The sequence below is a fragment of the Oryctolagus cuniculus genome, chromosome 8 (genome assembly GCF_964237555.1).
Source record: "Oryctolagus cuniculus chromosome 8, mOryCun1.1, whole genome shotgun sequence".
Lineage (NCBI taxonomy): Eukaryota > Metazoa > Chordata > Mammalia > Lagomorpha > Leporidae > Oryctolagus > Oryctolagus cuniculus.
In genome coordinates this window covers 11,587,546-11,866,505 of record NC_091439.1, presented here as the reverse complement: position 1 = coordinate 11,866,505, position 278,960 = coordinate 11,587,546, and the positions used below count along the sequence as shown (strand labels likewise).

General features: G+C 46.3%; 3 protein-coding genes across 51 annotated transcripts; 2 read left to right on the top strand and 1 right to left on the bottom strand.

Moving 5' to 3' along the window:
- Window positions 1-79,337: 79,337 nt before the first annotated feature.
- On the bottom strand, window positions 79,338-90,249 carry TIGD4 (tigger transposable element derived 4). Of its 7 annotated transcripts, none has more exons than XM_051819978.2 (4): window positions 90,111-90,249; window positions 85,894-85,955; window positions 83,876-84,121; window positions 79,338-82,421 (listed from the first exon to the last, which is right to left on the bottom strand). In XM_051819978.2, exon 4 carries the CDS (start codon window positions 81,869-81,871, stop codon window positions 80,333-80,335), a length of 1,539 nt encoding a protein of 512 aa, XP_051675938.2. In that variant the 5' UTR covers window positions 81,872-82,421; window positions 83,876-84,121; window positions 85,894-85,955; window positions 90,111-90,249; the 3' UTR covers window positions 79,338-80,332. The 7 variants fall into 7 exon arrangements, with proteins under 7 accessions (XP_051675938.2, XP_051675939.2, XP_069903485.1 ...); XM_051819979.2 differs by having other exon boundaries at window positions 83,876-84,054; XM_070047384.1 differs by lacking the exon at window positions 85,894-85,955 and adding an exon at window positions 85,427-85,478 and having other exon boundaries at window positions 90,111-90,246.
- On the top strand, window positions 89,143-227,232 carry ARFIP1 (ARF interacting protein 1). Of its 42 annotated transcripts, none has more exons than XM_051819983.2 (11): window positions 90,500-90,637; window positions 91,139-91,259; window positions 139,762-139,863; window positions 159,039-159,135; window positions 161,313-161,421; window positions 165,952-166,047; window positions 167,829-167,941; window positions 175,238-175,459; window positions 187,933-188,090; window positions 194,190-194,364; window positions 210,540-212,422. In XM_051819983.2, exons 3-11 carry the CDS (start codon window positions 139,823-139,825, stop codon window positions 210,693-210,695), a joined length of 1,167 nt encoding a protein of 388 aa, XP_051675943.1. In that variant the 5' UTR covers window positions 90,500-90,637; window positions 91,139-91,259; window positions 139,762-139,822; the 3' UTR covers window positions 210,696-212,422. The 42 variants fall into 42 exon arrangements, with proteins under 42 accessions (XP_069903491.1, XP_051675943.1, XP_069903499.1 ...); XM_070047407.1 differs by lacking the exons at window positions 90,500-90,637; window positions 159,039-159,135 and adding exons at window positions 90,638-90,777; window positions 164,451-164,532; XM_051819981.2 differs by lacking the exon at window positions 90,500-90,637 and adding an exon at window positions 90,638-90,777.
- A 1,721-nt stretch (window positions 227,233-228,953) lies between these two features.
- Window positions 228,954-270,672, top strand: FHDC1 (FH2 domain containing 1). Of its 2 annotated transcripts, XM_008267310.4 has the most exons (12): window positions 228,954-229,091; window positions 234,509-235,135; window positions 246,789-246,850; window positions 247,416-247,518; window positions 254,395-254,480; window positions 254,582-254,682; window positions 257,375-257,445; window positions 257,545-257,652; window positions 259,145-259,215; window positions 261,235-261,352; window positions 264,123-264,287; window positions 266,566-270,672. In XM_008267310.4, exons 2-12 carry the CDS (start codon window positions 234,647-234,649, stop codon window positions 268,618-268,620), a joined length of 3,429 nt encoding a protein of 1,142 aa, XP_008265532.2. In that variant the 5' UTR covers window positions 228,954-229,091; window positions 234,509-234,646; the 3' UTR covers window positions 268,621-270,672. The 2 variants fall into 2 exon arrangements, with proteins under 2 accessions (XP_008265532.2, XP_008265534.2); XM_008267312.4 differs by lacking the exons at window positions 228,954-229,091; window positions 234,509-235,135 and adding an exon at window positions 240,632-240,771.
- Window positions 270,673-278,960: the final 8,288 nt, after the last annotated feature.

Here is a 278,960-nt window from a genome sequence, read left to right as displayed (position 1 = left end):
CGCTGGTTCGAGTCGCAGCTGCTCCACTTCCAATCCAGCTCTCTGCTATGTTCTGGGAAAGCAGTAGAAGATGGTCCAAGTCCTTGGGCCCCTGCACCCACGTGGGAGACCCAGAAGAAGCTCCTGGCTCCTGGCTCTGGATCGGCAAAACTCTGGCCATTGTGGCCATTTGGGGAATGAGCCAGTGGATGGTAGACCTCTCTCTCTCTGCCTCCACCTCTCTGTAACTCTTTCAAATAAATAAATAAATAAATCTTAAAAAAAAAAAAAAAAAACAGGCTGCACCGAATCAGATGTGCATGGAGGTCCTACCCCACACAGACAAGGCTGGCACAAGGGGGTTAGCATTTGAGTTCTGTTTGAAGACCCTTCCTTGGTTCAGGTTTAAGACCTAAACAGCACCCAGTGAGGTCTCCTTTTAAGATTTATTTATTTGAAAGAGTTACAGAGAGAGAGAGAGAGAGAGAGAGATCTTCCAACTACTGGTTCACTCCTCTCTTTCAATGGTCACAATGGCTGGGCCTGAGCCAGGCCGAAGCCAGGAGCTTCATCCGAGTCTCCTATGTGGGTGCAGGAGCCCAAGCACTTGGGCCATCTTCCACTGCTTTCCCAGGCCATAGCAAAGAGCTGGATCGGAAATGCAGCAGCTGGGAACTGAACCAGCACCTATATGGGATGCTGGTACTGCAGGTAGCGGTTTAACCTGCTGAACCACAGCGCCAGCTCTGAGTGCAGTTCCCTATTCACGTTTGTGCCAAGAAACGGAGAGAGAGGCCCAGGGTGGAGGCGTCAGACACGACCCCCACTAAACCCTTCCCTGCAGATTGCCAAATCACCGCTTCCTGTCAGCACGACCTCTGCCATCTGCCTGGGCGCCTGGAATTCTTCAACCCTTGACCTAACTATTAATTCTTCTTTAGCGCGCTGCTGCTTTTCAGCGTCATTAGTCACTGTTTATCTCTGTTCTTATCCACAGGAAATGAGTTGATGATTTATGTAATCGCAAGTTTGCTAATGGGCTTATTTATTTAAGCTTTGTTTATGTGTTTATTTGAAAGCCAGAGAGAGAAAGAGAGACAGAAGAGAGATCTTCCCTCTGCTGGTTCACTCTCCGAATGCCTGCCACAGAGCCAGGCCAAACCCAGGAGCCAGGAACTCCATCTGGGTTTCCCACATGGGTGGCAAGAACCCAGGTACCTGCGCCAGCACCTGCTGCTTCCCTAGCTGCATTAACAGGAAACTGGCTTGGAAGCCGAAGAGCCGGGACTCAAACCGGCACTCTGGTATGGAAGGCAGGTGTCCCAACAGTGCAACGATGCCGGCCCCTGCAAATGGAATCGCAGTTTGCATTTTAAGATTTTAAGCTGGCAGTGATGCCAACTCTTCGTCAAACTCTTGATGCTTTTTGCCCTTTAGGTGACAGTACGGAACAGCAAAAGAAAACACGTGTGTTCGACACTGGATGATTGATGTGAGAACAACAGAAAAAGAGCTGGTAATCATGCCCTCGCTGTGACTATGAATAGAGTGCTGGCTCTAAGACGCTGGTGCTGACTTTTGTGGCAATTATTCCCGTGGGAGCACACATCTCGGCAGCTGTGACACACATGCGCAAGTGAGAAGGCCCGGGCCTTGGGCGTTCCCTTCATTTTCCTGTTTACTCCCTATTCAAACCATGGCTGCCTCGCAGGCTGGAGGCACGAGCTGGCCACCTTGGTTTCTTTTTCTTTACTTTTTTTTCTTTTTTTATTTGACAGAGTTAGACAGTGAGAGAGAGAGAGACAGAGAAAAAGGTCTTCCTTCCGTTGGTTCACCCCCCAAATGGCCGCTACGGCCGGTGCACTCCACCGATCCGAAGGAGCCAGGTGCTTCCTCCTGGTCTCCCACGTGGGTGCAGGGCCCAAACACTTGGGCCATCCTCCACTGCCTTCCCAGGCCACAGCAGAGAGCTGGACTGGAAGAGGAGCAACCGGGACTAGAACTTGGTACCCATAAGGGGTTCTGGCACCTCAGGCGGAGGATTAACCAAATGAGCCACAGTGCCGCCCCACCCCCCCACCTTGGTTTCTTTACTTTCCTAATTGCACTAGCGATGGAGTCCTGCAGAGTTTAGAGACCTTTTAAAAAGTTTTTATTTATTTGCAGCTGGCTTTGGGGTGCTGCGGGTTAAGCTGCTACCTGAGAAGCCAGCATCCCATAGGATCCCAGCTGCTCCACTTCTGATCCAGCTCCCTGCTAATGTACCTAGGAAGGTAGCAGAAGATGGTCCAAGTACTTAGACCCTATGCCACCCAGGGGGGAGATGCTGATGAAGTTCCAGGCTCCTGGCTTCAGCCATGGCTGTTGGAGCCATTTGAAGAATGAACCAGAGGATGGAAGATCTCTCTCTCTCTCTCTCTTGTATATGAATAAATAAATAATAATACCTTTTTCAAAAATTTTTATTTATTTTATAGATAGATAGATTTCCAAATCAGCTGGTTCACTCCCCCTAAATGCCCACAACAGCCAGACTTGGGCCTAGCCAAAGCCAGAGTCTCCTATATAGGTAGATATTGAAGCGCTTGAGCCATCCCTGCTGCCTGCTACGGTGCACACAAGCAGGAAGCTGGAATCAGACGTGGAGCCGGGATGTGAAGCCAGGATGTGGGCATCCTAAGCAGTGCCTTTTTCTTTCTTTTTTTTGAAGACTTATTTATTTATTTGAAAGTCAGAGTTACAGAGAGGCAGAGAGAGAGAGAAAGGTCTTCCCTCCAGTGATTCACTCCCCAGGTGGTTGCAACGGCTGGAGCTGAGCCTATCCAAAGCCAAGAGCCAGGAGCTTCTTCCTGGTCTCCCTTGTGGGTGCAGGGGCCCAAATCTTCTACAGCTTTCCCAGACCACAGCAGAGAGCTGGATCACAAGTGGAGCAGCCAGGACTTGAATAAGCACCCATATAGGATGCTGGGACCGCAGGCGACGGCCTTACCAGCTATGCCACAGCACCGGCCCCCTAAGCAGTGTGTTAACCGCTGTGCCAGGGGCCCTCAGCCCCTGTCCTGGGAGGCCTGCCTCATGGTGCTGTCCTCAGCTGAGCTCCATGGCCAGTCACCTCCTCACACCACCCCCAGGGGTGCTCTGCCTAGTTTCGGAGCAGCCAGGTTAGTGCACAAAATACATCGAGTCTGCACAGACCTCCCGCGCAGCCCTGGGAGTTTCTTTTGACCTCTGCATTCGCCAAGACCCTCGGCATGATTAAGCTGATCTTAGGGGGAAGAAAATCACCATCATTGACCAGAAAATGGTAGCGCCTCCGTGAGCTCTCTGCTGCAGCTGAAATCACAGGGAGACCGTGTGGCAATCAGAGGGCTGTTTGCTTCTGTTTGTTCTAATTTTAACAGCCATTAATTTTGGCAAGTGGCCACCAGACCTCAGCTTCATCCTGATAAGCTCATGGCAGGAAGTCAGGGCCTCAGCCGCCACTGTGAGGGCCCCTGGGGACATCCATGTGAATGGCAGGCTGCACGATAAGTCATGGGTGCAGGCTCCCTGCTCCACACTCCCCACTCTGCCCCTAGGCTGCCAGGCAGGGTGGGGTTGACATTGGTGCCCGCCATTGCCACAGGTCTCATAGGGTTGTGACGGGCAGAAGAGACCAGTGCAAGAAATGCAAAGTCCTGGACCCCACTCCAGGTCCATCAAGAATCAGAATCTTCAGAGCCTCAGTCCAGAGCTCTGCACTTGTAATGACACGAAAAGGGATTTTTATGCATGAACAAATTCAGGAACTGCTGTTTGTTCATTTTTAGCTCCTGGGAGGGTTTGTCCCTTTTCTCCAAAAGTAAGCCACAAACAGCACATCATCGTTTCCCTTTTTCTAAAAAAAGATTTATTTATTATTTATTTGAAAGAGTTAGAGAAAGAGAGAGGGAGATCTTCCATCCGCTGGTTAACCCCAGAGATGGCGGCAATGGCCAGAGCTGGGCCAGGCCAAAGCCAGGAGCCAGGAGCTTCCTCTGGATCTCCCACATGGGTGCAGGGACCTGAGGTCTTGGGCCATCTTCTGCTTACCCAGGCCATTAGCAGGGATCTGGATCGGAAGTGGAGCAGCCTGGATTTGAACTGGTGCCCATATGGGATGCCAGCACTGCAGATGGCAGCCATGCTATGCCACAGCGCTGGCCCCGTAGTTTCCCTTTTCGCTTTGTCTACCAGGCAGCCTGGTGCTAATTATAAAGCCAGGTGGCAGCTCGGATTCACCCTCCCAGGTGTCTCCAGCGCTTCTAGGAATATTTCAAAGCTCTCCCCCCTCCCCTTAGGAGGGGCCAGTGCCCTTCCTCCGTAGCCGCCTCCACCCTCAGACTGTGTAGAGAAGATGTGCTTGCTTTTATTCTCAGTACCCGCCCCCCACACTGCCCCAGGCTTACTCATCTGTGGCCTCCCACGCCTGTTAAAAGGGAGCTGCACTTCCTTCCACTGCTGTTTCATTTTTGATCAAATGGTATCTTAATGCCTTTGTATGCCCCTCTCTGCAAGCGGGACATGCATCATTAAAGAAGCACACAGCAGCTGTCCCCAAGTCCACTCCAGACGGAGAAACGCACATTGTGGTCGTGTGCTTTTTCTTTTTGTTTCTCTGTTTCATTTGATTTCCCAGATCCACAGTTGCCAGGGTCCTGGCCAGACAAATCCTCAACACCAAGGGAACTAGAAAATGTAAAAGTGCACAGGTTTCAAGGACTTAGCAAATTGTAAAAGAAGCCAGCAATATGCTTGCAGCAACAACTCCAGTGCCAAGGAACGCAGCGGGTAGTGCCACAAACAGAGCTTGAGACCACACTGTGTGAGGGGACTTCAGAAAGTCTGTGGAAAGTGGGGTTAAAAGTATGAGTTTAGGAACAGGTTTATGGCCTGGCAGGTGGTATGCTTGCATTCTGCGTTGCAGGACCTGGGTTCGAGTCCTAGATCTGCTTCCGATTCCAGCTTCCTGCTAATGCAAACCCTGGGAGGCAACAGTGATAAGTCACGAAGCTGAATCGCTGCCATCCACCTGGGAGCCCTGGAGCGCATTCCTGGCTGCGAGCTCTCCACTCTGGCCTCAGCCCAGCCCCGACTGCTGTGGGCATTTGGGGAGTGAATCGGCGGCCGGGTGTGCTGTCTGATTCTGTCTTTCTCACTTTCTCCCCTGCTTCTCAAAAAAAAAAAAAATTATTTTGGTACATAAACTTTTCTTTTAAAGTTTTTTTTTTGTCTTTATTTATTTAAAAGGCAGAGTGACAGGGGGAGAGGGGACAGAGAGAGATCTTCCATCTGCTGCTTCACTACCCAGACATCTGCAGCAGCTAGGCTGGGCCAGGTTGGAGCCAGGGTCCTGCAACTCCATCCAGGTCTCCCACAAGGCTGTCAAGGCACCAAGCACTTGGGCCATCACTGCTGCTGCCCGGGGTGCACATTAGCAGGAAGCTGGATCAGAAGTGGAGCTGGGACTTGAGTTCAGGCACTCTGGTATGGGATAAAGGAATTGATGACTCAGCTACTGCACCACAATATCTACCCTCAAAACATTTTTTTCATATATGTGAAAGATATGTACCATAAAAATATATGAATTTAGATGATTTTTGTATCAAAATAAACTCAATACTTTTAATTCCATTTTCCACAAATTTACAAGTATTTTTTTAATAAGGTGAGAGAGAATAGTGAAAGGTAACAGGTGATTATTTTTCAATTAAAATAGCATATTTTTATTTTTTTGACAGGCAGAGTGGACAGTGAGAGAGAGACAGAGAGAAAGGTCTTCCTTTTGCTGTTGGTTCACCCTCCAATGGCCGCCACGGCTGGCGCGCTGCGGCCGGCGCACTGCGCTGATCCGAAGGCAGGAGCCAGGTGCTTCTCCTGATCTCCCATGGGGTGCAGGGCCCAAGCACTTGGGCCATCCTCCACTGCCTTCCTGGGCCACAGCAGAGAGCTGGCCTGCAAGAGGGGCAACTGGGACAGAATCCGGCGCCCCGACTGGGACTAGAACCCCGTGTGCCGGCGCTGCAAGGTGGAGGATTAACCTTGTGAGCCGCGGCGCTGGCCAAAATAGCATATTTTTTAAAAAGATTTATTTATTTATTTGAAGTCAGAGTTACACGGAGAGAAAGATCTTCCATCTGCTGGTTCACTCCCCAAGTGGCCACAACAGCCAGGGCTGAGCCAAGATGAAGGCAGGAGTCTGGAGCTCCATCCAGGTCTCCCACGTTGGTGGCACTTGGGCCATTCTCCGATGCTTTCCCAGGCGCATTAACAGGGAGCTGGGTTGGAAGTCGAGCAGCAGGGACTCATGTGGGATGCCGGCATCACAGGTGGCAAGCTAACCTGCTGCACCACGGTGCTGGATCTTAAATAACCTATCTGATTACAAAGAGGATATGTGTTTTTTTTTGGAAAAGTTAAAAATGCGTACAATCAAAACCAAAGTATTCCATTCCTAAATCCTCCCAGATCTTTTTCTATACATTTTAACCCCAGAATTACTCCTGCGTTCATTTCTAGTACTAGCAGCTGAGAGGACAATGCTGCCCACGGTCTGTAGGCACAACACCCACAAGTCACAAAGCCAGCGATGGGCACAGGGCGCTTACTCTGTTCCGTTCTGAATCCCAATCCAGGAGCTGCAGTGTTTTCTACACTGTCTCAGGTGTGTCACTAAAATGCAGGTCTCTCCTCAGGCCCTGAAAACACAAAAAGCTAGGGTTTAACCCTTCCTGTTTGCCTTTGTATTTTAGCTGGAGCCTCCTTTCCTGCGCTGAGCGGTGCCATTTGCTGGTGCGGATGGGTTTAGGTTCACGCATAAACAGAGTTTGCCGCCTGCTGCCCCACCCTGTACACTCAGGACGCTCTCAGCGACAATGCGGTGCACTGCTGCCAGGGAGGACACATGTGGTGAGATGCGGTGGTCCTCGGGCTTGAGAACCCGAAGTCTGAGGTCCCAGTCTTTGCTCTTGTACTCACTGGATTCCGGTGGTCCCGCTGGCCTCGTGTGTAAGTCAGGGGAGCTGACTAGCAGGTGTCTACAAGCCCCAGCACTCACTGTCCTTCGGGGGCAGGCTCAGCTACAGATTTCCACCTGCTGCACACACCCAGTCTGGTTCTTTTAAAAATTGTTGCATTTTATTTATTTGAAAAGTGCATGCATACACACACAGAGAGAGAGAGACAGATTCTATCTGTTGGTTCACTCCCCAAATACCTGCCATGATTGGAGCTGGGCCAGGGCCAAAGCTTGGAGCAAGAAACACAATCCAGGTCTCCCACGTGGGTGGCAGAGACCCAAATACTTGAGCCATCACCTGTTGCCTCTCAGGGACTGCGTTCGCAGGAGCCAGGGGTGGAAGTGAAACCCAGGCACTCTATATGGGATGCAGATGTAGTGACCAGCAGATACTCACCACCCCAGCCACATTGTTGAGCTTTTCCTGCATCGCCGAGGCCCGGAAAAGAACTCTAGTCCTGGCTGGACTGGAATATAGGAAAGCGGCTTGCAGAATTGCCCGAGAGCTCGGTGTTGCTGAGTTGCAAGGGGGCAGCCATAAGCACGATGGGACAGAGAAGCATGACGGTTGCAGAACGGGGCCGGGAATAGGAAAGAGCAGGCAAGCACCCCGAAAAGAAGCCTGGAGTGGGTCCCTCACTGCTTGGGAAGCAGCAGGTGTAAAGCATGGTCATCTGGAGCCAGGCGCCACTCAAGCGTACAGTGATGCTCATTTCATCACCGCCGCACCAACACGCTAAGCTCTGCTGTAGCACCCGACATTCGGCAACAGCCCCACTACAGGGCAAGAGGTCACCTGCTTATGTAAGTGGGCTTCAGAAGGCTTGTGGAAAACAGAATCAGAAGGCAAGTTTAGGGGCTGAGGCTGTGGCGTGGTGGGTAAAGCCACCACCTGCAGTGCCAGCGTCCCATATGGGTGCTGGTTCAAGACCCAGCTGCTCCACTTCTGATCCAGCTCTCTGCTGTGGTCTGGGGAAGCTGTAGAAGATGGCCCAAGTCCATGGGCCCCTGCACCCACAGGGGGAGAACAGGAAGAAGCTCCTGGCTCCTGGCTTCAGAATGGCTCAGCTATGGCCATTGTGGCCATTTGGGTAATGAACCAGCAGATGGAAGACCTTTCTCTCTGTCTCTCTGCCTCTCCCTCTCTCTGTGTGTAACTCTGACTTTCAAATAAATAAATCTTTTTCTAAAAAATCAAAAAAAATGAAATTACAAGATTAAAAGTGATGTGCAAAACAATGGAAATGCTGAACATCCAAAAAGTCTTCAAAAAGTTGAGGACATGATGAAAAAACTATGCGTGGATGGCAGGTTTCTCTTGCGCAAAATAAGCATCATGTAATTCCAATTTCCGTGAACATTTGGAAGTACACTTGTATCTCTGGCGAGGGAGATTGAACGATGGAGTGGATACATTTCAGGGAGAAGGAGGTCAAATAAACATGACATGTTTCCCCTAATACACTTCTGTACCATTAAAAAAAAAAACCATATATTACCTTCATGTTATTGAAAAAACCAAGATGTGTGACCCAAAGGAGGAAGCTGATAATTATAGAATCACTTCCAGGCCTGCAGGTGGGTTGGTGATCCCAGGGGGGACTATCCATCAGAATCAGAAATTGGATGTCAAAAGTGAGATTGGCTAGCAGACAAAGATGGAAGGGATGAATTAGAACGAAGAAATGTTACTTAGGAAATGACCATTCTGTGGACGGAATCCATCCAGAGAAGCTACTAACTCCGTACTCCACACATCTTTATACAATGTTGTCAGAGGAGGGGGAAAGGCGCTTCATTCAATGTGGAATCAAAGCGAGCCTTGGAGAGGGTGGTAAGCCTTGCACTTAACATGCCCACATGCCATAGTGGAGTACCTGGGTGCAGGCACCCTCCAGCTCGGGCTCTTGACTCCTGCTTCCTGCTAAGGTGCACCCTTAGCGCTGATGACTGGAGTCGTTGAGACCCTGCCACCCTTGTGGGAGACCTGTGTTGAGTTCCAGGCTCCTAGCTTTGGCCTGGCTCAGGCATGACCACTGCAGGTGTATGGGGGTGACCAGCGGCTGGGAGCTCTTGTTTGTCAGTCTCCTTCTCTGTGGCTGGTGGCTCTGGGTCATTCTGCCACCCGCCCACAGGAGCTGCCCACCACGTCCTGAGATCTGCAGGGGCTTGGCTTGCTCAAGGAAGGATGATCTCGCGGGGCTGGGGGTGGGCTCGTGCCAGAGCTCTCACGATCTGCACCTCGGGGTGGGGAATTCAGCCTCCGGGATGTCCATGAGATTTGATTTTCTTCTTCCTGATGTTAGAGATGGTTTCTTTGACCCTGCTTCCTCCTGGGTTCTCCCTCTTCTTGCCTTTCTGTTTGTCTTTGCGTCCCCTCTTTCTCCTCGCTGCTCCTCTTCCTGCCCTAAAAACGCAGAACTTCTCGCCTTGGTCTCTCGCCTTGGTCAGTTTTTGTCCCAGCATAGAGACCTCAGTGAGTCGAACAGGGAACGGGCTGGGCAAACACAGCTAAAAAAGGACAGAAACAGAGAGAGAGAGAGAGAGAGAGAGAAGGAGGGAGGGAGAGAAGGAGGGAGGGTTTAGAGAGAGACATGGCGGCAGTGAGGTTGCAATGGCAGCTGGAGTGGAGAGAGGAACGGAAGTGGGTTCTATTGGCAGGGAGGCTCTCTGGACCTGTTTAAGGGCAAGAATGCCATGACCTGACCTGTGTCTAGGGCCTGCAGCTCATGAAGAACACTTCCCCGTACATAACCTTTGCTCCTCCCGCCCGTAGTGTCAGATGGATTGGATTTCACGGCGCTTGACGTCGGTGGGTCGCCACCGAGGTCCCAGCGCTTCGCTGCAATTAGGATGACGCCACTCCCGGAGCCACTGGACGCAGATGAAAATAGCATCTTGCACAGGCTGCCCTTCTGTGGGGCTATTTCAGTCCTCGGTAAGTGAAGTCATGGCACAAATCCTCACATGAGGAGCCCTCAGCTGACACGGACTCAAATAGCTTTATTGCCACAATTGTACGTTCAAGGGAGCCAAGACAGGCTGCGCTGTCACATGTGCCAGCCCTGAAATGGAGATCGGCACCCCGAAAGGGAAAGCGCTTCATCTCCCTGGCACCCTGCTGGGGACTACACCCCATGCATGACTGCCTTTCCCTTTCAATGACTTACTATTTATATTTTAATGCAGCAGCTTAATATTTTTCAGGGTAACACATTCTCACTGTAGAAGAATTAGAACGTGCAAATCTCTACAGGGCAGAAAATAAGTATCGCCACGACGCCACCCTGATGGCTGTGGGACCTTCCAGAAGGTCCTGGAAAATGTGTGTTAGGGAAAAAATCATGCATGGATTTCAAGTTTATTATTTTTTTTTTTTGCACCAAATGAAATTTCCCTTTTAACATGGAATTCCATAGACTTTTTGAAGTACCTTCATCCTCCTTTTCAAAGTTATGACTATTTGCTAAATCAGCCTTTTACACAGGTGAGTCCGCTGCCTTCCCGTGCTAGGATCCCTGGCCAGGTCCAGGGGAGATGCACAGGGGATCTCACTGTGCTGAGGCCACCACTGGCGGCACCCAGGCTGTGCAGTGACTGATGGCGTCATGGGGGCCTGTCCTCCAGCAGGGGGACCGCAAACTCCTCTGCCTCACCCTCTGAAGTCGCAGCCCTTGGCAGTTGGAAGGGGAAGGAGAACAGAACTCACAAGCCTGGAGACAGAAGAGGAGAGGGGACGGGACGTCTGGGTAGGGAGAGGGGGAGCTGAGGGGAGACTGGGCACGCCCATGCGCCCTCCCCCTGCACTGTGAAGCCCCTTTCAAATGTGCTTCTGGTCCCACCATCCCCAGTCCCTAGCAGAACCCTGGCACAAAGATGGGTCTCAGTGTTAACGGGACTGAAATGTCTCGTTGGTTCTCTCAGAGCACCTCATATTCAAGATATCAGAACTCCAGGTAAAATGTCATGACTCCCGATTGGTTTTTAAAGATTTAGTTATTTATTTGAGAGGTAGAGTTACAGAGAGAGGGAGAGTGGGAGAGAGAGAAGTGTTCCATCTGCCGGTTCACTTCCCAGATGGTCGCAACAGCCAGGGCTGGATTAGGTTGAAGCCAGGGACTTCCTTTGAGTCTCCCACATGGGTGCAGGGGCCCAAGGCCTTGGGCCATCTTCCACTGCTTTCCCAGGACATTAACATGGAACTGGATCAGAAGTGGAGCAGCCAGGACTTGAACCAGCACCTCTATGAGATGCCGGTGCCACAGGCAGTGGCTTAATCCGCTGTGCCACTTGATTCTTTTTTTTTTTTTTTTTTTAAGATTTATTGTATTTATTTGAAAGACAGAGTTACAGAGAGAGGCAGAGACAGAGAGAGAGGTCTTCCCTCCGCTGGTTCACTCCCCAGATGGCTGCAACGGCTGGAGCTGCGCTGATCCAAAGCCAGGAGCCAGGAGCTTCTTCCAGGTCTCCCATATGGGCGCAGGGGTCCAAGCACTTGGGCCATCCATCCTCCACTGCTTTCCCAGGTCATAGCAGAGAGCTGGATTGGAAGAGGAGCAGCTGGGACTAGAACCGACGCCCATATGGGATGCCAGCGCTGTAGGCCAGGGCTTTAACCTGCTGTGCCACAGCACCAGCCGCATGATTCTTGATCTTATGAAATTTATGATGAGCTGCAGCCACAGACATCTGCAGACCAATACGAAAGTGGTCACTCTAAGAAAGCTAAAATCACAGCAGTCATTTAGAATGTGTCTTGGCTTCAAGGGACTGAAGACCTGACTTAAAATGCTGTATCTCGGCCGGCGCCGTGGCTCAATAGGCTAATCCTCCACCTTGCGGCGCCGGCACACCGGGTTCTAGTCCCGGTCGGGGCGCCGGATTCTGTCCCGGTGGCCCCTCTTCCAGGCCAGCTCTCTGCTGTGGCCAGGGAGTGCAGTGGAGGATGGCCCAGGTGCTTGGGCCCTGCACCCCATGGGAGACCAGGAAAAGCACCTGGATCCTGGCTCCTGCCATCGGATCAGCGCGGTGCGCCGGCTGCAGCGGCGGCCATTGGAGGGTGAACCAACGGCAAAGGAAGACCTTTCTCTCTCTGTCTCTCTCTCACTGTCCACTCTGCCTGTCAAAAAAAAAAAAAAATGCTGTATCTCAGCTCTCTGCTGTGGCCTGGGAAAGCAGCAGAAGATGGCCCAAGTCTTTGGGCCCCTGCACCCGCGTGGGAGACCAGGAAGAAGCTCCTGGCTCCTGGCTTCAGATCGGCACAGCTCTGGCCATTGTGGCCATTTGGGGAGTGAACCAGTGAACCAGACCTTTCTCTCTGTCTCTTCCTCTACCTGTCTATAACTCTACTTTCAAATAAATAAATAAAGTCTTTTAAAAAAAATTGCTGGATTGGCCGGCACTGTGGCTCACTAGGCTAATCCTCCACCTTGCGGCGCCCGGCACACGGGGTTCTAGTCCCGGTCGGGGCGCCGGATTCTGTCCCAGTTGCCCCTCTTCCAGGCCAGCTCTCTGCTGTGGCCAGGGAAGGCAGTGGAGGATGGCCCAAGTCCCTGGGCCCTGCATCCCATGGGAGACCAGGAGAAGCACCTGGCTCCTGCCATCGGATCAGCGTGGTGCGCCGGGCGCAGCGCGCCAGCCGCGGCGGCCATTGGAGGGTGAACCAACGGCAAAGGAAGACCTTTCTCTCTGTCCCTCTCTCTCTCACTGTCCACTTTGCCTGTCAAAAAAAAAAAATTGCTGGATCAACAAAGAGAGGCTCACGTGACCCAACGGCTGAGAAGAGGCAGGTGCAGGGCTGAGCAGCGTCACCAGGGCCCTGGGTCCCATCCATCTCTCCGTTCCGCTGGCCTCCAGACATGCTGCTTTGGCCATGAGGCTGTTCCCTCGCCGACGCCAGATGGCGGGTTCTCCTCCAAGGATCGCCCTCCGGCAGTGCCTGAGTCTGGAAAAGAGAACACTCCCAAGCCCTGTGACTAGAGACCGGCCCAGATACCACTCGCTAGCTCCCCTTCGCGTTTCTTTGTCCCTTCGTCTATAACTTTTCTAGTCATGTTTTACAAGTTTATTTTGAAGGCAGGAAGACAAAGAGAGAGGGAGATGTCTCATCCACTGGTTCATTCCCCAAATGCCTGTAGCAGCAGCCAGGGCTGGGCCAGACAGAAGTCAGGAGCTGGGAACTCCATCCACATCTCCCATGGGGGTGGCAGAGACCCGAGGACTTGAGCCATCATATGCCATCACTGATGAGGAAAAAATTAGAGTCAAAGGTAGCATGAAAAATCTAGGTAACATAGGGATTAAGAAAAACAATGTCAATCTAACAGAGTTTACTGGGAAGAAGAAGGTAGAAGCTGCGGGAAAGAGAGCTGTAACTGCAACATTCAACCCAGGAGACTCAAATACCGAAAGCAGATGATAAAATGACTAAGAGCAGCAGTTGTCAAAGGAGGGCTCCTTGGCCAGCGGGATCAGAATAACTTGGAAACTGGCCAGACGTGCAAATGTTGGGCCCCATCCCAGGGCCACTGAATCAGAAACCTTGGGGGAGGGCCAGCAACCTCCTGGTGATTCTGATGTAGCCAAGGTTCAAGAATCCCAAAGGAAAGTCAACATTTACAAACAGTAAACCTTGTAAAACTGGAAAAAAAAAAAAAAAAGATCAAGGGGCAAAAAAGGGCAAAATAAAACTTAGCAACTGGACCAGTTGCAGGGGTCACAGCCTTGTGCTGGGCGAGCAGGGGGCTCGGAGCCCCTTTACAACCATGCAGCTCCCCCAGCCCCTTCCAGAATGACTGTGCATTCTCACCCCCCACCCCCGACCTTTTTAGGACCACCCAGAGAGCATTCAATAAGGGTGTACACCAGACCCTGCCCTCAGGCAGAACCCCCAAGGGAGGGTGTGACCTGGCACCTGCATTTCTCAGAGAGGTTAAGTGGCTCGAATACACAGCTATGGTTTTGAACCAAGGCCTCGGAGCACCTGGGTGGATAGCTGGGGTCTGCCTATTCTTTGTGGAACCCTTGGCCTCATACTTGCTACTCATATCCTCCAGTGGCCCAGCTGGGAACCTGTGAGAAAAGCTGGAACAAACACACATACAACTCATTTCTTACCTCCAACGGGTTTATAGGTATCTGTCCCACCTGTGACATCTGCCCCGCCGATAGTTCAATTCAGATCACAGATCACCAGGGTGGGAAAGCACAGGCCAGTATGAGACCCATGACTGACATCTGTTGCGCTTTGTGAACAGCCAATGGGAACACACTGCCCTCCCCTCCTGTCCAGGGCCAGTTCCCACCCCTCCCCCAATCTCAAAGACAGAAAATACTGTATCAAATGTGTACTTTGTATACAAGAGCCTTTATAACAAATTGCTATGTGTCATTGTTATACACATGTTTGTAATGCAAGGGGCTTCAAGAAGTTCTTGGAAAATGGAATTAGAAGATAATGTAGGGGCCAGCACTGTGGTGTCATAGGTTAAGCCACCACCTGCGGTGCCTGCATCTCATATGGGTACTGGTTCCAGTCCTGGCTGCTCCACTTCCAATCCAGATCCTGTTAATGTGCTTGGGAAACCAGTGGAGGATGGCCCAAGTCCTTGGGTCCCTGCACCCATGTGAGATACCCAGAAGAAGCTCCTGGCTCCTGGCTTTGGACCTGCCCAGCTCTGGCTGTTGTGGCCATTTGAGAGTGAACCAGCAGATGGAAGACCTTTCTCTCTGTCTCTACCTCTCTCTGTCTCTCCCTCAATCTCTTTCTCTGTAACTCTGCCTTTCAAATAAATCAATAAATCTTTTCAAAAAAAGATAATGTAAATTTTCAATGAATGCTTGAAGCCCCCATACACATACAGTCGAATGTGCAATTTATATATATAAGCTCTTATATATATATATATATTATAGATTATATGTAATTATAAATACTTGCATGTATATGAAAAGGCTTCAAAAAATTCGTGGAAAAATGAAATTAAAAGATAACGTGAATTTTCCATGAACTTTAAACAATTTTTTGGGTTAAAATTTTTTAAGCAGGCACAGAAAAATTGTACATATGACAAGGTACCGTGTGATGGTGTGATACAGGCATTCGCTGTATGATGGCCAATCAGGTGCTCCTACATGGTAGAATCCAGGAACTTCGGAAGATCCCTGATGTACATGTGTGAATGTATGTTTATGCATGCGCACATACACACATGGACATGTATAAGGGCTTTAGGCTAGGGTGGGGCCTGAGCATTCCAGAGGCTTCTTAGTGATTTTCCTGTGCAGCCAGGGTTGGGAGAGGCACTGACTTATAATGAAACATTTAGATCCTGCAGAGAAGACAAACAGAACATTTAAGCCCGAAAGGGGAAGTGCAGTGCAGTTAACCTAAGTTGTCAAACGGCTCTTGTCAAGGGAAGAGAGCTGGGACTGCTGTCTACACCCAGAGCCAGTTTGCAAAGCACAAAACCTTGTCCCAAAGCCTTGTCCCTGCTCCCTCGGCCACAGCGCCCCCCACCCCCAGGCTACCCTCAGCCTCTACACCAGTGCTGCTCTATAGCTTGCTGGGGTGGGTGGGGGAGGCAGCCTCCAGTCCAGCTGAGCTGAGCCCTGCTGGGAATGACAAAGCCCAGGGCAAGGCGGGGGAGAGGTGAGGGAGAGAGGGGGGCCTCCACAGAGAAGAAGTGGAGTTGGGGGTTGGAGGGCAGTGGCGGTGCCCAAGGGTCCCCTGTGCCAAACAAAGCCTGCAGCCAAGCACAGCGCCCCGCAGCCTTGGGGACTGCCGCTCTCTCTCTCGGGAGTGCTGAGACCCGACCAACACACACATTGCCTGTCTTCCTTGTGGTCCTCTGCGCCTGGAGGCAGTTTACGTTTCTAATTTTATGTTTTGCTCTTTTTAAAAATGGACCAAGAGTGGCTGTTTGGCCGGGTGGTTGGGATGCAGGTTAAGATCCTGAACCCCATATCAGAGAGCTGGGCCCTAGTGCTGGCTCCACTCTGCATTCCAGCTCCCTGGAGGCCAGTGATGGCTCAAGTACTCGGGTCCCTGCCACCCGCCTGGTTGACCTGGACTGAGTTCCCAGCTCCCAGTTTTGCTGGCTCAAATACCCATTGTGGGCATTTAGAAAGTGGCCCAGCAGACGGGAGGTCTCTCTGCCTCTAAAATAAATAAAAATCAAAACAAAACAGCGTATCAATCACAGAAAAACTGATACATTCAGAGACAGCAGAAGACAACAAATGAAATCACTGATAATCTCACTTCCAGAGAAAATTACTTTTCAGATTCTGGTGTTTCTCCTTCCAACCTTTTGATGCACACAGCTTCTAAATTTCTGTGCATATATGAATACGCTAACTTGAATTTCGATTAGAGGAATCAAAGAAGTTGGGAGGATAGAAAAGATCATTAGACACAAATAAAAGATGGTACACCAAGAAAATGAAAAATAAACCGTGAATGACTCCGTAAATTGGTGTAAAATTGGAAAATGCCAGGGCTTGGCTGGAAGCCACAGCCTTGATCCAAGGCCAAGGCCAAGGTGCTCTTGATCAAGGTGCACCTTGATCCAAGGTGCTCTGCTGGCAGGGTGTACAGGGAGAGGTGCTGGGTGCCTGGGCCACCCTCCCGGGCCCCCTCCCATGGAGCCTAGGACTGGGTGCACAGTGCGGGGCTCCAGGACTGAACAGGGCTGGACGGGGCAGCCCTCTTCTCTCCCGAGAAGAGAAACCAAAGTGACTCAAGGAGGGCTCAGTGAGGGCTGTGAGGGGAGCTGAGCAGCCTGGGCAGAGGGGACGGCCGGGCGCCTCCTCCCCACACCCTGCTGCAGATGTGCAGGTGCACTACCCTTCTCTGTGCTCATGCAGGCCAGGGAAGGGAGAACAGGTCACAGGTGTCACCCGTGTGGGGGCAGGTACTTTCCCCCGGCCAGGGCCAGTGGCTGACCTGGCCCGCACCCCTGGGAGACACGGGTGGTGCTGGCACAGGGATTATGTCTACACAGGAGATACCGTGGCGGCTGTCCGAGCACCCAGTAAGATTTTCCGTGGACATCACAGATGTACCATTCAATGACTTAGAAAAAGAAAGAACTTTTTTTTTTTTATCTAATTGGGATGTTTTCTACAATGCCCTGAGGACAGGGTGTAAGAAACACAGCTTGCCTTTGTAGGATTCATCGTTTGAATATTTCTCTCACCTTCCTAACATCATTTGGTCTATGCGATGATCATTGGAGGTTGCGGGGAAGATATTAGCTTCCCATTTTCCGGATGAGAAAGTGGAGGTGCGGAGGAGGACATGGATTCCCCCCAGGCGCTGCGGTGAACCCGGGCTGGCTGGAGGACATGCCTGCTCAGCGATCCTGGGCTGCCAGGCGCCTTGCCACATCAGTCGGTCTGAGCCTCGGCTCACACCAGTCACCTGGAGGGCTTGTTGAGACAGGGTGGCTGGATCCAGCCCCAGATGGGCTGACTCAGCTGGTCGTGGGTGGGGCCTGGGAATGTGCATTCCTAGCAAATTCTCAGGTCGTGCTGTGGTGCAAGCCACACCCAGGACCGCCGGGTCACACAGCGCTTGCCAGTCAACTCGATTGGCAGTGGGATGACAGCCACACAGGGCTTAGGGCTGATGACAGTCTTGTTCAACCTGAAACTCACTCCGTGAAACTCTCTAGCTCCTGACCACCTGACAAACAACCGGCCCTGCGTTACCAGGGATAAATTGCACAAGGGCTTGCTCCCAGTGTGGGATCCAACCTTCCCTTCCCAGTATTTTCCCAGGACAATCAGCTTCAAGGGGTAGAAGTGGAGCCAGGAGCCAGAGACACAATGAGCACCTGTTCTGTGCTGGGCTGGGTTCACAGTCTTACAGCATTTTATGTTGGCTGTCACTTCGGTAGAGAAACAATTATCCCATTTTGAGGATTGAGAATAGAGGTTCCAAAAGGTTACACAACTTGCCTGAGAATGGGAAGATGGAGCTGCAAAACCAAATTTTTCTTTGATGCTGTCGATGCGGCTGCTTTAGCTCCAGGGCCTGACTTGTGTTAGGCTCACCCTAATCTTTGTCAGCCCCTGGCCACGTCAGACGTCAAAGTATTGGTCTCCAGTGCTTCATGGTCACTTATGCATCCCCTCCCTTCAGTCTATGCATTGCCCCTAATTTCTTTCTAATTTGTCAGGCATTTCTCAAAATTTTGGTGACAGAATCACTTAGCTGTTGTTAGGTGTCTGGTCAGTTTGATGCAAAGATTTACCTAGGAGGGGATTAATTGGGTAAATTCTGGTACATATGGACATGAAAAATGGTCATGACATCTTTAAATTAAAATGCTTAAAAATTTATTTGAGGCCGGCATGCCGGCTCACTAGGCTAATCCTCTGCCTGCAGCGCTGGCACACCAGGTTCTAGTCCCAGTTGGGACGCCGGATTCTGTCCCGGTTGCTCCTCTTCCAGTCCAGCTCTCTGCTGTGGCCAGGGAGTGCAGTGGAGGATGGCCCAAGTGCTTGGGCCCTGCATCCCATGGAAGACCAGGAGAAGCACCTGGCTCCTGGCTTCGGATCGGCTCAGCGCGCCGCTGTAGCAGCCATTTGGGGAGTGAACCAACGGAGGGAAGACCTTTCTCTCGGTCTTTCTCTCTCACTGTCTAACTCTGCCTGTCAAAAAGAAAAAAAAATTTTATTTGAAAAGCAGATACCACATACACACACACAATCTTCCATTTGGTGGCTCACTCTCCAAATGCCTGCATTAGCAAAGCCTGGGTCAGATCAAAAGCCAGGAGCCAGGAACACAACCCAGGTCTCCCAGGTTAGTGGCAGGAACCAAAGTTCATGAGGCATCACCCGCTGCCTCTCAGGGTGTGCATTGGCAGGAAGCTGGATCGGAAGCGGAGCCAGAACTTGAACCCGGACACCTCAATGTGGGATCCAGGTAGCCCAAGTGGCATTGGAACCACTGCACCAAACTCTTGTCCCCATATATTTGAATTTTCAAAAAGCAAGTTATAAACATGCATGGTATACTACATGTCATCAAAAAAAATCATAGATAAGCACACACGCACACCGAGGACACACACACACATTGCCACATACACACTCTAGAACCACATCAAATGTTAGAAATGATTAACCCAGAACTGTGGGATGCTGGGTGTCTTTTTGGTCTCTCCATTTCGCTTTTCTGAATTTTGTGATTGTTTTCTCTTCACGAGTGTTGTTTTGTGTAAGAAAGCCTTCACCCACCCTGCAGTTTTCCCTCTCTTCCCTTCAACACTAGGTTCTTCACAGTTTCCTGCTGTTTATTCTCCTCATTAAATATTTAGCTCCATGTTCTTCTGTAAGAGTTTCTGTAGGAGTCGAGAGAAAAAAGCAGCCTCTCACTGCTGTCCAGTTCAAGGAGAAAGCCAGCAAGCTGGGGAGCCTCCGCCGGGGGCTCGTATTTTGCATGCACAGTGAGAGCATTGCCCAAGGACATCTAAGAACTGAATGTATCCAATCATGATTTCCTCCAGACCCTTGTGTTCTGCAGGATATGCGTGAAAATGGGATACACTGTACTCATAAATCTAAATGATTTATAACTTGCACATATAGCATAATAAATAAAGAAATGAACGAACCAAGCCTGTGTGTGCAGCCGTGCCTCGACAACATTCGTAAATTGATAGCTGGAGCTTGCAGCCCTTGGTAAGTGGCTGTTCTCTTCCCAGGTGAGTCTGTTTGAGAGCCTGGACAGTAGAGGCCCAGAGCTGCCTCGATCCAAAGAAGGAAGATTCCACAGGGTCAAGCCAGCGCCTCTGGGGACCCAGCCCAGGCGTCTTCCAGGGAGACCTCTCTCCAGTGGAACAGGAACTATTAGGTGATGCACTGAGTTCCCTCGGTCACACCAGAACCCTAGGCCAGGCAAAGGTGGCTCTTCCTGTGTCCTCCAAGGAAAATCACCTGTGACCTCTGATATCATAGGAGACAGAAGGTGAAGGAACACAAGGGCATTCCAGAAAATTTGCAAAGGGGCAGGCATTTAGTCCAGTGGTTAAGATGCTGCTTGGGATGGCCGTGCCCCACCGTGGGTTCAAATCCCATCTCTGGCTCCTGCTTCCAGCTTCCTGTCAATGCAGACCTTGGGAGGCAACGGTAATGCCACCAAAATTGGGTTCCTGTCACTGTAGGGAGTCCCAGGTTGACTTCCAGGCTCTTGGCTTCAGCCCCAGCCCATCCTTGGCCACTGTGAGAAAATTTGGAAAGTGGACCAGCAAATGGGCATTCTGTTTGTTTGCCTTTCTCTCTGGCTCTCTGCCTCTCAAAAAAAAAAAAAAAAAAGATTTTGGAAAAATTGGATTAAAAGATATTTATTTTGGTGCAAAAATACTTTGAAATCCATTTTTTTCTATTGCACATTATTAATGAGCTTTTAACGACTCCTTGTATGCAAGATGACACACATTTTTTGCACCAAAGGAAGCAAATCTTTCAATTCCTCTTTGCACAGACCTTTCAAAGGAGCCTCTTGTGTCTCCTTTCGTGTGAGTTTATGGAAACCAAGGGTCGGGGGGAGGGAGATGGTTCCCAGAGCAAAAGGAAATATGTGAAGCCAGACTCTCAGCCTGCAAATAACAACCTGTAAATCTTTGGAACAGAACCCTGAGAGTGAAAGCGATTTCTGGCCCAGGTCCTGCCCCCTGTGTGCTTCACTCAGACAACCGTGGCAGGAACACAGAGGAGTCCCCGATACTCGGGCCTGCTGAGCCCAGCCCAGCCTGGAGGTCACTGCTGCTGTGCGCGGTGGCTCTCTCCAGCACCCTCAGCCAGAGCACGAGGAGCGACAGCCGGAGAGGCAGCCTCTGGCCGTCCGTGCACTTCTGACACCTGTCTGTCTGTCCTGGGAAAGTGGGGTACACAGAGAAGGGTGACTTTCCAGGCCCTGGCCTTTGAGTTAGGGGGCATGGAATCTATGAAGACACCCCCCCAAAAAAAACTTAGCAGAAAAACTGAAATGAGAAGTTTATTTTGGTGCAACAACTTTTGAAATCCATGCAGATTTTTTTCATCATCCATATTTTCCATTAATTATTTGAAGACCACTGGTATGCATGGATCCTTTCTTCCTCCTCCCTCCCTCCCTCCCTCCCTCCCTCCCTCCCTCCCTCCCTCCCTCCCTTCCTTCCTTCCTTCCTTCCTTCCTTCCTTCCTTCCTTCCTTCCTTCCTTTTCACCAAAACAGCCTTCTCTGTTAGTTCCACTGCCCCTGAGCTGTTTGCAGTACACTTGTATTTGCAGCAGGCGCTGGTTGTCAAGAGCCAGACTCCTCATTGCTGCATTTCCACCGGGCGCCTGCTGAAGCTGCTTCGCTCACATTTCTCATTCCCTCTCAACCCTGGTACTGAAGCCACGCCTGCTTCCCTTTTGAGGTGCTTTCTGGGGAGAAGCGGAGGGAAAGCTTCCGCTCTCCACTCCAGCCTGCCTTCCCACTGCCAAGGGCGTCCAGGGGGAGATCCAAGCCTTTGGCATGGAGCAGGTTTTCCGTGGACAATCGGGGAACACCCCTACAGCCTACAACCAACCAACATTACTCATATACCCAATATGAAAACGTTCATCCTGCCTCTTCTTGCTTTTCCCACAAAAAAACCTAATGAACGCTCTGGCCCAGCACTCCACCCCCACCCTCCTGTTTCTGATTTTTGCCCCTTGACCGCCCCGAGTCTCCCTGACATGGCCCTCCGTGGCGTGCCCTGCCTCCTGCCTCTGGACATGGGAGTGTTAGGAGCCTGATTTTCTCCTGACCCCTCCAGCTCCTCTGTGGCAGCACCTGAGTGAGCGTGACACGAGAAGACACAGAACCACCTTCGCACCTTCTCTTCCCGTGAGGGTCTGTGCAGACCGAAGCCAGAGGAAGGCGGGCGCCACAAGGAGATGAGCCACTTGGCAGGGTCCTCAGGTCAGCGGCTGGTGCACCAAGCCCCCCAGCATGGCCCCAGTGTGTCTGAACACCTTAGCGAATGCTTCTGGGCTAATCTCAGCTAAGACGTAGAGTGGGACTCCGGTGTTTACATAGGAGGGCTTGGGTTGGATGTCTGGCTCCAGCTTCCGGCTGATGCAGACCCTGGGGGGCAGTGGTGACGGCCCAGCTGGTTGGGTTCCTGCCACCTCGCTTGGATTGTGTTGCCAGCTCCTGGCTTTGGCCTGGCCCGGCCCCAGTCATTGTGAGCATTTGGGAGGGAATCAGAGAGTGGGGATCTCCTCTCTCTCTCTCTCTCTCTCCCCTTGCCTCTCAAATACATACTTTAAATTTGAAAATAAATAATTGAGATAAATGTGTAGCTCTCTGTGGACTATCTCGGCTTCCACAGAGAGAAACAAGACCGCGGCCTCACACCCACAAAGGGGAACAGAACTCCTGGGAAGATGGCGAACGCCATTCTGTAGGAACTTCAGAAGAGGTGAGGCACAAAGCCATTTTCTGGCCACAGTCTTGCGTTTTGCACAGTTCTGGATTTGGTATTTATGGCTCCCAACCGCTGTGCGTGATCACTCTGCCTCCTTCTCGCCTCCAGACAGGCCCAAGGAAGCAAGGTCTCACTGAGCTGTCTTCAAGCCTGTCACCTGCTTCCCGCTGAACGTCGCATTCCCTTGCTCCCCCGTAACCAAAGCTCCTCTCTGCTGGGTCTTGCAGACTCATGTGAGAACACACTCCCGCTGCTCCTCGGCGTGGTGACTGAATGCCCTTCTTTCGCTTGCATCACACTGGTCTCTGCTATCTGCTCTTCCCCTCCCAATTAATTTCGCAGTGTGCACTGTTTGACTTGAGGTGTTTTTTTTTTTTTCGAAAGCAGCTTGCACAGGCAGGTACAAGAGAAAACGCCTTGCTGTGCAAAGCACCTCCACCCCAGCTACTAAAAATAAAGCAAGAGCGAGCACCTCCCCCAAGAAGATAAGAGGATGGCAAGCAAGCACCCGAGATGTTCGACCCCATTAGCCATTAGAGGAAGGCAACTTAAAACCACATGGCGGGGTGGGCACCACCTAGTGGTTGAGACACCCAGTAAGACTGCTGCGGGGGCTGGCACTGTGGTGTAGCCCATAAAGCCACTGCCTGCAGTGCCGGCATCCCATATGGGTGCCAGTTCAAGTCCTGGCTGCTCCACTTCCCATCCAGCTCTCTGCAGTGGCCTGGGAAAGCAGTAGAAGATGGCCCAAGTCCTTGGGCCCCTGCATCCATGTGGGAGACCCAGAAGAAGCTGGTCCATGGCTTCAGATGAGTGCAGCTCCAGCCATTGCAGCCAACTGGGGAGTGAACCAGCAGATGGAAGACCTCTCTCTCTCTCTCTCTCTCTCTGTCTCTCCTTATCTCTCTGTGTAACTCTGACTTTCAGATAAATAAAATAAATCTTAAAAAAAAATACACCTGCATCCCACGCCTGGCTTTGAGTCCTAGCCCTGGCCCCTGATCCAACCTCTGCTTATGCACACCCTGGCTCAAGTACTTGGGTCCTGCCACCCATGTGTGTGACCCAGGTTGGCTTCAAGATTCTTGGCTTTGGGATGGCCCAGTCTCAGACGCTGTGGACAATTGGGGAGTGAACCATTGAATGGAAGACCTTTCTCTGTCTCTGTATCCCCTCCCCACTTTCAAGTAAATATGAATAAAGAAGGTCCCAACCTTAGGTTACCTTCTAAACCTCTCTGTCCCCAAAAGAGTGCCCCTGGACCATTGTCCTTGTGAGCAATGCTTTACTCTTCAACCAAAAAAAAAAAAAAAAAAACCATCCGACTTTGGCTTAGAAAAGAGAGAGCCAGGCATGGCCGGGAGTGGGTAGGTCCCAGGTGCCCCTCGTTTCTCTGATGAGCAAGGTCCAGCTCAGAGTCTGAAAGCATACAGCCTGCCACGGAAGAGGCGTGGCTGCAATCCTACCGCATCTGCACCTGGACTCTCCACTTCCTGCCCCTCCCCACCAGCCTCTCAGAGCACAACTGTCCTTTAGTTAGAGTCAGGAGGAGAGGGGAGGAAAAGGGTGATGTAGCAACAGCCCTTCTGTCTACTCGAGGTCCCTGTTCTGACCACAAGGCAGGTTCCTGCAGCTGTCGTGACACCACCTCCTGGAATCTCTTTTTTGTCTTTTTTTTTCTTTTGACAGGCAGAGTTAGACAGTGAGAGAAAGAGACAGAGAGAAAGGTCTTCATTCTGTTGGTTCACCCCGAAAATGGCCGCTACAGCCGGCGCTGCGCTGATCCGAAGCCAGGAGCCAGGTGTTTCTCCTGGTTTCCCATGCGGGTACAGGGCCCAAGGACTTGGGCCATCCTCCACTGCACTCCCTAGCCACAGCAGAAAGCTGGACTGGAAGAGGAGCAACCGGGACAGAATCCGGTGCCCCAACCGGGACTAGAACCCCGGGTACCAGCGCCGCAGGTGGAGGATTAGCCTAGTGAGCCACAGCGCTGGCCGGAATCTGTTTCTAAGAGCCCAATTTAGGATGTCTGTGCCGGGGCTTCTTGAACTGTGACGTGGGCACAGTTACCAGAGGACCACGCAAGACACAGCTTCTGACGTGGTAGACTGGGGTGGCCATGAGACTGTATGCCGCTGGCAAACTCCCAGGGGGTCCCATGCTACTGGTCCTCAGACCACACTCTTGCCAGGGGCCAGTCCGAGGTGCCTAAATCATTTAATTATTTTTTCAACAAGTATTTAATCAGTACCCATAAGCCTCCACTAAGGGCAGGCTATTGCACATCTTCCTCTCTGCGGAGATGCACGCCACGCAGCCGTGACCAGCCAGGGCCTCCCTCCCAGGACCCCAGGTGCCCTGGAGGCTCCGCTGGCATCGGAGCTGGCTGCTGTCGAGAACTCTCTTCTCTCGCTTCCTGCCCGATACTTTGGTTCCTGGGAATTACTGAATTCTGAAACTAAGACTGCAGAAATGGGACATGGGATTGTCTAGATAAAAGGGAGGGGAAGCAAGGGCCCTTATAAGAAGGGGGGGGGCAGCGCTGTGGTGTAGCGGGTAAAGCTGCTGCCTGCAGTGCCAGCATCCCATATGTGCGCCAGTTCGAGTCCCGGATGCTCCATTTCCGATCTATCTCTCTGCGTGGCCTGGGAAAGCAGTGGAAGATGGCCCAAAGCCTTGGGTCCCTGCACCTACATGGGTGACCTGGAAGAAACTCCTGGCTCCTGGCTTTGGATCAGCGCAGCTCCGGCCATTGTGGCAATCTGTGGAGTGAACCAGCAGATGGAAGACCTCTCTCTCTGTGTCTCTCTCTCTCTTTCTCTCTTCCAGCATGACCCTGTTGGGGGCCTATAGCACGAACATGAATCTGAGATGGGCTGGACTTTAAGACCCAGATCCCCAAGAAAACTTTGCAAAGAGGACCCCCCTGGTCCCCTGGTCCCCTGCTCACCTACAATGCCCCACCTTATCTGTCATCAGCCCCCAGGAAGTCTGCATTTATTTGGATCACTCTTTAACCTCTGTCACTGTTTACTCAGAGTCTGACCCTAATGGGATCTCATTTTCATAGGGGGCAACCATCGCACACCTACCCATGGGAGATACAGGCTGGTAATAGTAGCTAAGGAAAGCGCAGACCTCTGGGTGCAAAGTTTAGATCAAGTCGTTCACCCATGCAAGTGAACGCTTCTCTCCTGCCATGTGCAACGCGTTCTGGGTACAGTCTCTTCCTTTGAGGGAGTATGAGGCGCAAGCTGAGCTCTCTGCACTCACTAATTAAATGTTCTAGGTAAGCAGAGAAGGGGTGCTGCCAACTGTGGTATCCAGGAAGGCGGCCTGGAGCAGGCGGCGCCTGACTGAAAGACAGCTAGGAGACTGTTGGGGTGGAAATCGGAGACAGGCTATTCCAAGCAGAAGGAACAACGGGAGCAGAGGCGCAAAGGTGGGAATACCCACTGGGTGCTAGGGGAGGAGCTGCTCGGTCGTCCTGTGCGGAGGAATGCGGCAGAGGTCCGCCTGGAGTTGGTGACTGGCTCTACGTTTGGTGGCCAGCTGGGGGTACAGAAGTGACAGCACCCCGGGGCTGCTTTCAGGTGGATGTGGCCTCCGTGTGCTTGGATGGATGAGAGCAGGTGAGTCAGGAAGTGAGAACAGCCCGGAAGCCGCTGTGTCTGTCTAGGCAGGAGAGCCCCAGGCAGCTTGGGGATCCAGGAATAGGAAAGACAGCTTGGGTGAGGGGGTGGGGAAGGCAGATGCCCGGGACTGGGAGGCTGTACTTGGGTGACGATGGAGGGAAGGCAGTGACTGAGCCGTACCTCTGAGTCTGGCAGGAGAAAGGGTGGCCCCCCTCCCCCAGCAAGTCGGGTCTCGGTTAAACTGAGACACTGCGGGGGAAGTGTTCCGGGGACACTTAGAAACAGTCATCTGAAGCTTTGAAAGCCAAGGGCTCCTGGAAACAGACATTTCAGGGCCCCACAGTGAGTTCCTTCATGTCCTCTCAAACAAGCAAACAGAGCAGAGTGTTTCTGGTACTCCACGCGGTGCTGCTCCCTGGAGCGGCAGAAGGAAGAGGGAACCGGAGCGCTCTGACTCCTGGGAGCACTGACCCCGGCTCCCGCGGCAGCAGAAGTATCCGCAGGGTGTGGTGGGGACCCTGCTGGGGGCGGTGGTCAAAGGGAACATTCCCGAAGCCCGTTTCATCAGGTAGGGTTTATTTGAGCAAAACAAACCCAAAACGACACAGGAACCGGGTAACTCTCAAAACCAGAGCAGAAGCTGAGCTCTCCAGCCAGCGATGTGATCAGACAGAACTTGGAGAGAAACGGAAGTGAGGTGCAGAAAAGAACCTAACTGGTTACAGCTTAGTCAACCAGTCAGTTGGCTCCTGTGTAGTTAACTGGTCCCACGTCCTTCTGCAACCGAAGTCCAGTGACACGTGTTTGGTTTGCTGGGCGCGGTGCAGGTGCCCCGTGCAATCCCATGCCTCCCACAGATGTTCTCTAGCAAAGGGAAAACCCTCCGGGTGGCTGAGAGGTCCACGGGTGCAGGGCGTGCCTCCGCGGGTGGGGGCGCGCCTCTGCTCATAGGCACACATTTACACCTGCCTGCCGTGCGCCGGGCACTGTAGTGAGCACGTGCAGCTACTGTACTGCACCCGGGAGAGGAAGCCGAGAAAATAATGGAGAAAGGCCCCGGGAGGTGAACATTGAAATACAGAAACGCCCCTGAGGTCAAAGAGGGAACACTTTCAAAGGGGATCGCCGTGCTCAGCAGCGCCACCAAGTGGCACCAGGAAAATCAACAAGGACAAGACAAGGTGATTAATTCAGGAACTTGAAGGCTTGGTGATCTTTGGCACCATTTTCAGCTAACAAGCATCAGAAACTGCGATGGCTCCAGTGCTTGCGTCCCTGCCACCCGCATGGGAGACCTGGCTTCGGCGTGGCCTGGCCCCAGCCATTGCGGGCATTTGGGGAGTGAATCAGTGGATGACAGGTAGCTGTGTCACCCTTTCTCTCGGCGTCTCATACATAAATCAATACATATTCTTTTCAGAAAGGAACTTCAGAGAAAGTCCTGTTCCACGAGATGAGGAAAGGGGGAGGCAGTGAGGAAGAGGAGGAGGACTGAGTGCAGATGTCTTTTTTTTTTTTTTTTTTTTTTTTGCTTTTGGTGGTGAAAGGAAAAATGAGTGCTGGTAGTTCCAAGTGAGAACAATTTAAGATTTTTGCTTAAGAGCCTGAGGCACGTTGGTGTCCAGAGGAAGAGGGACCCTTTGATTGGGATTTTTCAAGCATGGAGGAGATACTAATTATCGCTAGAGTGTAAACAACTGCTTGGCTGCCCACCTGTTCCCCATGCACCAGCCACTTGGCTCTCACTTGGGGTCGCAGCCCTTGGGGCATGGATAAAGCCCCCAGCCGGGCTGTGCTGCGGGTGGACCTGGGGCCTCCCAGAGCCACCCTGGCCCCATGCGGTGTCTGCCTTGTGCTCGATGTCCCCAACTGTGAGGCGCTGCTCTAAACCCCAGTCTCTTAGCGACTTATTTCTGTGTTCTGGTTTGTAAAGAATCTCTTGGCCCTGCCAAGGATCTCAAGAAACTGGTTTCCTTAGCCCTAAACACCAGAATCCCCTGATGGCCAATGAGATGGCTCCTACAGGGACGCCCGCTTGTCCACCCAGATTGTTACTGAACCCCACATTTTTTCTAAAAAAAGTTTTCAAATCAGTTTCTTTTTTTTAAAAGATTTATATTCTTTATTTGAAAGGCAGAGTTATAGAAAGATGTAGAGACAGAGAGAGAGGTCTTCCATCCACTGGTTCATTCCCCAGATGGCCGCAACAGTGGAGCTGCGCCAATCCGAAGCCAGGAGCCAGGAGCTTCTTCCGGGTTTCCCACACGGGTGCAGGGGCCCAAGGACCTGGGCCATCTTCTACTGCTTTCCCAGGCCACAGCAGAGAGCTGGATCGGAAGTGGACCAGCCGGGACCAGAACCGGTGCCCATATGAGATGCTGGCACTGCAGACCAGGGCGTTAACCCACTGCGCCACAGTGCCGGCCCGAACCCCACCTTTCTTTACATTGACACCCAGCACTGGGGATCTGTTTCAGGAATTTTGCCACTTGTCTTTCTCCAAAGAGATTTTACGTGGGAAATACTTTTTTTTTCCTTAAGATTTATTTATTTGAAAGATACTTACAGAGAGAGGAGGAGAGAAAAAGAGCAAGAGAGACAGACAGAGAGCGAGCTCTTTCACCTGCTGGTTCACTCCTCCAAATGGCTGCAACGGCTGGGGCTGAGCCAGGCTGAGCCAGGCTGAAACGCCACGTGAGTCTCCCACGTGGGTGCAGGGGCCCAAGTGCTGGGCCATCTGCCGCAGCCTCCCCAAATGCTTTAGCAGGGAGCTGGTTTAGAAGAGGGGCAGCTGGGACTAGGGACTGGATTGGCACATAGGATTCCAGGGTCACTGGTGGAGGCTTAACCAGCTGCACCACAACTCCGGCCCTGGGAAATATCTTTCTGACCCACAGCTACAAAATCCACTCCCCCTTACCTGCCCCCAAAAGAGCCAGCATTAGGCTCTCTCCAGTTTAGTTTAGTCCCCGGTAGTTCCAGCGTAAGTGTTGAGAGCAGGGGAGATTGTAGTGGAGGTCAGGGGGTGTGGGACGCACCCCTTCCCTCTGCCAAGTCCAAAGGAGGGGAAAGATGAAAGAATCCAGGCAGGTTCACTTTGACCTCCTCCTTTACTTTTTTTTTTTTCTTTTTAAGATTTATTTTATTTATTTGAAAGGCAGAGTTATAGAGAGGAAGAGAGAGAGACAGACAGACGGAGAGAAGTCTTCTGTCCTCTGGTTCACTCCCCAAATGGCCATAATGGCCAGAACTGCACCAGTTCAAGGCCAGGAGCCAGGAGCTTCCTCCAGGTCTCCCACGAGGGTGCAGGGGCCCAAGGACTTGGGCCATTTTTGCTTTCCCAGGCCACAGCAGAGAGCTGGATCAGAAGTGGAGCAGCCAGCACTCGAACTGGCACCTATATGGGATGCCGGCACCCAGGCCCTCCCATTGGGATGCAGGTGTTTTCACCGACAGGCCAAGCACCGCCCCCACCCCGCCCCCCGCCAATCATCCTCTTAATCATTCATTAAGCTGTTTGGTCAACAGACTTTGTAAAGTGCCTTCAGCACGCCAGACAAGAGACAAAAACAAAAGCAGCGAGAAGGCTGCAGGAACAACTGAAATTAGCCCATCGGTGACTCAGACGCCTGGACACGCCTCAGCTGGCTCTCTTGCTTTCAGCCCAGGAGAAGGGGGAAAACCTGGCTTAGTCTCAGCCTCCGAGCTGGGGCTGCCTTTAACCAATCAGCATCTCAGCCTCCCGCGCTGTCCTGGGTCGCCCCTACAGTGCACTGGGAAGACCGACCCCAGACTGACAGAGGGAGAGATGCAGATGAACGCTTAGCTGCCGGATACCGCGTGCTGTTCATCACGGTATCAGGGACATGGTTAAAACCTTCTCGAAGGCCAGGCCCGGCTCCAGCAGGAGCCCATCCTGGGCTTCACAACCCTGCACTGCTTAGCAGTTAGAGACCCAGCAGCTGGGGTGCGGGGTGGGGAGGAGGGTCTACCTTGGAGTGCCTGCCCAGTATCCACTTCCTGGCAAAACCCAGAGTCCCCCCCCCCCCCCCGCCCCCGACCCTGACCAGCCTCATCTGCTTCTCCTGGGCAAAGCAGAGCTCAGCCTTGGGCTGGGAAAAGGCAGAGGTGGGGATATCAACTAACAGGGAGAACGAATCGAATGACTTCAGTAAAGGAGCAGGAGAAAGCCCTGCCTCGCTCACTCGCTCACTCGCTCACTCGCTGGCAGACAGGGGCGGGCGCAGCAGGCCGACATCTGAGTCATCCCCAGTGAGAAATAGATCCGCGTGCCAAAATGTTCTGATTAAAAGCAAAAACACTGTTATGGTAGAAATTTATAAAATATTGAATAGGATTAAGGAGAAACAGAAATACTCCCAGACTCGACCACTCAGAAACATACACTGTTAACATTTGGTTTGTTGACAGTCTTTTTTTTCTTGCCTACAGGAAGCATAGATTTCAAATGTTTAGCACTGGGTCCAGTACTGTGGCATAATAGGTTAAGCCTCTTGGAGCTTCTTCCAGGTCTCCCATATGGGTTCAAGGGCCCAAGCACTTGGGCCATCTTCTGCTTTCCCAGGTGCATTAGCAGGGAGCTGGATCGGAAATGGAGCAGCCAGGACTTGAACCAGCACCCATATGGGATACTGGCACTGCAGGCAAAGGCTTAACTTTCTATGCTATAGTGCCAGCCCCTGCCACAACTTTTAAAAAACCTATTCTACTTGTTTCAAAAACGGAGAGACAGAGATCTTCCCTCTGCAGGTCCATCCTGCTATGGGTAGGGCAGGGCTTGGCTGCCCAAACTCATGCAGATATTTGAACCCCCAGGCTTACGTGGAAAGCTGGTGGGTTAACGCTGATGGTGGATGCACTAGGGTTGGGGGGTGCTCTCAGGATGACTAGAAGGTCTGCAGCTCTCCAAGGCTGGCCTGTGGAAGTGGCTCTGGGGAGCGGGTTGGGTATTTAGGCTGAGCTTGGCCTCACTTCCCTCTCATCCCTCGTCCGCCTGCCATTGCCGGCCTGCACCAGATGCTACACTATGAGGCCATCAGACTTTCTACTGTGAACCTCCAAATCACAAGCTGAAATGAACCTCTTCCTTTCCCAGTAGCTCCTCTTGGGTGTTTTGGTTAAAGTAGCAAGAAGCTGACTAACACACTCCCCAGATTCCCACAATATCCAGGTCTCCCACACGGATAGCAGGGACCCAGCCACTTGAGCCACCTCTTACTGCCTTCCAGGGTGTGCACAGGAGGATCAGGAGCAGAGCTGGGACTGGAACCCGGGCACTCTCATAGAAGGTTCTGGCATCCCACATGGTGTCTTAACAGCTACACCCAGTGCCCACCTGGCATGAATATTTTTGTAGTGTCTTCATATATTATGCATTACAAAATTGTTACCAAGATTATAAACACTCTTTTTGTTGTCTACTTTTTATTCCATTTAACGGATCAGACCCACGTCCCCACATTTTTAGCGGTTTCACACAGCACATTCAATGGTTGTGTTGTATCCGCCGAAAGAATAATAGGAAGAGCCAACACTTGAATTTCCAGACACTTTATGTAGGGTAACTTATTTCTCTCAGTAACTTCAGGGGGCAGGATAGTAAGACTATCCCCAGTTTACAAGTGAGGCACCTGAAGCCCAGGCAAGCCACACCGCTGATAAGCTAAGAGCCAGGCTTTGAAGCTGGGCAGTCCCAGCGTCCAGTCTCTGACCACCAACCCATACTGCAATAGAATTCCCCAAGACTCCTCCCTGTGCTGGAAATGCTGTGAGTTGGCTCCTGGCCTCTCGCAGACTTTAAACCCCAACGTCACAATGGTACAAGAAGGTGGAAGGGCAGGAGGCAGGCCTCGTGGGAGGTCCTTAATGATAAAAGCCCGACCTCTCTCCCTGCATCCTGGCTGCCCAGGTGCTCCTCCCCCTGCACCTGCTCCACTCTGCTAACCAGACACCAAGTCCACAGGTGCTGCCTGATCTTGGACTTGAACCCCAGAACTGAGCTAAATAAACTGTCTCTCTTTTTGAAGTTAGTTACCTCGGGTGCTTGGTTGCAGTAGTGACGACTGGGCTGACACAGGCATTGTTCTGATCCAGGGGCTGCTCGCTGTCATAAGCAAGGCTGAGCTGAGCATTCCTGAATACACACCTGGGTTCACATCTTTGAGATTTCCTTACGATTCTTCCTTGGCCACAGAGAAAACTTGTAAGGCTTTTGATAACTAGCCAGATTGCAGAAGCATAAAATTCTATGCTGCATATATGGGTGAACTCCATTTTTATGAACTCATCAATGCCTGCTATTTTTTTCTTTGCAATTCATTTGATAAGAGTGGTTGTACATGTTCTTGTTTACTAATTTTAAAGACTTTTTCTTAAAATCATTGGCTATTTTTCTTTCTCTTTTGTAAATAATTCATTTGCTTATACATTTTTATTAAGATGCTACCTTTTGTTTATAAGAGTTCTTTATATTAAGATTGGAATCCTTTGTCTGCTGTGCAAGTTGGAAATGTGATTCAAGGTTGTCATTTGCCTTTTAATATTACTTGTAGTGGTTTTTAAAAAATACACATTTTTCATCTTTTGTCAGATTCACTGACCTTTCTCTCATATTCTACTTTTATTTTTTTATTTTAAATTTATTGATTTGAGAGGCAATGACAAAGAGAGACAGAGAGAGAGAGAGAGAGAGAGAGAGCGAGCTGTCATCTGCTGGTGCACTTCCCAGATGACACAGGAACTAGGGGCTGAAGCCAAGTCTCCCCCGGGGGGTGGCAGGGGCCCAAGTATTTGAACCATCACTGCTGCCTCCCAGAATCCACACCAGCAGGGAGCTGGAACCAAGCCAGAGCTGGGAGTCAAACCCGGCCACTCTGATGCGGTAGGCAGGTGTTGTAAAGCTAAGACTAACACCCACCCCTTACATTCTGTTTTTTGAAAGGTCGAATGACGGAGAGAGAGGGACAGACAGAGAGATCTCTCCTACCCACTGCTTCACTCTCAAAAGGGCTGCAACAAACAAGGGCTGGGCCAGGCCAAAGCCAGGAGCCAGGAGCTCCATCCAAGTCTCCCACATGGGTGGCAGGGACCCAAGTACTTGAACCATCACCACTGCCTTCCCAGGCACATCAGCAGGAAGCTGGATCAGAAGTGGAGCAGTTGGGACTTGAGCCACTGCTCAGATATGGAATGTAGATGTCCCAAGCAGCGGCTTAACCTACTGCACTACAACCCCCCCCCCCATTTTTTTACATTCCATTTTTAATGCCATGCTTAAAAAGTTTTCCATACCTCAAGAGCAGGAAAATATTCACTCATTTTCTTTGAATTCTTTCCACTGTCATTTAAGAACTTTCTGCTCAAGTGAGGAAAACCACAGAAGATCAGAACTCGATGGGTGGCCCAGCTCAGTATCTACTGCCCTGCCCTTAAAAATGTATCTTAAACTCTGGGGCTGGCACTGTGGCATAGTGGGTAAAGCCACCACCCATGACACTGGCATCCCATATGGGCACCGGTTTGTGTCCTAGCTGCTCCTCTTCCAACCCAGATCCTTGCTAATTCCCCTGGGAAAAGCAGGGGAAGATGGCCCAAATGCTTGGGCCCCCACCATGCATATGGGAGATCCAAATGAAGCTCCTGGCTCCTGGCTTTGGTCTGGCCCAGCCTGGCCATTGTAGCCATTTAGAGAGTGAACCAGCAGGTGGAAGATATCTCTCTCTCTCTCTCTCTCTCTCTCTCTCTCTCTGTAACTCTGCCTGTGAAAATCAATCACTCAATCTTTAAAAAACATATCTGAAGCCCTAAGCCTCCCCTTGTGGGAAGACGGGAAGCTGTGCGGGTTTGTGGGTGTCCTGGGGACAGGGAATCTGTGGCTGCCGCTCCTGCCCCAGGCCTCCCCTTGAGTCAGATGGTATCTCTGCTACACCGGATGGGCGCTGGGGCTTCCCCGCCTGTGGGTACTGGGCCACTTTCCTTCTCTCTCCGGACTTCTCCAATGAACATGTCGAGGAGGCACAGACACCTGGAGCTCAGCTCATGCAGAAATCGCTTCCAGGGGCGGGCGATGCGGCTCACTAGGCTAATCCTCCACCTGCGGCGCCGGCACTCCGGGTTCTAGTCCCGGTCGGGGCGCCGGATTCTGTCCCGGTTGCCCCTCTTCCAGGCCAGCTCTCTGCTGTGGCCAGGGAGTGCAGTGGAGGATGGCCCAGGTGCTTGGGCCCTGCATCCCATGGGAGACCAGGAGAAGCACCTGGCTCCTGGCTTCAGATCGGCGCGGCGCGCCGGCTGTAGTAGCCATCTGGGGGGCGAACCAACAGAAAAAGGAAGACCTTTCTGTCTGTCTCTCTCTCTCACTGTTCACTCTGCCTGTCAAAAGAAAAGAAAAGAAAAGAGAAAAGAAAAGAAAAGAAAAGAAAAGAAAAGAAAAGAAAAGAAAAGAAAAGAAAAGAAAAGAAAAGAAAATTGCTTCCAGGACGCCCAGCTCCCCTCTCTGAGATACAGGGTTGCCTCTGTCTATGTCTGCTGAACCTCACCTCTGTGGAACACGGCCACACCGGGCGCCCCTGGTGCTGTGGGGTTGTTTTCCCAGCCCTGCTGGGACCATGCAGGGGACCGGAAGCCTCAGGGTATTGAGCAGATTCTTTCTGCTCCAAAGTCCCAAAGAGAGAACCAGGGCATGGTAGCCACACGCTGCAGGCCTAGCGCGCATTACAAAGACACGTGGCCAGGTCGGGGGCGAAGAGTAATCACAGACGCCCAGGCAGCAAGTGGACATTCCTGCAGTCAGAGCCACCTGTGAGTAAAGGGCCTATGACATTGTTATACTTTGTCTTTTAAAAATATTTTTAGCAATTTATTCATTTGAGGGGCTAGCATTGTGGCAAAGAGGATTAAGCCACTGCCTGCAATGCCAGCATCCCATATAGGTGCTGGTTTGAACCCTGGCTGCTCCACTTCTGACCCGGCTCCCTGCTATGGCCTGGGAAAGCAGTGGAGGAAGGCCCAAGTGTTTGGGCCCCTGCACCCATGTGGGAGACCCAGATGAAGCTCCGGGCTCCTGGCTTTGACTTGGCCCAGTCCTGGCTGTTGTGGCCATTTAGGGAGGAAACCAATGGATGGAAGATTTCTCACTCTGTGTCTCTTCTTCTCTCTCTCTCTCACTCTGCCTATCAATTAAATAATTTTTTTTTCAAAAAGAAAAACACACATTAAAGCATGAATAGAATCCTCCATTTTGGGGGGCCAGCGCTGTGGCGTAGCAGGTAAAGCCGCCACCTGCAGTACCGGCATCCCATACAGGAGTCAGCATCCCATGTGTGCGCCCGGTCAAATCTCGGCTGCTCTTCTTCTGATCCAGCTCTCTGCTATGGCCTGGGAAAGCAGTAGAAGATGGCCCAAGTGCTTGGGGCCCAGCACCCATGGGGGAAGACCCAGAGGAAGCTCCTGGCTCCTGGCTTCAGATCGGCACAGCTCCGGCCATTGCAGCCAATTGGGGAGTGAACCAACAGATGGAAGACCTCTCTCTCTCTCTCTCTCTCTCTCTGTAACTCTTTTAAATAAAAATAAATAAATCTTTTAGAAAAGCGAATCCTCCATTTTAAACTTCCCAGTGCAGGAATTCTTCTAAAATATCTCTGACAATGATCTTCCTACTTTGAATATAAATCAAATTCTCAGGGTGGATGGTTGGCACAGCAGTGAAGCCACTGTCTGGGACAACAGCATCCCACACTAGAATGACTGGATTTGAGTCCCAGTTCCGCTTCTGGTCCAGCTTCTTCCTAATGTGCACCCTGGGAGGCTGCCTCAAGCACTCGGTTCCCTGACACCTGTGTGGGAGACCCAGACTGGGTTCCTGGCTCCTCGTTGTGACCTGACCCATTCCCAACTGTTGTGTGCATTTGGAGAGTGAACCAGCAGCCGGAAGACCCCTCTCTGTCAGTCTCCGTCTATCTCTGTCTTCTCTGCCTTTCACATAAATAAATTAAATATATATTTTTAAAAGAATCCAATTCCCCTTGTGTGTTTAAAATGCTTAGGCAATTAAACTTATTTAAAAAAACATACACACTGCTCAGAGATTTCACTTAATTTATTAAACAAATTCCTATTGAGATATGAGGACCATATGCGAGGGATATAGCAGAGGAGAAAAGAGAAATTCTTCTCTGCCATGGAATTTACATTCCCATAAATCAAATATACTAATAAAATTTAGTATGTGTCTTTTTTTAAAAAAAAAGATTTAGTCATTTATTTGAAAGAGTTACACAGAGAGAGGAGAGGCAGAGAGAGAGAGAGAGAGAGGTCTTCCGTCCACTGGTTCACTCCCCAATTGGCCACAACTGCCAGAGCTGCGCCGATCCAAAGCCAGGAGCCAGGAACTTCTTCCAGGTTTCCCACATGGGTGCAAGGGCCAAGGAGTTGGGCCATCTTCCACTGCTTTCCCAGGCCACAGCAGAGAGCTGGATCAGAAGTGAAGTAGCCTGGAATCATACCAGCACCCATATGGGATGCCGCCACTGCAGGTAGTGGCTTTATCTGCTATGCCATAGCACCGGCTCCTTAGTATGTGTCTTAGTCGGTATGGGTTGCTATAGCAGAATACTGTAGACAGGGTGGTATGATAGCAATAGAGATTTATGTCTCACAGTTCTGGTGAGGGTGCCTGCATGATAGGATTCTGGTGAGGGCCCTCTTCAGGTTTCAGATGGCCAACTTCTCACTGCGCCCCCATGTGGTAGAAGAGGAGAATGCACTCCCTCAGGCCTCTTGATAACAAGAGGCCTCACTTCTTGACAACAACACTTAGAGTTAGGATTCAACATAGGAATTTCAGGGGGAGGACGTGCACTCAGACCACAGGTGTGTTGGGAGGTGACAAACGCTGTCTCGAGAAATAAAGCCAGATGGGAGGTCCCGGGTTGCTTTCTTATATAGGGCACTCACAGAAGACCTCACCAAGAAAGAACTGAGCTGGAAATGGGAGGGCAGGGTGCTGCATGACAGGGAACCACATCCCGCACTTCTGATCCAGCTTCCTGCTAACGCCCATCCAGGGAAGCAGTGAGTGACGGCCCAAGTACTTGTGTTCCTGTCACCCATGCAGGAGACCCAGATAGAATTCCAGGCTCCTGGCTTGGCGCTGGCCCTGCCCTGGATGAAGCCAGCATTAGGGGACTGAACCAGCAGATGGAAGATCTGTCTCTGTCTGTCTCTTTTTCTCTCTGCCTTTCAAATAAAATGAAAAAATAAAATGTTTTTAAAGATTGATTTATTCTTTTAAAGGCAGAGTTACAAGGAGGCAGAGAGGTTTTCCATCTACTGGTTCACTCCCCAAATAGCCAAAACGGGCCAAGCTAGGGACATGATCAGAAACTGGGAGCCAGGGGTTTCTTCTGGGTCTCCCACGTGGGTGCAGGGGCCCAAGCCCTTGGGCCATCTTCTACTGCTTTCCCAGGCCATAGCAGAGAGCTGGATGGGAAGAGGAGCAGTTGGGACATGAACCAGAGCCCATATGGGATGCCGGCCACTTCAGGCAGCAGCTTTACCGGCTCAGCCACAGCTCTGGAGCCCCCAAAATAAAAAATCTAAAGAAACATCTCCAGGGCCCTCTCTCCCCAGCTTCTCTTGCACAGCGCCACCCAGAGGAAAAGAGAGGAACTCTTCCTGCTGCTGCTGGGCGGGGCAGGGGGTGGGGTGGGGGGTGGGGGTGGGTGGGGGGTGGTGGGATGGAACGGTTCACAGAAACCAAAGAGGAGGAGATGTTGTCACCAGAATGGCAGAGATCTGCGGAAGAGATGTCTGGGGTTGGGAAGAAGCTGAGGATCAAAGAGGGAAGCTTTTCTGCTTTTTAAATCGCCTGACATAAACGGGGAATACGCTCCACCCCCACCCCGAGCGCCTGCCTGGCGTGTGGGGTGACTGCTCCTGCCCTGTCTCAGCAGATGCAGGAATGCGAAGCTTCAAGCATCGAGGGTTAAGGCGCCACTGGGCCCCCTCGCCAGGCTCCCCGGTGGGCTTCACAGCCGGGTGGAATCCATCTCCTAAGGTTTAGGCATCACCCACCCGCTGGTTTTATTATTATTAGTGTTCAGTCTGGAAATACACAGCTGCAGGGCCGGTGGGAAGCAGAATTTACACTGATGCGGTGAGAGGGTTGTTTTTCTGGCAGAAGGCAGTGGGATCTGGAGCCATGTTTTATTTTTTCATAATTTCCAGCAGACAGGGTCCATTCTGGTGCCAGGAAAAGAAGAGAAAGTAAACAACTGGGTGGGAGATCAAACGCAACGATAATCCCAGCCCTTAAAGAGGAGGATGGAATAGAGTCCACAGGGCTCGGCGTGCCTGTGGAGCATGCCTGGAAGACAGCAGGTGTCTCAGCAGCTCTCCGTGTGCCATGTTGGCAAACCTGCGCGGTGGCTGCGGTGCCTTGTGGAATGTGCGCATCTATTCCACCTAACACACCTGGAGATTGCCAGGTATTAAAACGCAGGAGCATGACCTGCCCCAAAAGCAGGATTTGTGAACCAGACGTGATTTTGTGTGCCAGAGAACAAATTTGGGAAGCAGCCAAGGCGCTAGAAGCTTCGACATCTAAAGGGTTTTTCTGTATTAGTCCCCAAAGCCAAGACAACAACGTAAAAGTGATGCCAAATACTCCAGGGTTTCTGGTAACTCTTTCTAGGGAAGGGTCCACCCGTTCCCTTGGCCTTGACACAGGTGAAAATTCTTAGCACATTTGGCCCTTGGCCTTGGAGAGAAGTTAGAGGAGCCAGGTCTATGGATGCATCAGAAAAGGAGGAGAGGGTGTGGGCGTTTGACCCAGCAGTTAAGCCTTGGGTTCAGCTCCTGGCTCTAGCTTCCCACCAGTGCAGATTCTTGGAGGCAGCAGGTGATATGGAAGTAACTGGGTTCTAGTCACCTGTGTAGGAGACCTGGATTGAGTTTCCAGCTCCTGGCTTTGGCTTTGGCTTTGGCCCTGGCCCAGCCCTAGCTGTTGCTGGAAACTGAGGAGTAAAGTAGCCCGTGGAATCTCTCTCTCTCTCTCTCTCTCTCTCTCTCTCTCTCTCTCTCTCTTTTTGACAGGCAGAGTTAGACAGTGAGAGAAAGAGACAGAGAGAAAGGTCTTCCTTTACCATTGGTTCACCCTCCAATGGCTGCTGTGGCCAGTGCACCGCGCTGTTTCGATGGCAGGAGCCAGGTGCTTCCTCTTAGTCTTCCACGTGGGTGCAGGGCCCAAGCACTTGGGCCATCCTCCACTGCACTCCCGGGCCACAGCAGAGAGCTGGACTGGAAGAGGGGCAACCGGGACAGAATCCGGCGCCCCGACCGGGACTAGAACCCCGGGGTGCCGGCGCCACAAGCGGAAGATTAGCCTATTGAGCCACGGCGCCTGCCAGAAACGGTCTCTCTTTCTCTAGCTGCCTCTCAAATTAAACATTATATATATATTTAATGCAGATGATTTAGTTCCAGAAACAAATACCAGTCTAGTTGGTTGATAAATAAATAGGTTAAACACCCTATTGGCAGACAAATAAAAACTGAAGCAAACAGCTTTAAAGTTTCTGTAGTGTCTCTCACAATCAAAGAAACAGTAAGTTGGTTATATAAGCCAGCCGAACATGGACTAGAAGAAGTGACATCAAATACTCTACTTGCAGCTGGTATCTTTTCAAATTTTTAAAAAAATTTATTCATTTGAAAGGCATAGCAACCAAGAGGAAAAGAGAGAGGAGGGAGAGAAAGAGAAAGAGACATCAATTTCCCATTCACAACTTTACTCCACAAATGGCCACAACAGCCAGGTCTGGGCCAGGAGCAGTGGAGACAAAGAAGAGAAAAAGACTTCTTCCTCATAGCTCCCTTACCAACTGTTTGGCCGACCTGATCCCCCAGGTTTTGAATAACTTCTTAAACTGTAAATGGCCATTTTCGGTTATAAACAATTTTCATAGGAACTGACAAGGGGCCGGCGCCGTGGCTCACTTGGTTAATCCTCCTCCTGCGGTGCCGGCATCCCATATGGGTGCCAGGTTCCAGTCCTGGTTGCTTCTCTTCCAGTCCAGCTCTCTGCTGTGGCCCGGGAAGGCAGTGGAGGATGGCCCAAGTGCTTGGGCCCTACACCTGCATGGGAGACCAGGAAGAGGTGCCTGGCTCCTGGCTTCGGATCGGCGCAGAGCCAGCAGTAGCGGCCATTTGGGGAGTGAACCAACAGAAAGAAGACCTTTCTGTCTCTCTCTCTCTCACTGTCCAACTCTGCCTGTCAACTAAATAAAAAGAAACTGTCAAATAGCGTGCTACTTGTACAGGCTGTGTGCGTCTTACAGAATGCCTTCATTTCTCTGGTCTCAGGGGTTCTTATGCAGGGTGACTTTGTCCCCAGGAGGACATGTGGCGATGTCTCGAGACATCGGACTGTCATGACTGGGCAGGAGATTGGAGGTGACTGGTAGGTGAAGGCCACGCCCAGGCATGTGCTAAACGCCCCACTGTGTGCATGACAGCCCACAACATGGAGTCACCTGGCCCAATGTGTCAATGATATCAAGGTTGAGAAACTCTGCTTTCCTGATTCTGCTAAAAAGAAAAGGACGGGCTGGGTGTTGGCCTACTGGTTAAGACTCCAGCGTCCCATATGGCAGCTCCCGGGTTTAAGCACTCCCTCAGCGCCTGACTCAGCTCCCTACTGGTTAAGACTCCAGCGTCCCATATGGCAGCTCCCGGGTTTAAGCACTTCCTCGGCACCTGACTCAGCTTCCTGCTGTGCAGAGCCTGGGAGACAGTGGGGATGACTCATGTAATTGGGTTCCTGCCACCCATGTGGGAGACCTGGGTTGAGTTCCTGGTTCTTGACCTTGGCCTCGGCCTAGCCCTTGGCCACTGTGGGTACTGGGAAAGTGAACCAATGGATGGGAGCCTCTGTGTGTGTGTATATGTGTGTGCATTTCTGTCTGTATCTCCCTGTCACTCTGCCTTTTCAAATAAATGAATCTTTAAAACAAACAAACAAACAAAAAACCCAGACATCCCTTGAAAGCCACCTTGGACGAGGGAAGAACATAAAATCTTATTGCTACTTTAGGCTTTATTTATGAATCCCCCTAATGCTCACCATAACTGTGTGTTTTAGGTATTTTCTCCATTTGCACAAGTGAAAAAACAGAAACAGTCTAGGAACTCAGGTCCTTTGGTTCATAGAAACAGGAGAGCCGGGTTGAGCCTGTGCAGGGTGGACCTTAAGCCCCTGAACTTTCCATTACCTAACAATAGCAAAACTTCAGTGAGGGAGTAGAGGAATCCCTAAGGCAAGAGCCCTCAGCCTCTATAAGTTCTATCACACCAGGGACAGAAACGGAGGATTGTATGAAACACCCAGTCTAACCTATCTCTTTGTTGCCAAGTGACAGGCAATAAAAGTATCAGGTTGTCCGGAGGGTGGGGAGTGCAGAAATGAATTGAGAAAGATGCATCTGTATGAAGCTACTAGATTATAGCACAGTACGTAGTAGCACAGTATCTTGGCATTGAGATAACAGCACAGTAGACTGAGAAGCGTTGAGTTACTTGGCATCAACAATGAGTGCTGTGGGAGCTGAGAAGGGGGACTCTTCGCTGTGCATCAGGATAGACGGGGAGGCTTCCTGGAGGAAGTGAGAATTAAGCTCTTGGAGAGCAGGAGGTTTGAAGGCAGAGTTCAGTTCAGAAGGGGAAGGCAACATATTGTGATGAGTAGGAGGTGCCCTGGAATCAGTTCCCCATCGCTACTTTTTTTTAAAGATTTATTCTATTTATTTGAAAGAGTTACAGAGATAGGTAGAGCCAGAGAGAGAGAGAGAGAGAGAGAGAGAGAGAGAGATCTTCCATCCACTCCCCAGTTGACCACAATGGCCAGAGCTGAGCTGATCTGAAGCCAGGAGCCAGGAGCTTCTTCCAGGTCTCCCATGCAGGTGCAGAGGCCCAAGGATTTGCACCATCTTCCACTGCTTTCCCAGGCCATAGCAGAGAGCCGGATGGGAGGAGGAGCAGCCGGGACTCGAACCGGCGCCCATATGGGATGCCAGCGCTGCAGGCTGGGGCTTTAACTCACCGCGCCACAGTGCCAACCCCCATCGCTATTCTTAAGCAGTATGTGACCTTGAGCAAAGCAGTGAAGTCTTTTGTGTTTGTTTCTTCAACGGCAGAATGCTGATAAGACTGCATTTTGCATTGGTTGCCATAAGAATTAAATAGACAAATGCATGTAGCGTCTTAACATAATGCTTGCCCTGTAGTAAATTCTCACTGAAGGTTAGTGTTTTACGAAAGGACAGATGTGTGTGTGTGTATGTGTGTGTGTGTGTGTGCATGTGTGTGTTGGGGGTGTGTCAGATACTGTTCTCAGGCGAAAGCAAGAGAGCCCGTAACTGCAGTAAGAGACCCTGTAACTGAATCAAGGCATAATTTCATGGGAAGGCTGCAAGAGAGCTCAGAGCACTGACAGAGGCAGGAAGCCAGGCAGCTGGGGGACAGAAACTGCAGCAAAGCATGGGGGACAAGCAGGGCCCCGCCTGCCACTGGGACTCACACCCAGGGCAGTCCCCAGACTAAGAAGCAGGCTAAGGTCACGGGTAGCGCCTAGGTTAGCAAGTATGTACTATGGTGCAGCCGCCTCTGAGAGCAGCCCAGGGACCTTCCACACACTCTCCATGTCTTTCGCAATGTCCTGTTTAAAGTGTTGAGAATCTCATATTCCCATCTGTAATATGTTTGTTTTGATATCCAGTATAATTTAGGACACATACTCACTTAAGTTCTTTAACTTTTACCCCTCAAACCTTCCAGGGACATGGGTGTCACAGGAAAACATACTTCCACCCATGTGACTGCAACACCCAACCCCAGTGGACCCCGTGTTCCCCCAGGGGGATACGGAAACTTTCCAGCATCCGGTCCCTAAGTGAAGCACCTACTGTGTGCCAGAGGCTGGGTATACACAGTGAGTAACTCCCAACATGTTCCTGCCCTCGGGGAGTAATGGTCTACACCACGCTCCAGTCCAAGGAGCATGGGTCCTACAGAGCAGTGAACAACCTGGAGTGGAGAAGTGTGGTCGGGGCAGCTCAGAGGGGCCATCTCAGGTCAGGAAATGCTAGGCCTTGAAGAAAGGGTTTACACGGGTTGGAGGTGGGGAGCAGACAAGAAGAGGCGAGGATCGGATTCAGAAGGAGTCTGGTAGACATGGAATTGGTCTGATGCAGCCCCCATGGGTCTTCAAAAAGCTCATGGGAAAATGGAATTAAAGAGCAGGTTATTGATGCAAATACTTTGAAAGCTATGTATATAAGGGGTCCCCCAAAAACTAGTGGAATCTGCATATTATAAAAAAAACTGTGCATAGATTGCAATGTTTCTTGCACCAAAATAGACTCATCTCTCTTTTTTTTCTCAAATTTTAATTTATTAATTTATATGAGAGGGAAAGACAGAGCGACAGAGTTCCTCTCCACTGGTTTACCCCTCAAATGCCATCAAGGCTGGAGCTGGGCATGCTAAAGCCAGCGGGTGGAAACTCCACCCAGGTCTCTCATGTGAGTGGCTGGGACCCAGGCAGGTACTTGGGCCCTCACCGTGGCTTCGCAGGGTGCACATTAGCAGGAGGCTGGGATCAGAAGCAGAGCTAAGACCTGGACCGAGGGGCCAGTACTGTGGAGCAGCGGGTTAACACCCTGGCCTGCAGTGCCGGCATCCCATATGGGCACTGGTTCAAGACCTGGCTGCTCCACTTCCTATCCAGCTCTCTGCTATGACCTGGGAAAGCAGGAGAAGATGGCCCAAGCCCTTGGGCCCCTGCACCCACGTGGGAGACCTGGAAGAAGCTCTTGGCTCCCGGCTTCCGATTGGTGCAGCTCCAGCCGTTGTGGCCATCTGGGGAGTGAACCAGTGGATGGTAGACCTCTCTCTCTCTCTCTCTCTGCCTCTCCTCTGTGTAACTCTGAATTTCAAATAAAATAAATAAATACATCTTTAAAAAAAAAAAAAACACCTGGACCCAGGTACACCACACCATCTGATAAGGATTGCAAGTGTCTTAACCACCAGGCAAACAACCACCCCTAAACTAATCTCTCTTTTTAAAGGATTTATTTTATTTGAAAGGCAGCATTACAGCAAGAGAGGGCGAGGGAGGGAGGGAGAGAAAGAGAGACAGAGAGAGAATCTTCCATCCACTTGTTCACTCCCCAGAAGACCATAAGGGCCAGGGCAGGGCCAGGCAAAAGCCAGGAGCCTAGCACTCCACCGGGGTCTCCCATGTGGGTGACAGGGATCCAAGTACGTGGGCACAGTGGGAGGGAGCTGGATTGGAAGCCGTGCAGCTGAGGCTGGAACCCCATGCTGGAATACGTCACAGGCATGTGTATGTAACTTGCTGGGCCGCAGTGCTGGCCCTAATCTTTTAATTCCGTTTTCCACACACTTTTTGAAGCACCCCCATGTAAGAGACAGAGACGTTGCAAAGGAGTCGGTGGTGCCTTCAGCAGCGAGGGCGTGTTTGCCTGAGGTGGGTGAGCAGGGATACACGAGGAAGTGGGGGGTGGGGGGAGGGTGGGGGAGTCCTTGCCAGAGAACGGCTGAGGCAGGGCCAGTGCTTGGGCAAGGCCCTGGGATGCTGGGTGATAGACTGGGGAGGAGGAGCCTGGGAGGCGAGCAGGGGCCGCGTGGTGCAACGCTTGTCTGCCTGCCATGGGAGAGGAGTCCCAGAAAGGTTCCCTGACAGGGACACGACAGAATCTCCTTTGGTTTTACGAAAGACAACTCAGGAAGCAGGAGGGGGCCTGAAGGAGTCGGAAGACAACTTTGGAGACAAATGAGATGGTCCAGGCCAGAATTCCAAGAACCCACAGTGAGGAAGCTTCTGGAAGGAAGGGAGGAGGGGCAGACATTCAGTAGTGACGAGGAAGACGACGATTATCATAACAACAAAAAATATCAGCTGAGGCCAATGAAACTCTGACTACATCTGGGCACTCTTCTAGCCATATCCAATGAGTATTTTATTTCATTAATCCATTCAACTGAGTATTCCAGACACTGATGCGTTCAATCGGATACAGCAGTTAATAAAACCAACAAAAATCCTTATGCTCATGGAATGTATGATCTACTGCATAAGGAGACAGCAAAGATGACCAAAAACAAAACAAAACAAAACAAAACAAAAAAAAAACAAAAACAAAAACAAAAACAAAAACAAAAACAAAAAAAACCAGGGATGTGCTTCACCATGCTAAGTATTTATAAGCATTTCTCTAAGGAGAAATACCAATGCAGAGACTGGAAATAGAGTTGGGATGGCTGCGGGATTTTTAGGAAGCAGAGCCAGGCAAAGCCTCAGAAAAGGTGACATCCGAGCAGACGTGAAGGAGAGCAGGAAGTGGGCAGAGGATGCTTGGGAAGAGTGAGCCACACAGAACGGCGCACAAAGGCCAAGAGGCAGGAGCAGCAGTGGGACAGCAAGTGCAGCTGCTCTTGGGTGAGCACCGGGAGGAGAAGGTGGAGGAAAGACAAAAGATGGAGTCCCCATCTTGTCGGCCCTGGAAGGTCATAGCCAGGACTTTGGCTTTGACCTCAGAAGAGTTACAGTAACTCAGGAAAGTTACTGAACACAACAGTGACACAATGCGATTTAAAATGTGTATTTACTGGAAAAGCAGAGAGAGGGAAAGAGGGACAGATGGGTCAGACAGAGCTCCCACTCCCCCAAATGCCTGCGAAGGCCAAGCTGGGCCAGGCGGAAGCTGAGATCGGGAACTCCATCTGGGTCTCTCCCATGGGTGGCAGACCCAACCGCATAAGCCATCACTGTTGCCTCCCGGGGTACACGTTAGTAGGAAGCTGGAAACCGAAGCAGAGCCTGCACCCAAAGCCAGGCATGCCAGCATGGAACTCAGGCATCTGATTTGGTGTCTCAATGGCTTCACCAAATGCCTGCCCCTGGATGACTTTTGGGAGTAGATTAGGTGGAAAAGGACAAAGACAAATCACTATCGCTATAGTCCAGGACAGAAATGGTGGTGGCTTAGAACAAGAAAGTTATAATGAAGAGGGAGAGAAATGATCAGTTTCTGATTATAATTTGAAGATATAGTCAATAAAGTTTGTCTATGGGGCTGTCATCGTGGTCCCACATTATGCCACCACCTGTGATGCCGTCATCCCTATGAGCTTTGGTTCAAGTCCTTGGCTGCTCCACTTCCAACCTAGCTCCCTGCTAACATGCCTGGGAAACAGTGGAAGATGGCCTAAGTGCTTGGGCCCCGGCATTCACGTGGGAGACCTGAAGGAAGCTTTTGGCTCTTGGCTTTGGCCTGGCCCAGTCCTGGCCGTTGCAGCCATTTGGGGAGTAAACTAGTGGATGGAAGACCTCTCTCTATCTATCTCTCTCTCACTGTAACACTGCCCTTCAAATAAATAAATCTTTTAAAAATAGAAAATAAAATTTGCTTATGGATCAGACACAATGAGACAGAGAAACAGAAAGAGAAAGAAAGTCTAAGGATTTTGACTGCAGATGGAAAAATGGAATTGCCCGAAACTGAGATAAGGAAGACTAGAAAAGGAGCAAGTTATCTTTGTGGGGAAGAGGATTTCAGGAGTTCAATTTAGGCCTGATCTGAAGCCAGAAGCCAGGAGCTTCTTCCTGGTCTCCCACATGGGTGCGGAGGCCCAAACCCTTGGGTCATCTTCTGTGGCTTTCCCAGGTGCATTAGCAGAGGGGGATGAGAAGTGGAGCAGCCAGGACACAAATCAGCACCCATATGGGATGCCAGCATCGCAGGTGGCAGCTTTACCCACTATGCCACAAAGCCAGGCCCAAAAGAGGGTTTTTGTCTTTTAAGATGGGAGAAATAGCAGCATGTTATAGGTTAATGGGAATTACTTTGTAGAGAGGGGAAAACCCAGAAAGAATGTTTTTAGTAGTGGGCAGCAATGGCTGCTAAGGCACTAGGGTGAGTGGACCACAGCAAGTAGCTGAGCTCATCATCGACAACAGGAAGGGGGTACAGGGAATCCAGACACAGGTAGATGCTGTCCATTTAAACTATACGTTACACAAAATGTAAAATTCAGCTCCTCACCCTTGCTAGTCACACTTCAAATGCACGTGGCCCTATTGGGACATGCCACTGAGTCTATCTTGTTGGACAGAACAGCTACAAAACATTTCCATTGTCACAGCAAGTGTGTGGTGCATCCTCAACAGCAGGGGGACAGGTGGCTCAGATGGGTGGAGCACGAGACCCTGAGAGGAGAGGCCAGGGTGTTGAGAGATCCTCTGTGTGAATTGGAACAGCTGACTCAAGATGGGTGAGATGGGAGGGAAGGGAGATGGGTGTTAAGACAACCAAAAAGTGATTTGAGAATTAACTGAAAGGGTGGGTATTTGGCCTAATGGTTAAGACATCCATGGAACCGGCGCTATGGCGCAGTGGGTAAAGCCACCACCTGCAGTGCCAGCATCCCATATGGGCTCTGATTCAAGTCCCGGCTGCTCCTCTTCCAATCCAGCTCTCTTCTGTGGCCTGGGAAAGCAGTAGAAGATGGCCCAAGTCCTCGGGCCCCTGCACCCCGGGGAGTGAACCAGCAGATGGAAAATCTCTCTCCCTCTTTCTCTCTCTCTCTGTCTTTCTCTCTCTGTCTCTCTGTAACTATGTCTTTCAAATAAATAAATAAATCTTAAAAATGAAAAGACATCCACATACCGTATTGGGGTGGGTTGGAGTCCTGGCTCAGTTCTGAAGTGGAGCTTCCTGCTAAAGCACATCTCAGAAGGCAGTGGTGATGGCTCCGGTAACTGCGTTCCTGTCACCCATGTGGTAGGCATGGATTGAGTTTCCCAGCTCCCAGCTTTAGCCTAGCCCAGCACCAGCCACTGTGGGCAGAGCTTTCTTTCTCTCTCTCCGCCTCTCAAATAAACGACACAGTGTGATGATGAGACAGGAGAGCAGGGTGTCTGTGGTGGAAGCAGAAGCAGCAGTGAGTAACAGCAGGAGCCCCAGCCCACTTGCAGGCCCTGTGGCAGAGAAGCCAGCCACCCCCACAGAGCACTGCCCTGGGGATGGAGCCACGTGTCACACAGGGGCAGGGAGGCAATCAGAGGGAGGGTGGAGGAAAGGGGGGCTCTTGCTGATGGCTCCATCCATGCTGCAGAGGGTAAGAAATGGGGAAGGTGGCCGGTGAATCTGAAAAGGGGTGGGCAGGGCCATATTTGGATTAAATTCCCAGGGGTGAGAGATGAGCTGGGAGCCCCGGCTTTCTTCTGGGAATGGAATTGAGAGTGAATAAGGGACAGGACGGGCTCAGTGCTGACGGTCACGGGCAGACACAGATGGTCTGGGGTCCTGGCAGAATCTGGGGAGGCACTGCGGATCCCTCCTTGACGGTTGCCAGGTAAGGCAAGGAATCCGGCAGAGAGGCCTGGCCTTCTCCTGAGTCAGAGCCTAATGGTGGCCTTGTTTGATCCCCTGGGCTCCAGGAACTGAGTCCTATGGTTGTTCCAATTTTATGGATGGTATGTTGGGAAAAAGAAAAAACAAAATTAGGAAATAACATCCACAGGACTTGTTGAATAAATGTAGGCCTTGAAGTTGCAGGTTGAATCCTAGCACCAGAGAGGGAGTTGGATGGGAAGGCAGAGGGGAGAAGGGACCTGCTTTGAGTTGGAGGTGCAGGCCGGGGGGCCGGGACATGGAGACTGATTTAGAAGTCTGCTGTCCAAGCCACGGCAGATTCTTCAGCCCCTGGGTCTCCCCTGGTAGAGGTCTCAGCACTTCAGGGAAAACGGAATTGTTTTCTGGGGGTGAGAAACAAGAAGAGATTAGAAGTGAATTTCAATTTAAGAGCTTGATGAAATCCCAGCTGTTGCCCTCAAACTACCCGTATAATATCTTTCCACTCACCAGGCTCTGAAGGGCTCTTTCTCAATGTTATTGCTGGAGAAAAAGCTTAGGCTGCTGAAATATCGCTTGGAGAGTGACCTCTAGTGTTATAAAGAGGTCTCTGCTAACGGATGAGGCAGATTCCCTTAACCTGAGTCATTGCCTAGACTGCGACCGCCAGAAGCTACCTTCATCAATCATTCAACCCAGCTACCTGCCTCCGGGGAGGGTTGCACTTGAACAATTCCAGGTCACTTCCCTTCCAGGAAGATGTAATGGAGCTGGAGAGAGTTCAGAGAGTGGCAAGTCGAATAAACAAGGAGGGAGACGTTCTTTCCCCAGGAGGATGGAGTGAAGGAGAGGGAGAGGAGACGGAGGAGGAGGAAGAGGAAGAGGAGGGGGAGGAGGAGGGATTAGGTGGCTGACACATAGAGCACACTGAACTAACAGGACAGACACATCTCCGTGTACTAGGTCTAGAAGAGACCTCACTTTAGCTGCTGGCTTCGAGCATTGGCCTGAAATCATCCCTAAGGGTCAGACCCACTGTGACCTCCATTTTACAGGACGCATGACAATCAACCAGCGACCTGAGGTGACGCAGCTGAGAGGTGGCAAAGCCAAGACAGCACCCCATGATTTCGGACTTCTGAGTCTGTGTCTCTCACCTCAATGAACCGCCCCCAGACCAAACTGGAGTGCCGATGAAGCTATGGAAGGCACGGAAGTCAGTAAGCTGACAAAGGCTACAAATAAATGTGTGCAAGGAAAGAGGGTATGGCAGCTTGCTAATACCTGGGATATATTCTGGAAAGTTCCAGGCTGACTCCGAGTGCCAATTCCCGTGTCCTTTTTACCTATCAAATCCGTGGGCCTCCAGGGAAGAGACCCCAGCCTGGCTGAGCAGGGCATTTCGATTTGTAAAAGTCTCCACCTGCATACACATTCCTTGTGGCTAATAAATCCCTGTTCTTACCCCACCACCAGTGAAGACAGGGGGCTAGCACCTCCCTCACCTTTTCCAAGTGGGAATGACAGTAGGTCCCTCCAGCCTTCTGGTTTACCTTCACGTCCTAAGGGGAAGTCTGTGCCTATGTCATTAATAAACCATGAAAATGCCTTGCTCCCAGGTGCTCACGCAATGCTTCTCCCTTTTAAAGGCATTTCATATACCTTATCTTTCTTGAGTCTCACTTGTCTGTTTCTGTTTAAACAAAAGAAAATGAGGCTCAGATGTTATGTGATTTACCCAAGGTCACATAAGGAGCCATGGTGGTGGGGAGGGGGGGTGTCCAGAAAAGAAGGTGTCGGGTGTGTGATGACTGAGAAAGTCAAGAAGAATTTTTTAGAAGGCATATAAGGGATGAAGAATAATCATTGCCTTTGTCTGGTTTTGGAAGCCATCAGCATCTGGAAATAAAATATCTAGCAAACAAAAGTAGGGCCTACTTTTATTTTTAGTTACCCTCAGAGCTTTCATTTTCTTTTTTCTTTTCTTTCTTTCTGTAAGATTCATTTATCTGAAAGGCAGAGTTACAGAGAAAGAGAGATGGGGGTAGACAGAAAGAGAGAGAGAGAGGTCTTCTATCTATTGGTTCACTCCCCAAATAGCCACAACAGCTAAGGCTGGACCAGGCCGAAGTCAGGAGCCCTCCCTCACCTCTTTCTTCCAGGTCCTGCAGGTGTTCTCTGGCTCGTGGCAGCATCACTCCAAGCTCTGCCTGGCCTCACTGGGCCTGCTTCCACGTGGGCTTCTTTGTGTCTTCTTCCATAAGGACACTAGTCATTGAGTTTAGGACCAACCCATCCTAAACCTAGGATGATCTCATGTTGGGACCCTGAATCACTTACGTCTGCAGAGACTCCGTTTCCAAACAAGGTCACATTCTGAGGTTCCGGGTAGACCTGAATTTGGGGGTACCATATTCCACTGAATACAAGGTGTGGTCCTTTGCAGAAAATGGACACAAAAGGGAGATTGGGGCTGGCATTATGGCACTGGAGGTTAAGCTGCCGCCTATGACACTGGCATCCCCTATTGTGGAGTGCCAGTTAGAGTCCCGGCTGCTCCACTTCCAGTCCAGCTCCCTGCTAGTGCACCTGGAAAAGCAGCAGAAGGTGGCTCAAGTGCTTGGACTCCTGCCACCCGCATGGGAGATCCGGTAAAGTTCCAGGTTCCTGGCTTCAGACTGGCTTAGCCCCAACCATTGTGGCCATTTGGGGAGTGAACCAACAAATGGAAGATCTCTTTCTTTCTGTTTCTCCCTCTTTCTTTCTCTGTCACTCCACCTTTCAAATAAATAAAATAAACATTTTTTTGCAAAAAGTAGATTATGCATTTAGAAGACAGAAGGTTATTTACTCTGCAATTAACTTGCAACTATATCCAACATCTAATGATCAAGAGCAAACTTGACCTTTATCTGCATGGGTACTTCAAGAAGTTCATGGAAAATGGAATTAAAATGGTAACTTTATTTTTGATGTGAAAAATCTGAGAGCCATGCATAGTTTTCTAGTAATACACATTTTCCATGAACTTTTTAGAAGAACCTTCATATATGCTGTAGGGCAGCTGTGCCCAAAAGCTGGACAACCCCACAGCACTGCTCTAAAGGGAAGTTTTCCCCTGGCCAAGGCCCCTTTTCCCATAAACCCTGAGGGCTCTGACATAAATCCACAGAGCCTCCAACTGCCCAGGCTCAGCTAAGAAGAGTCACTGAGGGGCAGGTATTTGGTGTAGCATCCCATATCAGAGTGCCTGGAATTGAGTTCATCTTCCTGTTAATGTGTACCCTCGGGGCGGGGGGAGACTGCCACCCACGTGGGAGACCCAGATTGAGTTCCTGGTTCCTGGCTTCAACCTCACCCAGCCCAGGCTGTTGTGGGCATTTGGGGAGTGGACCAGCAGATGGGAGATTCTTCCCTCCCCTCCCCTCCCCTCCTCTCCCTTCCCCTCCCCTCCCCTCTTTCTATTCTATCTCCTCCTCCTCCCCCTCCCCCCTTCTCTCTCTCTCTCTCTCTCTCTCTGTCTCTCTCTCTGGCTTCTTTTAGGGAACCATGCTCCACCTGCACATTTTTCAGGGTGTGTGTGTATGTGTGTAAGGAATTAGAGCAGCAAGAGCTGTCAGTGAGCTCACTTCAGTTTACACACAGAATTTTCCAAATTAGGGGGCCGGCGCTGTGCGTAGTAGGGTAAGCTTCCGCCAGAGGAGCTGGCATCCCATATGGGCACCAGTTCGAGTCCCATCTGCTCCACTCTGCTCCAGCTCCCTGCTAATTGTCTGGGAAAACATCAGAGGATGGCCCAAGCTCTTGGACCCCTGCACCCATGCGGGCAAACTGGATGAAGCTCCTGGCTTCAGCCTGGCCCAGCCCTGCCCATTGTGACCATTTGGGAAGTGAACCAGAGGATGGAAGAACTCTCTCTGCCTCTCCCTCTCCCTCTCTCTCTTTCTCTCTCTCTCTCTGTAACTCTGCCTCTCAAACAAATAAATCTTGGGGAAAAAAGAATTTTCTAAATTAAAGGAAATGCTATTAAGAATGCTACTTTCTTTTAAAGATTTGTTTATTTATTTGAGAGACTGAGTTACAGAGAGAGAGAGAGAGAGAGAGATCTTCCATCTGCTGGTTCACTCCCCAAATGGCCCCAATGACCAGGGCCAGACAAAGCCAGGATCCAGGAGCACGTGCGTGCAGGGGCCCAAGCACTCGGGCCATCCTCCACTGCCTTCTCAGGTACATTAGCTGGGAGCTGGATTGGAAGTAAAGCAGCCGAGACTCAAACCAGCATCCATATGGAATGCTGGCGCTTCAGGCCATAGCTTTAACCTACTGATCCACAGTGCCAGCCTCAAGAGTATTACTTTCCATGAGAAACCAAACTGAATGAATGATAAAGGAAAACTATGAGACTACCTTGATCATGTATATTCCACCTTGTGATGTACCATTGAACATACAACCACAAGCTGGTAAATGTATATCCAGCTAACAATTCTATGTGATAAAATACTGTCAAGATAGAATTTCATATAGTAATTTTTCTAAAACCCCAAATTATGTATATATTATATTTCATCCGTCTGTTGTTGGATTAGCTACTGTCCTTCATTTACTTATTTGTGAGGCAGAGATCGAGAGAGAGAGTGTGCGCTCCTATCCACTGTTTCTTTCTTTCTTTCTTTTTCTTTCTTTCTTTCTTTCTTTATTTCTTTCTTTCTTTCTTTCTTTCTTTTTCTTTCTTTCTTTCTTTTTCTTTCTTTCTTTCTTTCCCTTCCTTCCTTCCTTCCTTCCTTCTTTCTTTCTTTCTTTCTTTCTTTCTTTCTTTCTTTCTTTCTTCTTTTCTTTTTTTTATTTATTTGAAAGTCTGAGTTACACAGACAGAGGAGAGGCAGAGAGAAAGAGAGGTCTTCCACCTGCTGGTTCACTCCCCAAATGGCCGCGACAGCTGGAGCTGGGCCGATGTGAAGCCAGAGTCAGAAGCTTCTTCTGGGTCTCCCATGTGGGTGTAGGGGCCCAAGCACTTGGGCCATCTCCCACTGCTTTCCCAGGCCATCGGAAGAGGAGCAGCTGGGAATAGAACCCGCGCCCATATGGGATAGCGGCTTAACCCATTACACAATGATGGCAACCCCCAGCTGTTCTGCCTTATACTATGCTTTTTTTACTTTTTGATTGTCAAAGTTTTGGCATAGCCATCAAGTTGCTGCTTGGGACACCCACATCTCACAACAGAGTACCTGGGTTAAAGTCCTGGCTCCACTCCCAATTCCAACTTCCTACCAATGTGCACCCTAGGAGGCAACAGGTGTAGGTTCAAGTTGTTGAGTTCCTGTTACCCATGTGGGAGACCCAGATGGAGTTCCTGGCTCCTGGCTTTGGCTTGGCCTAACCCCAACTGTTGCCAGTATTTGGAACTAGTGAGTGGGAGATCTCTCTCTTCTCTCTCACACTCCCTCTCTCCCCCCTCTGCCTTTCAAATAAATAATAATTTTTTAAAGTCAAACTTAAATAACATAGCTGTTAAAATATGAGTCTAGTGTTTTGCTTTAATGTAACAGAATTTGCAGTCAAGAGAAGGCATACCATGGATTTCTCTTACCCAATAAACTCCTCAAGTGCCTGTATAATAAGATTCCATTTTATATTTAAATCTGAGATTCCAAAGGAACAGACACTTAAAATCAAGTGTCGCCTCCTTCTATTTTTTCCCGAGGCAGCTGTCAGTCGGTGAGCTATTCCCACTGTAGCACTCACCTCTCCCAGCCACTTGACTTTCCAGCAGACGCATCGAGATCAGGCAGGCCGAAACACTGCAGCCAGGGCCAAAAACATGACACCGCTGGTAGAAGCCAAACCCAGGCTTGCAGAGTCGTCCTGCTCAGAAGGCTGCTGCTTCTCTTCTTTAGGCCTTTATTCTTGTTGACCGCCACGTAACAAGAGTGCCAGAGGGGCAGGGTCGTTGGATGGCAGCACAATTGCTTTCAAATGTCAAAAGACTTCAGTCTTCCTTCTGATGGGAACGCTCACCTCTGTCCTGTGAAGCAATGGGGTGCCTACCGTGTCCAAGGTGCCACACTGGAACGGCTCCCAGTCTGAGCGTGTCTTGCCTTCCTTACCTCCTTCATGTTTTCCTCTATGCAATGGCTTCTCAGGTTCCCTCCCCAGGTACTTAAGTCAAAGAGGCAAATGTTTCGCACATGTCACAGGAATTATGTTATCAACTGGTTCCTATTAGAAAGGCGCAGTGGCTCACTAGGCTAATCCTCTGCCTGCGGCGCCGGCGCCCTGGGTTCTAGTCCCGGCTGGGGTGCTGCTTCTGTCCCGGTTGCTCCTCTTCCAGTCCAGCTCTCTGCTGTGGCTCAGGAAGGCAGTGGAGGATGGCCCAAGTGCTTGGGCCCTGCACCCCATGGGAGACCAGGAGGAAGCACCTGGCTCCTGGCTCCTGGCTTCGGATTGGCGCAGCGCACTGGCCATAGCGGCCATTTGGGGAGTGAACCAATGGAAGGAAGACCTTTCTCTCTGTCTCTCTCTCTCTCTCTCACTGTCTAACTCTGCCTGTCAAAAAAAACAAAAAAGGCACTCTCTCCAGTTGTCTTGTAGTCTTTATATTTCAGGTTCATAGATGTTTTATATTTCAGGTTCATAGATCTTTGCATTTTTTTTTTTATTAATTTGACAGGTGTGATAGGGACAGGGAGAGAGGGAAGGAGGGAGGAGAGAGAGAACTCCCACCCACTGGTTCACTCCCCAAATGCCCACAAACGCCAGCCTGAAGGTGGGAGTTAGGAACTCAGTCCAGGTATCCCAGGGTGGTGGCAGGCACCTATCTACCTGAACTGTCACTTTAGCAGGAAGTTAGAATCAGCAGTGGAGCTGGGACTGGAACCCAAGTATTCCAATATGGATTGTGGGTGTCCCAACTGGTGGTGTAACTGCTAGACTAAATGCCTCTCCCCATGTTCACATTTTAAATGTTGTTTAAATCATAACCACAGACCGTCCTTACCAAGATAAACTGGCATAAGCTCACATTCTAAGAGATACACTTGTAAGGTGGCTGACTTGTTTTCTAGTTGACTCTCGTTAACCGGGTACTGTGAGGGCAGGCATCTGCATATCTCCGGCTGACTCCAAGTCAAATCGCTTCTCCACCTCCCTGAAGAGTCCTCATTTAACTTGATTCATCAAAACTGCTGCCTTCCAGAGAAGGAGCGGGCACAGATGCAAGGGTGGCAGGAGTCGGAAAATGATGAAAAGCACTTGTCAGTTTTTCTTGGTCTTCCTTGTGTGCCTGCAATTGGTATATAAAATATATTGTGTCCTTGGAAATGGCCCTTTTTACCCCTTCCCCCCTACCCTCATGTCAGAATCTAATACATCGCGGGGCAAGCACACTCTAAGCATCCGTTGCACTGAGCCGGCTGGTAAATTAACTTATGCTAAACGGCTGTCTGCCTCTGACTGGCAACTCTATCTTCCTTGTCTGTCTGCTTTTCCCCTTCCCAGACATTTCATTTCACCGTGGATGACATTTCATTTCAGTCTCAATGCCATTTCATCTCCTTGCAATGTATGAAATTTTTCCGCGAGCAGGATACACACTGACCCTTCTAAAACTGATGAGGGCATTTGTGTGCCCCAAACGAGTTCAATAAAGCGACACTGCTCGGCTTCCCTTCCGGTCCTTTCCAAGCTCACCTACACTTTAGAGGCTGGATTCGTAAAAGGCACCCTCTGTCCCACCGGAACTTAAATCCCAAAGTTGACCTTGGCCTCATTGGAGACACTCACCATCAAGGCAAATCGGTTACAGGAAGGTCCTCCGTGGACCAGTGGACAAGAGGCATCTTGCACATTGAGATGGTCTCCAGGTCACCTGAGGAACACATGTTCACTCTCCTGGAGCAAGGTTTTGTGGTAAGAAGAAGGTAAATTGTTCTAGCTTAGCAACTTGATGGAAATCCTCTAAAACCCTGCTCAGATTGTAAGTTCTTCCCACCGCTTCAGTCTAGATCCAGAATCATCTTCTCAACCGGCTCTTTACTACTATTAGGTGCCAGTGCTTTATCTGTTAAGTGCTGGGGATGCAAGGGTGAGAAATACAGATGTGGGCCAGTTCCTCTCAGAGCTCATGATCTGATGCAGGCACTAGACAAGAACACTGTTAGGAAAGGGGAGAGGTGGGGGCGAGTGCCGTGGGAGCACACAGAAGAAACCCCTCACAGGGGCTTGAGAACAGGAAGGGGTTCTGGGGGACATGGAATCTGAGCTGAGACGTGAAGGGCAAGTAGAATTTATACCAGGAAACAATCAACATCGAATCTCTCCCATGGACGAAACATTCGCCAAGTTACTGCAGTGACCATGCACACACTCGCGCACACACACACATGCACGCGCACACATACACACACACACACACCAGTGTAAACTATATGCACAGCCTCCTACTCCATGCCTTCTGAAACTTGACACGTGGTGTCTGGTTCTCCAGCCCAGTCCCTGCAGCTCGGGTTTGTCCACGTTGGCTCCAGTCATTGCGGTTCAGCAGCTGCCACAGGAGAGGCGTCTCTTTTGCAGAATGATTACTAAAATGACACTACCTTTGCTATACTTCCTAAAGCACTGGCATGTCATTCATTTCATTTGATTCTGGCAACTTGTGAGGGATTTTATTTTAAATATTTTTATTTATTTATTTGAGAGGTAGAGTTACGAGTTACAGACAGAGAGGAAGAGACAGAGAGAAAGGTCTTCCATCTGCTGGTTCACTCCCCAGATGGCTGCAATGGCTGGAGCTGGGCTGATCCAGACTCCCATGTGAGTGCAAGGGCCCAAGCACTTGGCCATGTTCCACTGCTTTCCCAGGCCATAGCAGAGAGCTGGATTGGAAGAGAAGCATCCCGGAACTGAATTGGTTCCTAGGCAGGAGTGTAGCCTACTACACCTCAACGCCATCCCTGTGAGGGATTTTATTAATCTCATAAAAGATAATGGCCATTGCTGTGGCATAAGGTGGGTAAAGCTGCCGCCTGCAGTGCCAACATCCCATATGGGCACCAGTTCAAGTCCCAACTGCTGCACTTCTGATCCAACTCTCTTCTATGGCCTGGGAAAGCAGTGGAAAATGGCCCAAGTTCTTGGGCCCCTGCACCCATGTGGGAGACCCGGAAGAAGCTCCTGGCTCCTGGCTTCAGATCAGCGTGGTTCTGGCCATTGCGGCCAATAGGGGAGTGAACAAGCGGATGGAAGACCTCTCTCTCTCTCTCTCTCTCTCTCTGCTTCTCCTTCTCTCTATGTAACTCTGACTTTCAAATAAATAAATAAATCTTAAAAAAAAAAAAAAACAAAGAGATAATGACTAAGGAAATGGAGGCTCAGAGAAGTGAACAGATTTGGCACTGATCATGTAGCTTGCAAATGGCAAACTGCAGCCGAAATTGAGATTTGAAGGGCTAGTGTTTGCAAAGTGCTTCGAACAGTGTCTGGCATGAGGTCGGTGACACATGGGTATGAAATAATCAAAAGCATTAATAAACTTCTGACTTTCCAATGCTAATACATTGAGTTTTCACTTGACCACAACGGTTTTGCCTGTGTCTTTTGGAACAGCAGTGTTTGTGGGGTTTTTATGGGGAGTCAACTTGGAGTCCCTAGAAGAAGGCAGAGCCATTGGTCCATTCGTTCCCACCCTGCCCTTGTTCCACCCCATCCACCCACACTGCTACGGGAGCAGCTCCACTTTCCCTGTGGGCAGGGCAGGGAGGGCAGCCTCACTGTGACACAGCACTCATATTCCTGTAAATCCTGTCTGAAGTGATGGTGATGTAATTGGGAAGTTGTAACCCAAATAACAACTTCCTAATTTCCAAACACTGTATGTCTCGTCTCACAGGGGAGACTACAGCGTATTGGGAGAACCATAGACATAAGCACTGATCTCCCTGGGGGAAAGACCTGGAACGTCTTCTTCTTCTTTTGTTTTTAAGATTTGTTTATTTGAAAGTGTGTGTGTGTGTGTGAGAGAGAGAGAGAGAGAGAGAGAGAGAGAGAGAGGTTTTCCATCTGCTGGGTTACTCCCAAAATGGTTACAACAGCAGCTGGGTCTTCCATGTTGGTGGTAGGGGCCCAAACACTGCTGTTATCTTCCAGTGCTCTCCCAGGTGCATTAGCAGGGAGCTAGATCAGAAGTGGAGCACTGGGACTTACTGGCACTATATGGATGCCAGCATGACAGGCAGCACCGCTGACCTGGAACTTTTAAGTCTGGCAGACATCTATTTAAATCTCAGTCTGTCAACCGGCCAGCCATGTGAACCTCAGCTGCTTTTGCTTCTTCTGGATACTAACCTTTATCTTTTGGATTTAATTCTTAATGAAAAAAAAAAAAAAGACAGACATAAAAATCATACCTATTTATGTTATAGTAAGTGATGCTTTGGTACATGGATACATTGTATAATGTATCCATTATACAATTACATTACATTACAATCAGTGTAAATAAATGTATCTTTTCAAATATTTGACATTTTTATAGTGAAAACATACAAAATTCTGCATTCCAGTTTTTTTTTAATCTTCTAGGTGTTTTTTTTTTTTTTTTTTTTTTTTTGATAGGCAGAGTGGACAGTGAGAGAGAGAGAGAAAGGAGAAAGGTCTTCCTTTACCATTGGTTTACCCTCCAATGGCCACTGAGGCCAGCGCACCGCGCTGATCCGAAGCCAGGAGCCAGGTGCTTCTCCTGATCTCCCATGTGAGTGTAAGGCCCAAGTACTTGGGCCATCCTCCACTACCTTCCAGGGCCACAGCGGAGAGCTGGACTGGAAGAGGAGCAACCGGGACAGAATGCGGTACCCTGCCCGGGACTAGAACCCGGTGTGCTGGCGCCACAGGCAGAGGACTAGCCTATTGAGCCACGGCGCCGGAATAGGCTTTTTTAATATAGACAAATATATACTACACTTACATTACCTGAAGTTACCCAACTATGCAATAAAACCTCAGATCTTCTATCTAGCCACAACCTAGCACCTGTCAATCAACCTTTCCCCATCCTTCCTCACCACTTCCTTCCCCAGCCTCTGGTAATCACCATATTTTTAACTTCCTTGAGATCATGTATTTTGTAGATTCCTTAGATGAGGAAGACCATGTGAAAAGGACTTATTTTACTTAACATAATGGCCTCCAGTTATGTCCACACTGCTCCAAATGACAAGATTTCCCTCTTTCTGTGGCCGAGTAGTTTTCCATTGTGGATATGTACCACATTTTCTTGATCAATTTATCAGTACATGGACACTTAGGTTGTTCTCATTTCCTGGCTATTGTGATAATGCTGCTATAAACATTGGAGGGTAGATTGCATTAAGATGGAGGAGTAGGGAGCAGCTTGCTGCTGGAGTCTAGGAGAAGACAGTTTTTAAAAAGTGGAAAGAGTACAGTCTCAGGGAACAGTAACAGAGAAAAGAGCAGAGGAAACTGTGTAAATTGGAAGAACACAGTGGACCTATGTGGAGGGTAAAGACATGCACAACTTAGATCCCAGCAGCCGAGAACCTCCGCACCAGTGTTGGAGAGCAAGGTGACACCAAACAGGAGTTTCTGAAGGTGTGCAAAGAGAGAAGGAATTAGAAGGCCTTTTTAGTGAAATAATAATGGAAAATCTTCCCAATTTGGAGAAAGAAAAGGACATCCAAGTACAGGAAGTACAGAGAACTCCTAATAGGCATGACCAGAAAAGACCTTCACCACAACACATTGTAGTCAAACTTTCCACAGTAAAACATAAAGAAAAGATTCTAAAATGTGCATGAGAGAAATGCCAGATTACTTTCAGAGGATCTCCAATTAGATTCACAGTGGACTTCTCATCAGAAACCCTACAGGCTAGGAGACAAAGGCAATATATTGTCCACATCTTAAGAGAAAAAAAAAACTGTCAACCCCCAATACTATACCCTGCAAAGCTCTCATTTATGAATGAAGGTGAAATAAAGACCATCCATGACAAACAGAAACTGAAAGAATTTGTCACCACCCATCCAGCCCTGCAGAAGATGCTTAAGGACATGCTGCACACAGAAACACGGTCATCACTACAGAAGAAGGTAAAGGAAAGAAATCTCCCAGTAAAAGTACAAAGAAAAATATAGGAATATTTATGGAATAATGGCAAGGCAAAGTTGTTACTTATGAATAGTCACCTTGAATGTAAATGGCTTTAACTCTCCAGTTAAAAGACACAGACTGGCTGATGGATTAAAAAACAAAACCCATCTATTTGATGCCTACAAGAAACACTAAGAAAACTGAGAAAACTAAAAAACACCATTGCTATTCAATATAGTACTGGAAGTTTAAGCCAGAGCCATTAAACAAGAAAAAGAAATCAACGGGATTCAAATTAGGAAGGAAGAAGTCAAACTATCCCTATTTGAAGATGACATGATTTTATATAAGGGTATCCAAAAAACACCAAGAGACTATTGGAACTCATAAAAGAATTTGGTAAAGTAGCAGATATAAAATCAATACACAAAAAATCAACAGCCTTTTTATACACAGATAATGCCAACACTGAAAAAGAACTTGTAAGATCAATCCCATTCACAATAGGTACAAAAAAATCAAATACCTTGGAATAAACTTAACCAAGGAAATATCACTATGATAAGAATTACAAACCATTAAAGAAAGAAATAGAAGATACAAAAAAAGGAAAAATCTTCTATGTTCATGGATTAAAAGAATCAATTTCATCAAAATGTCCATTCTTCCAAAAGCAATTTGCACATTCACTGCGATACCAATCAACCTACCAAAGACATTCTTCTCACATCTAGAAAAAATGATGCTGAAATTCATATGGAAACACAGGAGACCTCAAATAGCTAAAGCAATCTTATACAACAAAAACAAAGCCAGAGGCACCACAATACCAGGTTTCAAGACATGTAAGGCAGTTATAATCAAAACAGCCTGGTACTGGTACAAAAACAGATGGATAGACCTATGGAACAGAATAGCAACACCAGAAATCAATCCAATCATCCACAACCAACTTATATTCAACCAAAGAGCTAAAACCAATCCCTGGAGCAAGAACAGTCTCTTCAACAAACGGTGCTGGGAAAACTGGATTTCCACATGCAGGAGTATGAAGCAGGACCCCACCTTACATCTTACACAAAAATCCATTCCTAGTGGATTAAAGACCTAAATCTATGACCTGATACCATCAAATTACTAGAGAACATTGGGGAAACCCTGCAAGACATTGGCACAGACAAAGAAATCTTGGAAAAGACAGAGGCACAGGCAATCAAAGCCAAAATCGACAAATGGGATTACATCAAATTGAGAAGCTTCTGTACACTCAGGAAAGTGAAGAGACAACTGACAGACTGGGAGAAGTTATTTGCAAACTATGCAACTGATAAAGGATTAATAACCAGAATATACAAAGAGATCGCGAAACTCCACAACAAAACAAACAACCCAGTGAAGAAATGGGCCCAGGGTTTAAACAGACACTTTTCAAAAGTTGAAATCCAAACAGCAAACAGACACATGAAAAAATGCTCAGAATCACTAGCCATCAGGGAAATGCAGATAAAAACCACAATGAGGTTTCTCCTCAACCCACTTAGAATGGCTTTCATACAGAAATCAACAAATGCTGGCGAGGATGTGGGGGAAAAGGTCCCCTAATCCACTGTTGGTGGGAATGTAAACTGGTAACACCACTATGGAAATCAGTTTGGAGATACCTCAGAAATCTTAATATAGACCTCCCATATGATCCAGCCATCTCACTCCTGGGAATTTACCCAAGGGAAATGAAATCAGCAAATAAAAGAGTTTTCTGCACCCTCATGTTTATTGCAGCTCAATTCACAATAGCGAAATGCCTCTCAACTGAAGACTGAATAAAGAAATTATGGGATAAGCACTCTATGGAATACTACATAGCAATAAAAAAAAAGTAAATCCAATAATTTGCAACACAATGGATGAATCTGGAAAACATCATACTTACTGAAATAAGCCAGTCCCAAAGGGACAAATACCATATGCTCTCCCTGATCTGTGATAACTAATAGAGTACCTAAAAGGAAATCTGTAAACATGAAATTGACACTTTGAGAAGCAGTAACTTTTTAAAAAAAAAAAAACATTTATTTACTTTGCTTGAAAGTCAGAGTTACAGAGAGAGAGAAGGAGAAGCGGGGGGGGGGGGGGTCTTTCATCCACTGGTTCACTCCCCAGTTGGCCACGAACGCTGGAGCTGTGCTGATCTGAAGCCAGGAACCAGGAGCTTCTCCCATGTGGGTGCAGGGGCTCAAGGACTTCAGCCATCTTCTGCTGCTTTTCATGCCACAGCAGAGAGCTGGAATGGAAGTGGAGCATCCGGGTCTTGAACCGGTGACCAAATGGGATGCCAGCACTATAGGCTGCGGTTTTACCCGCTATGCCACAGCACCAGCCCCAGCGAAGCAATAACTTGAACAGCCCTTGTCTTGACTGTTGAGAAATATTTTGTTGTTGTTGTTGTTGTTTGTTTGTTTTTTAATGGAGAATGGGACTGGGAATAAGAGGGAGGAAGAAGTAGGGTGGGATCGGGATGGGAGGGCGGGTATTATGTAAAGAATTGCTATATTCCTAAAGTTGTACTTAGAAATTTGTACTCATCAAATAAAAGGCTTCTTTGGGGGAAAAAAAACATTGGGGGGCAGATGTCTCTTCTCAGATGGATTTTATTTTCCTTCAAAATACCCAAGAGTGGGACTGCTGGATTATATAGTTCTATTTTTAACTTTCTGAGGCATCTTAGTACTGTTTTCCACAATGGCTGTACTAATTTACGCTCCCACAAATAGTGTGCCAGGGTTCCCTTTTCTCCACATCCTTGACAACACTTGCCCTCTTTTGTCTACTTGATAATAGCCAGTCTTACTGAGTGAGGAGACATCTCACTGTGGTTTTGATTTGCTTTTCCCTGATGATTAGTGATGGTGAGCATTTTTTCATATGTCTGTTGACCATTAAATGCCTTCCTTGGAGAAATGTCTGTATAGATCTTAAGCTCATTTTTAAATTGGACTGCTTGTGGTTGCTTTGCTATTGTGCTGTTTGAGTTCCTTACGCATTCTGCATATTAACCCCTTGTCAGGTGTGTAGATTGTAAATATTTTCTCCTATTCTACAGGCAGTCTCTTCACTCTGTTGGTTGTCTCCTTTCCTGTGCAAAAGCTCTTTAGTCTGATGAAATCTCATTTATTTATTTTTGCTTTTGCTTTCTGTTTTTTAGGGTCTGATTTAGAAAATCCTTGCCAATTCCAATGTCCTGCAGTGTTTTCCCAGTTTTCTTCTAATAGTTTCAGATCCCACATTTAGGGCTTTAATCCATTTTGAAGGGGTTTTTGTACAAGGTAAGAGATGGGGTGAACCTCAGTTTTGCCATTTGTAAAAATGGAGCTCATGAACCCCTTTTCCAGGATTGCTGTGAAAATGCATTTTGTTTTACTGATATATCCTCAATACCTTGAATGGTACCCAGTACATGCTGGGTGTTCAATAAATATTTATTGAATGGACAAATGAAATGACAACAACAGAACTGCCAAACCCAGCATCTGGCTCATTGAGGATGTTTCATTTTCTTCGTGGGCAGGTGAATCCACAGGATGGAGAAAGAATGTTTGGAGAGGGAGTCTGGGAAGGCAGTGATAAGAGCCAACGTGTAAATACTCTATGGACCAGGGCCGGCACTGTGGCTCACTTGGTTAATCCTCTGCCTGCGGTGCCAGCATCCCATATGGGCACTGAGTTCTAGTCCTGGTTGCCCCTCTTCCAGTCCAGCTCTCTGCTGTGGCCAGGGAAGGCAGTGGAGGATGGCCCAAGTGCTTGGGTCCCTGTACCCGCATGGGAAACCAGGAGGAAGCACCTGGCTCCTGGCTTCCGATCAGCGTAGTTCCGGCTGTAGCAGCCATTTGGGGAGTGAACCAATGGAAGGAAGACTTCTCTCTCTCTGTCTCTCTCTCTCTCTCTCACACTAACTCTATCTGTCAAATAAATAATTAAAAAAAAATACTCTATGGATCAAATGCTGTTCTACAGGCTTTACGCCTAGTAACTCCTATAATATTCAAACCCTAGTCTTCACCCACTTGAGAAAGCTTCCTACCCTGTGCCCTTAGCAAAGTTATTTCGTCTTTCTCTGCCTCAGTTTGCACGTTTATAAAAATGTAATAGTGCTGACTGCATAGCTTTGTTTTAGAATTAAGTTGGTTAATCCACACATAGTTCTTGGGACAATTCCTTTAAAATGAGCACTCAATCAATATGTCTTAATGCTGATTAGGCTATGAAATCCCCACTATTCCATGTTTTACTGACATGATGTTCTTCTGAATTCAATAAGTAAATGCTTTAAGAGTTCTGAGATGGGTCAACAATGTAGCACAGTGGATAAAGCCTCTACTGCAGAGCCAGCATCCCAAATGGGCACTGGTGCTTGGACCCCTGTACCCACCTGGGAGACCTGGAAGAAACTCCTGGCTACTGGCTTCCAAATGGTCCAGCTCTGACCATTGTGGCCATTTGGGGAGTAAACCAGGAGATGGAAGATCTCTCTCTGTCCCTCTCTCTCTCTGTAACTCTGCCTTTCAAATAAATAAATACATCTTAGGGGGAAAAATAGTTCTGAGAGGGGAGAGAGCAGTGCAGGCAGGACCTTGACTAGAGAACATAGGATTTAAGCTGGGCCTTCAGCAAACTGGATGGGCAGAGAGGCACAGAAAGGACTTCCCAGGACGGGGTAGGGTGTAGGGGTAAGATGCCAGGAATGGTGTTACAGATACGCTATTTACTAGTTCTGTCTTGGCTATTCACTAGTTTCCTCGCTTGTAAAATCAAGCTAATACGTGCCTCGCAGGGTTATTCTGCTAGGATGGTCTATGAACGCACAAACATAAAACAGCCCAATGCCAGGCATGTTATAAGCACCACATGTAAGTAGCTAGAACAACTATTCCATTAAGAGCAGAAACAGAAATGTGCGCGATAACGAGAAAATGAACTGAGTGAGCCCTGGCTCCCTGGAACATCTGTGGTTTTTCCACCTCTGTGAGACCTTGTTGGCAGCATAAACCTGGCTTAACTGGAGCCTTAAGTTGTACTGGCTTGGATTTGGGGCTGGGGGGTAGGAATTGGTTTGGGGGATCCTACTTAGGACAACTTTTATACTCAGATTTAAGTTGGTTTATGTGCTGGAAAATGAAGGAAATCGTTGAGTGGAGGGGCGCTCTGCTGTTTCTTCCAACTCCTCCCCGCAGACGGCGGCTTGCTGCATTTAAGCCCTTGGTGCTGCGGGTGAGAACAAGAAGGCAATACGAGCCCTGTACATTCCAGCTCCTCTTGAAAACGCTTACTATAAACTCCTTGCTCCCAGAATAATTTTCTCGACCTCAGAGCTCCCTCAGACTCTGGTATTTCCTTCTTAATCCTTTCATCCAACCCCACCCCAGATATTTTTAAAAAGCATGATCTCAGGCCTACCGTTTCCTTTCATATCCATGGCAGGAATTATTTTAATCCCTTTAAAAGTTTCTTTGTGAGATTCCTAGGACGGGAAGGGTCATTTATCACGGGCGCTTCGAGGGGGTTAAGCGTGGCATTTTGCAGATTTCTCTACAACACAGGCAAGCCCTGGGCGAATGCATGGACCTATCTTTTAAAAATCGACATTTGGAGATGTGATAACGGTTCTCGTTATGAACGACACAGACATAGAATATCAGAAACTTCTAGAATGTTTTCCCCAAAGTGCCTTGTTCCTGACCGCCTCGGGTCTTCTGCCCAAGCGCCCTTACCTGACTCGCTTCCCCGCACTCACGCGGCCGGGCCGGGCACTCTGCACCGAGCCGTCCCGAGCAGGGCGGCCCAGTCCCTATTTCTACTCGGTGCGTTTGCGCTCCTCCATTGGAAACTTAGCAAATAACGATGGCTGTCGTCACCCAGGTGCTTATTCTGTTTTCCCAACTGGACGGTAAAATCCAAGCTACTGACCCGGCCTTTACCTCCCCGGCTCCCTCCCCATAGTGCATTGTCAGAGAAGGTTCTAGAAACAATGTTTTACACTTTAGTGACAGTCTTCCTAGCTCTGAAATAGCTTGACTAATGATGAGCATGTGATTGGATCATTGTTGTTTTCGCTCTGAAAACAGAAAACGCGTCACTCCAGGGAGGTTGGCTTGCGACCTTTCTTCCATTTCTAAATGCCATATTTCTGACGCCGCACCAGACGACAGTGTCGCAATGAGCAGGCCTCTCTGGACGTTCGGCCTGGAACTAATTCCACTCTCTCTCCGGCTTCTGCAGAACACAGGGCCTGAGCTAGTTCTATTTATTAATTGCATTTGGCAAGGGGAGTTATTCCTTGTAAAAAATACACCAGCAGGCTATTAAAAATAATGATCAAAGGAGAAAATTAAAAATAATGTGCAAAAGAAGACAACTGCTTCTTTCCAATGTGAGTTTAGAAATAATTCTCGTATTTTTTTTCTGTAAGTATTGAGTGCTTGCTTGGTGACACTGAAGTGTTCAAAAGAGAGGGAAGATGTGTTAGCACAATCTCTTTAGCGACTTAATCTTTTTTCTTAAAGATTTATTTATTTACTTATTTGAAAGTCCTCAGAGTTACATAGACAGGGATGGAAAGACACACAGAGAGATAGAAAGAGGGAAGTCTTCCACCCACATTCCGCAATTAGCCACAATGGCCGGATTGGAGTCGATCCGAAGTCAGGAACCACTTCCGGGTCTCCCACACAGGTGCAGGGGCCTAAGGACTTAAACCATTTTCTGCTTTCCCAGGCCATAGCAGAGAGCTGGATTAGAAGTGGAGCAGCCAGGACTTGAACTGGCGTCCACATGGGATGCCGACCCTGCAGGCAGCTGCTTTACCCAGTAGGCCACTGCGCCAGCCCGTCTTTTTTTCTTTTTAAACATTTTATATAGGTTTTAACAATGAAGGCTTGATAATGGTGAAAACATGAAGCCTTCTGGAATTTTAAGTAACTTTTATCTCTCTCTCTTTTCTGGAGAAAATTCAAAGCTTTATTTGAATTGTCAAAAATGGCTGTTAATCAAAAGAAATTTTAAAAATATGCTTCCCGGGCCGGCGCCAAGGCTCATTTGGTCAATCCTCCACCTGCGGTGCTGGAATCCCATGTGGGCACTGGGTTCTAGTCCCGGTTGTTCCTCTTCCAGTCCGGCTCTCTGCTGTGGCACAGGAAGGCAGTGGAGGATGGCCCAAGTGCTTGGGCCCCTGCACCTGCATGGGAGACCAGGAAGAAGCACCTGGCTCCTGGCTTCAGATTGGTGTAGCTTCAGCCTTAGTGGCCATTTGGGGGGTGAACCAACGGAAGAAAGACCTTTCTCTCTGTCTCTCTCTCACTAACTCTGTCAAATAAAAAAAAAAAGTATTCTTCCCACCAGCTTCTCTGATAAGAGACATGAAAATACTTCCATATAATTTTATAAATAAATGCTCTTGTTCAATTAACCCTTGATGTTGTAAAACTGTCCTCAAATGTTCAAAAAATAAAAATAAAAACTCGCTTTGATTGCAAATATGAGGGTACTTCAAAAAGTTTTTGGGAAGTGGAATTAAAAGATAAGCTTATTTTGGTGCACAAAAAAGCAATCAAAATCCATGCATAAAAGGGGATCTTTCAAAAGTTCATAAGGGGCCAGGGGCTATAGTGCAGTAGGTTAATCCTCCACCTGCGGCACCGGCATCCCATAAGGGCACCGGTTCTAGTCCCAGCTGCTCCTCTTCCGATCCAGCTTTCTGCTATGGCCTGGGGAAAAAAAGCTGTAGAAGATGGCCCAGGTGCTTGGGCCCCTGCACCCACGTGGAAGGCACAGAAGTGGCTCCTGGCTTCGGATCAGCTCAGCTCAAAACACTGCAGCCATTTGGGGTATGAACAAGCAGAAGGAAGACCTTTCTCTCTTTCTCTCCCTCTCACTGTCTGTAACTCTACCTTTCAAATAAATAAATAAAATCTTTTTTTAAAAAAAAATGCACATTATGAAAAAACTACCCATAGATTTGAAATTTTTTTGCACCAAAATATTTTTAAATCCACTTTTCCACAAACTTTTTGAAGTACCTTCTTATATCTCAAGTTTTAATGACTTTTTAAAAATTTCCAGTGCAACAAAACGAAACCCTCAAACCTTAACAGCCTCAAAGTTAAAAAGAAAAAACAAAACCAAGTAGTATTCACAGGTTAAACTTATCCAAGGATCCCTCGGGCCTTCTGAGGTTGACAAGGAGTTTGGGAATTGCTCTGCAGAATTTTGAACATCTGGCGTCCTGCTCTACGCGGTGCTGCTAAGTCATTGAAAAGTGTTAGCTTGTTAGTTTGCCTGATTAAAAACATAGCGGCGAGTCCCTCAGGTCCCACAAACACCGCCAGCAGCACTTAAGTGATCCCGGCACAGTGAAACATTCTCTGGGCAGTTAATTAGGAACGATGCCTTTCCCAGATGCCAAGAAGTTTTCCAAGTGCTCAGCAGTTTGTGTCTATCACAGGCACTATTGAAAGTTGCCTGGGCTTGTGGAGAAAGTTCTCACAGTCAACAAGAATTAGAAGAATGATCTTCTAACCGGCGACATGATGTGAAATGAAGTCCGTTTTGTAAGAAATCTAGCTTCGGGACCAGCGTTGTGGCAAGGCAGGGGAGGTACCACCTGGGACGCAAGCATCCCATGTGAGTGTTGGTTTGAGTCCTGGCTGCTCCACTTCCGATCCAGCTCTCTCTCTGCTGTGGTCTGGGAAAGCAGTGGAAGATGGCCCAAGTCCTTGGGCCCTGCACCTACATGGGAGACCAGGAGGAAGCTCCTGGCTCCTGGCTTCGAATTGGCGCAGCTCTGGCCATTGCGGCCATTTGGGAAGTGAACCAGTGGATGGAAAACCTCTCTCTCTCTCTCTCTCTCTCTCTCTGTATGTATGTATGTATGTAACTCTGCCTCTCAAACAAATAAATAAATAAATGTATTTTTATCTTTTACACTAAAATGGCTATGGAATATGATTAAAATACCAAAGAAATTATGCAAAATAAAAAAGTAAAGACTTTATTCTTTGTGCACCACATGTCCTATAATATGTATGAAGACTTTACTCTTCCTTCTTTGGCCCCCGCCTGTCTCACAGAGCAACACAGCTTATTAGTGTACTAGTTCAGAATTTGTTTAAAAAAAGAACGAGAAGTCATTTACTAGAGAATCACTTATTCTCCAAATAAATAAAAATTTGTTTTGCCTCATCTCATTTTTTTCTTACTCAGTGTTTTAAAATCTTTTTGGGGCTTGAACCTTAAAATACAGTTTTCAGGTAGATTATTATTACATTATTCCCAATAGCCTGGACGATGTTTTTTCCATTAATTAGGATAATTTCTGGTTAGGCCATTTAGTTAGAGCATTTGTCCAGCATCTGTCCATGAAAAACCAAGTTATTATTCAGCTTGTGTTTCCTTATCACATGCTATATTCATACATTTTATGAAGAAGGGACTCAAGACTATTAATTGGATATTATTAAAATCTATTTTTATAAAGATGTATGATTATGTATTTGCTCCATGTGCAAATTATAGTTTGTGATCAGCGTAAATTGGTGTCGCCACTAGGGGGTGTGTGTTTGGTGTGGGCAGTTACCAGGATCTTCAGCAGGTTCAGCTCGAGTTCTGCTTCAAGTTTAGCTATGGGAGCATCTCCTTTCCTCACTTCCACTCTCCCCTGAGGTCTCCAGGGCCCCACAGCCCTTCTTAAGGTGGTTAAAAGTTATGCTCCACACACGGGGAGCCCGGTTTTGAAAGCTAAGGGTGGAATAAGTCATTTCCGCAAGATGATCACCAAGCAAAGTACCTGCAGCCCTCTTTGGGGAAGCCATGAGGGGGCAGAACCACTGATGGCAGCCCCAGGCCCCAGCAGTGGACCACACAGGCTCCCCTCGGAGGCAGCTCAGCCCCCATAGCTCTCTGATCTTCAAGAGGCTCTGGCTACAATTCGTCATTATTGGGCCATCCCCATTGGTCTCTCTGCTCTCACACCTTTCTCTCTCCCCACCCCTGGAAGGAGTCTTTTAATGTTGGATTTTCACTCTACTTTCCCCAAACCCTAGTCTCTCTAACATTTTCCTATGTTCAGAGTCCCACAGTTCTGCTTATGGTGTAGACTTGCAAGACAAAGATGGGATGTCTTCTCCCTCTCTTCCTACATTTGTTCCTACACATTTACAGAAGTAGCTCCTGTGTGTAAGCCATAACTACAGGCAGTCCCTCCAGGGCCAGACCCACCTCATCTCTCTCTTCCTCCCCACGCTCTCTTTTAGTTCTTTAACTAGTTCAGGCCCTCTCTTGCCCAAGCCGAGCCAGGATGGGTCCTCTTCCCAGCATTAGGCCTTGCCTAGATATCTCCTGTTTATCATGCAGGTCGCAGCTCCTAGCTCCTGTCATTTCAGCAAATCCTCCCCAGTCTTGCAACCAGGTCAGATCCTCATACTCGTATCAGGCAGCTGTACAGAAGCAGGTCCCGCTCCTTCAGAGCATTTATTACAGTGGCAGCGTTATATTTGATGGTGTCATTATGGCGGAAGACATGCTTCCCCCACTGGCCTGCAAATTACATAAGAGCAGATATATTTCTTTTTATCGTCACCATTAAATCCTCAGTGCCTAGCATAATGAACATCATGGGCCCTTGCTGGATAATTAGGCTTTTTTCCCTCACAATAAACTTTAGAGTCATTAGGTTTGAGTCAGTTTTATTTGTGAAAAGCCCTGGAGTACCTAAGTGAATTCGGTAAGATCCGTCTGAACTTCCAAAGGATTTAGTATGGACTGTCTAATAGAATCACTCCATCTGAGGGGACAATGATCAACTGCAGAAGAAAATAAGTCAAAGTTGAAATTTCTCAGTCTAAGTGCAAGCAGATATTTTAAAAGGTTATTAGCTTTGTAGCCAATGTATATTGCACATGCCACACAGTTCAGGAATGAAAAAATACACGGCTGGTGTGTAGAACACTGGATTAAGGCGCCACTTACAGACTGCAGGTTCGAGTCCTCACTGTTCCACTTCTGATGCAGCTCCCTGCTAACATACCTAGGAAGGCAGCAGAAGATGGCCCAAGTGCTTGGGCCCCTGCCACCCATGTGGGAGACCCGGATGGAATTTTGAGCTCCTGCATTCTGTCTGGCCCAGCCCTGGTTGTTGTGGCCATTTGGGGAGTGAACCAGTGGATGGAAGATATCTCTCTCCTTCTCTTTCTCTCTGCTGCTTTGCCTTTCAAATAAATAAATAACTAAAAAAATAATAAAATAAACAAAAAACTATACTTGCTCCCAATCCCCCAGTCCCAATCAGTAGAAGTTGATTAGAATAACTAATCTTGCCACTGAAATATAACTAAGTATCCTTTGGTTTCAGCTTCAGTTTCTTCCTGGTGATTCAGACACTGTTGATTTAGACTCTCCCGCACTACCTGTGGGTGCAAGTGCAGGACTTGCTCTAAATGGAAAGGCCTGGTAGAACAAAACAGCAAACTGGCTAGCACGCGGTGTGGGACAAATAGCTCTCAGTAAAGCACTTTGAGGGCTGGCAGATGCACCTCTGGATCTTCTTTGGGGAACAGCGCCTCATCTGAGCAGGCAGTGACAGGAAAATGGCTCTCGTCATTTGGCCCAGTTACCTATTTTGCAATATAGAAAATAGGGTGTGGTGCCAGCCATGACCTTGCTTTAACAAGAGGATTTTGTGGCTTACAAAGAGGAAGTTAGGGGAAATCACAGCACAACACAACAAAAGCCTGGTCTATTTCTAATACCAGAAACAAGACTGTAACTTTGCATGAGCAAATATTTAATCACACCAACAACCTGCTACGTATTTAATAGATAGACAATCTTGGAGAGACACAGAGGGCCCATCTAACCGTCCCACCTTTTAAAAAATCCATGCTCTTGTAGAGTTTTGAGAACTAGGGGAAAAAAAAATAAGTCAAAGGGGAGCCAAGTGGGAACCTTATGCTTCGGATTTTTTCCCCTGGGATGTTGGCTGATCAGGCGTTGTCTGATCAGGAAAGTTGACTCTTTCAGACTTTGGCTAAGGCATAAAGAAGAACATGTAATTCATAGTATGTTAAACCAGCAAATCTAGTTTTTCATCAACTCAATATTATGAGTAGTTCCTCTTTTACTTGGCAAGGAAAATTCTAACCTTGTGCTGATAAGATGTTCAACAAGGAAAAATATCACAGGAAGAGGAGATTTCAATAGAATTTGCAAGTCAAATTGAGAAAAGACTCACTTCAGCTGAGACCAGTAATTCAGCACATACACCCAAGAACAAAAGTTGGAAGTTTGAGCCTAGATGTTTCATTGAATATAAACAAGCATACTTAATCAGTTCTTTTGCTAAAGAAAGTTCTTTTGCTAAACGGTTTTCAATATTTTGCCTTTTATTTATAGTGTTATAAAACAGTAATTTTTAAATCTGTTGTTCTGAAATACAGAAAGCTCTGAAAAATGCTTTTTGTAATTCACTGGGTGAGAAATCCCGATGTGAACTTATTTGGCAATAAAACCTATGCAACAAGGTATGTATTACCTTTACACGTCTGACTTCATGTAAACATTTATTTTCATGTACACTGGAAAATTATTGTTGGATTGTGGGATGTTGTTCTAATGCCCCATGGGAGGGTAAAACTCACACACTGTGCATATATTATACATCATGCTTTTCAAATCTGAGAAATTCTGAAACACATATACTCCCAGGATTTTAGGTACAGGGCAAAGGGACTGCATGCATTGTTAACAAAAAATCTTAACACTTTTATTTGAATGCATTTATATCATGTATGCACATTAAGTCGGATTTCTGGGTTTGAATCCTACTCTGGCATCTCTGAGCTGTAGTAGCTACACTTACATTTTCTCAGCAGTAAAATAGAGATGATAGGAGTCGGGGTTATTCTGAAGATTAAATGAGGCAACTTGCAAAACACTCAGGACAATGGCAATTAGTCAGCATTTAATACATGTCAGCTATAATTATAACACGAGAGTGTCCCAACTTATAAACAGTGCATCTTTGCAACAACACTGTAGCCAGCCGTTATGTTCCTGTCTATATTTGGTATTATTGTTCTTGTAATGTGAGAAGCAAAAAAAGATATCCTATTCATTGTGTTGCTTGCATTTCTTTGATTTCTAGTGATGTTGAAAATATTTTCATGTTTCCACTAACAATTTTTTACTTAACTCCTCTTCTTGTCATACTTTAAAAAAAAATCTCCTTTATTACAAGGTTATTGAAAATCTTCACCTTTATTTTCTTCTCTAGTATCTATAAGTTTTTTTGCTCATTTATTTCCTTCCTTTCTTCTTTTATTTTAAGAGTTTAATCCCTTTAGGATTCATTTTGGAGTATGACTTTTAAAAAAATTCTAGGGCTGTCATTTTGGTGTAGCTGGTTAAGCTGCTTCATGCGATGCCAGTATCCCCTATGCGCACTGGTTTGAGTCCCGGTTGCTCCACTTCCCATCCAGCTCCCTGCTAATGGCCTGGAGAAAGCAGTGGAAGACGTCCAAGTGCTTGGGCCACTACCACCAACATGGGAGATCTGGATCAAGCTTCTGGCTACTGGCTTTGGCCTGGCCCAGTGCTGGCCATTGCAACCATTTTGGGCAGTGAATCAGCAGATAGAAGCTTTATCTCTCTGTCACTCTTTAAAAATAAAGAAATCTCTAAAAAAAAATTCTATTCTGTTAGCAGGTTGTCCCAATACCAGTTACTGAATAATCCATTTTTTCTATCACTGAGTTAAAGCTATTTTTACCATAAATTCTTTTTTTCTAAATATCATAATTATTTGATCTATTTATTCTCTTGCCCACACCATAATGTTAGGTAATTCTTCCCTCATTTTTATTTTTCAAGATTTTCTTAGATACTGATATACATTTATTCTTCCAGATGAAAATCAGAGTTATTTTGCAAAGTTGTCAATGAAAGTGCATTGAGATTAACTTGGAGGAAACTGACATTTTCCAATATTGAGTCTTCCCATTTCTTCAAAGTGTATGTTTCAAGTCTTTGTGGCCACATGTGATTGTGTGTTTCAAGTCTTTGTAGCTGCATGCGATTGCTAATAGCGACATCTGACAAATTCTGAAAATGCATGCCCTTTCAGCTTTTAGCAAGTAGAAACAACTGATTAATACATGACTATCTTTATTTATACTAGGTAACTGCAGTGGACTGAAGGCTTGCACCCTCCCCACCCCACCATTCATATGTTGAAATCTTCACCCCTCAGTGTGCTCTTTGTGAATGGAGAGGTAATTATGGGATTCTCATGATGGGAGTAGTGCCTTTGTGAGAGACTTCAGAGAGCTTGCTCTTTCTCCATGTTCACACAAGTATGGCGTGAGCACACAGAAAAGAAGGTGACAGTCTGCCTGCCGCCAAAGAAACCGACCACGCTGGCACCCTGATCTTGGACTTCCGGCTTCCAGAACAGTGAGAAAATGAATTTCTGTGCTTTAAACCACTTAATCTTTGGCATTTCGTTATGGCAGCCTGTGCAGGCTAATAGAGCTGTGTATGTGTTTCTTAGTGTGCACCGGACTTTGGGTTCCCCTAGGCTTCACAAGGTAATGACAGTCCCAGGAGACAGGCCAAGTGCGTCAGCTGATGTGGCAACAGAAAGGGCTACTTTGTGAGAAGTGCTTATTTTATTCTATTGCTTTGCACAAAGATCACTTCAGGAAAAATAAAGGTTTCTCAGTTGCCTTGTTCCCTATGCAAAATGAGAACAATGTTTTTGAGCTGAATAGATGAATTTCTAGAAATTTTGGCTTCCCTATCTTACTGCATAGAATGCCAACAGGAAAATTGTCATTGACCTTCAGTGACCATCTGGGCATACCTGGCAGGAGTGTAACCAGGTGCCAGTGATAGAAAAGTTGCAGGAGTTGCTTCTTGCCACGTCCAATGTGTAGCTTTACCATCACCGACTCTAGCCAGTTGATGTTTTACCAAGCACTGGGTTACAGCATGCTTCAAGACTACATCCTTGGCTGTCCGTATTGGCCACGCCCTCAGCTCGCTTCAGTCCTTATCTCCATGTCTTCCAGGCAGGCAGAGCAGAGCAACCCAGCGAGATAGGGTTAGCCTCTCCACCAGCAGGCCTTCTCAAGGGCTGAGCAGCAATCCTGTGGCTAATTTGGTGCCTGGCTGCCCAGTTCCAGGCCTTATCACGGCTACCCTGAACACTTGTCATTCCTCCTGCATTTCCTGTTGGAACCAGCCCCCTTCTCTGCGGCTTTAATAAAAACCCCAGACCATCTTCACTAAGAGGGGTGGTAGTTCTTGAGACTCAAAAAGTCTGCTAGGTCCTCATGCATCCATAGTACACTTTCTCTTTTCATTACCCTCAAACTCGTCCTATTTGATAAAGCACTGGAGACAAGGACTGAGCTTTTGCTGACAGTAGCTTCATGGAAACACCTTCCCAGTCATTTCTTTTAGTTGTGGAATACGTTATAGTTGAATATGTTTGCATGCAAAATTTTCATCTTCAAGTTAAATTCTCATGAAGCACTATCAGTCTCACTTGATCAATGGAGGATCAGGGAAATCGATGTCTCCCACAAGGAAGTACAAAACTGGGGCTAGATTTGGTTTATTCCAGTAAATGAAACTCTCTCGGAGAACCTCTCATGTGCACCAAACGGACCCCTCTCCCTTCCCTGCCCGAGGCCTTTCTATCCTTTGATGGCAGAATCTTCACACAGCAACTGGTGCAGCTTCCTGGATGACTTTCACCCCAGAGACCCCTTCATCCCTGGGCTCCGAACCTGCCCGCAGGGTCTGTGGTGCTGACCCTGCTAAGGCCCACACCTCTTTCTGCCAGTCCCTACAGAACTAGACCAGCCGATGAAGGCGGCATCCGTGGTGTCTGCCAGGGGAGGCCCTCCTCCACTTCTCTCCCTCCCTTCCTCCTCCTTCTGGATAATATGCCTTGTGTACAGTGAAAGGCAGTCGAGGTTTGATTTCAAATCTAAAGTGAGGAGTCAGGCAGGCAACGTGAAACCTACAGGCCTACTTTATCCTGAAGCAAACCTTTTTTTAAGTTAAGTTCTGTAGCTACTGGCAGTGAAGCAATGTCCCCAATTCAACACATGATTTGTTTTTGATGAAAGAAGCAAAAACACTGTTGGAACAGTAGGAATTTATAAGGCAAGAACAGTGAAAATATTTCCCATTTAGTTAAAAACAAATTGCAAATCAAGTTGGTTTTTTTTTTGAAAAGACAAGTGACATTTAAATTCTAACTTTGTATAGAAGATAAGGGAGGAACGCTGTAGAGAGCACTGAGGGTCTATGTCCTTGGAAAAGCTAAATCCTGAAAAGTGTTTCAAAAATTGTTCAGATGCCTTATACACTGCACAGAAGAATGCATAACATTAACACCTTAATCTTTAATTTAAATCTACAGGTTCTTTTTCCAATTACTTATAGTAGCTTTGTCTGTTTTTCAAAGATTATGATGAGAGAAAGGGAGAGAGGGGGAGGGAGGGAGATCTGCAGAGGCTGAGTCAGGACTTCAGCTGGGTCTCCTACATGAGGGACAGGGTCTCAACTCCTTGAGCCATCATCTGCTGCCTCCCAGGGTGAGCATCAGCAGGAAGTTGGATGTCGCATGCCAATACAGGATGCAAACATACTTAGTGGTGGCTCAACTAGCTGCACCACAAGACCCTACCTAATACATATGTTTTAATAAAAAATGGGCTATGTTATTTAGGGAAAAAGAGTAGATGCTTTCATCACTTTGGAAATACTAATTCTTAAAAATATTTTCAATAAAGCTACACTGGGACACCCGTAACTGGGTGGCATAGAATGATGAGCTCAGAAGGTATTCCAGCGTTTCATCAGTAACAGTGTCTTTAGAAGAGAGCTTGTAAGTGGCGCTATCAGCATGCACCCTTCATCTTCTCTGAAATACGTTTCACTTCAGTCCCCAAAACTCAAAGGCAAAAAAAAAAAATAGACTTGTCATTTATAGAGTGTAGATGAGAAGCACAGTGGTATTATAATTACAGTGGAATTATAATTCGAGGATGTTTAGTTAGGTGATGAAGTAATACTGAATTTTAGTTTGGACAATGAGATTTTACCAAATCATTTCATCTTTCCAGGTTTCAGTTTCCTCATTTGTGAAAATGAAGATAATATTTACTTGTCATAGAATATCTAGAATTATTAAATAAAATAGATGGCCGGTGCTGCAGCTCACTAGGCTAATCCTCCACTGGCGGCGCCAGCATACCGGGTTCTAGTCCCAGTTGGGGCGCCGGATTCTGCCCTGGTTGCTCCCCTTCCAGTCCAGCTCTCTGCTGTGGCCCGGGAGTGCAGTGGAGGATGGCCCAAGTGCTTGGGCCCTGCACCCCCATGGGAGACCAGGAGAAGCACCTGGCTCCTGGCTTTGGATCAGCGCGGTGCACTGGCAGTGGTGGCCATTTTGGGGGGTGAACCAACGGAAGGAAGACCTTTCTCTCTGTCTCTCTCTCTCACTGTCTAACTCTGTCTGTAAAAAAAATTAAAAAAAAATAAAATAAAATAGATAGCAAAATAGCATCAAGTGGAGAAAGAAAAAATACTGAGGACTCAATATATGCCAGGTACTGTGGGGAGCAACCCGGACTAGACTAAGTTACTGGAATTAAGACTTATTCTATGCATCTGCTCTCCCACAATATGGCGCTGGGAGAGGAGAAAACAGCTTCTACGCAGCTGCCTCTTGCCAACTTGAGTGATGACCTCCAGGAGCTGATCCTGCTCCTGATTGGAGGAGAGCAGCGTACTCGGCGTGTGGGCAGCCGAGTTGGGATTGGTGGAAGAGGACTATAAAGGAGAGAGACAACATGCACCAGGAACATCTAAGGGGAACATCTATCTGAAGGAACACCTGTGCAGCCCCAGAGAGAGCCGGCCGGCGGTGTGCCGCTCCCCTGCGGAAGTGGGGAAAGTGGCAGGGGGAACTGCCCTTCCACGGAGGTGGAAGGGATAGTAGCCAACCCGGGAAGAACCAGCAACAAACCCGGGGAGGGCCGAGCAGACAAAAGAACAGCGCAGGGTCCTGTGTCGTTCCTCCACGAAGAGGGGGAGCGACAGGTACTATAGTTACAAGTGGAACTCTTTATGTCCATGATTCTTCCAAATGAAAATTTTACATCACTAATAAAATGCTTCAAATTTAAATAATCCAATTTTACTTTGACAAAAGTTCTTTTTAATAATAAACCTCTTAAAAGGCTTATTGTTAAAAATCTCAAAAGCAGAGTAAATCAACAGTGGAAAAGAAAAATGCTTTCTATATACATTTCCTTCCTTTTTTTTAAAGTGTTATCCCTTTTTATCTAATTTTTTTAATTTACTTTTTAGACATTTCCTTCAAATGCATTAGTACTGTCATATAAGTATTCATCATAAAATAATCTGTGTGTTTTACACTTTTACAAATACTTTTCAAATAGGACCCTAAGTTTGCTGTAGTAAGTGAAATAAGCATACTATTTAAAATTTAAAAATGGAAGTCTGACATATTTTTAGAATTTTCTACTGCTTAAAGACTTTTATAGGCAGAGATAAATAATTTCATATCTTAAAAATTTTGTACACAAAACTTCCTCAAACATAATTTTAATTCAAAATGTTACCAATTAACTTTTTAAAAAAACGTTAAACAGATCAAAATGTGCTGGAAGGATGGTTAGTTTTTCCTGAAAAGAAAATGCAGTAAAATCAAGAAATAGTTAAATATTATAGATTAAAAGCTTGGGCTGTATGATTAGAAAAAAAGCACCGCTTTTTTTTTTTTTTTAGTAACTGCACACATATCTTCACATTTAGTTTTTAAGAATATCATTAAAATACAAATATCATAAAGTTTAATAAATGTTTCAATAAAATATTTTTCTATTTAAACACACACATACACATATAAATATTTAGGAAAGAATCATAGCTTCTGGTTACAGATGACAAATAATTCTCAGAGTCTTAGCCTTTCATTTGGCCTTATATACACTATCTTGAAAGTGGTAAGACATATATTTTTAATCAGTAGGTGTATAGTTAGGCCAGATTTTATTTCTAGTAGCTTCTCAAGTTTCCTTATTAGGAAGGTTAGTCAGTTATAAGAAACATAATTTAAGACTACTTTAATATCTGACACTTAAGTCTATTTTAGATATATATAGCACGTCTTTATAAAAATAAATATCTATTGATAGACACTTCATTTCTTACACCAAGTAGATAAATTAAAATATCCTAAATCACAATCTGAACTTTAAAAAAAACACAAAGAAAATCACAGTCATCAATTCAATGTGTTCAAATCAGATAGCCGCAGGATTCTGTTTACGTAGGACACACAAGTGTCAAGTTCAAGGCCTCTGAAATATATTTTCTACATCCCTCAAGCCTTGCTAAATAGACTTTTGGATTTTTAAGTTATTTATAATTTACTAGGGAGTTTTGGTATTTAGACTACAGACTTGAAATTAAACCAAAAATCATTAGTTCTTTTTTTTTATGTTTGTGTTTATCCTTTACATACTTTATATAGTAAAATACAGCAGGACAAGGCAAGCCATTACTCTTTAGAAGTTGTACACTATTTAGGTGATAAAGAGTTAAGAAAATTTTCAAGGTCTGCTAAAGAATTGTGAAGCCCATCATTCATGTCTTGACTTCTAAGAAATTTTTTAAGAGTATCTAAAGCAGTTAAGGCCTCATTTTGTGATGGTGCAGGAAGTTCCGTTCCCAGAGATGCTTCCTCCTCCTCTTCATCAGAGGTACAGCATCCAGGTTCATCAGACTTACTCTCTTTGGGACATACGGAATCGTCATTTGGTGCCACTTCGCACGTCTCCAGATCTTCGTCCAAGGCAGCATACTCCTCTACAGACAAACCTTCAGGGAAGTCTGCCTCAGTGCCCAGCGCCTGAGCAACAAAGTCAAGAGGAGCCTCTCCCTCTGCAGTTGGCGCCTCACTTTCTTCCTTTGGACATTTGAATCCTGCCTCTTCAAAGCTTTGAACAATAGTCTCTGTGGTTACAGCCCTCCAACAGAGGTGCAGTGTATCAACTGCATCTAGGAGCGAAAACATGAACTCTTTGCTGCCTTCAACGGAACTTAAAAATTTCTTGATAAGGCAATGCCGATATTTGATCTTAAGGCTTTTAATAACACCCTGTTTCATAGCTATAAATCTGGGAGATAAACATGACGGGAAGAAGGCTAACTCAATGGACTTGAGATTCTTTACCTCTGGATGTGCCGGTAAAGATTCCACAAAAATCACCACTCTGCGTTGCTGCGCTTGAAATTTCTCGTCAAGTTTCTGCATCCACTGCTCAAATATATCGGAGGTCATCCATGCCATTCTGTTAGCCTCATAATGCACAGGCAGCGACTTTATACCTCTGAAACAATGTGGATTTTTGTTTTTTCCAATGACAAGCAAAGGAAGCTTCTCTGAGCCGTCCATGTTTGTGCCAATCACCAGAGTTACTCTGTCTTTGTATAACTTTCCAACAGAGCATGTTTCTCCTTTAAATGCAAAGGTATTTGTAGGTAACATTCGATAAAGCAGCCCAGTCTCTTTTATATTAAAAACATTTTTAGGTTGATAATCGTTTAAATAATAAGGAAGTACATTTTGTTGCCAGACAGTCGAAGGGTCTACTGGTACACCTGTAGCTTCTGCAGGTTGAGCTCTGAATACCAAACCATACCTGGATTTAAAGCGATCCAGCCAACCATTACTGCACTTAAAATCATTATGGCCCAGTTTCTGGGCAAAATCATTAGCTTTTAGACGCAACATTGGACCATTAACTGGTACATTCAGACACTGCGCGATGCGATACCATCTCATTAACGCCTCTTCCAGATCAGTGTAAAAAGCAGTCCTCAGTCTTTTTCTCTTTGGATCAAATCTCAGAGATTCAAAGGCTTCTAGAACTTTGTCTTTATTCTTCATGATAGAAGACAGTGAATTTTTCTTTATTCCATACTCAGCTGCAATCTCTGCTTTTTTCTTGCCACTTTCCACTGCATTTATGATGTCAATCTTTTCCTCGATGGACAGACTTTTCTTTTTCTTCACTGTTACAGGAAGGGTTGGGGTGTCTGCAGGAGCTTCTGCCATCTCCACTGCTGCTTAGGAGAGATCTCTTACTTTCTGATGTCTGTTTCTTTAATTAAATTCGTTTTCCAGGATGATACAGGTTGTGGCTTCCTAGCTCACTACATTTATTAAAAGTTGGTATCTATCTAATAGCTTTTTCCCTCAGTAAACTTATGAATAAATATACTTTTCCAAAGGCTCTCAAGAAGAAAGATGTTAAATACAAGCAGAATATATGAGAAGAGAACTTTCCTCCCCAGGACCTTGTGCAGCTCAGTTTATAGTTTATTCAGAGTTCCAGGAGTCGAGTTAAAATAGAAATCTCATTATGTCAAACCTGTCCAGTCCTGCTGGTATATTTTTGGAACTTCAATCCTTTAAGATGATCCATTTTATCCATGCACACATTCAAGCTTCTATTAATTCTCCACAGGAGGCCCCAGAGATAAGAGGAAACATCGTTCAGAAATTTTCATGCAAAATGTTACTCATTCATTTCCAACTCTCTTCAGGGTAGAAAAGAGATGGGTAGAACTTCTAGAACTTCTAGAACATGCAGTGTATCTTGTCTCTTGAAAATGTAAAAAAAAAAAAACACATAATTTTAGAACTGTCAAGCGAATATGAAGAATTATTTGTCCTTACAGCAATAATTATGCTTTCAATAATAACAGAAAGAATGGGCCATGTTTTTGAAGACACAGTAACCAAAGCTTCTAGGAGAAAGGCTTACCTCCAAAGGGCCTCTCTGTACAAAGCTCTCTAGCTCTGCTCTGCGCATTTGAATTCTCCCCTGGCCTTTGAATCCTCTGTAATATATACTTCTTAAATAGATAAATTTAATCTGTTTTGAAAATGTGGCCTTACCAAAATTAAAGAACTAAAAATGACGCTGGATAGATCTCTTGGTGGCTATTTTTTCCACGAGGACACAGACTGCACCCTCTGACTTCCCTAAACGAAAGACACAGCCAGACAGTAGTCACAAGGTCCAACTTTTAATAGCGCGTGGAGACAGTCTGCTTCACGGGAGTCTGGTGGAAGACGCTTCACTAAAACATTGAGTGACTGAGAATTCCATTTTTAAAAAAGTGAAAACCCATTCTACCCAGAAGTTTAAAAACCCAACAACTTTTGTATTAACTTGACATGTTAGCTGAATGTACACAGATGAAAAATACTTGAGGAAACGCACAGAATAGGCAAATTATGAGAGAAATAATGCAGAAAAAGCTAGACTAAGAAGGGAAGTAGAGTGACCCTGGGTCTTAACCTCTACTTCCTATGTAAATAACTGACTGTGGAGCCAGACAGGTATGGACTGGGAAGTGACTCTCCACTTAGTACTTAGGTGACTCTAGGTCATCTACTTAACCATTGAAATTCTCTTTTCTATAAAGGGGGGTAACTACAAGGGCCTGCCTCGAAGCCTTACTGTGCATTAAAGGAGTGGAAAGAAGTCGGCAAGGCATTTAGCATCTTAAGAGAGTGTGCAACAAACGTATGGTGATGATCTCATTATCTTCTCTCTCTTGTTTTTTTCACTATGTGAATCTAATCTACAATTCAGGAATTTTAGGAAACCCCACTTGCCAATGGAAGCAAGGATCTCACTGCGAATACATACTGAAAGCAAACAGTACTGAGAGCAGTCCCAGCGCTCCAGCCCGGCTCCCCTCCAAGTCAGTCAGTTTTGCTTGCGCCTCCTGCTGCCTAGCTGACGACAAGCTAATCTGATGAGCGGTGTTAATCTACCAGGTGAAAGCATGGGCACCATTCATTCTTTGTGTTGTGTTCCCAGGTCCCCAGGCATCTTCAAGCACAAACATTTTTGACAAAACTCCTTGTCAGAATTCGTCTGCCCTTGTTGTTCAACTCAAAAGAGTAATTTTTATCATAGGGATTACAACCATGAAAGGAGTTTGAAAAAAATTACTGTTACCCAGAGCTTTAGTTTCCCAATTGCTTTACTATCCATACTGCAAGTAACTAAGGAGGAAGGTAAAAGTGAGTTTGAATGCTTACCCAGTGATAATGTGGCTGAGCCAGCCTGGAGTCCAGGTGTCTAAATGTCAAGTGCACACTCTTCTTGCTACCGCTACATAGCCGTATCCTTGAGTCACATGGATGGGGCCTCCTCCACAGTTACAAAGTCTGTGCTCCCTGAACCAGGCCGGCTCAACATTTCTAGTGTCTATCCAAAACTTAAAAAACAAAAGCAAAAAACCCCGCAACATCAGTCCTCCATGGAAGGACAGGCCATTCTGAATTCTGTGAACACAAATATTCAACCATTAGAGGAGGTTTACTTTTCTAAGTAAATAAGATTTATCCATTCAACTAAAAAACCAAAAATTGTGCTTATATATGGGATCTTCCTGTACATTTCCTTGCTACTTCCTGTTAATCTGCAATTATTTTAAAATTTTCTAAAAAATTAAAAAATATTTTATTATTAGGAAAATACCAATCTTCAAAAACTGAGGTAGTGAGAACTATTTTTTCAAAAAAAGACAAATCAACCAAAACTACTCTCTAGGAGAAAAGTCAATCTCCTAGCTTCTCCATTCATACTTTTTTTCTGTCTACCTTATTTCATTTGTCAGAAGTAAATGCTATTTCAAATAGCAAAGCTTTAAGAAAAAGTTGCTTGAAATTCTTCTGACCCTATTTTAGTAAAAGAAATATAACAATCATAATCAGAGATGATTATCTTGATCAAACTGAAAATAGTGATGTATCTTTATTTATGAAGATAAATTTTCCCCTGAGTAAACAGCTGTCAAAGATACAATTTTCCACAGCAGGATACAACAAAACTTTATTCTTAAAACAATTACATTTCTAATGCCAAACCAGATAAGCCAGATTTTTCCCCTAGGAAACAATAAGGTAATAATGCTGTCTCATCCATGATGCTGACATTTCTCCAGTCTTGCACAGAATGACATTTGGGATACTTATTTATTTATTTTTTTTGCAGGGAATAATGGCAAAAGTTATACATCTCAGAAGTACTCATCCTCCCAATTAAGCTCATTAATGATTCTCCCCCTTGCAAACATTATAGTAGATAAATGCTGTATTACATTTTAGGGAATATTTGCTCTTTATCAACAGTTAAGCTAACCAAAGAATGGGAATGTCTAATTCACTGATAAAGATGCCCAATGAACACCAAACAAACGCATCAACCCTACTACCAGTAAGTGCAACATAAATCTTTTAAACAGGAGATACCTTTTTATTTTTTGTTCTTGTCTATCAGAACTAGAATATCTTGTGTTTGTCAGGGTACAGTAACATAGGTTTCTAGGAGACATTTAAATTGGTTACAAAGCCTATTGAGGGCAAATTAGCAACACAACACAAAAATCTTAAAAATGTGAATAGCTTTTTACCTAGGAATTCTATATCTAGGATTTTATCCCAAAAGATCATGGATGTAAAAATAATTTTGTACAAATCTATTCATTCCTTGTTGCTACACAACAAATTATCATACACTTAGTGGCTTAAGACAACACTCTACATGGTTCTGTTGGTCAGTAGTCCAGCTGGGTTCAACTGGGTCACCTGCTTAGGTTGAGTCAAGATGTCAGGCAGAGGCCAGGCTCCCATCTGGAGGCTGTGGGGAGAATTTTTGTCAAGCTCATTCAGGTTGGTGGCAGAATTCAGCTCCTCGCTGTGGTGGGGTCGAGGGCTCTGGGTTTTGGTGTTGGCTGTTTGCCAAGGGCCACTCTCAGCTCCCTTAGGAGGTGCTCTTCACTTCAACAGCAGTGAACATTCTCCCGCAGAATCTCTCACACTTTGAATCTCTGACCTCCCGCACAGACACCAGCCGGAGAAAACCGCTTGCTCCTAAAGGGCTTGAGTGAGTAGGTTAGGCCCACTCAGATTTCTTCCTTCTGATTAATTCAAATCCACTGATTAGCAGCCTTAATTCCATCATCAGACTGCTTTGCATGTAACATAACACAATGTGGGCGTGATCTTGTTAATGGGAGGGAATTACACAAGGGTGAGGGCATCTTGGAACCTACCTATCACACCAGAATATTCTTCACGTTGTTGTTACATAATTACATTCAAAAGTGGAAATAGCCTAAATGTACAATGACAAGGGTTAGTGAAATACATTAAGGAATACCTATAGGCTGAAACACAATTAAACATACTAGAGACTCATTCATGACATGAGGAAAATTCCATGATATATTAAGGGAAGCAGAGAAAATATAAAACAATATGCCAACAAATACAGTATCTACTGAAAACTCTATGAGGTTAGCGGTTCACAGCTACTCGCTCCTACAGAGCTTGGTGTCACAAGCAGCAAGTTCTCAATGACAACCTGTTCTTGTTAAATACATGAAGAAAAAAGACATCAATCAAAATGCCAAGTGCTCCCGCTAGGTAACTTAATTATGAATAAGTTCAGTTTTTTTCCTTTCATAGTTAAAAAATGTGTAACTCTAACAGCCAACTTTAAACCAATATTACGAAACCTAACGCTGGCGTTCTTCCCTTCAGAGTTTCTAGAGGGTAGTAAGTTACTCGCCTCTTGCCAAGCGCTTACTCTCTGACAGAATCAACCACTTTCCAAACTTCAAGCACTCGAGTGCTCACTGTTTTCCAGACAGACACTACATCCACTTCACCCTGCCTGTTCCATGACCCTAAGCAGCAGCCGTTGCTGGATTCTGGAACGGGCCAGGTGTGTAGTGGATAATAAATTTTTATAATCCAAGCCACGTTATTCAGTTTCCTGGTGCTGCGAGAGAATAAAACCAGTCCAAAGTTCAGTCTCCTAAAAAGGATCTGACTTATCATGGGAACCAGACATGCAGAGGCAGTAACTGAAGGCAGACTTAAATAGGGGCTCAAAGGAAGGCATGCAGGACTAAGGAGGTGAGAAAAATGAGTTCTCATAGGGAGCGTAACCAATGGGGTCGTAGGAGAACTAACACTGAGCTCAACCACAGGGCTAGGGCAGGAAACAGCGCTGCTGCTAAAAGTGCGGAATAAAACAGAGAGGGAAATCACAGCTGAAGCCCGTTAACCAGTTCTACCTCACTAAAGCTTTACGCCCATACCTACACTGATATCCACATCTGTGAGTTTCCTAAATGAGCACGCTCCCGCCACTATGCAAAACAGGTGCACTGGAAAGCAAGACTGGGGCAAGCCTCGCTAAGCTCATAGGGCCCGGATGAGGAAACAGACTTCAGCCAGTCAGTGTGCCACAAGTGGCAATAGTGCAAGAGTGACAGGATCATAGAGGAAGCTTCCCTCAGTTATCAGAATAAACGCTTAGGGGAACTCCTCTACTTTTGTTTATTTAACATGATGTATCTACTCAGCGTGAGAAAGAGAGAGCATAAAATCTCTCCTCTGTTGGTTTACTCCCCAGAGGCAGCAGCCAGGGTTGACAGGCTGATGACAGAAACTCCCGGCACTCTGGGATGGGGTCTGGGCATTCCGAGCATCAAAAGCCAACCCTGTCTCCTGTCCTTAGAAACTAGTGATCCTGAGAGCCCTCCCCTCACTGTATTCTTCAGGTGTACAGGTGGCGTCTGTGTGTAACTGAATGAAATGTGCATGTGCCCACCGTACAGCTTTTGACAGATGCTACGCAGTTCTAGTAACTCCACTGTACGTCATCGCTTAGTGCACTAGTTGGGGGCTTCTTACAATGTTCCATTATTTAGCATCCTCCTATTGCAATACAGGACTTGTTTCCAGAGCGATTACAATGTGTGATCAGCATGCTAGATCTCTCTCCATGAAAAGAGAAGCAAACAGTGATACGATTTTTGAGATATCACCAGAATTTTCAGAGAAAAGATCTGAAGATAGAATTTTCTTCTATCCTCCAGAAAATAACATTGACAAGCAACAGTCTTCAACATCTAAACCAGAGATAGTTGGCTACACACACAATTAATTGATTCAGAGAGGAATTAAAAAACAATACCCTTTAACTGGTTGCCTCCTTCCCTTCTTGGTCACTGACAGACTACTAGAATTCCCCACTAGCCCTGCGAATAAGGAGTACCCAACTTTTCAAAAGCAGAAGAGCCAATGATAGTGTAATGGTAAATGAGCAGGTGACCTCCATATCTAAGTGTAATTTTCTTATCTCTTCAAATGCCAACTGAGAGAAAAGCAGCAATCTTCTGTTCTTTCTAACAGAGTGAGCGGGCAGAATGTCCCAGGCTTGTGGGGAGGGGAGTTACAGCAAAGAAGAAAGGACGGGAAAAACAGCCACCACCTAAGCAGGGCCAGGTTTAAAATAAGATATTTTGGCGCGGTTCTGTGGTGGTGGGTGCTGGCATCCTACATGGGCCCCGGTTCTAGTCCCGGCTGCTCCACTTCCAATCCAGCTCTCTGCTAAGGCCTGGGAAAGCAGCAGAAGATGGCCCAAGTCCTTGGGCCCCTGCACCCGTGTGGGAGACCCAGAAAAAGCTCCAGGGTCCTGGCTTCAGACCGGCTCAGCTCCAGCATTTGTGGCCATTTTGGGAGTGAACCAGCGCAAGGAAGACCTCTCTCTCTGCCTCTCTGTAACTCTGCCTTTCAAATAAGTAAATCAATACATCTTTTTTTTTTTTAAATAAGATCTTTCAGTTAGCATCAAATTTTCCCCCTCAATCCAAAGATCACTGGCTGCTGTTCCTTAAAATGAAGGAAGAATTCCACTTTTTCTACCACCAGCTGAAGCAGCTTCCTATGTTTTCTCAGAGACAAGCGTGCTGACTTCCCTCAGGGCAGTAGAAATCACGGAACGATTAATCCCGTGTATGGCCTTGCGCAGTGAAATACTGTGGATGAGGATTAACCATACTCAGTGCCACACTCACTGGACTGAGGGGTACCCAACACAACTAATGGCATCTTCACAGAGCAGAAGTTAGCTCCAGGGTCCTCAGACTCTCTCACCGAAATCAGCAGTAGCTGTCAAGGAAAGGATCCTTGGGAAGGCCAATCACTATAACCGGTGGGCATCGTTCTAATATAAAGACACACTTGACTAACTTTAGGAGCCTAATATCCCCAAACCAAGAGGTGGTGGGCAGGCAGCCATAGGCAACAGCCAGATGTCCTAGTTATCCACACCACGCAAGCTCACCGTCTCCTCTTGCAAGCCATCCCTTTGCAGCCTGCGGACTAACACGTGTTCTCAGCTACAACTTCTGTAGCTCCTACTCAGTACGAGCAGTGACCATTCTAGGTCGGGATTCTCTGTTTATCACTGAGAAGTCTAACGGGCGGGCTCCAAACCAACAGAGTGGTTTTGACCAGGGAAATCCACGGTAAGCTCTGCGATGGAAGTTACAGTTTGAGTGCGTGGCGTGTGTGTGTGTGCGCACTCACTTCTTTTTTCTGCTGTTAAAGACAGAGCCTTGTGAGATAAGAAAGGGTGCTTTACACTCAGACTTATGATTTGGGATTTCAGTGCTGTTTTCGGAAGAGGTATCTGGAGATCTGAGACGATATTGCTATGTTTCCAACATTTGTGGTGTCTTAGGTATTCACTATCCCTGAACCTGCGGAAGAGAGCCGTGCAGGGATATTTTATTAGGCTGAAACTTCCTGGGAACCGGCCGAGGCAGAATTCTGCCTTTGGGCACTGTAGTCAGCTAAGGTGACAAGGGAGAGATCCAGATCAAAGGCTAAGTCTCACCATGTGCACAGTCGCTTTCGCGTTTCTGCAAGCAAAGCGGGGGTCAAAATGAGCAGCGGAGGCTGTCCAAGGAAAAGCAGCCCAGGAGTCCGGAGGGTGGACCGACTGTCTGCCCTGCAGGGAAAGGAGCCCCGAGCCAGGGTTCCCTCCCTGCAGCGCAAGCAGGGGAAGGGCTCGGAGAGAGGGAACTGTTCAGTAGTTACTGCAGAGAGCTCAGCGATCTATTTAAGATGCAACAGGGCGAGCAAACAAAGTGGAGCCCGGTCACCTATACAAGAAAGGGACGGGCAGGAGAAGTGTTAGGGACCCACTGTCGGCGAGCGAGACGAACCGAAAGCGATCCGAGACCGAGCAAGAGCTAAGAGCCGGCGGGCGTGGGGGTCACTCCCAAGGGAGTGGGCGCGCCAGGCGCTCGCACCCCGTCCGCGCCCTAATGCCCACATTCTCTCCACCACCTCAGCCCACCCCGCGGGGCTGGAATAAGCTTCTCCGTGGCCGAGGAAGCAGCTCTGGCTCGTCTGTGGCTGCATGGCGGTGAGCTCCCGCCGCCTCCACACCCTCCCGGCACCGGCTCACCGTCTGTCTTGCTGAAGTGGGGGACGCCTAACGCGTGAGGCCGGGAAGTGTGAGAAAGACGCGGTGCTGAGGGCTCCTGGAGACCTCCGCCCCCTCAGACCATGCTGGCGAGCCCTTCCGCCAGCTCCCAACTCCGGCCGCGGCCTCCGGACCCACGCATAAGCTCCTCCACAAGTCAGCCAGAGAGTCACCCGGGCAACCGGCACCCGCGGAGCCCCGGATGTGGTTGCTAGGGCCGCAGCGGGAGGGGCGGGGCCAGCCTCCAGGAGAGGGGCGGGGGGGGGCCAGAGGGGAGGAGGCGCGCTGGCACCATCGAGACGTGGCTTCGCCGGGCCGGATTTAGGGAGAGAGAGGCCGGCCTGGGCCCAGGACAACGCTACTTCCGGTCCCCTCACTTCCGGCTTCGCCGCTCTGGGTCCCGGTGCTTGGAGGCCGGCTTGGGAGGTCGCTTGGCGAGAGCGTCCTCGGCGGTTGGTCCGTGTGAGGCTGTGACAGCTGCAGTCGCTCCCCGCCCCCGAGGATCCGAGGTGTGTCGTGGGGGAAGGGGAAGTCGGAAAAGGTCCGGGTTGGCGTTTCCGCTCGCTCCTCGCCAGCGTCGAGGCGATTCCCGGAGAGCAGCGGCGGGGGTGATCCTCGGCTGGAGAGCCGCCGGCTTCCCCGCAGACAGGTGGGGGCGGAGCGGGCCCGGCCGGGGCAGAGGCGGGCGAGGGATGGACGGGTCGCGGTGCTTGGCGGGGCGGGCGCGTTGCCTCCGCCGCTGCGCGCTCGGATGGGGCACTTCTGTCGCCGAGCGCGCGCCGTGGCTGCCCGACTTTCCTCTCCTGCCCCTCTCGGAGCGTGCCCCCGAAGCAGTGGAGCGAAGGGGCAGGGCCGGCCCTTGGAGGGCTGCACCCTCCGGGCTTTGCATGCATTGGGTGGGTAAGGGGGTCGCAGGCTCCAAGCCTTCTTGACCAAGTAGCCGAGGGGACAATCTTCGAGTTTGGTGGCCAACTTTTTTTTTTTTCCTTCCCCCCCCTCCTCTCCCGCAGTGAGAAGGGAGAGAGTGATACCCCTCGGAGGGGGTCCCGGGGCAGTGCAGCGGGGAGGAGCCTTGTCCGTGGAGTGTCCCAAGCCGGCCGTGCTTGTGCCGACGTCCAAGGAGTGTGGGAAGTGAGTTGTGCTGTCCTCTTCTGGCTTGTTCCCCCTTGCCAAGTTACCACTGGTTACGTGTCTCGGAAAAGGAAAGTGTTTTTTTTTTTTTTTTCAATAGTTCTTAGACGCCAGGCGTTTTTTTCTTTTTCTTTTTATTATTGCTTCCTTTTTTTTTTTTCTCTTATCTTCGTTTTGAGTCCTTTGATCTCAAAAAGTTTTGAACTTTCGACACTTCCTGCAGATCCTTTAGCCGCCTCCTTGGGATTTCTCTGGTCCCCCTCGTCCCGTCTTTGTTTTCTCCCAGATGAAGGTACGGACCTTCTCCAGCTCGGTTCTTGTTTGGTAAGAGGAGAAATGGAAGATTTCCACACTTTTCGTAAGCCTAAGCTTTCGCGCTTTCACCTCTATAGGCATGTTCCTGCTGGCCAGTTAACTAACTTCGCTGTCGGAGAAATGCGCCCCAGAAATGGTTACGTCAGGCTTCCCTTAAGGCTGCACGAGTTGGCCGTCTCCTTGCTGATCTCTCAGAGCCACAGCAGCTGACTGTGTTTTAGTGCAGTTTCACTGTCCTGTGGGGGTGGTGCTCTCTTTGCTCTGTGGGATCCAGGTCCTCTCAGTCACCAAGTCTGCATCTCATTATCCGAGAAAAGAAGGTATTTCTCATGTTGTATGGGCCTGTCTCAGATTGACAGATTGGTGTTCCTTGGATTATGGTTTGCCTTCATCCTGACTCATGACTCGGGGTCTGTGGTCTAAGCTTCCGGGACTTGCAGGGTCTTCCTCACCTCCACCTTGGAAATTCTGTGCAGGGTTCTGTTTTCCTGCACTTTGGGGGAGAATGGCAGTTCTTCATATCAGATTCGCAAAAAGAGATCTGCAGCCTCCAGCCAGATTAGAAACTTCTGCCTAGGGTCTCGTTAAGTTAGTGGAAACGGTTTTTCATGAAACTGTCCGTTTTCCCACTGAAGTGGCTTGTTCTGGGGCCCTGGAGAACAGAAAGCAAGGATCGCAGCTGATACTGCAATCTGAAATCTCGACTGCTGCAGAGCTTCAGTGTTTCTAAATTCCTCCCTAGACTTAGAGAAGGAAGTGGGACTGCCTGCTTATTCAGTTCTTGATTTGTGGTTTTGAGGTTTCTTTTTAGGGATGGCTGGTTGTAGCCAAAACTCTGGATTTATAGATGGATGTGTTTATCATTATTGAATACATGTTGAGTATCATCAGCCTCCTAGGCATAGTTCACAGTAAAATGTTTGGGTCCTGGGTGGACTTTGCCTTCATTTTCCTGCCTTTAACTCTGGGCATCTGCCTTGAGTTTTGGCTTTGCCACGAAGGGCAAACAAGGTGTTGCAGGGGTGTGAGCCATAAGCGTTTGTTGTGTTCCTACCCATCCTGACGTCCCTTTTCCTACATGAGGTATTTTAATGATTATTTTTCTCCTGTGGTTGAGTTAGTATCCCTCCCGGCCTTAATGTAAGTGTTAGAGTGCCTGTTTGCATTTACTGATTTGGTTGTGAAGTGTTTGTTGATTGAAGATGGAAATTCTAAAGGTACTTGATGCTTGTTACTGAGAATGTTAGAACCCGAAGGAACCTATACAACCTATTCCAGTGTTTTTAAAGTCACTTAATTTCTTCTGTTCACAAAATAATTTTCCATTTGTCTATCACCTTCACTTGGAAGAGAGGAAAACGTAACTTTGTAAAGAATGGGTTATGCTCAGTTAGCTTCCTTCTAAGGTGATGACAAATTCAGAAGATAGATTATGTCTACACACAATAACAAGTGATTTGTTTGCTTTGCTGTGTACCAGGCATTATGCTAAATGCTTTACATGGTTATCCCACCTGATCCTCCCAGCAGCCTTGTAAGGTGGCTGTAATTCTCCTAGCTGAAGAAACTGAAACTGAACGGCTACCTGAAGCAGAAGGGATCTCTCAGAGTTACACCAGGGAGCTAGGATTTGAATGTGGGTTGTTTGATTACAGACTACTACCGTAAATGGCCTTTACCACATTTCCATTACATTCCTTTTTGGCCTGAGTTGGGGATATCTCATCTGCTTTTCTATCAGACACTAAGAAAAGGTCTTTTCCTTTACTTAAACTTCAATGGATAAACACCTGGTTTAATGTTACACTAAAAAAGTATGACAAAAAGAATCCAATTTGGACAAGGAGGACCATGGGATGATAGTCAATAGAATTTTCTCACCAGTGTGGATGTAAGTCTGTGTGGTATGTGTAGCAGTTATGACACAGGAGGAGTGGAAAATCTGAAAATGAAGGTTATAAGTAATAACTTGATACTGTTAGAGCCTGGGAGCATAAATAAATTTCTGAATGACAAATGTCTAGAAGGAGTAAATTCAGCAGGGGACTTAAAATGACATGGCTGTGGATGAAAAACTAACACTATTTGTACAGACGGGAAAATGAGTTGTCCCACATAACGTGGAGGGTGATGACTTACGAGACGAGGGAAGTCTGAATGTCAGATGCCTGCCAGCGTTACTTCTGGAATGTATGGAAAAGTCTTTATAACCTGAGGATCTGAAACTAATCTTGTTACCCTTGGTTTCTGCTGGTTTTAGACAGTCAAGGAAGCCACAGAATAGCTCTTGCAGATTTTTAAACTATTCTTTACCAAAAAAAGTACATTTTAAAAATATTTTTGAACGTATTTATTTGAGAGAGAGCACTTCCATCTGCTGGTTTACATCCCACATGGCCACAACGGCCAGAGCTGGGCCTATCCGGAGCCAGGAGCCAGGAGCCAGGAGCTTTTTCCGGGTCTCCCACACGAACATGGGGGCCCAAGGACTTAAGGCATCTTGTACTGCTTTCCCAGGCCACAGCAGAGAGCTGGATTTGAAGAGGACCAGCCTGGACTTGAACTGTCCCACTATGGGATGCTGGCACTGCAAGTGGCGGCTTTACCCGACATGCCAGAGCGCCGGCCCCCAAAAGTGTATGTTTTCTTTCTCCTTTCCTGTTTGTCCCTCCATCTCTCATTCCCCTCTCCACTGTTTCTTCTAGACCTTTGTCTTAGGATGGACATAAGGCAAGTGTTGCATAGCTCCATTAGCAGTAGATTCCTGAAAAAACAATGCAAGGTCTCTGTATGAAGTACTGTTGTTCCCTTTAATAAACATACTTATTTAAATAAAAAGGGCTTTTCAGAGTAGACAGTCTGCTTGGAAATTCACTTCTGGTACTACTGTCAATTCAGGGTGAGACCTACAGAAGCCAAAAGTTGTTGCTTGCCTTGTCACTTCACCTCAGTGGCTAGAATCTGAGTAACTTTGGGTAGTTGGTAAAAATTAGATCCTCTTTTGAATGACAAAGATTTGTCACCAAAAAGAGTTTTTAGAGCATTTTGGGTTTTGAAGGTAGTTGTAAAACTAGTAGTTGCTCAAATCTTCTGTGAAAATATGGCAGTATCTTTGCCATATTGTCACCTAAGATAAAAGCTTTTGTTTTGTTTTGGTATATCTGTGATGGCATTGGACTAGCTGTCCTTGGTGTTCAGGCCTGATCCTCTTTGATTTTTGGGGAAACAGTGACATACTCCCTTTGGAGCAGGATCGTAAGAGCAGAGAGTTGGTGGTGAGGCCCAAGTCATCCAGTGAAGGGAGTCAGCTGGCCAACTCCGATCTGTTGACATGACACAGTGTTGGAGAGCAAGGCTTCTACACTCCTCCTACGTTATGTCACACACAGATAGTGAGGTTTGTGTGGCAGACTATAGCTGGAACCTCTGCAGCTTCCGGTAGGGGATGCAGGGGTGGGTCAGTATTTCAGTACATCTGGAAATCATTCTTGGCGCCATGATTGGAAAGCTTTGGCCTAAGGAGGGTTTAATACCTTCTGTTTGTTTAGTATGTAATAATTGACAAGGCGCTTTCACATATGTTTTCATTTTATTTGACAGCCCTGTCAGATAGGTAGAGCAGATCATGTTATCATGTTGGAAAAGAAAAAATTGAAATTTAGGTCAGGTGCTTTGTATAAGGTCAAACACTTAACAAGGGGTGGGTCAGGAACTCAAAGCTTGGGTTGGAGAGATTAAGCCAGGGGCCTGTCCCCTCTAGGGTAGCCAGGACCCCATCTGCTTGACTTCATAGTCCTTCCTTTAGTCTCTAGGGCAGTGCAAGGCATGTGAAACCCCATAATAGTTAGTATTGAGTGACGCTGTGGCTGGGCATTGCTTTGGAGCTACTATATATGTTACTAGATGTATTTTTTTTAATTAACAAATGGAGAAATATGTGTGAAAGTCAGAAATTGATAGTCTGAGTTCAGCCAGCTAGTCAAAGGAGAAGCATAGGCTTCGGAATCGAAGTTGTCCGACTCTGAAGCTTGTGGTCCTTTTACTGTATGGCCTAAATAATTGGGCATAGAGATTGGGGTCTCGTGTGGGTTCCTCAGGGGATGCTGCTGGTGGCACTGGTGAGGGAGGTAGGCAACGGGAGTTAGGTAGTTTTCAGGTAGGGTTCTGTTTTCTTTTTTTTTTTTTTTTAAGATTTATTTTATTTATTTGAAAGAGTTACAGAGAGAGGTAGAGACAGAGAGGTCTTCCATCCACTGATTCACTCCCCAGATGGCCACAATGGCTGGAACTGCGCCAATCCAAAGCCAGGAACCAGGAGCTTCTTCTGGGTCTCCCATGTGGGTGCAGGGGCCCAAGCACTTGGGCCATCCTCCACTGCTTTCCCAGGCCACAGCAGAGAGCTGGATGCAAAGAGAAGCAGCCGGAACTCGAATGGGTTGCCCATATGGGATGCTGGCGCTTCAGGCCAGGGCTTCTAACCTGCTGTGCCCCAGTGGCAGCTCCTCAGGTAGTTCTAGAGAGAATGGCCCTCTGAGAGGATTTTTGAGGCCTTGGTGGGGGAGAGGGTGGGTGTCAAAGAGAAAGGTGGCATAACTCAGAGTAATATGGGCCATTGTTGCTACAAGGTACTCATAACAAAAGGGTTAAAAATATAGCTCCTCTTTATATGTGGTAAATGTTAATTGTAGACTCTTTCTTAAAGATAGGCTTTTAGATGATTTTTTTGTGTGTGTGTTTCCCCATTTTTCTGTACTACATAGTACTTTTAAACATTTTAAAGTACTATATTATATATTCTTGAAATAAAAATCAATAAGCAGATGGAATGAAAAATTTCTGTTTTCTCAATTTTCCATCTCTTACACTGTTTCCCAGTTAATTTGAAAAATAGTTGAAAAGTAGTTGTTGGGAACAGTTGAAATACATGAGGAAGTTGTAAGCTTGCTGCCTGATACTGTAGCTACTAACTGCATGTGACGGCTTAAGTTAAAATAAAAAAAAGTTTGCACCAGTACGTTTTAGTAACCACAGAGGATAGTGGCTACTTCATTGGGCAGTACAGATTTAGAGCATGACCAACAGCATTGTCCAGTCCTGCTAAAACTTGCCTATACCGTAGAACTAAGATTATAAAAATGTTTTCTTTGGTGCCTAGCAAGTTTTTAAAAATTTTAGTTGATGAAATGTTATTGCCACGTTTTCTCTAAGCTTTCTGTTCTAACTAAATCCAGATGGTCAAAGTCTTAACGTTTTTCTTGGCTATTTGGGGATTATAGTTAGCTGCTTGTCTAGGATAAAAATGTCAGCTTTTCCAGGGGCTTGAGGGTTTTCTATCTCCTTTGAGCTGTAGATCTGTATCTTGCTGTCTAGTCGACACCTTCTCTTAAATACCTTAAAGATAGCTCAAATGTAGTGTGTCTAGAATGAAACTGATTTCTCCCTCCTTCTCCACCAAAATCCTAAAACATCACTTACTGTCCTTTTTTTCAGTGAAGTATGCCATTATCTTTGCATTATAAAGTCCAGAAAATGTGTGAGCCTTCCCGCATTCTTCCTCACACATGAAGTAGGTCAACAACTTTTGTTAATCTTAGTTTCTAAATGTCTCTTAAATCTGTTTTTTCCTGTTTCCATGACTACCGACCACTGCTTAAGTGTGTTAACATCATCTTGCCAGACAATTCCACAGCTTCTTCCATTCTTGTCTGCTCTCTTCTCTTTTGGCTCCTCTCTAATCTGTTACCCATCCCAAAGACTCACGAATTTGTTTAAAAACACATCTGATTGTCATTGTCCTGCTTTGTCTCCTAATGTGCCCTCTCATTGCTTCTGGCATAAAAGTGAAACTCCTTAACAATGAAGAGTTCTCCAACCTCCCCTGGTATCGCATTCTGTATAACTTTCCCTTTCATCCCTGCTTGCTGCCTTTAGTCCTTTGTACTTCTCATTAGTTTCTCTGTTACACAATATGAATAGTGAAAATAAAAAGATTCCTGCAAGCAGCTGATTTTGTTACTTGGTTAAATATCAGTTATGGTGGTGCAGATGGGCATAGTTGAATATCAGTTAGGTTGACTCTTACATTGTTTCTCATTACTCCAAGTAATTGGGAATTACTGTATGTAAAGTTTTATTTAGGGACTGGTGGTGTAGGGCAGTGGATAAAGCTGCTGCATGCGATGCTTGCATTCCATATTGGAGTGCTAATTTGAGTCCCAGCTGCTCCACTTCTCAAATAGCTCCTTGCCAGTGTGCTTGGGAAGGGAGGAAAATGGCCCAAGGTCTTGGCCCCTGGCCAGCCACGTGGGGACACCCAGATGGAGTTCTGGGATCCTGGCTTCAGCTGAGCCCAGCCCTGGCTGATTTGGCCGTTTGGGGAGTGAACTAGTAGATGGAAGATATCTCTGTCTTCCCTCTCTGTTGCTAGGCCTTTCAAATAAATAAAGTAAATCTTGAAAAAATAGTTTTATTTATTTTGATTTGAAAGGCAGAGCTACGAAGAGAAAGATACACACACATACACACACACAGAAAGTTGTGCAAGGGAGATTCTCCATCAACAGATGGTTCACTCCCCAAATGTGTATAACAGCCGAGGCTGGCCAGGATGAAGCCATGAGTCTAGAACCCCAAATGGATCTCCCACGTGGGTGGCAGTAACCCAAGTACTTGAGCCACCACCTGCTCTCTCCCAAGGTGTACATTAGCAGGAAGGTGGAATTGGAAGTAGAGCTGAACCTTGAGCTCAAGGACTTTTTAAAAAAGATTTATTTATTTATTTAAAAGTCAGAGTTACACACATAGAAGAGAGGCAGAGAGAAAGAGACAGAGAGAGAGGTCTTCCATTCGCTGGTTCACTCCCCTATTGGCCACATTGGGCAGAGCTGCGCTGATCTGAAGCCAGGAGCCAGGGGCCTCTTCCGGATCTTCCATGGGGGTGCAGAGACTCAAGGACTTGGGCCATCTTCTGTTTTCCCAGGCCATAGTAGAGAACTGGATCGGAAGTTGAACAGCTGGGACTCGAACTGGTGCCCATATGGGATGCCGGCACTGGAGGCGGTGGCTTTACCCGCTATGCCACAGTGCTGGCCCGCCCAAGGACTTTTTTTTTGACAGGCAGAGTTAGATAGACAGTGAGAGAGAGAGAGAAAGGTCTTCCTTCCATTGGTTCACCCTCCAAATGGCCGCTATGGCTGGCGCACTGCACCGATTCGAAGCCAGGAGCCAAGTGCTTTCTCCTGGTCTTCCATGCAGGTGCAGGGCCCAAGCACTTGGGCCATCCTCCAATGCCCTCCCGGACCACAGCAGAGAGCTGGACTGGAAGAGGAGCAACCGGGACAGAATCCGGCACCCCGACTGGGACTAGAACCTGGGTGCCGGTGCCACAGGCAGAGGATTAGCCTAGTGAGCTGTGGTGCTAGCCCCCGCCCAAGGACTTTAATGTGGGATGCAGGCTGCCAAAACAGTGTTTTTCTTTTCTTTCTTTTTTTTTTTTGACAGGCAGAGTGGACAGTGAGAGAGAGAGAGAGAAAGGTCTTCCTTTTGCCCTTGGTTCACCCTCCAATGGCTGCCACGGCCGGTGCGCTGTGGCTGGCGCATCGTGCTGATCCGAAGCCAGGAGCCAGGTGCTTCTCCTGGTCTCCCATGTGGGTTTAGGTCCCAAGCACTTGGGCCATCCTCCACTGCACTCCCGGGCCATGGCAGAGAGCTGGCCTGGAAGAGGGGCAACCGGGAAAGAATCCGGCGCCCCGATTGGGACCAGAACCCGGTGTGCTGGCACCACTAGGTGGAGGATTAGCCTAGTGAGCCGTGGCGCCGGCCTAGAATTCTTACCTGGTAAAATCTGATAAAAGTTCTTCCATGGTTTCCTTTTGGATAAGTGTATTCTATTTGGTTTTGTAGAAATCAGAAGTTTGTTTATATAATAAAATCAAAACAGCCCTGAACAGTTAGGTGAATCATAACATCAGGGGATATTAATTATGTATTTTTACAAATTCCAATTAGTAATTCACTTTGTAAGCCTTTGGTCTTTACACTCATTAGTTAATGCATGCCTTTGACTGGTTCATAGATGTAAAACCCCAGTGATGACTTAAGACATTTTTGGATTCCAGTTTAACAGAGCTGCAAGGCCTAAACATTCATGGGAGTTTGTAGCAGTAATTCATCATCCTGTTTTTAAAGAAAACTTTTAGAGATAACTGAATTTGTATAAAGGTCAGAAAATGTGTATCTTGAATTGCACAGATTAGAAGTCAGCTTTTTAAATATCACTCCCATGAAGGTAAATATCAATTATGAGCGAGCATATCTTTTTTAAAAATGTGAAGTTAATCAGAGTGCTTAACAATATGAATACCACAGATCGAGTACCTGTCTGTCATTTTCTGAAGTCCAATTCGGTGTCTTCCTGTCTGTCTTGGGTTATTTGGTCTTCTCTAGAGCTGGATGATGGTGGTATACTTTCCTAATTGGAGCTACTGTTTAACGTAGGAGAGCTGATGCTAGCTCCTGTTTCCCAAGTAGAGGACAGCAAGAACTGCTTTAACCTCCTCTCATTTTTCGTCTCACTCTTCACTGTCTCTTGAGGTTCCTTCCTCCTTCCATTCTGGCACAGTGGAAGCGATTTCTTCCTTCCATCTAAGGGTAATTCCTCTACCATTGCTCAGTATTTCTTAGTTATTGAAAACGTTCATTTTGATCAAATTTAGACCTTCATAATAGTTAAAAAATAGTACACGCATATTTTCCTTAGTGCTAACGTTATATGTAACCACAATTATCAAAGTAGGAAATTAACATTGCTGTAATGTTAATTAATCTACAAACCTGCTTAGAATTAAAGCAAATTTTCAACTCCTGTCCTTTTTCTGTTCCAGAATCCCATCCAGAAACCCACATTGAATTTAGGTATTTCTCTGTAGTCTACCAGTCTATAAGTTCCTGATACTTTGCTTGTCTTTCATGACTTTGGAAGGATACTAATCAGTTACATTTTAGAATGTCTCCTAGTTACTGTTTGATATTTTCTTGTGATTGGAGCAAGCTTTGGCATTTTTGGCAAGAATACCAGAAAAATATTGTTATGTCCATCTCGATTCATTATTTGAGTATTAAGCAGTTCATCATATCAGTATGTCTAATTACTTGTGACTTGGTTAAATTGGGTTTAATGTTTTTCCACTGTGAAGTTGCACCTTTTCCCTTTTTAGCTGATAGGTATTTTTTTTTTAAAATATTTATTTATTTATTTGAAAGTCAGAGTTACACAGAGAGAGGAGAGGCAGAGAGAAAGAGGTCTTCCATCTGCGGATTCACTCCCTAATTGGCTGCAATGGCGGAGCTGCGTCAATCTGAAGCCAGGAGCCAGGAGCTTCTTCTGGGTCTTCCATGCAGGTGCAGGGCCATCTTCTACTGCTTTCCCAGGCCATAGCAGAGAGCTGGATCAGAAATGGAGCAGCCGGGACTAGAACCGGCACCCACATGGGATGCCGGCACTGCAGGTGGCAGCTTTACCCTCTATGCCACAGTACCGGCCCCATCTGATAAGTATCTTGTGGGAGATATTTGGGGACGGCAAATCCTGTTTCTCCTCATACTTTGGCCCTGTAATTTTAGCATCTATCAATCAAATGCATCTTGCATGTACCATTAGTGATGTTTGTCTCTGATGGTGATTCAGTTTCTTCTTTCCATTCTATATATATTTATTCTATGATTTTTTTCCCCAAAGAAACCGTTTATTTAATGAGTACAAATTTCATAAGTACAACTTTAGGAATATAGTGATTCTACCCATCATACCCGCCATCCTGCTCTGACTTCCACACCACCTCCTCCTCTCTCTCCCATTCCCATTCTCCATTAAGAAAAAAAAAAATAGAACTGTTTCTCAACAGTCAGGACAAGGGCTGTTCAAGTCATTGCTTCTCAAAGTGTCAATTTCACTTCTATGGATTTCCTTTTAGATGCTCTGTTAGTTATCACAGATTAGGGAGAGCATATAGTATTTGTCCTTTTGGGACTGGCTTATTTCACTAAGTATGATGTTTTCCAGCTTCATCCATTTTGTTGCAAATGACTGGATTTCATTTTTTTTTTTTTATTTTGACAGGTAGATTTATAGACAGTGAGAGAGAGAGAGAGAAAGAGAGAGAGAAAGGTCTTCTGTTGGTTCACTTCCCAAATGGCTGCTACGACTGGTGCTGTGCTGATCCGAAGCTAGGAGCCAGGTGCTTCTTCCTGGTTTCCTATGCGGGTGCAGGAGCCCAAGGACTAGGGCCATCCTCCACTGTCCTCCCAGGCCACAGCAGAGAGCTGAACTGGAAGAGGAACAACCAGGACTAGAACCCGGCGCCCATATGAGATGCCGGCGATGCAGGTGGAGGATTAACCAAGTGAGACACGGCGCTGGCCCCTGGATTTCATGTTTTTTTTTTTTTTTTTTTAACCATTGTAGTATTCCATAGAGTACATATCCCATAATTTCTTTATCCAGTCTTCAGTTGATGATGCTTTTTTTTTCTAGTGTGGACCATTAGGGTCTCCTGGTTGATTCCTGGGTTCTTTCTACAAAACTTGTGTTTTAAATTTTCTTATTTTCTATATTAGGAGATGTTCCAGCCTTGTCTTGTATATTTTCCTGCCCTAGCCTTATTAAAAGAGCCTTGGTTCTTTATTGGAGAATGGTATTTAGAGACCAAGATCCGGTACTTCTTGTTACTGGAATGTCATTGCTTCTAGGTCACAGTGGACAGGATTAGGAAAGTCAACTCATGCATGCTTATACATATATTAAAAACCATGAGTTGTATTTTAATTCCAGTTCAATGCCATAGGGTTCATTTGAACATTTCTCTTTATTTATAAGTTTTTTCTGTAACAATGAGAAATCCAGGTCTCGGTATCTACATTCTTCTCTCTTCTCCTACCTTTTCCTGGGTTGTTAATTTATAATGATAGAGATTAGATTCATTTGGTGCTGTCCCTATACTATTTTGAGTTACCACCATATCCTGGATAGCTTTAGTTGTTTGATTTTAATGAAATTTTTATTTTTGAAGGATACATGAAAATTCCTATGCTTCTAAGAGTCAGGATTATTACAAAGTGTGTGTGTGTGTGTATACCCCCTTCTTGTCCCTGCCTTGTTCCATTTCCCACTGCTTTCCACCCTTTTCTCATCTGCTCCTGTGGGTAATCTGTCTCCCTTGTTTGTGGCTTATCCTTGTTGTATTTCTTCTTGTCCAATGAGCAGAAACTTTTTTTTTTAATATCCCCTTTTATTCTTACATAAGTGTAGTATACCATAGGTTTTTCTTTTTCTTTATTCAGTTGGCTTTTTTTCAATTAACAGTGTAGTAGACTCCCCTGAGAGAATATGTTCCAAGACCTCCAATAGATAACCTGAAACCTCTCATAATGCAGAACCCGACATATGCTGTTATTTTCCCCTGTGCATGTACATATTTGTGATAAAGCGTGCTTTATAAATAAAGCACAGTAAAAGAATAATAACTAATAATAGAACAATTATACTGTAGTGTGATAAAAGTTATGTGATTGTGGTCTTTCTCTCAAAATATCTTGTATTTTTACCTTTTCACTTAAATGCACTTTTTTTTTTTAAAAAGATTATTTGAAAGGCAGTATTAGAGGGAAAGAGAGGGAGAAGGGAAGAGACAGAGAGAGAAAGAGATCTTGTATCAGCTGATTCACTCTTCAAATGACTACAATGACTGGAACTGGACTTTGTTGAAACCAAGAGCCTGGAACTCCATCTGGGCCTCCCACATAGGTGGGAGGGTCCAAGCACTCTTCTGCTTTCCCAGGTGCATCAGCAGAGAGCTGGATTGGAAGTGGAGCAGGCAGGATTGAAACTGGAGCTCATATGGATGCCAGCGTTGTAGGCAGTGGCCCAACCCACTGTACCACAAAGATGGCCCCTCATGAAGCACTTTATGGCCTCTCTTTGTCATACTTGAATTGGCAGCACCACTACTCTTGTGCTTTGGGGCCATTATTAAATAAAATTAGGGTTACTTGAATGTGTGATGCTGTGATACTGGGACAGTCTGATCACTGAGACATTTGCCAAGTGGCTGAATGTAATGTGGGAGGCATGGATGCACTGGACAAAGGGATGTTTGTGCCCCGGCAAGGACTCTGACAGGGCGTGGGAATTCACCACAATTGTCAGATGAAAGCCAGGAATTATTTCTGGAGATTTTTATTTGATATTTTAAAACTGCTCTTGATCATAGGTAACTGAAACCGCAAGAAGCAAAGCTGCGGTGAAGGCATGAATGCCGTTAGCCCCGGAATTCTCTGTCGCAGATACAGAGACGTTTTCTGTGTTCTCCACGGTTGCATAGGTAGATGTACTATAGTTATTCAGTCATTTCTCTACAGATATGTAGGATGTTCTGAGTATTTTATGAGTACTGAGATGCTGCCTTGTTTTTTTATGTCATTGGATGTTGTCATCCTGTCCAAGAATCAGGGTTGTCTTTTTCTTTTGCTCAAGTCTTCTTTAGTGTCTTGTGTTTAAATTTTTTTGCATATGGGTTTTACGCACTACTTAGTTTATTCCTAAATATTTAATCTTCACTGTTATTGTAAATGGGATTTTCTTTGCCATTTTGTACCGATTATTACTTTTGTATATGAAGACTATTGATTTTTACATGTTGATTTTGTATCTTCTGACTTTACAGAATTCTTTTATTTTTGAGTTAGTTTCCCATTGATTCCCTGGGACTTTATTCAAGCATACTATCATATTATCTACAAATACAGAATAGTTTTACTTTTTTTTTTTTTTTTTAATTTATTTACTTATTTGAAAGGCAAAGTTACAGAGAGGCAGAGGCAGAGAGAGAGAGAGAGAGAGAGAGATCGATCTTCCACCTGCTGGTTCATTCCCCAGAGGGCCACAATGGCCAGAGCTGTGCTATCTGAAGCCAGGAGCCAGGAGCTTCTTCCAGGTCTCCCACATGGGTACAGGGGCCCAAGGATTTGAGCCATCTTCTGTAGCTTTCCCAGGCCAAAACAGAGAGCTGGATCAGAAGTGGAGCAGCTGAGACTTGAATTGGCACCTATATGGGAAGCCCCCCTGCAGGTGGCGGCTTTACCTGCTACGCCACAATGCCAGCCCCTATTATTCTTTCAATTGATTTTTCTTAACATTAGATCAGTTAATACCTCTAGTACAATGTTGAGTAGTAGTGGAAATTGTGGGTATCTTTGCCTTACTCCTGATACCAGTGGAAATCCCTTTGCTATTTCTTTATATAAAATAGAAAATGGTTATAGGATTAAAATATATATCTATTTTATATTCAGAAAGTACCTCTTAATCCCTATTTCCCTGAGTGTTGAATTTTGAATGAATATTGAATTTTGCCAAGTACATTTCCACTCAGTGTGTGTGAAGAAAATCATGTTTTCTCTTAGATTTATGAATATAATATATATTTATAGGTATCCTAATTGATTCTCTTGATCCTGTGCTCCTGGGATAAATCCATGTGGTCATGTTGTATTATTTTCTTATTGTGATATTGATTCTACTCATAAATTGTAAATTTGTTCCCTCCGGTGTATTTCAAGAATAAAGATGTGTTCTTTGCGGTGTAGTGACTACCATAGTTTCTTGTAATTTTTTTTTTACTTGTGTATAGTCTTCTCCCTGATTAGATTAAAGTGCTTTTAGAGCCTGAACTTAACACTTTCATATTGTCCCATCTTGATCCTTAGAGTAATTCAGTATAACTAGACAAGTAGAAAAACTTTTTTCTTTTCTTTTTCTGTTGAACAGATTTGACTTTCAAGAAAGGTAGTTACCAACTTAGAATTGGTAAGGCTGGAAGACAACTGGGTCTTCTGACTCCGGTTAATGTTTTTGTACCAGTTTGCCACTTCTGTATATGGGACAATGCCATGCACAATAGTTCTTTAATTAAGCCAAGATACCATGAATCTGTGTGGCAAGCTTTACGTAGGATTTAGAGCTAGATAATTTTCTTTTAGCCTAAAAGTCAAAGATGATTTCTGTTTGGCAAATATGTATTAATTGCAGAGGATTCAGCATTCTTTATGATTTAAAATAATTTGGCTGTTTATTTGGTAAAGTGGTTTTGTAGCTATATGTAGTCCTGAGAAACTAGAGAATTATGTACCCTGTAATTTTCTTAGTTCATGGATTTGATTTTCTGTGATCAGATCTCTGAATCTACACTATTGAGAGATGATCAGGGGAAGTTTGATGCATGTGAGCTCATGAAAGATTGATAGCACAGCGAATGCTGGGATTGCCAGTTGTTTTGTCTGTGTCAATGTCATAGGTGCCAAACTGGAAATTTCCTGCTCAACAGAGTGTGAAGCTTATATGACAGTGATCTGAAGGAAGCCACTGCTAAGTAATGGATTGTTCAGATTTGTCTATAAATTAGCATTAAACTCCATATTGGGTATTCCCCCTTTTTAGCTATACCCAAATGTGCAGCATCCACAGGGAGTACTATAACAATTGAAAGAAAAAAAAAAAAAAAAGGCAAATGATCAGGAGTCCTGGCTCCTCTTCCAATTCCGGCTTCCTTCTAAGAGGCAGCAGGTGATAGATAGCGCAAGGATTTGATCCCTGCCACCTGTGTGAGAGACCTAGCTGGAGTTCCTGGCTTTGGCCTGCCTCAGGCCTGTCTGTCGGAGACATTTGGAAAGTGAACAGTGGGTGGAAAACCTCTGTCAGTCTGTCTCAGTCTCTGCCTGTCTTTGCCTTTCAAATAAATAAAGAAAAAAATTAACTAAAAAAACCCCCATTTATTGCTCTGTTAACTTGTACCTCTGGTTTTATGGATCAGATTTGCTCACAAGAAGAAATAGTAGCCTAATAGAGGAAAGTTTCAAATAAAATGCAGAATAATAATGGATGGTACAGTTTATGAATTGTGGCAGTTCTGAGGAGCGCCAGCCAGGAATACCAGTGGAGGTATATGCATTTGAGCATGTGAGTGATGATGGTCCCTTTAGACCAAAGGCCTAAAGAAATTATATGTATATAATATATATATATAATATATATATATATATAGTAAAGTTCAATTTAGTAGAGTATCTGAAGAAGCATAGTGGTGGGAAAAAGATAGTTCAGGTCATGGAAGGATTTTTTTTTTTTTATTTGATAGGTAGAGTTATAGACAGAGAGAGAGACATAGAGAAAGGTCTTCCTTCACTCCCCAAATGGCTGCTATGGCCAGCACTGTGCTGATCGAAGCCAAGAGCCTCCTGGTCTCCCATGCAGGTGCAGGGGCCCAAACACTTGGGCCATCCTCCACTGCCCTCCCGGGCCACAGCAGAGAGCTGGACTGGAAGAGGAGGAATGAGGACTAGAACCCAGTACCCATATTGGATGCCGGCACTGCAGGCAGAGGATTAACCAAGTGAGCCACGGCGCCGGCCCCCATGGAAGGATTTTGACTGCCAAGTTGAACGATTGACTTTTACAGTGTTGACGGTGAGGAGGTGGCAGGCATAGTAAAGATATGCCCAGGTTGCTGTATAACAAACTGTAGTGTTTACTGTTCTAAAACATGGTAGGAGGAGTGATGAAGAGTGCTAATTAATAAGGATGCTCAAGGACGGGTCTGCTGGGCAGAGGATGTTTGAGGAGAAATCTGAGTGTAAACCTGGGAGTAAGAACCTTTCAGAGGTAACCCCTCGAGCAAACATAGGATTGGGAAGTTAGAGGACTGGTGGAGGGTTCTGTGGCTGGAACTGCGGGAGAGGGAGGGAAGAGTGGCGGGAATGCAGTTCTGGAGCAGCTAGCAGTTAAGATTGGCTTGGCATAGAAAGGAGAGTGACAGGCAAAAGATCAGAAAGGTGGGCAGATTTGAAAGGCACTATGTAGGTAACAGGTAGATGAAAATACAAGACAAGCTCAGGATTGACATCAATGGATTAAAACAAGTTTGCAACATACTCCAAGAAAAAAAAAAAAAACCAAAAAATTGAAATAGTAAATGGTGCTCATATACTGGTCATTTGGTTTCAGTAATTATCTAGATTTTGCTTTCTTCATTCATTTATAATAGATTCAAGAGTTACCTTCCTATGAAATTGCTAAGGTAGAATGAATGGGAAATAACCAAGACTATAAATCATAACATAATAATAATCATATTTGAACTCTGTTGGTCATGGTCTTTTTTTTTTTTAAGATTTCAAGGGTTTATTTATTTATTTGAAAGGTAAAGTTACAGAGAGAGAGAGATTTTCCATCTTTTGGTTCACTCCCCAAATGGCTGCAACAGGCAGAGCAGGGCTGATCTGAAGCTTCTTCCAGGTCTCCCACACAGGTGCAGGGGCCCAGGGACTTGGCAATTTTCTGCTGCTTTCCCAGGCCATAGCAGAGAGCTGGATCAGAAGTGGAGCAGCGGGGTCTCAAACCAGCACCCATATGGGATGCTGACACTGCAGGCGGCTTTACCCACTATGCCACAGCGCCGGCCCCCCTGGTCTGTTTTAGAAATGTGTAGTTAGGGTGTCCGTAGTGACGGTTACGGAGAATAGCTGTGTTGGGAAACACAGGTTGAGTGCTCCTCATCTGAGATGCTTGGGACCTGAAATGCTTCAGATTTCTGATTGTTTTGGGTTTTAGAATATTTGTATTGCATGTACACATAATACGATATCGGGATAGGAACCACGTCTAGACACAGAATTCATTTATGCTTCACATACATTTTATATATATAACCTGAAGATAATTTCATTCAGTATATTTCATTCAGTATTTTTTACTGTGCCTGTGTTTTGACTGCAACCTGTCAGGTCAGGTCAGGTATGAAACTTTCCACTTACAGTATCATATTGTTGCTTAGAAACTGTTGGATTTCAGATTTTTAGATTAGGAATGCTCCCTTTATGCCAGTTTTTTTTTTTTTTTTTTTTTTTTTTTTTTTTTAGGACTACTCTAGTACTTGTCCTTTTGGTTTTGAGCTGAAATCAATATGCTATCATAATGTCTTAATGTGATATTTTCATATTATAAAGTAGTTCACATTTGATTCTCACAATAGCTGTATACTATGTAGGTGAGGGAAAAAATCTCCTAAGTGAGAAAAAGGAGTCACAGAAGTGAAGTGATTTCTATGAAGTGTAAATAGGAGCGGAGCTTGACCTTAAATCCATGTGTGTTGATACCTTAATTAGTTCTTCTGCAACTTTGTGTGACCCCTTTTCACCTAATACCTTGGAACCATGTTGAATTAACACCTTGTATTAAAAGATTAACCATTTTAAAAAGAAGGCCCAATACAGAAGAAGGTGTCAAAGACTGATTTATGAGTTTAATAGAATTACTTTCTTTTTGTAGGCCAACAAAAATCTGAATAATTTCTTCTGACACAGAAGGCATTTGTGCTTTTTGGTAATGGAACAAAATATGGTCTCTGTTGAAATGCATAATTAGTCCACTAAGCACTGCAACTTTCATTGTCTGAAGCCATAACTAGAACAATTAGAGTTGGATATTTGTGGCTTCTCTTCTTTCACTCTGTTTGCTGTTTTCACTGTCCTTTGTATAGAATTGACTGAAATTAAGAATTCTTTTAGTTGGAAAGAACTATAACTACTTGATAGCAGAACAAAATACTTGAATATAAGCAGTCAATGACCTGAGATTTGGAAATACTTCACAGTACTTCTCATTGCATTTTCAGAAGACTTTTGTGGTAGATTTAGGAAACAACCATAAAAACTTTAAGCTTAATAATATGCCACTTCATTTGGGCTTGCTTAGTGATAAACTGGATCAAAGCACAATGTGTATCTTAGAAGATTCAGTCCCTTATATTATTGTGAAACTCTAAAGCTAAGATCAAGTTGTTTTATATCTTATATAGAAAGTTTGCTTTGTTGTTTCTAAGCTTCTTAGAAACTAAGTTTTGCCACTAATAATGCAATGTAATATAAGAAATTTATTCCTGGTATGTTTTTCTTTTGCATTTTTTAAGAGTTTGAAAGGCAAAGTTAGAGGGAGAGAGAGAAACAGAGAGAGATCTTCCATCCGCTGGTTCACTCCCCAAATGGGCACAAAGGCCAGGGCTGAATCCAGGAGCCAAGAGGTTCCTCCAAGTCTCCCATGTGGGTGCAGGGGCTCAAGCATTTGGGCAGTCCTTTGCTGCTTTCCAAGGCACACTAGCAGGGAGCTAGATTGAAGTGGAGCAGTGGAGCTTCCTTATGGAATGCTAGCATTGCAGGCAGCGGTTTTACCTGCTGCACCACAGTGCTGGCCCCAAGATTTTTACAATTCGGAACCAAGTCATCTTCCCTCACTCGAGATAGGTGACACTCCGGAGATACCGTGTGGGCATACGGCCTTGACCTAACGAATCACAGGACATACGTATGATCTGATACACCACTGTCTGTTCGTCTAATGTAGGGAATCCCCTGCATAATGCCATCAGCCACTGAGGTGCTAGGAATTTGCTTTGTTATGGCAGCAGTGCTGTATGTGTCTTTCCTTTGGCTAGAGTTGGCGTGGCATGCCGCTCTTAAGCGCTCAAACATAGGAAAGATACCCCCCTCTCAGAATCCCGTGCAGATTACCAAACATAATGAATCTGTGAGAGATAAGAGCCTGACACTCCAGGCCTCTGCCTCACAGGCAACAGTTGATGACTTAGGGAGAGAGAGCTCCGACAGTGAAAATGACAGTGTAGCAGACACCACAGCAATGCCTAGTCAGCCCACCCCCCAAATACTCATGGGATGAACTTAGATGACCTCAAGGCAATAACCCATGCGAGGTCATCCCATCTGCACCCAATGAGGATCTCCACATTTGTGGCAGTCCCCAGGCACCCCAGGATGCTAGACCCCATCCTACTCATATGTTTGTCGTTAATCTCAAAGTGGATGCAGAATTCAGGCCTTGGATTCCAACGCCCTTAGAAAGGCTTCTGCTAACCAAGGGCTGAGGATATGCTTCTGTCTTTCCAGAGAATGCGGGACAGCCCATTTGGGTACCAGCCAGAAACATCAAGTCTGCAACTGACAGCCAACCAGAACCAGCTGAACAAGACTGAGAGTCTGCCTTGTTAGCGGATGCACCTGCCCTATCATCCTACTCTGAGAAACTGCCCATAGCCACATCCACTACTGCTTTATACCCCACTAGCTCTGGTCAGCCACTCAAATGGCCCACAGCCTGTGTGCAATCACGCCATTCCCAATTACCATTGTTCCTCATTCCTACCCCTATCTGAGCAAGCACTCCTGTGGTCTCTCGTTTGAGGGCCGGTTAGTCAATGACGGGTAAGATCCCCTGGGGGACAGCCTAAGACAGGCACAGCTGCGTACGGAGACCACATGGAAACGGGATCAACAATGGTATGGCCAAGAATCATGCCTCCCGTTGCTCAAAAATAAACAAAAAGGGGAAAATGTGGTGGAATGAGAAGGCCATGCCAAGATGGCCAGTGGCAACAGAAACTGCCTGGCAACAGGCTTTGATTGGATGGTTTTGGAAACCACACTACAGTGGAGCCTGCCTGGCAACAGGCTGTGATTGGATGGTTTTGGAAACCACATGACAACGGAGCCTGCCTGGCAACAGGGTGTGATTGGATGACTTCGTAAACTGCCTGGCAACAGGGTGTGATTGGTTAGGGCATAGACTGCCCCTTGACCGGATTGGCTGCCTTGGCTATATAAGCTGCTGTAGCAATGAAATAAATGGGTCTGCGAGCTGCTTGCCTCTGGCCCACTTTCACCCGACTCCCTGGATCTATGTGGTGACTTCGCGCCTCTTGCCCCCACCACGCTCCTCCTCTCAGAACGAATCCACAGCAACATCTCTGTATGAGCGTTTGTTAATGATGCCTTTCTATTTTCCTTAGGGTTTTTTTTTTATAAGATTATTTTATTTTTTATTTTTTTTAATTTTTTGACAGGCAGAGTGGACAGTGAGAGAGAGAGACAGAGAGAAAGGTCTTCCTTTGCCGTTAGTTCACCCTCCAATGGCCGCCACGGCTGGTGCACTGTGGCCGGCGCACCGCGCTGATCCGATGGCAGGAGCCGGGTGCTTCTCCTGGTCTCCCATGGGGTGCAGGGCCCAAGTACTTGGGCCATCCTCCACTGCACTCCCTGGCCACAGCAGAGAGCTGGCCTGGAAGAGGGGCAACCGGGACAGAATCCGTCTCCCCGACCAGGACTAGAACCCGGTGTGCTGGCGCCACAAGGTGGAGGATTAGCCTAGTGAGCCGTGGCGCCGGCTTCTAAGATTATTTTGTAAGTCAGAGTTGCAGAGAGAAAGAGAGAGAGAGAGAAAGGATCTTCCGTCCACTTAAGAAACTTCTGCTTCTTTCCCAGGCCATTAACAAGGAGCTGGATTGAAAGTGGAGCAGCTAGGACATGAGTGCCCATATAGGATGCTGGTGTTGCTGGTGGTGGCTTTATCTGCCACACCACATCAGCCCCTGCATATGATTTTCACCTAAAATTGCTGAACTGCAGAATGTAAAGTCTTTGGTTATGTTAATGTCAAGATATGTATTCAGGATTAAAAAGTGCCAGGGGCTGCTATGGTGGCATAGCTGGTGAAGCTGCCACATGGGATGTGGGTGCTGGTTCGGGTCCTGGGTGCTCCACTTCCAATCCAGCTTCCTGCTGATGTACCTGGGAAGGAGTGGAAGATGGCCCAGGTGCTCCTGCACCCACATAGTCTTTGGTCTGGCCTGGACCTGGCTATTGTGGCCATCTGAGGAGTGAACCAGCAGGTGGAAGAGCTCTCTCTCTCTGTCTCCCTTCTCCCACTCTATAACTGTGTGTTTCAAATAAATAAAAATAAATCTTTAAAAAAGCCATTTTTAAAACAGATTTATTTATTTGTTTGAAAGGCTACAACATTCGAGGCTGGCCCAAGCTAAAGCTAGGAGTCAGGAGCTTCATCCAGGTCTCCCACATAATTTGGGTCCAATCATTTGGGCCATCTTTTGTTGCTTTCTCAAGTGCATTAGCAGGAAGCTATATGGGAAGTGGAGTAACTGGGACTCAAACTGGTGCCCATATGCTAGCATTGCAGGGGGCACCTTAACCAACTGTACCACAGTGCTGGCCCCAGAAAAAAAAAATTGAAGAATTTTTTTTTAAAGATTTATTTTATCTATTTGAAAGAGTTATGTAGAGAGGTAGAGACAGAGAGAGGTCTTCCAATCTGCTGGTTCACTCCCCAGATGGCCACAACAGCTGGAGCTGTGCTGATCCAAAGCCAAGAGCCAGGAGCTTCTTCCAGGTCTCATATGTGGGTGCAGGGACTCAAGGACTTGGGCCATCTTCTGCTATCCCAGGCCATAGTAGAGAGCTGGATGGGAAGAGGAGCAGCCAGGACTAGAAGCGGCTCCCATTTGGTATGCCGGTGCTTCAGGCCAGAGCTTTAACCCGCTGCGCCACAGTGCCTGCCCTGAAGAATTTTTTTAGCCTTGGGTCTTGGGCAGTCACAGAAAGGTTTGCAGAGAGTAACTGAATTGACAGGAAGGAGAGTTACTGTGTATCCTAAGGATGAAGATGTACTTACTGGATCTTCTGCTGAGTTTGAAGAGAGTAGGGAGACAGTGTGGAGTGTGGTTATGAGAAACAGCAGGAGAAATAGGTAGAGGTCAACTGTGAGAAGCTCCATGAGTCACGTTACTGCAATTGTGCTGGTAAAGTCTGCTGCAGTGCAAAGTATTTGTCCCACCCAAGGCAGGTATGGTGGAGCTAGTCTCACCTAGTACTGTTGAAATGCGCTATGTTTATGATTGTAAAGTGAGTAAATGTTAAGACCCTTGGGGCCTGTAGCATCAGGCTATTACAGTTTCTCAACTTTTGACACTGTTGAACATTGCTGAAAAGTTCTCTGGTCAAATCTGCCCTCAGCCTCAAACCACTGAGCTGTTGGGATCAATAACTATAAGTGCGTATATTATAGCACTTGATGTCGTTCTTCAACAAACTCAGTATCCCGGAACTTCTGATTCCCAGTGTGCTAGTTTGATACTGCACCGGCCGACTGCTAGTAGTAGGAGGGTCCTGGCTACAGCTGTCTCTAGGGCTCTGGCAGAACACAGCACTAATGTTACAACTGGAGGCTGATGCCTCAGTATTAAGTTGTTGGATGTGAAGGGTAACAGTAAATTAAGATGGGTGCTGTTCTTAGCATACCTCATGAAAGGGACTAGAAATAACAGTTTCTCTTAAGAAAGCAGTGGGTTTGATATAAATGTCTGAATTATATGTACTCAAACATGTGTTGGTTGGTAGGGCCTATTGATATGTTTAAGTCACCTTTGGAGAAGGAATGCAATGTAGAGGTTAAAAATTTAAACCACACTGCTAGGTTTGAATGTTAGTGTGTCACTTGCTGACTGTGTGTTATTAAATGAATTTTCTATTTTTTCTGTTGTCTTACTTGTATAACTGGAATAATGTATATAGGTCAGAAAATTGTGAAGTTAAATAAGATAGTGCACACAAAGAAAGTAGAATTATATCAGTTAACATGAAAAACACAGATGGGCCAGCACTGTGGTGTAGCCTGTGGCACTGGCATCCCAGATGGGCACTGGTTTGAATTCTGGCTATTCCACTTCCAATCCAGTTCTCTGCTAATGTGCTTAGGAAAGCAGTGGAAGTTGGCCCAAGTACTTCAGCCCCTGTACCCATGAAGACTCAGATGAAGCTCCTGGCATCAGATCTGCCCAGCTCTGGCCATTTAGGGAGTGAACCAGCATATGGAAAATATCTGTCTCTTTCTCTCTCTCGCTCTGCCATTCAAATAAATAAATAAATCTTTAAAAAAAAAAACATATAGACTGGTGCATGATACATGGGAAGTCTTTATTAAATATCAGCTTTTACTGTTCTTTTAGGACTTCATTTGCAAGAGCATGCATTAATTATTTAAATTCTTCAACTGTTCTGGGCTTTAGTACTTAACCACCTCACGGGCCAGTAGTGAGGGTTAAATAAAATAATTCATGTAACATGCTTTAGTACCATGCCTAGCATAGCATATAGGAACTGCTCCATGAAGGTCAGCTTTTTAGTGATCACTGTGAGTATTAGAGTAGGGAACTATGAAGCTGTCAAACAAGTTTCATAGCATTCTGACCTTCCGAAAATTGCTAGACCATTTTATAGTTATCACTTGATATTCAAAAACATTTGTAAAGGTATTAGAAGACCTTTTTCGGTTTATCCACTTCTTGGTTGTAAGTCTGATGTCAGGGTCTTTTTATATTGCAGTTTTAGATCATTAACTTGGAAAAGCAGTTTACTAAGAGAATGTGGGGTAGGGTAGAGAGTTGTCAAGAGGGTTAGAAAACCAGAATCCAGGCCACACACCTGGGAATATTGATCCAAATCATGGCTCAGCAGTGGGCCAGCCATTGCTTAGCACCACATGAGCAGGATGCATTGCCAAATAGCTCTGAGGAGTGGCTGCTGCCGCTGGTGCTCTGCTCACCACGCAGTGTGATCTTGCTGTGGTTGTTGCAGTCCTGGAGCGGATTCCTGCACATCCAACTTCCTGGTTGACATTGGTTTTTGATTATAAGTTTAGGGCTAGTGTCTTTGGTTTGGCAGAACTGAGGTCATGGGGCAGTACCCTAGAATTTGGGAACAAACACTAATGTTAATGTCACTCGTACAGAACTTACAGGCTAGGCACTTTTCTGAGTACTTTGTATATACTTGTATTTTATTTTATGTTAAGACAGTGCTATGAGTAGGTACTACTGTCATTTTACAAGGACAGAGAGCTTTTGGAACTTGCCTAAGGTTCACAGCTAGTATCTGGAGGATCCATGAATTGAACTTGAGCATTCAGGTTCCAGATGTGCCTGCTTATTTGTGACTTTGAACTTTTGTATAAGACATGCAGACTCTGCCTCTCCCTAAGGCTCATGTGGAAGCTTTCCCTGACATTGGAAGGGACTGAGCATAGGCAGCCAAAAAAGATGAGATATACATAATACTTAGCTAAAGTCTGACTTGGCAAACCAGTTACGCCTCTGTTTCTGTTTTCAAAGATGCTAGATGAAGCACAGAGATTTTTTTCTTCATGTTTGTATTTCGTGCTGTACCATACTTTGGTATTTTCTTAGAGGCAGTACTTGGGATTTTCAGATTCTGTAACAAACAGACACCAGGTGTATTTGTAGGTCATACTTAAATACCATGCAGTCATTTTTATAGTGAGAATACTGGAGTAATTTATTCTTTTGTGGTCAAGATGTATTTTGGAAAATGACAACTTCTTTTGCTGCTGGGTTGAAGAGCGTCAGTCCCTTCCTCTTTGTAGGTGTGGACGCTATGATCAGGGTCACACACATCTGTCATCAGACTGGTGCGGTTGCTGTGTTATTGGATTTTGGGCTTGCAGAAAAGATAGGTCCTCTGCCATTAAATATAATAAGTCAGTGGTTCACTGAAGTAAAATTTAATGTGAGAAAAATATGTCCATTTAAAATATATAATCCAATGACTTTTGATGAATGTATAAACTTGGGAAACTGTAGTTACCATTAAGATACAGACTTCTTGTATCACCCTAAAGTTTCTTGTGTCCCCTTGTAGTCATATTCTCCCACCACTCTACTCCCAGGCAACCACTGATGTGACATGACAAATTAGTGTTGTATGTTCTATAAGTCCATGTAAATGAAATCATATAGTATGCATTCTTTTGTGTCTTGCTATTTTGTCTCAACATAATGTTTTGAGATTAACCAAGAGTTGTTGCATGCATCAGCAGTTCATTCCTTTTTATTCCTGTGGAATAATCCATTGAACCACAATTTATTCATTAACCTGCTGATAAACTTTTTTTTTTCTTTCTAATTTTAGACTCTTAAGAGAATAAAGCTACCTTGAATACATGTACACAAGTTGGATATTTTAATTTCTCTTTGGTGAATGCTTAGGTATAGAATGGCTAAGCAAGTTATATTTACTTTTTTTTTTTAAATTTATTTATTTACTTGAAAAATCAGAGTTACAGAGAGGCAGAGAGAGAGGGCTTCCATCTGCTGGTTCACTCCCCAAGTGGCCACAACGGCCAGAGCTGGGCTGATCCAAAGCCAGGCGCCAAGAGTTTCTTCTGGATCTCCCATGTGTGTGCAGGGGTCCAAGGACTTGGGCCATCCTTTACTGCTTTCCCAGGCCACAGCAGAGAGCTGAATGGGAAGTGGAGCAGCTGGGACTTGAACTGACGCCCATAAGGGGCTTCAGGTGGTGGCTGCACCTGCTATGCCACAGGACTGGCCCCATTATATTTACTTTTACAGGAAATTGCCCAATAGTTCTCCAAAGTGAGTGCCTTTTTATATTCCCTCTAGCAATGTGTACAAGTTCCAGTTGCTCTGCACTAACACTTGGTATTGTAGTCTTTTTATTTGTTTATTTTACTTATTTATTTGAAGGGTGGAGAGAGAGAGAGAGATCTCCCATTTGCTGGATTACTCCCAGCAACTGGGGCTGTGCTGGCTGAGGTTAGGAGCTGAGAAGTCATTCCATGTCTCCCATGTTGGAAGTCAGGGACCTGCTGCCTCCCAGGGTGCACATTAGCAGGAAGCTGGAATCAGCAGAGCCAGGACTCAAACCAACATATATCAATATGGATGTGAGCATCTCAGAAGACATCATAACCATTGTACCAAATTCCCACCCTGTCAGTCTTTAATTTGAGCCCTTGTAGTAGATATGTAGTTGTGTTTTATTATACTTTTTACTTGTGTTTCCTGACAACTAATGATGTTGAGCATCTTTCATGTTCTTTGCCATTTATGCATTTTCTTTTGTGATATTTCTTACAGTTCCTTTTTAAATTTAGGTTTTCTTATATAGAGTTACAGGAGTTATTTTTTATATATTTTGACTATTAATCATTTTCATATATGTGTAGCAACTATTTTTTCCCACTCTGTGACTTTTCATTTTTCTAGGCGTCTTTTGAAAAGGAGTTTTCAGTTTTGAGGAAGTCTAGGTTATCAGTGTCTTCTTTTATTGTTTTTGTTTTTTTGTGTTTATGTAAGAAATGTTTTCTACCTCAAGGTCATGGCTCAGTACTTCCCCTCCGCTAAGATAACCAATATTCTACCTGTTGTAGTCTTAGCTTATTGGTTTTCATTTTCAGTTGAATCATACAGTATATACTCTTTGGTTCTGGCTTTATTTGCTGACCATATTATATCTGTGGGATTTTTCCCAGTTTTTTTTTTTTTTTTTTTTTTTTAACAGCAGCTCTCTCATTGCTTTATTGTGTGACTGTATCACAGTGCAGTGGATGGAAATTTAGGTTGTTTCCAGGTTTTGACTGTTGTGATTAAAGCTGTGGGGAATATTCTTCTATCTGTCCTTTGCACTTCTGTAGTCTTATTTGCACCAGTATTGTATGAGTCTAGTTTAGTATACTTGATAACACTTTTTTTTTTGTTTGTTTGTTTTGTTTTTATTTTATTTTTTTGACAGGCAGAGTGGACAGTGAGAGAGACAGACAGAGAGAAAGATCTTCCTTTTCCGTTAATTCACCCCACAATGGCCGCTGCGGGCAGCGCGCTGCGGTCGGCGAACCATGCTGATCCGAAGCCAGGAGCCAGGTGCTTCTCCTGGTCTCTCATGGAGGTGCAGGGCCCAAGGACTTGGGCCATCTTCCACTGCACTCCCAGGCCACAGCAGAGAGCTGGACTGGAAGAGGAGCAACCAGGACAGAATCTGGTGCCCCAACCGGGACTAGAACCTGGGGTGCCGGCACCACAGGCAGAGGATTAGCCTTTTGAGCCGTGGCGCCGGCCGATAACACTTTGTTTTGGCAGTCTTTCTAATTTTGGACATTCTAATGGGTGTATAATAGTATCTTGTGGTTTTAATCTGTATGACAGGTTGGACCAAATGATTGTGTAGATCCTTCCCAATAGTAATGTTTACTGTTTATTTTAAAGAGTAGCAAAGGTTGGGGTTGAAAGTACACCAGGTGCTATTTGTGTTGGTAATCTTTACATGTTAATCTTCCTCTTTTGCCCAGGCCATGCTTTTTTTTTTTTTTTTAATGATGCCAATTTATCTTTGCCCATAGCACTTTATATCATGTTGTATCTGGTACTGCCATTGGTGGAGGACATGGCAACATCTTTTTTTTTTTTTTTTTTTTTTTTTTTTGACAGGCAGAGTGGACAGTGAGAGAGAGAGACAGAAAGGTCTTCCTTTTGCCGTTGGTTCACCCTCCAATGGCCGCCGCGGCCGGCTCACCGCGCTGATCCAAAGGCAGGAGCCAGGTGCTTCTCCTGGTCTCCCATGGGGTGCAGGGCCCAAGCACTTGGGCCATCCTCCACTGCACACCCGGGCCACAGCAGAGAGCTGGCCTGGAAGAGGGGCAACCGGGACAGAATCTGGCACCCTGACCGGGACTAGAACCCGGGTGCCGGCGCCGCAAGGCGGAGGATTAGCCTATTGAGCCGCGGCACCGCAGGCCACACTTATAACAGTGATTCTCACTTGGCTGCATATTAGAATCATATTGTGAGCTTTTAAAAGTATTTTTAAAAGACTTACTGGGGCCTATAATTAAATCATGGTCTCTGTGGAGTGTTGAAAAGCTCCCTATGTAGTTCTAAGATGCATGGAATCATTCCATTGCCTCTCAAGAGGTCTTGCTGTACCCTTTGGGAATGAAGCAGTGACTATACAGTCTTTATCTAGGTATTGCCATGTTAATTCATCCCAAACTTATACCCATTGAAAGGATTCAGGAAGCTGGTTCCCAGCTTTCACTTTTTAGTTGTATAATCTACTGCCTCTTTAGGTCAGTTCCATACTCACATATATTTTTTTCATATGGTTTGAGAGAGAGGGAGAAGACACTATCCATCTTTGATCCACTGGTTCACTCCCCAAATGGCCTCAATAGTTGGGGCTGGATCAGGCCAAAGGCAGGAAGCTGGAACTCAATCTAGCTCTCACATGGGTGGCAGGAGCTCAAGTACTTGAATCACTATCTGCTGCCTCCCAGGGTGTGCATTAGCAGGAAGCTGAGCAGAAGTGAAGGAGCTAGGACTCAAAACTAGGCCTGCTGATAGGGGATGTACATGTCCCAGGCACCAAATGCCTCCCCCATGCTCCTATTTTTGGTATTGCATTTCTCTTTGTGTTATAGGCAATTCTGCTTTTAAAGTGCATTCTCCTACATAAGAATCAGAAAAATCACCTACTATGAAAAATGTACTTTTTTTTTAAAAAAAGATTTATTTATTTATTTAAATGACAGAGTTATAGAGAGAGGTACAGACAAAGAGAGAGGTCTTCCATCCGCTGGTTACTCCCCAATTGGCTGCAACGGCCAGAGCTGTGCTGATCCAAAGCCAGCAGCCAGGAGCTTCCTCTGGGTCTCCCACATGGGTACAGGGGCCCAAGCACGTGGGCCATCTTCCACTGCTTTCCCAGGCCACAGCAGAGAGCTGGATCAGAAGAGAAACAGCCAGGATGTGAACCAGTACCCACATGGGATGCTGGCACTGCAGACATAAGCTTAGCCCATGTGTCACAGTGTTGGCCCCTTCTGTTAAGTAGTATTGCAGTCATGTAAAGTATTTGCTCTGTTTTCATCTTCTCTTTAAATATGATTGTGGATTCAGAATGTACTTGGAAATAATGGAACAAAAAAAGAAGCCTGGTTTTCTTGTTGTTTTAAGAAATAAAGAATAAATAAAATGTATTCAGCTTTTTATTCATGAACATAACAATAAGTCTTATCTCCTGTTGGTATGTAGATTCACCTCATGGTGATGCTTTTAATTTATTTCCAGACAAGTAACATCATAAACTTGAATGCGATATCCATATATTGGATCGTTAAAGAATGTTTTAAAAGATTGAACTATGTGAGTGTGTGCCTAATACTTTTTTTTTTTTAACTTGTACATAATTCAGTGGTGGCTGGAACTGGCTTGTAGTGAATAGATTCCTAAATTTTCAAGTATATTGTAAGCTAACTTTTAAGCACAGCCATTATTTAAAACAAATTATAAAAGTGTATGAATAATACATGTGTGAGGGTGGGTGCTGTGACCCATCTCATGAGGTCAGGTGTGGAATTTTCCACTTGTGGCATCATGTTAGTATTAAAGTTTCAGATTTTGGAGATTTTGATTTCATAATTTCAGGTCAGTGATGCTCAACCTGTACTTTATGCCATAAAGTGGTATTGATTTATCATTGTATTTCTCATTTTTAGAACCTCTGTTTTCTGTATGAAGTCACAAATATAGTTCTGCTATAATTTTCTCTGCTTTGTCTGCATAATGGACCCATTTACTCCTGTGTTTCCTGATTTTTTTTTCCCCTGTATCATCTTCCTTTAATGTTCCATAGGGTGCTTCTGTTGAGTGGTCCTCTTGCCACTGTTACCAGTGTGCGTCAAACACAAGCCTGCAGTGATAATTCCCACATTGGGTTCCTCAGCCTGGAGCCCTATCCCTGCATTTTGAAATTCCAAAAGTACTGATGGGGCTGATGCCATGGCTCACTTGCTTAATCCTCTGCCTGCAGCACTGGCATCCCATTGGGGTGCCGGGTTCTAGTCCTGGTTGCTCCTCTTCCAGTCCAGCTCTCTGCTGTGGCCTGGGAAGGCAGTGGAGGATGGCCCAAGTGCTTGGGCTCCTGCACACCCGTGGGAGACCAGGAGGAAGCACCTGGCTCCCGACTTCGGATCAGTGCAGCGCTGGCCGTAGCGGCCATTTGGGGGGTGAGCCAATGGAATGAAGACCTTTCTCTCTGTCTCTCTCTCTGTCTATAACTCTACCTGGCAAATTAAAAAAAAATAAAAGTACTGATAGACTTGGATAACTTATAAATATTCTCAAACTTAGACTCATTCTTTGACCTGTCCAAGCCAAGTAAGCTTCCTGTTGTTTTCTTCTGATTGACTGATTAATTGATTTGGGGAAAGAGGGACAGCAAGAGTGATCTTCCATCTGCTGATTCACTCCCCAAATGGCCTGTAATGGCTGAGGCTGGGGCTGGGCCAGGCCAGCCAGGAGCCTGGAGTTCCATCTGGGTCTCCCACGTGGGTGGCAGGGGCCCAAGCACTTAGACTGTCATCCACTGCTTTCTCTGCGTTAGCAGGGAGCTGGATTGCTTCTAGAACAGCTGGGACTTGAACCTGTGCTCTGCGGGGCCTGCTGCCTTGCATTGCCAGCCCTTGTTTTTACCTCCTTGGTGAGTTGCCCCAGCCAGGGATTGGGGACAGGGGTAGTAGGTCATTCTAGTCTTCTCTCCCATTGTCCATGTCCAGTCATTCGGTAGATCTCCTCTACCTTTACCTCAGTACCTCTTGAATCCATCCTTTTCCATTTCTACAACCTTAATCCCAATCTTCATTATTTCTTGCATGGATTGTAGAAAAAAAAAAGCCTCCTTAAATAGTTCTTCAAGTTTTCTGGTGGGAAAGTGGCTTCTGAAGGTCCTGAGTGCTGTTCGTTGGTGGCCCCTGGCAGTGAACTGCAGCAGGAGGAGCAAGCAGCCACTGAGCCCAGCTACTCAGGAGGGAAAGGCAGTACTGGTGGGCTGTGGCAGGTCGCTGGTGGCCTCATGGTGCACAGCGAGGACCAGGTGACCCTGCTGCTCAGGCTGTGAGCATAACAAACAAAACTCATGGAATATAAATTAATGGTTGATGCAAATCAAGAAAAAAACTCCAGAACCAGTCATGCAAGAAAACCAAATCGAGGATAAAATTGAAGAACTGGCGAATGAAATTGAAGGGGTAAAAATTGCTTTTGAAATGAAAAGTCTTGCATTAAACAGGAAATAATGTTCAACTTGTGCTTCAAAATAAATTAATAATAAGATCACAGAAGTAATCTCGAAGTTTGGAGGGAAAACTACTTGATATTAGAAAGAAGAGATTGGTGCCAGTGCCGCAGGCTCACTAGCCTAATCCTATAGTATAGATTAACTCTGCTGTTTCCTTGCTGATTTTCTGTCTGGTTGATGTGTCCATTGCTGAAAGTAGGGTATTTAAATCTCCCATTATATTGTCCTTGAGTCCATGTCTCCCTTTAGGTCTTTTAATGTCTCTTTTAAATAGCCAGATATCCTGTAATTAGGTACATATGTTTATGTTAGTCACATCTTCTTGTTGATTGATCCCTTAATCATTACATGGTATCCTTCTTTGTCTCTTTTAACAGTTTTTTGTGTTAAAGTCTATTTTGTCTGATATTAGGATGGCTACACCAGCTCTTTTTTGGTTTCTGTTAGCATGGATATCTTTTTCTGTCCTTTCACTTTCACTCTACTTGTATCTTTGTTCCTAAGATGTGTTTCTTACAGGCAGCAAATAGATGGGTTTTGTTTTTTAATCCATCAGCCAGTCTGTGTCTTTTAACTGGAGAGTTAAGGCCATTTACATTCAAGGTGACTATTCATAAGTAACTACTTTGCCCTGCTATTTTTCCATAAACCCATTTTTTTTCTTTGGGTTTCTTTTGTACTTTTACTGGGAGATTTCTTTCCTTTACCTTCTTCTGTAGTGATGACCGTGTTTCTGTGTTTCTGTGGGCAGCAAATCCTTAAGCATCTTCTGCAGGGCTGGATGGGTGGTGACAAATTCTTTCAGTATCTGTCATGGATGGTCTTTATTTCACCTTCATTCATAAATGAGAGCTTTGCAGGGTTTAGTATTCTGGGTTGACAGGGTTTTTCTCTTAAGACTTGGACTATATATTGCCTTTGTCTCCTAGCCTGCAGAGTTTCTGATGAGAAGTCCACTGTGAGTCTAATTGGAGATCCTCTGAAAGTAATCTGGCGTTTCTCTCATGCACATTTTAGAATCTTTTCTTTATATTTTACTGTGGGGAGAGTTTGATTACACTGTGTTGTGGTGAAGTCTTTTCTGGTCATGTCTATTAGGAGTTCTCTGTGCTTCCTGTACTTGGATGCCCCTTTCTTTTTCCAAATTGGGGAAATTTTCTGTTATTTCACTGAAAAGGCCTTCTAATTCCTTCTCCCTTTCCATGCCTTCAGGAACTCCTAGAACCCGTATGTTGGGTCATTTGATAGTATCCTTTAGAGTCACAACTTTGTTTTTAGTTTTCTAATTTCTTCTTGTGTTTGGTTTGACTGTGTAATTTCCTGTGCTTTGTCTTCTAAGTTGGATATTCATTCCTTCTTCTGCTTCATCAGTTCTGTTGTTAAGGCTCTCCACTGTAGTTTTTATTTGCTCTATTGAATTATTCATTTCCAGGAGTCCATTTTGATTTCACTTTAAGATCTCAGTTTCATGGGAGAAATTTCCTTTTATGTCATGTATGGATTTCATTAATTCGTGCATTTGCTTCTGATTATTTCTAAGTAATCCTATGATTAATTATTTGAATGCCATTTCTGGCAATCAGTCTTATAATCTTTGCAATCTAGTATTGTGGTGTTGTGTTCTTATGTTTTGTTTCTTAGATTGGTGTGTTTGTTATTCTCCATTTGTGGCGCTACTTGCTGGTTTCTTTGATTTTTGGCTGTGGTGGCTTTTGTCTTTGGACTGTGTCTGATTGAGTTAGTGTGGTGTCTGCTTTCAGGGAATACCTAAAGGCATGTGGTGGCAGTTGCCAAGGAGCTCTGTTCACTGCTCCTGGTTGAAGGGCGTGTCTGAGGTGACACTCCCAGGTTTGGCATGGTAAATCTTTTTTTTTAATCAGAAGTGGGATTTCTTCTTGTCTTTGGCATAGACTCAGCTGAGCTTCTTTCCTCAAAGGAGACCAGTCCTGGGCGTTAGCCCCTGTGTGTGTATTATTCGTCCGCTCTGCTACAAGGACCACACAAAGGATTTGTGCAGTCCTCAGCATACGCTCAGATTCCCCAGTAATGTCTCTCACCAGGTAAGCAGGGAGCCCTGATCATGTGGAGTCCCCCACAGTGGCTGCCCAGTGTCCCAGCCACACCCTCAGTCCTCCCATGCAGCCTCAGTGTTTTCACAGTCGCTGCACACAAGCCTCCCAGAGTCACAAGCACCCAGCCCACAGTGTGTTCTCCCCATCAGACTCTGGAGTCTCTGCCTGGCTGGCTGGTTGCTGTATGCTTAACACAAGCTGGTGCAGTTGTTCCGTATGTCCAAAATGGCACCTGCTCTCTGTCATCTTGTTACAGGGCACCTTTGCAGGATGATCGGGGAGAGAGAAAACATGACCCCCTCCCTTTGTTTTTTTTTCTCCTCTAGTTTGGCAGGTACCTCTCCCCCCATGGGCCTCCAAGCCAGATCCCTCTAGGCTCTTCCTGCAGTTTTCTTTGTCAGGCGCTTGGGTGCTACAGTCTGGTGGCAGCTCGCTCTCCAACGCTGGTGCGGAGGTTCTCTGCTGTGGGGTCCTAAGTTGTATGTGTCTTTACCTCCACGTAGGTCCACTGTGTTCCTCCAGTTTACTTAGAGTTTCCTCTGCTGTTTTCTCCCTAACTGTTCTCTGAGACTGCACTTTTCCCATTTTTTAAAACGGTCTTCTCTCAGATTCAAGCAACAAGCTCCCTCCCTACTGCACCATCTTAATCCAATCCCTGATTTTATTTTTTAAAATAGATTTGTTTATATGAAAGGCATAATGATATCAATCTGTCTGTCTTTCTACCTATCTTCCATCCAGTGGTTCACTCACCAAATGGCCCAGCTCAGTCTGGGCTAGGCCCACGGCAGGAACCAGCAACTCCTTTCTGGTCTCCCACATGGGTGACGGGGTCCCAGCACTTGGGCCATCTTTTGCTGTCCAGGCACATTAACAAGAAGCTGGGTCAGAAGTGGAGTAGGCAAGACTCAAACTGACACTCTGATATGGGATGCTGGTATAGAAGCAGTGGCTTAACTTGATGCACCACAACCCCAGCCTCCCAATGAATGCTTATGACTATATGGCATGTGTTTCTGTCTTCCTAAGTAGAATGTGAGTGGTATGAGAAGAAGGCATTTTTTTTCTTTTTTGTTCATCTTCTCTACTCTGTGCTTCTAAAATTGTGCCTAGTACATTATAGAACTGTAAATTAGTTGAACTGATGAATGTATGAACGATTAATCACCATTCTAACCAAGTTGCTTTACTTAGAGTTTTCAGAATTTGTCACACTCTTTTTTTTCTTTTTTCCATTCTGTTCCAGTTTTTCCTTCTTTTCAGGCTCTCTCCTTTACTGTGTTTTGTTATCCTAGAAGATGCAGCATAAATGTCACCTCTGATATTTTGTACCTCCTACTGCTCACCACTGTTTCATCATTTTGTTTTTAAACTGCCAATGTAATTTTTTAAGTTCTATGAAGGCTAAGAACTGATTTTTGTTTCTATTTTATGAGTAATTACCTAGACAATAACATGAATATGGTAACTATATTGAATTACTAGCTTGTTTTAGGAGTAAGAAAGTAAGAACATCATCTTGCTGTTTGAAAGGGCAATGATTGTTTGGATAGCTATACCTTAGTCTTCCTGACTTAGAGGTGAGTTGCTAATGTCTGTATAGCTGTTACTTGCAAGGAACAGAAACATAACTCCAGTAGCCATAAGTAATCTGGATATAGCATCAGGATGCAGTGACTATGAGGAAAATAGGAATCTTTAAAAAAACTGAACGTGTCAGGACTCTTCAATGGAATAAGGACAAGTGGTGTTGGGTAAAGTGGATGTCCATGTGTAAAAGAAGGAAGTTGGACCTCTCACATCATATATCAAAAAGCAAGTTAAAATGGAGTACAAACCTAAATCTGAAACTATATGCTTTTTAGAAGAAAATATGGGGGCTAGCGCTGTGGCTTAATGGGTAAAGCCACCACCTGCAGTACCAACATCCCATATGGGTGCCCGTTTGAGTCCTGCTTGCTCCCCTTCTGATTCAGATCTCTGCTATGGCTGAGAAAGTAGTGGAGGATGGCCCAAGTGCTTGGGCCGCTGCACCCACGTGGGAGACCTGGATGGAGCTCCTGGCTCCTGGCTTCAGATCAGCGCAGCTCCGGCCCTTGTGGCCATTTGGGCAGTGAACCAGCAGATGGATGACCTCTCTCTCTCTCTCTGCCTCTGCTACTCTTTAACTTTGCCTTTCAAATAAATGAATAAATAAATATTAAAAAAATAAATATGTATATATACATATACATAAAGAAGAAAACATGAAAAGAAAGCTTCATGACATTGGATTTGGTAAGAACTTCCTGGATGTGATACGAAAAGCACAGGCAATAAAAGTAAAATAGATTGGACGGGGCCGTTGCTGTGATGTAGCAGGTAAAGCCAGTGCCTGTGGCGCTGGCATCCCATATGGGTACCAGTTCAAGTCCTGGCTGCTGCACTTCCAATTCAGCTCACTGTTAATGTGCCTGGGAAAGCCGTGGAAGATGGCCCAAGTGCTTGGATCCCTGCACCCAAGAAGCACACAAGACCCAGAAGTAGTTCCAAGCTCTGGCTTCAGATCTGCCCAGCTCCAGCCATTGTGATCCTTTAGAGAGTGAATCAGTGGATGGAAGCTCTCTCTCTGCCTCTCTCTTCCTCTCCCTTTGCCTCCCTCTCTGTAACTGTGCCTTTCAAATACGTAAATCTTAAAAAAAAAAAAAAAAAAAAAAAAAAGATTGGATCACATCAAAATTAAAAAAATTTCTGTGCATCAGAAGACACAGTAAAGTAGAAAAGGAATCTGTAGAAAGGGAGAAAATAATTGAGAATCATATATCTGGTAAGAAGTTAATATCAAGGATCTTTAAAGTACTCATATAACTCAGCAACCAGAAAACATTTTGAAAAATCTCTGAAAATGGTGGACCCATGGTTGACAAGCATATGAAAAGATGTTCAACATCGCTAACCATTAGGGTAATGCAAATCAAAACCACAGTGACAGGGTGGGCTTTGGGTTGCAGTTGGTTAAGCTGTCACTTGGAATGCCCACTTTCAATATTGGAATGCCTGAGTTTTGCTTCCAATCCAGCTTCATGCTAATGTGCAACCTGGGAGGCAGCAGGTGATAGCTCAAGTACTTGGGTCTCTGCCACTCTATGTGGGAGACCAGATGGAGTTCCTGGCTCTTGGTTTTGACCTGGCCCAGCTCCAGATGTTGTGGGCAGTAGGCAGAACTCTCTCTCTCTCTCCTGTTAGCATAAATAAACTTAAAAGAAAAACTCCACAGAAAATAGCAGCTTTCACCCTTTTGATGACTATTATAACACACACACACACACACACACACACACTGAACTTACACACCTGCAAAATAGCAAGTGTTGGTGAGGATGTGAAGAAATTGGAACATTTATGTACTGCTTGTAGGAATATCAAATGGTATATCCAGTACGGAAAATAAAATTAAAATAATTATAGTATGATGTAGAATTCCACTTCTGGATATATATCCAGAAGAATTGAAAGCAGGCTCTTGTACAGGTATCTGCACATTTGTATTTATAGCAGCATTATTGACAGTATTCAGGAAGTGTTAGCCATTGAAGTGTTCTTGAGAAATGGATACACTGAAGTGTGTGCATGTGTGTGTGTGTGTTACATACATGCAAGAGTACTTCAAAAAGTTCTTAAGCAAATGGAATTGAAGTACAGGTTTATTTTGGTATAAAAAGATTTTGAAATCCAGGCTTAGTTTTTTCATAATCTTTTTCTGAACTCTTTGAAGATCACTGTGTGTCTGGATTTAAAAAAATTTTTATATCAAGTTCATCTTCTAATTGTTTTCCATGAACTTCTTGAGTACTGTTTTATAATGAAATATTATTCCGCCCTAGAAAGGAAATTCCAACATCTTCTACATGGGTGAACCTTGAAGACATGAAATAAGCCAGTCACAGAAAGACAAGTACTGTATAATTCTTTTTTTTTTTTTTTTTATTTTTATTTTTTTATTTTTTTATTTTTTTATTTTTTTTTTTATTTTTTTGACAGGCAGAGTGGACAGTGAGAGAGAGAGAGACAGAGAGAAAGGTCTTCCTTTTTGCCGTTGGTTCACCCTCCAATGGCCGCCGCGGCCGGCGCGCTGCGGCCGGCGCACCGCGCTGATCCGATGGCAGGAGCCAGGAGCCAGGTGCTTTTCCTGGTCTCCCATGGGGTGCAGGGCCCAAGCACCTGGGCCATCCTCCACTGCACTCCCTGGCCACAGCAGAGGGCTGGCCTGGAAGAGGGGCAACCGGGACAGAATCCGGAGCCCCGACCGGGACTAGAACCCGGTGTGCCGGCGCCGCTAGGCGGAGGATTAGCCTAGTGAGCCACGGCGCCGGCCTGTATAATTCTTACTTACATGAAATGTCTAGTCAAATTCCTGGAAACAGGAGGTAGAATAGTGGTTGACAGGTGCTGGGGGAGGGGAGAATAAGGAAATGTTGTTTAATGGATATAGCATTTCATTTTTGCAGGATAGATAAGTTCTTGAGCTTGGTAGTCATCCAGCAGTGTGAATATACTTAATACTACTGAATTGTGCACACAGAAGTGGTTGAGATGTTGTGCTATGTGTTTTTTACCGCAACAATAAAAATGATTGAAGAATTAAAATCTTTCATATGGTTTTAGTTTAGAAGCAGCAGATCTACATGGAATTATTACTTAATAAACTTTTATTTTCTAGAGCACTCTTAGTTTCATAGCAGAATTGTGGGGAAAGTACCCAGTTTCCACTTTTCTCTTGTTGCCACATATGCATAGCCTTTGTCACGGTGAACTTCCTCACCAGAGTGGTGCATTTGTTAAAATCGATGAATCTGTATCAACATGTCATTATTGCTCAGAGTCCATACTTGACATTAGTTTTGTACGTTCTGTGGCTTTGGCAAATGTATGATGACAGGTGTCAACCATGGTAGTGGTATACAAAGCTTTTTCTCGGCCCTAAAAATCTCTTCCTCAGCCTGTCCATCCCACCCTCCCCCTGACCTTTGGCAAACATCTTTTCACTGTCTCCAGTTTTGCCCTTTCTAGAATATTCTATAGTTGGAATCACCCTGTATGTAGAGTTTTCAGATTGGCTTATTTGAGTTAGTAATATGTATTTAAATTTTCTCTACTTTTTTATAGTTTGATGGCTCATTTATTTTTAGTGCTGAGTAATTCCATGTATGGGTGCACCACAATTTATCCATTCACTTGCTGAAAGACATCCTGATTGTTTCCAAGTTTTGACAATTAAAAATAAGGCTGCTATAAACATCTTTGTGCACATTTTTGTGTGGGTGACTTTTCAGTTCATTTGGGTAAATTCCAAGGAGCACAGTTCTTTATAGTGAGTTAAGTATATGTTTAATCTTGTAAGAAATGGCCAAACTGTCTTCCAGAAGTCACTGTACCATTTTACATTCCCATTAGCAATGAATGTAAGTTCCTCTTGCTCTGCATCTTCTCCAGCATTTGGTGTCAGTGTTCTGGACTTTGTCCATTGTAATAAGGTGTGGAGTGGGGTCTCATTGATTTTCATTTGTTTGATCTTGTTTGAATGGCAGAGAGAGAAAGGGAACTCCCAACTGTTAGTTTATTGTCCACATGCTCGCAACAGCCAGGGCTGGATCAGACCAAAGCCAGGAGCCAGAAACTCCATTTGGGTCTCTCCTGTGGGTGGCAGGGACCCAAGTGCATGTTAGCAGGAAGCTGGATTGGAAGTAGAAGAGCTGGGACTTGAACCAGGCACTTCAGTGGGGGATGCAATCATCCAAAGCAATTGCTTCAACAGCCTGCCCCCTTGTTAGTTTTCAGTTCTCTAATGATAAATGATGTTGAACATCTTTTCCTGTTTACTTACCGTTATCAGTCATCTGACGAAATGTCTATTTGGATCTTTTGCCTATCTCTTAATTGAGTGATTTGTTTTCTTATTGTTGAGTATTAAGAGTTCTTTGTATGTTTTAGATGTCAATCCTTTATCAAATGTGTTCTTTAAAATATTTTCTCCCAGTCTGGCTTCTCATTCTTTTGAAATGATCTTTTATAGAGCAGAAATTTTTATTTTTTTAAAAAGATTTATTTATTTATTTGAAAGTCAGAGTTACAGAGAATGGAAGAAACAGGGAGAGAGAGAGATGTTCCATCCACTGGTTCACTTCCAACATGGCCTCAACCGCCAGAGCTGAGCCAGACCAAAGCCAGTGGCTTCTTTTGGGTCTCCCATGTGGGTGCAGGGGCCCAAGCACTTGGGTCATCTTCCACTGCTTTCCCAGGTGGATTAGCAGTAAGCTGAATCAGAAGTGGAGCAGCTGGGTGGCCAGGGAGTGCAGTGGAGGATGGCCCAGGTGCTTGGGCCCTGCACCCCATGGGAGACCAGGAAAAGCACCTGGCTCCTGGCTCCTGCCATCGGATCAGCGCGGTGCGCCGGCCGCAGCGCGCCGGCCGCGGCGGCCATTGGAGGGTGAACCAACGGCAAAGGAAGACCTTTCTCTCTGTCTCTCTCTCTCACTGTCCACTCTGCCTGTCAAAAAAAAAAAAAAAAAAAAAAAAAAAAACAGAAGTGGAGCAGCTGGGACACAAACCAGCACCCATATGGGATGCTGGGGTGGTGGGCAGAGGCTTTACGCATTACACCACAGTGCTGGCCACACTTTTTAATTTTAGTGAAGTCCAGCTTATCAGTTATTTTTCATGGTTTGTGCCCTTGGTGGGGTATCTAAAAGTTATCACCATAGCTATGGGTGTCCAGGTTTTCTCCTGTATTCTAGGAATTTTATTTGCATTTCACACTTAGGCCTATGATGCATTTGAGTTAATTTTGGAAAGGGTGTGAGATCTGTGTCTGAGGGCCAGTGCTGTGGCATAGTGGATTAAGCTGCTGTCTGCAGTGATTTGAGTCCTGGCTGTTCGACTTTTGATCCAGCTCTCTGCTGTGGCCTGGGAAAGCAATAGAAGATGGCTCAAGTCTTTGGACCCCTGCACCCACGAGGGAGACCTGGAAGAAGCTTCTGGCTCCTGCCTTTGCACTGGCACAGATCCAGCCCTTGTGGCCATTTAGGGAGTGCACCAGTGGATAGAAGACACCACCACCACCACTACCACCCCTCCCCTCGCTAAATCTTAAAATAATAATAATAATAATAATAAAAAAAGATCTGTGTCTGGATTCACATTCACATTTTACATGTGGGTGTCCACTTGTTCTGGCACCATGGAAGAGAAGACTGTTCTCCATTGTGTTGCCTTTGCCCATTGTCAGAGATCAGTTGACTGCGTTTATGCGGTTCTATTTCTGGGCTCCCTGTTCTCTTCCATTGATCTGTTATTTTGCCAGTACCTCATTGTCTTGATCACTGTAGCTTTCCAATAAGTCTTCTGAAGTCTGGTAGTAGATGCAAAAATTCTTTTGGTAATTGTCAATTAGAGTTTATGGATTTTTAAGCTAGTGTTCAACTTAATTCTCTTGACTTACACTCTTGTGTTCACAGAGTAGCTCTGCTGACTGATTAGTTTAGGGCATTCCTCTTCCATTTGGTGGTACTTCTCTAACCTGGCCCTCTCGCAGCCTTCTGTCCGGGGTGGTTCTTTGGTTGCATCAGTGGCTGTCTGTGCATTGGAGGCTGTGTGAATGGCAGCTTCTCTTAGTGGCAATCAGTGCACTTCTGTGAAGGTATGCATAAAGTAGCCAGATGTCCTTCAAACAAGATGTTGTCGATTCTTTTTAGGTAGGTACTGCTTGAAGATGCAAGCATGGAGGATAGGGTGGCCGCTGTGCTGAGTGGCCCTCGTTCCGTCAGCTGCCTGGAGTGTTGCTTGCAGAGGGCTCACAACCGAGTCTCCCCAGGAGCCCCAGGAATTGCCTAAGCCAGAGAGAGCTGCCTTGTCTGTGATTTTTGCACCCCTACCCAGCAGACATCCTGTGTCAAATGATCAAGGGTACAGATGTTTGGGGATGAAAGGCCTGCGCCCCTTCCCTTAGTGTAGGAAATGCTGAAGAGCCGGCTGAGCTTAAGTATTCCCCGTGGGATTGGCCAGAGTCTGTCACGCAGAAACCGCATTGCAGCTGTGTCCAGTCCTGCTTCCTTCACTCCGCTGGACAACTCTGCAGTAAATTTTCTGCACGCAAGCCTCTGTTTTGGAGACTCTGACAATGCATTCCAAAGCAGTTTTTATTTTCTCTTGGGCTTTTAGAATCTTGTCCCTGAATTTTTTTTTTTTTTTTAACTTTCAAAGCTTTCATGAGACAATAGAAAATGCCTGTACCAGTTTCCTCACTAACTTCAAGTCTGTGAACTCTGAGATAGCTGTGTGGCATTTTTCAAATCAATATTTTTATAAGAAATTAATGTACAAGAGTAACTCAAATTTCTGAGAAATGCAGTATTAAAAGGATTTTGCAAGTGGCTAGGATTTTAGTATAACATTGTAGTCTTTTGCTGTAACTGTCTCAGAGTAATTTAAGCATACTGATTTTGACATACCCAGTAATCCATATTTTAGGGTTATTTCAAGCATTTTCCCTGTTTGTTTAACTGCAGTGGTACCCTTAAGAAGTAACAAATGTATCATACACTCCAGGAAAGGGGCAAGGAAGACAGTGGGTGGGGAACAGAAATGTACAGTGACTATTTCAGCAGCTCCCTAGTTATGAATCACAATTTTGGTGTAGCTTGTATCCAGTCAGCACTGAGAACTTGCTTGCCAAACGCTGTGCTAACCTCAAGATGCAGACCTGCTTGACTGTTTCTGTTTTCAAGGACCTTACTATAGTAGGAGAGAAATTATTCATTTATTCACTCACATCTCCCTTTGTTTTCTTTTCCTTTTTTTTATTTTTTTTAAAATTTTTTTGACAGAGTGGACAGTGAGAGAGAGAGACAGAGAGAAAGGTCTTCCTTTGCCGTTGGTTCACCCTCCAATGGCTGCCACAGCCGGCGCGCTGCAACCAGCGCACCGCGCCGATCCGATGGCAGGAGCCAGGTACTTCTCCTGGTCTCCCATGGGGTGCAGGGCCCAAGCACTTGGGCCATCCTCCACTGCACTCCCTGGCCACAGCAGAGAGCTGGCCTGGAAGAGGGGCAACCGGGACAGAATCCGGCGCCCCGACCGGGACTAGAACCCTGTGTGCCGGCGCCGCAAGGTGGGGGATTAGCCTAGTGAGCCGTGGGGCCAGCCGCTTTTCCTTTGTTTTAAGTTTTATTCTATTTATTTGAAAGGCAGAGTTAGAGAGGGAGAGACAGAGAAATCTTCCGTCTGCTGGTTCACTCCCCAGATGGCCACAACCACCAGGGCTGGGCCAGGCTGAAGCCAGGGACTTCTTCCAGGTCTCCCATGTGGGTGCAGGGGCCCAGGAACTTGGGCCATTCTCTGCTGCTTTCCCAGGCTCATTAGCAGGGAGCTGGATCGGAAGTGGAGCAGCCAGGACTTGAACCATTGCCCATATGGCATTTGGTGCTGCGGGTAGCACCTTAACCCACTATGCCACAGCGCTAGCCCAGATCCAGATCTTCCTCCCTCCCTCCCTCCCTCCCTCCCTCCCTCCCTCCCTTCCTTTCTTTCTCTCTTTCTTTTTCTTTTTAAGATTTTATTTTATTTATTTGAGAGGCAGAGTTACAGAGAGAGGGAGAGACAGAAAGAAACATCTCCTATCCACTGGTGTACTCCCCAGATTGCCACAACGGCCAGAGCTGGGCCAGAAGCCAGGAGCCACAAGCTTCTTCCGGGTCTCCCATGTGGGTGCAGGGGCCCAAGCACTTGGGCCATCCTCTGCAGTTTTCCCAGGCCATCAGCAGGGAACTGGTTTGGAAGAGGAGTAGCAGGCGCATGAACTGGCACCCATGTGTGATACTGGCATCACAGGTGGAGGCTCAGCCAGCGATACCACAGTGCTGACCCCCCGCATCTCCTGTCTTAGCTGGTACTCTGAGCATATACTGTTGCTCTGGGGTTACAAATATGGAGAAATAGTTTGCTTATTTTTTGTATTAGAATAATTATTATGTGTAAAATTCATCATGATAAAGAGGTTTATATAAGGAGTAGAAGTGTAGTATACGTTAGGATTTATGGAAATCATATTTCTAGAACCACCCAGAAATAGAAATCTGGCCTGGAAAGACCTTAGGACTTCTGCATTCTGGAACTGTTTTGCTGAGTTTGGTTCCAGAGGGTCCTAGAGAAAGAGGAAGATACTTGCTGTTCTGGGTATTTACTGAAGAGTCCGAACAGTCCCTCAGTCTTAATCAGTGGTACAGTTCACCCACAGCTGAAACTGCCTTGTTCTTGTATTCTCTGGAATCTAGTACAGTGCCTTATACTTACCCAAGCTTTCCCTAAATTTGGCTAAATTTGTGTGTACCAGGGTTAGTCAAAATGCTGGTCTCCAGGAACCTTTCTGGGAGTCTGCAAGGTCAAAGCTGTTTTCAGTAATGCTGAGGGACTAATTGCATTTTTCATTGTTGTATCGCTTGCCCTGATGATGCACAAGAACTAGTGGATAGGCCGGCGCTGCGGCTCACTAGGCTAATCCCCCACCTTGTGGCACCGGCACACCGGGTTCTAGTCCCGGTCGGGGCGCCGGATTCTGTCCCGGTTGCCCCTCTTCCAGGCCAGCTCTCTGCTGTGGCCCGGGAGTGCAGTGGAGGATGGCCCAAGTGCTTGGGCCCTGCAGTAGGTACTGGTAGTCATACTCTTTCACCATTACAAACGGGCAATAAAGAAAGATGTGTTTCACTTAATGTCTTTGATGAAGCACTGAACGTTTTAAGTCTTGAATGTTCTGAGTGACAAAGGGGGAAGTATGCATAAAGCACTCCTGCATGCCTGAAGTTCTGTGGTTGTCTTGAGGAAAAGCATGTGTGGGATTGACTTGTAAGCCAAGCTGTAGCTGAAGGCTCCTGCCCGCCCTCCAGCCCCTTTTAATGAAATACGATTTTTTTAATGTGGAAAATGACAGGCAAACTGTGGTTATACTCAGACTTGAGTGTTTGGGAGACATATTTTGGAAAACCTGTTACTTTAAGTAAAATAACTGACAGTATTAGTTGCTAGTGAATAAATTCAAGATTTCAAGCAGAACTTAGAATTTTGGAAAAATTTCTGTATGGTTTCCAAATGCTTCAATACTTTTTTGATGAAATCAGACATAACAAATAGGGCTTTTTCAATATATATTTTTTTTTTTAGAATTTAAATTACAAAAACCAAACCACCAAACGAAAAAAGAAATGAAAGAGCAGCATAGGCCATTGAAGCAGTATTTTCCAAATGCCCACTACCTGATGTGTCTGAATTATGCACACAGAGAAGAATCATTCTGAATGCAATGAAGACTGATGGATTTTAATAGAATAGAATATGAAAAATTCACGCATATGGTTTACATTCAACATTGTAGTTAAGTTTTTAATAAAGTACTACTTTTTTTTGTATGTATCAAATAAGAATATCCAAATTAACCTGAAAAAAAAAAAAGTAGCTATAGAAGCCAGGTTTTTTTTTCAAATACTTTTATCAAAATGACATTGTAACAGATTGATCGCAGAAGTAGATGTGAGATCCTGCTATTTTCATAAAAAGCTTTTATATTAATATGTGGCAGTTTTAAAATTATTAGGATAAGTACCTGGCTGCTGCCTTCGGTTCAGCGTGGTGCGCCGGCCGTAGCACGCCGGCCGCGGCGGCCAATGGAGGGTGAACCAACGGCAAAGGAAGACCTTTCTCTCTGTCTCTCTCTGTCTCACTGTCCACTCTGCCTGTCAAAAAAAAAAAAAATTATTATTACTTTAAAATGGGTTAATGTTTTCAAAATTTTCAGCATTAGTTTCAAATATAGAAATATTGGTAGATATAACCTGCATAAACAATAGTTCTCTGGGGTCTTTAATGATTTTTTTTTTTTACAGAATGTAAAGAAGGGGCTGGTGCTGTGGCACAGTGGGTTAACGCCCTGGCCTGAAGCGCCGGCATCCCATATGGGCGCCATTTCAGGACCTGGCTGCTTCACTTCCTATCCAGCTCTCTGCTGTGGCCTGGGAAAGCAGTGGAAGATGGCCCAAGTCCTTAGGCCCCTGCACCCATGTGGGAGACCCAGAGGAGACTTGTGGCTCTTGGCTTCAGATCGGCGCAGCTCTGGCCCTTGCCAACTGGGGAGTGAACCATCAGATAGAAGACCTCTGTCTTTCTCTGCCTCTTCTCTCTCTGTGTAACTCTGACTTGCAAATAAATAAATAAAAATCTTAAAAAAAAAAAAAAAGAATGTAAAGACGTCCTGAGGCCAAGAAATTTGAGAATTGCTGATCTTTTATATAAAAGTTGAACAAGTTGTTTTAAGATTTATTTATTTACTTGAAAGAGTTACACAGAGAGGGAAGGAGAGGCAGAGAGATAGAGAGGTCTTCTATCTACTGGGTCACTCCCCAGATGACCGCAACGGCTGGAGCTGTGCTGATCTGAAGCCAGGAACCAGGAGCTTCCTCTGGGTCTCCCATGTGGGTGCAGGGGCCCGAGATCTTGGGCCATCCTCTGCTGCTTTCCCAGGCCACAGCAGAGAGCTGGATCGGAAGTGGAGCAGCCAAGACTTGAACCAGCGCCCATATGGGATGCTGGCACTCTAGGCGGTGACCTCACCCACTACACCACAGCTCCGGCCCCATGCTCTACTTTCGATCTCTCTGTGTCTCTCTGTCTCTGTAACTCTGCCGTTCAAATAAATATTTAAATCTTAGAAAAATTGAACAGTTTTCTTCCTAGGTGGCTGTTGTGGCACAGGGGTTAAACTCCTGCTTAGAATGCTGGCTTCCTTTACTGGAATGCATGTTTGAGTGCCAGCTACATTGCTTCCATTCCAGCTTCCTGCTGATGAGTACTTGGAAGGCAGCAGTGATGGCTCAAGTGCTATGGACCTTGCCACCACTTGGGGTCCCACTAGAGTGCTGGGCTCTGGGCTTTGACTCGGCCCAGCGCAGGCTGTTGCAGACGTTTGAGGAGTGAACCAGTGGATGGAAGATATTTCTCTCTGTCATTTCACTCTTTCAAGTAGATGAAAATTAATAAATAATAAAGAATACTTCCAGAGAAAAATTGAAGAAATTAAAAAAAAAAGATTTATTCTATTTATTTGAAAGAGTTAGAGAGGTAGAGACAGAGAGAGAGGTCTTCTGTCCACTGGTTTACTCCCCAGATGGCTGCAATGACCGGAGCTGAACCAATGTGAAGCTAGGAGCTGGGAGCTTCTTCTGGGTCTCCCACGTGGGTACAGGGGCCCAAGGAGTTGGCCCATCCTCCGCTGCTTTCCCAGGCACATTAGCAGGAAGTGGAGCAGCCAAGACTCAAACCAGCGCCCGCATGGGATGCCGGCGCTGCAGGCTGGGGCTTTAACCTGCTGCACTGCAGCGCCAGCCTCTGAAGAACTTTTTAAATATGTTCTTGGCAGTAGATTCAGGTCTGTAAGTGAAATACACTTTTTTAGTTCAGTCTGGTTTTAGGATTCTGTGTAGTACAAGTAATGGAGGAACACCTAGATTCAGATGTGAGCATTAGAATGAACATACATTGGTAGTCATTCTGTTCCTGAACAAATATTTTTAGCAAGGTCTGTATTCTAGTGGGAACCTTTGTTAAACTTCAGGGTGTGAAAGGCTGGCATTGTGGCACAGCAGGTAAAGCTGCCGCCTGTGATTCAGCATCCCATATGGGCACTAGTTTGAGTCCTAGCTTTTACACTTCCAATCCAACTCACTGCTAATGGCCTGGGAAAAGCAACAGAAGATTACCCCGGTGCTGCTTGGGCTCCTGCTAACCATGTGGAGACCTGGAAGAAGCCACCCATTTGGGAGCCTGGCACAGCCCTGGCTGTTGGCAGCCGCTTAGGGGAATGAACCTCATCTCTGTAACTCTTTCAAATAAATAAACAAATTATTTTAAAAAATTTAGGTTATGAATGCATATATATAACACTTTCTCTTTTTTTTTTTTTTCCTTTTAAATATTTATTTACTTATTTGAAAGAATTACAGAGAAAGAGAGGGAAAGAGATCTTCTATCTGCTGATTCATTCCCCAGTTGGCCACAGCGGCCAGGGCTGGGCCCACACTGGAGCCAGGAGCCAGGAGCTTCTTCGGGGTTTCCTTTTGGGTACCGGGGCCCAACGACTTGTCTGTCTTCTGCTGCGTTCCCAGGTACATTACCAGGGAGCTAGATTGGAAGTGGAGCAGCTGGGACTCAAACCATTGCCCATATGGGATGTAGGCACTGCAGATTGCAGCTTAACCCACTGTGCCACAGTATTAGCCCTGATAACACTTTTTCTTTAATGATTTATTTATTTATTTGAAAGGCAGAGAGAGAGAGAAAGATATCTTCCATCTGGTTCTCTCCCCTGATGGCTACAGTGACCTTGTTTGGACCAAGCTGAAGCCAGGAGCTTTATCCAGGTCTTTCACATGGGTGGCGGGGGCCCAGGTACTTGGACCATCTTTGCTGCTTTCACCCAATGGTGCAAAACAAGAGGGAGAAGGGAAGACGGGCACTGGTTCTCTGAGATAAGTTGAATAAATTGTTTGGGTTATTTATACTGTTTGTTTGTTTGTTAAAGATTTTATTTATTTTATTTGAGAGTTAGAGTTACAGACAGTGAGAGGGAGAGACAGAGAGAAAGGTCTTCCTTCTGTTGGTTCATTCCCCAGATAGGCGCAATGGCTGGAGCTGCGCCGATCCAAAGCCAGGAGCCAGGTGCTTCTTCCCAGTCTCCCGTGCGGGTGCAGGGGCCCAAGGACTTGGGCCATCTTCTAGTGCTTTCCCAGGCCATAGCAGAGAGCTGACTTGGAAGGGGGCAGCTGGGACTAGAACCAGCACCCATATGGGATGCCAGTGCTGCAGGCGGAGGATTAACCTACTGTGCCACGGAGCCGGCCCCTGCTCCACTTCTGATCCAGCTCTCTGCTATGGCCTGGGAAAGCACTTAGGCCGTCTTCCACTGCTATCCCAGGCTATAGCAGAGAGCTGGATCAGAAGAGGAGCAGCCAGGACTAGAACCGGTGCCCATATGGATGCTGGCATCATAGGCAAAGGCCTAGCATGCTACATGACCATGCTAGCCCCTATGTGCATTTTTTCTTATCGTATTTTTATCATGTTTGCTATGTAATTATTAGGTAGGTTAAAATTATTTAAAAAATTAATGATGTCTTGTAAAAGTGCCTTTTATGATTTTGTATTGATGTAACACTTTTTTTCCTCCTTTTTTTTCCACCTAGGAGTCTACTATGGCTCAAGAATCTCCCAAAAGTTCAGCAGCAGAAATTCCGGTGACTAGTAATGGAGAAGTTGATGACTCTCATGAACATGGCTTTAATAGGGTAAGAACATTTCTCTTTCTCTTAATACAAAGAATCGTGATAAGCTATGATAAGCCTTGGATTATTGAGATGAGAGTAATGAACAAAATTTAATGTAAAGGAATTTTCTTGGATTGGTCCTCCAAGAATCTAATGTCACATGGGGATGACTAGGTCAGGCATGTTTATGATTTGTCCAGAGTAAACTCCTAGGCAGTAATTGTCGGTATTATTCTCAGTAATTGACCAAAATGAGAGTATGTCTGACTGTCTTGGCACTTGGCTTTGTAAAACTCCTTAATGTATTTGTGATACAAAAAATTTTAACTATAAATTACCTTTTAAAAATTGGTACTGTCTAATCTCTTTTCTTCCTGTCATTAATACATAATTCCTAAATAGCTGCTCCTAATTTTGCTGTTACCTTTCTAACATATCACTTGATTCAGTGGGAAATGAAACGTGGTCTATTTCTTAGTTCAAATTTAATGTAAACAGCTCCAGAAATAACTATCACTACCATTTCTTATTAACATAGTACTTATTTATTATTAGTGTCCTCATGAAAGATTTTCATTGTAGAAGTAAAAACTAAAAGATACGAAACAAATACTTGTTCAAGGTTACACTGCTAGAAATGGCAGAGCAGATTATCTCCAAATCCTTGGTGTTTCTATTAAAACACATTCCAATTCAATCCCATCAAGGTGGCATGTACCAATGCCATCTCACTAGTCCCAGTGATCAATTTCTGTTCACAATTGATCATGATAGGACTAAGAGCCAAAGGGAGCACACAAACAAGACTAGTGTCTGCAAATACTAGCGTTTTAATAGAAACACCAAGGACTTGGAGATAATCTGCTCTGCCATTTCTAGCAGTGTAACCTTGAACAAGTATTTGTTTCGTATCTTTTAGTTTTTACTTCTACAATGAAAATCTTTCATGAGGACACTAATAATAAATAAGTATTATGTTAATAAGAAATGGTAGTGATAGTTATTTCTGGAGCTATTTACGTTAAACATCCCCTTTTATGACATTTGATACAAGAGTACATTTTTACTCAACAACAAAGCAAACAATCCGATTAAGAAATTGGCAAAGGACATGAACAGGCATTTTTCTTTTTTTTTTTTAACTTTTATTTAATGAATATAAATTTCCAAAGTACAGCTTATGGATTACAATAGCTTCCCCTCCCCCCCATAACTTCCCTCCCACCCACAACCCTCCCCTTTCCCTCTTCCTCCCCGCTTCCATTCACATCAAGATTCATTTTCAGTTCTCTCAGTTTAGCATATATTTAGATCAGTTTAGCATACATTAAGTAAAGATTTCAACAGTTTGCACCCACATAGAAACACAAAGTGAAAAATACTGTTTGAGTACTAGTTATAGCATTAAATCACACTGTACAACACATTAAGGACAGAGATCCTACATGAGGAGTAAGTGCACAGTGACTTCTGTTGTTGACTTAACAAATTGACACTCTTGTTTATGGCATCAGTAATCACCCTAGGCTCTTGTCATGAGTTGCCAAGGCTTTGGAAGCCTTTTGAGTTTACTGACTCTGATCATATTTAGACAAGGTCGTAGTCAAAGTGGAAGTTCTCTCCTCCCTTCAGAGAAAGGTACCTCCTTCTTTGATGACCTGTTCTTTTCACTGGGATCTCACTCGCGGAGATCTTTCATTTAGTTTTGTTTGTTTGTTTGTTTGTTTTTTTCCCAGAGTATTTTGGCTTTCCATGTCTGTAATACTCTCATGGGCTTTTCAGCCAGATCTGCGTGCCTTAAGGGCTGATTCTGAGGCCAGACTGCTGTTTAGGACATCTGCCATTCTATGGGTCTGCTGTGTATCTCGCTTCCCATGTTGGATCGTTTTCTCCCTTTTTTATTGTATCAGCTGGTATTTGCAGACACTAGTCTTGTTTGTGTGCTCCCTTTGGCTCTTAGTCCTATCATCATGATCAATTGTGAACAGAAATTGATCAATGGGACTAGTGAGATGGCATTGGTACATGCCACCTTGATGGGATTGAATTGGAATCCCCAGGTATGTTTCTAACTCTGCTGTTTGAGGTAAGTCAGCTTGAGCATGTCCCGAATTGCACATCTCTTCCCTCTCTTATTCCCACTCTTATATTTAACAGCGATCACTTTTCAGTTAAGTTTCAACACTTGAGAATAACTGTGTATTGATTGCAATATTCAACCAAAAGTATTAAGTAGAACAAACAAAAAAAATACTAAGAGGGATAATGTATTAAGTTGTTCATCAACAGTCAGGGCAAGGGCTGATCAAGTCACCGTTTCTCATAGTGTCCATTTCACTTTAACAGGTTTGCTTTTTGGTGCTCAGTTAGTTGTCACCGATCAGGGAGAACATATGGTATTTGTCCCTTTGGGGCTGGCTTATTTCACTCAGCATAATGTTTTCCAAATTCCTAACAGGGATCACTTTTCAGTTAAAATTTAAACACCTAAGAATAATTGTGTGTTAATTACAGATGAACAGGCATTTTTCAAAGAATGAAATTCAAATGGCCAACAGACACATAAAAAAGTGCTCAGAATCACTAGCCATCAGGGAAATGCAGATAAAAACCACAGTGAGGTTCAATACCTCACCCCAGTTAGAATGGCTATCATCCAAAAATCAGAAAATAATAAATGCTGGCAAGGCTGTGAGGAAAAAGGTTTCCTAATCCACTGTTGGTAGGAATGTAAACTAGTACAACCATATGGAAGACAGTATGGAGATTCCTCAGAAATCTGAACATAGACCTACCACCGTGTGACCCAACCATCCCACTCCTGGAAGTTTACCCAAAGGAAATGAAATCAGCATATGAAAGAGTTATCTGTACCCCAATGTTTATTATAGCTTCATTCACAATAGCCAAGATATGGAATCAACTCAGATGTCCATCAACTGATGACTAGATAAAGAAAATGTGCTATAAATACACTATGGAATACTACTCGGCCATAAAAAACTCAGATGTCCATCAACTGATGACTAGATAAAGAAAATGTGCTATAAATACACTATGGAATACTACTCGGCCATAAAAAAAAAACAAAGAAATCCTATCTTTGCAAGAAAATGGATGCCACTGGAAACCATTATGCTTAGTGCAATAATCCAGTCCCAAAATGATAAATACCACATATTTTCCTTAATTTGTGGTAACTAATGTACCAGAGTACTTTATATGAGCAAAATTGATGTTTTGAGATTTGATTACTGTTTATAATCCTTGTCTGTACTCTTGAGGATCAGTGATTTTTCTCCTTACTACTTGTTGAACTCTTTATTTAGTGGAAGGTTAAGCTTGTGATTATAAAATAAAATGAAAGCATGTCATTGTAAAATTTCAAAGAAAAAAATGAGAATGCAAGAGGAGGGAGAGAGTGGGAGTTTGGGCAAGAAGGAAGGGGGGTAGAATGAGAAGTATCATTATACTTTTAAATCTCTGTATATGAAATATATGCAGTTTGTTCACCTTATATAAGTAAAAAATTTAAAAATAAGATTTTTTAAAAAATCTCAAATATGGTTTTAAATATTAATACAGTTTTGATATGCTTGAAGAAGTAGTAGTTGAAGGGTACTTGAATTATTTTATAGTTTAAGTAGGATTCTCTGCTTTGTATATTTTTTTAAATATTTATTTTATTTAAGAGAGTTTCAGACAGTGAGAGGGAGAGACAGAGAGAAAGGTCCTCCATCTGCTGGTTCACTTCCCAAATGGCCACAGTGGCTGGAGCTGCAGCGAGCCAAAGGCAGGAGCCAGGAGCTTCTTCCTGGTCTCCCACATGGATACAGGGGCCTGAGGACTTGGGCCGTCTTCTACTGCTTTCCCAGGCCGTACCAGAGAGCTGGATTGGAAGAGGAGCATCTGGGACTAGAACTGGTGCCCATATGGGATGCTGGTGCCGCAGGTGGAGGATTAACCTACTGCGCCACGGCGCCAGCCCTTGCTTTGTATGTTTATAAATAAAATACTTCAACAGAAAGTGATGATTTAGATCAAGATTTCTCCATTGTGCCACTGTTGACATTTTGGGCCAGGAATTCTTTGTTGTAGGGGATTGACCTGTGCATTGTGGGATGTCGTTTTTCTACTAGACACCAGTAGTACCTTCCAGTTGTGATAACCAGCGATGTCTCTAGAAACTGCCAAGTGTCCACTAGGGTGAGGAGAAAGTCATCACTGACAGAACTACTGTTTTAGATGAATCCATTTAATTTTTTTAAAAGATTTATTGATTTATTTGAAAGTCAGAGTTACACAGAGAAAGGAGAGGCAGAGAGAGAGAGAGAGGTCTTCCATCTGCTGGTTCAACCCCAGTTGGCTGCAGTGGCCAGAGCTGTGCCAATCTGAAGCCAGGAGCCAGGAGCTTCTTCCAGGTCTCCCACACGGGTGCAGGGGTCCAAGGACTTGGGCCATCTTCTACTGCTTTCCCAGGCCAGAGCAGAGAGCTGGATCGTTAGTGGAGGAGCCGGGTCTCAAACTGGTGCCCATATGGGATGCTGGCACTGTAGGCGACAGCTCTACCTGCTGTGTCATAGCTCTAGCTCTGAATCTGTTTAATTGATATTAGAAAATTTTATTTATTTTTGCCTCAGCAGTCTTTTTGAAAAGAACTAACACATCTTCAAACTTGAGGTTCATGTCTTAGTCTTTTTTTTTAAACTTTTATTTAGTAAATATAATTTTCCAAAGTACAGTTTGTGGATTACAATGACTTTTTCATGTCTTAGGCTTTCTTCTGATGCAGTTATAGGATACCTGACACCAGGTAGGTTTTTTTTTTTTTTTTTTTTTTTTTTTTTGACAGGCAGAGAGAGACAGAGAGACAGAGAGAAAGGTCTTCCTGTTGCCGTTGGTTCACCCTCCAATGGCTGCCGCGGCCGGCACACTGCGCCAATCTGAAGCCAGGAGCCAGGTTCTTCCTCCTAGTCTCCCACGTGGGTACAGGGCCCAAGGACCTGGGCCATCCTCCACTGCCTTCCCGGGCCACAGCAGAGAGCTGGACTGGAAGAGGAGCAACCGGGACAGAATCCGGGCCCCAACCCGGACTAGAACCCCGTGTGTCGGCGCCGCAGGTGGAGGATTAGCCAAGTGAGCCGCGGCGCTGGCCACCAGGTAGTTTATACAGAGAGAGGTTCATTTGACTCACAGTTCTGGAGGCTGGGAAGTTTAAGAATGAGTGGCTGCATCTGTTGTGGGCCTCATGCTGTGTCCCTTTATGATGGATGGAGTCACATGGCTGGAATGTACCTGGCAGTGGCTAGTGGGTGCCTGTAGAAGAGAGGAGGAAGCAGGGCCAGGCGCATGATAACAGCCTGCTCTCACAGGAATTATTCCATTCCCTTTGAGTACTAATCCAGTTTCTCAAGAAGATAGCATAGGGAGAAAACTCTGTGATAGTGCTCTGGACAGTGATTTTTTTTGGGGGGGGTGGGGGCAAATCACATCTAAAGCATAGGCAACAAAAACCATATTAGAGAAGTGGGACTAATCAAACTAGAAAGTTTCTGTACAGAAAAGGAATTGGTCAACAGAGTGAGTTGGCCTTCTGTGTAATGGGAGAAAACATTAGCTTACCGTGTTTCCAGTAAGGGATTCATATCCAAAAAACTTAAGGAACTCAAACAGTTCAAAAGCAGAAAAACTAGTTAACAAATTAAAGCATGACCAAGTGTGGGCAGTATTTGATCTGGCTGTTAACACACAGGTTGGGATGCCCGCATCCCATTACAGAGTATCTAGGTTTGTGCCCTAGCTCCACGCCTGATCACCACTTCCCGTTAATGCACACCCTGGAAGGCAGCAGGCTGGGACTCAGGAAATTAGTTCCCTTTACCCGAATGGAAGACCAGGGTTGTGTTCCTGGCTCCTCGCTTCAGCCCAGCCACGGCCACTGTAGGTATCTGGGGAGTGAACTAGCAGGTGGGAACTCTTTGCTTCTCAAAAAAATTAAAAACAAGTAAATAAATTTCTAAAAATGAACAAAGGGCCTAAGTAGACATTTTTCCATAGAAGAAACTTAAGTGACCAAAAGGTATATGCAAGGTTGTTGAGCATCACTAATTTTCAGGGAAATGCAATCAGAATTACGATGAAACACTACCTTCTGCTTGTTAGGATAGTTGTATTGGGGAGGATGTGGAGAAAAGGGAACCCTTGTACACCATGGATGGGAATGTGAGCAGCTATCCTGGAAAACGTTACAGACGTTCCTCAAAAAAAAAAAAAAAAAAAAAAAAAAAAAAAAAAAAAAGATTTATTTAAAAAATGGAACTACCATAAGATCTAGCAATCCCACTTGTATTCAAAGGAGATAAAGCAACTATCTCAAAGAGTATGTGGACCCCACACGTTTATTGCAGCACTATTCCCAATAGCCATGATAGGGAAACCTAAATTTCTGGTGATGGATGAAGGTACAGAGAGAATGTTATTATACAGACACATATTGAAATTTGATTCAGTCTAAAAAAAAAAAAAAAAAAAGGAAAAAAAGAAGCCCTGCTATTTGTGACAGCATGGATGGTCCTGGAGGATATTATGCTCAGTGAAATAAGCCAGGCACAGATACTGCATGATCTCACTTATATGTGGAATCCAAGAAAGAAAGAAAATCCTATTCTCATAGGAGCAGAGTAGAAGGGTGATTGGGGGTAGGGTGTGGGAGTATGTTGGTCAGAGGTTACAAACTTGCTGTTAGTTAACTGTAAGATGAATAAGTTTTAGAGACCTAATGTGTAGCATGGTAACTGTACTAACCTTTATAGTTGAAATTTGTTAACGATGTCTTAAATATTTTCATCACATACAAAATAGTAGCTGTATGAGTAGATGAATATGTAAGTAGCTTGGTTATGATAATTACTTTAGTATATGCAGAAATTAAAATGTTGCTCACCTTACAATTACATACAATTATACTTGTCAGGTATATTTCAATAAAGCTGAGGGAGACAAAAAGACTGTGTTCTCTCCACTAAGGGTTTTGCTATTAATCAGTGATTTTGTATGTGTGGGACTATTTGTGGACCCTTTGATTTGTTTCCTGATCTTCAAGTCTGTCCTTGAAACAATACCACACTATCTAAGGTGATGAGACTGGAGCAAACATCAGCTCCAGTCTTGTTACCTGGTGGTAATTCCTCCAGAGTTGTCCTGTACCTTAAACCATTCATGACTCCAGTTAAGAATCTTTGCCTTTGTCACTGGAGAGTTGTTTTTTTCATTCTTGCAGATTTTTAACTTTAGAAATTTTTTTAGTGTAAAGTGAATGAAATCTTAACATCAGAGTAAGTTCTTTGCTTATCAGTCAGAGCCAGTAATTGGCTGCTTTGAAAGCTTACCTGCAGATTCCCCTGCAGTGTGGTTTCACTTTCTGTTGGGAAAGAGAGAAGGTGGTTGTGGAGGCCTCACCATGTCAGGTGTGTGTGCGTCTTATCAGGGGCAGGCAGCCCTCTGTGGACTCCATAGTCCACTTCACCTCCCCAGAGGAATTCAACATCATCTGTTTCTTTTCATATCTGCTCTTATTAGGAATAATAAGATCATCATGAGATTCTCTTGCATGTTTAATATGTTTTTATTAAAGAAAACTTAGGTATGGACTCCCTTTCCCCATTAATCCGTGAAAATGATATATCAAAAACATCTCTTGACTGTTTGGAAATCATTATAGTCAAGACACATTAGGCATACATTCACGTAAACTTCTGAGAAATAAATGCAAAGTTTCCTGTAGCCACAAATCTTTTTTTTCTATTTTGTTAGAGAAAATGAGTGTTGAATGTATTGTTTAGTGTTAGATTGTGTTTTACAGACTTGTGAAGTGAAGAGATCTTACAGGTAAAGCTAGGTCATGAACAGTTTTCTGAGGTATTTTACTTGTATGCATCTTCCTTTTTGTATCTGTCTGTTGTTTGTCTGTTGTTTAAAATCTTAACAAATGGTTTTTACTTAATGGATACTTACTTAATACACTTAAACATGTACTCAACATAAAATCAAGGTGGTAGTTTATTAAATTGTCATAACTTAGCTGGCCAGCTGGTGTCACTGTGGTACAGGCAATGAAACTAAAGTTTTTTGTTCTTGTTTTTGTTTCTGGTTGCGGATCGTTTTCATTTGATTTCCTTTCTTAGTCTGTTTGAGAGGCCCTGGTTGCACTCATACTCAACATTCACATTTGTGTAGACATTATAATGGAGTCATTCATCTTAGAAATCTTCCTGGCAGCGTTAGTCACTGTCTCATATGCTAAAATGTGTCTAGATTTGTTATTGGTTTTATTAAAACTGAGGTAATGCTAGATGTGGAGAGGATGCGATAATTACCTTGGTATTATCTCAGTTTTCTATGGCAAAATATTTCTGCTTGTAAAAAAAATCCTGTTTAGTAAAGTTTGCTCTCTGAAGAATTCAAATTACTCTGAGTTATCAACTTACACATTATTTTAAATGAATACTATGATAGTTCTGGTCAAATAATCAGATTAGAAATTTGTAACTCATTCCATAAGTTAGAGAGGAAGCAAATGTTAGTTCTGCATGGTTGAGACTTCTTGTGAATTAAGTTAAAAGTTGTCAGATTTTTATCAAAGGCTCAAGAAAAAATCTGTAGAGTGTGTCTTCCTATGAATCCTTACTGTAGAAAAATGTGTACACAAGCTACCCATTTTTACATTAAATTTTAGCAGAGAACCCCCAAACCCTACCAGTGGTTCTTGGGTCCCTGGTTCATAACCCTTAGTCTCTAAGTTCTGAGTTAAATCACAAGATAATATCCAGTAGCAGATCTTCAGGAGACTCTGGGTCTTTATTTCACAGTGGAGGAAGAGGTCCCTTAAGGTTGTGATGGAATTACTCAGTATTAAATAGCTGTATCGAAAGCTTATGTGATTTGACTGTAAGCACAGTGAGAGCAAGAACTTTCTCACTCATTAGCTTATTTCCAGAGTCTGGCAATAATGCCTGGCAGGTAATAGATACACAGAAATAACTGTTTGAATAATGAATATTTGAATTAATGAATATTCACTCATGTTAGAGCCAGGAACTCTTATCTGCAGTACTAACGAAGAGATACTGTATTCTTAGATTTGCTACATCTTGTATCCTTAATTTCTCCGGCATAGGTGTATGTGGTCTTTGTTGTTAGTGTTGTTAATTTGTAATGCTTCTGTTGAACTGAGTAGTTTTCTCACTCCCAGTCTGGAATAACACACTGTATCACTCTGGAGATTGAGAGAAAAACAGAATACATACAAGAAACTGTCAGAACACTGTTTTGGACATACCTGTATCCTCTACTCCACCTCCATCAATCCAGTACAGCTTCTTTATCTGCTTTTTATTTATTTATCATCTGTTCATTCACTGATTTATTATTGTTTGTCTACATTTCCCCAGGAATTGGAACTGATGTTAGGACAGATAGTGTGTACTTGCAGCGGGGTTGACGGTTCACACTAGTTGCTCAAAGACAGAATGGATGGCAGTTAAGGGCTTAAAATTTGGTGTCATTTTTATTTCAGCCATCCTACTCAAAAGTTTGAGTAGTAGGTGATGACAGTTTGCCTCGATACGAAATAGCAATACAATATAACGTGACCACATTTTTCACATTTTAAAAAACTTAGTAGCTCAATGAGTGGCAATATTGATTTAATGAAGCCGATTTTACCAAGCATATGCTTGGGCCCTTTTAGGGGCATGCCAAATGTTTTTCAAGGATTGTTTAAGTGATGCAAATCTGGATTCATTTAATACTTGTTTTTCAGCTATAGAACATACTTGTATTACTGCTATCAAAAATTAAAACTTTGTGTTTGTTTCATGCATGTACATTACATTGTGGACTGGGATTCCACAGTGACTGAGTATAATTTATAATGAGTATGGAGTCTTATCTCTCCTAATTATCTGTTCTATGTGCCCTTATTTATAAACAGAAGCTATCAGTAGTAAGTTTTTTGATCTCTAGAAGGAATTATTTTACATATAGATATAGACAAATGTTTCCCCAGTGATGATCTTCGAATGAAATCAGCATTTCTTTTATATAAGTTGGTATGATTTCATTCCTAAATACTTCTATACTACTTAGAATCTAGGCTAAGGGAGTAGAGGGGTAGGTGAGACCAAGAGATACTGGTACGGTAAGCTCTTGCTAAGCATTCAATGAATGAATGAATGATAGATATATAGAGAGATTGAGATTGTATGTGTGTATGATAAAAATTAAAAATAAGTCAGATTTAAAATTTATGTGTATAAGGAGCCTTCAGAAAATTGTGAAAAAATGCATATTGTGAAAAAAACTATGCTTGAACTTAAGAGTTTTTATCCAGCTACAATTTCCCAGCTGTCTTCAAGTGACCAACTTTGGTATTCCTACATACAAGTGTACTGACAGAAAGAAAATCATACAGCCTTATTATATCTCATCATTCTGTATCAACATGGGTAGTCAGACCCATGCAATAAATTTGACTTCATTTTAAATATTTCACCATCTGTATTAAAAGATACAGCAACATAGTACCTACCATTGCCATAGGTGGGCTGTGTCTTTGACAATCTGTGAAAACTTTCAGTTTAGACAGCTTATATATCAGGTGGGAACAAACTTCAAGCTGACCTATCATGATGCCCTGAAAACGCACCTAGTGGCATGGAAAGGGCTTGAAACATTCATGGTGATAGTAAGACTTGGAACGGCGCAGAAGGCCTAACTATGTCACAGCGCTCAAATACTTGAGGTTGAGTGGAAGGAAGGTAGATGACAGCATTGAGGTGGGAAGAAGGTAGAGTGGCACCCAGGAAGGTGGGATTGGCCCTGGCGTGTGCAGTTCTGTTGTAGAAGGGCAGCAAAGCAGTTCTTTAAGGAACAGGTCCTCAGAGGAGACCCAGGACCACTTGCATCAGAATCACCTGATGTGCTTTTTGAATTTCTGACTCTGGCTTAGTCCTAATCAAAAGTGGCAGCTACAAAGAGTGCATTTCTGATAGGGTCCTCAGGTGATTGTGACTGAAAGTGAAGTTTGGGATCCACGAGTGGGAAGCTGAGACGATGCCAACCCGACCTCCTAGCTGCAGGTGTTGAGTAGTCCTCTCTGCTTCAGGGCTAACTGTAGAGAAGCAGGCAGTCACCGTGAGAAGTCAGAGGTGATGTTGTGTCCGTGCAGTGGAGCTGGGATAAAGAGGCCTGCTCTAGTAACAGCTTTTCTTCGGGCAGCTAGTCTTTTTGTGGGTAGACAGAAGACAAGGAGAACGTAGAATTAAAAAACTCAGGCAAAAGAGCGTTCCTAGTAATTACAGAAAACTTGGAGGGCCAGCGCCGCGGCTCACTAGGCTAATCCTCCGCCTTGCAGTGTCGGCACACCGGGTTCTAGTCCTGGTCGGGGCGCCGGATTCTGTCCCGGTTGCCCCTCTTCCAGGCCAGCTCTCTGCTGTGGCCAGGGAGTGCAGTGGAGATGGCCCAAGTGCTTGGGCCCTGCACCCCATGGGAGACCAGGATAAGCACCTGGCTCCTGCCCTCGGATCAGTGCGGTGCGCTGGCCGCAGCGCACCGGCCGCGACGGCCATTGGAGGGTGAACCAATGGCAAAGGAAGACCTTTCTCTCTCTCTCTCTCTCTTACTGTCTACTCTGCCTGTCAAAAAAAAAAAAACTTGGAGAATCCTTACAGATTTTTGGTTATTACAGAATATGCTTTGAGAATCATTTCTTTATCCAAGATTTCTCCTCCTAATTCTAAGTAAAAGAAGATGCATTAATAAATCTCTAGTTCTGCTTACATATCCCAGTATTGTACATCTTATTTTTAAAGATGTTTATTTTAAAACAAACTTGCTGCTGAACATTTTCTGTTCTTTTTGTGTTGATTTTGTACTAGCTTTAGTTCACAAGTATATTACCATGCTAAATTATAAGCTCTAAAATTTGCAGTTTTAGTGTCATTCTTACTCTAATCTCTATTAAATTATGCAAAATGGAGGCAAGTTATTTGCATTCAAAATGAGCGTTCTTTCACAGCTTTGTGAAAGCTGTTTCTACAAATATTTGTATCATTTGAAAGAGACTGAACATATGCATAAAACTTATTTGGAGCTTTTCCAAAAGCATTATATTTTGTTTTAGCATAATTATTTGGAAATATATTTTTAAAACTATTAAATACTCTATTATCATCCTAATAGCTCAAATAGAATTTGACTTCAGATTTATTCCCTTTTGTTGTATAATTTTTAAGCTCTGCCTTGCAAAATCTTAAAGTTTTAGGGTAATGTCATTGACATAAAAATGGAAATTAGTGGTTTTGAGTTGTTGGCTCTGGTTGGACTCATTGTCTCTGAAATTCATTCTGGAAACTATAGAAGTAAATGCAATAGCAAGTATATAAAAAGTTACAAGACTAAGTACAATCTTAATCTGAGACACTTTAAAAAATCTGAAGATTATGTAAAGGTGCATTTTATATTTTTTTGTGAACTATGAAGCCCTATGTGTTCTATTACTTAGAGAATGAGTATTTTGCAAAAGAACATTCAACAAGCTCATAAAATCCTGAGTGTTATCCACAAGTTATCCATTCCTCCCACACAGCCCCTGCCATTTTGTGTCACACATAACTGCCAGAGCTCTTTCAAAATGATGGTCCTCTTCAGAATTGGAGTGGACCCATTTGTTATCCTTTGAGTTAAGCTCCTGTTAGTAGCAGTTTAAGAATAGGAAGGGCTTAGTGCTTTTCAGATTTTGCCACTGTGTTAGCTAAAGGACAGAGGTACTTTGTTTCGTTTAGTTTCTTGTTTTGGAAGACTTTCTAGCCAGTAAAGGACCCTTGGCCAGCTGCTGCAGGGTTTTGAGTGAGATGTAGTATCCTTACCACTAACATTGTCTGTTTTAGAGGCTGCACGTGACACAGTGGAAGATGTTTCCATAACTGCTTAAAAATTTAGGTACTCAGTCAGCTATTTGTCATATCTACTTTTTAACCCATTAGCTCTCCTTCCCCAAATTGCTCTACTATGATCTTTTTTCCAGGAATTTACGTAGTATTCTGTTGCAGGAAAATGATTCCAGTGAGCAATGTTCTTGCAGATAGTTTCAAGGAAAAGAAAACCCAGCTATCTCAGACCCACATATTACTTAAAGTTGGCTTTTTATTCTTCCTATTTTGAGAAATGCCTTTGACACTTTTTCTTGAGAGCTGTTATCTTCACTGAAACATAAGCTCTGAAAAGCTGTCAAGACTTAAGCAAGGCAACGTCCAAGGGAGCCATTCTAAAAATAGTTGATCTTAATAATCAAACTTGGAAAGTTTAAAATTGGACCTAGCATTTGAGACATTAGATTGGGACATCCTCATATCATATCAGAGTGCCTGAGTTTGAGTCCTGGCTCTGCTTCCAATTCCAGCTTCCTGCTAGTGCACATCCTGGGAGAAAGCAAATAATGTCAAAAGTAGATGAGTTCCTGCCATCTACAACGGAGACCTGATTGGTTTCCCAGCTCCTAACTTTCCTGGCTGGTACAATTATTTGGGTAATGAACCAGCACATGTGAGTGTACTCTGTCTCCCTACCTGTCAAATAAGATATTTTTTAAGTAAGTTAAAAAAAAAAAAAAAAAAAAAAAAAGATTTTGGCTGGCGCCGTGGCTCACTAGGCTAATCCTCCGCCTTGTGGCGCCAGCACACCGGGTTCTAGTCCCGGTCGGGGCGCCGGATTCTGTCCCGGTTGCCCCTCTTCCAGGCCAGCTCTCTGCTGTGGCCAGGGAGTGCAGTGGAGGATGGCCCAAGTCCTTGGGCCCTGCACCCCATGGGAGACCAGGATAAGTACCTGGCTCCTGCCATCAGATCAGTGTGGTGTGCCGGCCGCAGCGCGCCGGCTGCGACGGCCATTGGAGGGTGAACCAACGGCAAAGGAAGACCTTTCTCTCTGTCTCTCTCACTATCCGCTCTGCCTGTCAAAAAAAAAAAGGATTTTATTTATTTACTTGAGAGGTAGAGTTACAGACAGTGAAAGAGAGAGACAAAGTCTTCCGTCCACTGGTTCACTACCCAGATGGCTGCAATGGCTGGAGCTAAGCTGATCCGAAGCCAGGAGCCAGGAGCTTCTTCTGGGTCTCCCCATGTGGATGCAGGGGCCTGAGCACTTGGGCCATCTTCCACTGCTTTCCCAGGCCATAGTAGAGAGCTGGATCGGAAGTGGAGCAGCCAGGTCTTGAACCAGTGCCCATATGGAATGTTGGTGCTGCAGGTGGAGGATTAACCTACTGTGCTACAGTGCCGGCCTCAAATAATATATTTTTTTAAAATACAAAGTAACTAAAAATTGAGTATAAAGAAGGTTCTCTTTGTGATTCTAAGGGCTCTTCAGAAACAGTATATGGTTGACGAGAATGTTGTCCTGAGCTAAGAGGGTTTAAACTGATGTTCTGAATGAGTGAAATGGAATAAAATCTGTTCATCTGTTTTGTACAAGAAAGAAATTACAAGTTAAGAGCTTACTTATGTTAGAGTGTTTAAGCAAGTTCTAAAATAATGATTTTACATAGTTGTTCTTTAAATAGATCTTTTTAAAGCACATCAGCTAAAATGAGTTCTGAATCTTTAGTCAATTGCTTATAACTATTTACGTTTACTCTACATTATGATTAATTTGTTTCTTGAAACTTAGCCCGAACTATATTGCTCGTAGTGAAGTGGCACATTTCCATGTCCTAGTTTTCTCATCTCTAAAATGGGAGTGATAGTAGCACCTGGAGTCTTACTGTAAAGTGTCAGTGAGATAATATACATGCATATAGTTCTTGCCTTGAATAGTGCCAGGGTAGCTTAATTTCAGTTACCACAGTATTGAAGTAACACAGGTTCCCCAGTGACACAGGTCACTCTCCTTTGTTCAGGACTCTGCTCACCTTTTACCTGCTTCCATATCTAAAGTAGCAACTTTTGGGGCAGGCACTTGTTAAAGTAGTTAATATACTGCCTGGGACACCCACATCTCCTATTAGAGTGCCTGGGTTCTAGTCTGGCTCCTTTTCCTGATTCCAGCATTCTGCTTATGCACACCCTAGGAGGCATCAGGTGATCCCGTAAGTACTTTGGTACTTGCCACCCATGTGGGAGACTAAAATTGAGTTCTGGACACCTGGTTTCAACCTGCCTCACCCCTAGTTGCTGTAGGCATTTGAGGAGTAAACAAGCAGATGGAAGATTGATGTCTCCTACTCCCCCCTCTCATGTGTGTGTCCCCGTCCCTTACCCTCCCTCCCTTCTTTTTCTTTTTCAAATAAATAAAATATAAAAAGTAGCAACCTTTGCCTGTCACTTTTTTTTATCCCTCTTATTCTGCCCTTTAGAAAAACACTGGAAACCCGTTTTACTTGTTTATTACTTGTTTACAGCACCTGAGACACGTTGTTAACCATCGGTCTCCTCCCTCACTGCCTCCTCCCCTTAGAATGTGAGTCTGCATGGGCAGGGCTGCATTTCCTTCACTGCTGGATCTGCAGTGCCAGAGCAGTAACTGTCATGAAGTTGGTGCTCACTGGATGCTGGTTCAGTAAGTGAATAAATAAATCCTTTATGTTCCACAGCTTCAGCAGCGATGTCTCCTCTTCTGTTCGGTTATTAGGAGCTTAGACCATTCTAAAATTCCTCTGATACTTACTGACTTGGAACATCACGTTCAGCTGTTATGTTAATATGTATCTCAACTCTCTAGTGAAATGGCAATGACTATACTTTTTCTATTTCCCAGAAAATCTTAACATTTGGTAAGAGTAGCAGATACTCATTAAATTACATTTTAAAATGAGCCAGTTGCATCTTCTTAATCTATGTGGTGTTGAGTCTTAAATCCTTTAGTTCATTCAATAAATTTGGTCATTCATTCAACAAATATTTATTGAATGCCTGCTATATCTCAGGTACTATTTCACATGCTGGGCATATAGCAATAAACAAAATAGGCAATAACTGTTCTCATGAAACCTGTAATTAGTAAAAGGAGCCAAATGAAACGGGGATACACATAGATGTGTCACTCATGAAAACTGCTATGAGAAGAGTAATTAGGGTTAAGGCTGTTGGGGGATGCTGTTTCAGGTTGTCAGGAGAAAGTTTTACCCAGTAAAGTAGCAAGCCCTGGGAATTTCTGGTGGAGGAGCATTTCAGGAAGGAGAAACACCAAGTGCAGAGGCCCTAGAACAGGTAGGTTTAATGTTTTAGAACCAACAGTATGGCTGAAGCAGAGTCAGCAGTCTGAGGCCAGTGGGAGATGAAGTCAAATTGTGTAATCCTTTGAAAACAGGTAATAGTTTGGGTTTACTGCAAGTAATATTTGGGGCTGTTAGAAAGTTTTGAATAGAGGGTGACTGATATTTGAGTAGGGGATAATTTGGGTTGATATATGGGTTTTGGAATGTGTGTCAAGGATAGAAAACAGGAAGGTCAGTTGGGAAACCTTTGGAAAAACCCTAGTGCAATGTGAGTCTCGTCTAGACCAGGGTGGTAGCAGTGGACTAGAGAAATTTAATTTCATCCTGGATGTATTTTGAGAGTAAATCTGGTAGGATCTGTTGATGGTTTGGCTATATGAGAGAAAAAGAAGAACTAGAGATAACTCACAAGATTTTTGGCGTGAGCAGTTAAATGGTATGAATTGAAAAGGGCAAGAGCTATAGCTGTTTTTGTTTTTTGTTTTTTTGACAGGCAGAGTGGACAGTGTGAGAGAGAGACAGAGAAAGGTCTTCCTTTGCCGTTGGTTCATCCTCCAATGGCCGTCGCAGCCGGCGCGCTGTGGCCGGCACACCGCACTGATCCGATGGCAGGAGCCAGGTGTTTCTCCTGGTCTCCCATGTGGGTGCAGGGCCCAAGGACTTGGGCCATCCTCCACTGCACTCCCTGGCCACAGCAGAGAGCTGGCCTGGAAGAGGGGCAACTGGGACAGAATCTGGCGCCCCGACCGGGACTAGAACCTGGTGTGCTGGCGCCGCAAGGCGGAGGATTAGCCTAGTGAGCCGCAGCGCCGGCCTATAGCTGTTGTTTTGTCTGTTTGGGAGATTTCTTGAAATCAGCCAGTTTTGGACATGTCAAGATTGAAATGCCTATTTGATCTCCATGTGTGTGATTAGATATATTGGAGTTAAATAGAGAGGCCTGGGTAAGACACATGCATTTGGGAGTTCCTAATATGTAGGTAATGTTTAAAGCCAGAAGACTGAATATGACAGGAGGAAAAAACAAGAAATGCTCTGACTGAATCCTGAGCACTCCAGGAGTGGGAGGATGGTAGCTGTGGTAGAATCAGCAAAGAAGGCTGTAAACACATCAGGTGACATAAAAGGAAAATCAAGATAAGTGTCTTTCTCTTTCAGGAAGCCTAAGATTGAAATGTAATAAGGGAGGCTGATGCTGTGGCCTAGAGGGTAAAGCTGCCTCCTGCAGTGCTGGCGTCCTGTATGGGCACCAGTTTGAGTCCTGGCTGCTCCACTTCCAGTCCAGCTCACTGCTAATGACCTAGGAAAAGCAGTGGAATCAAATGCAGTTTGATAAGTCAAAAATGATGAGAATTTGACCATTGATGACTGGATATGACATCGATGAGGTCTTTGGTAACCTTAACTCTAAGACCTTAATGGTTATTCATTCAAAGTCCCCCGTGGAAATCGAGTAGATGCCTAGGCAGCATTAGTGATCCGCAAGAAAAACCCCTGTTAGACACGTACCAGTTTTGAAAGACTGTGTCTGTAAGTCTGATTCTGCAGAGTGGAAAGCTCAAAATGTTAGGAAGCCCTGGATTTTAAAATCATAACTACACTCTGTATGATGAAGTACGGTATTTAAGAAGGAAGTTTTGGGGCCAATATTATGGTGTAGTGGGTTAAGTGATAGCTTGGGATCCTGGCATCCCATATGGATTTGCTGGTTCAAGTCCCTGCTGCTCTGCTTTTGATCCAGCTCCATGCTAAGTGTCTGAGAAGGCAGTAGATGATGGTCCAAGTGCTTAGGCCCCTGCCATTTGTGAGAGACCTTGGTGAGCTTTCCAGGCTCCTGGATTTGGCCTGGACCAGCCGCCACTTTTGTGGCCATTTAGAGGGGTTAACCAACAGATGGAAGATCTCTCTTCCTCCCTTCCTTTCCCTGCCTTTCAAATAAATAAGTGAATACATAAATAATATTTTTTAAAAATTTCCAAGACATATCTTTAAATGCATCACTAATTCGTCATTTGTTGTTAAAAGCCAATAAGAACTGTTCATAGATTCTGATTATGAAAATTGGGTAATTCCTCATACCCACATCACAGGATAAAGGACTTTTAATAGGGAATGTAATGTCTTAAAAAAAATCTCTTTGAGACATAAGACCAGTATTTTTGTTTTTCTATACAAAAAACTTGTTAGTGTATCTCTTTGGAAGAAGGAGTTTGAGTTGGATTTAATCTATAGTAGTTGTGCAATCACATGTCTCAGGGTCTAGAATTCCTTAAAATCCTGAGTGCTGAATGTAGAGTGGTGGTCCAGTACCTCAGCTTGTGGCTTTGAAGATTTTCAGAAGTGTTTCAGTGACTGAAAGACAGATCTAACTCTTAATTTCTGTTGAACTGCACTTCTTTATTTATGAAAACATCTCTAAACAGATACATTTGTAATGAAGTTCATGATTGTCCAGCTGGCCTTGTTCCTCTCCTTTTTTCTTTATTGTTTATATATTCCTTTTTATATGAAGCTTACCACTTTCCCTTTAAAGTATGTCTTTCCTACTTTTTTTATATCTTTTTTCATACAGCTTCTGTCAAAAATGTGATTATTTAATACACTGTGTATACACTTTAAGCTCAGACCTCTCAAACTTGTAACCTCTGTTTATTGCTAAAGTCATTGGCTATCATGTTAATTACATGATTGTTTTCAGATAGAGGCATGCCCTAACTTCATTAAGATGACATTGTAAGTGAATCACTAAGGGTGAGAATGCTTGAAGATCTCGTATATCTAGGGTGGTAAAGACTTTGGTGTATTCTCTTGTCTTTGACACTCAAAAAATAAAAATCATCCTAAGTGATATGAAAACACATTCTTATATACCATGTAATGCTCAGTATTAAGAAACCAATCTTACATTGCTCCAACTTTTAATCTCCAGTGAAGAGTTATGTTTACAAGTTGGGATAAAGGAGAAGGAAGTTAATACTGGAAGTGCCAAAAGTTATACTGTATACGTTTTGTATATTGTCTGTGAGGTAAGAATTATTACCCCTTAACCTCCCCCATATTATAGTAAAGAAACTCAACAAATCAGGGAACTTGCATGGGATCATGTAGCAATGAAGTGACGGAGCCAGGATTCAAACTCGGGTTTATCTGTCCTGACTCTAGAGCCCATGCTGCATCCATTACAACACATGACCTCATTAAGTCATCACAAATTATTATTTTAAATAATGGTGTATTTGGAATTAGAGCCAGTTCTCCAATGTTTTCATTGCTATTCAAAGTCCTAAACAATCTTGTTTGCTTTCTGAAACTCTACTGTGTATCTCCTAGTCCAGAAAGGGTATTGAAATGCAGCCAAAGAGTAGGTAGTCAAGATTACCTTGAACCTACCAGAATGTGCATAGTTTACACACTAAAGTCAATAAATGTTTTACTTTCAACTACCATTAATAACAAATCAAGCAAATTTGCTATTCAAAACTGTAACTTTCTAAATGGAGGCTAAGTTTTCTACTTTATTATCTCACCTTCTAATTCAGTTACCCCAACTCTCACCACGGACCATTAGCTGTCTTGTTAGGAGAGCATAATTGTGGGCCGGGTGCTGTGTAACACAGTAATGCCTGCCCATGGCTTCTTACCCAGTCCTCCCTCGGATTTTTCTGTTAGGTTGAGAATACATCCTTCCTTGTCCCCATTCTTTTTCTCTAACATTCTGTATCATTGATGTAAGTCAGGATCCCTTGCACACTGAGCATTCCCTCTTCTGAATTCTTAAATGCATTATAAGTCAATGCATACCTTCCTGTTGATGTATTGTCTTCAACTGCTGATTAAGGTCTGTCTGTCTTAGGTAAAACAGTACAAGAACACTTCAAAAATTTGTGGAAAATGGAATTAAAAGATGGGTTTATTTTGGTGCACAATTTTTTCATAATACACATTTTCCCTGAACTTTTTGAAGACTCCTTCAGTATATGATTTCAAAAAACTTCTGTACCAAAATGAACTTTGCTTTAAATTCCTTTTTTTCCCCACAAACTTTTTGAAGCACCCTTATATAACTCCCTTCTGGAGAAATAACCCGTGTCTCTACTGAAAACTTCTTACCATACCATTATGTTGAAAGAGGTATGATGGATTAGTTAAAAACATGCTATGAGTTTTATATCTTTATACTCTGAAATCTGGTATCTTGAACTGTGATCAGTGCAAAGATTTAGCTTCATCATTGGCTATATTAGAAGTTGTCATAGCCCTAACACTCCTGTGAAAGTTCAACACAGGTAAATAGAACAGTGATTATATTTTTAGACTTAATGCCTTACTTCATTTCAGCTTACTTTTCATAATAAGCTGTAGTCATGTGACCAGGCCAGTTTTAAGGCTGTTATTAGTATGGTTGCATCATGTAGAGCCACCAATCTGTAGCCTCAGCTTGGATTATTGGTGATGGCAGATGGAGTCGCTTGGCCTGTCTGCCTGATCATTGCCAAGCCCTGAGATTTAATTTACAAGTTCTGGACAGGATTTTTTAGAATATACTTAACATTGTGCCTTTTAAAGAACATTGTGCTTCTTGGCTTCCTATTTTCACACTGTAAGAATCAAATATGGAATATTATGTTTATTATAGCTGGAGTTTCATTACATACTAATTTGCAGTTAAGGCTGACTAATAGTAGTTTAAGCCAGAGCAAAAGATTTCATTTCCCTGGCCCTGATTGAAGTCAGAAATGCCCAGGTGACGAAGCTCACCTTGAAATTGAAGGAAAATAACCCCTGAAATGAAGGATTTGTTTGTACTGACCTTTAGCCAAGCTCATCGTGTTGATATGTCACAGGCTACTTTTAAATATTAGAAGTGGCATTTTAGTGATCTGAACTCTGATCCTTAAAAATAAGTTTCCTAATGCTTCAGTAGATTAAGCAGTTTTAATTGAATTTTTGTATCTGCCTGCTGCTTGTTCCTTCCAGTGTGTTGTATTTGATGTGCACTCCGTACCCAACAGCAAATCTTGCTGTGTTTGCTGAAGTGCTGAGCATGCATCATTGTGAATGCCATGACAGTGTAAGGAAATACTAAGTGGTAGAGAGAAACCTAGCTGAAGATGTGCTTAAAAGGAAGCAGTTATTCTGAACTGTTAATGTGATGTGGGATTTTTTTCACAAAGATTTTTTCTTTTATTCAAATGTTGCTAAGGATTTGAAGCGTTCATTACCATCTGGACTTGGTCTCTCAGAAACCCAAATTACATCTCATGGCTTTGACAGTACCAAAGAGGGGGTTATTGAAGCAGGAGCGTGTCAAGGTAAGAGCCCGTATATTTGTAAAGGTGGCGGGATGGAGGATGGGAGAAGTTCACCAAGTGCTACTTTCATTAATGAAGCGCAGGAGTTGAGCCCTTTAGTTGTGTGATGAGACACTGGTTGATGCTGATTACCTGCTTTCCTTCTGGAAGTCTGGAGTCTTGCTGTGTGCTGGATGGACAACGATGGCTAGATGAGCTGTCCCCAGTAGAGAGCCCGGGCCTCGAGTCTTGGGGAGCATCCCTGGCTAGCGACGTTTCACTTAGTGTTGTCACAACTCTTAACTGGGAAGAATTAAGCAATTCCGACACCAAGTAAAGATTCTTAGAAGGTTATGCCTAACAATGATAGGCCAATGGTCATAATTTCACTGGTTGTTATTTAGGAAGTGATTTTAAAATACTAAAGTAAAAACTTGAAAATTGTGTCAACACTATAGCATTTAGATTATTCTATCTTGGAACCACAGAATTTATAACTCTAAATTGACTTTGTATAAACAGAGATCTCAAAGCAAATAGGAGGTGTCCTTTGATTATGCTGAATAGCAGGGCTCCAAGACCATGCTCGGATTTCCTGATTTGCCAGCAGCGCTGACAGGAGGACTCAGGGCTGCTGTTTACTACATGATGAATGCCCTGCACAGTCAACAAAGGCAACAGTTCAGGAGGCAAACTTGGGGGAAAACTGAGCCTAATCTACCAAGAATCTCCTCCTGCTAGAGTCGGTCAGGAACTGCTTCATTCTTCCCAGCAACAAGTTGTGATAACTTAAGTAAGATGTTGCTAACCAGGAAAGCTCCTTGCAAGATGCCAGGCCTGGGGTGTTTACTGGGCGCTTTCATATAGGCATCCTCTGTCTAGCTCTCATCAAGTCTAGACTTCCAGAAGAAAGCAGGTGCTCAGCCCAAACCACATTGTTTGTATAAACAGTTTAGTCACAGTGAGCCACTCTTAATCATTGTGGGCGTGAAGGGAGTCCTCCCAAAGTGCAGGTTCCCAGGCCACAGAGCAGAGCTCTCTTAGAATAGGCAGTTGTAGGGCAGCCATTTGGCACAGCTTTTAAGACCCTTCTTGGGATGTCCACTTCCCGTATAGGAGGGCCTGGGTTTGAGCCCCAGCTCCGCTCCCCATTCTAGCATCCTGCTAATGCATACTCTGGGAGTCAGTTCTGCCACTCACATGGAAGACCCATTTTGGATTCCAGCTCCTGCCTTCACCTCCCGTAGCCAACCTTGTAGGTATTTGGGGGACTGGACAAGTAGATGGGAGAGCTCTGTCTCTCTGATAGTTTCTGTGTCTGTCTCTCTCTGCCTTTCAAATAAAATAAGTAAAACAATAAAAATATGCAGTTAGACCTATGCATAACTGTTTTCTATACACATCCCATATATATACTCATGTCTGTTTTTAATAAAAGGGGAAAATATGACTTTTTAAAAACACTCTTTCCTGTAATAACTTAATTTTTTTTTTTTTTTTAATTTGAGGGCAGCCACAGGAGAGAGTGAGTGAGCACTCATCCACTGGTTTATTGCCCAGATACCCACAATGGCTGACTGGACTGCACCAGGCCAGAGCTGGGAACTGGGAACATAATCCAGGTTTTGTATGTGGGTGGCAGAAACCCAATCACTGGAGCCATCACTTGCTGCCTTCTAGGATCCCCATTAGCAGGAAGCTGATTTCAGAGCTGAGCTGAGAGAAAACAAACAAGAATATTCACCACTAGGCCAAATGCCCACTCCTGTAGTAACTTTTCATTTTTACATGAGCAAAAGAATGTAAAACCATGTAAATATTTGGGTGTGGAAAAATAGATAATTTTCTTGATAGAGGTCTTATTAAAATATGTAATGTTCGGCTGAGTATATTTTAATACTACATTTTAATTTAACAGAATGAAAAATGATCCCTGTGCCTGTGCAATTCTTAGCCGTCTTGCAGATAATAGTGTTCTATATTTTTTATTGTAGTATTGGCAAATGCTGTATTCAAGAACAATTTAAATTTTGAAATGTGTTCTTCAATATACAAATCCTGGAAACAGGCTAATCCAGTAGGATTTCTTATACTGTGAAATGGGCTATCTAATGACATAATTTTTTCACTGTTCATTCTTATTTTTTAAATAAAGCTATGGTAGTGGAAATTGAATAAATCAAGGTCAGAAGAGTGAAGTATGCTTGGCACCTGGGTTTTGTTTTAATGGGAGCTTTGGTCATTGAACACACATTCATACTCCTAAATTTCTGTCATTGACATGAAACAGAGCTGATTCTCCAGATTTAGTCAATTAGCAAGATCTTGGCTTTTTTTTTTTTTTTTTTTTTTTTTTTTTTGACAGGCAGAGTGGACAGTGAGAGAGAGAGACAGAGAGAAAGGTCTTCCTTTGCCGTTGGTTCACCCTCCAATGGCCGCCGCGGCCGGCGCGCTGCGGCCGGCGCACCGCGCTGATCCGATGGCAGGAGCCAGGAGCCAGGTGCTTTTCCTGGTCTCCCATGGGGTGCAGGGCCCAAGCACCTGGGCCATCCTCCACTGCACTCCCTAGCCACAGCAGAGGGCTGGCCTGGAAGAGGGGCAACCGGGACAGAATCCGGCGCCCCGACCGGGACTCGAACCCGGTGTGCCGGCGCCGCTAGGCGGAGGATTAGCCTAGTGAGCCGCGGTGCCGGCCTAAGATCTTGGCTTTTTAAGAGTTATTTTTTATTGGGTATTGGTGAATGTAACAACTAAATTAGTAGTTTAAAGGATTATAATATTGAAGAAATAGAGAAGTGATCATTACTTTTGGAGGTTAAAATAAAAAAGCTACAGGCCTAGTTAGCCTCAGCACCAGATCATTTGCCATTTTAGTTTGGGAAGTTATGTACCATTTGTGTTATAGATTAGACACCTCTCATGTTGTGCTGTGGTGGAAGTTCCTAAACAAGATTAATAGATTGTAATAACTAGAGCAATAGAGCGCTGTTTCTAGGGTTATGGAGATGTTGAACTATGGTGGACTTCATTTATTTAACATTTCCTTGTAGAAACCTGGGTGCCTTGGATAATAGAGATACAGTTGTTCCTTAAATGGTGGACTAGATACCACTTAAAATACCTCTCAATTCAGTGAGTAACTTACGGATTAGTATTTTCTGTGTTGAGTTTAATAACATATCGTTGTGTGGATTCAGAACATCTGAATCTCTAATAAGGAATTGCTTAGCCTTGCCGAGCCTCGTGTTTCTTACAGTGTAATGTGAAAGTTTAGTCTATCAGATGTTTGAAGGTTATGTGAGATCCAATCCAAATTAAGGTGACTGATTCTACACCAAAATGTAGTAACTAAAATATGGCCAGTTATTATTAATTATAAGAGCGTAGGTTTGATTCTTTCCCATTAGACAATTTAGTTATGAATTTGATACATGTTTTCTAGAGAACTGGGGAAAGAAAGTAATTGAAGTAAAAGTACATTGCAGACATCAGAGCATCCTCAGCTCAATGTGAAAGGACTCTCCGGAATCTTTTCAACTTCTCAGCGATTACTCTCTTTTCTTTGATTTACTCCTGGGCAGTAGAGACAAGGTTGGGTGGTGGTTCTTACTCTGCAGATAAATAAAGCTCAGGAATGTTAAGTGATTTGCCAAAATATTTCTGACACTATGTGGTAGATAAAGCCAGAATTTCAGACCCAGGAACTCAGTTGTGTTTCATTCAAAAATTGTCTTCTTTGCTCGGGTTCTTAAGCTTGGTTGTGTTTGAGAATCATCTAAGAAAAGCGTAGAAGCCTGTTCTCCTGAGGAGCAGTAGATCTTGAGGAGCTCCCCAAGTGTGTTTTAAAACCTCCAGGAGTGATTCTTGTGATCAGCACTTCTCAGACTTCCAAATACATGCAGATCACCTGGGGATCTTGTGAAAATGCAGGTTCTGGGTCAGTAGGTCTGGGCGGGGGCCTGAGGAGTTTGCATTTCTAACATGCTCCCTCCCCATGACTTGGTTGATGGCCGGGCACAGGCTATGATTAGCAGTGATCTATGCTGTGTGACATTTGATTTGTGATTTGAAACTTTTGGCAAGAATTCCTGTGAAGGCTAGAATTCATTCAGATTTCTATAACAGAGATTAAAACATACTTTAATATCCCTTACATCACTTTGGATTTTTGAATTTTTTTTTCCTTCATACGAAAGAGTTGCAGGTTATGAAATGTTTACTTAAGCTTTAAATTATTCAACCATGGGGCTTTTAACCATATTCTAGTCATTGATTTTGGAAATAAGAGTCCAGGCAAAGTTTTGTTTGGAAGTGATCTTGCCAGATTTTTTTTTATAGTTAATGTGTTTTGCTTGGTTTTGATAGTTTGATGAAAAGTTTATACAAAAACTCAGCCTGCTAGCATCCATTTGTTAGTCACTTCCTGTGAGAAAACAAAAATATTCATTCCAGGGATTTTGTCCTAGTGTTTGAATATCTTAAAGGAAGTGTCAGTAAATCTGTATGGCGGAGGAAAAGGATTTTCACAGTTGCATGTTTGCCCCTTTTCAGGTTCCCCAGCACCACCACTGCCGTCTGTTATGTCTCCTAGCAGGGTGGCAGCTAGTCGACTGGCTCAACAAGGAAGTGATCTAATTGTTCCTGCAGGTATTCACTGCACTGATTGGATAAAGCCCTTCCTGCTACTGCTGAAGCTAACTAACTCAGTTTCATAATCACTTGCTTTGTATTCTTAGGTGTGTGTTGTTCTGGCTTTTTTGGTGGCTGCTGCTGCTTTTCTTTTTGAACAATGAGGGAAATAATCTTTCTAGCCATAGCCTGTCTTTCTGGCCTTTTGGAATAATGAGGCCCTATCTCAAACCTGAAATCCATCTTACGGTGAAAACCTTGTAAACTTTGATTTGTTTTAAATCATCCCTTCTTTTCTCTGGGAAATGTAACTTCATTTACTTTTCCTTAAACTTCCAGCTTTGCAGCTCTGCCCTCTGTTTGCAGTTAAACAAAAAAGGAACCTTCAGCAGTTGAGTTGTTTATTATTGCAAATGGGTCAACTGGAAAAAGTTGTGTCGTCTTATTTTCAGCCTCAACTTATAGTTTGCAAATTGCAACAAAATACCATGTAATTTACGAGTTATTCTCAGTGAAAAATACTTGGGGGAAAAACCATCAATGTCTTTGCGTTGAATTTACTCTGCACTTCATTTTTGCTGGGCTATAAAAATGGGGGAAAATAAACTCCACATTTCTTTTTATGTGAAATGTTAGCATTTATATTTTGTGTCTGAGAATTTTTGAAATTCTTAAATGCATTTGATTTGATCATAGACTGCAGTGAAGCTGTGGCAATGGGTGCTCTGGCTACAGGAGTAAGTGAGGGAAGGGAGTTTTCCTGACTCCAGTTTTTTAAAATCATTTTTACAACTTTTTCACTTTTCCTTACGTCAGTTGTGTTTTTCAAATTATTAGAAGATTTCCATCCCAAATTATTAGCATCATAAACCATGTAGTAGTAGAGTTGGTTTATGTCATAAATTCTTAATTGTTGGAACAGTACATCATGAGAGCTTTATACTGCCTTTGTTAATTATGTCCTTTTTTTCCCTTCTTTTTTAACTTTTTTCTTGTCTCTGGAGTAAAGAAGTTCAGTACAATGTAGGTCTTGTTTCAAACCAGCCTTTCATTCTGGTGGGGGTGTTGGGGTTTGAAATTTTTTTTTTCATATATAGTATTCCCCTCTTCATTATTTTCTTTCTAAACTTCTATTTGTTTATTTACTAGAGAGGCAGAGACTGACAGACAGAGCTCCTATCTACTGGTTTACTTCCCAAATGTCCACTGGCACAGGCTGGGGCAGTGCTGGAGCTGGGAGCTTGGAACTCAGTCCAGGTCTCCCATGTGCATGGCAAGTACCCAGTTATTTAATCCATCACACACTGCCTCCCAGGGTGCATATTAACAGGAAGCTTCCTGCTAATGCACACCCTGTGAGGCAGTGTAAGTATGGCTCAAGAACTTGCGTCCCTGCCACCTGCATAGGAGACCAGGATTGAGTTCTGGGGTCTAGCCTCAGCCTGGCCCAGCAAGCATTTGGGGGGTGAGCCACCAGAGGGAAGATCTCTCTCTGCCTGTCTCTGTCTTTAATTATCTCTCAGCCTTTCAAAGAAATATTTTTCTTTTTAAAGAAAAAGAACAGGAGACTGATTGCAGTGGAAATTTTTTTAAAAAAGACAAACCACATGCCATTTTGTGTTGAATGGACAAAAATTTTTTGAAGTGATCAGGAACTTAGCCACAGTGATTCTAGGAATTTCTAGTTTTTCACTTTGTGGGAACCTGTTTCATTTTTTAAATACCTAAATAGTTTGAACAGCTTCAGTGTTTTCTTTTCCTATTTATCTGGTTTGTGTTTTTATCTTATGATCATGCAGGTGGTCAGAGAACACAGACAAAAAGTGGACCAGTTATTCTAGCAGATGAAATTAAAAATCCTGCCATGGAAAAGTTAGAACTTGTTCGAAAGTGGAGTCTAAACACTTACAAGGTTTGTAAATTTTAAATGCCCTAACCTATCTTTTCTATGTTATTACACTGCATTTCTGTGAATATATGGTAGAGGATAATTCTGTGAATATATGGTAGAGGATAATGTAAATACATTTAGAAAATATTTATTGATCTTTACATATAATTTAAAGAGTTAGGGGCCAGCGCTGTGGCGTAGCTGGTAAAGCAGCCGCCTGCAGTGCCGGTATCCCATTTGGGCACCGGTTTGAGTTCTGGCTGCCCCACTTCTGATCCGGCTCTCTGCTATGGCCTGGGAAAGCAGTGGAAGATGTCCCAAGTCCTTGGGCCCCTGCACCCATGTGGGAGACCTGGAAGAAGCTCCTGGCTCCTGGCTTTAGATCGGTGCAGCTCTGGCTGTCGCAGACAGTTGGAGAGTGAACCAGCAGAGGGAAGACTCTCTCTCTCTGCCTCTCCTTCTCTCTCTGTGTAACACTGACTTTCAAATAAATCTTTAAAAAACAAAAGAGTCAGTACGGACGTATGAAGAAGCTACAGAAATGCTTATTAGCTGGCAGATAGTGTACTGCCTGGGAATACATTTAGCCACAGGGCAGCTGTATCTGTATACTGTATTCTGCTTGGGGCCAGAATGTCTCAGCTTTCAGAACTTTGCAGATTTTGGAGTACTTGCATAGACTTTAACAATTGAGCATCATCCCTAATCTAAACATCCAAAATCCCAAATGTTCCAAACTCCAATAATTTTTGAACATCATGTTGGCACTCAAAATGTTGTGGATTTTGGGTTTTGACTGAGGGATTCCCAACTGTGTGTTTTTGATACTTATAGCAGCTGAAGGCCAAGAAAAATATATTCTCTTTAAATAGGAAATTCTCTCATCTTACTTTAATGACACCAAATTGCAAATTATTTGGGATTCAGAAGTTCATAAGAGTTCATTAACATTGTTATTTGCATTGCTTCAGAGTAACTGGTGGTTATTTTCTAATGCTCTCTGTAAAACAAATAATCAAAATATTTAATCCTTACTGTATTTGATGTATTATAAACAGCAGAAGCTCCACATTCACTTGGCATCTTTGAATCTGAACAGGGTCGAGGCAGTAGAGTTCGTGGAGTTGTTAAGTGCATCCGAGTCCTAGCAGTTCAGGTTAGAGCATTAACCACAACTCTGTATTTGTGGACTGGCTATGGGTCTAGTGTTTGGTAAATTAAAAATTGCCTGTTTTGTTTTTTTTTTTTTTTTTATATATAGAACAGGATTCTCATGGGTCTTTCCTAGAGCAATTAATATAGAATTTATTTTTTGGTTAATACTTTAAAAATACAATCTGAAAATCTGTACAAAGGTATGGATTTTCTGGGGCAGGTATTGTGGCCCAGCTGATTTTAAGTAGCCTCTTGGGAGCCTGCGGCCCATATCAGAGTGCTGATTCTAGTCCCAGCTGCTCTGCTTCCAGTCCTGCTGTCTGCTAATGTGTCTGGGAACAGCAGGTGATGGGTCGGGTACTTGAGTCCATGCTGCCCACGGGGGAGACCCGAGCTCCTGGTTTTAGCCTGGCCCAGCCCCAACCATTGTAGGCATCTGGGGAGTAAAGCCATGGATGGAAGAACTCTCTTCTCTGTATTTCTATCACTCTGCCTTTCAAATTACATACATACATAAATCTTTTATGTACTCATTTTTTCTTAGGATGGCAAATGTCTCTCTGTGAAAGAGACTTAGCTAATGTCAGTGTGGAATCTGAGAAGTGGCCGATGGTAGTCTTTAAAAGTATGAACTCATCGCCCCTTCTGTTCTCAAGGATGTGGACTCTCCCACTCCATGCGTTGTTTTGCCTTTGTACTCCTAGCAGTTCACCGTCTTCTTGCTGACATACTCAGTCAGTCATAAATCCTGTGAATTCTACTTCCTTAATATTGTTTCCCGTGCTCTCCTTTTCTCCGTCTCAGCTTTCACAGCCATAGTTCGTGTTATTCCTCTCACAGAGTACTGTGAGAGCTTCTCAGATTCTCGTAGAGTACATGTTCTGCTCTGCCTGACCTGATTCACTGTTGCCTCAAATCCTTCACGCTGTCTTTAGAATGCCATGCATCGGACCCCTGGCTGCCTTTCCAGCTGTAGCTCCCGCTACTCTCTCCTATCTGTGGACCCAGTGAGCCATACAAAATCACCCCAGGATTTCCTAAACAATCTGTGGTTTCGCACATGGCCATGGCTTTGTTCAGGAGACTGTTTTGCCTGCAGTTTGGGATTTCCCTTCATTTCACTTGTTTGTCTCTTGTACTGAACCTGAACTTCATTCATTTATCTATTACATTTATTTATTCAGCCATTCCTTTGTTCGTTTACTCATGAAATTTGCCTCTCAATATTAGTATTCTAGGTCCACACATTTTGAACTTAAAAAAAAAAAAAGGCCTTACATCTGAACCAACTTCTAGTAATTACAAACCTAGTTCTTTAAGTTTTTGTTCATTTGAGACTTCCTCTTATGTCATTTAGATGGTGTTTTTCTTGTTCTTTTATCTGTTTGTTTCAGTATGTATGTTACTGTTTGTTCCTTTTCTTCCATGTCTTACCTCGACAATAATCTGTTGAGTCATACAGATTCTATATTTATCTAACATACCACATTCAGCCTTTTGTCATGTTCTTGTTAATAAAAATGATCATTTGGCCGGCACCGCGGCTCACTAGGCTAATCCTCCGCCTGCGGCGCCGGCACCCCAGGTTCTAGTCCCAGTTGGGGTGCCGGTTCTGTCCCGGTTGCTCCTCTTCCAGTCCAGCTCTCAATGTGGCCCGGGAGTGCAGTGGAGGATGGCCGAAGTGCTTGGACCCTGCACCCGCATGGGAGACCAGGAGGAAGCACCTGGCTCCTGGCTTTGGATTGGCATGCCGGCTGCAGCACGCCGGCCAGTGGCCATGGGGGGGTGAACCAACGGAAAAGGAAGACCTTTCTCTCTCTCTCTCTCTCTCACTGTCTACTCTGCCTGTTAAAAAAAATAAAATAATCATTTTAAAAAATTTTATACACATGGTATATTATGTAAAGGAGGCATCATTTTCCTAAAAATGAACACTTTAAGTGAATTTTTTTATCAGAGCTTAATTTGGATATTTCAGTCTAAGTCAAAAGAGGAAAAGTCCTGACTTAACATGATTTCATGGATCTTTTAGCCCAGTGTGTCTAGGCTGACTTTCAACCAAAAGAAGCACAGTATGCAATGGCCTTAGTGGGTCTATGTAGCTTTTTTGTGCTCTTGCTTTTTTAATTTTTCAGCCCAAATTGTAGCTACTGTTGGGCATTGATTAGCATTTGCCTAATGCTTCAATACTTACTCTGATTTGGTTGATTTAGGACAAGTCTTGTTATCTATATTACTCTTTTTTTTTTTTTAAGCTTTTTTATTTGTTTATTTGAAAGGCAGACTTACAGAGGGAGAGGGAGAGACAGAGAGAAAGAGATATTCCAACTGCAGGTTCACTCCTTAAATGGCCACAGCAGCAGGATCTGGACCAGTCTGAAGCCAAGAGCCAGAAGCTGCTTTCAGGTCTCCCATGTGTGTGCCAGGGCTCAAGCACTTGGGTCATCTTCTGCTACTTTCCCAGGCACATTAGCAGGAAGCTGGATTGGAAGTGGAGCAACTGGGACTCGAAACTGGAGCCTATCTGGGTTACTGGCATCGTAGGCAGTGGCTTTATCTGCTCCCTCACAATGCTGGCCCCTATCTGTATTACTCTTGAGTAACTTGATTCTGGCTATGACTTTGATCCTTCTTTCTTTCTATATTTAATTTCTTCTGTTTCTATTCTGTGGAAAATACTTTAAGGCTTTTCCTCAGAGTATTGAGTACTTCATTTATTGGTTCTTAATTTTGGCCCAAAGACCAATTTGGTGATTAAAACTAAATATATAATAGGAAATTTAGGCCTTGAACCCATCATTTTAAATATAATCTATCTGATTTATTCACAAATGTTAAATCCAAAATTGTACTAAACTCTGCTTTATTTATTCAGTCATTCTTTTCTCTTGGTCTGTTTTTGTGTTTTCATTAGTCTGTAATAGAGTTTTTTCAAAATCTGTTTCCCTTTTTCTTTTCTTAGAATAATCTTGATTTCACAATTCATAGATGTTTGACATCTTTCCCAAACATTATATGCTATTTAAAAATGTTTAAGAATTTGCTGTTAGCATTTACTCTCTTATCAAATTAACCTTCGTTGTCTTTAAGCCAGTTCTTTTATTTTTTTCTTGTTCTATTACTTTATTCATTTATTGGTTGACTTATTTCCCCTGTCCATTTTCCTTTTATGCTCCTTTCTTCTCCATATTTCACCTTAATAGCCCTTTTTTCTGTTTGTCAGTTGTTGCAGTGAATTTTTCCTTTTGCAGGTGCTTGAATGTCTTTATTCCTTTTCTGGCATTACTGTGTGGCTCGCATTGCTGTTTAAGTACTCAGAGTACACGAGGACTGTTGTGTCAGTTCTTGAGCCAGTTTGGTGATGACTTACTGTATTTGGAGCACTGTCACTTTATTTCATCCACCTTCCTCCAAACAGACCTACCTGGGTCAGTAATTCACTTTAGCTTCCTTCTGCCCTGTAGCTTCATTTGTCTTGTTATCATCAGAACAGTCTTCTTGATTTGTGTGAAAGCTAACGAGGACTCCTAGCTTATAAGTGATCTCCATTTTCAAGAACTTTGAGGAAGGGAAGAGAACTTAGATTCTCTTCTGTTGTAAGTTTACTTTGTAATACATACCAACCTTTAGTTTAATATTTTAACTTCAGTATATTTCAGAAATCCAGTAAAAATCTATTCTTCAGGGTTCTTGTTAGAAAATTCCTCTGGAACTCTAAGTGGACGGATGGCTAGCAACTCTGTATCTTCTCACTACCAGAAGTTCTTTACAAAGCTGGGGTAGACAATCTGTAGTTCTCTCACTTTCAAATTATTTATCTTCTCTATAGAATATATAATATTACCTGTGTTACCATTCAAGCTCCTTTGTTTAAGTGTGGTTTCAAAACTTGTTTCAAGAGTCCAGGTGTATCATAATTTGCTTCACAATTAATATTACCTTATTCCCACTGTCTTAGCTTTTAGAAGCAAAAACATTTCCTCATTAAACCTTTGATCCTACTGCCTACTTGTTTTTTAAAAGGCAGATTTAGAGAGAGAGAGAGAGAGGTCTTGCATCCACTGGTTCACTCCCCAGATGACTGCAACAGTAGGGGCTGGGCCAGGCCAAAGCCAGGAGCCAGGAGCTTTCTCCAGGTCTCTCATGCGGGTGCAGGGGCCCAACCACTTGGGCTATCCTCTGCTGCTCTCAGACGCATCAGCAGGGATGCTGGATTGGAAGTGGAACAGCTGGACACAGCTGTTCCCTCTACAGCACCAGCACCTTCTGCTGCCTATCTAAACCACTGTTTCTGTGAGGGGAAAATGGCCACTCAGACAGCAGTACGCATTTCTTTCATTTTGCTCTGTTTACAATGTTTTCAGGGCATTTGGTTTCTTGACTTTGAGCAAACTATTATGAGGTTGTTGTGGAAGGTACCACATGACATTGGCTTGTGAATATAGTAAACATCTGTGGTGATATTCCAACAGGAAAATCCTAACGTGGAAGAAAAGTGTGGGAACAAGTGACCTTTCCTTTACCTTCCTACCATTTCAGACATTATTTCTTGCTGACATTTTTCTAATTAAAATCTCAGTGTTTCCAATTAAACTTTTCTTCTGTGATTTTCATCTCCCAGGAATGTTTCTGTTTTCCAGAGTAATAATTTATCCCTCTTATGTGGTTTAGACCTCTTACCTGTCCTGCCATTTTCTATAGAGTTAAGAATGTCTGTTTTGGTTAAAAAATAAATACATAAAATTAAAAATTTTTAAAAAGGTTCATAAAGATCTTTAGTTGATGACACTAGAACTGAGTCAGGAAATTTGTTTGTTTTAAACAGAAAAACATGAACAGCAGGTTTATGGATATTGGCAAGGCAACATCTCGAGAGATTTTTTTCCTAGAAAAGAAGGGTTCAGGATTCAAGCTACGGCATCCAGCATAATATAATCTCATGTTTACTCTAAAACTGATTATGTGTTTTACATACTCTGGAATACCTGTCAGGCTAATAGTTTCCTTCCATAAACAGTTTGTGAGAGTAAAGGAAAGAAGAGGAAATTTATTTCATGCATTAATTTTTACAAGTTAATTCTGTAACCAAAGCTTTGAAAGATATTAGAGCAAGTTGTTTGGTTTTTTTTTTTTTTTTTTTTTTAAGATTTATTTTATTTATTTAAAAAACAGAGTTACAGAGAGAGGTAGAGACAGAAAGAAAGGTCTTCTATCCGCTGGTTCACTTCCCAGACGGCTGCAACAGCCAGAGCTGTGCTGATCCAAAGCCAGGAGCCAAGAGCTTCTTCCGGGTCTCCCATGTAGGTGTAGGGTCCCAAGGACTTGAGCCGTCTACTGCTTTCCCAGGCCATAGTAGAGAGCTGGATCAGAAGTAGAGCAGCCGGGACTAGAACTGGCGCCCATATGGGTTGCTGGCACTTCAGGCCAGGGCTTTAACCTGCTGCACCACATTGCCAGTCCCAGCAAGTTTTAAAAATTGCAGTAATTACTACCTTTTTAGGATACTTCTGATAGCTTTTAATGATGAGCAGTGTGTTTGTACCCTATACAGTTGCCCTTAAATTTATTATTGAGTAATGAAGTTGCTTATAATTTTTTGTAAGTTACTACATCATTATTTCTAGGATGGAAGAGAATAACAACAATTTAATACTCACACGTTGGTATGTGGGAAAAAGTAAATGGAAAACTCAGAAATCTCTAATTTCTTTCCCCTACTCACTTCTCTTTCCTCCTCCTCTTTCCTTTCTTTTTACCCTTATTCCTCTGTCAGACACACAAGCCTTTTGGAAGGAAGATAGAAGAAAAAAGCACTTAGAACTACAACAGAGTAGAAATTTGATATTATTATTAAGCTGTTGTCAAATATCTGTTGTTTTAAATAATCTGTCCAAAATACATTAAGCTTAGGTGTGATTATTTGAGAGAGTCCACCTGGCAGTGTATAAGTCTTAAAATTTCCTCTGTTAATAGTTGTTAGACATGTTGGTGAACTTACTTTCTAAGTCCTGATGAACTCTTAACGATGCTAAGATTTTTCAGTTTGTATGAAGCTAGGAAATTATGTATGCCGTGTGCTCTACCATTTGTATTTTAGGTTGCTATGTATTTTTCTTTTGTTCTTTTTTCATTCTTAAACAAAGTGTATCTTTCTACTTTTAGTGCACTCGACAAATTATCTCTGAGAAGCTAGGCCGTGGCTCAAGAACTGTGGACCTTGAACTTGAAGCTCAGATTGATATATTAAGAGATAACAAGAAAAAATATGAAAATATTTTAAGACTGGCTCAGACATTGTCAACCCAGCTTTTCCAGATGGTACATACCCAAAGGCAACTGGGAGATGCATTCGCTGACCTGAGTTTGAAGTCGCTAGAACTTCATGTAAGATGATCCTAAATAACTGTTAGGGGCAGGGGAAATAGTCACAGAAGTATTCTAAGATACTTGTTGTATTTATGATTTACTGAACTCTCAATAAAATTAGAATTTTGAGACAGTAAGGCTCAACTGACTTCTCTTCAACATAGTGATCCAATTGTAATATAGAAAAAATGTCAGCTGAGGCTGGCTTCAGGAGAAGAGAACTTGGTTGGAGAGAAGGAAAAAGGACAGTATTGGCCCTGCCTGAATCTAAAAATAGCCATGGATGATTGTTTGGTATAGGGAAAAAGTAAACTAGGTACCTACTGGAAGTCTCTTCTAGTCTCCAAATGTGTTGAATAAATTGTAACTTGCTTAACTGGATTTGTGATCTACTTTAACTGAATTAATTTAAATTATGAATTTCAGACTTAAAGTTTGGCATATATCGCTGTAACTCTTTAGCAAAGCATTCTTTGCTTTTGTTTTTTGTTTTTAAAGACTTATTTATTTTGAAAGAGTTAGAGGGAGAGACAATTTCTTCCGTCTGCTGGTTCACTCCTCAGATGGCTACCAGGCCAAAGCTGAGAGCCAGGAGCTTCATCCAGGTCTCCCACGTGGGTGGCAGCCATTTTTTGCTGCTTTTCACAGGGCATTAGTAGGGGGCTGGATCAGAAGTGGAGCAACTGGTACATGAGCCAACACTCAAATAGGATGCTGGCTTCATGGGCTGTCGCTTCACCTGCTGTGCCACAACGCCGGCTCCACAGAGCATTCTTAAGAATTTCTTTGGCTATCTTAACTGACCCCTTTTATGGTTTTTTTTTTTTTTTTCTGGAGCCAAGATGTATAGATAATTACTTGCCTACAGACTTCTAACTAGAAGAATTAGATAATTTAGAGAACTAAATCACTTTGTCCTTAGCTCTGGGTGTTGATACATATCCTAGTAAGATTTCAGTTCTATCTGGGCCGTTAGACAAAAACAACTAATCTAATATTGAGAAGCTAAATGTCATAATTGCACACAATTCAAATGTGCTGTGTGCTTTATATTCAGTATACCATGTGATTTATCTATACAATACCACAAGAAATATTATCCTGATTTTATAGATGAGAAAAGTAGGACCAGGAGAGAGGTTAGATAATTTTTAAAAGATCACAAAATAAATGCTAGAACATGAATTTGTACCCGAACATGAATTTGTACCCAGGCTTGTCTATGTCTTTTAATTATCTCTTGCTATCATGTTAAGTGTAATTTTCAGAGGATTTATGGCCCAGGGAAAAATCCCTGTGATATGGAAAGAGTACTCAGGATATGGGTGTGTTACAGCATTGTTATCAGTGATGTTATACCCATTAGTCCTGTTAATAATCACAGTTAACATTAGATTGGAGGCTCATTATGTGCCAGACTATTATAAATGAATTATATTTTTATTACCTTTACTAACTATGTAAATCCTTCTTTTATAGAACTCTGAAAGATTATTCTTAAGAATTTAAGCCTGTTGTTTCCAGTTTTAATTTTTGTTATGATTTGAGCATTGCTAACTCTTTGTAAGGAGTGATATTTTGTGAAGTCTTCTAATGAAAAAATTTACTTTTTAAAATGAGAATAAAACTTTTGTCTTACAACTGCAATATGGGTCCATTGGATCTTTTTATAACTCAGAGATACCAGATGGAATCTTAATGATCATATTTTACTATGTCAGGATATTTTGCTATTTCATCACCTTAGGAATTATTTCATCATTACTCATTGGTTATTTCTAACCATGCTAAAAATGGCTACGATAATAAGAAAACAAGAGAATACTGGAATTGTCTAGAAGAATGAGTAAAGTGAAATAGTTTTTGTTTGCGTTGCCAAAAGGAAGACCAGCGAAAACACTGCTGGTAAACTTTTTTTAAAAAAATGTTCATGAAACATAATTGAGAACTTAGAATTTTTTCATTTACTGCCTGTATGGCAAAGAGAAGACAAGGCCAGAAGAAGACAAGTCCACTGATTAAAATTCATCTCATCCAAAAAACACCTTCATGGGAACATCCAGAATGATATCTGACTGGGTACTGTGCCCCTGCCATATTGACCTATAAAATTAGCTATCACAAGTGTTTCTGTGTATTTAGTCATTCAGTATGAATGAGTCCATTGTGTAAAAGTTTTCTGCAAGAACCTGGACCATTTCATTTTGCTAAAAAAGAGATTTTATATTCAGGAAACTTTTATGATTTTTTAAAAAAGGTTTATTTATTTATTTATTTGAAAAGCAAAGTTACAGAGAGCCAGAGAGAGAGAGAGAGTCTTCCATCTGCTGGTTCATTCCCTATGTGGCCACAACGGCCAGAGCTGGGCTGACAGGAGCCAGGAGCCAGGAGCTTCTTCCCAGTCTCCTTCGCAGGTGCAGGGGCCCAAGCACTTGGGCCGTCTTCTACTGCTTTCCCAGGCCATTAGCAGGGAACTGGATTGGAAGTGGAGCATCTGGGACAAAAATCAGTGCCCTTTTGGGTTGCTGACATTGCAAGGGCGGTTCTGCCTGCTATGATACAATACTGGCTCCAGACCGTACTTAATTTCTTTTTTTTTTTTTTTCATTTAAATTTGTTAGGTTTTTTTTTAAAGATTTATTTCATTTATTTGAAAGACAGAGTTAGAGAGGTAGAGACAGAGAGAGAGGTCTTCCATCCGCTGGTTCACTCCCCAGATGCCCGCAATGGCCGGAGCTGCGCTGATCCAAAGCCAGGAGCTTCTTCTGGGTCTCCTACGTGGGTGCAGGGGCCCGAGGACTTGGGCCATCTTCTAGTGCTTTCCCAGGCCATAGCAGAAAGCTGGATCGGAAGAGGAGCAGCTGAGACTAGAACTTGTCGCTCCCCCTCTTCGTGGAGGAACGACACAGGACCCTGTGCTGTTCTTTTGTCTGCTCGGCCTTCCCCGGGTTTGTTGCTGGTTCTTCCCAGGTTGGCTACCGTCCCTTCCACCTCCGTGGAAGGGGCGGTTCCCCCTGCCACCTTCCCCACTTCCGCGGGGGAGCGGCACACCGCCGGCCGGCTCTCTCGGGGGCTGCTCAGGTGTTCCCCTTAGATGTTCCTGGTGCATGTTGTCTCTCTCCTCCTTTATAGTCCTCTTCCACCAATCCCAACTCTGCTACCCACACGCCGAGTACACTGCTCTCCTCCAATCAGGAGCAGGTCCTACAGTTTATTGGTTGAACTGGAGGCAGCTGTGTAGAAGCTGTTTCCTCCTCTCCCAGCGCCATATTGTGGGAGAGCAGATGCATAGAATAAGTCTTAATTCCAGTAACTTAGTCTAGTCTGAGTTGCTCCCAGTTGCTCTCCACAAGAACCAGCGCCCATATGGGATGCCAGTGCTTCAGGCCAGGGCATTAACCTGCTGCGCTACAGCGCCGGCCCCCATACTTAATTTCTAAAGAAAGACAACAACAAGTAATATTTTCACCTAAAATGCTATAGCTAGCCTGCATACAAAGAAAAACTCGTTCCCCAGAAAAACATGTAAAGTCTCTGGATGATGTTCATTTTTTTGCCTTGGTATCCTATAACTTAAATATTATGATGTAAAAAGTTAACAACGCTTCTGAGTGGGTGTGTAGCCACCTGATTCCCGTGTCAGTTTCTAACTGAACAGACTCCATGCTCCCAGTAATTCAGACCTTGGGAGGCAGCAGTCATGACTCAGATGACTGGGTTTCTGCAATCCACATGGGAGAACGGGGTACCGTTCCAGCTCCCAGTTTTGACCCTGGTCCAGCCTTGGACATTGGAGATATCTGGGGGAATGAACCAGCAGCTGATGGAGCTCTTTTTCTTTGCCTTTTTGGATAAATAAATAAAATCATAAGGAAGCTAATAATATTTAAATACTATGGTATAAATATTAATATATTTATATTACATAATAAGGGGATAAACAGAAAGAAAACAAAGATAACTGCTTTACACACACACACACATGCACTCATAACCAAATAAAGGGGAAAATACTGATAGGAATTACAGTCCCCATTTCTGCAAATGGTCGTAGCTGGTATTATAGCTACACTCTTCCACCTATTCCATACTCCATTTGCCCTTAGCAAGTATCTCAGCCTGTCATGGTTCTTTCCTTGTCGGAGTAACCAGAGCATTCTTGAAGGGTCTGGGCTTTATAAAGTAGTCCTGCCTGAAATGGATTGTTAGTTTTCCATTGACACTCCTCACAGCATGATTATACTGAGAGACACTCCAAGGAATCTTCTGTATTTCTGATATACTCTTTTTTAAGCTCTGTTGTAGAATAGCAGTATAGTTTCTCCTTGGTCATCAGCTCAGTCATGCCAACCAGCAAAGTCACTCTCTTCATTGCCTGTTGATTGAGAGGCACAAGGAGCCCACAGTATGGAGTGGCAGCCTCATCCTCCAGTTCAGTGGAATCATAGTCCCGTCTCTTGATAGAAGCATTCCTCCCTTTGGCAGTGAAATCTCTGGACTAGCAGAGAACAGGGTCATAGGGACAGGAAGCAGGAATTCTGGCAGAGGCTCGCTAGAGGTAATAGTAAGCAATTCCACTCCCGTTTCCTTTCCTTGATTCCTGAACCCATGAGCCCTGGCAGTGGGACATGGTAGCATCACAGAAGAGGCCCTTCCACTGTTGCATCAGGACAGCTGCTTCAGGACGATGGGGACATGGCCCAACCAGTGACTTCCTTGAGCCTGGGCCTGTTGCTGGCAGTTCATTCGCTTTGAAGTGGGTTTCTGGATTGGAAGCAGTGCCGTGAGGAGTTGCTGTGCTGGCAGATAGGCATTCTGTAAGTCCACGGATAGTGATCGTGGCAGAGGCATTATAATCCTGCACACGTCTTCCAGGTTTTTTTTTTTTTTTAAGTAACAATTTTATTAAGATATAATTCACATATCGTAAGGTTCAACCTTGTAAAGTTTATGATTCAGATAATAGGCATTCATAAAAGATCTCCCTTTAGGAGATTTTTCTCTTTTACTGTTTAGTGTATTCACAGAGTTGTCTGTCAACCACCACTATCTAATTCCAGAACATTTTCATCACCCTTAAAAGAAACTCCACACCCATGCTCCTCTCCCTGCAGCTGCTGGAAACCACTAGTCTGTTTTATATCTATATGGATTTGCATATGGACATTTGGAATTACACAGTATGTGGCCTTTTGTGTCTGCCTTCTTTCACTTAGCCTAGTGTTTTCAGGATTCATCCGTGTCCTATTATTGTTAGAACTTCATTTCTTTTTATGGCAGAAGAATGTTCCATTGTGTGGCTATAGCACATTTTGTTTTCCATTTGTCAGTTGATAGAATTTTGTTTCTACTTTTTGATCATTATGAATAATACTGTTGACATTCATGTACACGTTTTGTTTAGATATATGTTTTTATTTGTCTTGAGTGTATTCTAAGTCCGATAGTGATTCTCTGTTAAGGAGGAGGGCTGGCCCATTTACATCCTCAGCAGCATCGAAAGGGTTCCAGTTCTTCCACATTGTCGGCTACCAGCCTGACATCTGCTTCTGCTAACAGCCATCCTAATGGATAAGAGTAGTGTATCATTGTGGTTTACATGAAACTTCCCTGATGCCTGACAATGTTGGGTGTCTTTTCATGTGATAAATGGCCATTCATGTGATAAATGGCCATTTGTATAACTTCTTTGGAGAAAGTCCTATTCAAATCCTTTGCCATGTTCTAGGTTCTTAGATGACAGTGGAGCATTCAAATCACATTCCCTGTTTTGAGTACATACACCTTCACAAACAAGACTTTGGAATGAAATCTGAGTGTGCTGTGTTTAAATGCTTACTGAATCTACTTCAAATTATTTTTCATTTCTTTTTTCCATAAATTATAAAACTATTCAGGAATACAAGAGTCTGGTAAACCCAAATGGTAAATGTGGTGGCTGTTTTTCCTAGTCTATTGAGTGTTAAGAAACCTAACCCCTGGGCTGAGTTGTGGTACAGCAGGCTAAACCACTACCTGCAGTGCTGGCATCCCATGTGAATGGTGGTTTGAGTCCTGGCCATTGTGGCCATTTGGGAGTGAATTGGTGGATGGAAGATATCTGTCTGTCTGTCTATCCATCTATCCATCTATCTAACACCCCCCCTCCTTTTCCCTCTCTCTCTCTCTCTCTCTCTCCCTCCCTCCCTCTCCGTCCTTCTCCCTTTCTAACTCCAGCTACCTTTTGAATGAATAAATCTTAAAAAAAATATATGGAGAAGAAAGGAAAAGGAGAAAAACCTACCCCAAAGTCACATAACTAGTAAGTTGTAACAGTGGAACTCCCAACTCAAGACATCTTGCTCTAGTTAGGTCATCCTTTCATTTAATTAGCTTCTGCAATGTGAATCTATACACTAACTTGACCTCTTCCTTCTTTCATGGCTGATAGTCTTGCATCTCTTGTCTCTCTCCCCCAATGTTCAGTGGATTTACTTTTCTGAAATTTCTGACTGGTTTTGAGGTACGATTTGTAGAGTGCAGTGATGAAGAACTGGGGTCTATTACCTTCTCCCTTGTGCTGTATTAATTGAAAGCCTTGGAAAACTCTGAACACAGGGCTTGACACTTAATGCAGTGAATAAACGATGATGGTTGGGATTGAGGCACTGGGAGTTAAGGAAGAATTTAAAAAGTGGTCCAAGTCCTTCATTTTACAGGAAAAAAAAAAAAAAACAACCAATGTTTAGCAGTAAGAAAGTCAAATCTCCTGAAAGGGTTAAGAAATGATCTTTTAAGTAATGCCTGTCACTTGTCAGAAATTTCATATAGATTATTCAGACTTCCCACTAAACTGTAAGGAACACACAAAAATTTGAGTTATTCCTGAAAGATACAATTCCAGTGCAGAATTGAGATTTGAATTAGATGTGAACCTTCCCAAACTGGACTTCTGTCTTTTTGTCACATGCCTTCTGCCTTCTGGTTCTCATGTGCCATGTCATCTCAGTTATATTTTATTTTCTCAATCTAGAGGGTAATGTCTACATCAAGTTCATGGAAGTTCACTCAATCCATATTACTGTCAGTTACCAATTAGAACTTGTGATTCTAATTTTCAGCTAGTCTATATGGTTTAAAATAAGCCATTTGTTGTTAATTAGATTTTTTTTATTTTTATTATTATTATTTTTTTGACAGGCAGGAGTGGACAGTGAGAGAGAGAGACAGAGAGAGAAAGGTCTTCCTTTTGCCGCTGGTTCACCCTCCAATGGCCGCCGCGGGCGGCGCACTGCAACCAGCACACCGCGCCGATCCGATGGCAGGAGCCAGGTGCTTATCCTGGTCTCCCATGGGGTGCAGGGCCCAAGGACTTGGGCCATCCTCCACTGCACTCCCTGGCCACAGCAGAGAGCTGGCCTGGAAGAGGGGCAACTGGGACAGAATCCGGTGCCCCGACCGGGACTAGAACCCAGTGTGCCGGCGCCGCAAGGTGGAGGATTAGCCTAGTGAGCCGCGGCGCCGGCCTAATTAGATATTTTTTATTAAATCCAGTCAGGCCCTCCCATTTGTTCCTAGTACATAAATTTAGTGAGAAATGATAATTTCTATCGAGTAAATATTGAAAATGATGTAGGAACTGCTAAAGAAAAAATTTAAATATTTTAAACCTCTGCTACCTCTTGGTATAAAGCAACCACATTTTAAAATGTATTTTAATAAACAATTATATATATTTATGGGATATAGTGGGAATTTGTTATATGTATACATTGTACCATGATCAATCCAGAGTAATTAGCATTTCCATCTCTTGAAATGTTTATGATTTTTTCTGTTGGGAACTTTCAAACTTGTCTCTTCTAGCTCTTTATAAAAATGCATACTAAACTGTTGTGAACTGTAGGCTACTCTGCTGTGTCAAAGTACATGAGAGCCCATCCTTTTGACTGTATTTTGGGCTGCATTAGCTGACTTCTCCCCCCACCCCCACACCCGCACTGTTCCTAGCTTCTAGTGACCACTGTTCTACTCTCCACTTCTATGAAATCAACTTTTTTAGATTCCAAATATGAGTGAGAACATGTGGTGTTTGTCTTTCTGTGGCTGGCTTATTTTACTTACCATGATGCCTTTCATTTCCATCCATGTTGCTCCAAAGACAGGATTTCATTCTTTTTTTTTTTTTTTATGGCTGAATCGTGTTCTGTTGTGTATTTGTACTAGTTTTCTTTATCCATTTGTCTGCGGACACCTCAGTTGATTCCGTATCTTGGCTGTTGAGAAAACTGTTGCCATAAGCATAGGAGTTCAGGCATCTGTGATACATTGATTTAATTTCCTTTGGATATATACCCCGTCGTAGATAATGGACCATATGGTAGTTTTAGTTTTGTGAGGACCCTTCATACTGTGTTTCCTATTGATTGTACTAATTCACATTCCTATCGTCAGTATATAAGAGTTCCACTTTCTCTGCATCCCCATCAGCTTTTTTTAACAAATGTTTGTTTATTTTCACTTACTTGAAAGACAAGTGACAACAACAGAAATGCTCCGTCTGTTGATTCACTTCCCAAATGCCTGCAACAGCCAAGGCTGGGCCAGGCCACAGCTTGGAGCCCATAACTCCATCTGGGTCTCCTATGTGGGTGGCAGGGGCCCAGGCACTTGAGCTGTCATCTGCTGCTTCCCAGGATGCATTAAGAAGAAGCTGAAGGAGGAACTTGGTGTTCCAATCAGGATGCCAGTAAGGGATGCAGGCATCTCAAGCAGTAGCCTAACCACTGTGCTACACTGCCTACCCCAGCATTGGATTTTCATTTTGTTTTGTTATGCTTCTTTTTGGTTATAGCCATTCTGACTGGAGTGAGATGCTGTCTCATCATAGCTTTGATTTGCATTTCCTGGGTGATCAGTGATATTGACCATTTTTCATACACCTGTTAGCTATTTATTTTTTTAAGATTTATTTATTTATTTGAAAGGCAGAATTATAGAGAGGCAGAGAGAGAGAGAGAGAGGTCTTCTATCTGCTGGTTCACTCCCCAGATGGCTGCAAAGGCCAGAGCTGCACTGATCTGAAGCCAGGAGCCAGGAGCTTCTTCCAGGTCACCTATGCAAATGCAGGGGCCCAAGGAGTTAGGCCATCTTCCACTGCTTTCCCAGGCCATAGCAGAGAGCTGGATCGGAAGTGGAGCAGCTGGGACTCAAACTGGTGCCCATATGAGATGCAGGCACTGCAGGCAGTGGCTTAACCTGCTATGCCACAGCGCTGGCACCATTTTTGTTTTTTTATTTCTTAAATGTACTTATCTGAAAGAACAAAGTTAAAAAGGGAGAGAGACAGAGATTTTCCATCCACTGGTTCACTCCTCAGATGGCCATAATGGCCAGGGCTGGGCCAGACTGGAGCCAGGAGCCAGGAGCCAGAAGATTCTTCAAGGTCTCCCATGTTGGTGGCGGGGAAACAAACACTTGAGTCATCTGCTGCTGCTTTTCCCAGACCATTAGCAAAGCGCTGGATCGAAGTGGAGCAGCCGGGACATGAGGACATGAGCCGGCACCTGTATGGGATGACAGTGCTACAGGCCTCTGTTAATCTTTTTTGAGAAATGTCTGTTCAGGTCATTTGCCCACTTTTTGCTGCTGAACTGTTTGGGTTCCTTATATATTCCAAATATTTACTAGTTTACAAATATAGTCTTTTCTCCCATTCTATAAATCATCTTTTTATTGATTGTTTCCTTTGCTATGCAGAAGTTTCATATTTTGGTAATACCATTGGTCTTTTTCTGCTCTTATTGCCTGTGCTTTGGGTATCTTAGCCAAAAGTAGTTGTATATGCCAATGTCTTGAAGTGTTTCGCTTATATTTTCCTCTGGCTGTTTCATAGATTGATGTCTTACCTTTATTTAGGTCTTTGATCCATTTTGAGTTGATTTTTTTAATATGTTGAAAGGTAGGCTATTTAAAAATTCATTCTTCTGCATTTTGATATCCAGTTTTCTCAGTACCATTTTTCTTGTTGGTGAGATTTATTTGTTTATTTGAAAGAGTTAGAGGGGGAGAGAGAGAGAGAGAGATCTTCCATCTGCTGGTTCACTCCCCAAGTGGCTGCAAGAGCCAGGGCTGAGCCAGGAGCCAGGAGCTTCATCCTGGTCTCCCATTGGGTGATAGGAGCCCAAGCACTTGGGCCATCTGCTTCTGCTTTTCCAGGCACATTAGCAGGGAGCTGGATTGGAAGTGGAGCAGGCAGGATGCGAACCAGCACCCACACGGGATGTCCACATTGCTGGCTGCGGCAGGTTCACCCACTGTATCACGGTGCACCCTTTCTACTTTCATCTCACTGTACTCTAGTTGTAGCTGCCTGTTTTTATAAAAGCAGCCAGTAACTTCCAGGCTGCATGTATCTTAAATTAGGATTTTTGACATTTTCAAATCTAGTATGGAGTTGTAGATATTGAGAACTTCTAGAATGAACACGGTATTATAGGAGGATGGTACAGTGATACTTATTTGTTACATAGTAAGTGGAAAGGTTTCTTTCTTATCAACTACTGGATTTATTTTTTTTAGGTTTTATATTTTTCATCTTTCAGAATGATTTTTCTTTGTCTTTTATTGCTTCATGAGTATCAGTGGAAAAATGTGTTAATTCTAATATGTGATGTTAACTTTTCCTACAAGTTATAGAAATATTTTCTCTTGTACTATTCTATTGCCAGTAATGTTACTAGACTTCAGTATGTAATTTAGCTTGTAGAAATATGGTACCAAACATTGTCAACTGCTTTTTAAAAAATGTGTTGATGAGGCCAACACCGCGGCTCAATAGGCTAATCCTCCACCTAGTGGCGCTGGCACACCGGGTTCTAGTCCCGGTCGGGGCACCGGATTCTGTCCCTGTTGCCCCTCTTCCAGGCCAGCCCTCTGCTGTGGCCAGGGAGTGCAGTGGAGGATGGCCCAAGTGCTTGGGCCCTGCACCCCATGAAAGACCAGGAGAAGCACCTGTCTCCTGGCTTCAGATCAGCGTGGTGCGCCGGCCGCGGCGGCCATTGGAGGGTGAGCCAACGGCAAAAAGGAAGACCTTTCTCTCTGTCTCTCTCTCTCTCACTGTCCACTCTGCCTGTCAAAAAAAAAAAAAGTGTTGATGATTTTTTTTTTTAAGATTTATTTTATTTATTTGAATGGCAGTTATATAGAGAGAGGAAGAGATAGATCTTCCATCCACTGGTTCACTCCAGATGGCTGCAACAGCTAGGGCTGGACCAGGCCAAAGCCAGGAGTCAGGAGTTTCTTTGGGTCTCCCATGTGGGTGCAGGGGCCCAAGGACTTGGGCCATCTTCCACTGCTTTCCCAGGCCACAGCAGAGAGCTGGATCGGAAGTGGAGCAGCTGGGATGCTGGTGTCACAAGCGGTGGCTTTGCACGCTGTGCTATGTCATGTGGATTTTTTTTTATGGTTTCCCGTATATGCTTGTATTTGCAACCAGAGTCTATAAAATTTTGAAAATTGACTTTAGAATAGAGATACATGGACCTCTCTTAAATGGAAAATACTTTTAGCATAATAGATAGTTTTACTTTTCTGTTATTTACTGAACAGTTTGGTATTTCTGAATTACTGAATAGTTTGTCACCTTGAAATTTATAGCTTTATCACTAGCATTAAATTTCCATCTTTTAAGAGTCTGGTTAATTTTACATTCCATTATTTTTTTCAGCTCCGATTAAAAGGTATTTTATAACAACTAGAATTCTAAAATTGATACATCTTAAAATGTGCTGGTTTTTAAAATTTGTGCAGATGTGTGTCTAATTATTCCCTTAATCACTAGAACTTGAATGGAAGCTTTCACTGCTGACTAGGTTCGTTCCTGGCTGAATCTCAGAGTTCTGTGTCCTGTTTGCTGAGCCAAGGTGTAGCTAATTCCGAGAGAATGAGCTGGATCTGCTGTTGAGTGATCCCTCCTCAGCTCCTTAGACTTGAGCTGGAGAGTCAGTTGGTCATTAAATGTACAAAGCAATATAGATTAATATTTATACTTTGAGAGGATTCAGTCAAAACACAAAAAATTGGAGGCTATATTATGTCTGGAAGTTTCAACCAATTGTTACCTAATTTGGTTGTGAAAGTTATAGTTTCTCTGATTAATAATCTGCTATATTTTTCTTTTTAACAGCTGTGCTTATAGTATTATAGAAACAAAATGTAGAAATGAAAATATTCTTTAGAGTACAAAGCAGTTTAACTTTTAAAAATTATTTAGATTTTAGCTATGCATCTTAGCTGATGACAATTTTCGTTTACTAAAAGTCTTTGATAATTCTATAGCTGCTGTGGTTTAGATTTCTATATGTTTAAAGAGCAAGGAGAAAAAAGTAAAGCTTCTTTAGCAAATGTATAAATCAGATCTTTTTCCATTAGTGATATGTTTGGGATTTTCTTTTTAAAGTCACGCATACTGATTTATTACGAGATAAGTTAAGGTAACTTTTTTGTTTTAGGAAGAATTTGGCTATAATGCAGATACCCAGAAGCTACTGGCCAAAAATGGAGAGACTCTTCTTGGGGCCATTAATTTTTTCATTGCCAGTGTGAACACTTTGGTGAATAAAACAATTGAAGATACGTTAATGACTGTGAAACAGTATGAAAGTGCCAGGTGGGTATCAATTTTCACCATATTGTCTTTTACAGATTAGTTCAGTTAAGATTAACAGACACCAGCTCTGTCCATTGTAGGCAGAAAAAGAATGTCCTGGGAGGTTATGGGATAGCCATCAAACTAACAGAAAGGGAAGAAGATTCTGGAAACAGGCAAGAACCAAAGCCGCCCAACGCCTTGGAACAGCTCTGATGCTGGATGCCTCTGGGACTCGGTGCTGCCACAGCTGCCGTCGGAATCTCCAAAATGCCCCTGGAGCGCGTGTTTCATTTAGAGTTTCCAGTTGAGCATCGATCCTGGGCCTAAAGGCTGTCCATAGAGGAAATGGAGCATCTCCCAGCTCCAGCTCCCTTAGATGAGGACAGGACCCTGTTTCATCCCAGGTGGACACCAGATGATCCTGTGTGATCTGGCCAAAGCTGACAAGTCATCAGGCGTTAGCACTGCTTCCCTGGGGAAGTGGTCACACTGCCTGCACACAGCCAGACCCGTCCTTTAGCTCATTTCCACATCCAGGGTTTTGTTTATTGTGGATACCAATGCCCTGATCTTCCATTTATCCAGATTGTAATTGGGCTTCAAGCCTATTAAAATTTTACCTTTGGGGCCGGCGCTGTGGCTCACTTGGTTAATCCTCCGCCTGTGGTGCTGGCATTCCATATGGGCTCCGGGTTCTAGTCCCAGTTGCTCCTCTTCCAGTCCAGCTCTCTGCTGTGGCCCAGGAGAGCAGTGGAGGATGGCCCAAGTGCTTGGGCCCTGCACCCGCATGGGAGACCAAGGGGAAGTGTCTGGCTTCTGGCTTCGGATCAGCACAGTACACCGGCCGTAGCAGCCATTTGGGGGGTGAACCAATGGAAAAGGAAGACCTCTCTCTAACTCTGCCTGTCAAAAAAAAAAAAATTATTTATTTATTTGAAAGAGTTACACAGAGAGAAAGAGAGGCAGAGAGAGAGAATGAATCTTCCATCCATTGGTTCACTCCCCAAAGGCCACAATGGCCAGAGCTGTGCCGATCTGAAGCCAGGATCTAGGAGCTTCATCCAGGTCTCCCAGGTAGCTGCAGGGACCCAAGGACTTGGGCCATCTTCTGCTGCTTTCCCAGGCCATAGCAGAGAGCTGGATTGGAAGTGGAGCATCTGAGACTTGAACCGACACCCACATGGGATGCCGACACTGCAGGTGGTGGCTTTACCCACTAAGCCACAGCAATGGCCCCCTGAAATATATTTTAGCTAGTCGGCATTTAGTATCTTTGTCTTCAGCCTTTATTTCTGGCAAGCTTTTGAAAGTGTTAAGGCATGTTAAAGCCGATTTATCAGATAGACAGTATTCCTATATAAAACATCCTATTTAATTTCAGAAGAAAAAAGTAAGACTCTATGAACCTACTGGTTTGCTTGTCATTTTTCAAAACCAAGATGAGAACCCCATCAGCTCCCTGTCTTTTGTTTGATCAATAGTCCTTAAGCTTGAACTAATAAAAATATTTACATCTAATTTTTGAAAAATAATGTTTATATCTTTCATGTTATATAAGATCTGAATTTATACAATATATAGGTTTGTTGTAAACTTTTGAACAAAATTTTAAAACAAGTTATGTACTTGGTAGCTGGTTTATTAAATCTTTAGACAACCTTCGTGTGTACTTTAAAAATCAACAACAGTGATCCCACCCTAGAGTTTATAATTTATCCCTTTTTATTTAAATTATGATATATAATTTTATTCATTAACCTTAAGAGTTGGCTTTTCTGTTCTTAAGTGTAGCTGGTTGTAACTCTTTGAAACATTGCCCACTGAGGAATAATGTTCATAAAGAATCCAAGAAGAAAAGTTTCTCAGTAGCTGAATTTTCTTCTCTGTCAAAACCAGAATTTAGTGCCTTTGGGGGCAAAGGTCGTCTATTTGATCAGCACAAAAAGTGGTAATTTAGGCAAATGCCGGGGTAGCCTTTTAATGCTCCCTATTATGCATTGTATACAAGCATTTCCTAGCCCTCTGGTGCTTCGTGTATAGAAAATCTTACAACAGCCCATTCAACACTTCTCCACCGCAGTGCCAACAAGGGAGTCCATTGTTGTCCAGACTTTCAGATGTGGACACCTGGTCTCTAGAAGTTTTACATAAACCATGAAGTAACCGTCACTAGCTTTGCTGATACAGATTCAGCACAGATGGACAGTCTCGAAGTGGAGAGTTGCGTGTTGACAACGTAGTGTGCTCTCTTCGTGGGGATAATGAGCAGTGTTAGAGAAGCGCTAAGGGAAAGTTTCATTTTGATGCCATCTACAAACTCTGAATGCAGAAATTAAGAAATGTAAGGTCAGCACTGTAACTTGGATTATGTTTAAATTAATCGTTTTTCTTCAGAAATGTGCTCCAGGGCTGTTGAAGGGTGTTTGTCCTCACATTAAATCATCACATATTACTACTAATATTAGTTTTACTTTTTTCTTTCCTTTCTTATAAGTTTTAGCAGGTTTGCTTTCAGCCACTCCTCTTCTAATTTTACAAGAATAAGCATTCTGAAGGTGTTGGTTCTTACTAGTGTCCTAGATGCTTTATACAAAAAGTCTTTGAAAGTTTGTGGGAAATATGTACTGGAAAACTATGCATAGATTTTGAGATTATTTTTAGTACCAAAAGAAACTTTAAGTTCCATTTTCGCACAGACCTTTTGATGTCCTCTCATGCTATTTAAAGTTTTTGTGGAGGTTATTCCTTCCATTTATAGTAGAAAAATTGGAGCACAAAGGGGTAAAATAAGTAGCTCAAGGCATTGTAGGCAGTGGAGGGCAGGGGCCATTCAGCTTTGTGTGGATCCCCTGGACTTAACTGCTTTATTACCAAGTTGTCATTGCCTCCTAATCTTCCGTATCTGCTTCTCAGCTTCATTGCCTGTGTCCTGATACTGTGGCCTATTTCTTGTATGTTCACAGTCTTCTAATCGAGTTCTTTGCTCTGGTGTCTTAATCTACTCCTAGCCCTCCTCCATTCCTTCACTGCTACCAGTCATCTTTCTGTCCTGAGCAAATAGAATCATGTCACTCTCATTTCAGATCAGATGTCTTCAGGAGCTGTCCTCCACCTGTCCTACTGGATTAAACCTCAACCCTTTTGTATCTTTGTCCTGTCTACCTGTCTGTCATTCCTCCCATGTTTGTGTTCTAACTTCAGGTTCTGACCTAGCAAATTAACTCTCAAATGCGCCGCAGCATCTTACACATCTGTTCCATTCATTGCCTGTGCTGTTCTCTTCATGGAATGTGCTACCCGTTTCCCCACCCTAATCTGCTCTGTGCTTCAGTGTGTGATTATGGTGTTCGTTCTATTCTGCGATGCCTTTTCAGAAACCTAACTAGGTAATTCCTCCTTTCGATTTCCATTACACCTTCTGTTCCTTGTGTAGTTTCCATTATCTCATTTCATTGTAATCATTTACAAGCCTGCCTTCCTCTCAACTGCTGCTCCTTGAGGATAAACTTATCTGTCCATCTTTATAGCTCTGTTTTCCAGCATAGCGCTCGATTACTTGACAGTTGAGAAAGGAATCCACGTGTCAATAAATGAATGAATGAATGAGTGATCCTCTTTTGGCCTCCAAAGATCAAATTTGTTAAATTCAATAATAATGATTAATAAATTGAGGCCAGTGTTGCGGTGTAGTGGGTAATGGTGCTACCTGCTGGCACCCCATATGAGTGCCAGTTCAAGTCCCTGCTGCTCCACTTTCAATCCAGCCCCCTGCTAATGCACCTGGGAAAGCAATGGAAGATGGCTCAGCCCCGGCCATTGAGGCCATCTGGGGAGTGAATTAGCAGATGGATGATCTCTCTCTCTCTCTCTGTCTTTCCCTCTCTTTCTAACTTTTCCTTTCAAATAAATAATTCTTAAAAATAAAGGCTCAGTATTGAGAGACTGATGTATCTTAAGTCCTATATACAATATAGTTTAGTTTATTGAAAAAGTATTCTTAATCCCCAGAACAGGAGATAGGAATAATGCTATAGGAAGCTGAATAGAGAACCTTTGTTTTAGGGCATTGGTTTTGTGATTCTGATTTTGACGAATTTAGAGATCACTATGCTCGTTCTTGACTGATTACTGTTGAGGCTACTGGTTAAGTTACTGTTCAATAAGCACATTAGTATTGTACTTGCACCGATCTTATTCTCTGATAGAAGTTCTGGAGGGTGCTGTGGGGTGATGGAGTGATAGTGGTGGGGCAGCTATTTCAGTTAGAGGGGGGTGAAACATCACAGGGATCACAGGGTGGTAAGTGCTCTGTCATAGACGTGATCAATCCTAATATTGTCACAGTCCATCCAGAGGCATGCTGGCATATACAACACCCACTTGTGTCTGCTGGGCACTTGAAATGTGTCTTGCCTAAGATATGGTGCAAGTGTAAAATACACAATGAATTTCAAAAGACTTAGTACCCACCCTTCCATATTTAGAAAAAAAAAAGGGTAACATGCAATATTTTAGATGTATTGAGTAGAATATTGTTTTTGAAAAGGTAAAAATAATTTTAATTATTTTCTGGTAGATCCTAGAAATGTCTTCCTTACCTGATTGGCTCACATTATGTGTCTGTTGTACATTGCTGACCTGGACCGTACTTTGAGGCCTGCTGACCCCAGTGTGACTTCCTCCTCCCTGTTAGTTTCATTATGCCATTCAAAGGTGTGCCGTCCTCACCTGCTTTGATTCATCAATATTAACCAAGTCCCTGGGGGCACTGATCTCTACAGGGTCTTGTTTCCATATCTGTTATGTTTTGGCATCCAACTTTTTCAGCTGGTTTTTAACTTTTGGAAGTTTTGCTTGTCAGTTATTGCTGCACTTTGTAAGTGTGTCGCTATCAAGGAAAAACCAATGAAGACTCAGTTTCTCCTACCATACGTGCACAGTACTGATCACTGATGACACCAGGTGTGTGTGTGTGTGTGTGTGTGTGTGTGTGTGTATTGGGGATGGGGAGCTTCCCCACAGTGCAGAAAGCAAGCAGGCAGTTCCGCAGCTGGGCATCCTCCAACTCTGTTCCGCTCTGACGCTGCCTCCTGGAGACTGTTTCAGATCACAGGTTGGAGGCTCAGTCCCCAACACTGCCTCCCACACTGCAGATGCCAGTCACAGCCCTACTTTGTTTAACCTGTGCTGGAAGTCAGGCTTCACATTTCCCCTCCTCACATTTGATCATTTGCTCAGATGGCTCACAGGACTCGGGAAAGCATATTTACTGATTTATTGCAACAGTTATTACGAAGGATACAGATGAAGAGATGCAAAGAACCCAGAACTTCCATGCCCTCAGTGGGTACACTGCCCCCAGGAACCCTCACACGTCCAGCTATCTGGAAGCTCTCCCAACCCTGTCTTTGGGGCTTTAAGGAGGCTTTGTATAGGCGTGATAGAAGCATGCTCAACTGTATTGAAATGTAATTAGACAAAAGGAGTAGGATCTAATGCTGGGACTGGGTGGGGAAACCCATCGAAGTGCGTATGTTCTCCCTGGCCTCTGCGCTGTCTTCCTCCCTTCAAGGTGGGAGGCAGGAGACCTCTGGAATGAGGAGGGTCTTCTGTCCCTCTGGACAAGGGTAGGTTAGGAATTTTTTTATGAGCAGCTCCAAGACCAAAAAGTGGGAGGAGTTTAGATTTCTGTTCCCTGCCTTCAGGAAAAGAAATTGTAATTTCTGTGGACTGCTTTGGGGAGGGAATTATGAGCCAGGGATTGTGAAAGAAAGCCAAAAAATATATAGGGATACTTCAAAAAGTTTGAAAAAAATGAACAAAATTTTTTGAAATCCGTAATACACGTTTTCTATGATCTTTCTAAGGGCCCCATGTATATTGCAGTGTCATGGATTAGTAGTTATTAAGAAGTAATTTTCCCCCTCATTCTTACATTCATAGCTTTTTGTTTTTAAAGATAGGATTCCAAAGACATACTATTTAGAACATGATTAGGAATATTATGTATTATTGTATTTAATATGAGACTAAATGTGATGTATTTCCAGCCCATCTCCTGAACGGATTTCACTCTGTTTTTTTTGTAGTATGCTTCACTTGTTTTCTTCTTTCCAGGATTGAATACGATGCGTATCGTACTGATTTGGAAGAACTGAATCTTGGACCACGTGATGCAAACACTCTGCCAAAGATTGAGCAGTCCCAGCATCTGTTCCAAGTACATAAGGAAAAATATGATAAAATGCGTAATGATGTTTCTGTCAAATTGAAATTTCTAGAAGAAAATAAGGTAAATATATTCTTTACTTTCTGAGATCTTTCTGTGGACTTAGTTACCCTAAAGAGAGAGAAATAGAAAGTGCTTTTTGTGTCTCATACCTCTTTCATGACATCACAAGAAGCAGTTCATCTTTTGATCAGTGTTTGAGTTTGCAGCAGAACACAAACTGTATTTTCCTTTCTGTCATAAAGTCATCCTGTCTACCATCCCGGTCTTTTCTATATAACAATTGGTGTGAAAAAATACTCAATGTTCAACTATTGATCTACTAATGTTAATGGCAAATGCTTTAAAAATTCAGACAATTACAGATTCTTCTGAATATTTTGATATCTTTGTGATTACTAGCTGCGTATTTCAGGAAGAGCACTATAGCGTTCTTCCCAGTAACTGATGTAAGTGAGGAATGACTCAAGGGTCCAGCTTAGAGCCGCAGTTAGCACAAATTTAGAAGGAATAAGCCAAGTAGTGCATTTTCCACATGGTTTCCTGTGGTGTGAACACATCAAGGGCTCAAACAGTGAGGGCTGCAGTGGGCCTGCCGTCAGCTTCACTGGGAGATCGGTTCATGTAGCAGACACCTGAGTTTTGGGTTAGGTTTAAGTAGAGGACAGATTCCCATGGTTGACATACCTTCCGTTACACATGGACTCATAGCAGACACCTGAGTTTTGGGTTAGGTTTAAGTAGAGGACAGGTTCCCATGGTTGACATATCTTCCGTTACACATGGACTCAGTTTTGTGTGGGGATTGTGGTTCTGGAAATTGGAGAGCCGGCAGTGAGCATGGTGCGGGAATGGGTGAAGATAGGTCTCTCCGCTGCACGTTAGTAGTCCCTCTTCCTGTGCTTTTCACATCATCTGAAGGCGTGACAAACCTTCAGCCATACTGTCTTCCCAGTGGTCCTCTTAAAATTACTATTTTCTTCTCTGAGGAAACAGTCATGTTTATTATTCTCCTCCATAATAGCAAAGGGCTTTATTAAATCACTCTCTGGATTTCTGCATGTTTTCCTTAATATTTCTTTAGAAACGCTTATGGCAATCATGAAACCTAAGCGAGTGTATTTCTTTGATACCTACCACGTCCAGCATTATCACTCACTTGTTTTTAAAGTTCCTATGAGTGAAAATTACTCACCAGAAAACATTACAAGAGCCAGCACAGCATTTTAGTATCAATTACCTGAATACAGAGAATCACATTTATAAATATTTTTGACATGCTGCCCTGTCACTCACAGTGCGGTGCTAAAAGAGGAATATACACATTGGCAGAGAAATTCACCAACATGGTGGGACATAAGAATCTCATGCCTTGGGGCCAGCACTGTGGCCTAGTACCTGCAGGGCTGGCATCCTATATGGGCTCCGTGAGTCCCGGCTGCTCCACTTCTGATCCAGCTCTCTGCTTGGCCTGGGAAAGCAGGGGAAGACCCAAGTTCTTGAGCCTCTGAACCCATGTGGGAGACTGGCAGGAAGCTCCTGGCTTTGGACTGGCCCAGCTCCAGCAATTGTGACCATTTGGGGAGTGAACCAGTGGATGGAAGATCTCTCTCTCTCTCTCTCTCTCTCTCTCTCTCTCTCTGCATCTGCCTCACCCTCTCTATAACTCCACCTTTCAAGTAAAATAAATAAATCTGTAAAAAACAAAAAAGGTTCTCGTGCCTTAAATGGAGAGAAGGTCAAAGGTAATTGGAAGCCATATTGTGCCAAGCCTTGATGATGTAAAGACATTGGATTGTGGCCTCATGAGGAATGCACACAGAGTCGGGAGGGAGGGAAGGAGTCCCCTTCATAGCCTGTCAGGTCGTCGCTGTAAATTCTAAGTGACAGTCAGTTGAGTCTCACTGCCAACTTTATGTTGTAGGCAGTGAAGAATTTTTGAAGTTGGGAGTGATGGAAAAAAATTGTGATTTAGAAGGATTCTTCAGTTACCATAGTTTAAAGGAAAAAGGGAAGTGGAAATGCACAGACAATTGAAGAACCTTTATAGTGAAATAAGTGATTAACAGTCTGAGCTAGCATCATTGTAGTAGCAGTAGAAGGGAAAGAATTTGCTGATTTTTAAAGACAGGGATTGGAAAATTAGAATAGGCAGCTGGTTTGATTTGTAAAGGGTGAGGGATGAGATTCTATTTGATCCAGTGTTTAGCTGACAAAATATTCAAGTGGAAACAGTTGGCAGGAAATTGGTGATATGTGTGGGGAGTTTGGATAAACAAGGTCAGGGCTGTAGAGATAAAAGCTTGGAAGTTATCATTTTAAGAATAATATGATTGTCACATCTCTTTCATTATAAAAATAAAAAATTGCTTCTCTTGAGGATTGTATATTCTTAGATTATGTTTTAGTCTGCTTGAACTATTATAAGAAAGTTCCATAAACTTGGTGAGCTGATGAACAACAGAAATTTCTTTCTCAGAGTTCTGAGAACTGCGAAGTCCAAGACCAGGGCGCTGGCAAACTTCATGTCTGGTGAGCGCCTGCTTTCTGGCTCAGGTTTGGCTCCCTCTAGCTGTGTGGTCACTTGGTGGAAAGAGGAGGGGTCTCTATGTCTAAAATAAAACTTAAGAAGAAACTTTCGTCTTTTGACCTTTTTTTCTTTTAACTCTTCAAAACTATAAAGAGCATTGTCCAACTGTTATTTAAGCAATAACTAAAATTTGAATGCAGACTAAGATTCACGAGAGAACTCTGATACTGTTATTGAGCGATTTCCCCCTCCCGCTTTTATTTGGAACACCTTTGAAGCTGGAGGAAAAGCAAGCCTTTAGGCCTAGCAGCTGTGTGTCATCCCTGTTTGCTTTCTTGGCAGTTGAAATAACTCAAATCTGGAGTTTTTGTTATTTTTGTTAAACTACAGTTGAATTTGTACCTTCATATCTCTTTATGCACGGATGTCAGGTAATCTACTTAGCACTTTGTATTATTTGTTTGAGATTTATTTATTTGACAGGCAGAGAGAGAGAAAACGTTTGCACAACCACTTCCGTCTGCTGGTTCTCTAGTGAAATGCCTTCGACAGCCAAGAGTAGACAAGAGCCAGGAACTCCTTCCAGGTCTTCCATGTGGGTGGGAGGATCCAAAGTACTTGGACCATCTTGTGCCTGGAACTGAATGAGAAGCAGAAAGAGGACTTAATCCCAGGCACTCTGATACAGAATGTGGGTGTTTCAAGTGGGGCCTTAACCCACTGTGCCACAGAACCCACCTCAGCACTTGAATTTGAACAAAATAGAGTAAACTCTTCCTATTTCTAAAATGTTGCTTATTAAATATCTTTAAATTGAAACACCAGTGAGTATGCTGTATGTCCTAAAGACTGCTGCAGTGTATAGACTTTTTTTTTCTTGTTCTTTGTTCTCAAATCATAGCTTTTAGAGTGTCTTCCCGTATAACAGTTCTCTTCTACAATGAGAGGCCAGGCGTGGATGTTTAGCGTCGCTGTTAAGAAACCCATGTCCCATGTTGGACTGCCTTGGTATGATGTCTCTGGCTCTTGACTCCAGCTCCTGCTAATGCAGACCCTGGGAGGCAGTGGTGACAGCCCAAGAAATTGGGTCCCTTTCACCATGTGGAGACCTGAATTGCCTTTCTGTTTCTTAGCTTCAACCTCTGCTGTCATGGTCATTTGGGTAGTGGTCCAGCAGATGGGAGCTCTCTATCTGCCTCTCTGTCCATCTACCTTACAAATAGCCCGAAAATACCTTACAAATAGCCGAAAATAGCCCGAAAAAATAGCATAGAATGGTGCATAACGTAAGAATGAGTGGTCCTGGAATATAGAAATAAGAGCCAATCTTGTAACTTTAGTGTTTAGGTTTAGTGTTCAGTATTTCTAATCCTTTTCAGGACTTGTTTTTTTTGGTGGGCGGAATTAGGTTCTGAGCTGTATTTTAGAAATTAAGATGTCTAAAGTAATGATGAAGATAGGGAAATTTTGATTGCTCTGGTTTGATCAGTATACATTGAATATATGTATTGAAATATTACTGTAATCCATAAATATGTAAGTTATTGTTTATCAAACATGTTTTAAGGATAGATATCTGGCCTAGCAGTTAAGACACCGGTGGCCCATATCAGAGCACCTGGGTTTGATACCCAGTTCCAACTTGACTTTTCCTGCTAATGCACACCTTGGGAGATAGCAGATGATGATGGCTCAAGTTAGTTGGATCCCTGCCACCAATGTGGGAGACCTGGTTGGGTTCCTGGCTCCTGCGTTTAGCCAAGGTTCTTGGTCTCTGGCTATTGGAGTCATGCAGAGAGTGAACTAGTGGATGGAAGATCTCTCTCTCTTTCAGTGTCTCTCTCTCTCTTCCTTTCCCTCTTCTTCCCTCTTTCTCCTTCTCCTTCCCCGCCCCCGCTCTCTCCATCACACTCTCTCTCTCCCCCCCACAAAATAATTTTAAATAAGTTTCTAAGCTGTTTTAAAAGGAAACATAGTAATTAAAAAGTATTTGAAGACAAATTAAAGAACTTTATAGTAGTGTACTTCCGTTTATCCCTTCCTGGCTTCTATGCTGTGCTTGGCATGAATTGTACTCCTACATATATTGTAAATCCCACAGTATATTATTATCTTGGTTCAGCTAGTCACTGACTTTAAAGAATTTGAAAATAAAAACAAGCATGTGTTGACTCACATGTTGTTTTTTAAAAATTAAGGTGTTGGGGCAAGTGTTGCGGTGTAGCAGATAAAGCCGCCGCCTGTGACGCCAGCATCCTGTGTGGGCACAGGTTTATGTCCTGGCTGTTCCACTTCCGATCCAGCTCCCTCCTAATGCTCTGGGAAAAGCAGCGGAAGATGTCCCAAGTGTTTGTGCCCTGTCCACCCACATGGGAGACCTTGAAGAAGCTCCTGACCAGCCTTGGCTGTTGCGGCCATTTGGGGAGTAAACCAACAGATGAAAGATTGTCTCTCTCTGTCTCCCCTCCTCTCACTGTAACTCTGACTTTCAGTTAATTAAATAATTTTTTTTTAATTTTGAGAAAAATATTAAGATGTCTGTAGCGTGTATTTAGTCTAACCTTCCTTCCCTTGGCAAAACGAAGAAGAATAGTTATATAAAATACATGTATTTCCTGTATGTGCCTACATTAATACTGAGTGATAGTGCACATATCTGTGTTTGTCATTGGCCCTTAAGGAAAACTTTAGGGTAAAGATCTATTAATAATCTAAATTTTCTGTCTCTCCACCCATGATATAGTTGTTTAACCTAAACAGTCCTTATTAATCTCTGATATTCTTTTTGTTTATTAAACAACATTAAGTTGCACAGTAGTAAAAACATAGTTAATTAGACTCTTCTAATGTTTCTCTTTTCATCAGTGTTTCTCTTTCTTGAGGTCTTTAAATCATGTAACTTGAGCTCTTTTGTGATTTAAAGCAGTTTGTTTACAAAACACAGGCTACTTTATTTATTTGAAAGGCAGAGTATGAGTCAGAGAGTCTTCCATCTGCTGGCTCACTCCCCAAATGGCTACAATAGCTGGTGCTGGGCCTATCCAAGCCAGGAGCCAGAAGCCTCCCCTGGGTCTCCCATGTGGGTCTAGGGGCCCAAGGACTAAGGCCATCTTCTACTGCTTTCCCAGGCCATAGCAGAGAGCTGGATCTGAGGTGGAGCAGCCAGTACTCACCAGTGCCAATATGGGATGCTGGCACTGCAGGCAGCAGCTTTACCTGTTGAGCCACAGCCTAGGCCCCTATCACAGGCTACTTCAGTAACAAGAAAGAGCATAGGTATTCCTGGTGCATTGTGTAGACTTTGTGAGATTCAGTTCCATGGCTTCTTTTACAGCCCTCCTGATGCCTAGCCGTGGTGCACAGTCATTCAGCAAATTTCCACCTTCTTCCCAGAATTAGGGGAGCATCACAGATGAGTGAATGAGATGGAAGCAGTGAGAATCCGCAAGGGGGGAGAGAAGAGTGAGTCCTGATCACCTCTCACTGCTCTCCGGAGGCAGAGCCTGGCCTCTCAGAAATACTTCTGTTGTCTGCAGTGTTTATTTGCATAGAAAGTGGAAGCAAAAAGTTAGAAGGGTATGCAGGTCAATGTAAACACCTCCTCTAAAAACTTTGTGTAGTGCCTGGAACTGTGTATAGTGGATGACTATATTTTAACTTGAGAATGATAAGTCTCTTTTCCAGGCTGCTAATCTATTAATATAAGGCTTTTTAAAAGGAAGGAAAATAAGTATAGCTAGAAAATATTTCCCTTTAAAGTAGTAGTATACTTAATCTTTTTTAGGATCAAAACAGCTATCTGTTTTCCAAACAAAGAGCCTATCATTTTCATCTTTGCCTTAAAGCCCAATGATCAGTGCCGTGTTGGAGAGGAAAGAAAAACAACCAACTAGCTAGGACATGAGTTCCTGCATCATTCTTAAAAGATAGAAATAGGGTCATAATGTACCTTCATTTATATAAGAAACCGTTTTCACATATGGTGCCATGTTTGCTGCTATTAGTGGTTTGTCTCCAGATCTCTTTCAAACTTTCTAAATCCACGTGGAAGAAGCAAGGTGTGCTTGTGGTTTGCATTGCCTCCTTTCTCTCTTTACAAACTATGCAGAAATTAACTGTATATAAACAATGCGACCAAAAAATCTGAGTTGCAGGTTGACTTCTGGATTAGCTTCAGCCAAGCTGTAAGTATCCAGCATCAATCAGGGTGGTTTGCAGTCATCAGAAGTGAGTAGGTGTGAGAGTCACCAGTTCATATAGTTTCTAGTCTTTGTTGGTTGTGCTCAGATTTCCAGAATAGTGAATTCTTTGAAGGAAAGGTATTTTGTATACAAGATTGAAAAGCTTTATAATCATGAATTCCTGTTAAGTTCCTGTTTTCATAGATTTCACTTTTTGGGGGGGGGGCAATCATTGGGTACTTGTATGTTTCTGACCATTTTTGGTCAGAAGCAAGTAACTTGTAGAGGGTAGAGTTGGAGTTGGGCTTTTTGTTGTATACTTTAGAGGAGAGGGGATTGGTTATCCTTTCACTTTAGGTGAAAAAAGATTCATTCAGAAAAATGTATTTCTTACACATCCTTTCCGTGACATACCTGTTCTATAAAATGATTGTTGCCTGTGTACTCCTCAAAGTCCTGTTCTCTTACTGCGTCAGCTAAGGGGGTTTGCCAGGCTTTGTGCTACAGGTAAGTTTCTAAGTTGTCAGAGTGAGAGTTGAACAGATCACCAATAAGCTACGCTGGTTTTGGAGTTGTGGTACTGGTGCTTAAAGCTGTGGTATTAACTACAGTGTTTTTTTGTTTTGTTTTTCGTTGTTAGTGATTACTGCCTCATTGATTTGCTGAAAAATAAAACTTTTAATTAGTGTTTCTGTGTAAAATCTGAGATACTGACAATGGCTAAGAGTTTGACTTGGCAGTGTTCCTTTTGACCTTTCCTCAACATTTTCTCAGTGGTGACTCAGCACTCCTGTGTCGGCCCGTATATTCCTTCCATGACTCATCTGTGCTTTGCTTTGTTCGACGGAATAGCAAGGGGTTTTCTTTATGCTTTCACTTAATAATATTCTAATTTTCCATGCTTATTTCTTTCTTTAAATTTTCAAAAAGATACTCTTTAACTTGTTTATAATGTTTTTAAGGTACTTGTTTTAGACTTCTTATTCCTAACCTAAAGTAATACTGTGTGAATATAACAATTCCCTGCTGATGGGCAACTTACAGTCTAATGGAGAACATTTAATAAAACATAGTATATGTAAAATTCTATGGGAAGCATGAAAAAGAAGAAATATAGAATTTGACAAAGAAAAAAATGTTAATGTGAGCTCGGAGTATCATAGGCTAAGTGGCAGTTTGACTTGAACAGGTCCACAAAAATGGATAACATGTATGTAGGTGGGAAAAATTTCGATTAATGTTTAAATAATTTGTAAAATTTTGTTGAATTTTCTCTTCCCGTAAAGTATTACTACTTACAGATATTAAGAAAAGTAATGGTTTTTTCATGACAAATTTTGATAAAGCTTTTCCATTAAGTTTTCAAATAGTTAAGTACAGAGTGTTAGAATATTGTGAGTTATATGAGAGAACGTGTTAATTTTTTTAAAGTTCTTTCCCAAGATGGAATGTGTTGCGATAGTTAGTGAAGAGAGACTATTTCGTGAGTATGAAGAGGAGTGAATGGGTTTGTGTCTGCAGCCCCACTGCCCATGGTCCACAGCCCAGCGAGCACAGGGTCTCCTGATCCTCGGGTGACTTCACTCTCCACTCTCGGTGCCATTTTGCCACTTAGCAGAGAGCACCATCCGTTCTGGACGCCTGAGCTTTCTGTTTCTGAGTATCTAAATGTGGAATTTAACAGTCTATGCCTCCCTTAATACTATCTACATACATTTTTGGTGTTGTTGTTCTAGGATTCATAGAGATATTGTGAGCGCCCAAAGGGCCAGGGCCTAATTCTGAAGTTTAGATCAGGGACGGGGTAAAGAGATGCAGGAGAATTGTAGGGTGGGTAAAAGAAGGAAACCACTGGTGGAGTTTATCTTTCTACTCCCTGTAGCTTCCTACCTACGTCATTCCTGGGACTTTTTATAACTCTGGGTCTGTGGTACCTATGGACTTCTGTGTGGTTTCATGAAAGTGCACCCAGGGCTCTCAAACCCGTGATTGTCAGACTCCTCTCATAGCTTAATGGCCATCTCCCAACTCCTATTTTTTTTTTTTTTAATTTACTGTTTGTTTATTTGGAATGCAGAATTACAGAGAGAGAGGGAGAAACAGAGATTGTCCATCCAATGGTTTAGTCCCCAAATTTCTGCAATGTCTGGGGCTATGCCAGGCCTAAACCAGGAACCCAGAGCTTATCTCCATGTCTCCCAGTGGGTGCAGGGGCCCACACATTTGGACATCTGCTGCTTTCTCAGGCACATTTGCAGGAAGCAGGATCAGAAGCGGGGCACCTGGGTCTCAAACCAGTACCCTAAGGGGATGCCTGTGTTGCAGGCGGCAGGTTAACTTGCTATGCTACAACGCTGACCCCTCCTAACTCCTTTTGAATATAACGTATCTCTCATCTATAATAAAAGGAAATGCTGAATTCCTTAACTCCTCTGTTGTACTGAGAATATAGAAGGGAAGAGCAACTCAAACTCAGACTCTGTTTCTCCTTTACACCCTCACAACACTGATCACCAGTGGCACCACAGGTGTGTGTGCCAGCAAGTAAGCAAGCAGTTCTACAGCGGATACCAGGTGGGTATCCTCCAGTTCTGTTCTGCTCTGACCCTGTCTGCCTGGAGACCGTGTCCGATCTGCAGGCTGAGCGCTCCAGCCCCCAGGACTGCCCCCCCCCCCCCCCCCCCGTCAGATGCCACTCACAAGCTCCGGGTTGTTCACCTGTGCTTCCAGCTGCCAGCTGGACACCAGGCTTCCCATAATCCTCTCACCAGGTGTCATTATTTACTCAGGTGACTCAGAGGACTTGGCAGCACGTTTACAATTTCTTCTGAAGGCTGAGGTGTGGGGCAGAGGGCCCAGAGCTGCCATGCCCTCCGTGGACTCACAGCCCTCTCAGGACACCTCACGTGCTCAGCTGTGTGGAAGCTCTCCCAACCCTGTCGTTTTGGGTTTTCATGGAGATTTCACTGCATGGGCATGATTCAAGCTGAAATGTAATTGGACGAGCGGAGTATGATCTAATGCGAACACACTGGGTGGGGAAAGGCAGTGAGGGGCGTGTGCTTCATCATGCTTCTTGGCCTTTGTCAGTGGCATTCCTCCCTGCAGGGTGTGGGCAGGAGCCCTCTGGAATGAGGAGGGTCTTCTCACCCACTTCGGACAAGGGTAGGTCAGAAAATTTCTTTATTGGCAGGTTCAAGACCAAAAGGTGAGAGAAAGTGAGAGTATTTTTAGTTGCTGTTGCCCACTAATAGTTTTAAGGATTTATTTGAAAGGCAGAGAGAGAGATACTGGCAATCTTCCCTCTGCTAGTTCACTCCCTAAATGCTTACAATACCAGGGGTGGGCCAAGCCGAAGCCAAGAGCTGAGAGCTCAATCTGGGTTTCTCATGTGTATCTGGGACCCAACTATTAAAGGCAGGACTTGAACCCAGGCACTGTGATATGCACGCGGGCACCCCAAGCAGCATCTTAACCAAGGCCAGATGTCTCCAGTGAAACCCTAGAAACCAGGAACTGTGGGTTAAACCAGTATATTCAAGGGCACTTGAAGAGGTTTGTGAAAAAGGGACCTAAAAGATAAGTCTAGCACTCTGCTTGGATTTTGAAATCCGTGCATAGTTTTTTCATAATACACATATTCTGTGAACTTGTTAAAGACCCCTCAGAGACAGTATAGCAGAGATACCTAAATTAATTTTGGAGTAGTAGTTCAGATGCTACTCTTAAATGGAATAATTTATGCAACTTTGTTTCCTCTAGCATTCGAATCGAATCCCCATCTCCCTCGGCGCTTCCTCCCTCTGCTTAGATCTGGGTTTGATTTTGCCCTGACTGTGAGACTCTGGGCAAGTTATTTACTGCGTCTGAACCAAACCATCATCATCTGTGTACTCGTGTATGATTAGCTCAGTTTGTGCAGATACAGATTTATACAGCAAAATCTGTATGGAGAGCTGCTTCCAGTTATGGGCTGCTCAAAGAACAGTATTTGTTAACTAACTCAGTACTCGATGTAGAAAGGCAGTGTTCTGCAGGTAGGCTAAGGCAGAGAACCATGTGAGATGTATTTTAATAAGAAAAAGGTCCCAAGCACAACGGTAATATGCAGGGGAGGGAAATCAAAAATGCAGGAGACTTTTTCGCTAAAGATGAGAAAATCCCTGCTTTAAGAATGTAATTTTGGGGGCCGGACTGTGGCCTAGCAGGTAAAGCCACCACCTGCAGTGCCGGCATCCAATATGGGCACCGGCTTGAGTCCTGGCTGCTCTACTTGCGATCCAGCTCTCTGCTATGGCCTGGGAAAGCAGTGGAAGATGGTCCAAGTCCTTGGGCCCCTGCACCCATGTGGGAGACCCGGAAGAAGCTCCTGGCTCCTGGCTTCAGATTGGTGCAGCCATCTGGGGAGTAAACCAGTGGATAGAAGACCTCTCTGTCTCTCTCTGTCTCTGTCTCTGTTTCTCTCTTTCTCTCTCTCTTCCTCTGCCTCTCTGTAACTGCCTTTCAAATAAATAAATAAATATTTTTTTAAAAAAAATGTAATTTTGTTTTTTAGTGAGACAAAGCTAGCTCTCATCCACGCTGCTGTACTCCCAAATGCGAGCAGTGGCTGGGATTGGGCCAGGCCAAGGCTGAAAGTCCAGGTCTCCCACTGGTGGCAGGGACCCAATTATTTGAGCCATCACCACTGCCTCCCAGGGTACACATTAGCAGGAAACTGGAATCAGGAGCCAGAGCTGGAACTCAGACTGGCGTGTGATACAGAATGTGGGCATCTTAGCCGCTGGTCCACCACCGAGCCCTGCACTTAGAACCTCGGGGCACCACTGGGTAAAAGTTGTAACGCATTCTGCAGTTTCCCTGACCTACTTACCGTTGATGGAGTTTATCCTCTCAAAACCAGAGCTGCCTTTCTTCTCCTTCCGTAGTCTTTTCTTTCTATGAGTCTTCTCCTTGTCAGTGATTTGTTGAAACCTATCCCAGTGAGTCAGGAAAATAAAATCTATTCTTCCACCCACTTGTACTTCATATTTGTCTTTCCTTCTCTCGCTCCCTTCCCAATGCCCACACCCACATTTCTGATAGTGTTTCTCAACTGTTAGTGCTAGTGCTCTAACGTGACAGGCATTTCTAAAGCTATCACAGACTAGTAAAGTTAGACTCCTCGGAGTTAATACAAGGCCAGTGCACTGTGCTTTCCTGCTTGTTGCTTTTCTGGTCTCTTGCTTACTGCGAACCATCCTTGGTGGACAGGGGAAGTGTAAAGTTGCACATTTGTGAGTCCTGGAGGGGAGTATTGGCAGCTGAGGACTTCTTACTGAAGAACAGTTCTCTTCCACTCTTTTCCTCACGTATTTAAGCCAAGCTACTGCGCCAGTACTGAGTGTAAACCTTGATTTTACAGTATCAGTGGAAGAGCCAATAACTTTGAAGAACTTAGCAAATTATATGATGTTAAGACTGATAACTCGTTTTAACTGGAAATTGGTTTTTTAGAATGAATTCCATGCCTCTGAATAAAGAAGGAATAAATTGGATCTCCAAAAAAGTTCATCTGGTAATAATAACAGACTTTGCTATGGTTTAGATGTCTGCAATGTAAAGCTCACCTTCAGATTTTCAGTTGGTAACTTCATAAATAGTATTTATCTTCCAGTGGTGCTCGCTGTATAGGCAGAACATTTGCAGGATCCGGCAGCATCTGGCAGTCGCCACTCTTAAATTTCTCTTACCGCTTTCTGTTTAAAACTCCCATTTGTCTCTGCGTTGGTAGTCGGTGCTGGAGTTTGTTTTGCCCCTGAACAATTAAGGTATTGTATGGTTTGTTTAGGTCATTCACCAGATGTTGCTTTAGTGGTTCTGCTGCTATCTGATCTGGGTTGCTCATTGTTTGGCAGATCTTTATGAAAGTTCTTTGTAATTGAGCTCCCAGTGATTTAGCGTGTTTCTAAATTACTGTAATCGTCTGATGTTAGGTTTTGAAATTTGTCAAATTTGTCGACTTTCCATTTATGCCTATAATTGTTACCTCTGTCTTCTTTTGCCCCTATTTTAAATCTCTGCCTTCTGTTTTAGTTTATTTATAACTGCTTTGTTTCCTAAGTTAGAATGAAAATAGTTCAATAATTTTTTCTGCTCTATAAATGCAAAAAGATGAAAGTTTAATACTGTATTCACAGTTTTACAAATAATTAAATTTTATTCTTTATCTGCTCCAATCCTTGAATTAGAACTTAATCCCAAAAACATTTAAATACAACTTCAGGATCAGAGACAAACTTAGGAATGAAGTTCATGTTTATTTTCTGTCTGCTGTCATCCTTTTTGGTGCCCTGTGGCTTTGCTTCAAACTTGGTTTAAAAGCGTTCTCAAAGATGCATTGCCTTCTAGGGCAAGTGTTTGGTATGGCAGTTAGGATGCCACTTGAGACCCCTTGCCCTCATCCCATATTGGAGTGCCTGAGTGTGAGTTGAGGCTCTGCTCTGATTCTAGCTTCCTTCTGATGCACACCCTGGGAGGATGGCCCGGGTACTCCAATCCTTGCCACTCACTTGGGAGCCTGGATTGAGTTCCCAGCTCCTGGCTTCAGCCCTGCCCAGCCCCAGCTAGGGAGTGAACCAGTGGATGTTTGTCTCTGTTTCTCTCTTTCTCTGACTTTCAAATAAAATGAAAATTAATTTTAATATGTTTATTGCCTTCTAAACAGAGATTACAATAAGTAGAAGAGCAGGGACTAGTCTGGGAATAAGACATTTCTTGTGTTTCCCAAAATCCAGCCCGTACATCTCCCAGTGATCTAAACTTAGCCATGTTACTTAACTTTCTGAGTCTGGTTCATTGCTTTTAAAGATTGATTTTTGTTTATTTGAAAGGAAGAGAGAGAGATCGATCAATCAGTCTTCACCCACTGGTTCACTCCCCAGATATCCACAAGGGCTAGGGCTGGGGCTGGGCATCCAGGTCGCCCATGTCGGTGGCAGGGGCCCAAACACTTGGGCCATCTTCCACTGTTTTCTCAGGCACATTCTCCAGGAGCTGGATCAGAAGCAGAGCAGCTGGCCTGTGCCCTGAAATGGGATGTCAGCATTGCAGGCGGCACGGGGTAGATGTAAGAGCAGTACGTCACCCGTCATAGAGAAAGTGCTTCCCCAAAGGCAGTGTCTCCGACCATGTCAGAGTACAGTCTGCTGAAAATCTGTGGCTCTGTCTTTGATTCTGGATGCTTGTAAGTTCTCATGGTCCGACAGCCGAAATAAAGAAGTAAGTTCCGGGGCTGGCATTGTGGTGTGGCGGGTAAAGCCACTGCCTGCTACACCAGCATCCCATATGGGCATCTGTTCAAGTCCCGGATGCTCTACCTGGACCAAGGTTGCAAAGATTATTTTTTAAATTATATTGCAACTATTTTTCTAATCCTACATAATTATTCTCTCTTAATTGGTAGTGATTTATTTAAGAACCAAAATGTCCTGAATTCGCTGTGGCATTTCATGCAGAACTGCACTGAGGACATTGTGCCGTTGCACATCAGGGTGCAAATTAGTTAGCCAAAAATAGGCAGAAAGAACAATATTTAACTTTTTAGCTCATTTTGTCTACAAAGTATATTCATATTAAGAATTAGTTTATTAGCTTCTTTAAGTTCCCTTTATTTTTCATCTGGTAGTGTTTTGACTAAGAGTCAGCTTACTATTCTTATGTAAGTTTTCATGGTTTTGAAGACATACTATCAAAACTAAACTTGTACAAAGTTATAATAGTGCTGATTGAAAAATGAATTATCTTTGTTAATATAAGACAGTGAGAACAGTTAAAAAATAATACCTTCTGATTTTAAAGTGTGAATGAAATATTATACTTCATTTCCATTTAGAAGTGTGGGGTTGTTTCTGTTTTGTTTCTGCATTATAATTTCAAAGCTGTGAATCCAAGAAGTTTCCATCTATTCCAAGGACTGCTCTGGACTGTGTGCTTTTTAAAAGCTTTGCACATGGGACCAGCACTGTGGCGTAGTTGGTAAAGCTGCCGCCTAGAGTGCCAGCATCCCATCTGGGTGCCGGTTCAAGTCCCAGCTGCTCCACTTCTGATCCAGCTCTCTGCTATGGCCTGGGAAAGCAGTAGAGGATGGCCCAAGTCCTTGGGCCCCTGCACCTGTGTGGGAGACCCAGAGGAGGCTCCTGGCTCCTGGCTCCAGATCTGCACAGCTCTGGCTATTGCGGCCATTTAGGGAGTGAACCAGTGGATGGAAGACTTCTCTCTCTCTCTCTCTCTCTGCTCTCTCTCTCTCTCTCCTTCTCTGTGTAACTCTGACTTTCAAATAAATAAATCTTTTTTAAAAAAATGCTTTTCACATCAATTTTCTCAATTATTGGAAGAATGATTTTTGTGAATATGAGTATTGCATCATCTTGTGGTGAAAGCTAGAGTTCAATACTAAAAAGCACTCTTGCCTTGATTTCCAATGGATTTCACTAGGGGCCATGGAACCACTTTAAATGCAGTGAACGCCCAATGTGAGGCTTTGTTAGTGAGCCACCTTGCCAGTAAGCTATGATCCGTCCTTTCAACATCAGCCGTTCTAGCGGATCTAAGTAGCATCTCATTGTGGTTTTAATTTGGAGTTCCTCAATAACTAATGATTTTGAGCATCTTTTCATGTTCTTATTTTCCAATCTGTTTTCCTTGATGAAATATCTGCTCAAATCTTTGCCTATTTTTATAGCTCTTTTTTGTTGTTGTTGGTATTTATTTGAGAGACAGATCTTCCATTTGCTGGTTCACTCCCCAAATTCAAAGGCCAGGACTGTACCAGGCCATAGCTGAGAACTGGGAACTCAGTCCAGGTTTCCCATGTAGGTGGCAGGGACCCAATTACCTGAGCCTTCAACACTGCCTTTCAGGGTCTACAGTAGCTGGAAGCTGGAGTCGGGAGTAGAGCTGAGTATTAAACTCCACCTTCTGATATAGGACACAGGCATCTTAACTACTAGGTCAAACATTCACCCTGCCCATTGAGATGTGTGTGTGTGTCTGCTCGTTGAAATCTGTATATGTGTGTGCTCTGTGTGTGTGTGTGTGTGTGTATTTGAAAGACATTCACAAGTGGCAGGCAATGGAGAGAGAAAGAAATCTTCTACCTGTTCAGCTTTGCCTTAATGACAACCATACTTGTTATATAGCATGTGCTATTCAGTCATTACAAATGATTTCCCCCTCATCAGTATCTCACGTGATTTTGAAAACACTTAGTTTGAGGGGGAATTTAGTGATACATTAGTTAGCGTTCTCAATAAGGTTTGAAAATGGTTCCAAGAGTATATATTGAGTGTCTTCAGCCATCGAAGGCTGTGGCCCTGCAAGGCAGTATATATTTGGTACGTGTGAAATCCTTTGCCCTTGTTAAAGTAGCTTTTCTTGAAGAGGGAGATAACAGTGTCCAGTTAAAGGATAAAGCACCGTAAAGCACCTTGGTCCACTTCTTTGTTCACAGTGTTAATGCTGGTCTTGTAACTCTGCCCTGTCCACAGGTTAAAGTATTGCACAATCAGCTGGTCCTTTTCCACAATGCCATTGCCGCCTACTTTGCTGGGAATCAGAAGCAGCTTGAACAGACACTTAAACAGTTCCATATCAAATTGAAAACCCCTGGAGTGGATGCCCCATCGTGGCTTGAAGAACAGTAAATCACACCTGTAGAGAAAGTGGTACTGCTATGTTTCTAAACCAACCTAACAAGAAGTAGGCGGAATGGGGGCAGGTGATGAGGGGCGACAGCCATGGTAGTGATTCTTGCACAACAGCTTTACTTTTTCCCTTTTGTCACACTTTAACAATTGAACTGTTAAATTTGAGGGGAAGGTGGGTGGTTTTAATGTAAACACAGTTTCTATAATCTGAACACAATAATTTTTCCCTTTTGAGAAATCCTTTTGTATTATGAGGGTTGATGGCTATTTCTGTAGTTTGAAAACATCTAACATAGATTTGCACTGACAAGATAAAACTGCGAGGATCTGGCCCAAGAATTGAGGGCCAGCTGTAACTTTTCCAAGGGAAGGTTTACATGATTTGTATCGATGTCTGCTATTTTGTATACGAATATATTGAACATCTGTAAGAGATTCATTTTCATGTATCGTCAAAGAGAAACCTATTTTACAGAGGAAAACTCTATGGTGTTGCTGCAGCATTCACAGAGGGGTGGCAGTTCCAATGAATGACTGAGTGGCCTGTGGGGGTGTAGCAGGTACCTTTTCGGAAGTGAGTCTGTACCACGGTGATTTGTGTGTAGGCTTCTCCTGAGATGCAGGGGGCACACAGTCGTTTCCGTGAGGCGCTGAGGCTTATGCGTGCGCATCACCCGGAGTCACTGGGCAGTCACACTAGTAATTCCTTTCGATTTGGCATGAAACCTGCCTGAGACAGCTTTTTCTTTTTTTTCTTTTTTCTTTTTTTTTTTTTTTTTTTGGTCAGGTGGACTTGGGAATGGAAATTCTTGAGGATTTCTAAAGTAGAAATCTTCTCAGAAAGCTAGTTTTTGGGTAAATTCCATGTTGACAGAATTCCTAGATAGCTTTCATTGACTTTGTGTAACAATACCGTTTAAGCCTTAAATCACAGATATGTGCCTTCTCAGATACAGTGATTCTCGTTCACCCAGTGTACATAACCCATAAAGAAGCCCCTTGCAGATAATGTCTGATGTGCTTGTTCCTTCCTTGGAAGGGAGCACTGTGTGCAAATGTTGGGTTTCTTTGTCCTCCTTAAGCCACATTTGAGGTTTATGGTGACATCGACTTCTGAGTTTGCTGTTTGGTTTTGCTGGATTCCTTTTGAGGAATGGGAAGAGCGACAGATGTTCCATGTGGGTAATAGAAGAGTGATGTGGGACAGAATGCGATCACGGAAGAAAGGGGCGTGGAAAGCCAGTAAGTACCGTTCTAGTTGCTCGGCATCCTTAGTTTCGTGTTCTGCGGTTGACCTGTCACTGTGTGCTTCTATCAGTAATGCAATCCTTATTCAATGTAAAATTCTTTTGGTTTTTGTCATAGGCATAAATTAATGTTTCGAGAGACGCCGCTTCACCTGTTCATTTCTTTTGTGTTGAAATGAAGTACTTAAAATTACTGTTATACATGAACTTTGTGAACTGTAAGATTCTGTTACGTATGTTCAGATGCCTTTTAGCTGGCTTTTTAATTAATATGCCTGTTTTGAGTGCTTAATACAATGTAATGTGATTGTAAATCATAAACGTATTTTAAATCATTCCCTCCTGTATATTTGTACTCTGAGAGAGCCTTATTTTATTCTTCCAGCAGAGTTACTACTTGTGATAGTTCATTCACATTCCCCAGAATGTGCCTCTGGTGTGGATTTTGTATTCTTATTAAAAGTGTTTGCTGCAGTACTCTCTCTGGCCCTTCATAGTTTTGTGGGATTTGGTTGGTTGGTTGGTTGGTTGGTTCTAATTTGGGAGTCAGAGGGACAGAGATAGCTGCCATCCACAGGTTTACTTCCCAATGTCCCCACCTTAACCTGGGTCTCCCAAGTGAGTGTCAGGTACCCAACTATGTAAGCCATCGTGTCTGCCTCCAAGGGTACACATTTCCAAGAGTACACATCCAGTAGGTCATTCTTTTCCCTCGTTCTGCATCTTTTATGGAAGCTGAACATGTCCAGTCATATGACATTTCAGTAACAGTTGTAGCAAAGGAACTAAATAGTTCCAGGGATTGAAGTTTGTTCAGAATAAACTTCATTGATTCTGAGTAGTGAGTACATGAAAGAAGTAAGTAAATTACTACATTAGCCAGTGGTTTGTTTACTTTGTTAGGGAAGGAAATCACACATTTGTTATAGAAAAAAATTAGAAAATTTCATAAAATGGAAGGTAATAGGTATTTTCCTAAGTGAATGAGTACTGCATGAAGCTGCCTAACTCTCCCAAAGGTGGTTGTTTTAATGGCCACTTTATAAGCTCTGGTTTGCATATCCCCATACACACACTTTGAAGATTTTTACATGTTGCTTGTTTGCTTTCTAGAGTGTGCCAGTTTACATCTCTTAAGTGTATCCACAAGTACCTTATTAGTGTATTTTCAGCCAGTCTGAGTGAAATGCACACAATGAACAGGCCATCGCTTTATAAATATTGTAGGTGGAAAGGAAAAACCAACAGGAAGATAGTTTGAGCAATCAGTTTGGAGAATTTGGTTGGAAATGGCAAAGTTTTTGTCATTAAAATAGAAATTATATGGGGCAGTGTTGTGATATAGAATGTTAAGCCTCTGCCTGCAGTGCCAGCAACCCATATGGGTGCCAATTTGAGAGCTCCACTTGCAATCCAGCTCCCTGCTAATGCGCCTGGGATAGCAGTGGAAGATGGTCCATGTCCTTGGGCCCCTGTACCCATGTGGGAGACCAGAGGAAGCTTCTGGCTTCAGTCTGGCCCAGCCCTTGCCATTGCGGCCATTTGGGAAGTGAACCAGTGGATGGAAGATCTCTCTGCCCCCCCCCCCCACTCTGCCTTTCAAGTATAAATAAATCTTTTTTTTTTTAATTAGATAAAATAGAAAGTCATTCAGGAAAATAAGGACACCGGACCTGGGCTAGCAGAAGCTACTTAGTCAGAATCCAGACTTCAATCTGCATATTCAGAACATGCTGATGATGTCAGTGAAGCTTACCAGAAGGTTCTTTTTAAAAACAATACCAATGCCCCAAAATGCATTGAACTGACTTAGCCAACTCCACATCTCCAAAGATAATATCAAAAAAGTATTTGCAACTAAATATGTGAGTGAATCCCCCTTTAAATCCTGCCATTACAACTGCCTAATTAAATCATTGTGTTAAAAGTGTCAAGTGCTTCTAAAGTTAAATACAATATATAGTTAATGTCTTCTCAATTGAAAAAGTAAAAATCCATCCACCCCTAAATAGATTTGTATTAGGTACACTGCAAAGTATATAAGGTGTTCGTGGTTTTTTTTTTCTTTTCAAGATTTATTTACTTGAAAGGTAGAGTGACAGAACGATGGAGAGACAGTGATATCTCACACCCACTGGTTCACTCCTCAAGTAACCACAGCAGCCGAGTCTGGGCCAAGTAGAAGCCAGGAACTCCCATCTGGGGCCTCCCACATAGAAGGCAGGGTCCCAGGTACTGGGCCATCAGCAGGAAGCTGGATCCTAAGCAGAGCAGCTGGGACGCAAACTGGCACTCTGATACGGGATGTGGGTGTCGGGTGGCGCTGAACCCACTGCTGCACAACGCCATCCCCATGATGTCATCCTCTGTCTATTGCTCTTTAATTCTCGATATTCTCCCAAAGAAACTGGATGATTCCAAAAAAGTGTTGTAGAAAGTAACATTGTGTATGTTGAAAAAAAAAAAAAACTAAAGATAAAAGTCTTTTAATTTTAATCATGGAACTGCTCATTTAAAGAGCAATGGATCTACCTCAAAATGTGCCCAGGCTCTTTTAATTTCCCCTGGGGACGATCTTAGGTGTGCAGAATAAAAGTGGATCATCTGAGTGGCTGCTTCAAGGCAACATTCTGTAATTTGTGCCATTTGTGAAGGGCTACTTAGAATGCCTGCATTTTGCAATAATCCTAAGTATCTTCTGCCATTAGCAACTTTTCTTCAACTGTTTAATTGTTCGGGAGAGTCAAGAAACTTCACTGAATTCTAACCAAATTTAGACTCCAACAAATTTGATTCCCCTTTCGGATAACAGATTTTTATGTTGACTAGACTATCCAGGAGCGAGCAGTAGGCTGTTTTCTGATGGAAAGCTAAGTTACATTTTACATTAGTTCAAAGCTTTTCTAAAGCCTGAAGTCCTTTACTATTTCTGCAGTATAGCAAGCCCTATTAAAATAGATTGGCCGCAGTTTTCCTCTTGACTTTTAATAAATGCCCTGTTCCCACTTGAAGGTTTCCTGCTTAAACAGGTTTCCTGGGATAAATGAGGCCTTATAACAAATTGCCAAGTAGTCCTAATGGTTAGGAAACTAAAGTTCAGCTTTGTTTTTGTGAAATAAAGTTTGACTTTAAATACTACACGTACATTAAGCAGAGAATTATTTGTTGTTCTGAGGTTAACCCTGATGTGGAACAAAGAGACCATCAGATGAGGAATGGAAGTCAGACCCTGTCTGAGAACTAACTCTGTTTCTGTGCCAGTGATTGATCAACATGCTCTCAGAGCTGGGAATTTCAGCGACCCCAAAACCTTTCCACAGACAACAAAACCCCCATTTGCTTCTGTGGGCCCAGCCAAGGCTTCACCATAAGCATGCTCTATCAAAGACTCTGAACTGTCTCCACTGTGGTTCACCATGAGTGGTTGATTATTTTTAAAGATTTATTATTATTATTTTTATTTGTAAGAGTTACAGGGAGAGACAGATCTTCCATCCACTGGTTCACTCCTCAAACAACCGCAACAGCCAAAGCTGGGCCAGGGGCAAGGAACTCCATCCAAGTCTCCCACACGAGTAGCAGGGATCCAAGCACTTGGGCCATCCTCTGCTGCTTTCCCAGGCACATTAGCAGGGAGCTGGATAGGAAGTGGAACAGCCAGGACTTGAACTGGCACCTGTGTTGCAGGCAGTGGCTCCACCCACTGTGCCACAGCGCCAGCTCCTCGGTGGTTTATTGGTAAGGAAACCATAAGAGGAACAGGATCCTATTTTGCTGATCTTCAAAGTAGCTTTCCTCTGCTTACACATCCAAAGCACCTTGCTTTCCGTACAAGTGTATGTGTTTCTATAAATAACCTAGGGATGAGATGGGCGCTGTGTACATCTTCCCAGGATATTGGACCACTGGCTGTAGAAGTTTTACTAGAAAAAAGGCAAGCTCTCACTATGCAAACTTTTTTCAAGTAGATGCAAGGTATTATGGAGTAGAGAGAAAGCAGCATTAATCCTTTTGGTTTTCATGAAAAATTTAGAAAGGAAGATGTTTTTAGAATAATGAATAAGAAAGTATTTGTGCCACTTTTTTTTTTTTTTTTTTTTTTTTTTTTTTTTTTTTTTTTGATAGGCAGAGTGGACAGAGAGAGACAGAGAGAAAGGTCTTCCTTTGCCGTTGGTTCACCCTCCAATGGCCGCCGCGGCCGGCGCGCTGCGGCCGGCGCACCGCGCCGATCCGATGGCAGGAGCCAGGAGCCAGGTGCTTTTCCTGGTCTCCCATGGGGTGCAGGGCCCAAGCACTTGGGCCATCCTCCACTGCATTCCCTGGCCACAGCAGAGAGCTGGCCTGGAAGAGGGGCAACTGGGACAGAATCCGGCGCCCCGACCGGGACTAGAACCCGGTGTGCCGGCGCCGCTAGGCGGAGGATTAGCCTAGTGAGCCACGGCGCCGGCTTGTGCCACTTTTTATTCCAAATGGCTTCTGAGTCTATGTTAGAAAGCTCTTTTATGAAACCTACATGTAAAGTTTCAGGTAGATAATTACACTTCTTTCCTTTGAGGAATATGTACTTATTATGGCTAGACGCTAAGCTCTTGAGGACGGCACAGACTATGCTGTTTTATTCACCTTGTAGCCCTGACTCCTTGCACAGTTCTTAGCTCAAACGACTCAGGCATAAAAATCTGTTCATTTTTTTTTTCCAAAACTCAGTGCAGAAAAGTATTCAGTTGCAATGCTATTTCAGTTGAATGAGTTACAAAAAAGGCAGTACAGTTAGAGCTATTACAAAGTAATGCCAGAGTGTTACCTAAGATAATAGGATGTATCAAAAGTTTTGTTTTAATGTAGTAAGAGGGTTAATCCTTAACCTGCAGCACTGGCATCCATATCAAGTGCTGGTTCAAGTCCTGGCTGCTCTGCTTTGCACCAAGCTCCCTGCTAATGTACTTGGGAAGGCAGTGGAGGATGGCCTAAGTGCTTGGGCCCCTGCCACCCATGTAGGAGACCCAGATGGAGTTCCTGGCTCCTGGTGTCTGTCTGGTCCAGCTCCGACCATCATAGCCATTTGGGGGAGTGAACCAGAAGGTGGAAGATTCTCTCTCCTTTCTCTTTCTCTCTCTCTTGTGCTCTCTCTCTTTCCTTTCAAATAAATACAGGAAATTTGGAAAATTTAGGAAGAAAAGCAGAATGGAAAAAATAGCATTTTGCAGCCCCTATCAAAATAATTGATTCACACAGGGGTAACCAGTGGATGCTAAAATAATGAGGGGAAAGATTGAAGAAAAACAGTTTCCATCAAAGTATTCTCCTATACATTACTCAGTTTGAAAGGGGAATAGCACCATTAATAGGAAGGAATTTGTGTATATCATCTAATTCACATGACCAAATTTATCATCACTAAAAACCTGGTAATCAGGTGCTGCCAGATAAAATAGAAGTTATGCTGCATCAGTTCTGAGATATCCCTGCTGGAATTATTTAACATCAATCCAACTAAACCTTTTGTCTTAAATTCCAGTGTATAGAGGAAAGGGAATTAGGGACAAGGGAAATAATACTTCAAGGAATCAGTCAGACGTTCCACAAGATAATTGGGCTTGGTCTCTTCAAAAAGAAAAGAAAAAAAGTTTTTAGTATTACAAAAAAATTTACATCACAAGTTAAAAGTAGCTGCATAAGATATTTGAGGAACAACTGTATAAATACACAATTATTATTTGAGGAACAACTGAATAATTGTGTATTTATACAGATGCTTCCAGGGGTGTTAAATTTTTTTTTTTTTTTAAGATTTATATGAAAGGCAGAGTTAGGGAGAGAGAGAGGTCTTCCATCCACTGGTTCACTCCCCAAATGGCCACAAGGGTCAGAGCTACGCCGATCCAAAGCCAGGAACCAGGAGCTGCTTCTGGATCTCCCATGCGGGTGCAGGAACCCAAGGACTTGGGCCATTTTCTACTGCTTTCCCAGGCCATAGCACAGAGCTGGATCAGAAGAGGAGCAGCTGGGACATGAACTGGCACCCATATGGGATGCCGATGCCACAGGCGGAGGCTTAGTCTACTATGCCACAGCAGCAGCCCCTTGCAATCCACTTCTAAATGGTTTGGCAAGAATGCACACGTTCTTACATGTGCATTTTTTTTCCTCAGACCATTCCCATTTTGATACTTTCTGAATAACTGAAAGTCAAGGGACGTTAACTGTAAAAACACTGATTTTATTTTGGCTTAATAAGAATAGTTTCTTCTCACTTTTTTGTCCTTTTTCCATAAATAAGCATATTCTTACCTCCTTGTGGATCTCTTACAATTAGCTGTTTATAGCTTCGTTTACTGCAACAACTTCAAGCTGCTTAGATTACACTTTTGCATTGATCTTTTATAATAACTTAGTTCAAATCCAAAAAGATATTTGTTTAAAGATTTATTTATTTATTTGAAAGAGTTACACAGAGAGAGGGAGAGGTGGAGAGAGAGAGAGGTCTTCCATCTGATGGTTCACTCCGCAATTGGCCACAACGGCCAGAGCTGGGCTGGTCCAAAGCCAAGAGCCAGGAACTTCCTCTGGGTCTCCCACGTGGGTGCAGGGGCCCGAGGACTTGGGCCATCTTCTACTGCTTTCCCAGGCCATAGCAGAGAGCTGGATTGGAAGTGGAGCAGCTGGGTCTCGAACCGGCACCCATATGGAAAACCAGCACTTCAGGCCAAGGTGTTAACCTACTGTGCCACAGTGCCATCCCCCAAAAAGATAGTTTTTAAGAAGGCCATTTTCTCTAGTTCATACTCCCGAAATTAATGAAATAGCTTAGCTCTTTATAGTAGCCCCCAAATAAGCAATGAATGTTTACATGGTTCTCAGATTCTCTTTCTTATTCACCCACCCCTATCTCAGATAAGAACAAAGAAAATACTCTGGGTTAAAATATCCTCATTTATTTCAGTAATAGAAGCAGCAAAAAGCCTGGGCAACAATGTTTTGAGCATTGAGTTCTGTCATGGTGATGGTTACTATATAATCACTGATACTATCGAGGGAGTTTAAAAAAAAAAAGTGCAAGTTTAAACGGTCATGAGTATTTGCTGAATGACTGGCTGGCTTACCTGTGTTGACTTTTCATCACCTGATCCCACTAACATCCTGAATAGGTTCAGCTGATTCTAGAAGGGGAACTAATCATTTCTCCTTGGACTGGAGTTGGCCACGCGAGGGCCGCCCTCTCATTCCTCATTTCAGTATCCTATGAGATGGTCTTTTTAAAAGTAACCCGAAAGTCCTCTCTTTCCCCAAAATTCGTTTCTCTAGAAAGGCTCATTTCTGTTTTCTTTGTGAAGCTTAGGTGGCGTTTCCCTCCAATCGCATAAGCCATAAAAATGAGTTAGAAATTGCAAGTGAACAATTGGAAGTCTGACAAAAATCTGTGTGTGTATGTGTGTGAGTGTGTGCAGGAGACCTTGCCTAAACTCACAGCGGAAGGGAAAGTAAAGTGTAAAGCTTCGTAGCAGGCTCTGGTCCTAACATGCCTCTTTGTCCTTTTAAACAAAACAACACCAGTGACATCACAAGAGGCCGCTGTGCTGTGTCTGCGTTTTCAAGCTTTTGCAGTCACTGTTTGTGCTCGTAACTAGAGCAATGAAAACAAGGCTTTTTCCCCCCAAACACAAGTAGCTTCAGTCCAAGCCACTCCAGACTTCCTTGCCACTGACCTCAACACTGACCTGGATTTCTTCTAGGAGGAACTCTGCCTGTTTGGTCTTTTTAGCTCCTTTTAATGTGAATTCCCATTCACTCGTAGTGAATTGGGACCATGTGATTAGTTAAGGAAAACTTTAGTCATGATTAATTTCTTGTCTGCTGACTTTCCATTACTGTTAAATCATTTTCCCTCACAGTCGCTTCTTTGGAATCTTGTACGCCTCGCTTGTGGAAGCCGATCGGCGCGAGCAGTGGCAGAACCAGACAGCTGTCTTACCAAGGTTGTACTTAGTCTATGCTTGCTTAGAATCAGGAATCCTTGTCTCTCTGGTATGAAGGATCCAAGCTACACACTTCAATCCTCAATCCCCTTACCTGATCTCTTGACCAAATTTCAGATGAAAAAGCTCCATCCCCGTCAGTCTCCTTCCCAGACTGTCAAAACTGGAGCTGTGATCATCCCCTCCCCACCCCACCCCCCAGGCGCCGTTGCTCTGGGTCGAGTACCAGGCATGTCTCCTGCAGGGTTTCACCTCACGGGCCTGTTGCAGGTCCACCCTTTGTACACACGTCATTGAGAAATGTGACAGTGGCTCAGTGCTCTCACCTGCACTCACATCCTCTTCAGAGAGCTTCAGTCTGGTCCATTCCCTCCTAGACCATCATCCACAGCTCAGCCTGTGCCTGGCACAGAACAGGCTACTCCTTGTTTTCAAATAGCGATGATTGTCATTGCTGGGGCCTCCAGCCCTGCATGACCTGAGGCCCGCTGGTGTCGCTTGCTGGGGATAAGTGGCAGACTGACCGAAAACCACCGGAAGAGCCTTGGCAGTGACCGCTAGCGAGACACAGCAGAGTGAGGGACGCAGCCCTGGCCGCGTGCTCTTCTGTATCTTGAAGAGGAAGTCTATACACATCCAAGGAATGGAGGGCGTGGGAAGGCAGGTGCCACCGCGGAGAACTTGCTGGTCGTGGCTGCACGTGGCAGCAGCCAGCCTGCCACTCCAGATTTGGACGTCTGGATCCCGGGCCTGGGTGTTGGTGGGGAAGGGTGCATTTTGCCACTGTCCCACAGCAGCCTGGCCCATGAGGATGGTCCTGTGGAGGCTGTCAGGCTGAACCTCACATTAATCATAAACGTGACACAGATTCTTTCTCTGCAAACTTGGAATTGTAACACTTTTCCCTTCCCCCAGTCAAGCCAGTCCTTACCTGGAGGCACTAGAATGTATCTGCACGGAGTAGCAGGTTCACCTGAAACTTCTGGTCTCCGGGGAGAACTGTTAGCCAGTTTAGCAGTTTCATAGATGGCCTAGTTTTGATCTGCAGGTCAGCCTAAGTGCTGCCATTTTAGGAAAAGAAGTTAATAACCAGACACCCGGCTGTTCAGGTGTATGGATTATACTTGTGAGCACACAACAAAGACTGCAGCACAAGAGAGTTTCAGTGTCACCCCAGCGTGGCTTAGAATCTACCAACGAGGATTTCTGGAATTTGAAAACTGTTCCAGTAGGAAAGTCCTTTATTATAGTATGGGTGTTTGGTCTTCAGACGAAATTGGCTTACTGTAACAGGGAAGTCTTGCACAGGCAAAAAATGTCATTACTGATTATCTCAAGAGTTCCTTGCCTAAAGGTAGAGTAACATGTGACCTTTGTTAATTAATTTATTTTAAAGACAGAGAAAGAGAGAGAGAGAGAGAATGAATGCTCCCATCCACTGGTTCACTCCCCAGTCACACATGTGGGGCTGTGCCAGGCCAAAGCCAGAGAAGCCTGGAACTCAATCCAGGTCTCCCATACAGGTGGCAGGAACCCAACTACTTGGGCCATCCCTGCTGCCTCCCCGGGTATGCATTTGTAGAAAGCTGGAATTGGGAGCAGAGCCAGGACACAAGCCCACTTGGTGTGCAGGTGTCCCAAGTCGTGTCTTAATTGCTGTGCTGAATCCAGGAGCCAGGAGCTTCTTCCGGGTCTCCCATGTGCATGCAGGGGCCCAGGGACATGGGCCATCTTCCACTGCTTTCCCAGGCCATAGCAGAGAGCTGGATTGGAAGTAGAACAGCCGGGACTTGAACCCGTATTGGATGCCGGTGCTGGAGCAGGCAGCTTAACCTACTAAGCTGCAGCCCTGGCCCCCAACACGTGACTTTTGTTAAAGTCTGGGTGCTGATACAAATTTGGGGAAAAGGCATAATCTCCGTGGCTCCCTTGATGCTTGTACCCAGCCTCTGCGCAGTACAGAAGTCTTTGAACCATCAAGTGACTTCTGTAGACTCCAGCCCAGGGAGTCCCTGTGCACAATCACAGGGCTGCGTCTTTGGTGAGTTCTGCATGGAGCCGCCTTCTCTTCCATCCAGTAGACAGGGTTGAGCCTGACTTTGCTCAGGCCAAGCGGCAGGGAGCCTGCAGGGAGTGACCCTCTGGAACTGGACTCTGTTGAGATAAACAGTGAGGAGGGTATGCCTGGAAGGGAAAGAATGTAAATTTAGAAAATGCGTTCTGGGGCCAGCGCCGTGGTGCACTAGGTTAATCCTCCCTCTGCGGTGCCTGCATCCCACATGGGCGCCGGTTCTAGTCCCAGCTGCTCCTCTTCCAGTCCAGCTCTCTGCCGTGGCCTGGGAAAGCAGTAGAAGATGGCCCAAATGCTTGGGCCCCAGCACCTGTGTGGGAGACCTGAAAGAAGCACTGGGCTCCTGGCTTCGGATTGGTACAGCTCTGGCCATTGTGGCTATTTGGGGAGTGAACCAATGGAAGGAAGACCTCTCTCTCTCTCTCTCTCTTCCTCTCACTGTCTGTAACTCTACCCCTCAAATAAATAAATAAAAATACTAAAAAAAAAAATGCATTCAAACTTTGCAGTGGAGAGTATGGAGGGAGGAATGGAGATGTGTGAACATCAAATATTTTCTCTGCTTCCCTTTATTACAAAAAGTTCATGGAAAAAATGGAATTAGAAGAGGTTTATTTTGGTGCAAAAAAAAATTTGAAATCCATGCTCATGAGGGGGTTTCTTGAGAAAGTTTATGAAAAATGTGTATTAAGAAAAGCTGTGAGGCAGATACTTGACACAGCAGTGAAGTTGCTGCCTGGGATGCCTGCATCCCATATCTGAGTGTTTGGTTCCAATCCCACTCCTCTGTTTCCAATCCAGCTTCTGCCAGTGTGCAGCCTGGGAGGCAGGAGGTGATGGTTCAGGTATCTGGATCCCTGACAGAGGCTGGGATTGAGTTTCAGGCTTTGGTCTAGCCCCTCCCTGCTTGTTGCAGGCGTTTTAGAGTGAACCAGCCGATGAAGGATCTGTGTCTGTCTCTCTCTGCCTTTCGATAGCATGAAATCACATACAGTTTTTAAATGTATTTCAAACCTTTTTTTTTGCACCAAAAATAAACTTTTAATTCCTTTTTTATTTTTGAGACATTTTTGAAGTGCTTTTGGATACTCCTCTTTTAAATTATAAATGTGGCATGCCTTCATGATCCCAAATTTTGGGTAAATAAGAATTTCACAGCGAGAGGATTTTCATTTCTCCTAGAGAAATTTCACTGGGTGTGGGTGTGCACCACGCCCATATCTAGCATTGATGATTCTATTTTCCAGGGACAGGCGTTTGGCTTAGGGGTTAAGATGCTGCTTGGGATGCCGCATCCCATTATCAGAGTGCCTAGGCTCTAGGTTCTAGTCCTGGCCTCGTCCAGCTTCCTGCTGCTGGGCACCCTGGAAGGCAGCAGTGATGGTTCAAGCAGTTGGGTCCCTGCCACCCACACAGAGAGCTCAGATTGGGTTCCTGTCTCCTGGTTTCATTGTTTCAGGCATTTAGAGAGTAATCTGGGGAATGGGGAAACTCTCCATCTCCTTCACTTTCTATCTCTTCTCTGCTTCTCAAAAACATGTTTCAATTTCTTTTTAAAATCTCAACCTTCAGCACCCTGTACCCTCCACCCTCCCCAGCCTTGTAAAGCAGACACCCACAGTGGCACTGCTCATCGGTCACCCCAGAAGCAGCACAGCACAACCCAGATCTCCCGAATTCCCTTACCTGTGCCTTCCACAAAGGGTGGGTAGGAAGCCCAGATATTGTGTTGCAAAACCAGCAACATTTCAAGAAAAATTAAATGCAAAGCTATTTTCTCTTTTCTCTCTCCTAGTCCAGAGCCACTGCTGGAATATTGTATACATGTTGTACTCAGTTTTTTGTTATGTACAATTTAGTATCAGAGATACAAAAGTTGATCATATGCAAGAAGCACCGGATAAAAGTGATTTAGAAGTGTAAGGGAACTTTTTTCTCTGCATCCATTGTAAAATACGAGTGAGCTCGTATTTAGTATCACCTCTCTGAGTTGGATTAAATACGGACCCTCTTTTGTTTACATTGGGGACCTGCAGGTAGGAGAGAGGATGAAAGGCCCCTCTTCAGTTGTAACCTGGTAAGACCGACAGAGGGATGTCACTGGGGGCTAATGAGGATGTGTGTTTGACAGAGATCTTCCTCATGTGCAAGGCCAGACAGAACTTGAATAATACAGTATGTCCCACACAGAGCTTCTCCCCTTGACTTCCTCCAAAACTGATCCATTTAAATCATGGCTGCAAATCTGCTGGAGAAAAGGATTCTGACTGTTATGGGCTTGGTTCGTGATTTGCAACCATACTCAAAAGTGTTTACCTTCTTATTAAAAGCAGCAGCTTAGTGCAAACGGACTGTCCACAGCTTGTCCACTCGATTTCCAAGTGGAACAAAAAGTGCTTCATGAATTGCTAAGTCACCAGCATGTCCTTTCCCCAGTTTTTATTTGCCCTACAAAGCCTTGCCTTGCATGGGATGAGAACAGCTTGCACTAGAGGGCACTTCAAAAAGTTCGTGGAAAACAGAATTAAAAGGTAAGTGTATTTATTTTGGTGCCAAAAAAAATCCATGCAAAGTTGTTTCGTAATACACATTTTCATGAGCCTTTTGAAGGCTCCGTAAATTAATTCCCCCAGGGAAACACACACACACACACACACACACATTCTCCAGTATTGTTGATTCATTGGGTTTGTTTGGGAACTGCTCATATTGTGTGTGTTACGGCTTCAAGTTACTGTTTGCTCTTTTAACTTCTTAGTAGGGTAAAGAACTTGAAAACAGCTAAAAGCAGTAGCAAAAGAAACTGACATCTGACATGCTTTTTAACTGAATTCCTCCTACTCAGATTCGCAGGCTGGCTTTGGTCAGGGGTACTGAAAAGAAATCACACGCCTTCACCTTATATTTTAAAGTGGTTTTCCCTCGAGACTTGAATGTTACAACAGACCCTCCGTTTGCAATGAACACCAGCCAGTTGTCTAAGCACTTAATTGTGAACGAAAAAGAGGCCTAACCGGATGTTTCCTGGGTAAAAGCTCGGTGATATATATTGGCTTGGTCTCCTCTTCCATGCCCAGCCTTCAGAACACACTGTCCCACAGACATGCATGCACACTTACACACGCCCCTGGAGCAGGAGGAAATGCACAGTTGGCTCTAAGGAGATCTAGACAGGTGGGGACAAGGGTCATCAGGAGTCTTATTACCTCATTCCTTGTGTTGGGTAAGGGCCGCCGTCTTTTTCTCTCCTACCCTCAAACAAATCAGGCCCTATACTGACCGAGTGCCTGGGTGTACTTCTGGCAAGGGAGGTGCTGTTGACGCGACCATGTTTACTAACAGCAGGTGGAAAAGCATTTTCTATTTAAAACTTTCACAAATCACTGCTGCATATCCAGAAGGAAAAGCTTCCCCCTCATGATGATCAGAGTGGAGTCATATTTACTATATTTAGAAGCAACTCAAGCATTTAAATTTCTTAGCCTGCAAAAATAAGATAATTTACCAGTTGAAAAGTTGTTTGGAAAATCATAGCAATATGACAGTGGCATTTTGTCAATAGGCTGTCTGATGCAGACTTGCATTCCTGGTGACAGTCACAGTTCTGCTGATTTTATTTATTTTACACTTTGCACCCTTAGAAGGAAACCACATCAAGCAAGTTCTCTCAGAAATGACTGTTTCTGGAAGGCGGGTTGCTGGACTCTGCATTTGTCTGCAAGTCTGTTTAACTACAGAGTTGGCAGAGTTTGTTTCTCCCCAGTTTCCAATTTAAAGAGGCACTGACACAGCCTATAATCTAGCCACTGAACAACTGATCTCATCAGATATGTTTTAAGAAGAATAAAGATTAAGTCAAGCTCCGTGTATATCACAAAAAGAAAAATGGAGAGGAGAAGGAAGGGAGAGGAGGATGGGGAGATAGAGGTTGTGGGTGAGATTTAAACCTGTGCCAGAGGGGACCGTCTTCAATGTGTCTGTCCCTAGAGGCCCGTGAAGTCGGGTCCTGGGTTAGATCACTCCTTAAGCAAGTAAGGCTGTTTTAGAACTGCAGTCCGCGGAACGGATCCTGAAATTGGTTTCCTTTGGGTATGAAGGCTTTGTCTGGTTCCTGATGACAGATTCAGATACAGAGTTCTTAACACAAAAGTTAAAAGCTGCTGGGGCCTGAGGAGGTGGAAGCAAGAGGGAAGAAAATGAAGGAAATGGGGCTCTCTGGAGGAGAGCGGAGTTGTTCTTGGGGCTTGCTGCTGCCCCCTGGCCACAGCCTTACCTGGCCACACTGCCTACTAGCACACCCTCCTTGGAAAGTGAGTGGGGGCCACACCACCCACAGCTCACGAGCCACCTCCGAGCCACAAACCCCAGTGTCTGGGCTGACTTTGGGGTGCTCCAGGCACATTTTTGGGACACTGAAGCTCTTTCCTCCCAACCTTAGGTGAGATGAGGGTGTGTTAGGAGGTGAAGGGCAAACTGCCTTCCGGAAGTGCAGCCTGGGTGATGGTCTTTCCCAGCTGTGTGCTTTTTGACCACTCAATATTTACAATACCAAAAAAAAAAAAAAAAAAAAAAAAAAAAAGTCAAGCACCACATTCGATGGGGCTTCAAATTTTAAAATCAGGCCGGCACCGCGGCTTACTTGGCTAATCCTTCGCCTGTGGCGCTGGCACCCTGGGTTCTAGTCCTGGTTGGGGCGCTGGATTCTGGCCTGGTTGCTCCTCTTCCAGTCCAGCTCTCTGCTGTGGCCCGGGAGGGCAGTAGAGGATAGCCCAAATGCTTGGGCCCTGCACCCGCACGGGAGACCAGGAAGCAGCATCTGGCTCCTGACTTCGTATCGGTGCAGCGCAGCGGCCGTGGTGGCCATTTTGGGGGGTGAACCAACGGAAAAAGGAAGACCTCTTTCTCTCTCTCTCACTAACTCTGCCTGTCAAAAAAAAATTTTACAGGGCCGGTGCTGTGATGTAACAGGGTGAGTGACCACCTGCCACACTGGTATCCCATGTGGCCACCAGTTTGAGTCCCAGCTGCTCCACTTCCGATCCAGCTCCCTACCAACGTGCCTGGGAAAGCAGCCGGAGATGGTTCAAGTGCTTGGCCCCTGCCACCCTCGTGGGAGACCCGAATGAAGCGCCTGACTTGGGACCATTTGCGGACTGAACTAGCAGATGGAAGATCTCTGTCTCTCCTTCTTTCTCTGTAACTCCGCCTTCCAAATAAATAAATCATTTTTTTTTTTTAAATCAGCTGTTGGGTAAAGGTAGGGAGAGAGTGCTAGTTTGGACCTGAGCTATTACAGGACAATATGGACTGGAGAGCCCCTGACACAGAGGTGAAAACAGGAGATTTATGGGAAGTGCAACGTTCCATCCCCCTCGCTTCCCCGGCCCCTTCCTGGATGCACACCCAGGGCTGTGCACGTCTTCACTGTTTCTGCGTAAGAAGCTCCCTCGTGCAAATTATATGCGCTTCAGGCCCTACAAAGCCGGGACAGATCTGGGTTGGAGCCAAAAGACAATAATTCCCCAGGGGAGGATGGGAGCTCAGGAGAGGGAAGACCCTTGCTGCTGTCCTCAAATGAAAAGAAAGGTCAGCAGAGAAGCAGAAAGAAAGCCGGCCCGCCAAGATGCTGCAGGGGACAGCAAAAGCCCCAGCGACGGACGATGGGTCACCGGGCTTGACCCCGCCCAGAGAGATCAGAGTGTGTGTTCCGTGTAGACGGGGGCCCGGAGCCCGCGGGCGCAGGGCTGCAGAAATGGAAGCATGCAGGGCCCAGGGTCCCAGTCTGCCACAGGGGGTGATGCCATTGCCGACTCCCTTGGGACGCTTGCCTATGCACTCAGTATCCCTTTGGGATTCGCAGTAACGTGGAGTCCTGAGCGTGGAGCTGTCTTCCTCCCGCTGCGTTTTTTTCCCACCCCGTGCGCGTTCCTGCGGGCTTGGTCGGACCCACTGCACGCTCGGTGTCCAAGGAACTGGGCTGGTGCCCGACGCCAACTTTCGGTTTGTGCTTGCTGCCCTCGGGACGCGCGCAGCTCCTCTCCTTTCCGTCGCAGGCCCGCGAGTGGAGGTCAGGGATTCTGGGGCTGAGGCTCCGGGGCGAGGGTGGGGAGGAGGCGGAAGTGCTCGGGCCCACGGGCGGGAAACGCCAAGCGCAGTGGTTATCTTAGCGAGGCAAAGGTGGCGATGACTTCATCCCCGCGAGGGCGTCTCTCCGCCCCTGCTGCCCGCGGCCCGCCGGCCAGTGTGCTCGGGAGCCGTTTGCCCGTGACCAGGCGACTCCGCGCCGCCCGGGGACGCGAGGAGTTTCGGGGAGAGTTGCGGTCACCCCGCCTCCCCTGTCGCCTCCTGCGAGTGTGAGGAGCCCCCTCCCGCCCCCAAAAGCCCGTGTATTCCATGCATCAAGCCCTGCAATGCTCCTGTTCCGGTCACGGAACCGAACCGTGCGCAAAAGAACAGGCAGCCCACTGACAAGCTGGCCGGTCCTGCGGGGAGCTCCGCTGGCCAGGACTCGGCGAACTGGGGACAGCGGGCGCCAGCGCTGCCCAAGGCCCCGGGGAGACGCAGGTGCGGGCCCGACGGTGGCCGGGCGCGCGTGCAGAGGGGTGTGTGTGTGTGTGTCCGCGCGCGCGCGCGCACCCGCGCGCGGGGAGCAGGGACCGCTGAGGCGGCTCTTTTGTGGCGGACGCCGGCCGGTTCCGAAGCCAGCCCGGCCCCTCCCAGAGGACACCTGGCTCTGCTTCGCAGCCCGGCCGTCTCCGTTTCCCCGCAGCCCAACTTCCCTCGGGGGCCCCCGCGCCCACCCTGTGCTGGTCTTCGGGGGCCTGGAGCAGCGTGCCAGGTCCCCCCGCGCAGGTGCAGGCGCGCGCAGGGAGGCCCGGGGAGGGGGAGCGGGGGCCGGGCAGGAAAGGGCGTGCTGCCCTCTGCGGCGCGCGCGGGGCGCAGCCTGGGCCGCAGCATTGTTACCTGAGGCAGCGGCTCCGCCCCGCCGCGCCGCCCTGCCCCCTCGCGGTCCTAGGCGGCGGGGCCTGCAGTGGGCCGGGAGGAGGCGGCGGCGGTGCTGTGAGACGGTGGCTGGAGATTGCAGGGGTCCGCACCTAGGGTGAGTGTGGGTCGCGCGGCCCAGGATGGGTCTCGGGGGAAGAGCGGCCGAGGGGTGCCGGTGGTCGACAATCTTGGAGCTCCGCTGGGGAGGCTGGGGGAGGAGGTTCGAGCTCCCATACGCGACCGCGTAAGACTCGCCGGGCCGGACCCGCGTCCAGAGGTCGGGACCTGGGTGGCCGGAATCAGCTTCGGACGACACTTTTAGACCCACCGTCCCCTATTTACTCGGGCCGATCGGTGAGGAGCCCCGCATAGGACGCACGGTCGGGGGGCCGGGACCCCAGCCCCTGTGACGGTGGGTGCGGGGTGCGCGGGCACCGAGTCCGGCGATGCTGACCGAGGACCCGGCGGCTCCCGCTCCGGCCGCGCCAAGTTCAGGGTAGTAGTTGCGCCCCGCGCCGGCAGCAGTGAGGGGAGAAGGCGGGTCGCCCCCCGGACACGGCGGGATCCCCAGCTCTTGGACAGCGACTCCCTCCTTTTAAAACTCCGACCGCCCGTTGCAGACGCCCGGAGTATCGTGTGTGCTTTTCCCGCCGGTTCGTCCTGGCTACTTTTTGGTTAAGCAGCCGCAGTGCGTCGCCAAGGCTTTCAGTCCCGCGCCCGCTGCCCGCACCGGAGCCCCGGGAGGCGTCGCCGCCGACGCTCGAGGAGGGGGCGTAGCTGCGCGCGACCCCGCATCCCCGAACCCGGAGACTCCCCCCGCTTTGGCTTCGGGCTCAGGGACACCTCCCCGAGGTGCCCCCCACCCCACCCCCGCGCGCACCCGTCTGGGAGCTGTGAGCCGCACCTCCGCAGAGGGGCGGGCACCCAGGGCCGGCGTGGCAAGGGCGGGCGATGCGGGCTCCAAAGCTGGGAGCTCCGCGGGGCGAGGGGCGGGGCCCACGACCCCCTCCCCCCTCTCCACGGCCCGCCCCGACCCGAGGAGCCCCGGGAAGGGGTTGGCCGAGCCGGCGTGGCTGCCGCTCGGGTCGCATCTGCCGGAGGAAGGGAGGACGCCCGGGGCTCCCGGGAGGCGGAGGGTCCAGTCCTCCCCGGGCGTCGGCTGCCGGGGCAGGCTGTGCGGGCTCAGCCAGTGCGGCGCGGCGCGCGTGGGTGTCCCTCTCCGCCGCGCACCGATCAGCACCCGGCGGGGCCGCCCTCTCGTCGCCCGCGCGTCCTCCGGCGCCCCGGGATCGCGGCGAGCGCAGCCGGGGTGGTGGCCGAGCCCGCGGCGTGGCGGTGAGTGGGCTGGGGACGGAGGGAGGCGGCGGGCCGCTCGCCAAAGCCAAGACTTAGGGAACGCCTGCGTGTCTCGGACTGACGCTAAAGCAGCCGTGCCCTGCACCGTACCCCGCACCGACTTCCTCGGCCCCGGCGGGCCGGTTTCTAGCAGCTGTTCGCGGGGAAACTGCCGCCAGCGCTCGGCCGCCCGCAGGCCCCGCTGCCTGTCCTGGCAGGGCGGCTGCGTTCCCTGCCCTCCCCCCAGAGAGCAGCATCCTTTGGCTCCGGGGCGCGTCCGCACCTCGATTTTTGGACGCAGAGGAACGGAATGCGTGCGTTCCGAACGAGCCTCGCTTGCCGTGGCGAAGATTTGCTGGGTGACCTGCAGCTGTGCTGGTTGACTTTCTGATCTTGCCGGTAGAGCCAGAAACTCCCTGTTTGAAGATTGCCTGAACTTCCTCCACCCTGTTCTTCCCGGTTGTTGCTCTCTCTGCCTGTCCTCTCTCCAAACCCGGCCTGCCCTGTCCGGACTTCGAATGGGACCCACGGCAGGAGCCCCCGGGGCAAGACCTTCTGGTCGGTTTTGCTTGGTGTGCCTTCTAATTATTGTTGGCCGAGGGGGTGAGCGACCAGCTGGGCCTCAAGACCCCACTGAGCCCTTAACTGCGTTTCAGGAGCGCGTTTTCTCCTTAAACACGCAGTTGGAGGAAGCCGGCCTCGTTTCTTTTGTGTATGTGTGTGTATCTCCTGAGCCACCGTCTTCAAGAGAATGGAATTTCAGGGATGTTGCAAGTACTGTGGGCTCTTTAGGCCAGAGGGCCTAGGAGGGGGGCAGGGGCCTTCTTTGAAGACGCTCAGGAGCTGGTCTCCAGCCTCCAAAGATGTGGCCCCTGCCACTTAAGTCCGTGAACTTTCAGGGCTTAGGAGGCCCTCCGTGGAGGGGCTGTCACTCAAGCACACCTCTGATGGGTCATGGTTAGCACGTGACAGCTCTGTGGTTTGCTCCGGGCTCTGGTGGTTGTCGGCCTCCGTGGCAGAGATGTGGATTCCAAGCCCGTCCATAGGGGAGATTGATGGGACACCTGTCAATTCTCACACGGAGCTGGGGCGTGTTCCATGGTCCCTGCTGCCTGCTGCAAGCCATCCGCTGGGTTCTCCCAGCGCACTTTGGCTGTGGACTGGCGCTGTAGTGCATGGAATGTTCTTTGGGTATCCTCTGTCTCGTGGCTAATCATTGCTGACAATCTGATGCATGGGAAGCAGTTGGGGGCTCACACCCTTGTGTGTTACCCTGGGGGAAAAATGAACCAGATGGCATAGCAGGGATAATGCTGTCCATTTTTCTTTGGTCCCTTTCACTTTGGAAGAGGACATCCTTTCTCAAGCTGAGGCAGCAGCGAGAATCATGCCAGTCAGTGCCTGACTGCCACACGTCCCTTTTAACTTTTTTTTTTTTTTTTTATTTTTTGACAGGCAGAGTGGACAGTGAGAGAGAGAGACAGAGAGAAAGGTCTTCCTTTGCCGTTGGTTCACCCTCCAATGGCTGCCGCGGCCGGCGCGCTGCGGCCGGCGCACCGCGCTGATCCGATGGCAGGAGCCAGGAGCCAGGTGCTTTTCCTGGTCTCCCATGGGGTGCAGGGCCCAAGCACCTGGGCCATCCTCCACTGCACTCCCTGGCCACAGCAGAGAGCTGGCCTGGAAGAGGGGCAACCGGGACAGAATCCGGCGCCCCAACCGGGACTAGAACCCGGTGTGCCGGCGCCGCTAGGCGGAGGATTAGCCTAGTGAGCCGCGGCGCCGGCCCCTTTTAACTTTGACAAGCTTTTATCTGGTCCCGCCGCCTCTGTGCACACCGCTGTCCTTTGGCGTGAGCAGGTAGCGCAGCCTCGGAGGGTGTGGTCATTCTCTTTATTGGCACCTCTCCGTTTGCTTTACGAGGTCTAGTGGCACGGTGGTACCTACACTTGGGCAGCACGAAGTGAGCTGCTGCTTTCTAGGTTGGAGACTTCAGCTTATCAGCGTTCTTAAAAGGGATAATCTGTAAACTTGTCAGCTATCTGGAGTCGGAGATGAATGGGGGATTAGCAGCTCTTCTGTACTTGAGGTGTTCAGAAGTATTTTAAAATCTGTAAGAATCTACTGCCAAAATTACCTGTGCAGTCTTGAAAAAAAAGTTCAAATATAACTATAAACTATAATTGACAGTGAGTCATTTGCTCTAGGGATGCCAACTGTGAAAACAGCCTAGTTATGCCCCTAATGATAATTGTGAAAACTTCTAAACGCCAGTTCCATCTCAAGCAAACTGTAACTCAGTGTGGATAAATATTTTCGATTTTACTTACGTAAAAGTTATCCCACGGTGATAGCTGCATAGCACTGTGAATGTGCCTCCTGCAACTAAATTGTACCTTGAAAGTGGTTTAACTGGAAAAAAAAAAAGAGTGTGCAGTTGACAGTTGGAAATGCCATCTTCTGCCTGTATGCAGGCAATTTTCAGGAGTCAAAGTTTCTTATGATTTACAGATAATCTTATATAGAAATATACGTAATCACTGAGCATTGGAAAAGGGCAAACCTAACTTTGAGAGCAGACAATAGAAATATTAAAAGTATATTCCTAGCAGCCAGGAGTAGCTTGGCATTTTATGTATAAAGCCAATGCATACATTCAGGCAGATGTAACTCCTGGGCGACTACAGGGAAAGTATATGGTCCTGTGATCCCAGTGTGCTGTTGTCACTGATGGCTGCCTCTGTACCTGGCATTTTGGTAAGGACTGTGCGTGTGTTAGCTCATTTGTTCTTACGCAAACCAATTAAGCAGGTATATCGTCAGATCGTAGGTGAGGGTGCTGAAACACAGGTTACATGACCTCCCCCAGATCAAGTTATGTATCGAAGAGGTAGCCACACTGGATTCTGAGAAGAAACTGTCTGTTTTAGAATCTCCACTTGTTTGTAAGGGAGTCTTGCCTTTTATGTGCGGCTCTGTGTAAAACACTTCAGCATGTTTGGAAATGGTGATGGCTGATGGCTGACTCTTGGATAATGCAGGGTGGTTTGACTGGCTTGTGTGTGTGTATGGGCTGGGCCCTGACCCCATGGAAGGATCCTTGCACCCAGAAATCCAGAGCGTGGAGCTCCTCCAAACGGCCCCTTGAGAGCTGGAGGACACTGCTCCCTTTGCCCGCTCCCACCTCAAGGAGGGGTGCTCACTCGATACCCTCCCCAGGGTCCCTCCTCCACACCCCCTCGCTCACCTGCCCTCATATCCGACCTGTTTTCATGTCAGGTCAGCAACATCCCAACACCGAAAGCAAACATTACAGGCCCAGAAATGTACAAGTCACCAAAATAAGTCGGTGGCCGTGTAGATAAGGGAGAGACATGTGGCAGACGTGATATGGGCCTTGTGGGTATCTCTTCTTTGCTAATACTGCCACAGAAGAGGTGGCTAAGAAATTCTGATGGTTTCCAAACCATGACTTAATTAGAATCCAGGATGACAGCGTCGGAAGGGGTGACAGAGGCCAGTAAAAGTATTCCCCTTGGGAGAATCCAGTGAGCAGAACAGCGCGTCTGAGCTTGTCAGTGGCAGGAACCCGGAATCCTCACAACTGCCGTTCCCTTCCCTGTCTGCTGGGGGGGAAGGCACATCACCAAGTGCAGCAGGAACTTGGTGGCCCTGATTCCAGGAAAATGAGCGAGGCAGTGATTTTGTCATCTCCAGATGCCCTGCCTGCCCTGTGCTAGGGGGAAGATGCCTCTGACCCACTGGTCGGTGGGAGATGTGTCCGAACTGGAAGAAGGCAGGATCACGGACGCCTACTGCTTCAGCAATTTGGGCAGATTCCCTAGGAGCCGGGCATGCAGTGCCCAAAGAGAGAGAACTAGGTAGTGAGCAGGGAGCTCGTTCATCAAGGGAGTAATGCTTGCGGAACCTGGAGCCGGCTCTCGGGAAGTGGGTGCTTTCTTGACTGCTGGGAGGCGTCCACACGGGCTCTGCTGCTCTGGCAGTGTTTCGGGTGGGAAGACGTGGCTCGCGGTCGTAGAAGTGGTCGTACCTTTTAATGCACCGTAGGATGTGTTGTACCCCCCCCACTCCCACCCCCCAAGGGTTGACTTCCGGGAGGACAGAGCCTGGCCTCTGGAGAGAAGAGCTGGGGTGAAAGGCTTTGTCTGCACTGATCTGAAACCCGTTGTATCCCGGCAGGTTCGGCAGCTGACAGGCGGCGTGCTGGCCTTTCCCTAGGGCAGCTGATGCGCCGGCGAGAAGCTGTGACCCGAGTTGGATGGCTTGTGTGTGCTTCCCCGCGGTCAAGCAGTTATCTCCTTAGAAGGCAACAGTACTATGCATGTTATGAATTGTGTCTCCTTGGCCAGTGATAAAGAAAATGGGAATCCTGCCACGGCAGCTGGATTCATGATTGAGCAGACGCCCCCGCCAGCTCCTCCTCCTCCACCCCCTCCTCCTCCACCATGTCCATTTTCGGGGCAAGGGTTTCTTCCCTCCCCGCCGCCTCCCCCACCGCCTCCACTGCCTGGGGGGCCTCCTGCCCCGCCTCCCCCTCCAGGACTACCCCCAGCTCCTCACATCAATGGCTATAGCCAAGTGGGTAAGAAAAAGCGGATGAGAAGCTTTTTTTGGAAAACCATTCCGGAGGAGCAAGTTCGTGGCAAAACCAACATCTGGACATTGGCGGCCAGCCAGCAGCATCACTACCAGATCGATACCAAGACCATCGAGGAGCTCTTCGGGCAGCAAGAAGACACGGCCAAGCCGACCCTCCCCAGACGAGGGGGCACTGTGACGTCATCCTTCAGGGAGGCCCGCGAGGAGGTGAGCATGGCCTGGCAGGTGCACTGCTGTGCGTCCTGCCTTGTTTCATGTTTTTTCTTTCTTTTAAAGATTTGTTTATTGATTTGAGAGGCACAGTCACAGACAGAGGGAGAGACAGAGAGAAAGGTCTGTCCATCTGCTGGTTCACTCCCCAGATGGTTGCAATGGCCAGAGCTGGGCCGATCTGAAGCTAGGAGTTTCTTCCGGGTCTCCAGTACAGGCACAGGGGGCCCAAGCACTTGGGCCATCTTCCACTGCTTTCCCAGGCGCATTAGCAGAGAGCTGGATGGGAAGTGGAGCAGCCGGGACTCGAACTGGCGGCCCTATGGAATGCCACTGCTGTAAGCAGAGGCTTAACCTACTCTGCCTGCCACAGTGCCGGCCCCCTTGTTTCATGTTAAGGAGAGAGAGAGAGAATGCAGGTGAGCATGCGCTGGAGATGAGAGCCAGGGCCTCCTGTGATGAGCTTGAGCTGAGAGGCAGAGAGGGAGAAGTGTGCAGGCGGGTCTGCCCCGAAGTCCCAGGGCTTATGCCTCCATGCAGCACCCTTGCCTCTGGCCTCTCAGCACTGCTCTGTCTCTGGCACATTTGCTGCCTCTTCCCCTGGCACAGAAGTTCTGCTGTAGTCCAGTGTTGCTGGTCTCCACTGGAACAAAAACCAAGTTCCTGAACTCCGATCCTGGGACAAGCTGCAGCTGTCAGGGACGGAAAGCCTCCTGTTAAATCACACGACCAGCTAATATATATTTACCCTTATTGTCCTTTTGACAAACGTCTCGAGACAGCCTTCCTTCCTCAGATCTCTGAGCTAAGTCATGGCCGTGTAGAGCAGAAATTTTGAGAGCCAGAGCAGAAAGCTGTTTGCAGATAAGCCTGTAGGAAGCATGTTTCTGCTTACCACTAACTGTGTCACTCAGAGAAAATCAAGCTGTTAAACTCTCAGAAGGGAACTGAAAGATAACCCCAGAGCCACCTGGATTACAGAGACCCCATCAAAAAGTGCCTTTGCAAGTACGCACAGTCAGTTGAGAAACTAGGAGCCCTAAGCAGGAAATCAGAGATCAAAAGCAAGGAACGCTGTCAAGGAAGGAAGGGAAGGTAGACAGATAGGAAGAGAACATGCATCCTTCATTTTTAAATCTGTCGTGAGTGAGCAGAGAAAATGGGTCACAGATGGCGGTGACGAGATAAGAGAGTGGGCGGGGCCCTGGGCTGAGGAATCGGGCGCAGCGGGTTGTGGAATTCTTGAACCATCTTCCCTCCTCATATTCGCTCCGTCTCACCACCGGCCCACTTGCGGGCCCTTAAGGTTGATTGCGTGATCCCCTGGTAAAGGAGCCAGGAGCTGGCTGACGGTGAGACGCACAGAACACAGGTGTTAGGACTGTTCCCATGTAAACCGAGAAGCCCTTGGGGCCCCTACACAGCCCATCCTTTCTCCTCCTTTCCTGGAAAGCCATCTCCTTAGCACCTCGGCCCTTGCCCTGGCATCTGGCAGCGGTCTCCCGGGAACAGTGGACCATTTCTCACCGTCCCCAGCTGTCTTGAAGTGCAAGAGTGCTGGAGTAGTGAGCAGGTGGACGCGTGTGAGGCAGATGTGTGTCTGGGAGCCCTATTATGGAGGGGCTGTCTCCCTAACGGCCACTGGCAGGTCAGAGCAGGTGGCCCCGTGGGCCCACAGGGAAATTCTACTTTCTGTCCTTAAAGAGAGCTTCAGGGCCGGCACCGTGGCTCACTTGGCTAATCCTCCTGGCGCCGGCACCCCAGATTCTAGTCCCGGTTGGGGCACCGGATTCTGTCCCAGTTGCTCCTCTTCCAGTCCAGCTCTCTGTTGTGGCCCGGGAAGGCAGTGGAGGATGGCCCAAGTGCTTGGGCCCTGCACCCGCATAGGAGAGGAGGCACCTGGCTCCGGATTGGTGCAGTGCTCCGGTCATAGCGGCCCTTTGCGGGGTGAACCAACGGAAGGAAGACCTTTCTGTCTGTCTGTCTCTCTCTCACTGCCTAACTCTGCCTGTCAAAAAAAAAAAAAAAAAAAAAAAAGCTTCAGAACCATCCCGCAAGGGAGGAAAGTGGCCCTGAGTGTGGCGTGTTTCCCTGGCTATGGCAGAAACGGAAACACCCATTTCCAGGCCGGAACATTAGTTTTGCTTTTTTTTTCTCCTTTAACTTTTAAAAAAAGATTTATTTATTTGAAAGGCAGAGTGACCGAGAGGCAGAGGCAGAGAGAAAGAGATTTTCCATCTGCTGGTTCACACCCCAGATGACAGTGACATTTGGGGCTGGGCTAGGCTGAAGCCAGGAGCCTGAAACTCCATCAGGGTCTCCCACGTGGGTCAGCCCAAGCACGTGGGTCCTCTGCTGCTGCTTGTCCAGGCGTCTTAACAGGAGCGTGGAGCAGCCTGAGCAGCTGGGACTCGTACTTCATTGTGGGACCCGGCGTGGCAGGCAGTGGCTTAGCCCACTGTGCTACAATGCAGGCCCTGTGACGTCGTCGTCTTTTTTTTTTTTTTTAAGGAATTATTTTTTAATAGTTAAGATATTTTTAATTTTGGTAAAATGCATGTAAAATAAAACTAACGGCTTTTTCGCAAACCCATGCAGATCAGTTGCTTTAAGCACGGGCGCATGGCTGTGTAGCCAGCAGTTTTATCTCAGAGCTGAAACTCATCGACGTTAACTTCCCTGCTCCTCTCCCCCCAGTCTCTGGCAAGCAACCATCTGCTGCCTGTGTCTGCAAGACTGACTCTGCTGGGCGCCTTTCATAAGGGAACCATAGGAGCCTGAGCTTTTGTGGGTGACTTATTTCACTTCGCATGATGTCTTCAGGGCTCACCCAAGTTGTAAATGTGTTAGGATTTTAAGGTTGAGTGACATTTCCCTATTTGTCTGTATCACATTTTATTCAGTCATCTGTTCAGGGACACTGGAGTTGCTTCCACTTTTTTTTGGCTAGTGTCATAATACCGATGTGACCATGAGTGTTACAAAGATCTTTGCATTTTCAAAATTTTATTTTTTAATTGTATTTTTGATTCACACATAATTATTCACACTACTGGGACATAATGTGATGTTTTGATGTTAAATACATTTTTTTAAAGGTTATTTTCTTTATTGGAAAGGCAGGGTGTCTCAGAGAGAGAGGGAGAGACAGAGGGAAATAGATCTCCTATCCACTGGTTTACTCTCCAGATGGCTACAATGGCCCCGGGCTGAGCCAGGCCAAAGGCAGGAGCCAGGAACTCCATGTGGGTCTCCTGCTTAGGTGGTGGGAGCCTAAGGACTAGGGCCATCTTCCACTGCTTTCCCAGGCCATAGCAGAGAGCTGGATGGGCAGAGGAGCAGCCAGAACTGGGATGCCAGTGTCTTAAGCAGTGGCTCAACCTGCTGGGTCACAGTGCTGGCCCTGATATTGTTTTTGAGATGCAGAGAAACAGAATGACAGAGAGACAGACAGACAACTCCCATGTGCCTGGTTGACTCCCCAAACGCCTGCAGAGATCCTGGGCCAGGGGCCAAAGCTGGGAGGAGTCAGGAACTCAATCCAGGTCAGCATGCGGGTGGCAGAACCCAAGTACTTGCGCGACCAGTGCTGCCTCTCAGGGTTGCTTGAGCAGGAAGCTGGAGACAGCAGCCGGAGGTTGCTATTGAACCCAGCTTCTCCAATGGCAGACACAGGAATCTCAACTACTAGGCTGAACGCCAGCGCCAGGGTCTTTACTTTTAACCCTTATGTGTCCCAATCTGAGAGACAGCATGGTAGGAAGAAAAACTGATTCACTTCAACTGCACATCATAAGATAGTCTAAGTTTTCCGTACTCAGATATAATGAATAGTTTAAGCTGATCCATTGAAATGCATGTGAGATAGTGATGTCGCGTAAGAGAGGTGATCTAGAATTCTTAGCAGTTTTGTCATGTTGTCTCCCACTTGGCTAGAAGCACTAGGCACAGTCTTTTTCAGTAAGAGAACGTGGTACATGCTGTTTTCTTCCAGCGTTAGACTTTCTTTTGAAGAAGTTCTAACTCAGCAGAGTTCTAGCCTGACAAAGATCAGTAATAAATCTTCCAACTCTGAAGTCCAGGGTCAAAAGTAATAGTCCTCCCCACCTACCCAGCTGGCCTGCAGAATACCCTGCGCGGTGCCACCAGTGGAGGCACCGACCCTGAGCCTGGACGCATGGCCTTGGCACACGCTGTGATCCTGGAGGCCCACACCTGCCAGGGACCAGCGTGTGTGCTCCTGAAACAGCGTAGCCTGTTACGAGTAAGTGCCACTAAATTCCCAAGGAAGGATTTGCTGGACGATGGCAAGGGTTCGAGTATGAGAATGGCTGAACTTAGGATAACATTGAGAATATTAATTAGAGCATTTAATAAGGGGGGAAAGGTTATGAAATATTGCTATCCTTGTATCTTTGCTACCTAAATATTAGAGACTATAGGTGTGATGGGACAATAGTAATTATGTTTTTTTTAAAGATTTATTTACTTGAAAGAGTAATAGAGGGAGAGACAGAGATAGAGATCTTCCATCTACTGGTCACTCCCCAGATGGCCACCAGGGCTAGGGCTGGACCTGGAACTCCATCTGGGGCTCCCATGTGGGCACAGGGGCCCTAGGACTTGGGCCATCTTCTACTGCTTTCAGGTGCATTAGCAGGGAGCTGGCTTGGAAATGGAGCAGTGCGGACTTGGACTGGTGCTCCAGTGTGGAATGCAGGCAGTGGCTTAACCCGCTGTGCCACAGTGGCAGCCCCAGGACAACAGTAATTAAGCTGCAATAGAATAATTAGAGATAACAGTGATCCACCACTGAGAATAATGATAGGAGCCAGCTCAGACTCACCTTCTTTTCAGAGTTTGCTTTCAGATTTCAGATCTCGTGCCCTGAGAGCTCCTGCAGCTCCCTGTCCATCCAGACCTCCTGCTCGTGACGCCTCCTACGATCGGACCAGCTCTTAAGGGCAGGGATATGTCTTAGCCATCTGGTGTCCTCCAGAGGAAATCAAAGGTCACTGAACTGGATAGAACTGGATGCAGGGACCAAAGGAAGAAAGGACAGTCTCACAGGATACTGAAAAGTCAGAATTGGCATTCACAAAGAAAATGCAGATGTTGAGAAATGCTGAAAGTCATTTACAGCGATGTCTATAGCAATATTATATTGGCCATAAAGGAAGTCCCTAAGATACCAATTAGAGAAAGAGTTACAGGAGAGAGAGAGAGAGGAAGGAAGGATAGAGGAGAGGTTGGTTTTACTAAACCCACAGGAAGTCATGCTTTATCGTCCTACACTGTGATTCAGATACTGGTCATTCTTTCTCAACTTTTGTTCCCATTCCAGTATGTTCTAGAACTCTGGGGCATTCAGACATTCCAGAACTATAGAATTAGAGTATTTAGGGAAAAAAAAAACGTGCTTGGTTTCGATCCTCCACACTGCCCCCATCCCTGCTGTCCCGGGTGAGTTGAGAGAGGAACAACTTGCTGCTGACAACCAACGACAACGAGAAAGGCAGTGAAGAACAAGTGATCAGAACCCAAAAGCTGAATCCACCTGGGAGGATGGAGGAGGATCTCTACAATTGTGCTTTCTAGAATTTGCGGTGGGATTGAAAGAGCCACTGTCAAGGGTGAGCTTAGGAAGTCTGGAGGCCCTGTGCACCTGTGGAAATGAAAGTGTCACGAACGTTTCTTCTTCTACCTTGAGGACATGAGTGTCGCTCCCCGTCTTCGTGGAGGAACGACACAGGACCCTGCGTTGTTCTTTCGTCTGCTCGGCCCTCCCCGGGTTTGCTGCTGGTTCTTCCCGGGTTGGCTACCATCCCTTCCACCTCTGTGGAAGGGCGGTTCCCCCTGGCCACTTTCCCCACTTCCGCAGGGGAGTGGCACACCGCCGGCCGGCTCTCTCGGGGGCTGCACAGGTGTTCCTCTTAGATGTTTCCCTTAGATGTTCCTCGTGCATGTTGTCTCTCTCCTCCTTTATAGTCCTCTTCCACCAATCCCAACTCTGCTACCCACACGCCGAGTATGCTGTTCTCCTTCAATCAGGAGCAGCTCCTGCAGCTTGTCAAGTTGGTGAGAGGCAGCTGTGTAGAAGCTGTTTCCTCCTCTCCCAGCGCCATATTGTGGGAGAGCAGATGCATAGAATAAGTCTTAATTCCAGTAACTTAGTCTAGTCCGAGTTGCTCCCAGTTGCTCCCCACAGATCCCCCTTTCTTTTTATTTTTTGGCATTGATATGCGCCTGTCTTCAGTGCCCCGTGGCACACACTCTGCTCTGCTTGCTAGAGTTGCCCACAGGTGCTTACAAGCCCTACCAATCAGGCAAACCGAATCCGGGTCCTCTCTTCGCCATGTTGTGAGGAGGTTTTTAGGCGCTGATGCGTGCCTGTGTTCGGTGCCCTGCAGCTCATGCTCTGCTCTGCTAGAACTGCCTGCAGGTGCTTACAAGCCCTATCAGGCAAACCGAATCCAAGCCTTCTCATTGCCGTATTGTGGGGAGACTTATTGATGTTAATTCGTGCCTGTCTTCGGTGACCTGCAGCCGCCCACAGGTACTTATCGTCTTACTAATCAGGCAGACCAAATCCAAGCTCTCTCACTGCCGTGCTGTGGGGAGGCCTTACTTTTCTCTATTTCTCTACCTCCGGGCATTCCTATTTCTCCTATTTTACTTCTATCTACCAGCATTCTTATTTCTCTCATTTTACTTCTAAACTTCTGTTTCTCTTATCCCCGCGGCTTCATCCTCCCTAACATTTTTCTCTACCCGGTATGTTTCCTAACTTTTCTTCCAACAATATTCCCCTCTCATTTCTCCTGGCTTCTCCCCACAGTCCGTATCCAAGTCTAAGTTTCTTCTAGGTTTCACTTTCACTTTCAACCTGCAGTCCGTATCTGAGTCTAAGTTTCTTCTTGCTTTCACTTTAAATCCTAACTTCTTTCCCACAGTCCGTATCTGAGTCTATGCCTAGGCTTTCAATAGCTTCTTCCGGCACCTTTTCCGTCCGGCTTTTCCCTAGGCTCTTTGCTAGTCTCTCTCTCTGGTATTTTCCCACTTCTTCCCGCTTCTTCCCTCCTAGGTTTCCTATCCGAGTCACGGCACCATTATGTCGCTCCCCCTCTTTGTGGGGGAACGACACTAAGCCCTGCCTAGGCTTCATATCCGAGTCACGGCACCATTATGTCGCTCCCCCTCTTCGTGGAGGAACGACACAGGACCCTGCGTTGTTCTTTCGTCTGCTCGGCCCTCCCCGGGTTTGCTGCTGGTTCTTCCTGGGTTGGCTACTATCCCTTCCACCTCCGTGGAAGGGCGGTTCCCCCTGGCCACTTTCCCCACTTCCGCAGGGGAGTGGCACACCGCCGGCCAGCTCTCTCGGGGGCTGCACAGGTGTTCCTCTTAGATGTTCCCCTTAGATGTTCCTCGTGCATGTTGTCTCTCTCCTCCTTTATAGTCCTCTTCTGCCAATCCCAACTCTGCTACCCACACGCCGAGTATGCTGTTCTCCTTCAATCAGGAGCAGCTCCTGCAGCTTGTCAAGTTGGTGAGAGGCAGCTGTGTAGAAGCTGTTTCCTCCTCTCCCAGCGCCATATTGTGGGAGAGCAGATGCATAGAATAAGTCTTAATTCCAGTAACTTAGTCTAGTCCAAGTTGCTCCCAGTTGCTCCCCACAATGAGGCATGGGAGATAAGCCCATCTCAGAAAGACAAGTCCCATATAATTGCAGTGGCATGGGGTCCCTGGAGTAGCTGGAGTCACAGACAGGTCGCAGGCTGCTTCCAGGGGCTGGGGAGAGGTGGGGAAGGGGCCCAGGGTTTCAGTTTCACAGGATGAGGTGGGCTGTGGAGTGGATGGTGGTGGCGGTTGCACAGCTGTGTGAATGTGTACACTGAAAAAGGACTGCAATGGTAAATGTCAGTTGTATTTTTCCACAACTGAAAGAAAAGTCTCTCCTTCCTCTGAAGCGAATGGGAGGCAGGTTTTGTGGTGGGTAGATGCTAGCTGAAACTGCAGGAATCACAGCAGGAGAAGCTGGGAGAGCTTACTTGGAGTTGGTAGCAAGATGGGGATCATACAGCCCCGGAGTAGCACAGCACTGCTGCGTCCGGTACCCCCTGGCATCCATGGCGGGGCTGGTAGCCAGGGCCCCTCCCATCCCAGCAGGAAATCCTTGAACTGCGAGTTCAGTGCCTTTCCCTCTGCTCCCTCTCTGGCCGTAGCCCGGTTCAGGGGAGAGCTAGCGAGCTCTGGAGTGTATCCACCGCACCTGCTGTTGCAGGCACTGGCTTCAGTGGCAGACCTGCCTGCGTGGCGCAGTGAGTCCAGAAGAGCAGCGTGCAGGTGGTCTGGAGCTGCTGGGAGGGGCAGCACGTGCAGCTCAGGCACTGGTCAGGCTGGGGCATCCCTGTGCTCTGAGCCACTGGTCCCATCTGACTTCTCAGCTTGCACAGCCAGCGAGTCTCCTGGGATCCCTTGGGCAGATTCCACCGCTGTGAGTGATCAGCACCACATCCCACGGGGACTCTTCTGTGAATGGCCCCCGCTTGGAGACGGCCAGCATTTGGGAAGGGAGATAAGCTCACTTACGCGTGCAGTGATAACCCCCTTGAGAGAACTTTGTCACCAGCACTCCTGTCTCTTTGCTCTCGAAGGATGAAGCACTGTAACATATGAGAAAGAAAACTCCACATGCGCCCAGCCAGTCTGCAGGTGCACAGTCCTAGCAGGGTGGCAGATGTCTGACACGGGCTGGCTTCATGTTCTCCCATGAGATTCTCAGTCATGGCCAGCCCAGGTTCTACCTGAGAGCATCCTGGATTCTCTTAAATGCTTCCAGCTTGCTGCAGGCTGGGGTCTATGCCTGGGGGGCCAGAGCTCCTTCTCCTGCAGGTTGTCATACCTGTGACCATGTGATTCTAGCTGTCAGTCCACAGATCCAACCCTGGGGCCACCTGGGGGACGAAGCCAATCCGCCCATTCCTGGGTGAAACCGCCGGCTGTGCAGCTGTGCAGCCCTGGCTGCTGGGCGGTCCTTTGCCACTTCTCCCACCCCTACTCAAACACACAGGAACTGGAGTGAAAAGGGAGCAGGGGGCCCTGGCAGGCAATTCGCGTTCCTGTACTGCTTTGGGGAAATGATGAGATGACATCTCTGAGGCTCAGTTTCCTTGTCTGTCAGCTAGGGATAATAAGAATCACTTTTCCAGGAACAAGAGCTGCGGATCTCAGCCAAGTGTGCAGAGCCCCAGAGAGCCCAGGGGTGAGCAGGACGAGGGTGGGGCTTTGAAGCATGTGGGAGCTGGGAGGATGTTCCAGTCAAAGGTTAAATATAGCAGGAGGTGGCAGCATAGTGTGGGGAATATAAAACAAGTTATTTCCCCATTCTCAACAGAGGGAAACAGCGAAGTTACAGAACTTTGTTCTGACTTGTGGCGTTCTGATTTACACAGTGTAACCAGACTGTAGTTTTCTGCCCTAATGAATTTGAGATTCCTGTCTGTGGTATGAGCTTCCCCTGTTTCAAGGGTGTTAAGCTTGGTGAGCTTTATTCTCCCGCTTTCTTTCTCCCCTCCTTTAATGCTGAACTTGAGCTACGGTTCCCGGGAACTCCGATAAAGAGTCTGCCCTGTTTCTTTGGAAGTTCATTTTATGGCTGGCAGATGATTGTGTTAACAGGAAAAGCACACCTAGGTTAGTAAGTCATGTAATTCTTCAAGATGAGTCTGCTAAAGAGGGCAGCCACACGCTCATCATATTTTAGCCTTTTCACCTTATAGCCAGTGACATCAACGCTGCTGCCACTTGGCTGAGCAGCCGACCCGAGAGCAGGAATTCGTCTGGAACCTGGTTGTCTTTCGTTCACCGTGAATCCCATATGTTTGGACAACACTCCTGTTCTCACTAACCCTCCTCTGCTGAAGAAACAAATGGAAAAAATCCCAGCAGTTACAAAATTCTCTTTCTCCACTCTTCCTGGGTGTCTACTTCCACAGATGGGAATGGCTTCTGTATCTAACAACCACATAAGAAGAACTTCTCACATCTAGTCTGATTATTTTAGAAACCCTCCCAAATTCTTCATTTTGACAGCCAAAGGCAAAATGTGGGTTTTGGTGGTATATTAGATGAGCTATGCCATATTTCGTTCAATCAGGTTGTTCTTATTGTGAGACATATTCTGATTCCAGAGATGTTGAGGTACAGGGGGGAAAATGCATCTTGGACTCGGTGAAATATATTCACTGCTCTGAGTACAATGGAGGACACGTCTCACCTCCTCCTTAAATGGGCTATGGGACACATAGTCTTTTTCAGTAAAGAGAAATCTTGCTTTGAGGAAAAAGGGAGAATTTTCTGATGTTTCTGAAAGCAGCATTTGTCTCTTACATCTGTTAATCAGGGTCAGGACTCCCATCTGATTTTTTTTTTTTTTTAACTTTCTGAGTTCAAACCTGGTATGATCTGTGCTATACCAACACATCTGTATCCAAACTGAGGCTTTCAAGCATGAGTTGGGCTTTGGGACTCGAAAATGAACTCACTAGATAGAAACAGTAGTTAGATGCAGGCATCGTGACATAGCAGGTTGAACTGCCTCTTGGGACGTCTGCATGGGCTAGAGTTCCAACACCTCCACTGCCACCCAGCTCTCTGCCAGTGCACCCTGGGAGGCAGCAGGTGATGGCTTGAGTGCTTGGGCCTCTGTCACCCATGTGGGAGTCACCGAGGGAATTCTGAACTCCTGACTTTGGCCTGCCCCAGCCCTGGCTGTTGGGGCATTTGGGGAGTGAACCAATGGATCAGAAGATGCGTTTCTCTCCTCTTCTCTCTCTTTCTCTCTCTCTCGTGCGTGCCTTCAAGTAGATGAGAATAACAGACTTTTAAAATATATCTTTACAATTGCATAACACTGAGGCCAAGGCAGGCATGTGGCACAGCAGGTGAGGGCGCCACTTGGGAGGCCCGCATCTCCTTGGAGTGCCTGGGATCAAGCCCCACCTCCACTTCCTATCCAGCTTCCTGCTGATGTTTCTGGAAGCAGCAGGTGACCTTCTAAGTACTTGTGCTCCTGCTGCCCACGGGGGAGACACGAATGGATCTCTTGGCTCCTGGTCTCAGCCTGGCCCAGTCCCGGCTGTTACAGGCATTGGAGGAGAGAACCAGCAGATGGAAGATCTCTCTCCTTCTCTCTCTGTCTCTCTGCCTTTCAAATAACTAAATAAGACTTTTTTAAAAATTGCATACTACTGGGGCTGGCACCGTGGTGCACTAGGTTAATCCTCCGCCTGTGGCGCTGGCATCCCATATGGGTGCTGGTTCTGGTCCCATTTGCTTCTCTTCCAGTCCAGCTCTTTGCTGTGGCCCGGGAAGGCAGTGGAAGATGGCCCAAGTGCTTGGGCCCTGCACCTGCATGGGAGACCAGGAGGAAGCACCTGGCTCCTGGCTTCGGATTGATGCAGCACTGGCCGTAGCAGCCATTTCGGGGGTGAACCAATGGAAGGAAGACCTTTCTCTCTGTCTCTCTGTCACTGTCTATAATTCTACCTATCAAATAAAAAAAAAATTAGTATTGTGCTCTGATGGGGCTTACTTCTCTATTTTTACTTACACTTTAACAATCTTGATGTGACTGGTTCTTTTCCCCCAGATTACCCTCTTGGATGCAAAGCGGAGCATGAACATTGGAATATTCCTTAAGCAATTTAAGAAGTAAGATTTTTCCCGCATACCTGAAACCTTAGTCACCCCCATGCTGTCTGTAGGCACAAGCCAGCTGACATCCCGATTCTCCTAGGAGTCCCAGTTGGTCCCAAGTGCACTGGCTGGTGTCTGTCACTTCCTACTGTTCTCCCCCATAGAAACATCATCTAGTGGTTTGGCCCCCACAGGGAGAAATCAGCCTGGAGGGACTTAGGGGTTCCTCCTCAGGGACGCCCCTTCAGGGACCGGTGGTTGCTGCGACCCTTGGAGGCTGGATTTACACGGAGGAGGAGGGGGCGGCTCTGTGAGGACTCCGGACCCCAAAGGGGGTCGCCTCTCTTGCCCCCCAGAAGACTCCCGGTGGTGACTCCGAGCCTCTCTGGGATGCCCGAGGCTGGGCGTCGGGGGGCAGGGTCCCCATTTCCTCCGACAGGGGTGTTTTGAGCGTTGCCACCAAGCGCCCATCCGTGGGGAAGAAGGCCAGGTGGAAAGGGTGGAGGAGGATTGTCCAGTCTCCATGGGCTTGGGTCTTTGGCACAGCGCAGGAGGGGACGTGACCAAGTCTCTCTCCCAGGTCTCCCCGGTCCATCGTGCAAGACATCCATCAAGGAAAGAGCGAGCACTACGGCTCAGAGACGCTGCGAGAGTTCCTTAAGCTTCTGCCCGAGTCAGAGGAGGTAAGAGACGCGTGGCGTGTGTGTCGAAGAAGTCGGGCGCGGTGCTCAAGCTTCGTGTGCGCGCGAGCTGCGGGAGCTTGCGTGGGAGTGGGCAGGCCCAGAGACCCAGAGCCGGAGGTTCCCCCTCCCCGTGAAAGTAAGACGTGAGCCGGGGCGGTGGCGGCAGGGTTCAAAGGCAGGTCGCACCTGCAGAAACCTGGGCACGGCTCTGAACTCCTGTGAGGTGAGGACAATGGCCCTGGCCTTGTGGGCTTGTCAGGATGACTAAACCCTGCTTGTGCATGTGACCTGGTGCTGGGCACACGGGCGTGCACTGAGTGTTCATTTTCTTTTCCGTCATCTCAGAGTGAACTTTGCCCAGGGTGACTGAGGTTGTCTCATAATACATACACTTTATTTTATTTATTTATTTATTTATTTATTTATTTATTTATTTATTTATTTTGACAGGCAGAGTGGACAGTGAGAGAGAGAGACAGAGAGAAAGATCTTCCTTTGCCGTTGGTTCACCCTCCAATGGCTGCCGTGGCCTGCGTGCTGCGCCCGGCGCACCGCACTGATCCGAAGGCAGGAGCCAGGTGCTTCTCCTGGTCTCCCATGGGGTGCAGGGCCCAAGCACTTGAGCCATCCTCCACTGCACTCCCTGGCCACAGCAGAGAGCTGGCCTGGAAGAGGGGCAACCGGGACAGAATCCGGTGCCCCAACCGGGACTAGAACCCGGTGTGCCGGAGCCGGTGTGCCGGATTAGCATAGTGAGCAGCGGCTACGGCTAATACATACACTTAAAAAAAAAAAAAAAGAAAAGAAAAGAAAAGAAAAAGAGGAGGACCACTGCTGCATAAAGATGCTCTAAAACCTTGCAGAGATTGGTAAACTTCTAACAGATGCCTTCTGCATAATTGAAAGAAACTGCTGGGGCAGCAATACGGCTCCTTCCCATCAAGTTCTTTAACTTGTTTAGACTGAATTAACTGAATTGTCGAATGGCTACAAGCCAGAAGGGAACCAACAGAATAACAGTTGTATGAAAGCTTCCCAAATGGTGACGTTGTTTATTTCTAAAATAATTTGAGAAGTAGTGAACATTAATTATTATAGTCTTAATTTTTTTTTTACTTTGTAAGTACAATGATACTTCAACCAGTTCATGGAAAATGGAGTTAAAGATGTTTGTTGTAGTGCAGGCATTTTTTTTTAAAATCTGTGCATCATTTTTTCATAATACGCGTTTCCCGTGAGATTTGTGAAGACCCCTCATTAAAGGACGAGTTTGGGGTGAGCTCAGTTTAAGAGTGGCTTTTGGTGTCCGTCAGCCTTTTTACCTAGATGATGGGCTCCTCGTCCCATCCCATCCCACTGTGCTTTCCAGACACACGACTTCTGAACTTGACTTTTACTGACATTGAATAGCAAGAGTGAGATAATTGTGCCCTGTGATGTTGACCAGTGTTAAATTCACAATGCCAAATCAGGGTGTTCCCCGGGAGCCAGGCCCCAGGTATGTCCAGGTGATTCTGCAGAGCTGAAGTTCCCTGCCGACCTGGGGTTTTGTTTGCACGTTGTGTGTAATTTTCCTAAGCCTAGATTAATCAGTGGCATCTGTCGATGTTGGTGAAGGGACTTAAAGTCTTAAAGGAGAGGTACCTTCAATCCTAATCTTCTCTGGATCCTCCCTACTGGACAGTCCTTAATCGTTGTTTGATGTAAGGAATGGGAGTTCCAGAACCCCTGTGGGGAGGGTTGGGGCTTAATGAACTTGAATTTTTAAAAGATTCATTTGCGCTCACAGTCTATACGTGGCTTTCCTCGGTGAGGAGCCATCGTGCTGGCGCGTGGGCCGGCGCCTTGAAAAAGCTCTCACTTTCTGACTTAGTGCAAGTTAGGCAAGAGTGGAAGCTGCCAGCTTCGTGCCACGAGGAGGTGGGAATGTGATCTTCTTAATATCGTCCTCTCTCATTTACAACGCAGAGCTGATTGGAAAATGCAGAGGCGTTTTTCAGAAAGGCAGATGAGCTGTCAAATGTCGCAGGTGTTAAAGAACTCTGTGGGATGTGATCCTACAGGAAGAATGTTAAGGGCAAGGTGATAGAAACCCACCCAGGGCCTGCCCCTGGGCCCTGCAGCTGTTGGCCCCAGACCCAGCGTCCTGCGGGGATGAAGCCCTGGTGTGCGATTTGGCCACCTCAGCCCCTTGCTGCAGGGTCACCCCCAGCCTGCGTGTCTCACAAGCTTGGTCACTCCTGTTTATTTCACTGCCTCACCACACCCTCCAGGCTCAGCTGGGAGCTTCCTCCAGCAGGAGCACCCTGACAGTCCCTCCATGACACACTGGGGATCCGTGCTGGCTGCCGGGGCCCAGGAAAAGCCACAGCCACCACAGCTTGCCTGCTGCAGGGACACGGTGGCTTTGCTGGCTCTGCTTGGTGGTCTCTGGGTACCCCCAGGACCCACGGCTGGCTCTGGAATCTTCAGGGCTCCAGATGGAGGGTTGGAGGCTGGGGATGAGGCCAGGGACGCTACAGGGCCAAGGAAAAGAGGGTTTAGAACGTGACAGCCAAACACTGGGAAATTCATAAGAGTGCGTGTCCCCACGTATGGTCTCGCCTGTGGCATAAGGAAAGGACCAGACACCTGCCTGGTGTCACCATGAATGCTACGAGATGAGGTCAGGTGTTTAAAGCGCTCCCCAGTGCCTGGCTCCTAGCGAGGCAGCAGGCCAGAGTGATGAATTGTGTGTGTGTGTCTGTGTGCATTTTTTCATTTAACTTTTACGGCGAGGTTATAAAACGTTACTCACTTTACAAATAAGAAAGCGAGGCTCACAGAGGTTAGATAGAACCTGTCTGCGTGCCTGGTGTCACACGATGGCTAGGTGGACTTGAACTCTGATCCCTCCGGCCCTGGAGCGATCCTGCTCCCTTCTGCCAGCTCCCCTAGAGGCAGGAAGGGCAAAGGTTGTCAAAACTCTGCCCCACACGGCGGAGCTGGCCCGCCCACCTTTTCATCACTTCTGCTGTCACCGCATATCGCGGGGAGTGTCACCAGAGTGATTCTCTAATCTTATTAACGCGATGAAAAGTACGAACGGAAGCAGCCCTTTTCACTCCTGCCTTCTCTGCCGACAAGCCAGCCGAAGCCAAGGTTACCTTGTCTGTGCCGAAACCCTCTGTCTGATTTTGTCTTTCCTCTGAAGGGCGGTTGACACTTGCCGAGGAAGACTGTACACCCAGAAATGAAATGCGGGGAGGGGCTTCTTGACCAGCAAAGTGTCTCCGTGCCGGAGGGCAGCAGTGAGAGGAGCCAGGGAGTACCCCTCCCCCACCCAGCCCCACCAGCCCCTGCTCCTTGCCCGGTGCCTGACCTTGGGCCCAGGGCTTGGAGAGTCTTGCGACTCTGGAAGCAGGCGAGGTGCCTCCTGGTGTTACGGCATCCCTGTCTGGAGGGAAAGTGCCAGGGGTCTGCCGTTGGGGGCTGTGTTTGTGGGGAGTCCTGCCGTCTGCAGGCCCTCCGAGGCATGAAGGTGCCCTGCCCCCTGGGACTGCAGGGTGTGCTCTTGCTATCATAGGATGGAAACCTGGCACAGCCGGGCATAACGAAAATTACGCCTTAATGAGGTTTAATAAATGCTTTTTGGTGATGATGAGGATGCGTAGTAATTATAGGGTGCCTTCACCTCTCCTTTTTACTTCCCTACCACTGGGAAGGCCCGGTAATCCCTCTTAATGAACAGAACTCTCGTTTTGAAAGAGAACGAAGAACCATGTCCGTGGTGTTTACATTAAATACTGTCTTTCATCACCATTCTCTTGAAATCTATAAACATTTCCAGGCTCTTACATAAGTGAGGGAGATTAATCACTGCTTGGTTACAGCTTAGTGCATGTTTAATAGCAGGAGGCACCAGGTTTACTTAGCGTGACCTGTCCCTGCGCTCTGCACCCAGCACCACGCCGTCCCTTCCAGCAGCTCTGCGGGAGCTTCGTGCCTGGGCCCCGGCTGCACGGTGGGAGTTGCTGAAGGGAACAGGACCCCTCCCCCCAACCAGTATCTCAGCTCAGATTCGTTTTAGCTAAAATGGAAGTGCCCCGTGCCTTCATATTTAATAAGACCAATTGTGCTCAGTTCATTTACAGGCTGTAAAGTAAGGGAAACACAACTCTGAACATGGCTGTATTCTGTCCTAAAAATACTCTTTTTTTGTCCTAAGAAACGTCTATTACCAGTATATAAATTGCGCTGTTTCATTTTTTAAAATATTTTATGTTTTTAGAATTATTATTTATTTTATTTGAAAATCAGAGTTACATAGAGAGAGAAGGAGAGGCAGAGAGAGAGAGGTCTTTCATCTACTGGTTCACTCCCCAAATGGCTGCAATGGCTGGAGCTGAGCCAATCAGAAGCCAGGAACCAGGAGCTTCTTCCAGGTCTCCCACGTGGGTGCAGGGGCCCAAGGACTTGGGCCATCTTTCACTGCTTTCCCAGGCCATAACAGAGAGCTGGATCGGAAGTGGAGCAGCCGGCACTAATATTTTCAAATAGAGATAGGTATTTCAATTTGTAGCTCTTGGCAAACACTTCTTTCTTTATGTCCTTGAACTGTGATTTTTTTTCCTATTTTTCAAGGGACTTGAAATCATATTATTAATAATGTAGGGGTGGAAGAGAGTGAGCTTTATAAAGAAGAGCAGCAAGCAGTAAGCACTCAGTAGTGGCAGTCAGATGTCAAGCAGGTGACTTGTGTCACTGGGGTATTCAGCTGCCACCTAACAGGAAGTGCTCGTCACAAGACTGATGAACAGTGATGCACAGTGGCCTTCAAAGTGGTTTTGCCATCAGCTTGGTCCAGGTTTCCCTCCCACCCCGTTCCAGAACTTTCTCTGCGTGTACCCCCACCTGCCAGCTGTGGCTCTATACCTGTAGCCTAGCTCTTCTTGTTTTCCTTTTCTTATAATGGAAGGGATATTCGTGTGCTTTAGTTTATATGAGTATAATACAGGTTCATTGTAGATGTTGTGGAAAGCACAAATGAGCAGCAGAGGAAAATATAAGGACACCTTAGAAAGTGCACGGAAGAGGCTGGCACCATGGTACAACAGAGGAAGCCCTGCCTGAGACGCCAGCTTCCCCGACCAAAGCACTTGTTCGAGTCCCGGCTGCTCCACTTCCAGTCCAGCTCCTGCTAATGTACCTTGGAGGCAGCAGATGCTGGCCCTAGTCCTTAGGCCCCTGCCACCCACTTGGTAGATCAGGATGGAGTTCTGGGCTCCTGACTTCGGCCTGAACCAGCCCTGGCCGTTTGGGGAGTGAACCAAACATTTGAGGATGGAAGATCCCCCCCTCCCCTTTTCTTTCTCTGTAACTCTGCCTTTCAAATAACCAAATCTTTAAAAAGTTCGCAGGAAAATGGAAGTAAAAGGTAACTTTTGGGGTGGCTGTTTGACCTCGTGGTTGATTCACTGCCTGGGAGGCTCACCATGTCCGAGTGCCTGGGTTCGAGTCCCAGCTCCGCCCGGGATTCCAGCCTCCTGCTAATGCAGACCCTGGGAGGCAGCAGTGAGGGCTCAGGTAGTTGGATCTCAGCCACCCACAGGGGAGACCTGGGTGGAGTTCCCAGCTCCTGGCTTTGCCCAGCTCAGCCCTGGCTGTTGTAGGCATCTGGGTAGTGAACCGAACCAGTGCCTGAGAGCTTGTTCAATGTCTCTGTCTCTCAAATGAATAAAGTAAATCTAAAAAAATTTCTAATTATGATACATAATTTTTAAAAAATATTTATTTACTTATTTGAAAGTCAGAGTTATACAGAGAGAGGAGAGGCAGAGAGAGAGAGAGAGAGAGAGAGAGAGGACTTCCGTCCGATGGTTCACTCCCCAAATGGCTGCAACAGCCGGAGCTGCGCCGATCCGAAGCCAGGAGCCAGGAGCTTCCTCCAGGTCTCCCACGCGGGCGCAGGGGCCCGAGGACCTGGGCCATCCTCCACTGCTTTCCCAGGCCACAGCAGAGAGCCGGGTTGGAAGAGAAGCAGCCAGGACTAGCACTGGCGCGCATATGGGATGCCGGCACCTCAGGCCAGGGCGTCAACCCGCTGCGCCACAGCGCCGGCCCCAGTACATACTTTTTTTTAATGTTAAAATTATTTTTGTGCAAAAAAAATGTGAAATCCATGCATACTTTTTTCTCAGGAGCTTTTTCTATGAACTTTTAGATTCCTCATATAGACAGATTCAAGAATTTTTGCACAAAAATAAGCTTATCTTGTAATTCTGTTTTTCACAAGCTTTTTGAAGTATCCTCATAGCTAAAGCTACCTAAGTGGCACTAGCCTCTCTCCTTCAAATTTGTAGTTTTTTTTCTTCTAAAAAAGTAGTAGGTGTAATGTCCTTTTTTTGTGGCTTTTTAAAAAGCTTTATTTTATTTACTTGAAAGGCAGACTGAGAGAAAGGGAGAGACAGAGAGAAAGAGAGAGAGAGATCTTCCATCTGCTGGTTCACTCCCCAAAGGGCCTTAACAGCCAGGGCTGGGCCAGGCCAAAGCTAAGAGCCAGGAGCTCCATCCCACTCTCCCATGTGAGTGGCAGAGACCCAAGCCATCTTGCACTGCTTTCCCAGGTGTACTAGCAGGGAGCTGGATTGGAAGTGGAGCAGCCGGGACTTGAACCGGCGCTCCAACCTGGGATGCTGGTGCTGCAGGTGGCGGCTGGACCCACCATGCGATGCCGCCACCTCAGTGTGATCCCCTTTCCTGTCTTCCCTGAGGTCTACATTTTTATTCCATACTGAAAGTCACATTTTAGTAGAATTCTAAGATGACATGAGAAATCTCAGATTTTAATTGCAACTGATTTTTCTTTCTCTGCTCCCTTCTCCATTTGTCTCGTAGGTGAAGAAGTTGAAAGCATTTAGTGGGGATGTGTCCAAGCTGTCCCTGGCAGACTCCTTCCTGTACCACTTAATTCAGGTGCCAAAGTAAGGACAAAGCCGCCGATCATTATTGTTGGCAGAGGGAAGTTTTTTTTTTTTTTTAAAGAAATGACCTTCCATTGTACAGTGTGCTCTGTCTCTTTCAGCTATTCACTTCGGATTGAAGCCATGGTGCTAAAGAAGGAGTTTCTGCCTTCTTGTTCTTCTCTGTACACGGATGCAACGATTTTAAAAGCTGCTATGAAAGGTCAGCAAATGCACGCTCTTCCTACTATGTGTTGTTATTTGTTGTGATAGCAGTTTATTTGTGAAAAATTCAAATGAAATCAGAAATAGAAAGTCCCATTTCTGAGGTACCCTAAAAGGGAAATGAGGCATTACTGTGGATGACCTGGAGTTATATCTATTGGTGCTTTTATTCCCCATAGTGAGTATTAATTTTTATGTTCTTCCATGAAAGAAAGTTTCTTTGATCTCAGGCTTTGGGGTAAACCTGGCTGGTGGTAGCTCTCTGTGTTCCTCTCCTAGGTTAGCTTTCTGTTTGTGTCCATATAGTGTCCGTGTGTGTGTGTGAGTCTCTGTGTGTGCGTGTGTGTCTCTGTGTGTCTGTGTCTGTGTATGTGTTCATGTGTGTGTGTCTGTCTCTGTATGTGTGGTATGGCTGTATAGCATAGTGGTGTGATGTGATGTGTCTCTGTGGTCTCTGTGTGTCTGTGTGTGTGGTATGGGTGTGTAGTGTCTGTGTGCTATGTGATGTGTCTGTGTATGGGTGTGTGTGTGTGTGTGTGTGTGTCTGTGTCTATGTGTGTCTGTCTCTGTATGTGTGGTATGGGTGTATAGCATATGTGGTGTGATGTGATGCGTCTGTGGTCTCTGTGTCTCTGTGTGTGTGGTATGGTTGTGTAGTGTCTGTGTATGTGTGTGTGTCTGTATATGTGTGTGTCTGCGTGTGTGTGTATGTGTCTCTATATGTGTGGTATGGGTGTATAGCACATGTGGTGTGATGTGACGTGTCTGTGTATGTGTCTCTGTGGTCTCTGTGTCTGTGTGTGTGTCTCTGTCTCTATATGTGTACTATGGGTGGATAGTGTCTGTGTGCTATGTGATGTGTCTGTCTCTGTGTGTGTATGTGTGTGTGGTATGGGTGTATAGTATATGTGGTATGATGTGTCTGTGTATTTGTGTGTGTCTCTGTGTCTGTGTCTATGTTGTGTGGTACAAATATACAGTATCTCTGTGTGTGGTGTGATGTGTCTGTGTATGTTGTACAGGTGTGTGCTGCCTGTGTGGTGTGTGTTTCTGTGTGTGTGTGTGGTGCAGTTGTGTGCTGCCTGTGTACTGTGGTACAGTGTGTATTTCTCTGTATATGTGTGTGTGTGTGTGTGAGTGTGAGTGTATAGGTGGTACAGGTGTGTGCTGCCTGTGTGCTGTGGTACAGTGTGTGTTTCTTTGTGTGTGCATATGTCTGTGTTGTGTGTGTGTGTGTGTGTGCATGATCAGCTGCAGGCCAGCTGTTTCTCTCCTCCCTGCTGCAGCCTTCCTTGGTGGCTGGGGCCCTGCCGGCCTGGACAGACACTGAGGGTCCTGTCACTGTCTCACTCCATGGGGAGGGGGCGTTGGTGTCTGGCATCTGCCCACTTCTGGTGGGCTCCCGGCGCGTCAGCACACCTTCCCCGCCCCCACACTCAGAGCCAGCCTGGCTTCTCTCGGTCGTCTTCCGGTTCTGGGACTCCCCGTTATCGTCACAGAGCTGTGTGTTCCTAGGTGGTGTCTTGATGCGTGCTCTGCCCTGGGTTGAGATGAAGTTTCTCTCTCTGACCCGCCATCTTTTCTTCATTGAGAGACTAGGCTCAGAAAGTTTTCTGCTTGTGATGAGAGACCTTTTCACATTTTTCCCATAGCAAGAGCATATTGCAGCAACTCTGTAAGTGTAGCTCTTTCTGCTCAGAGAGAGGTGGGGGGATATGTTTTCTTATTCAGCAATGCAAATTTATGGGCCTGGTGGAAACATTTCTTATCTGGTTACCCTTCCCAAACTGGCCTGCTTAGATAACAAAACGCAGGCAGTGATCCAAGAGTAAGGTGGAGTTTTTTTTTCAATAATACTGACTTCATGGAGGATATCACTTGAAAATGCCACAGGACACATTTTATGTGTATATACCCTAATTTTAATGATTGTTTTCCTCTCAGCTTTTCAAATATATTTTTAAAATTCTAAAATTTGTTTCTTTGCGTAGATGTACAAAGGACTTGGTAATAAATAAAGAACTAGTTGACCAATATATTACAGTAAGGTCGTTTTTAAGTTCTTCAGCCAAGCCAAGTGAAATGTGTAGCTTTTCCTCTTAGCTCCTGGGCCCTGAGATCTGGGTGCTTTGCAAGTTATTTACCTTATTCACTCAGTCTGTTTCTTTTTTATCTCCTCGTAACTTACTGGCTAAGCAAAACTTGCTTGCTGTTAGTTTTCATATTCCATAAACACGTTCCCAAAGACTCATGGGCCTAGAGAAAAAAAATCAAAGTGTTGTAGCACAATATACTGCCTCTCAATAGCCTTTTATATTTTTCGCCACTTGAAAATTTTCATTATTGAATGATTTTTGTGGCAATAGACTGTTGTATATATATACATTTGATTCCCAAACACTATGACACAGATTGCCAGTGGCACATAATACGTTAGGTTACAAGCGTTCTTTGAAAAGTTCGCAGAATGAAACCATGTTTATTTTGGTACAAAAAAATTTTGAAGTCCATGTATATGCATTTTCCATGAACTTTTTGAGCACCCCTCCTATGCATGGACTTTACAAAACTTCTGTCCCCAGTTTAAGGTCAGCGCCCACTTCAGGAACCCTCGAGCTTGGCTCGGGTAGCTCTTGCGCCTTGGGCAGCGGAAGGCTTCTCTCAGGGCCTGTGTGTGTTCTTTTCGATAGAGCTGATGTCATGTGAGGAGCTGCACTCGATACTGCACCTGGTGCTCCAGGCCGGAAATATCATGAACGCAGTAAGTAAGATCTAAAGCAACTAAAATGTTGTGTCTTCAGCTTGGTCCATGGCTGCACATACCCATAAATATTTCTTCCCTTTGCTTTGTCTTCTGCAGGGAGGGTATGCTGGCAATGCGGTGGGATTTAAACTGTCATCTTTGCTCAAACTGGCAGACACAAAATCAAACAAGCCTGGCATGAGTCTCCTGCACTTCGTCGCTCAGGTGTGTGGGAAGCGGTGCGCGCAGAGACAGAATGTGTAGGAAGCCCCTCGGGCACGGGACAGTTTTTCCCAGGCGTGAGGTGGCATCAGACAGAGCCGGAAAAGGGCGTGGCAGAGCTCCGAGGAGGCCCTGTCTGCAGGAGCACCACCAGGGATACCTGTGTGGAGCTGTGCCTGGGGCTGCGGGGAGGTGGGGCGGGGGCGCCGCTGTCACCACACTCAGCTGTCAAAGGCAGGGGTGGGGGGCTGGGGTGGATCTTATGCTGGAGCCACCGGGAGCCCACAGAACTGTGTGCGCCACATGATGGCGTGGCCAGGTGTTTTGTTTTTGGAAAAATAAGGCTGGGGGTACGTCTCAGCTTGTGGTGGGGGCTCAAGGGCAGAGAGGAGAGGATGTGGAATTGATTTGTTTTCTGCAGAGAAAACTTGTCTGTGAACTGTGCTTTGCAGGCCTGGAGGCTGTGGCTTGCTTTTTTTCAAGGGGGTCTTTGCGAGCCCAGGACAGCTGGGTGCAGGGTGACAGAGCAGCCGAGCCGCTGTCTCTGCGGAGTCACCCCCTGGTTACACTGACTGCCTCTCCTCCGCTGGCTCCCCTCGTGTGACACTGGTGACACGCACCGAGCCCTCACCCAAGCAGGAAGCCACGCCGCCTGCTTGTGCTGGGCGGGAGCTTCAGAACGGGAAGGGTCTCAGCGTCCTGCGTCGCCTGGACTTCCTGGACAAGCGGCTCAGGCCTTCAGCCCCTCCAGTTTTTCACCGAGTGCAGGGGGTGGTGGTAGCTTCCCTCAGAATCAGGTGACTGAGACAGGGTTGGGAAGGGCTCAGAGCGAGTGTGGTGCGCAGCAAGCCCGCCTCAACCACACGCACCTGCATCGCTGTGTCCGCGGAAGGCAGCGGGCCGTGTCCAGCTCCCCGCCTGATTGGAAAGTCAGCTTCCAGGGCATAACAGCAGGGCTGTTACCGACCCATGCGTCCAGTCACTCTGTGTGACCTGGTCCCTGCCTGTGCTGGGACATCTCCCCAGTCCGTCGTGGCTCCCCTCCCCCCACTCCCTCTCACCCTCTGAACAGGTGAAGAATCCAGACACCCCCACGCTTGTGCACCTTCTGGTTACACTCAGCTTGCAGACTGGTTTAGCAGCCGAAGGCATCTCGGCCATTCAGAGGCAGGCTCCCGGGTGTGGGCGGCATTCAACAGGAGGATCGGGTTCCCCCAGCAACAGCGGGCTCTGCGGAGCTGGCACCTCCCTCCACCAGGGTCACCCGCACACAGGTTGGGCTTCCCGTCCCCATCAATTGCCCAGCAAGCTAACTGGATCTTGAGGGTCAGGAATTTCTGCTGAATCTTACTGTCAGGGTTCGTGTCCCAGCAGTCGCTTCGAATGCAACAAGCTGAGAAACAGGAGCAGCAATTTGAATGTTCCTAAGTCCCCAGAAAATGATTGGCTCCCAGTTGTAGCCATCCCGTGAGAAAAAATTCTGGTTTTGTTCCAGGAAGCCCAAAAGAAAGATGCGGTTCTTCTCCAGTTTTCAGCAAAACTGCAGCACGTTCAGGAGGCTGCTAGGTAAGCTGGGGCGCTGGAAGGCAAGTCCTGAGGCTCAGCGTGTTCCAACTCTGCCTTCCTAGGAAAACGCAGGCCTTCTTGCAGATTTGGAGTCAGGTTCGAACTCTGAAAAGTTTTGTCTTGTTGAGCTTCTCAGGCCCTCTACTTACTCATGGACTCAGCAGAGGCGTGGATGTGTGTGCACCTTTGGAATTTGGGTTTTTTTAATAATCAATCTTGACTTTCAAACATTTCAGCGTCCTCCAATGAATATCATTAGTATTAACAAAATATATGGATTAAGAACTTCAAATCCCTCCACACCCAAGAGCTAGAGCTCAGTACTCTGGCCTGTCAGACTTGCAGGCCATCCGTCACTGCTTCCTCGTAGAAGCTAACATGGTACATTTATTTTCCATTGCACTAAAAGGGATTGGAACCGTACCAAGTGCTGGGAAAGGATTTATTTTGAATTAGTCACTCTGCTTCACAGAGAAAGTATCCACCAAACATAAAGCTCTGATTATTACATCACTCCAATTTGCTTCTGATCCTAATACAGATATGTGTTTTAATGTAGTTATAATCTCTGTGTGCCTACTATTCTGAGTTCTGGGTTTGATGGCATATAATATGTATCTCCATGCACCCTGAGGCAAATGTCCAGTAACCAACCAGCTGCTTCCTAGCCCCTGCCGACTTCCATGGTCGGTTTTCAGTCAGCTGCCGAGGTGGCATTACTGAATGCAGAGCTGGGAGAGACCCCCCCCCCCCCATCGGCCCCGAGGAGTTGGCTCAGCACACTTGTGGGGGTTGACTCAGTTCATGCCACACACTTATAATTTGAGAGGCTCTGTCCAGCTATGACAGCTATGAGCCGTGTGATGTAAACAAACGAACCCTAGCTCGCAGCCCTGTCATTGATGGGTATCTCGATGCGATCGACTGCGAAATCTGCCCACAGATTATACATCTTTCCCAGAGTGGGACTGTCAGCTCAGAGGTGTCACCCATTCATAATTCATGTTTACAGATGGCCAAAGTGCCCGCCCGAAAGAGTGGGTGGCTTACGGGCCAGGAACTGTTTTTGTTTTGAATGAACAAAGTTTACATGGGAACAGTTTTCCTCTTAACTAGTATGGAAATATAACTAGTAGAGATAGAGAGAAACTGCCATTCTGATTTTTTTTGAACTGGCATTTCTGGTCAGGGCTGGCTGAGAAGTTTGGCTAGATACTATCTGAGAAGCGCTCTGTTTGGTCAGGTTGGTTGGTTGGTTGGACATGGGAGGTACAGTAAGCTTCTAAAGTACAGACAGATCACAGATGGGGGCAGGGGACCTTCGAAGGTGGACTGCTTTACTATCCAAAGAAAGACTTTTGGAATCCACAGTGGAAGTGTTAGTGCATCTTAATTTATGAATCTCACCTGGATTTTAGATGTTTATCTCCCCACTTTCCAAGGTGATGAAACCTTCATTCCTGTTCTTTCCAGTCTGGACTGGATGTCTGTAACAGAAGCATTGCCATGAATCCAAGTATTTATTTGCTCAAGAGGGAGCTGTGTTTCAGTTCTCCATCAAATATGTGGAGCCTGCCCTGGCTGGCTGTGGGGAGAGGAGGCCAGCCCGGTAACCCCGAGTACTGGAGCCTGGCCGCTGCCCCCCACCCAGGAAGCTCGAGCTGGGAGAATCTAACCTGGCGCTCAGCTGCCGGCCCTCGGCTCTTGGTGTGTAGTGCTTTCTGCGTGCAGCCGTCCAGAAACTAGTTATGAAAGCCCTCAGGTCCCAGGACTCTGACCATCTCCCCGGCAGAAACGAAGTTACTGCCTGTCCTCTAGGAATCCGCACCAGTCTGCAGGAAGGGATCACCTCTTAACACAACAAAAGGGAACGCGGGAGCCCTCGGTACAGGGATGGGGAGGGGGCGTCCCGCAGGCGCCATCCCTTCTGTTCCCAGAGCTGGCCAAACGGTCATTCCCGTGTGACGTGCCACGCGGCTCCCTCGTGCCCACTGCCCGCTCGCCCCTGTCTCCTTTCAGATTATCCCTGGACAGCACCGAGGCAGAGCTGCGCTCCCTGTTCGTCAGGACGCGGTCGCTCCAGGAAAACATGCAGCGGGACGCGGAGCTGGGCCAGCAGATGGAAGACTTCCTTCAGGTCTGTAGGCGACTCCAGCCGTCGGCAGGGGCTTCCGTGGCTGCTGCAGGCTCCTCCACTGCCGGGTCAGGAAGCAGAGCCGCGTAGTCCCCCGTCCGTATTTGACAGAGGCCGTGGCTGAGTCTGGGGACCGGGCCTCTGGTCTTCCTTGGGAGGCTGCACCATGGCGCTGTGCTCAGTGGCTGGCCGCCGGTGGCTTACCGGGCTTGCTTACCCTGGACTCGCCCTGGCAACTTGGGTTTTGTCTCTGCACACCCAAACAAAGCCCCACAGACATCAAGACAGCCTTAGAGCTCGGGGTGTCCTCGCCACTTGCATGTGCCTAGCGTGCTTTCCCAGGGCAGCTGCAGAGGCCACGCCCATCAGGCCCCCGGGGCCTGTCGGGAGCTGCCTGGAAGGGCTTCGCCCAAGCACGGCGGAGCGGACCTGTGTGCGGCGTGACTCACTCATCACTTAGGCTGACACACTTGTCTCTCCCTTACTGAAGAAGGAAGTGACACCGGCCGTGCTTTCAGCCCTCAGTGAGACAGGAGCCACCCCAGGTGCCGGGGGTGCTCGGCGTGCGAGGGGGCACTGGGTGCTAGAGAGGAACAGCAGGTCCCCAAGGCTTGTGCCAGCAGAGGCCTTTGCTCACGTGTGCCACCAGAACAGCAGTGGGCCTTGCTTGGTGCCCAAGTCCCCACCACCGGTACACAGGGTTGCAGAAATACCACCTGACCTGTCCTAATTCTACTTCTGGACGTTGCCTTCCCCCGAGTAACGATTAGGCCCCCCAGACTAAATGCCGACACAGCCAGGCTCAGGGTACAGCTGCCTGTGGAGCAGGTGAGATGAGCTAGGGTCAGGCCCTGGGCACAGCGCTGAACTCCGACCAGACCTCGCAGCATGGCTCTGGGCGGGAGGCGGCAGGAGGCCTGTTCGGCAGACCCTTCCGGTGAGAACTGCCGAGTTACCTGTGTGGGCCTGGGGCCCCTCTCAGGCAAGCCGGAGACGTGGCATGGAATGGAGTGTGTCACAGAGCGCGCGAGCTTGGTTAGGTTTTCTGAGGTCCTAAGGTGGCTTCGCTGCGTTTCCGTTTTTCCCTCTGCCCATCTGTCCGTCTGTCCCCACGGGCCCTGGGAGGTGGGGCACGGTTCCCGTGGAGATTCTTGTCAAGGGGCCTCTTTGCACAGCTCAGGGGCCCTTGGCTGCCATCCATGCCCCCTCCCGCCCCCGTAGAGGAGTGACAGGCGGAGATTTATTCTTTGGATAATTCCTCCTGCCCGCCAAGAGACACGCAGCGGGCTCGCGGGCTGCCTGGGGGCCCTGACTCCCAGGGTCGCTTTCTCTGCTATTTGCTTTCCTAAATACTTTTGGTTTCCTGCTACCTCTCACGTGTGTTTGGTATGAGGGAAGGGCCTTCAAGGGGGAAAGGGGCCGGGGACGCGACTCCCAGGGGCTGGGCCCTCTGTCTCAGAGACGCTCTTCCGAAACCCGAGCCATGTGGTCTCATGGCATAGCATACCTCGCACACGCCATCTTCAAACAGACCACTTGCCCATGGGACCGGAAGGCCGGACGGGACTTGAGTGTGGACCCCAGCCCTCGGTCTCCTGTGGGGCTGTGGCTGCCCCGGAGTCCCTGTCCCTCCCGTGCCGTGGTGTGTGGGACCCTCGGAGGTGGAAGACTCCATCTGGAAAGGCGTGTGGACTCACTGCAGGACAGGAGAGAGAACTTCCTTCATTCCCACACCTTGTTGAGGCAGTACCAGCTTCTGTAGGAGCTCACGGATGTATTCGACCTAGAAGAAGTAGGGCAAAATAGAGAAGAGAGTGGGCTTGTAGGGAAAGTAACTTCTTAAAAAAAAAAAAAAGACATTTTATTTGAAAGTCAGAGCTAGAGAGAGAGGGAGAAAGGGTCTTCTACCCGCTGGTTCACTCCCCAAATGGCTGCAATGGACAGAGCTGAGCTGATCTGAAGCCAGGAGCCAAGAGCTTCTTCCGGGTTTCCCATGTGGGTACAGGGGCCCAAGGACTTGGGCCATCTGCTGCTGCTTTCCCAGGCCATAGCCGAGAGCTGGATTGGAAGTGGAGCAGCCAGGACTTGAACCAGTGCCCATATGGGATGTCAGCACCGCAGGCAGCGGTTTTACCGGCTATACCACAGTGCTGGCCGCAGGGCAGTAACTTCTAACCACAAGGAGCCATCAGAGTCTCCTGTTGGGGGGAGGGGGGCTAATAAAACATGAAAGCAGAGCTCCCACAAACCCATTAAGTTGCATGATAGGGGGTGTCAGCAGGGGCTGCTGCCTGGGGCGTCTGGCTGCCTTGGCCAAGAATCCCGGCTTCAGTCCTGTGGCCCAAGTCAGGGGTTAAGTGTGAACTTTCTGTCAACAGGGCTAAGCTGACAAGTCATCAATCCAGCAAGTGACTTCAGGCACCCTATAGTAGACTCTAGGCCAGTGTAAGACAGCTTTCTAAGAAGGAAGGAGAGGTGCAGGGGGAGATTTCTTCATCAGATCGACTGTAGGCCCGTGAGTTTCCTCAGCGACATAAAGGTGACATCTGTGTCCATGGCAGGTTCTCAAAGGCATCTGCCCGCTTGCCCGAGGTTGTGCTTGGGTTGCATTATTTGCCCTTGGCATTGCCCTTGGGTGCATCGGCCTCACAGGAAGCCTGCGGGTCCCGGGACCTGAGCCAGAACATAGGAGCGGGCACGTCCTGGGCCCTGAGGGGACGCCCAGCGCCCGGCCTGCTGCTGACCTCCGCCTGCGCCCGCTTGTGTTCCGCAGTTTGCCGTGGAAAAGCTGACAGAACTGGAGCACTGGAAACAAGAGCTGCAGGACGAGGCCCACACCCTCATAGACTTCTTTTGCGAAGACAAAGAAACCATGAAACTGGACGAATGCTTGCAGATATTCAGAGACTTCTGCGTCAAGTTCAACAAAGCAGTTCAGGTACGGCTGGGGGCACCTCCGTGTTGCCCGAGTTGTTTGGGTTTTTCTCCACCCCGCTGCTGGCCCCATCCTCTGCCCACAGCACAGTTCAGCATCTCCAGGGTTTCAGGGACTTGTGGCCCAGGCGGCGTGACCAGGCTCTTGGCTCCGGGAGTCATCGGGAGACTGGCGCATGGCCGCCTCCCATCCTGTGTTTCTCTGACCCAGGCTTGCATCCAGCATCTGGTTCTTTATGACAGCAGTAGTTCTCGTCCCCTCCTTGGAGGAGACTGTCCCCTTCCAGGGAGACTCATGTTGCCATGGGAACCATGGTGTCCTTGGCCAGAGCAGCTGTGGGATTCACATCCACGTAGGATAGGGTTGTCCTCCTTTGGCCGCCCAGCCCATGACCTCCGAGTTCGGGGCAGGAGCCAGAAAACTCTGTGGGATGTTTGCAGCTGAAACTTTATCTGTCAGTGAAGAACCAAACAGCAGCCCCAGGCCTTCGTCCCGGGTGGGGATGCGCTCCCAAATGCGTGTGAGTCACGTGTTCCCCCATGTTGAAACTGCAGATCTGTCCACAGCCGTGTTTCTCAGAGGGACCGGTCACGCTCCCCTCAAGCCCCAAATCACTTTGCATTCTTGGCCACTCCTTTCTCTGTCCTGTGAAAGCGGGGGGCCCAGGCTGTAGCCACGTTCACGCTCCCTGGGCCAAGCCATGAGCTCAGCTGTGGGGGGCTGTGGTGGGTGCTGGAGGCCAAACGGGCTCCCCGTGAGGGCTCCACGCCCATGAGCCACACCTGTGTGATGCTCTGAGCGGCCCAGCCTGGCCCCCCTCCCCCACTCCCCACCGCCTTGAGGGGAGACAGCCTGGGAGACTTGGGGACCTTGCGGGAGGCTGAGGCCAAAGCTACAGGAGGAGCCAAGAGTCCCCGGCTGGAGCCTCACAGAAACTTGGAAAGTCCAACCACTGGAGGAAATCGATATTTAAGTCAAAGCTGCTAACGGGAGTAGATTGGGGCTGGGAAGGCCACGTCATTAAGGGACACTAACAACAGCCACGCCCCCACACCCACGGGCCACAAACCCATGGATTCAACCGACAGTGCGCTGAAAATATTTCTGGGGGAATTACATCTGTGCTCAACATGTACTGCTTTTTTTTTTTTTTAATTGTTTATTCCCTGAATGATAATGGAGGAACGGCTGTTCACGTAGTACTTACATTGCATTGGGCAGTGTAAGTAAGCCAGAGGTGATCTACAGTATACGTGAGGATAGAGGGCGGCTTTTATGCAAAAAGTGCCCCATCTTATAAAAGGGCCTCGTCGACCTACTGTGGCATCCCAGGGGGCGTCCTGGGACCAGTTCCGCGTGGACAGCGAAGGGCATCTGTCTGCTGAAACCTGTGGCCAGGCGAAGCGTGCTGTGGTTTCGTCACGGAGGGCTCTGTGTGCTTTGGAGCAGGGTGGAAGGGTTGAGGTTTGTAAAGCAAAACTGTTGCTCCTTCTCGTCTCTGCGCACAGGCCCGGCACGCTGGGCAGAGCTCTCACAGCAGAGAACAGAGCTGAAAGGCGTCCCTTGCTCTGCCTGCTACAACAGGTGCAGCTGTGGGTCCTCCAGGTAGAATGGGCTGCACTTGAATGTGTGCCCAGATAACATCCATGCAGCACACAGAGGCCCAATTGTAGGCTCACTCATACAGCACCTGGGGCATTTTTCTCTCGCCGTTGCCTAAACAGCACGGTCCTGGAATCCTCTCAGCTTTTCCCTGCTTGGAAACCAAGTCTGGGGGGCCGGTGTTGTGGAGTCCTGCGATAAGCGGCCACTTAGCTTGCTGGCATCCCACATCAGAGTGGCAGTTTGGGTCCCAGCTGTTCTGCTTCTGGTCCAGCTCTCCACTAATACACCTGGGAAGGTAGTGGAAGACAGCCCAGGTCCTTGGGCCCCTGCCACTCGTGTGGGAGACCTGGATGGAGCTCCCGGCTCCTGGCTTCTGCCTGGCCCAGCCCTGGCTGTTGGGAGCATTTGGAGTCGCCGGCATGGGTGACATCTCGCCTGCACTGAGGAAGTGGGGCCCAGGGATCAGATGCATGCTGATTGGTGTGGCCGGATGGTTGGGGCCAGGCCTTGGGAGAGCCCCCCCCCCCAACACCTGCACACAGGCACACGTGCGGGCACACAGTCTCCTCCTGAACACTGGCTGTGACCGGGCTCTGCATGCAGGGTCTCAGGGAGAGAACACTGGAGCTGCACAGGTGGGTCCCCTGTCTCATGCTTCTCTGTACCCCTCATGCAGGACAATCACGACAGGGAGGTCCAGGAGCTGCGGAAGCAGCAGCGGCTGAAAGATTTGGAACAGAAGCGACGGTCGTGGACGGCTGGAGACCTTGGGGGCTTCGGCCGGAGCAGCAGTGAGAATGACGTGGAGCTGCTGACTCAGAAGGGCTCGGAGGACCTGCCCCCCTTCCTGCACCCCAGACCCAGCAGCCCCTCCTACCGGCCCCCCAGCAGCCGCCGGTCCCGCCACTCCCTGGGCCTGTCTGCCGATCGGGAGCTGCTGACCTTCCTGGAGAGCTCCTCGGGCAGCTCCGAGGAATCCAACAAGTTCAACAGCTTGCCCCGGAGCAGCCCCCGGCAGGCCCGGCCCACGCCGGCCTGGACGGAGCCAGGAGCGCCCAGGCGCCACGACTCCAACATTGCACCCAGAGCCGAGGCCTCAGAGAGCCAGGAGAGAGCTCCCAACCCCTGCTCCGACGGGCAGAGCCAGCCTCCGGCTCCCCCGGGGCACCAGGAGCCTGCCTCGGCCTTCCCGCGGGCTCGGCGCAGCGGGGCCAGCGTCCTCAGGAAAAGGAACAGTGAACCTGTGTGCCTGGGCCCGGCCTGGTCCCCTCCACTCTCGCCCCTGGCCCTGGGCATCAAGGAGCACGAGCTGGTGACCGGGCTGGCCCAGTTCAGCCTCCAGGGCCACAAGGGCCTGGAGGAGCCGTCCAGGCTGACCCCGAGTGACTCCAGCCCTGAGGGACAGGAGTCCCCAGGGGACAGGAGCCCTCCGCAGCCCCTCAGCTCCGAGGGCAGAAGGTCCCCCAGGGCGCCCAGCCCGGCCGTGGAAAATGGCGGCGCTGCGCCTGAGGAGCCCAGCGGTGCAGCCCTGGTGTCTGCGGGGAGCAGCGACCCCGAGAATAAAGACCCCGCGCCTATATTGTACATCTCGGATGCCACCGACTGCTCCCTGACCCTCGACTGCTCGGAGGGAACCGACTCCCGGCCGAGCATGATGCAGCCGGAGGAGGCAGGGGACGAGGGCGCCTCCGAGTCCTCGGGGGCTGGGACGACGCCTGGCAGCCAGATCTCCTCCTCGAACCCCGCATCCAGCCCCGCGGGGGAGGCACCTGCCGTGGCCGTGAAGAGTGAGCCCAGCGCCAACGGGGGCCTTCCCAGGGTCAGATCTGCCAAAGGGAAGGAAGTGGCCACGCCGAAGAGAAACCCGCCGAGAGAGGCGGCTCCCAGCACCTGCAGGCCGGCGAGCGTGCGGCGGGGCCAGGGCGCCGCGCCCAAGCCCGTGCGCACCTTGAACGCTTCGGAGAGCGAGAGCATGCGCAAGGTCGTGCCCATCTCCAAGGCGAGCCGGGGCCCTGCGGGCTGGAAGCGGCCCGAGCCGCCGCCGTCGCGGGCGTCCCCGCGGGACTCGCCCGGCAGCGTGGACGCGCGGCTGTCTCGCCGCGGCTCGGCGCTCGGCACCTCGGACACGTCGCCGCGCAGGCCCTCCACGGGCGCTGAGGCGGTGGTGGCCGTGGAGGAGCCGAGGCCGCCGCGGAGCAGCACCCGGCCGTGGAGGGAGGCCCCGGTGCCCTCCAGGGGCTCCCTGAAGAAGCCCACCGCCAAACCCCTCAGGAACCTCCCCAGGCAGAAGCCCGAGGAAAATAAGGTGTGCCGCTCGAGCTCCACCTCGGAGGGCGCCGACGACGAGCCCAGGAGCCCGCCGGCCCCCAGCGCCCCCCGCGCCCCAGCCCCCGTGCCCAGCTTTGCCCGCAACACCGTGGCCTCCTCCTCTCGGTGCATGAGAACCGATCCCCCGGCCGCGTCCAGAGCCCCCGGCCTCACTCGGGCGGTCTCGCAGCGGCAGCTCAGGGTGAAGGGGACCCCCGAGGAGGAGGCCTCCAAGGACAGCGGCACCCTGAGGCGGGCCGGCAGCGCCCGGAGCCCCCGGAAGGGTGCAGACTGTGCCGAGGCCCCCGGCGCCAGCAGGGAGACCCTTCCCAAGGGCAGAGCGCTGGGGGAAAGGGCCTCCTTCAGGCTGAGAGACGCCAGTCGGACCACACTGGGGAAAATCCTCGACCCGCTGTGGAAGTGAGGAGTGCGGAGGGGTGAGGACCGGAAGAGGCCGACACAATGTGCGTTTATTCTGTGCAGGCGGCACCTGCGGGATGGCGCCATGGTGGCGCCCGGGTGACTGCGGGGAGGCCAGTGCGTAGCCCTGCCCCCCCAGACAAAGGTCCCATGGAAGACGGACGGCTGCGTAAGATGACATTCTTACACGTAATTCTTTTACTGGCCAGTTTTTATATATCAAAGACTTATTTTTTAATATTATGCAAATAAAGGGTTTTAGTTGACTTTTGCAAAGTGAAATGCCTCCCAGGGAACCCAACGCCTGAATAATGGAGACGCTTGTACCTGCCTGTGTCCTCTGGCCTCAGGGTCCCACCTGCCCGCACACCGTCCGTCGCTGGACCCCCAGACCTTCCTGGAGCCCCTGGGTGTCCTGGGAAAGTCCGGCCCGCGCCGTCCTCTATGAGTGACTCAGGGAGGGCTTGCGTGTGAACAGGTGGGAGTAGCAGACTCAGGGGGGCGCTGATCAGATGCTCCTGTGTCTTCAGTGCAGGCGTGGAGGTGGGGGGTGTCCAGTTCCCCTGCAGGTGCCGGCGCCCTGGGGTAGGATGCTGGGTTTTCCAACATTTGGAAGTGCCATGTTTTCGTGGAAAGGGGTCCAGGGCTGTTTGGCTGAGCACCACGTTCCTGTCCTATTCTGTGTCTCCCTATGTGTGTATCTGTCAGAAAACAGAGTGATGGCAGCTATGACAGGTGTTCTCTCTGATCACAGGGAGGAACCAACCCTGCTCCCTCCCAGCCTTTCTGCCCCCTTTGCCTGCACGCAGTCCATCCCAGTCCGTCCTTTTTTGGTGAGGCAGGAAGCCCTGACTGGCTCTTGCTCTGCCTTATTCTCTTGCACGCCTCTCTCTCTCTCTCTCTGTCTCTCTCCTTTTCTCTGTGTCTCTGTCTCTGTCTCTTTCTAGGGTACTTTGAAATGTTAACTTATCTTCTTTGGTGCAGCAGTTTTTAAGTCTTGGGAAAAACCAGTCAAGTTGTTAAAAGCAGCCTCCCAGAATGAAATCGCTTTCAGAAGACTTTATATCTTAAGGAAACGTCTGGAAGAAAGCATTAAGCTATTTCTACCCAACGCCCTTTCCACTGCTCCTCTCTGAGACTGAGAAGTGGGGGGACTAATTTAAGCTTTGGGTTTTTAAAAGTTGTCTCACACCTTCCCACCTGGGATCACTTGTTTTAGATCTGGCCCTGGAAGGCAGATGGGGGTAGGCCCCTGGGAGGCAGGTGTGGGGAGTCCAAGAATGGTTCCTTTTTATCGGGATCGATTGGAAGCTCTGAGCTTCCGCCAGTCAGCTGGGGTGGAGAGACAGGTGTAAGGTGAGCACTTGACCTCAGACCTTTTGCAAAAGTGGGTCCCGAGGGAGTATTTCCAGGGCTCACGAAGATGCTTGTGGGAATCCAGAGCTGCTTTCGCCATCTGCAGAAGCCTGAGGAGCCACATACTTAGCCAGGTGGGCAAGCGCTTGCCAGTCAAGGTCCTTGGGTAGATGGGAAGTGGCTGGAAACTGTTGTGAGTTTGTGGGCTTGCGGATAGTGATGGGGTCGGGATGCCTTGGAAGGCCCCTGGGAACTGAGGTCCCAATGCCTACTCTCTTCCGGCCGCTGGGAGGACTGGTTACCTTCCCAAGCCTCTGCTTTCCAGCCCAAGGACGTAGGGGCAGGGCCTCGATGACCATCTCGAAGGATGTGAGACCTGCTCTGCCCCGGGCCCAGCTTCATGAAACCCATCCCTAGCACCCCTAAAACCCCCCCACCCAAGACGAGTTGCTGCTGTCAGATCTGGGAAGCAGGGTGTCGCGCGCCCTGCGGGCAGCCTCTGTGCGCATCTGTGTGAGCAGGTGATCATTCTATTACCTTTTATCGGTAGTAAGCTTGGAAAGATAATTTAAGTCTACAATGGAGAAATGTACATACGTTTCTATATAAATGTGTTTAAGATGAACTGAATGTATTTAAAGGTCCATTTATATGCTCTTTTACGTAACAAGTAGTTTAATAAAAGTTCCTGTTTATGGGAGCTGTGTCCTATCTCAGGTGCTTCTGTTGATGGGTCTGGGTGAGCCTGCTGGGAGAGTGAGTGCCTGAGGCCCCATGGGGAGAGGAGGCACACACAGGGGCGAGGGAGCTGAAGTGGAGCTGTGAGCAAGGTGTCCTCCCCATGGGGCACAACCTGCACCTACGGAGGACTCAGGCCTGGGTCTTGTGCCAGGTCGGCGGGGAGGCAGGTGCACGGGACGACTGGTGCAGGAACGCTCATGTCACTCCATGCAGGGCCGGGCTTGGCGTCATCTCCGTGGGGCCACGAGTCTAGATCAGCTTCTGTGTGCCCCGTGTGTTGGCTCAGGCAGGACACCACTGGGAAGTCACGGCCCTCTGTGGCTGGCTGAGGCGTGAGCAGAGCGGGGGGAGGGAGACGCTGCTTTATTGGAAGGGCGATGAAGATTGTGTGTATGATGCGCCTCGTCTCTTGGGCTTTCCATCAGTGCTGGTCCTAGACACTCTCTGCTTTATCTGCAGGTGGGTGTGAGCTTGAGGCCTGTCCGCGGGTCAGACCTCAGCAGATGGGAGAGTACACGGTGTTGTTGTGGCTGCTGCTGGGCCTCGGCAGGTTGGCAGCCTGGTTTGGGCTGTGTTCAAAGCACCTTGGGACACCAGCCGCCTCCCTGCTATAGGGGGACTATAGGCAAACCAAAACACAAAGTGTTTTTTTTCTTCTTAGGGGGCTTGAGTAATTTTACCCCCTTACTCTCTGGCATTCACCAGGCACCTGTGTTTCTGTCCTTCTCAACATGTTTGTTGAATTAAAGAGGTCACAGAGTCCTAAGTGTTCACTCAAGAGCCTGTGTAGCTGCATGAAAGGCCTTGGGAAAATGAATAATTCACCTTTTAAAAAAGATTTATTTATTGATTTGAAAGGCAGAGTTACAGAGAGGAAGAAGCAGGGAGAGAGAGAGAGAGAAGCGGGGGGTAGAGAGAAAGAGGTCTTCCATCCACTGGTTCACTCCCCAAATGGCCGCAACTGCTGGAGCTATACCGATCTGAAGCCAGGAGCCAGGAACCTTTTCCAGGTCTCTCACAAGGGTGCAGGAGCCCAAGCACTTGGACCATCCTCCACTGCTTTCCCAGGCCATAGCAGAGAGCTGGATCAGAAGTGGAACAGCTGGGACTTGAACCAGCACCCATATGGGATGCCAGCACCACAGGTGGCGGCTTTACCCGCTACACCACAGCACCAGCCCCAATTAAGCTTTATACTTAATTCTTCATTAATTTTTTTCATGTGCCAACCCTGCCCCCCAGATAGAAGAGGGGTGTATATTTGGCATGATTAAGACCCCACGTGGAACACCCACATCCCATACTGGAGCACTTGGCTTCAAGTCCAGGTTCCACTCCCGATTCCAGCTTCTTGCTAATATACACCCTGGGAGGCAGCAGGTGACAGCCCGAGTGGGTGAGTGCCTGCACCCATGTGAGAGACCTGGGTTGCGTCCCTGGCTCCCGACTCTGGTCTGATGCAGCCTCAGCCGATCCAGGCACCTGGGGGAGTGAACCCGTAGGTGGGCACTGTCTCCCTCTGTCTTTCTCTCTGTCCTTCCAGCTCTCAAATAAATGAATAAAGTGTTTCTGGGAAAATGGAAGAGGTTCTGGGGAAAATGGGTCCCCAAACGAAGTATCAAAGAGAGAAACGAAATTTGAAGGAGCAACGTTGCAACTGGACATTTGGTCACTCTGTAAGGGCTTACGATGCTTTGGGCCAGGAGCACGATCACAGTGGGCCAGCATGGGTCTGCCCAGCAGCTGTGGGCAACAACACGTAGCTCAGACTAAATCCGCGACAGGGCTGAACACAGAACCTGGAGCCCCCTTCCTGGGGGACTTTGTCGTCTGCAGACACCGTCCAGTTAAAGCGCCCGTGGCTCACCAGGCCACCCGAGGGAAGATAAGAGCACCACTCCTGCGGTTGAAGAAAATGGCTTTTCTGTCCTCTGGACCAGAGCTGTGCAGTGGGGTTTTGGCTTCTTGGTGGGTGGCTCGAACAACTGGACTCCCCTTGCCATGGGGGTCACGGCCCCAAGCAGCGGACACGTCCCAGCCACCAGCCCGTGGAGTTAAGGCAGCTGAACAGGCGGCCCTGCCTGCTTGGTGGCCCGTGGATGGCCGCACTCATGGCTCCTGGCCTTCTGAGGAACATTTCAGGGCTGAGTCCCAGAGGCTGTCCCTGACCCGAAAGCAGGTGGCGTCCCCGCAGTGCGCAGGTAGATCTGAAGGGGTTCAGAATGCACCTTCCAGGAGCGACTGTGCTGCAGGCATCATGGGTGGCTCTCCGGGGCAGCACAGCAGAAACCTGCCTGACCCATCGGCCATGGCCCCAGTGTTTGTCCCCACAAATGCATGGGTTGGAACCAGTTCCCAGACTTCCGGCCTGCTGGTGCCTTGATCTCGCCAGCACCCAGACCTGGGAGAAGTAGACACCTGTCTGCTGTGTGCCAGCTGCTCCTTTGATGGTATCGTGTTACAGCAGCCCAGACGGACGAGGACAGCACCTGTGGGTAGCTGCATGGGCACCCACGTCCCTTTAGAAGAGCCCCTCACACACAGCAGGGCTGCTAGGAGAAACACCAGGTGGGGTGGGGGGGTGCCTGCGGCACCTCTCCCTTGCTTCCTGACACCATGTAGAGGCGACACCAGGGCTCCACCGTCCACTGCTGCATAACAGATGGCCTCTTCGCGCTGTTAGTGGGTCCCTCTGGCTTTAGGCAGAGGCTGACCCCAGGGTTCCTACATCCAACGCCCCCTCCCTGGGGGGCTACCTCTGGTCTATTCCAGCGGAACGTTGTACACCCTCTGCCGTCCATTTTCCACAATGGAGTCTGGCTTCACCCCCTGGCCCTCTTGGACCCCCAAGGATTGTGGGGAGATCAGCTGAGTGGCCAGGGCCCTGGCCTCCTGCGTCCCAGTGGTGCCACACAAATGGGCCCCTAGTGAGAGCCGGGTCACCCGCTGCAGGTGCCTCCCAGAGCTGGTGATCCCGGGTCCCACCCTCAACATCCACCAAGCCCAGCCAAGCCAGGCTATTCAGAGGGACCCCACGTGGGGCACTGCCCACAACCTTGCACGGGGTCATCTTTCAGCCTGCTGTGGAGAACCAATGGGCTGGAGAAAGGCCAGGCAACCGACTGTGGAGAATTCCCGGGGCAGGCGTGGGGTAGGGGAGCTGCATTCTGGGCTGTGCCCCTCAGAGCCTGTGTCAGGGCCACGTAGGTGCGTTTCTGTGCGCGGTGGGGTTTGGAGGGCTGCGTGGATGCTGGTCTGCTTTGCATTCTAAGAAGCGCCTTTGAGGCTTGGCAGTTCCTGGGGTCCGCAGCGCTCCGTGAAGCAGCGCGCGAGCTTCGGTCACAGCGGCTCCGGCGCAGCAACGACCCCCCTTCAGAAAGCTTGTAACCATGCGAAGCCATGGGCCCAAGTGCCGAGCCGTGCTGCGCGCGCACACTGCTGGAGCGGCCCTCTGGAACCCTGGCCGCTGGTCCTCTTAGGTCCTGGGACTTTCCCCTGCTCTCAGGAGTTGGCTTCCCCTCGGTCCTCGGATGCTTTGGCCCATCACTGCATGCTGGGCCGGCTGGCCAGTGTCTGTGCTGACCTCAGCGGTCAGGAAGTGGGTGGGGTGCAGCTCTCCAGGGTGCTGACTCAGTGCAGCCTGGGGCCCTGCGTGCTCTCACAGGCAGGCGGACCCCCACCCCCGCCCACCCCAGCGCATTATGGGGTGTGGAAGTGCTCCTTGGAAGGAGCACTGGGCCTGGATCCTGCCAAAGCTGTCAGTGTAGAATAATTTCCAAGGCATTGCTTCTGCGCCCCGTGTGGCTCCCCAACAGACTGAGAAGGTGGTGAAAGAATCCGGCCGTTCTTGCTGTTTTCCAGGATGACTGTTTTGCCAGAGCGGGCATGCGCAGGAGAGGGGTTTGTGATATATTTTGGAGAAAGTGGTGGTTCCTCCTCGTGAGTTGCCGCAGCAGGAAGAACAGTGCCTCCGTTCAGCTCCCTCCCCTCTTTCCCAAGGCACCAGAGCTTCCCATCAGCTGATTCATCCCCGGGGGAGGAGGAGGAGGAGGCAGGTGGGCTGCCCGCGGGGCAGGCTCTGCGGCCACTGCAGAGAGGCCATGGGGCCTCCCGCTCCCAGGTTCAACACTGACTCCAATGCAATAGCAGGAAGAGTCACGAGGCAAGCAGCTGCGCTCGGTGCTTAACCACTCAGAGCCCTTTCCCAAGGCCCTGCTCCTCTACAGGACTGGCGCTCCGCCTGGAGCTTGTCTCCTGGGCCGTTCATGGCTTTGCAGCCAGGTACTCCCCATACTCCCGTGCTGTGCCCGCATGCAAGGTCACTCCTGCTTGTCAGTGGGGGAATTCACCCTGGGGGAGGGGGTCGGGGGAGCCAGGGATCTCGTAGCTACCACAGGCACCATCTCTGGCCACACTCAGGGCGCAACTTGGAGCTGGAGGCCCTGCTTGCCTGTCCCCGTCTGGATGCTGTGTTCAGCCCTGTCACCCACCTCTCAGCTGGAGCGCACAGAGGGGAAGGACCCGGACAACCCAGGGTGTGGGCAGCCGGGACCAAGGATGCACAGCTGAGGCCACCACGATGGCTCCCAATAGAGGACTCTGGACAGGGGGAACTCGTGCCAAAGCGATGCGGCTTCCTCCCAGGCTGGAGGCTTCGCGGCCCCTCCCCTGCAAGATTCTGGAGCTGCTCTCATGAAGCGGCCCCCGGAGGCCACTTCTCCCTTGCAGGGGTCACGTTCTGGGAGGGCCAGCCTCACCTCACCACACCACACCACACCACGAGATGAAGTCTCATGGCACCGTCACACCTCAACGCACCTGCTGAGCTGCCCCTGGCTGGAGGGCCGATGGCGGCCTTGGCCAGCACCTGTGTATTCCTCTGGCATTTGTCCCCTTGTGATGGGTCCTTGGCGAGTTCAGGAAAGCTTGGAATTCTAGGGAGCTCTGCTTGGCAGGGATTCTGAAATGGGATGCTCCGGCCTGTCTTGTCCAATGGCTCCTGAGAACCCCCACTGCCCTCGACGCCCATCCACTTCCAACAGGCCCCAGCTTTGATCCTTCTGTCCCCTGAGCTCTCAGAATGTGTGGGGTCCCCACAAGGACCCCAACCTATGTGTCCAACATTTGTTTGTTTGACTTGTGACCTGGGCTGTGAGCACCACAGGGTGTGAATATGTGTGTTGGGTAAAGGTGTATGTGTGTGTGTGTGTGTGTTGGATGAGGGTGTGGTGCGTGAGTGTGTTGGGTGACTGTGTTATGTGTGTTTGGTGTTTGTGTTGGGTGATGGTGTGGGTTTGTTGAGTGAGGGTGTGTTGTGCATGTGTGTTGGGTGAGGGTGAGTGTGTGTGCTGGGTGAGAGTGTATATATGTTGGGTATATGTATTGGGTAAGCATATGTGTATGACGATTGGTAAGGGTGTGTGTATGTGTTTTGGGTGATGTGTGTGTGTTGTGTGAGGGTGTGTTGGGTGTATGTGTTGGGTGATGGTGTGTGCTTATGTATTGGGTGAGGGTAATGGTAAGTGTGTGTACTGGATGATGGTGTGTGTGTTGGGTGAGGGTGTGTTGGGTGTGTGTGTTGAATGATGGTGTGTGTGTTTGTTTTGGGTGAGGGTATGTTGTATATGTATGTTGGGTGAAAGTGTGTGTATGTTGTGTAAGGGTGTGTTGGGTGTGTGTGTTGGATAATGGTGTGTGTGTGTTTGGTGATGGTGTGTGTTTGTGTTGGGTGAGGGTGAGTGTGTGTGTTGAGTGAGGGTGTATTGGGTGTGTGTGTTGGGTGAGTATGTTGTGTGTGTTGGGTGAGGGTGTATTGGGTGTGTGTTAGATGATGTATGTTTGTGTTGGGTGAGGGGATGTGTGTGTGTTGGGTGTGTGTGTTGGATGAGGGCAGGGGTGTATTGTATATGTGTATTGGGTGAGGGTGAGTGTGTGTGTTGAGTGAAGGTGTGTTGGGTGTGTGTGTTGAGTGAGGGGATGTTGGGTGTGTGTGTTGGATGATGGTGTGTGTTTGTGTTGGGTGAGGGTGAGTGTGTGTTGAGTGAGGGTGTATTGTGCATGTGTGTTGGATGAGGGCAAGGCTGTTTCTTCATCTGTGGAGGCCTCCAGGACCTAGTGAGAGCCGGCTACACATGGGTGCTCAGCACATGTGGGCTGACGGAACTGTATGAATGCAGGGAGGATCTGGGGATCCCTAGGCCCCAGGGAAACCACCAATCAAGGACACAAGGCTCATGTCCCCTCCCTCACTCTCAGGTCTCTGCCTCTGCCTGGGCTTGGCCCAAGTAGGTCAAGGTGGCAGCCCCAGGCGTGGAGGGAGCAAAAGTTACACAGAGGCCAGAAGAGGGGCAAGAGCAAAGCTGAAGCCAGCGTGGAATGCCCAGGCCTGTGGCCCATACTGTACATAGCAAAGAGGAGCAAGAACCTCATGGCTTTCCTGTAACCCTCAGCCTTGCTGTGAGGCAGCTCTGGGCTGGCCACAGGCCCCTGCACCTGCCCTGGATACCCCTAAGTCACACCCCAGGCACCGAGAGCAGGGAGACACAGCCCTAGGGCATGTCACACATGCCCTCACCCCCACAACCCTGGTGGGGTCCAAGGGCCCCAGCGCATTCTCAGGCACACTGGCCAGGTGCCCTCAGAAGCTGGGCTCCCGCCAGCTCTGCCACTTGTTAGCTGTGTGACCTGAGCAAAATCACGGAGCATCTCTGCTGGGAACCAGAGCCGCATGTAGCTGCAGCGTGGTGGAAAGGGGTGAGCCCCTGGGTGTGAGCACACTGAATGCTTGCCACTGCTACTCTTCTAGGTCAGGGCCAGACGTGGCGACTGCCTAGCACCAGCACCGCGAGGCCAGGTGACTCAGGCTGGCCCACAGGGCTCTGCCTGTGGAGGGACAAGGCCTCAGAGACCCTGTGTTCCTGTGTCGGGCAGGGAGGCCACCAGCTCCACAGCTGCCCGATGACTCAGGGCCCTGGGCCCTCACCTTGACAGCTTCCCTCGCCGGCAGGTGGCCTTGAGCAGCTGTACCTCTAATTCTGCTTCCTCCTCCAGCAGAGTAAGCGAAGCAGGATCCGGTGCCACCTGACAGTGCATAATAGCCAGTTGTTCCATTTATTGGATCTATAAAAGGCATTTGCTTGCAGAGTTCATGATCTCACCCTCGAGGTCAATGTCTCGGTGGGTTCCTTCCCACCCAGGCCTCCCTTCCTCCTGGATATATTTGCCCAAGATGTACCAGGAGGCGGGTGACCTCTCCCTAGCAGCCGGCGCTCTGTCTGCTCAGGGAACAGCCCAGGGAACAGACTGTACCCAAAGCTCCTTCTCAAACTCAACAAGGCCCAGCAGGAGCATGAGAAACGGGCGGCTCTGTCTCAGGGCCCTGCTCACTCCCCACAGGCTCGACCTGGGCCACCTGCTTCCCTGTGGCCTCCTGAGCTGGTGTGGCCTCCACCCACCTCACACCTGCCAGCCCAGCTACAAAGGAGGCAGTACAGACCAGGGGAGCGACATCAGGGGCCCCAGGGGCTGCAGGCTGCTCGGGAGAGGCAGAGACCTGGACTGCACAGGCCCTCCTCGCCCGGACCTGGGCTGACCTGGGCGAGTTCCACTCCCTCTCCAAACATCGCTTCCCTCATTCCCCCCCAGGAAGGTGGGGCTCGGTGATGTCCCAGTTCCCACCCAGGCTGCAATACTTGGGGGTCTCACAGTCCAGTTCTCAGGATGAGTGTTAGGGACATGGGGCCCACTCGACAGCCCGTCAGACGTTATATTTATTTGAGAGGCAAAGAGAGTGAGAGAACACTGTCACTACTGGTTCACTCCCCAGAGGCCTACAACAGAGGCTGGGCCAGGAGCCAGGAACTCAATCAGATCTCCCACATGAGAGGTGGGAACCCAATAACCTGAGCCTTCACCACTGCCCCCCACCCCAGGGTCCACACTGGCAGGGGAAACTGTTGTTAGGAGCCAGAGGTGGGTATCAAACCCAGGCACTCCAGTGTAGAACATGGACGTCTTAACTGCTAGATCAAACGCCTGCCCCAGGTACTCACAACCTACCCCAGTAACCTCTCCCTATCTCCTGGAAGGGTCTGCAAAGAGCCCACCCATCCCTGGTCTTTGTGGCTGCCCCTACAGGGCCTTTCAGAGGCCCCCTGGTGACTGATGGGGGAGCATGGACTTTGGAGCCAGGTAGACCCACTTCAAATCCCAGCTCTGCTATGTATGGCCTGAGTTACCTCGGGCAGT

What these genes read in the sequence shown, in the direction of transcription:
- FHDC1 (XM_008267310.4), top strand. Translation starts at nt 234,647, where the DNA reads ATGCATGTTATGAATTGTGTCTCCTTGGCCAGTGATAAAGAAAATGGG. An exon ending in CCGGAAATATCATGAACGCA is followed by an intron (nt 257,446 to 257,544) that starts GTAAGTAAGATC and finishes TGTCTTCTGCAG; the next exon opens with GGAGGGTATGCTGGCAATGC. An exon ending in CACGTTCAGGAGGCTGCTAG is followed by an intron (nt 259,216 to 261,234) that starts GTAAGCTGGGGC and finishes GTCTCCTTTCAG; the next exon opens with ATTATCCCTGGACAGCACCG.
- ARFIP1 (XM_051819984.2), top strand. Translation starts at nt 139,823, where the DNA reads ATGGAGAAGTTGATGACTCTCATGAACATGGCTTTAATAGG. An exon ending in GGAGTCTAAACACTTACAAG is followed by an intron (nt 167,942 to 175,237) that starts GTTTGTAAATTT and finishes TTCTACTTTTAG; the next exon opens with TGCACTCGACAAATTATCTC. An exon ending in AATTTCTAGAAGAAAATAAG is followed by an intron (nt 194,365 to 210,539) that starts GTAAATATATTC and finishes CCCTGTCCACAG; the next exon opens with GTTAAAGTATTGCACAATCA.
- TIGD4 (XM_051819978.2), bottom strand. Translation starts at nt 81,871, where the DNA reads ATGGCAGAAGCTCCTGCAGACACCCCAACCCTTCCTGTAACAGTGAAG.